Genomic DNA, 288358 nt, shown 5'->3' on the forward strand with positions numbered 1-288358 from the left:
GGTTGCAGTGATCCAAGATAGTGCCACTGCACTCCAGCCTGGGTGACAGAGTGAGACTCTGTCTCAAAAAGAAAAAAAAAAAAAAATTGAAATCCTACATATTGAGCACCTGGTTTACACTTGGCCCTTTAGATTATTGTCTACTATAAAGAGCTACCTCTGAGAAATAGTGCCTTAGACAGTGCTATTTCCCTGGGATACTCCTCCTTTCCTGCTCCAACCATAACTTATTTGCCAAAGGGCAGAAATCTAACCCAGTGGCAGCCCTTTTCTAGCCAGCAACCTATTGCGTAGATGCCTTCACTTAAAACAGATAAGTTAAACCAGCCGGATTGCTCTTCCAGTAATTTGGTATTAAAAATAAAATTTACTGATGGCCACTGGACTGTGAGATGTGGGGGTTAAGGAAGTTTATGCCAGCAGACCAGTAATCAGAAGAAATCAATGAGCAAAGAAAAAGCTGGAGAACAGAGTCCTTCTGAGGACTGGCTGCACTTAACGTCTTATTTTGGGATTCTGTGACATCTCTTTATATCCATTTAATTGGTCTTACTTCACTCTCTATGTGAACTGCATTTCGTAGGTCTATTTTCTTAGATATGTTTTTATTCTATGTTGTCTACATACTTGAGATAGAAGAGAGTATGTCATTATATAGGTGAAAATGAGATGTTGATGGTTGATGGTCTCACAACTAATGAGCACTGAAGCCATGATTTAATCTGGCTTTAAAGCTGTGTTCTGGATTAAATACAAGTGGTTTGCATTTGCCAGCCTGAATATGTACACATCTTCATCCATTTCTATAACCAGTGCTTGTTTACCATCTGGATGAATAAGGAGATAGATGGATAGAGAGATAGAAAGAATACAAAGAAAAACATAACAAAATAGAATAGTGCTACAAATGGGGAAATTAACAAGAAATTCTTTTTTTTTTTTTTTTTTTTTTTGAGATGGAGTCTTGCGTTGTTGCCTAGGCTGAAGTGCAATGGCATGATCTTGGCTCACTGCAACCTCCCAGGTTCCAGGTATTCTCCTGCCTCAGCCTCCCGAGTAGCTGAGCTTATAGGCACTTGCCACCATGCTCAGCTAATTTTTGTATTTTTAGTAGAGATGGGGTTTAACCATGTTGGCCAGGTTGGTCTCGAACTCCTGACCTCAGTTGATCCACCCACCTTGGCCTCCCAAAGTACTGGGATTAGAGGCGTCAGCCACCATGCCCGGCCAAGAAATCCATATTTTTAATGTTAAAATATAACAACAGAACCACAAAGCCAGGGCTCTCACTATCATGTTGTATTGTCTTGCCTGGGTTGGATTAGGGTGAACATGGTTTCACACAGATGAACAAGGAGAAGAGTGATGCTGCCTGGTGAAATAATCACTGATTCCCCAGAAAACCTGAGAGAAAGAGCTCAGCTGGGTAGTGCCCTGTTTAACACTCATGTTCCAGGCCCTGACTCATTTGCCACTTCTTAACTTTCACTAGAAGCACAAGTTAAACACTCAGACGTAGTGGTAATGATTTTTTATTCATGTTTTATTAAAAGAATTGCTTCTTACTGTTTACGTTTTTTTTTTTATTATTATACTTTAAGTTCTAGGTTACATGTGCACAACGTGCAGGTTTGTTACATATGTATACGTGTGCCATGTTGGTGTGCTGCACCCATTAAAATGGCATTTCTATTAGGTATATCTCCTAATGTTATCCCTCACCCCTCCCCCCTCTTCCCACCCCACGGCAGGCCCCGGTGTGTGATGTTCCCCTTCCTGTGTCCAAGTGTTCTCACTGTTTAATTCCCACCTATGAGTGAGAACACACGGTGTTTGGTTTTTTGTCCTTGCGATAGTTTGCTGAGAATGATGGTTTCCAGCTTCATCCATGTCCCTACAAAGGACATGAACTCACCCTTTTTTATGGCTGCTTAGTATTCCATGGTGTATATGTGCCACATTTTCTTAATCCAGTCTATCAGTGATGGCATTTGGGTTGGTTCCAAGTCTTTGCTATTGTGAATAGTGCCACGATAAACATACCTATGCATGTGTCTTTATAGCAGCATGATTTATAATTCTTTGGGTGTATACCAAATAATGGGATGGCTGGGTCAAATGATATTTCTAGTTCTAGATCCTTAAGGAATTGCCACACTGTCTTCCACAATGGTTGAACTCATTTACTGTCCCACCAACAGTGTGAAAGTGTTCCTATTTCTCCACATCCTCTTCAGCACCTGTTGTTTCCTGACTTTTTAATGATTGCCATTCTAACTGGTGTGAGATGGCATCTCATTGTGGTTTTGATTTGCATTTCTCTGATGGCCAGTGACGAGTATTTTTTTAGTTGTCTGTTGGCTGCATAAAAGTTTTCTTTTGAGAAGTGTCTGTTCATATCCTTTCCCCACTTTTTTGATGGGGTTGTTTTTTTCTTGTAAATTTTATTGAGTTCTTTGTAGGTTCTGGATATTAGCCCTTTGTCAGATGAGTAGATTGCAAAAATTTTCTCCCATTCTGTAGGTTGTCTGTTCACTCTGCTGGTAGTTTCTTTTGCTGTGCAGAAGCTCTTTAGTTTAATTAGATCCCATTTGTCAATTTTGGCTTTTGTTGCCTTTGCTTTTGGTGTTTTAGATATGAAGTCCTTGCCCATGCCTATGTCCTGAATGGTATTGCCTAGGTTTTCTTCTAGGGTTTTTATGGTTTTAGGTCTAACGTTTAAGTATTTAATCTATCTTGAATTAATTTTTGTATAAGACATAAGGAAAGGATCCAGTTTCAGCTTTCTACTTATGGCTAGCCAGTTTTCCCAGCACTATTTATTAAATAGGGAATCCTTTCCCCACTTCTTGTTTTTGTCAGGTTTGTCAAAGATCAGATGGTTGTAGATGTGTGGTATTATTTCTGAGGGCTCTGCTCTGTTCCATTGGCCTATATCTCAGTTTTGGTGCCAGTACCATGCTGTTTTGGTTACTATAGTCTTGTAGTATAGTTTGAAGTCAGGTAGCGTGATTTCTCTAACTTTGTTCTTTTTGCTTAGGATTGTCTTGGCTATGTGGGCTCTTTTTTGGTTCCATATGAACTTTAAAGTAGTTTTTTTCCAATTCTGTGAAGAAAGTCATTGGTAACTTGATGGGGATGGCATTGAATCTATAAAGTACCTTGGGCAGTATGGCCATTTTCACAATATTGATTCTTCCTATCCATGAATATGGAATGTTCTTCCATTTGTTTGTGTCCTCTTTTATTTCATTGAGCAGTGGTTTGTAGTTCTCCTTGAAGAGGTCCTTCACATCCCTTGTAAGTTGGATTCCTAGGCATTTTGTTCTCTTTGTAGCAATTGTGAAATGGAGTTCACTCACGATTTGGCTCTCTGTTTGTCTGTTATTGGTATATAAGAATGCTTGTGATTTTTGCACATTGATTTTGTATCCTGAGATTTTGCTGAAGTTCCTTATCAGCTTAAGGAGATTTTGGGTTGAGATGATGGGGTTTTCTAAATATACAATCATGTCATCTGCAAACAGGGATAATTTGACATCCTCTTTTCCTAATTGAATATCCTTTACTTCTTTCTCCTGCCTGATTGCCCTGGCCAGATCTTCCAACACTACGTTGGAGTGGTGAGAGAGGGCATCCTTGTCTTTTGCCAGTTTTCAAAGGGAATGCTTCCAGTTTTTGCTCATTCAGTATAATATTGGCTGTGGGTTTGTCATAAATAGCTCTTATTATTGTGAGACCGTTTACGTTTTTGAAATGAAGCAGCATCAGTTCTCAGAAACACAGCCTTCTGATCGTCACCATCATGTTCCCTGTATCAAAGTGTTAAAAGAAAAGATCTTGGGCTCTCAATATCACTAAGCTAAAGGGAAAAGTCAAGCCGGGAACTGCTTACAGCAAATCTGCCTCCCATTCTATTCAAAGTCACCCCTCTGCCCACTGAGATAAATGCATGTCTAATTGCCTCCTTTGGAGAGACTAATCAGAAACTCAAAAGAATGCAACAATTTGTCTGTTACCTACCTATGATCTGGAATCCCCCTCCCCACTTTGAGTTGTCCAACCTTTCCAGACAGAACCAACGTTCATCTTACATATGTTGATTAATGTCTCATGTCTCCCTAAAATGTATGAAACCACACTGTGCTCTGACCTCTGTTAGATATGAATTCTAAATTTCTTTTCAAAGAACTAATATGTCAGTATGTTCAATCCTTTGCCTTCTACTTTTAAGCTTAACATCCTTGTAAAGCAACCTTTTTTGATTACCTACTTCACCCTGACTCATTCCAATTACCTGCTCCACTCTAACTCATTCCGATCACCTGCTCCACCCTAACTCATTCTGATTACCTGCCACCTGCTCTGCCCTGACTTCCACCGAAGCACTCACCCCATCATTCTCTTTAAATTAGCCAATTGGAATTAGTTTAGCCCACGTAGTCTAACCCTAGCCAATAGGGGAATGACACAGCAGCAGGGGCCATGTGCGTTAGGGATAAGAACCCCTTCCCCTCTGTTGTCCGAATGTGTGCTCACCATTGCTCCATCTGTAAGGGTACACCATTCTCTAGAAGTAACTGGCCTTGCTGATAATTAAAAAGAAAATTTTATATTTGAGTGCTATTTGTTTTGTGGCACCAAAACTTTGTATATAATAATTTGGGGGCTCGCCCATGATTACATTCCCCTCTGGGAAGTCTCTGGTTCTCTCTAGTGAGGAGGTGTGCCCCGCCACCTTGTGGCGGCCTCAGGGGTGAGAAATCCAGACCCACCCCATGTGAGGAATAACCTGAACTCTCAGCAATGCAGAAAAAAACAAAACAAAACAAAAACTAGCCAGCAACCTAGCTTAAAGGATCCTTACATACTGCAGTAACGACTCTGTGCACAGACCTAGCAAGGAGAAGCCGTGGGAAAGTATTTCCTTGGTGGTCAGGACCAAGGTAAGAAAGCTGTTGGGGGTGGGGCGGTGAAGTACTCCTTGGTTGGGGTGGCTTAGAGGTTAAAAAGAAGTGAGACATCCCCATTGGGGGGGATTGAACCTCATACAAACCTCAAGTAGTGGAAAAGTTGAGAAATTTCCCATGGAGGAAATTGAGCTGTACCCCAAAAGGCAAGAAATTTCCAGTGGGGAAATTAAGCCTCACCCCAAACGGCAAGAAGCTTCCAGTGGGGAAATTGAGCCTCACCCTAAAAGTTGAGAAATTTCCAGTGGGGAAATTGAGCCTTGCCCCAAAAGGTGAGAAATTTCCAGTGGGGAAATTAAGCCTCACCCCAAATGGCAAGAAGCTTCCAGTGGGGAAATTGAGCCTCACCCCAAAAGTTGAGAAATTTCCAGTGGGGAAATTGAGCCTTGCCCCAAAAGGTGAGAAATTTCCAGTGGGGAAATTAAGCCTCACCCCAAATGGCAAGAAGCTTCCAGTGGGGAAATTGAGCCTCACCCCAAAAGGCGAGAAATTTCCAGTGGGGAAATTGAGCCTCACCCCAAAAGGCGAGAAATTTCCAGTGGGAAAATTGAGCCTCACCCCAAAAGGTGAGAAATTTCCAGGAAGGGAAATTGAACCTTGAACTTTACCCCAAAACCATCGAGGTGGGAAATATCCCAAGCAAGACAGGGAGTAAGAAGGATAAAAATGGTAACAAAGATATTCCTCCACATAACCTCCTAGGTCTCATGCTAAAATACTGGAAGGAAATGAGTGGACTAAACATAGGAAAAAACAACAAATGATAAAATACTGCTGTTTTATTTGGACTCAGGGACCCATCCTCAATCCCTCAATCTTCTGGCCAAAGTTTGGGTCGAATGAGGATGTAATGTGTCAGTTTCTAATCTGATATTTTAATGATAAAAGTCCAGTATCTAGAAGAACTAGGCTATGCCCTTTGTTGGAGTCAAGGACCTGCCCTCCTTTTCTCCTTAAAAACAAATAGGGAAGAACCCAAACTGGCACCTCAAAATGAAAAAATCAGAAGAGCCAGCTCTCATGCCTAAAGACTCCAGTGCATGGGATCCCCTAGACTATCTTCTCCAACTCAGTGTCCCCAGTCTTTCCCCTCAGACAGCCACTGCTGCCTCAGATCCCATTCCAAATTCCCCCCCTACTCACATTATCCCTCCTCCTCACAACCCTGACTCTTGGAAATTACCTCCCCACCAGCCTGTTGCCTCCCAACCTAAAAACCCCTCTCTAAAAGGACTCCAGCGTGAGGTATAACAATGTAAAAAAGATATTCAGAATTTCCCAGTTCCCTCTGTACCTAAGGGGTCAGCCCAACCCTCTTCCCTTTGAAAGAGATACCACAAGGGGTGGGGGGTGGGGGTGGGCATTGGCTTTGTAAATGCTCCCTTAACCAGTTCAGAAGTCTGAAATTTTAAAAAGGAGCTTAAACTGCTACTAGATGACCCTTATGGAGTGGCAGACCAAATTGACCAATTCTTAGGACCTCAGTTATACACTTGAGTCGAGTTAATGTCCATTTTGGGCATCCTTGTTTCAGGGGAAGAAAGGAGTATGATTTGTAGGGCTGCTATGGTAGTTCAGGAACGTGAGCACCCTCCTGGTGAAAACGTTCCTACCACGGACCAGAAATTCCCCACCCGACACCCCTGGTGGGACAATAACAATGCAGATCACCAGGAAAATATGCAGAACGTAAGGGAGATAATAACAAAAGGAATTTGGGAATCAGTACCCTGAACCCGAAATCTTTCTAAAGCATTTTTATACAACAGGAGAAGGATGAAGGGCCTATGAGATTCCTAGACTGAGGGAGCAAATGAGGCAATATGCAGGCCTCAATTTGGATGATCCCCTTGGGCAAGGAATGTTGAAACTCCAATTTGTCACTAAAAGTTGGCCAGACATTTTTAAAAAGTTACAAAAGAGAGACAATTGGGAAGACCTTCCCCTAAGTGAGCTTCTCAGGGAAGCTCAGAAAGTATACATGAAAAGGGATGAAGAAAAAGAGAAACAAAAGACAAAACTTATGTTTTCCATCTTCCAACAGATGGCTCCAAACCCAGGTACTTCTAGACAGAGCTTCCAGGGAGCCAGAAACTATAAAGGGTCCAAACCCTCTTTTAAAGGACCCCAGCCTCTATCTGGAGGACGAAGGTCCTCATCTATCAAGCCTCCTAAAGAGTGTGGGGGAGCAGGGTTAAAGAATCCCAGAACTAAGAGGGTCCTTTAGGAAGGACAAGATAGGTGCTATAGATGTAGAAAAATAGGCCACTTCAAGAGAGGATGTCCTGAACTAAGAAAGGAGAAAGAAGCCCTTCCACTCATGACTTTCGAGGAAGAATAGGGGGGTCAGGGGCTCTGTCTCTTTTATCTTGAGTCCCACCAGGAGCCCTTGATAAATTTGGAGATGGGATCTAAATATGAGTTTATCACCTTTTTAGTTGATTCAGACACTGCTTGCTCCTCTTTGTTTCCCCCCCCATCTAATGTCTCCTCCTCAGAGGAACTTTTAGTTTCCAGGGTAAAAGGGGAAGGAGAGGGGAGAACAGCATAAGTGGCTGGCAGAGACAAGGAAAGACCAGCAGAAAGGAGAGAGACGAGAGAGAGAAAGAGGCAGAGAGAGAGGAAGAGACAGAGAGACAAAGAGGGAGTCAAAGAGAGAGAAAGAGAGAGACAGTCAAAGAGAGAGAGAGATAGAAGTAGTAAAGACAAAACAGTGTACCCTATTCCTTTAAAAGCCAGAGTAAATTAAAAACCCATAATTGGTAATTGAAGATCTTCTCCGTGACCATATAACACTCCAATACCACCTTGTGTGTAAACATACTGGCTAAAGTTAAGGGGGTGTCATCCAGTTTTTCTGTGAACTGGACATTAAAATAAAAGCACAACAGGTTTTTCTTTTTCTTTTTTTTTTTTGAGACTGAGTCTCGCTCTGTGGCCCAAACTGGAGTGCAGTGGCCGGATCTCAGCTCACTGCAAGCTCTGCCTCCTGGGTTCACGCCATTCTCCTGCCTCAGCCTCCCGAGTAGCTGGGACTATAGGCGCCTGCCACCTCGCCCGGCTAGTTTTTTGTATTTTTTAGTAGAGACAGGGTTTCACCGGGTTAGCCAGGATGGTCTCGATCTCCTGACCTTGTGATCCACCCGTCTCGGCCTCCCAAAGTGCTGGGATTACAGGCTTGAGCCACCGTGCCCGGCCACAACAGGTTTTTCTTAAAGCACTAACCTGCTCTGTAACAAAAATTATAAAAGGTTAAAAAAAGTCTATAAAAATCTTACCTTATGGTCAGATATTAAAAATTGGATAAATATGTCTACAAGGTTTTTTAAAAATTAAGTTTAACATTGATAACACACTAATATAGAGGTGAAATTTAGCTTATCTGGTATAAAAATCATACAGGAAGCATTGTCAAATATAAAATGGTGTTTGGCTTTCTTTGGTCTAAAAACTAATGAAAATAGGTGCTAAAGGAAATTTCTCAGTAAGAAGGCACCAAGGACTATAAAGTCCACTGCTGATGTCCCCACATTTAAAACAAAAGGTCAATTTCTTAGAAATTATATGCTTGGTTTGTCCTCCACTTTCCTTTCCCTCAAAACTAAGTCTCTTAGCACAGATACCACCCCTAGATTTTTCAGTAAACCAACACCAACCTGAGGATTTGATCATGTTCTCATCAAAGCGTGGAAAGAAGGAAAACTCAAATCAGCCTAGGAATGACCCTAACTTGTGCTGCTAACCACTGAGACTGCTGTTCATACAGCGGAAAGGGGATGGATTCATCACACCCGAGTCAAGAAAGCGCCATCCTCTCCAGAGTCGTGGGCCATAGTCCCAGGGGAAAACCCTACCAAACTAAAGCTAAGAAAAATTTAACTCACTTTCATCTATTCTATTACTTTTCCTCCTTTTCTCGTTCTTTTGCTGACCATCTAGTTATTAACATAACCAAGTCAATTTTGCCTCAAACTGTTGCATTTAATGCTTGCCTTGTTATACCATGTGGGGACTTGTCAAGTCAAAGACAGCTCTCTACTTCAGAAAAGTACCTCTGTCCCTCCTGACTCTCCTCAGACTGAGCATTAGTGAATTAGGACCATTTAATCTGGGGAGATTTTGATAAAGACCCCAGTGTCAATCAGGAGTCTTGCTCCCTGATATAGAGCTTTTATGCCATAGTTGGTCCAATGTTCTGTGGACCACTAAAGAGCAAGAATGGACTGCCCCAACCAGTTTTTATAATTTCCTAAAACCATACATTCATTTTACTAAAGCGACAGCCCTCCCCCCTAACCGTCAGCTAAACCAGTGTAATTCTATACAGGTTATTATCTCAAACCCTCAAAGTTCTTCCCCTTTTCTAAGCCAGTTCCCTTCTTTAAGCCGGTTTTATGGTATGGGGGCTGAGGTTTCAGGGACGAACCCTATTAGATTCTTTGAAGTGCATTTCTTTGATGCCCCACCCCCTGCAAATTCCTCTAAGCCTTCTTCCAAAACCTCTCACAATGGAACAATTGCTCCTCCCCCATCCAACAACAAGACCAAGATAGCTATAGTTATCACAGGAGTTAAAGACTTAAAACAAACTTTGGTAATTAAGACAGGATACCAAGATGCAAATGCCTGATTGGAATGGATCAAATATTCCCTCCACAGGTTAAACAAAAGCAATTGTTATGCTTGTGCACACAGCAGACCAGAGGCCCAGATTGTTCCCTTTCCACTGAGGTGGTCCATCAGTCAACTGGGTGTGGGCTGCATGGTAGCTCTTTTCCGAACTTCTACAGCCTGGAGTAATAAGTCATGCCAAGCTCTCTCTCTGCTATATCCCGAAGTCCGGCATCCTGCAGGTCAGCCCCTGAGAGCCATTCAGCTTGTCTCCCAACACTAAGTTCACTTCGTGTCTCTCATGACAGGGAGGAAACAGCGTTCCTTGGAGACCTGAAGGGATGCAGTGAGCTTAAGCATTTTCAAGAGCTTATCAGTCAGCCCTTGTTCATCCCTGAGTGGATGTGTGATGGTATTGTGGTGGACCTTTACTGGACACTCTCCCAAATAACTGGAGTGGCACTTGTGCTTTAGTCCAATTGGCTATCCCTTTCACTCTGGCATTTTATCAACCAGAGGAAGGAAAAATAAAACATCGTAAAGCAAGAGAAGCCCCTTATGGGTCTTTCGACTCTCACGTCTGTTTAGACACAATTAAAGTCCCACAGGGAATATCTGATCAATTTAAAGCCCAAACATCAAATAGCTGCAGGATTTAAGTCAATATTTTGGTAGGCGACAATTAATAAAAATGTAGATTGGATAAACTACATCTACTACAACCAACAGTGATTTATTAACTACACTGGAGATGCTGTTAAAGGAATAGCTGAACAATTAGGTGCTGCTAGCCAGATAGCTTGGGAAAATAGGATACCCTTAAACATGATATTAGCAGAAAGTGGAGGAGTTTGCATCATGATTAAAACTCAACGTTGCACCTTCATCCCAAACAACACCGCCCCTAATGGAAGTATAACAAAGGCATTGCAGGGTCTAACTGCTCTGTCCAATGAGTTAGTCAACAACCCTGGGGTAAATGATCCCTTTTACAGAATGGCTAGAAAAGTGGTTTGGTAAATGCAAAAGAATAATAGCCTCAATTCTTACTTACCCCACAGCTGTAATGGGTGTACTTATTCTTGTCAGGTGCTATGTCACACCATGCATTCGTGGGTTGGTGCAGAGGTTCACAGAAACAGCACTTAATAAAATCTCCCTTAACTGTCCTCCACCTTACCCAGAGAAGTTTCTTCTTTTGGAAAATCAAGCAAAACAACTAAGCCAAGACATGTTAAAAAAAAAGTCTGAAAAGAAAGCTGTAAGGAAATACAAGGGGAGGAGTTGTTAGGTATGAGTTCTAAATTTCTTTTCAAAGATTTAATATGTCAGTATGTTCAATCCTTTGCCTTCTACTTTTAAATTTAACTTCCTCATAAAGCAAACTTTTTCGATTACCTAATCCACCCTGACTCATTCCAATCACTTACTCCACCCTAACGCATTCCAATCACCTACTCCACCCTAATTCATTCTGATCACCTGATAGCTGCTCTGCCCTGACTTCCGCCAAAGCACTCACCCCATTATTCTCTTTAAATTAGCCAATCGGAATTAGTTTAACCTGTGGGGTCTAACCCTAGCCAATAGGGGAACGACACAGCAGCAGGGGCCATGTGCCTCAGTGATAAGAACCCCTTCCCCTCCGTTGTCCAAGTGTGCACTCTCCATTGCTCCATCTGTAAGGGTGCACTCTTCTATAGAAGTACCTGGCCTTGCTGACAATTAAAAAGAAAATTTATATTTGAGTGCTATTACCTTTGCGGCACTGAAACTTTGTATGTAACACCACCTTGGGCACATGTCGTCAGGACCTCCTGAGGCTGTGTCACAGGTGAATCCTCAACCTTTTCAAAATAAACTTTCTAAATTAACTGAGACCTGTCTCAGATTTTTGGGGTTCACATTTTGGCAACCACAAAGGGATTCTCACTGGAGGTGCCGCTGACCTTTGACAAATCTTCTATCAATGCTTGGTACCAACTTGAGCTATCTTTATGGTTCAAATAAATAGGACAATTTGCTGAGGCCTGGAAACACCCCTTCAGAGAATCCCTGATCTCAAATTTGTTTGAGATCTAAAGTTTATTTGGCTGTACGCCTTTTTTTTTTTCTTTTTTCTTTTTTTTGGTGGAGTTTTACTTGCTTTCAGCACAAGGAAGGCAAGTTTTTTCCTGCTTCCATGATGATGGAGGTAGGTAACTCCTTTATGCAGATTGAGCTCACTTCCAACAGGGAAGATGAATATTTTTTTTCCTGCTGCTAGGATGGTAGAGAGCAGCCTTCAGCCTGAGACCCATCCTTAGGTAAGTAACTGTGAGTAACTTGGCTAAAGTTAAGATTAACAACCAGCTGGTCTTAATTTCTCCTTACCGTTAGAGTGCTCAGTAATCATATAAGTTGTGTGATCATTTGTTTTGCTTAACTGTTTTTTGTTGTTTTATTTTTGTTGTTGTTTTGGTCTTTTTCCCATTGGGTTTGATCAACTCCATCCGACTTGATCAAATCCGAAGGAAAGTTCCAAATTACGGGCAACAAGGCCTCTGCAGTGGCTAAATTCCCACACAAACACAAAGATGGTGGGTGAAGGGAGAAAAATGGCTCGGAAAAAGAAAAACAAAGAGGCGAGATTTTTTATTCTGACTACTAGAAGGGCCTTATTTACATAACAAGCCTACCTTTTTGCTAGTCAGGCCAAACTGAAAGAGCAATGGATGTACTTCTGAAATAGCAGCAGTTTGTCCTAGTGAAATATGGTAATGAGATTTAAAAAGACTTTTTTTTTTTTAAAGGAGCTCAATGGTTAAAGTCAGCTTAATTAAAAACTAGCATCCAAGATATGTGTGTGTGTGTGTGTGTGTGTGTGTGTGTGTGTGTGTGTGTATTTAAAAGGCCTTCATGGTTTTTTTTCCTCTCCTAGAAACTTGTCCTTTTTTTTGAGCAAAAGCTTTTTTTCCTCAGTTGACTAAATTCTGTTTTCTTCATTTACTTCTGCTGCCTCTCCTTTCTCTTGCACCCTCTGCTGCATGAGAGACCTTAAATAGTTTGTAATAGCCTGGGGTTCCTTAAAGAAAACAAAGGAGTCAGACTCCTTTTGGGGGAGAAACCTGTTTTTCCTTATGGGACTCCAAGAATGTAAACAGGCAAGTTGGTCTCAATTCTTAAACTGCTTGCTTTGGTATTGTGTTACCTGATTTGTTGACTTAAGTCATTTTTGCAACAGAGTTTACTCTTGGGTTTTTAAAGAAGAATGTAATTTAGACATTTAGAAATGTCTTTGTTTAAAAAAATTTTTTTAAGTGCACTGTAAAAAGATCATGTGGTCTAGCCTCATAATAATTCTCCCTTTTTGGAAACCCAGGATTCAATGTAGGCTCAGCCCAGAACTCAGAGATGCAGTTAAAAGATAGGTAGTCCCTATTTAAATAAAACTGGTCTCCTTATACAATCCTATGATAGATTTTTATAATTTTATATTTGATTTGACATCCATCTTTTTTTTTTTTTTTTTGTGACGGAGTCTCACTCTGTTGCCAGGCTGGAGTGCAGTGGCATGATCTTGGCTCACTGCAACCTCTGCCTTCTGGGTTCAAATGATTCTCCCTCAGCCTCCCAAGTAGCTGGGATTACAGGTGTGCACCACCATGCCCAGCTAATTTTTGTATTTTTAGTAGAGATGGGGTTTCACCATGTTTGCTAGGATGGTCTCGATCTCTTGACCTTGTGATCCTCCCGCCTAGGCCTCCCATAGTGCTGGGATTACAGGTATGAGCCACTGTACCTGGCCTTGATATTCGTCTTTAATCTTCCATTAGCATACAAGACTTGTCCTTGGTAAATTTTTCTATTTGATTTTCACCTTTGTTATTTCCTTTAGTATGCAGATTTAAGGCTATTTAGCTGACAACTGCCTGGGATTATGAAACAGGTTATCAGGAATCTGAGAAAGATAGGAAAAACAAAAGATTTTTATGACTATGAGATGTACTTCTATCAGCATGCCTAATACGTCTATATATTTATGTGTTGTGTACACAATGTTTCACTACTGAAGATATACAAAAGAGCTCTATACAGCTTAAGAAAATAAAAGTGGTGAAATAAAATACTTTATCAAGAAAAAAGACTAGTCAAATGCTTTAAGTTACATAAGTTAAGTAAGATCTTTAATAAATAAGCTAGCTTTAACATTATTCATAAAGTAATATTAGAAATGTCTATCAAGTTGTCTAAAGGGAAATTATAATGGTTTTTCTAGAGATTGGGTTTAACATAAAAAACACATACACTAAAGAACTGATTACAACAGTAAAATTTTCTTAAGGAATTGATTTACTTTTAATAAATTATAAGAGATTCTAATTTTTTTAAAATCCAAAGTTCAACTTTTATCACATCTCACCATTTTTTAAAAAAATTATACTTTAACTTCTGGGGTACATGTGCAGAATGTGGAGGTTTTTTACATAGGTATACATGTGCCATGGTGGTTTGCTGTACCCATCAACCCATCATCTACATTAGGTATTTCTCTTAATGCTATCCCTCCCCTAGCCCCCCACCCCCCGACAGGCCCCAGTGTGTGTTTTTCCCCTCCCTATGAGAACAATGTGCTCTCATTTTTCAACTCCCACTTATGAATGAGAACATAAGGTGTTTGGTTTTCTGTTCTTGTGTTAGTTTGCTTAGAATGATGGTTCCAGCTTCATCCATGTCCCTGCAAAGAACGTGAACTCATCCTTTTTTATGGCTGCATAATATTCCATGGTGTATATGTGCCACATTTTCTTTTCCAGTCTATTAGTAATGGGCATTTGGGTTGATTCCAAGTCTTTGCTATTCTGAACAGTGCTGCAATAAACATATGTGTGCATGTGTCTTTATAGTAGAATGATTTATAATCCTTTGGGTATATACCCAGTAATAGGATTGCTGGGTCAAATGATATTTCTAGTTCTAGATCCTTGAGGAATCACCACACTGTCTTCCACAGTGGTTGAACTAATTTACACTCCCACCAACAGTGTAAAAGCGTTCTTATTTCTCCACATCCTCTCCAGCATCTGTTGTTTCCTGACTGTTTAATGATTGCCATTCTAACTGGTGTGAGACAGTATCTCACTGTGGTTTTGATTTGCGGTTCTCTAATGACCAGTGATGATAAGCATTTTTTCATATGCTTGTTGGCTGCATAAATGTCTTCTTTTGAGAAGTGTCTGTTCATATCCTTTGCCCACTTTTTGATGGGGTTGTTTTGTTTTCTTTTAAATTTAAGTTCTTTGTAGGTTCTGGATATCAGCCCTTTGTCAGATGGATAGATTGCAAAAATGTTCTCCCATTCTATAGATTGCCTGTTCACTCTGATGATAGTTTCTTTTGCTGTGCAGAAGCTCTTTAGTTTAATTAGATCCCATTTGTCTATTTTGGCTTTCATTGCCATCGCTTTTGGTAGTTTAGACATGAAGTCCTTGCCCATGCCTATGTCCTGAATGGTATTGCCTAGGTTTTCTTCTAGGGTTTTTATGGTTTTAGGTCTTACATTTACATCTTTAATGCACCTTGAATTAATTTTTGCATAAGTTATAAGGAAGGGATCCAGTTTCAGCTTTCTGCATATGGCTAGCCAGTTTTCCCAGTATCGTTTGTTAAATAGGGGATCCTTTCCCCATTGCTTGTTTTTGTCAGGTTTGTTAAAGATCAGATGGTTGTAGATGTGTGGTGTGATTTCTGAGGTCTCTGTTCTGTTCCATTGGTCTATATATCTGTTCTGGTACCAGTACCATACTGTTTTTGTTACTGTAACCTTGTAATATAGTTTGAAGTCAGGTAGCATGATGCCTCCTGCTTTGTTCTTTTTGCTTAGGATTGTCTTGGCTATGTGGGCTCTTTTTTGGTTCCATATGAACTTTAAAGTAGATTTTTCCAATTCTGTGAAGAAAATCAATGGTAGCTTGATGGGTATAACATTGAATCTATAAATTACTTTGGGCAGTATGGCCATTTTCATAATACTGATTCTTTCTATCCATGAACATGGAATGATTTTCCCATTTGTTTGTGTCCTCCCTTATTTCCTTGAGCAGTGGTTTGTAGTTCTTCTTGAAGAGGTCCTTCACATTGCTTGCAAGTTGGATTCCTAGGTATTTTATTTTCTTTGTAGGAATAGAGAATGGGAGTTCACTCATGATTTGGCTCTCTGTTTGTTACTGGTGTACAGAAATGCTTGTGATTTTTGCACATTGACTTTGTATCCTGAGACTTTGCTGAAGTTGCTTATCAGCTTAAAGAGATTTGGGGCTGATACAGTTGGGTTTTCTAAATACACAATCATGTCATCTGCAAACAGACAATTTGACTCCCTCCTTTTCTAATTGAATACCCTTTATTTCTTTCTCTTGCCTGATTGCCCTGGCCAGAACTTCCAATACTATGTTGAATAGGAGTGTGCCAGTTTTGTCTTGTATCAGTTTTCAAAGGGAATGCTTCCAGTTTTTGCCCATTCAGTATGATATTGGCTGTGGGTTTGTCATAAATAGCTCTTATTATTTTGAGATACATTCCATGAATACCTAGTTTATTGAGAGTTTTTAGCATAAAGCGCTGTCGAATTTTATTGAATGCCGTTTCTATATCTATTGAAATAATCATGTGGTTTTTGTCATTGGTTCTGTTTATGTGATGGATTCTGTTTAATGATCTACATATGTTGATCTAACCCTTTATCCCAGGGATGAAGCTGAGCTGATTGTGGTAGATAAGCTTTTTGATGTGCTGCTTGATTCAGTTTGCCAGTATTTTATTGAGGATTTTTGCATTGATGTTCATCAGGGATATTGGCCTAAAATTTTCTTTTTTTGTTTTGTCTCTGCCAGGTTTTGGTATCAGGATGATGTTGGCCTCATAAAATGAATTAGGGAGGATTCTATTTTCTATTGTTTGGAATAATTTCAGAAGGAATGGTACCAGCTCCTCTTTGTACCTCTGGTAGTATTCAGCTGCGAATCTGTGTGGTCCTGGACTTTTTTTGGTTTCACCATTTTTGTTTTTTTCTCCCCCTTTAAAAGGTGTGAAATAATAAAGCTCTCTTTCAACTCATTTTCAGCTCATTTAAGTTTTTTTTCCCCCAAAGTTCTGTTTGTTGTGGCCTGGTGCTAACAATATTTTCTTAAAGGTCTAAAGGAAATGTTTTCTTCCAACATAATATCCTGTACACTCTTTTGCCTTTTGGTAACTGGACTCACAGATTTTACGTCTTATTGAAATAATTCCTATGCCATTATTACTAAGTTTTTGTTTGCTTAGGAAAAAAACTGATATATTTTTTTTAAAATTAAGGTTATTACATCCGTGTATCTTTCTGTATGTGCTTTTAATGTACTTGTAACATTAAGTTACAGGGCTTTGACTCCTGGGTCTAAAATGTACACAAAGCCCTGCTAAATCTTAAACACTGATAGAAGTTAAATCCTCATCTTCAGGCCCCATAGAGAATGCCAATCAAAATAAACTGCATTGCTGAGACACAGGGCCAGAAGTTAACGCCATTCAACTCCTAGAGGTCCAGGGACTATTGTGGAAGAGGTGGGTATGAGATTGTAAGGGCCAATTTTAAGACATAAAATAAGTACAGTTTCTCTGCAAATTAACCATTAATACCAATGGCACACTGATGCAAGCCCTGCATATGAGCCCCTATGTCAGATTAACACGGTTTTTTTTTAAGCATTAACCCAAACTTTAATAATGATTATAAAAGGCTTATGGAAGTTATAGCTTATGATCAAGATTAAAATTTTATATATTGTTTATAAAAATTTGAAAAACAAATTTAATTGACTTCATGTTTTTATTATAGTTTATTGTTTGGAAAATTAAGTTTCCTCTCTCAAAAAATACATTTTGCACTTTTTCTTTTTTGAAATCCTTCAGTTATCACTTTAGTTAAATGAATGACTTATTTTACAATGACCTGTGATCCTATTTAGTAATATCAAGTGTTTTAAAGCTTTGATATTTGACAAACTTTCCAAAATCAAATTATAAATTATGTCTTTTTCTGACCTAATTAATCCTTTAAGATATTACTGGTTCCTTAAAGTCCAAAAATGACATATTTGGCTTATTTGGTATAAAAATTATATAGGAAGCATTGTCAAATATACAGTGATGTTTGGTTTTCTTTGGGCTGTATTATTGGCATGTGTTCAAAAATTATGGAAAACTCCTATAATTCTTTTTTTTTTTTTTTTGAGATGGAGTCTCACCCTGTCACCCAGGTGGGAAACTCCTATAATTCTAACATGAATTAGTGTATGTTATAAGTAATTATAATTTTTTTTGTAAATTATTGTGTGCCACAGAGGTAACAAATTTCCTTGTCAATTGAATCTTTATGGCTGCCCTAAAACTTTTTGTCATCCATGGATGATTGTTGTCTTGTTTTGGTCCTCTTTAAAAGGTGGTTTTATGATCAGCTATGAACTCTAACAGGTGCTCTTGAATGCAGGTTTCTGATTACTTTGGAGATTGTAACATTTGAACAGAGGAAAAACTTTCAGGACTCATGAAGAGCTGAAATGGTTATGAATATCAAGCACAACAGGAATTAACTGCAGGGACTAAACTAATAGAAGTTTAAAGTAATCTTTTAAACTTTTTGCTTAAAACGTTGCTGATCCTCTGTTCTGTTTTTCAGAGTCAAGAAAACTTGTAAGCTATTTACAGCTTTTAACAGTTAAGTATACTCCTATGAACAAAATTTGGAGTGTATGTGTTTCTGTCTACCTGATTTCTACAGAATTTGGAAAATATTTGTGAGTATTCTTAACTTACGACAATACAATTATTTGCATAAGAATAAGAATCTTTTTTCATTTTTAACAGGACACAGTTGGAGAAACTTGTTATTTTACCAAGGCTTTGACTGAAATGGTGTGTTTTCATTTAAGGAATCAAACTTCACTTATGGAGCCAATAAAAGCCCCTTGGAAAAATTGGCCTCATACCTTTTTCTATACAGTCCCTTTACAGGGTTCCTGACCTGTGGTAAGTAAAGAATGTCACTTTCTGACAGGCCCAGGAGCCCCAGGTTTATATTGGAACATCAAGAGGAGAGGAATTCACCTACCTCATAGGTATTTGATGGTACAAATCCATGGCTGGGCTTGGCTTTTAAAAAGTCATATCTGAAATTCCTTCTATGGACTAAAGTTCCATCAAAGCCAATTTAAATGCCTATGTAAAATAAAATTATTCTTGATACAGTGTATAAAAATAATCAGGCGAAGGGTAATAAAGCAAATCAGTCCTACCATGATTTGTCTTTAATAAAAATGGGAGAGTAGATAAAGAAAAATTATTTTTCAAAAACTATAGTACACCCGTTGTTAGATTCTAGTCTCACCTATTGTTTTTCAATTTTTATTATTTTCTACAGTTTGGACTGAATTCTAATTCTAATTTTTTTTTTTTTTTTTTTTTTTGAGACAGAGTCTGCCTCTGTCCCCCAGGCTGGAGTGTAATCGCGTGATCTCGGCTCACTGCAACCTCCACCTCCTGGGTTCAAGCAATTCTCCTGCCTCAGCCTCCTAAGTAGATGGGATTACAGGTACCTGCCACCATGCCTAGCTAGTTTTTTGTATGTTTAGTAGAGATGGGGTTTTGCCATGTTGGCTAAGCTGGTCTCAAACTCCTGACCTCAGGTGATCCACCTGCCTCGGCCTCCCAAAGTGCTGGGATTACAGACATGAGCCACCATGACTGGCCTGAATTCTAATTTTTCTTGGCTATAAGCCTGCAAAATAATGTCTTCAATTTTTTTCCTTCTTTTTTCTCCATTTTTCCTAATTTGGAGTCACTGAAAACTAAGCTATGCTTTTTTTAAAGCCCTGCAAACTGAAGCTAAAGAACTTAAACTTCAGAAGAAAATAATAGCAACCTATTTACGTACATAAGCCACTTTCATACCTGCCTATTAATGTATGGACTTCAGAGCAATATGGCCTATATTGATTTTCCAGGATTGTTCTTTTGTTTATTGTTGCTTTTCCTCCTTCTTCCCCCTATTTTCTCTTCATAGGACATAAGACTTCACAACCTTCTAAAAACGAGCTTTCCTAATAACTTGGGACCTACCAGTCTAGGAATAAACCATCCTAGTCATAAGAGATCAGATAAAACCTGAGACCAGAGACTCATTTTCTTTTAATATGCTTTTTCCAAAAGATTTTATAAAAGAAAAGGGGGGAAATATGAAAGGAAAATGTCTTGGGTCCCTGAAATCACTAAGCTAAAGTGAAAAGTCAAGCTGGGAACTGCTTAGGGCAAATCTGCCTCCCATTCTATTCAAAGTCACCCCTCTTGCTCACTGAGATAAATGCATATATGATTACCTCCTTTGGAGAGGCTAATCAGAATGCAACCATTTGTCTCTTATCTCTCTGTGAACTGGAAGCACGCCCCACCTCCCACCCCCCTGCTTTGAGTTGTCCCACCTTTCCAGACTGAACCAATGTTCATCTCATGTATGTTGATTAATGTCTCATGTCTTCTTAAAATGTATAAAACCAACCTGCTCTAACCACCTTGGGCACATGTTATCAGGACCTCCTGAGGCAGTGTCATGGGCGTGCATCCTCAACTTTGGCAAAATAAACTTTCTAAATCAATAGACACCTGTCTCAGATTTTTGAGGTTCACAAAAGCATGGTGAATGTGGAAAAAAAAGTCAAAAATATCCCCATCCCAAAAGAACCATGAAGGTGGGCTGAGTGCAGTGGCTCCTGCCTGTAATCCTAGCACTTCGGGAGGCTGAGGCAGGAGGATCACTTAAGGCCGAGAGTTGGAAACCAGCCTGGGCAACATGGCAAAACCCTGTCTGTACAAAAAATACAAAAAAATTTTAGCTGGGCATGGTGACGGGTGCCTGTAGTCCCAACTATTTGGGAGGCTGAGGTGGCAGGATCACCTAAGCCTGGGGAGAATGAGACTGCAGTGAGCTGTGATCACACCACTGCACTCCAGCCTGGGTGACAGAGTAAGATGCTATATCCAGAAAAAAAAGAAAGGTTCCTTCATAGAAAATGGGAGTTCACTAACCAGAAAAGGAGGGACCGGCGGGTGAAAACCATGGGTGTTCACTATGTCATTCTTCTCAACTGTAGAGATTAGCTGCATGGAGAAATAATTCTTTTGTTGTATACTAGGGGAGTAGTTTTAATATTATCTAATTATTGCCAGAAAGACACAAAGTAAATTATTTTGAAATAGTTATTATTTTTGGCAGATTTTCTATAATATTTAATTAGCATATAGCTAACAAGTAGCAGTCCTCTGGTGTTTTAAACCAGACTAACCTAGGTACAAATACTGGTTTGGCCCTATTAGCTGTGTGGTCTTAGGTAGGTGACTCAACCTTCCTAAGTGTCAGTTTCAAGAATAATATCAAAAAAAAAAAAAAAAAAAAAAATCACTTTCACAGAGTTGCTATAAGGATTAGAGATAATTTTTATATGAATCACTTAACACAATACTCAGCATATAATAGGCTTTCAAACAACAAGACATGATTATTGTAGCACATAAAGTTACCATGGAGTAACTTACTCTACTAGTTTATCCAGGTTTTTCATCAGAAATTGGTATTGTACAAAGAACATGACTCTTAGTCTATGAAGTATAGAAATATGGCAGGGTGTGGTTGTTATGCCTGTAATCCTAACACTTTGGGAGGCCAAGGCAGGTGGATCACCTGAGGTCATGAGTTTAAGACCAGCCTGCCCAACATGGTGTAACCCCATCTCTACTAAAAAATTACAAAAATTAGCAAGGCATGGTGACACGTGCTTGTAATTCCAGCTACTTGGGAGGCTGAGGCCAGAGAATCGCTTGAACCCAAGAGGTGGAGGTTGCAGTGAGCCGAGATGACACCACTGCTCTCCGGCCTGGGTGACAGACCAAGATTCCATCTCAAAAAAAAAAAGGCATAGAAATATAGTTTTTTATACAATAATTTCTATTCTGAGGGCCTGTTCTCCTGTTGGAAAAAACTAATTTCAATCATTTTGGAAACCTCTCACCATAATTTTCTAGAGGGGATCTAATTTCTGGGGGGTTTGAATGGTGCTTAATCATTTGCTGCTTAAGCTGTCTGTTCACCAGGCCTCCACTGTCTTATCTGGACCTCCGTTAATACCCATAGGTTATTGCTGAGATGTCTCTTACACATGGGCACTCAGCCCCTTCAAATCCAGTGGTTCTTTCCAGTACTCTCAGGTCAAGCTTGCAGAGGGTATGGCTAAGAGCGGGTGTCATGGGAGTTTTTCTGCTGCATCTAGGCCACACTCTTGCCATGGGTCTCCTGTCTGTTTCTAACCTGGTCTGCCTAGATGCATCACGCAGCTGTTTCTGACGTGGAGTTCAAGGGGAGCTCAGGGCATCTTTGCTTTTAGGTCTCAAACCTTTTGTATCTTGCTACCTTTCTAATATTAGCATTCAGAGCACTCAAAAAAAAACTTTAAAAACTCTATTTAATTTTTAGTTATTTAATTCCACTTCAGACTTTCAAGAAACAGTTATATGTGGGAATTCTTCGTATCCCCTGAAGATGAATGAAAAACAGAATCATGTACAGTTTTGTACAGTTATGCATCATAAGTCATCTTCCATCCAGATATTAAAAAACAAAGACTATGAAAAAATGGCATGTTAAAACTGAAATACCTAAACTTAGCCTTGCTCTTCATCACCTTCAGTAAGAAATGATTGTTGAGTAGAACAAATGTGTTGTATAGTGACAGCAGGAGCAAGCTTGCAACTGACAGATTATCATTCCTGTCTGTAATGTCAAACTCCAAAATTTTGATTACCACAACTTATTTGAATATGAAAAATTTAATAATCACATTTGAAAAAGTTCAAATTTATTCTTGTATTTCAGAAGTTCAGATTTATGGTGGTGTTACTGGTGGTGAATCTGTATGGGTCTGCAGCAGCCTCAATTCTCGCCTCCTCAGAAGAAAGAATCTGACTGAGGGGCATAAGGCATAAGAAGAGATGGAGGCAAGTTTTAGAGCAGGAGTGTACGTTTATTAAAAAGCTTTTGAGCAGGAATGAAAGGAAGTAATGTACACTTGGAAAGGGCCAAGTGGGTGACTTTGAGAGATCAAGTGCAGTTTGACCTTTGACTTAGGGTTTCTTTTTTTTTTTTGAGACGGAGTCTGGCTTTGTCGCCCATGCTGGAGTGCAGTGGTGCGATCTGGGCTCACTGCAAGCTCCGCCTCCCGGGTTTATGAGATTCTCCGGCTTCATCCTCCCAAGGAGCTGGGACTACAGGCGCGTGCCACCACGCCCGGCTAATTTTTTTTTTTTTTTTGTATTTTTAGTAGAGACGGGGTTTCACCGTCTTTAGCCAGGATGGTCTCAATCTCCTGACCTCGTGATTGGCGGGCCTCAGCCTCCCAAAGTGTTGGGATTACAGGCGTGTACCACTGTGCCCGGCCTTAGGGTTTTATATGTTGGCATACTTCTGGGGTTTTGCGTCCCTTCTCCCCGGTTCTTCTCTTGGGGCGGGCTGTCCGCATGTGCAGTCACCTGCTAGCACTTGGGAGAGGAGCACATGTAGTGTGTTTACTGCAGTTCTATGCATGATCACTTGAGGCATTCTTCTCTCACCAGTTGAATGTACCCAAGAAGGTCATATACTAGTTAAACTCTGCCATTTTGACTCTTAATGTGTATCCTTGAGCCCACTCACCAGTAAGAAGTACTTTTTTTTTTTTTTCCCTTTTTTCTTTTTTTTTTTTTTTGAGACGGAGTCTCGCTCTGTTGCCCAGGCTGGAGTGCAGTAGTGCGATCTCGGCTCACTACAAGCTCCACCTCCCGGGTTCATGCCATTCTCCTGCCTCAGCCTCCCGAGTAGCCGGGACTACAGGCGCCCGCCAACACTCCCAGCTAATTTTTTTTTTTTTTTTTTTTTTGTATTTTTAGTAGAGACGGGGTTTCACCTTGTTAGCTAGGATGGTCCCTATCTCCTGACCTCGTGATCTGCCCGCCTCCGCCTCCCAAAGTGCTGGAATTACAAGCTTGGGCCACCGCGCCCGGACCCAAGAAGTACTTTTTAAGTGGTCCATTTTTAGAAAACAGGCGCCGGCAAATCCGGGCAGCTCCCTTGCAGACATGACAAGCTGTGCGCTACAGACATCTGGGAAGAGTGATAAGACTCACGGAAGTCAGAGGGGAGGGAGAAAAAGAATAGGGGGTGGGGTGGCTAATCCATAAAAGGAAAGAAAGTTTTGTCATTGGGAAATCAAAACTTAAAGTGGGGAAGGAGACAAGATGTAACCTTGTAAGGGGATAATGAAACTTAGGTAATGGAAGATTGTAACCCCACAGTACTCAGCCTATGAGGAACCGGGGTAGGGACTTGTACACTAGGTGATAAATTCCTTGACAAAACTGCACTGGGTGTGCCTGCTCACCAGACACCTGATCTTGCAAGACTGTTATTGAAAAGTCTCTCTTTTGCTGTTCTTCATGCCTCTAAGTCCATTCTTTGGGTTTGGACAGGTGAGTATGTTTCTCACATCACCTAACTCCTGAGATCTTATGGGGAAGCTACTGATAACCAGTTTCAGGTGTTTTCTGTCTATTGGGAGAGCGCCTTTTCCTGGCATTGGATGCAACCAATTATTTTAGAGACAGTTAACAACTGCCTATTACCTGACGGTCACATGACATTCCTGGTGGGGGATAGGGGAGCCTGCTCTGCTCATGCCTGACTACCTACCTACTGTAACAATGGTGAAATTTTGCTTGGGCCTTTGGTCAAATATTCATTTCAAAACTAGGCTATTCGAACGTCAGCACAAATGTTCAGAGCCCCTCTAAAACATTCACCTACTCCTTAATGGATTCCTGGTAGAAGCACTAAAGAAATGAATATTTTCCTTCACACTTGCCTTCAGCACAAAAACTTCCCTGTTTTCACTGTGTGATTCAGGTGAACATTGATATAATTACTAGGTATGCCTGACCCTTCCCTGCTGTTTCTTTCAAACCCCTTGTCCCTCCACCTCCTTCGCTTCCCCCCTTTTAAAGTTGCGTTTTGCATCTTGAATTTCTGAATCAAGAGGGATATAGTCTCCAAGTCTTCTGCTCCTAAGGTAGCTGGCACTTGTGAGGTCGCCTGAAACGCTCCTTGCTGGTGACAATGACCATAAACCATGGGAGAAAGATATCCAATAACTGGAAAATTAAGGGGTTATTCGTACAATCTTTTGTAGTTTTTAGAATGCAATCTCCTATTTCCAGAAAATTCTTTCGTTTAAAAGCCAAAGGTTAGACGGGCCAACAACCAATACGCACAACTTATTTTTAAACTGTAAAACAAATACAGACAGTATTACAGAAAATTTACAAAACAAAGAAAAAACCGACATGCCACCCAGAAACTGAAATTATCTGGATTAATTCCTGGCTGTTTTTCCCCTCTCGCTTCCTGCGCCTTTGCCACCAAGCATAACCTTCCCGCGCTGCCGGAACCGCGGCGCAGGGGGAGGCGCTGCCTCGCGCGGTGCGCCGTTGCCATGGTAACAGAGGAGGCTGGGGCTCGGGTGTGGTGAGTCTAGGGGTCCTGGCGCCGTGAGCCGGGTGGGCACTCGGGGAAGGGTGCGAGGGGGTAGACGGACATCTTCCCTCCAGGTTGCTGGGGCAGGGCTGGAGGGGAGTGGGCTTCAATCTCAGCGTCCTCAAACTGCTTCTGTCCAGAGCTTTGCGCACCGGTCCCCTACCCCGCGGGCAGGCGCGAGGGAATCGCAGAAGGTCCCCAGGGAATTCAGGCCGAAGAGCAAACTCTGGTGCCCGGAAGAGTCCGTTGCTCCCTCGCGGGACCTCCTGGATCACCTGGCGGCGCTGACACTTTCTGTATCCTGTTCCTCAGGCCCTCTCTTTGTTTAATCCTGTGTACCCGGGGCTGCCCTTGGGGGTCCTTCTCCTTGAGCTGGGACTTAAAATCCTTAAGGGACTACATTTTTTTTTTTTTTTTTGATGAAAAAAATCAGTTGGCTTAAAAGGCACGTAAGGATCTACTCCTGTATCACAACTTCAGGCTGCGTCGCCTGCCTCCTTGCCCTTTGTTTATGTTCTTCCCGTTACCTGGATTGTCCTTTTTTCCTCCTTTTAAAACTCCTGCTCTTCAATATGAAGGTTTCACCTCTTCTGGGAAACCTTTCTGAGACCGCCACCCAGAATTGAATGTAGATGTCCACGTTTTAACTCTCAAAGCACTCTTTGCCTACCTCCATTGAATCCCTGATCTCACTCTGTCATTACTGATTTACTTGTGTCTTCCCTACTAAAATGTGAGAGCCTTCGGGGTAGGGACTATGACCTATGTGATTTTCTATTGTGGGTGCCTCGAAAGCATTCACATTCTATACTTAAAAAGGTTTATAGATTTTTCTAGACTGATTTAGTAAGGCAGACCAGGTGCTATCCTCATTTCAGAAAAGTCACGTAATTAGTAACAGAATCAAGACTAAAGCAATGCCATTCTGCCTTCATAGTTCCAGCTTTCCCTCTTCCCTCCCATGTTCATGTTCTATGTGAAACTTTAGTTATATGTAGCAGAGTTACAATTTTGATGTATGTTATTACTTCTGTGGGCAAAGACAATGTAATTTATTTTTGTATATGACTGATCTAGTTCCTTTCATGAGCATTTACATATTGATTATTAGGAAAGAATCTAACTGTCCAATTGGTTTTAAAGTTTAGCTCAATTTAGAATTGAATTCTTTGGGTAGTGCTTAATTTCTCTTATATACAAATGTTTAGGTTTTCAGGTATCTTCTTGGATTCTTTCCTTGAGATGGTCCCCCGGCTATGTGGATGCATGTGGATGGCTCATGGAATCAGTTATGGGGATGTGTCAGGGTCCCTTTGCCTTCCCTTGGCTGTGGCGGGGGGAGGGGGTGATGTTCCTGGTATACCGGGTGCTCCCTAGGGCTTTCGTGGTTCTTTGTTAACCTTTGGCTTATATACCTTGTGAACAGGTATCTCCTGGTTTGGTCAGGACTCAGTAGAGCTCCCTGGCTCACTCAGTTGCACTGAGTTCCTGCTGTGACTTCCCTTCAGCCCTGACTGGAGTGGTTTGCACCACAGCCCTCCCTCCCTGCAAAGCCTCCTTGCCCTGCTATAGCAATTGAGTAGGGCAAGCATCCTGCAAGACTTCCCTATTTCTAGGTCTCATGTATATCCAAAGGCAGTGCCCTGAAACTTCGTTGTCTCAGGACTCCATTTTACTCTTAAAAAATGATCAAAAAGAGCTTTCCTTTATGTGAGTTATATCTTTTAATACAGTATTAGATGTAAGAATTAGAAATTAAACTGAGGATTTAAAAAATGTTTATTAATTCCTTAAAAAATAACAAATTCACATGTTAACATAAATTATGTATTTCTCATAAAAATAACTATTTTCCAGAACAAAAGAATTAGTGAGAAAGTGGTATTATTTTACATTTCTGCAAATGTCTTTAATTTCTGGCTTAATGGGAGACAGATTCTTAAGTCTGCTTCTGCAGTCAATCTGTTGCAATAAGTTGTTTTGAAATGTGTAAAGCAAATTCCTCCTTACATAGATATATAGTTGGAAAAGGGAAGAGTATTTTAATAGCTTTTTCAGATAATTGTGCACATTTTTTGTGACTGCACCAAAACTCTACAAGTGGTAGTTTTTTTTTTTTTTTTTTTAAGACGGAATCTCTGTTGCCCCAGGCTGGAGTGCAGTGGGGCAATCTCGGCTCACTGCAACCTCTGCCTCCTGGGTTCAAGTGACTCTCCTGCCTCAGCCTCCTGAGTAGCTGGGACTACAGGTGCCTGCCACCATGCCCGACTAATTTTTTTTTTTTTTTTTTTTTTTGCTTTTTTTGTATTTTTAGTAGAGACGGGGTTTCACCATATTGGCCAGGCTGGTCTTGAACTCCTGACCTTGTGATCTGCCCACCTCAGCCTCCCTAATGCTGTGATTACAGGTGTGAGCCACTGCAGCCGGCCACAAGTGGTAGTTTCTTAAAAGCTACTTGCAGTGTGGAATCTGAAGCCATGTCAATGAACTTTTCATACTGTGTTACATTAAAATCTATTGATCTGTCCTATACTTTGGATCTTTTACCCATGCTTGATATTGTAACATAATGGAAAATGGCAGGGGGAGTGTAGCTGATTTTGTAAAGGAGAAAAGCAGTCATTAGCAAAATGTTGCTTCATTTAGTTATATCAATTTTCCAAATGTTAACATGTTTCATGCTGTAATATTTTTAAAAGCCCACTTTCATTAATATCACCTCTGATCTCATCATGAAAGTATTGGGAAATTGTTGGCCAACACATGGCCAATAGGAGTTTTCTAAAATGTAAATTGCAGCTGGGCACAGTGGCTCACACTTGTAATCTCAGCATTTTGGGAGGCTGAGGTGGGAGGATCGCTTGAGGTTGAGACCAGTATGGGCAGCATAGCCAGACCCCCTGTCTCTACAGAAAAATTAAAAAATTAGCCTGGTGTGATGGCATGCAGCTATAGTCGCAGCTACTCGGAAGGCTGAGTTGGGAGGATTGCTTGAGCCCAGGAGTTCAGGCTGTAGCGAGACGTAATGGCATCATTGCACCTCAGCTTGGGTGACAGAGTGAGATCCTGTCTCAAAAAAAAAAAAAAAATAAAATAAAAATAAAATGCTATTTGTATTAGAGTTCTTCAGAGAAACAGAATCAATACAATATATATAATCCTCTGTGGATTAAACCAGCCCTGGATCTAAAATATTTGGAAAAAACATGGATGGTTCTGTTTATACTAAACATATACATACTTTTTTTCTTGTCATTATTCCTTGAAAATAGGCAGAGAGAGTGAGTTCTCCCTTACTTAATCTTTGGTTGTATTCAGGCCTAGTTATTTTTCATAAACTATTTTTTTTTTGTTAACAGGTAATGTGTTTAAGATGAATTAATATGTACTTTATGTTTTTGTTGTGGTTGTTGTTGTTGTTTTTTGGAGACAGGATCTTGCTCTGTAATCCAGGCTGGAGTGCAGTGGCGTGATCATGGCTCACTGCAACCTCTGCCTCCTGGGCTCAAACGATTCTCTCACCTCAACCTCCCACGTAGCTGGGACCACAGGCATGTGCCCCCATGCTCAGCTATTTTTTTTTCTGTATTTTTTGTGGAGATGGGGTTTCAGCATGTTGCCCAAGCTGGTCTCGAACTCCTGAACTCAAGTGATCCAGTCACCTCAGTCCCCCAAACTGCTGGGATTACAGATGTGAGCCACTGTACCCGGCCTCAGTTTTAATTTCTCATATAAATATTAATTTAGATATAGCCCACATAAAGAAAAATTCCCTGGGGTTCTTAATTTTTAAGACTGTAAAGAGCCCTGAGATCAAAGAATATGAGAACCGCTGCCCTCATTATGTTGGTTCTGGGCTGATATAGAAATTAAGCTCCATTCAAGAGTATAACAAGAGTAGCTGTGAGTATTCTGGCCCAAATCATAGTGCAAGATTTGATCTAGTTTGTCTGCATATCTCTGAATTAACCTGGGATCAGACTGATCTCTAGATGTGGAATGATATGTTGGTAATCAAATATCTGGTGGTGGTAGGGTAGAAAATTATTTATTCATAGCCTGCATAGGAATAAACTATGGAATATTCAAAAAAGAGAAAGAGCTGGGCCTGGTGGCATGGGCCTGTAGTCCTAGCTACTTGGGAGGTGGAGGCAGGAAGATTGTGAGCCCAGCTACTTGGGATCCAGGGCAGGAGGATAGCCTGAGCCAGGAATTCAAGACCAGTCTGTGCAATATAGCAGAAACTAATTTTTGTTGTTGTTGTTGTTATTGTTGTTTTCTTTTTTTAAAAAAGAAAGAAAATAAATAGTAGCATTACCATCTTTTCTTTTGCTTCATGGATTATTTTGCTGGAGGTTTGATGATGACCTAATAATTATAATGGTAGCTTGTATTTACTAAATGTTCCCCATGTGCTTGGTATGTACATCATTTAATTTATTTTGATTCTTAGAACAATCATAGTCTAGACTCTAGTGTTATTCCTACAAGAGAGTAGGTAAATTGCCCAGTATTTTGCAGCTAATAAATTGCAGGATTGGATTGTGAACTCAAGTCTCTCTGACTCCAAAACCCATTGCTCTTGGCTACGAAAAGAAGCACTGGGAATTGCAAGCTTGACTTTAAGAGTTATTGAATATATACAACTTGTTAAGAATTGTGGTAAGTCTGAAAGTAACACAAAGAAATGTAAAGCTTCATTCCTGCCCCCAGCAAGTTTACAACGTAATTGGATAGATGTCTTACATACTTGAAACAATTAGAAAATAATATAATATCATATTTGGTAGGTTCTATTGTATAGACTATACACAATGGCCTTTGGAGTTCAGAATATTGAGAGGCCAGTGTGCACTCAAGAGAGGAATTAAGGAAAGTTTTAGGAAGAAAGTGGGTTTATAGCTCGGCCTAAATAGGATTTGGGTAGTTGGAATGTAGGAGATGTAAAGCTATTCTAGGTCTCATAACAGGAATACCTGTGAAACAAAAATAGGAATTTCTCAGTATCTTCAAGGTCTCATGGCTGGGTCCCTGGTGTGCCAGTGAAAGCCATTCCTAACACATCCTGCCTCTATTCTGCAAGGTTTGAATATGGATATCTTTAGCAGAAATGTTTCAAAAGATTATGACTACTATTAATAGAGTGACAAAATTATTGTCTAATAATAATGGACACTTTTGAGAGTGAAAGTAGATGCTATTAAAAATTATACCAGGAAAACAGATAAAACGGGAAATGTCCTGCATACATCGGGACATATGTCACCCAAGCTATTAACCATAAACACAAGCTGTTTAACTTCTGTTAGAGTTCTTCTTGTTGATTTCCTGGTATAGTCTCCATAGTGCTTATTCAAGACCCATGTTTTTACACACTGTGGGTTGCATCCCATTTAGTGGGTGATGCAGTCAATTTAGTAGGTGGCACCCAGTTTTAAAAAAATAAAAATGGGACAAAAAACAGTGATATGTTACCTATAGTAAAGAGAAATATTGCTTTGTTTTAAAAAGAAATATATATGTATAAATATATGCAATGTATCCATGGTAAAATTGTCCATTGTTACCAATCAATAAATTATGTGGTCACTCTATTGATAGAAGTTACATATATTTACATATAAAATTAAAATGAAATGTCAAACTAATATATATTATGTATTATAACAGAAATAATTTATACAAGATATAAAATAATACATATGTATTTGAAGAGACCAACCATTATCCTTTCAAGCTCCAGCTATTATGTTTGAAATCCAGTGAGAAGGAATTAAGCATTCCTGGAATTTGCACTCTATATATCTGCTTAGATCTTATTGCTTACTATTTGGGCATGTGGCAACACCAATATTACAAGAGAGACTGGAAAATAGTCTTATTCCACCGTAAAGATCAGTTTTAAAAAAGTCTTGTTAAAAGAAAAGAGGGTGGGCTTCTATTCCAAAAGAAGAGGGTGGGGTTCTATTCCAAAACAAAAGGAGATTAGATTTTGGGGAAGACAACTAGTAATTACTGGGAGGCTGAAAATGAGGAAACCAAGGGAACTGTGGAGGATCAGACCACAAGAACCACAGCATCTTCTCATAGCAGGAAGTTTGATCAGCATACTATTTCTGTCGCTTGTGATGAATGCCCTTCAACTAGCCTCATTTTCTTATATCCCTTGTTTAAGAGTCAAGATCGTAGGATGGAGCCCCTGATTGGCTGAGCTTAAATAATGTACCTGCCCCCAGGCTTGTACTGAGAGAGAGAAAAGAAGAATCCTGCTTCTTTATCTTCTGGTGTGGGAAGTTAGCTATATCTTTTATTAGAATTATCTGAAACTGAGATAGGTGTGCTTTAAAGAAGATGTGTGTGTGTGTGTTGGAAGGGTAGGGAGTTGGATGTCAGACACTGAAGAATTACAAGTTTCCACTGTAATTCTTCTGTAAAATGAAAGAGTTGAACTAAACCATCTCAAATACAAGACATGCACCGAATCTTATGGTTGAGTCATTGTTGATTGGGTAACTCAACTCCCATTTCCAATCCCTGTCTACCTTGCTTGCCTCTATCATAGAGACTGGAAAATCAAGAAACTTGCTTTTTTCTCCCCCTCTCCTCTTAAAGATGGGGTAGCCACACCACATTGTACAGTCTGGCCTTTGAGATATTAACTGGAAGTTTGTTGGGACTTGTTAGGAAAGATTTTTGTTTTGCTTTCCCCTTAAGAGGGATTGGAGGGATTGATATCACTGGTGTCCTCTAGGAGATTCCCCATTTTTCCTGCCATGAATTAAGATGAGATTCCAGGAGTTATAACATGAGGCAAGAGTTGTGAAGATGAAAGTCTTACACACTAACTATGATGGAGTGATAGAGATTGAATCTATATTTTTGAGCTGCTGAACCATCTCCATCTTTAAATTTCTCATTATGTGTGAAAAGAATCTCCTACTTTTAAATAGCCAATCTTATTTGGCTTTTCTATTATTTACAGCCAAAGAATTCCTAATGGCTTACAAGCATTATACACATTTATAGAAGGAAGGGATTAATGTAGCGTAGTAATAGAGAAGATTGTAATATTCTACCAATTTAAAATGCATATCACAATGAGCTTTCAACTGTTATCCTATTTATTTTCTTTACTTCACCATAGAAGTAAATGACAGTTTTCTTTTCTTTCAGCACTCTTTAGGACTGTTATTTCTTAAGAACAGGGTCAGAAAACTATGGCCTGTGGAACACCACTTGTTTTGTAAATAATGTTTTCTTCAAACACAGGCACACCCATTCATTTGTGTATTGTCTATAACTACTTTCAAGCAACAACTGCAGAGTTGAGTAGTTAGAATAGAGACAGAGGGCCCACAAGCCTAAAATATTTGCTCTCTGGCCTTTAACCCCTGCTTTGGATTTCTGTTCCATTTTCCTGTGGCCTTCATAGTCTTTGTCATTCTCTGCAGTCCTACTTCAATATCACCTTGATTTTTCTTTTTCAAGTTTTTTCTCTTCACTTCCCTGTTACTTCCTAGTGCTTCACCATGTTTATTTCCTTGGAAACACTTATAACAGTCTAAAATTATCACGTTTGTTTTATTTTTTATTGCCTGCGTACAATCAGAATATATGCTTCATGATAGGAGGGATCTTTCCTAACTTGTTGAATCCTCAGGATCTAGCATAGTGCCTGGCATAGAGGAAGGAATCCATTAAACACTGAATTATATGAGTGAATAATTAAAGCCCTAATTCACACTAATTTAGACTTCTCCAATAACTGTCTAATTAATTTTTCTTTTTTGCCTCTAGTCTCTTACTCCTCTAATCTATGTCACTCAGGCTTGTCAGACCAATCTCCTTGAAACCTACTTAGTTCCTAGCACTAAAACCTTCAGCTAACTGTCCTTAATTGTTCCTTGCTCTACCAGTTGCCTACAGAATCAAGTTCAGACTTATTGATGCAATCCCAGGCTCTTTTTAAGAGCAGACTTCTTGCTTATTTTGAATGGCTTATACTTAACCAAATTGGCCAACATGCTCATTACCAAAAATACCTGTGATCTTTGCTTTGGTGCTTTAACTTAGTTATTCCATCTGGAATTTCTTTCCTTCTGACTTCTGAATGACAGTCTTGCCCATTCCTGATGGCTCAACTTAAATGTTAATATTCTTTACTAAACATATGATTCCCTTTATCACATTTCCAGCATCTCGTCTTCTCCCACTACCCTTCATCCTGGTAAACATGATCTTGAATCTGTGTTCAATCTTGCTTTTTGTCTTTTATTTCTGTGTAGTGTTACTGCATCTACTTGTATTCCTAAAAAGTCTGTTCAATTACTTTTCACTTGACAAAAATATATCTTTATATATATATAAAATCTTTTGGATTTATATTTTTCATGTGATATATTGATAAGATTCATTTATATTGTTCTGTGTCTTACTGCTGTGTGACAAATTAGCCCCAAGCTTGTTAGGTTAAAAACAACACTCATTGATTATCTCACAGTTTCTGTGGGTCAGGAATCTAGGCACAGGTTAGCTGGATCCTCTACTTGAAGATTTCTCATGAGGCTATAATCAAGGTGTTGCCTGAGGCCATAGTCACCTCAAGGTTAACTGGGCCAGATCTACTTCCATGCTCACTCGGTGATTGCTGGCAGAATTAAGTTCCTTATGGAATTGGATTAAGAGCCTTGATTCTTACTGGCTGTTGAACAGAGATCACCCTCCTTCCTTGAAAGGTGGCCTTCTCCATCACAGCGCATGAGAAGAGCAAGGGAGAGAATATCAGCAAGACAAAATCACAGTCTACTGTAACTGAATTACAGAATTTACATCCCCTCACTATTGCTGTATTCTCTTCATTAGAAGCCAGTCACTAGGTCCAACCCACATTCAAGGTGAGGAAATTACACAAAGGTATGAATACCAGGAGGCAGGGGTGGGACATTGGGAGCCTTGTCAGAAGCTGCCTACCGTATGGCATACCACTGTAATTTATTTCTTTTAACAGTTATATACCATTTTGTTTGAATATACCAGTTTATGCTCCTCTTCTTGGACATTGGTTTTCCCTTCTGGGTTTTTTGCTGTTGTGAACAGTGATGCCACAAACATTCTTGTATGTGTGAAGGGTCTCTGGTACTCTACTCTGAATCTTTCCCGGTTTAATATTGTGTTCTGACAGACTGAAGCACTAGCAAGACATCCTTAGTTAGATCCTTTCGTAATTCATAGGTGTGATTATTGGGTTTTCATGCTCATGTTTGAGAGGTAGCTCCTTCAAACCTTGTTACAACATGGGCACGTTTCCTGTCTGATGTGAAAAAAAAGAGACATCCTTGAATAATTTTATCTAGAATTAATCTTATCCCTTCTAAACTCCTATAGCATTTCTTTTGTTATGTATTTACTACTTGTCACCTTTTATTACACTTATTTTGTGCATTTCATATTTTTTCCCTTGAAATAGTAACTTGTTGAGGGTAGGAAATAAATCTGATTCCGGTTTTCACAATTTACACAGTGCTTTCAGTATGTGTTACTGAGCGAATGAATTCTGTTTAAATGTCGGTGCCTAATTTTTAAAGTCTTTATAATCTGGTTCCAGTAACCCTATTATATTTCTCACTTCTCTCATACAGGGACCCTTATTTAGGCAGGTGGGTCTCTTAGACATTCTTTTTCAATCTCTTCCTAATGAATTTAGATCATACGATCTTTCTTCTGTTTCTATTGAATTTATTATTTATTTCACACATTTAACATTTTAGTATATACTTGAGCCGTGTTATATGTACTTAGTCGTAATAGGTACACAATAAACTTTATTGATGGAATTGCTGAAGTATCTTACTTTATAGTTATTTTCAACTAGTTAAGTATTTTTATACCATCTATATTGTCAGTTGACTGAGCAAATAAATAAACAAATACTGATGTGTTTGAGTAGATTTTTATCACTTTTTAATTTTTTTGGTCATAGGTATTTTTGGAGTTAATGGAGTCAGAAGGACCTCCAGAGTCAGAGAGTTCAGAATTTTTCTCACAGCAGGAAGAGGAAGATGAAGAAGAAGAAGTCCAAGAACCAGAGGAAACAGGCCCCAGGAACCCCCTTTTACAACCTGCTCTCACAGGGGATGTAGAGGGTTTGCAGAAGATTTTTGAAGATCCTGAGAATCCTCATCATGAACAGGCCATGCAGCTTCTCTTAGAAGAAGACATCGTTGGGAGAAATTTGTTGTATGCAGCTTGCATGGCTGGGCAAAGTGATGTGATTAGAGCTTTGGCAAAATACGGTGTGAATCTGAATGAAAAAACCACCAGAGGTATTTTGTCTTTTTTCTCTCATCAGTATTACTTATGATGACCTAAAGATGCCATGTAATATATTTCAGGTTAGATATATTTGATATGCCTGTTTTATACTTTACATATATGTGTATATACATCTATATGGGTATATGTATGTGTATACATGTAAATGTCAATGTTGATATTACATAGTATAGTATTTTAGAACATAGACTTCACTATTTATTAGCTGTGTGACTTGGCAAGTTACCTAATCTTTTTGTGTTTCTGTTTTTCCATCTGCAAAATGGGGACAATAATTATATTTTCCTTACAGGGTATAATGAGGATTAAATAGGATAAAATAAATATTTTAGTGCTTGGCATATTGTAAATTGATATATAGTAAATGTGTAATAATTTACTGTTATCTCTTTCCCTTGAAGATTTATTAATTGTTAGCAATCATCTAATTAGCTTTTTAAATTCAGTAATTACTTTTTCAGATTGCAAATATAATATGTGGTCGTGGTAGAAAACAAAAAAATGATCATCAGCATGATCTTCAGCAAAGAAAGGATATACACTCTCTTCATGCTCACATGGAACATTTTAAAAATATTGATCGTATGTTAAGCCATAAAGGAAGTCTTAACAACTATCAGAGAATCTATAGCATATAGTCTTTGATCAGTGACTATGACAAAATAAAATTAAAAAGTAGTAACAAAAAGATAACTGAAAACTGAAAGCAAGAACACACTTACTTATTTTTTATTTTCATTTTTATTTTTTGAGACAGGGTCTCACTCTGTTGCCCAGGCTGGAGTGCAATGGCATGACCTCAGCTCACTGCAACCTCCGCCTCCCAGGTTCAAGCAATTCTCACACCTTAGCTTCCCGAGTAGCTGGGACTACAGGCATGGGTCACCGTGCCTGGCTAATTTTTGTATTTTTTGGTAGAGACAGGGTTTCACCATTTTGGCCAGGCTGGTCTCGATCTCCTGACCTCCAGAGATCCACCTACCTTGGTCTCCCAAAGTCCTGGGATTACAGGTGTGAGCCACTGCACCCAACCAAGAACACACTTTAAATCATCTATTGGTCACAGAAGAAATAATGAAAATTATGAAATGTTCAAGTGACAACAGCATCACTATGTCTGAACCCATGGGATACAACTAAAATTAAAATTCTAGTATAATATTTATATTAGAATATACAAAACATAAAAATATTAGGAAACAAAACATTTGACTGAAGAAGTTAGAAAAAGAACAACTGAGTAACCAAAGAAAGTAAAAGAAAAATAATTGAATAAATTAATGACGTTGAAAATAAAGAAATAGGCCAGAGGCCAGGCACAGAGGCTCACACCTATAATCTCAGCAATTTGGGAGGCCGAGGCAGGAGGATTGCTTGAGGTCAGGAGTTCAAGAACAGCCTGGGTGACATGATAAGACTCTGTTTCAAAAAAGAAAAAAAAAAAAAAAAAAAGAAAGAAAGAAAAGCAAGAAAGAAAGGAAATAGAAAACAGAATAGATGGAAAGGAAAGGATTGACAATACCAAAATCAGGTTCAGTGAAAATGACAGTTGAAAAACATTTGATTTTATATATGTATACACACACACACACACACACACACACACACATATTTGTTGTCGTTCTCTTTTTTTTGAGACAGAGTCTTGTTCTGTCACCCAGGCTGGAGTACGGTGGCGCAATCTTGGCTCACTACTGCCTCCGCCTCCTGGGTTCAAGCAATTCTCCTGCCTCAGCCTCCTCAGTAGCTGGGATTACAGGCATGCAACAGCATGCCTGGCTAATTTTTGTATTTTTTAGTACAGAGGGGGTTTCGCCATGTTGGCCAGGCTGGTCTCAAACTACTGGCCCCAGGTGATCCACCTGCCTTGGCCTCCCAAAGTGCTGGAATTACAGGTGTAAGCCACCGCACCCAGCCGACCTTTGATAATATTAATCAGAGAGAGACAGCATAAATAATATTTGGAATTGAAAACATAGAACATTAACACAGAAAAAAAGTAAGATTTAAAAAAAATCATTAGAGCCAGGTATTGTGGTTCACACCTGTAATCCCAGCACTATGGGAGGCCAAGGTGGGAGGATAGTTTGAGCCCAGGAGTTTGAGACAAGCCTCCCTACCTCCTGGGCTCAAGCAGTGCTCTCACCTCGGCCTCCCAAAGCACTGGGATTACAGGCATGAGCCACTGCATCTGGCCTGTGATGAAAGCTCTTAGGGAAAGCGGAATAGAAGAAACTTTCCTTAAGGCTGTCTATCAAAAACCTGAAGTGAACTTACCCAACATTGAATTTTTCAGAAACATTCTTTATAATCAGAAATAAGACTAAGATATTTGTTATTATGGCTTCCATTTATCATTATAATAGAGTTTCCAGAAATAGCAGTAAGAAGGGTAGAGAAATAACACAGTATTGTGCTAGAGCCAGCTTTTATGAGCTCTGAAGAACTGATTGTTAAAATTTCAGAGTTTTTGTGAATTGGTTGATGTCATGTTGATAGCTATTGAAATTGGCCATGTTGGGCCATACATCACAGTAATTGGCTAATGATACAAATCAGGGCTTTTCTCTCCAGGTAACTAGTTATACATTTACCAGCATACTACTGGATATAAAGATCAGAGTATAAGAAACAAAACTCTGATTATTCATAGGTACATAGACTTAAATTCAAGGGAATCTACTATTAGTACTAAGAGAGTTTAGGAAGAATATGAACATAAGACCAATATCCCAATCAGTAACTTTCTATATACCATCAACAACAAGGGAATGTGATAAAAATAAAGATCTTATTCATAACAAAATGATAAAGGAACTAGGAATAAATCTGACAAAATAATTGTAAGACATGGGTCCATTACAAGATGGCCAAATAGGAACAGCTCCAGTCTGCAGCTCCCAGCATGATCGATGCAGAAGACGGGTGATTTCTGCATTTCCAGCTGAGGTACCTGGTTCATCTCATTGGGACTGGTTGGACAGTGGGTGCAGCCCATGGAGGGTGAGCTGAAGCAGGGTGGGCATTGCCTCACCTGGGAAGCACAAGGGGTCAGGGGATTTCCCTTTCCTAGCCAAGGGAAGCCATGACACACTGTACCTGGAAAAATGGGACATTCCTGTCTTAATGCTGTGCTTTTCCAACAGTCTTAGCAAATGGCACACCAGGAGATTATATCCCGTGCCTGGCTCAGTGGGTCCCACACCCATGGAACCTTGCTCACTGGTAGAGCAGCAGTCTGAGATCAACCTGTGAGGCAGCAGCGTGGCAGGCGGAGGGGCATCCACCATTGCTGAGGCTTGAGTAGGTAGACAAAGCAGCCAGGGAAGCTCGAACTGGGTGGAGCCCACCACAGCTCAGCAAGGCCTGCTGCCTCTGTTGACTCCACTTCTGTGGGCAGGGTATGACTGAACAAAAGGCAGCAGAAACTTCTGCAGACTTAAACATCCCTGTCTGACAGCTCTGAAGAGAGCAGTGGTTCTCCCAGCACGGTGTTTGAGCTCTGAGAACGGACACATTGCCTCCTGACACCCATGTAGCCTAACGGGGAGATACCTCCCAGTAGGGGCCAACTGACACCTCATACAGGCAGATGCTGCTCTGGGATGAAGCTTCCAGAGGACAGATCAGGCACCAATATTTGCTGTTCTGCAATATTTGCTGTTCTGCAGCCTCCGCTGGTGATACCCAGGAAAACACGGTCTGGAGGGCACCTCCAGCAAACTACAACAGACCTGCAGCTGAGGGACCTGACTGTTAGAAGGAAAACTAACAAACAGAAAGGAATAGCATCAACATCAATAAAAAGGACATCCATACCAAAACCCTATCTGTAGGTCAACAACATCAAACACCAAAGGTAGATAAAACCACAAAGATGGGGAGAAACCAGAGCAGAAAAGCTGAAAATTCTAAAAACCAGAGCAGAGCACGTCTTCTCCTCCAGAAGACTGCAGCTCTTCAACAGCAACGGAACAAAGCTGGACAGAGAATGACTTTGATGAGCTGACAGAAGTAGGCTTCAGAAGGTCGGTAATAACAAACTACTCCAAGCTAGAGGAGGATGTTTGAACCCACCGTAAGGAATCTAAAAACCTTGAAAAAAGATTAAACAAATGGCTAACTAGAATAAACAATGTAGAGAAGACATTAAATGATCTGACAGAGCTGAAAATCATGGCAGGAGAACTATGTGATGCATGCACAAGCTTCAGTAGCCAATTCGTTCAAGTGGAAGAAAGGGTATCAGTGATTGATGATCAAATTAATGAAATAAAGCAAGAGAACAAAATTAGAGAAAAAAGAGTAAAAAGAAATGAACAAAGCCTTCAAGAAATATGGGATTATGTGAAAAGACCAAATCTACATTTGATGGGTGTACCTGAAAGTGACTGGGAGAATGGAACTAAGTTGGAAAGCACTCTTCAGGATATTATCCAGGAGAACTTCCCCAACCTAGCAAGGCAGGCCAACATTCAAATTCAGGAAATACAGAGAACACCACATAGATACTCCTCAAGAAGGGCAACCCCGAGACAGAATTATCAGATTGACCCAGGTTGAAATGAAGGAAAAAATGTTAAGTGCAGCCAGAGAGAAAGGTTGGGTTACCCACAAAGGGAAGTCCATCAGACTAACAGCGAATCTCTTGGCAGAAACTCTACAAGCCAGAAGAGAGTGGGGACCAATATTCAACATTCTTAAAGAAAATAGTTTTCAACCCAGAATTACATATCCAGTCAACCTAAGTTTCATAAGTAAAGGAGAAATAAAATCCTTTACAGATACGCAAATGCTGAGAGATTTTGTCACCACCAGGACTGCCTTGCAAGAGCTCCTGAAGGAAGCACTAAACATGGAAAGGAACAACTGGTACCAACCACTGCAAAAACATGCCAAATTATAGAGATCATCGATGCTAGGAAGAAACTGCATCAACTAATGGGCAAAATAACCAGCTAAGATCATAATGTCAGGATCAGAGTCACACATAACAATATTAACCTTAAATGTAAATGGGCTAAATGCCCCAATTAAAAGACACAGACTGACAAACTGGATAGAGTCAAGACCCATCAATGTGCTATATTCAGGAGACCCATCTCATGTGCAGAGACACACATAGGCTCAAAATAAAGGGGTGGAGGAAGATCTACCAAGCGAATGGAAAGCAAAAAAATAAATAAATAAATAAATAAATAAATAAATAAATAAAATAAAATAAAATAAAAAGCAGGGTTGCAATCCTAGTCTCTGATAAAACAGACTGTAAGCCAACAAAGATCAAAAGAGACAAAGAAGGCCATTACATAATGGTAAAGGGATCAATTCAACAAGAAGAGCTAACTATCATAAATATATAGACACCCAATACAGGAGCACCCAGATTCATAAAGCAAGTCCTTAGAGACCTACAAAGAGACTTAGACTTCCACATAATAATAATAATGGGAGATTTTAACACCCCACTGTCAATATTAGACAGATCAACGAGACAGAAGGTTAACAAGAACATCCAGGACTTGAACTCAGCTCTGCATCAAGCAGACCTAATAGACATCTACAGAACTCTGCACCCCGAATCAACAGCGTATACATTCTTCTCAGCACTACATCACACTTATTCTAAAATTGACCACATAGTTGGAAGTAAAATACTCCTCAGCAAATGTAAAAGAACTGAAATCATAGCAAACTATCTCTCAGACCACAGTGCAATCAAATTAGAACTCGGGATTAAGAAACTCACTCAAAACCCCACAACTACATGGAAACTGAACAACCTGCTCCTAAATGACTACTGGGTACATAACGAAATGAAGGCAGAAATAAAGATGTTCTTTGAAACCAGTGAGAACAAAGACATAACATACCAGGATCTCTGGGACACATTTAAAGCAGTGTGTATAGGAAAATTTATAGCACTAAATGCCCACAAGAGAAAGCAGGAAAGATCTAAAATCAACACCCTAACATCACAGTTAAAAGAACTAGAGAAGCAAGAGCAAACAAATTCAAAAGCTAGCAGAAGGCAAGAAATAACTAAGGTCAGAGCAGAACTGAAGGAGATAGAAACATAAAAAACCCTTCAAAAAATCAGTGAATACAGGAGCTGTTGTTTTGAAAAGATCAACAAAAGGGATAGACTGCTAGCAAGACTAATGAGAAAAGAGAGAACAATCAAATAGATGCAATAAAAATGATAAAGGGGGTATCACCACCAATCCAACAGAAATACAAACTATCGTCAGGGAATACTATGATGCAAACAAACTAGAAAATCTAGAAGAAATGGATAAATTCCTGGACGCATACACCCTCCCAAGACTAAACCAGGAAGAAGTTGAATCGCTGAATAGACCAATAACAGGCTCTGAAATTGAGGCAGTAATCAATAGCCTACCAACCAAAAAGTCTAGGACCAGATGGATTCACAACAAATTCTACCAGAGTTACAAAGAGGAGCTGGTACTATTCCTTCTGAAACTATTCCAATCAACAGAAAAAGGGAATCCTCCCTAACTCATTTTATGAGGCCAGCATCATCCTGATACCAAAGCTTGGCAGAGACACAACAAGCTTCTCTAAAATTCTCTAAAGGAGAATTTTAGACCAACATCCCTGATGAACATCGATGCGAAAAATCCTCAATGTAATACTGGCAAATAGAATCCAGCAGCACATCAAAAGCTTATCCACCATGATCAAGTCGGCTTAATCCCTGGAATGCAAGGCTGGTTCCACATACACAAATCAATAAACATAATCCATCACATGAACAGACCCAACAACAAAAAAACACATGATTAACTCAATAGATACAGAAAAGGCCTTTGACAAAATTCAACAGCCCATCGTGCTGAAAACTCTCAATAAACTAGGTATTGATGGAATGTTTCTCAAAATAAAAAGAGCTATTTATGACAAACCCACAGCCAATGTCATACTGAATGGGCAAAAATTGGAAGCATTCTCTTTGAAAACTGGCACAAGACAGGGATGCCCTCTCTCACCACTCCTATTCAACATAGTGTTGGAAGTTCTGGCTAGGGCAATCAGGCAAGAGAAAGAACTAAACATATTCAGTTAGGAACAGAAGAAGTCAAATTGTCCCTGTTTGCAGATGATATCATTGTATATTTAGAAAACCCTGTCTTCTCAGCCCCAAATCTCCTTAAACTGATAAGCAACTTCAGCAAAGTCTCAGCATACAAAATCAATGTGCAAAAATCACAAGCATGCCTATACACCAATAACAGAGAAACAGAGAGCCAAATCATGAGGAAACTCCCGTTTACAATTGCTACAAAGAGAATACAATACCTAGGAATCCAACTTACAAGGGATGTGAAGGACCTCTTCAAGGAGTATTACAAACCACTGCTCAATGAAGTAAAGGAGGACACAAACAAATAGAAGAACATTCCGTGCTCATAGATAGGAAGAATCAGTATTGTGAAAATGGCCATACTGCTCAAGGTAATTTATGGATTCAGTGCCATCCCCATCAAGCTACCAATGACTTTCTTCACAGAATTGGAAAAAACTGCTTTAAAGTTCATACAGAACCAAAAAAGAGCCTGCATTGCCAAGACAATACTAAGCAAAAAGAACAAAGCTGAAGGCATCACACTACCTGACTTCAAACTACACTACAAGGCTACAGTAAGCAAAACAGCATGGTACTGGTACCAAAACTGAGATATAGACCAATGGAACAAAACAGAGGCCTCAGAAATAACACCACACATCTACAACCATCTGATCTTTGACAAACCTGACAAAAACAAGAAATGGGGAAAGGATTCCCTATTTAATAAATGGTGCTGGGAAAACTGGCTAGCCATATGTAGAAAGCTGAAACTGGATCCCTTCCTTACACCTTATACAAAAATTAATTCACGATGGATTAAAGACTTAAATGTTAGACCTAAAACCATAAAAACCCTAGAAGAAAACCTAGGCAATACCATTCAGGACATAGGCATGGGCAAGGACTTCGTGACTAGAACACCAAAAGCAATGGCAACAAAAGCCAAAATAGACAAATGGGATCTAATTAAACTAAAGACCAGGCCGGGAGCAGCAGATCATGCCTGTAATCCCAATACTTTGGGAGGCCGAGGCAGGTATATCACAAGGTCAGGAGCTCGAGACCAACCTGGCCAATATGGTGAAACCCCATATCTACTAAAAATACAAAAATTAGCCGGGCGTGGTGACATGTGCCTGTAATTCCAGCCACTTGGGAGGTTGAGGCAAGAGAATCACTGAACCCGGGGAGGCGGAGGTTGCAGTGAGCTGAGATCATGCCACTGTACTCCAGCCTGGGTGACAGAGCAAGACTCCATCTGAAAAAAAAAAAAAAAAAGAAAAGAAATCAACAACAACTAAAGACCTTCTGCACAGCAAAAGAAACTACCATCAGAGTGAACAGGCAACCTACAGAATGGGAGAAAATTACAAGAAAAAAACAAACCCAATCAAAAAGTGGGCAAAGGATAAGAACAGACACTTCTCAAAAGAAGACATTTATGAAGCCAAAAGACACAAGAAAAGATGCTCATCATCACTGGTCATCAGAGAAATGCAAATCAAAACAACAATGAGATACCATCTCATGCCAGTTAGAATGGCAGTCATTAAAAAGTCAGGAAACAACAAATGCTGGAGAGGATGTGGAGAAATAGGAATGCTTTTACACTGTTGGTGGGAGTGTAAACTAGTTCAACCATTGTGGAAGACAGTGTGGCGATTCCTCAAGGATCTAGAACTAGAAATACCGTTTGACCCAGCAATCCAGTTACTGGGCATATACCCAAAGGATTATAAATCATGCTGCTATAAAGACACATGCACATGTATGTTTATTGTGGCACTATTCACAGTAGCAAAGACTTGGAACCAACTCAAGTGTCCATCAATGATAGACTGGATTAAGAAAATGTGGCACATATACACCATGGAATACTATGCAGCCATGAAAAAGGATGAGTTCGTGTCCTTTGCAGGGACATGGATGAAGCTGGAAACCATCATTCTCAGCAAACTATCACAAGGATAGAAAACGAAACAGTGCATGTTCTCACTCATAGGTGGTAACTGAACAATGAGAACACTTGGTCACAGGGTGGGGAACATCACACATTGTAGGGTGGGGGGGCTGGTTGGAGGGATAGCATTAGGAGATATACCTAATGTAAATGACGAGTTAATGGGTGCAGCAAACCAACATGGCACATATAACAAACCTGCATGTTGTGCACTTGTACCCTAGAGCTTAAAGTATAATAATAATAAAACAAGAATTGTAAGACATTTATGGCAAAAAGTATGAAACTTTATTGATTTATATGAAAGACCACACGAAGTGTATATGTGTCTCAATAGTGAGATTAAATTTCATAATGCTGTTTCTCTTAATTTCTTCCAAATTAATTTGTCAATCTAGTTAATATCTTTTTAAAAAGCAACTGAGAAGCTGACTCTAAATTTCAGTGGGGAAAATGAACTATTTAGTATATGATGCCAGAGAATGTTTATTATTCATCTGGAAAAAAATAAAATTATATACCTTTTTTTTTTTGTCTTTTGAGGAACAACTCTTTAATTAGTCTTTATCATGCTTGCTTTTTCTTTTCTTTTAGCCACCAGAAAACATTGGGAACAGAAAAAGACACAAAGTAAATAGATTGGCAAATATTTCTATTCTATGACTCATAGAAGTTGCTGCCATCAGGTATTCCCAGATATAGTGCAAAGTACTTCACATGTCTTACCTGATTTAATTCTTTTAAAAACTATCTAAAGATGTTCTGTGTTATCTCTTTTGATCAATGAGGAAGCTGAGGCTTAGAAAGGAAAAGGAACTTGTCCAAGCCTCGCAGCTAGAGACTGACCTATAGTTTAAGTCCTGACTTGTCAGGACAAAATGCTTAATTCCTGTTACACGTTGCCTGTATTTGCAGACATAGGACCCACTGCAAATTGGCATGTGATACCTGCTCATGTGCTATGACAAAAATACTAAGATGCCTAACTATGATTTGTGCCACCCTCCCATAGCATAATATTGATGTAGATAAATGTCTACCCGTTGTCCAATTCCCCCATATGTATAGGTGTGGCTATGATATAGATAGGTTTTTTTTTAATTATTATACTTTAAGTTCTAGGGTGCATGTGCACAACGTGCAGTTTTGTTACATATGTATGCATGTGCCATATTGGTGTGCTGCACCCATTAACGCGTCATTTACATTAGGTATATCCCCTAATGCTATCCGTCTCCCTCCCCCTCCCCACAATAGGCCCTGGTGTGTGATGTTCCCCTTCCTGTGTCCAAGTGATCTCATCGTTCAATTCCCACCTATGAGTGAGAACATGCGGTGTTTGGTTTTCTGTCCTTGTGATAGTTTGCTGAGAATGATGGTTTCCAGCCGCATCCGTGTCCCTACAAAGGACACGAACTCATCCTTTTTTATGGCTACACGGTATTCCATGGTGTATATGTGCCACATTTTCTTAATCCAGTCTGTCACTGATGGTCATTTGGGTTGATTCCAAGTCTTTGCTATTGTGAATAATGCTACAATAAACATACGTGTGCATGTGTCTTTATAGCAGCATGATTTATAATCCTTTGGGTATATACCCAGTAATAGGATGGCTGGGTCAAATGGTATTTCCAGTTCTAGATCCTTGAGGAATCGCCACACTGTTTTCCACAATGGTTGATATATACCTACTTTTTACCACACATAAAAATTAATTACAGGTGATTGTAAGACATGAATGTATAAAGCAAAATATTTTAAACTTTTTGAAAAATAGAGGAGTATTGCTATATTCTTGAGACATCACAGAGTATCTTGAGATATAAAGAACCCAACCACTAAGGGAAAATATCTCTCTGTCGGTCTATCTATCTATCTAAATTTTGAACTATGCCCAAAAGGTTTCATAAACAAAGTGACAAAATAAGCCACAAAGGATATATCTATGTAAAGACAGTCTACTAATTAATAGGCTTAGAATTCAACCCAATAGAAAAATAGGCAGAGGTTAGGAACATGCAATTTATGGGAGAGAAACTCTCATGGCCAATAAATAAATGAAAATATGTTTAACTTCACTATAAAAGCAAATGTAAACAATGGGCTACCATGACTCATCAGAGTCAGAAAAATTTAAATATTTGACAGTATTAAACATTGCTGAAGATGTAGGAAATGGGAGTTCCTTCACTCTGAGGAGGGATTATAAATTGATGTAATCACTTTTGAGAACATTTATATCAAGTTGTTAATGGACATACCTGATGATCCTAATTTCCATTTCTAGAGATATGTCTTTGGGAAACTCTCACACATGCTTACAAGAAGGAATAAGTGTAAAAATGATTATTCAAGCCTTGCTTATAACAGTTAATCACTGGAAATAAATAATAGGAGGGTAGATAAATACATTATGGTATTTTCATACAATGGAATATTACACAATAATTAAAAGGAATGAATTAGCTTTTTGGGTATTAAAATGGATAACTCTCAAAAATGTTGAGGCAAAAATCAAGTTACTAAAGGATTCTGTAATAAATTCGTTAACAGCATGGATTTTACAGCCAGACTACCTGAGTTAAAACTCCAGCTTTCCATTAACTTGACTATGTGACTTGGGCAAATTATATAACCTTTCTGTGCTATGGTGTCTTCATCTATAAAAATGAGGATAATAGTAATATTTAAAACACTATATAAAGGAAAAGGAGAGACCCAAATCAGTATTTGGCAGTGTTCCCTAACACTATTCAAGGAAGGTTATATTGTGACTGGTTGACATGAATATTGCCATCTTTTTGGTAGGTATTTTCCAATGTGTGGGAATAGGTGTATACTCTATTAAGACTTGATGATACACTCTAAAATATTCTGTTTCTTCATTCTGATTGTATGTCACCATGAAACCTTATTTAGAGAGGGGATTCCTAAGCTAAGTGTTGCAGGTGCTCCTGGTTTCTTCTTGCTGCTTATAGGAAAATACCAGAGGAAAAATAAATTGAGAAAAGGATAATTTGGGAAATTCCAAGCCTGTCTATATGGCAAAGACATGAAAATTAAGATTCACTGTCAGAAAAGCATGCTTCAGAGAAAAAACTGAGTATATGACTCTACAACCTTCTGTTGACACGTTGGATCAAAAAGTTCAGAGTGGCTGGGTGCGGTGGTTCATGCCTGTAATCCTAGCACTTTGGGAGGCCAGGGAAAGACTGCTTAAGCCCAGGAGTTCCAGACCAGCCTGGGCAATATACTGAGACTCTGTCTCTACAAAATGTTTAAAAAATTATTGGCTGGGTGCGGTGGCTTATGCCTATAATCCCAGCACTTTGGGACGCTGAGGCGAGTGGATCATGAGATCAAGAGATCAAGATCATCCTGGCCAACATGAGGAAACCCCATCTCTACGAAAAATACAAAAATTAACTGGATGTGATGGGGCATGCCTGTAGTCCCAACTACTCCAGAGGCTGAGGCAGAATAGCTTGAACCCGGGACACATAGGTTGCAGTGAGCCGAGATCGTGCCACTGCATTCCAGCCTGGCAACAGAGATACTCTATCTAAAAAAAAAAAAAAAAATAATGATCTGGGCATGCTGGCATGAGCCTATGGTCCCAGCTACTCGGGAAGCTGAGGTGGGAAGATTGCTTGAGCCCAGGAGTTCGAGGCTGCAGTGAGCTATTCATGCCACTGCACTCTAAACTGGGCAACAGAGAGAGACCCTGTCTGCAAAAATAGTTTAGAGAATTTAGACACAAGAGATTAAGGGAATGACTGGGGTTATCCCTTTATCACACCAGGAAGCCTCTAGAAAGCTTAAGAGTATTGTCCCTCTGTGCAATAAAGTGAATTGCAGTAAAAAGAAGTATGTATGTCCTTGTGGGCAAGTTCAAACAATGATCTTTGATTTAATTTTTTAAAAATCAATCTGAAAAAAATTTAAAGATGCCTTCCATATCCTTCTTGTTTACAATTATACCTCATGGCAGTCACTTGAGAAAGTCTAAGAAATGACTTTCTAATTTGATGGGCCATAATTTTAGCTTTAATTAAAAGTATTTCCAAACCTAAGGTATACACAGTTTTAGTAATTTGTATGATTGTGCTAACAATAATGCTAGAGTGGTTAGAGTTTGATAAAAATTCTTTACAATCACAGTCCAGTTGTGTTTAGAATAGATGACCGTTAGGGAGATTGCCATCTTCCTCCCATGATGTTGAAGAGCTCAGGCTTCAGATAGTCTATGTTGGCATCTTGCATCCGTCATTTACTGTTTGCCAGAGATGTTTCCTTGGGCCAGTTTCTTACCCCACCTGGACTTTAGTTTCCTTGTCTATAAAATGAGAACTGTAATAGTTCTGACATCATAGTGGTTTTATAAAACTAAATGAGTTTTCTATATGTAAGACAGAATAGTGCCTGGCCCATGGTAATTGTTCAATACTTGATCACCATTATGATCTTCCACTACGTAAATTAGCCTAAAACAGTGTTGTCTGTTTGATCTCACCATCTTCATTCCATTTGTTAGGGTATACACTCTTACACTGTGCTGCAGCCTGGGGTCGTTTGGAAACTTTGAAAGCACTGGTAGAACTGGATGTTGATATAGAAGCTTTGAACTTCCGGGAAGAAAGGGCTCGAGACGTTGCTGCTAGATATTCTCAGACTGAGTGTGTTGAATTCCTGGACTGGGCAGGTAAGCAAGCTCACAAGGGGTTGGCAAACTGACCGATGTGATGAGTTTTTCTCCTGTGAGTTACAGGATATGTCACCTTTTTTCACAGTGTTTTATTTGTAGATACAACCACAGTCATAGTTGACAATAATACATGAAATTTCCCCCTCTTTCTTTATTTTGCTATTGGCCATAAACATTGTATTTATTAGGAACTGTACATATTGGAAGCTTGTTGATTTACCAACTTCTGTCTCACCAATAATTTTCTATGAGAAAATAATTTCTATAAGAAGATTATTGTATGTTCAATATATATGTTCAAGGCCATTGTTTGAGAGACTCAGGCAAAATAGATCATTTCTTAAATGTTTAAAAAATAGCATATTTGAGTAATATATTTGATTCTTCAAATATAAAAGGTTGTAACAATAATTTTAGAAAGGTTTATTTAGGCTAAATTAATTTATAGTGCTAATAGTCAGAATAGTAGCTACCCTTATGGCATGGGGGAACTTCTGGGATGTGATGTTCTTTTTCTTAATCTGGTTGCTGGTACATGGGTATGTTTCTTTGAAAATTCGTTGAGCTGTACACATAGGTTTTGTATTTTTCTGTTTGTAAGTTATACTTCAATACAAAGTTCAAAAAACAGTACTATTTTGTCTGTTGCTAATATTTTGCATATATACTTCCACAACCCTGTAAAATATAGCTTAAAGAGATTTCAGGAAGATGTACCTTTGTAACTAAGCTAGTGCTTATGAAGTTCACAGCATTTATTTTGCAAGGCTATCTGCATTTCTGTTTTTAGCAAGCATTTATTGAATTTCCATTGTGAGTATAGTATTGCTGTAGATACAATTGGTTGTTCCTGCCCTCTGGATATTTGTTAGGTGGGAGATTATAAGTTATGGACACATTCAACAATTGTTCAAAAATATCAGAAAGACTGTGATTAAAGGTTAAAATTGGCGGAGCAGGTATTCCGTGCTACAGGGTGGTGGGAGAATAGGAAGTCAGAGCATGTTGGGCTTGAGCTGGGCCTTGAAGAATGGATGGGATTTGAATATGCAATATAAAGGGAAAGGGCATGAGCAAAATCTTAGAGCTGTGAGTGAAAGTGGCGTGTTGGAGGACGGTGACAAGATTGCCTTATTGAGCAGTGGGTCATAGTTTCCACAGGTAGGCTATAACGTAGGTAGAATAATAAAAGGGTTAAGTACATGTCCTCTTGAGATTGAGTTTAAATACTGGTGTCCCTACTTGAAACTTATGTGACCTTGGACAAGGTGCTTAAATTCTCTATACCTCAGTTTTCTTCTCTGAAAAAGGGGCCAATAATATAGTTCCCACCTTTTGAGGATTACTGTGAAAATTAAATGAGATGATATAAAGCAGTTACCACAATACCTGGCATTTGGTCAGCACTTGAAAAATGCTGCTGCTTTTATTACACCGTACCCTTAAATGCTTGGCTAAGGTGTTTTTATTTTATTCTGGGAGCCACTGAAAGTTTTTATGTGGAACAGGAAGAGGATGAAAGTGATCTTGAGGAAGATTCAGCTGGTAGTGGTAAGGTGCATGTTCATCAATAGAATGAGAAAGGGACTAGAATAATTAGTATAAATAAGGAAATTAAAGGAAGGAAACACATTTGGGAAGAAAGAGATGAATTGTGCTTTGTAGATTATAATTAACTGTCCACTTGAACTGTTTTCTATAAGCAATCTTATGTCAATATCTTTTATTTTTATGATTTGATCTGTAAGTAAAATGAAAACACAAATAACAAATAATTCAGTTGATCCCCCCATGATTAGTAATTTTAGGTGAAATTCACATTCCATAATTTTTTTTTTTTTTGAAATGGAGTTTCGCTCTTGTTGCCCCAGTTAGAGTACAATGGCGTGATCTCGACTCACTGCAACCTCTGCCTTCTGGGTTCAAGTGATTCTCCTGCCTCAGCCTCCCAAGTAGCTGGTATTACAGGCATGCGCCACTATGCCTGGCTAATTTTTGTATTTTTTAGTAGAGACAGGGTTTCGCCATGTTGGTCAGGCTGGTCTCGAACTCCTGACCTCATCATCCGCCCTCCTCAGCCTCCCAAAGTGCTGGGATTATAGGCATGAGCCACCATGCCCAGCCCATAATTTAAAATCCATTTTGGAAAAATGACCCATAGTACTTAAAAATCACAATTCAAGGACAAAGTTTGCTGTAACTTTTCTGAGAAGTTTTTTGGGGCTTATGGGTGTGAGGTATTATTGGTTTCCTTCTTCATAATATCCATCTGTTTAATTTGGGTCCTTAGGTTCTTGGAGCAATTATACCTAATATGTCTCAGTGGTGAAAAGAAATGAAAACTATAAAAAGCAAACTAGTATTGTGTTTCCAGATCAATGATTAAATTAATATTGGAGTTTCATATAAATGTAGCTGTGGAATGTCAGAAACATAAATAACTCAATATAAAATTTAACATTTATATAATTCAGCCTTACTATTTGTTTAATTCGGTCTTATTCAGAATGGAGTTTCATAGTAATGTGGCTGTGGAATGTCAGAAACATAAATAACAGAAAATTTAACATTTATTTAATTCAGTCTTATCAAGAATGTATATCACTTCTATTTCTTCTAGTGATTAGAGTAGGAGTTACCTGGGGAGAATTAAAGGATTCAGAAATCCCTACCCCAAATAGTCTTCTCCATTCTACTGAAAATTCCAGTAGTAGAGATAAGATAAATTTCTTTGGGTTTTAGAGGTTTGGGGATTTTTTAAGTCTTCAATAGTTCACCATTAAAATAAATATATATTAATGTTCTTTTAGAGGGAATTAGCTAACTTTTCAGAACTCTGAAGGTATGAAACAAGCATTTATAGAAATGTGAAGGTCGGGTTGTGCTAAGATGGAATGGAGGTAAAGGGAGTCTGGAAAGTGGAACAAAATAAACCTTTCATAATCCATAGTAGCCCAAGCCAGGTACTATTCTTTTCTGCTACTTATAAAACTGTAAAGTTTATTACTGTTTCAAGGATTAGTTTTGAAAAGTTTTTTTCCTCTCTTATAATGATGGCAGATATGTTATAGATATATTTTTCTGGGATTTTTCAAGATATTTTAAGTCAAATCATCTGTCCCAGTCTCAGGCCTATCTCCTAGTTGTTCTTTGAAAAATATGGTAACCATAGTTTAAAAAATTGAATTGTCTTTTCAACAAAAGCCTGAAATTAAAAAAAGTTAATCTATAATTCATCATTATACTGAAAATGAAAACATTTATACTTAAAAAATTAATATATTCTTTAATATTTCCATGCTATTTTAGCAATCTAAAGTAGGAAATTAAAAGTCTTTCTGTGGTTATAAAATTTTCTCAGGAAGGCTGGGTGCAGTGGCTCACGCCTGTAATCCCAGTACTTTGGGAAGCCAAAACGGGTGGATCACCTGAGGTCAGGAGTTCAAGACCAGCCTGGCCAAGATGGTGAAACCCCATCTCTACCAAAAATACAAAAATTAGCTGGGCACGGTGGCAAGAGCCTGTAATCCTAGCTACTCGGGAGGCTGAGGCAGGAGAATTGCTTGAACCAGGGTGGCAGAGCTTGCAGTGAGCCGAGATGGAGCCACTGCATTCCAGCCTGGGTGACATAATGAGACTCTGTCTCAGAAAAAAAAAAAAAAAAATCTCAGGAAAATAAGACAAATCACAGCTATTATTTATCAGAGATTTATTGAAACACTAAATTAAGCTTCTGTTATATACATTGGTTAATGATTAGTAATCTAACACATTAAAAATAACAAAATACTTAAACATGTAGCAGTGATAGTGTATGTTGGGAACAGGTGGTCGGAGTCACACAAATCAACACTGAGACAAAGGATCTCTTAGCAAGGCTAGTTTACTTTCTGCAGAAAGGGTGCTGCTCACTAGCAGTCTTGCCACAAGGGCACACACGAACAAAAGAGACAGGGTCATTTATAACCTGGTGCATCCATCCTACTGCTGTGTCCGGTTTCCACTGGCTGGAACAGGACCTCACATTCTGTACTCGACCTGATTGGCTAGCAACTTAGAACTTCCCAAAAGAGGCAAAGGCAGAGGAGAACAAAGGAAGAGAGGAAGTAACTTTTGGAATGCTGAGAGAGGCAAAAACACTTCCAAATAAGGAAAGAGGAACAGGCTATGACCTAATGCTTGATTGGACCTGTTCAGGCAAGCCAGGGCAAATATCTAGGCTAAAATGTGGAGCTAAGAACAGAGTATATTGATTTCTTTATTACAACTAGCAGAATTTAAGAATATTAGCACAGGTCTTTGAGTAAATTTTGCTTCTAAGAGAGGTTACTATCTATTCTGAATTAGACTGAGAGGAATGTCCCTTTGAAGAGGAACCTGTATTTCATTTTCTACAATTCCCCCCTCTTTTATTTTATAATTCCTCTTTAAACTTGTTTAACATGTCTTGACTCAATTGCTCTGTTTGTCCTTCTAAGAGAAGTAATCATTCTGATTAGGGTGGAGGAAAGTTAGGAATTAGCTTTGTAACAGTGGCAGAGACAAGTTTTTGTATAAAACTTTGAAGGCAGGGAATAATACAACAGCCTGTGAGAATAAGTATACCAATAACAAGAGGTAATGAGGTGAGAATTGAAGTCAAAATCCCTTTCCATCCACTAAACCAATGTTCTATCTTTTGGAAAAAGGATCATCTAGTCCAGAATTTTTGGCAAGTTCACTGGATAGGGCTGTTAATCCTTGCAGCACTCTTGTTATAGTTCCGTCAGGGGCAGTATTATTAGGAATAAAGGTACAACATTGAGTTTCAATCATGATGCAAACATCTCCCTTTTCTGCTAATATCATATCTAAGGCTATTCTATTTTTCCAGGCCATCTGGCTGCTAATATCATATCTAAGGCTATTCTATTTTTCCAGGCTGGTAGGTCTTAGTTGCTCAGCTATCCCTTTGAAGGAGTCCCTAGTATGATTTACAAATCATTGCTGATTGTAATATAGTTTATCCAGTCTGCATTTTTATTTATAGATTTATAGTTAACCACCAGAACAATGTAGATTCAAATCCTGTAGCTATTTGATTCCATGCTTTAAACTTATCTGGCACTCCTCATGGGACCCCAATAACATCTATGTAAACCTGAGGATCAAAGGACTCATATGGAGTTTCCCTTGGCCTGCAGTGTCTTGTTTTTACTTTCTCAGATTGATGAAACGCCAGGGTGAAGGGGATAGTCAATTGGATTAGAGCACAAGTACTGCTACAATTATAAGGCAGAGTATCCAGTAAAGGTCCTCCACAGTACCACCATCCATCTGCTCGGGGACTGATGGGCAAGCTTCTGGATAGGCTTGAGTTCCTTGCATCTTTTTATGCTTCCAAGGAACACCAAATTCTCCCCCTGCTGTGCAAGGCATGAAGTAAACGTGGCATTTAGAGGTGGAAGCTGGATTGCCCTCCAGGCCTGACCCTCAGGGTGTCGAACTTCAGGAAACAGCAGAGAGAGCTTGGCGTGATGGATTATCCCAAGCAGTGGGATTCTGGAAGACAGCCACCATACAGTCCATGCCTGGTCAACGAGGAGACCATCTGAGTGGAAAGGGACAATCTGGGCCTCTGGTCTACCGTGTGCACAAGCGTAACAATCGCTTTTATTTAAAGTGCAAATGGAATATTTAATCCATTTCAGCCAGGTATTTGCATCTTGATATCCTGTCTCAATAGCTAAGGTCTGTCTTAGATATTTCACTTTCACAATAGACACTCTAGTTTTATCATTAGGTGTCGGAGTAACTGGTGTGGGATTTAAAAATGAGGATACTGAAGAAGGGGAAGACGGGGGAATAATGCGTATCTTAAAAATGCCTAGGGGGTCTTTCCCATTTACATCAATCCCCATACCATAGAAGTGAGCAAGGGCAAGTTTAGAGTCAGTTAAAGTGGAGGTGGTGAGAGAGAGGACAGGGTTACACTGATAAGGCTGACAGTTAGAAGGGGTAGTCCCTTTAGTGAAATAGATGAGGGGTTTTAGATTTGCACAAACCTCCTCCGTGGAAGTCTAACCTTGCTCCTGAGTAGTTCAAAGGACATAGTTCCAGCTACTACAAGGTTACCAGGCTGTAGGAGCAGAGAATTGGTGTCTCAGCTGCAGGCAATCACAACTATGAGTGCTAGGAGTAACTGTGTCAGTCAGAGGGCTGGGGCATAAATATTTGTGTGAAAAGGCTAGCTGTCATTAATCCTTCACATCTCCACAAGGTATGACAGAGCAAGCATTAAAGGCAATGGTCTGAGGTGGGTCAGACTTAGTTATATTAATAACAAAGGACCTAATAACAGAATAAGGAGAGGAAAGGAAGCAATATAGAAGGTACATGAAAATTAAGCTTTCTTTAACTTTAACTTGGTAGGGCTCAATCCTGGTACAGCAACCCATGATTCTGACGAGGAAGATGCTTTCTTGACTCGAGTATGGTGGGTCCATCCTTTCTCAGCTGTGTGGACGGCAGTCTCGGTGATTAACAGCACCAGATAGGGGCCTTCCCAGCTGGGCTCGAGTTTTCCTTCCTTCCACCCTTTGATGAGAAGGTGGTCCCCGGGTTGGTGCTGGTGTTCTGGAAATTCTAGTGGTGGCTGGTGCTAAGAGACCTTTGACCTTAAGAGAAGAAAAGGTAGAGGAGAGACCAAGTATATAATTTCTGAGGAACTGATCCTTAGTTTTAAACGTAGGAACATCAGCTGAGGAATGTAAATAAGGCAATCCATATAACATTTCATATGGAGACAGGCCTGTATCCTTTCAGGGAGCTGTCCTGATCCTCAGTAAGGCAATGGGAAGACATTTGGTCCACAGTAAACGAGTTTCTAGAACTAATTTGGTTAAGTGGTTCTTTAAGGTCTGATTCATCCTTTCTACCTTCCATGATGAAGATGGATGCCACAGGATATGATACTCCCATCTAATGTTTAAAACCTGGGATAGCTTCTTAATGACATGGGCTGTGAGATGGGTTCCATTGTCCAAGTCCATATTCTCTATTAGCCTACATTTGGGTGCTATATTCTCCATTAATGCTTTAACTACATAATTAGCTGTTGCATTTGAAAAGGAGGTAGCTTCAGTCTAGTGAGTGAGATGATCTACTCTTACCAACAAATACTTTAGGCAACTGATTGGGGTCATTTCACTGCAGTTCATTTGAACGCTTTGGAATGGCCTTAGTCCTGGATCCCTGCACCTTGGAGGTGATTTCTTTATGACTTGTTTGTTGGTTTTCTTACATATTAGACAACTATTTGTAACTTGCTTGGCTAGGGTATGAATTCCTATACACCCACGAAGTCTGAGAACTGTGGTTAAGACCTCCCTTATGAGAGGTTTGGATAACATCTTCCTTTGATCTAGTAATACCCATTTTCCTTCTGTGTTCTCTTTAGCTTCTATTTTTATTAACTTTTCCTTTTTTAGTGGAAGAGAAGATGGGGACTGCAGTAGGGGAAGGAAGGCAAGGAATTAAGTGAAAGGCATTTTAGAAGAAACAGCAGCTTGTTTGGTTATCTGACCTGCAAGGTCATTTGGTTATTTCCCTGACTTGTGAAAGAAAAGTCCTTTATGCCCTGGGACATGTACAATAGCTATCTCTTCTGGCAACTGGAGATTGTCTAGGATACGAACAATTAGTTCTTTGTGGACTAGATCTTGGCCTTTACTGTTAATAAGACCTTGCTCAGCCCAAAGTTTTCTAACTGTATGTACCACTCCAAAGGCATACTTAGAATCAGTATAAACAGTTCCTTCTTTGTTCTGCAAATATTTCAAAGCTTGATTGAGTGCAAACAGGTCACAGGTTTGGGCAGACTAATTATTGGGCAGTCTTCCTGACTCTACTTCTTCAAGCGTTTCTCCATCAATTACTGAATACCAATTATGTTTTTCTACTTTGACTGTTTTGGAGGAACCATCTATAAACCAGTGCCACCCTGTTTTAAAAGGGGCCTCTCCTAGATCTGGCCTGACTTTTGTTTGGTAGTGAACTCTAGACACAAGTGTTTTTTAAATTTGGGTCTCCTGCCAAGAAACCTGCTGGGTTGAGTGAATTATCAGTAGTCAAGGTTAAATCATCTTTTTCTACTAAAATAGCCTTATATTTCAAGATTCTGGAGTCAGTAAGCCACCTTCCTGCTTTTGATTTTAAATAGCTCTAACTTGGTGGGGTATGCTTGCAGTTTATTTCCCCACAAAGGTTAATTTTTTACTTTCTTCAACTAATACTGCTGTAGCTGCAGCTCTTTATCTTCTCTTACTCGAAACATTTCCTATCTTCAAGTTTTTGGGTGGTGCCTGACTAGAATAGGCCCCTTCCCTGGAGCTTTCAACCCCCCTTGCTCCTTGCTGGAGGTTTCTAGCACTCCTGGGTGCGGTGGCAGTGGCAATGGGGGAGAGGGGCTTGGCTCAACCTCTCCTACTAGAGGCTTCTTGCCCTCCCTTCCTTTGGAGGCTTGCCAAGGGCCTTTTCCCATGTTGAATCCTAGATAGGCCCAATTCTTTGTGCTAGGGATGTCTCGCCTATTCTTTTCCCGGGAAGGCTCAATCCCCCAGATCCTTCAGACTGGGGATATCTTGGCTGTCCCATCCTTAAAGGCTTGCAAAAGGCTCAATCTCTCATACCAGAGATGTCTCGCCGATTCTCTTTCCCTGGGAGGTTAACCTTCCCCTCCTTTTCCCTTTTGGAGGTTCCTTACACCCTTCCTGTTTGTGTCCACACACTCTGTCCAGCAACAGACTGGTAATCGTTCACACACACACACTCAGCTTCCAAAAGCTGACCACCAAGGAAGTACTTTGCCACCCTCTTGCAGCTTTTCCTACCTTGGCCTGTGCATGGAGTCACCTGGTCACTGCAGTCCCACAAGCCTCTCTCTTTCCCCGCGTTGCTGAGAATCCAACTATATTCCTTGCACCAGGTAGGTCCTGGCTCTCCTCCTGGGGCTGCTGCAATGGGCGGCAGGGCACCTCCCCATGAGAGAGGACCAAAGACTGTCCCAGAGGGGAATGTTAATCCCCTATGGGCCACCAAATTGTTGGGAACAGGTGCTCAGTGTCACAAAAATCAACACTGAGACAAAGGATCTCTCAGCAAGGCTAGTTTACTTTCTGCAGAAAGGGTGCTGCTTGCTAGCAGTCTTGCCACACACGAACAAAAGAGACAGAGTCATTTATAACCTGATGTGTCCACCCTACTGCTGTGTCCAGTTTCCATTGGCTGGAATGGGACCTCACATTCTGTACTCAACCTGATTGGCTAGCAACTTAGAACTTCTCAAAAGAGGCAAAAGCAGAGGAGAACAAAGGAAGAGAGGAAGTAACTTGCGGAATGCTGAGAGAGGCAAAAACACTTCCAAATAAGGAAAGAGGAACAGGCTATGACCTAATGCTTGCTTGGACCTGTTTAGGCAAGCCAGGGCAAATATCTAGGCTAAAATGTGGGAGCTAAGAACGGAGTATATTGATTTCTTTATTACAATTAGCAGAATTTAACAATATTAGCTCGGGTCTTTGAGTAAATTTTGCTTCTAAGAGAGGTTACTTTCTATTTGGAGTTAGACTTGGAGGAAAGTCCCTTTGAAGAGGAACCTCTATTTCATTTTCTACAGTATACAATTTATTCTCTAGTACTTTAGTAAGTCCGGGTTCTTTTTTAATTGAATGGAAGTAACATTTCAACCCAGGCTTCTTTGGAAAATTTTAGTAAAGATTGTGGCAAAAAATTTATAAAGGTTTATAAAGGTTTCCAAAGAACCATTTTTATCCTTAGATGATAGATTTCTTTTGTGATCTCTATATTTGACTAAGCTACATTTGCATATGCATATATTTAGTGTCTTCTGGCTCCTTCTTCTTTACTCTTCTTCTTTAATTTGCAGTGCTTAATTTTCTTAGAGGAAGGATGGTAAGACCTGTGATCCCAGATCTTGTATATCGCTGATGCTGTGGTTGCCACTCTGTAGAGTGTTTTGTCAATGTTGTAGATGAATGGGCTTTCTAGATCATTACCAGGTTTTTCTAATGAGGCTTGGTTTTTCAGCTAAAAGGGGAAAAACAATATAGATTTTATCTACATAAAATAGTAGAGTTCAATACTATAGTAGAGTTAATAATATAGTTCAAATTCAATTTGTGTTCTAAATGTGTAAAGAAACTTTGTTAAAACAGCACACATCAATTATTTATACAAAAGGAAGGTTACTATAGAAGAAAGGTATAAATGAAGAGGAAATGTTATCTATATGCCACATATATGATCCTTATCACCATCAGCAAATAATTAGTGTGTCCTATGTTTAGGGTACTCTCTTGTGAGAAATTATTTGATTAGCAAAATGTATTCCTTTACTAAAGAACCTCAAGATACATTACCATAAAGTAACAGTCATTTTAAAAATAAGAAAACATTTATAAATATCTAATTCTTCTGAAGGTCAATGAGGTTTTGTTTTTTGATCAAAGAGCTTTTAAGGTTGCCTCTGAAACTATGGTGTCATCTATTGGCAAAGTGGGAAATTATGTAATAGTTTAAAAACTCCTTTTCCCAGAAAGTTGTTTTAATATTAGCAATTAGTTTATAGCCCATATAAAAATTACATGACAAATTTTGTACTTAGATTTCTTAGATACATCTGGAAGAGTTCTAAGAGATCTCTTGTTACAGATCCTTTTATGGATGAGGCAACTGAGAAAGAGCAAATGACTTACCTAAGGACCCAGACAGATACCTTGATTTTCCATACATTCTCCAAATGGTAGCACACTACTTTTTTTGGTGTGTTTTGTAACTTGAAGTAGAGGGAACTAGATGATTCTAAGGACCTAATTCAATACACATTCGTTCAATACCTAGTATGAGCAAGACACTGTGCTAGACGCTGAGGATGATGGGAAGTTGGGGGAAGGTTACAATGAGGAATAAAACACGGTACCCTCTCTCAAAGAAACGAGTAATATTATTTTCTAAACCCTTAGAGATTTTGTAACTATTACTACTTGTATCATGAATTCACCTTTTTTTGGTGTTTCTTCCATTTCATCCACAGGTAATGCACAGACAAAACAAATAAGATGAAAAAGAGAGCTTGCAATAAATTATAAATGAGATATAAACAACCCTGAAATATATCCATGTTAGCAAAGTCACAGCATAGTTTATCCAGAAGATAAGGCAGACGGTGAGATGGAGAACCCTTAAATTTCCAATAATGTACTTCTTCTGGAAGGATCTCCCATCCAACCTTTGTCCAGATAGTTCCATCACAAATGCAGAAACTCTCCCCAAAGAAGCAGATAAGCAACAGAGAAAAAATCAGTGGTAGTCCTTGATTAGACATCCTTCTTTGTCAACTGAAAAAAAAGTAGCTAAAATTTAGCTATTTTAAAATAGCTAAATTAGCTAAATAATAAAATAAAATAGCTAAATTCCCTATGAAGGGAAGCAGAAATGAGCTATTTAGCTAATGAGCTATTAGCTAAAATGGTGCTTCAATAAAAGCACTTCATATAACCTTGCCAGTCAGCAAAATATGCCCAGCAAAGGATACACTGATGATCATTGTAACATTATCAGTCATAGTGACTCAGGGGTAAGTTCAGTGACGTCATAAAGAACCACATTGGAACTAAAAGGTGTCACCTGACCAATCACATTGAGTTTCTTAAAGATACTTTTTTGTTGTTGTTGTGTTGTTGTTTTGCCAGAATGGTTTCAGCTTCTTCAATTTTCCTTAAAATGAACACTTTACTAATATTTTGTTAGCTAATAAATTCAACTACAGTCATATTAATAGAATCTTATGGAAATAATTTACTCATATCACCTCTAACCTTTCTTCTGAAGCACTGCAGTTTTACATTTACTTAAAAAATAGTATACCACTTCACATAACCTAGTATCTGCTTTTATTTTTTTGTTTGGGAATGTCCTTCCCTTCAAATAGTTCAACAAATATTGAGTGCCTATTCCTTATAATATATTCCTGTGGTGGTGATGTGGTCCTATCAGGTAGTGGGTAAGGGGTGAGGAAGGTGGCATGGTATATGATGAAAAGATGGGACATAGGCCTTGCCTTTAAGGAGTGTACAATCTAGAGGTAAAAGCAAAAACCAATGTAATAATTAAAATGATTCTGATTTCATTATAAAAAATAAATATTATAAAAATAAATATAACAAATTGTAAGTAAATAAAATTATAAACACATAACTGTTGAGAGGGCAATGAGTTCCACTTGGGGGAATTAGGAAATTTTGCAGAAAAAGGTATGTGAGTGGGCTTTAAAGAATGAGTGGAATTTTTGTAGGTGGCAGTGTAGAGAGGCTATCTAAGATTGGGGAAACATAGTAAGCAAAGACATTTTGTGTAAGCATTCATATAACAAATATTTGTTGAGTGCTGACTGTGTGCTAAACACTGTTCTAGGAGCTGAGAATACGTACACAGTGTAGCCCAAAACAGAATCATTAACCTTCATAGAGTTTACTTTCTAGTAGGGGGATACAGAAAATAATTGTATCTATCTAAATCTATGTGTCTGTATCTGTGGAGTGCTATGGTGATATGATACATCATTGTAGTTTTGATTTGCATTTCTCTGGATGATCAGTGATGTTGAGCACCTTTTCATATACTGGTTGCTATTTTGTATGTCTTCTGAGAAATGTCTATTCACATCTTTTGCCCATTTAAAAAATAGGATTATTAGATTTTTTTCCTATTGAGTTGTTAGAGCTCCTTATATATTCTGGTTATTAATCCCTTGTCATATGGGTAGTTTTCTTCCATTCTGTGGGTTGTCTCTTCATTTTGTTGATTGTTTCCTTTGCTGTGCAGAAGCTTTTTAATGTCATAATCCCATTTGTTGATTTTTTTCTTTGGTTGCCTCTGCTTGTAGGGTATTACTGAAAAAATCTTTGCCCAGACCAGTATCCTGGAGAGTTTCCCTATTGGGAGAACCCGCTCCCAATAGTTAACGTGGGTTCTTTTCTATTTCCTAGGTGTCTCGGCTGGTTTGAGAAATAAAGGGAAAGAGTACAAGAGAGAAAAATTTTAAAGCTGGGTGTCCAGGGGAGACATCACACGTTTGCAGGTTCCGTGATGTTCCCCAAGCCATAAAACCAGCAAGTTTTTATTAGCAATTTTCAAAAGGGGAGGGAGTGCACGAATAGGGTGTGAGTCACAGAGATCACATACTTCACAAGGTAATAAGATATCACAAAGCAAGTGGAGGCAGGGTGAGATCACAGGACCACAGGATGGAGCGAAATTAAAATTGCTAATGAAGTTTCGGGCACGCATTGTCATTGATAACATCAGGAGACAGGGTTTGAGAGCAGACAACCTGTCTGATCAAAATTTATTAGGTGGGAATTTCCTCCTCCTAATAAGCCTGGGAGCACTACAGGAGACCTGGGCTTAGTTCATCCCTTTGGCTTCGACCATAAAAGGCAGCCGCCTTAAGGGGTCCGTTCATAGACCTACCCTCAGGGCGCATTCTCTTTCTCAGGGATGTTCCTTGCTGAGAAAAATAATTCAGCGATATTTCTCCTATTTGCATTTGAAAGAAGAGAAATATGGCTCTCTTCCACCTGGCTCACCTGTGCAGTCAGGCTCCAAGTCTTATCTCCCTTGTTGCCTAAAGATTGCTGTTATCCTGTTCTTTTTTCAAGGTGCCCAGATTTCATACTGTTCAAACACACACGCTCTACAAACAATTTGTGCAGTTAACACAATCATCACAGGGTTCTGAGGCGACATATATCCTCCTCAGCTTATGAAGAAAATGACAGGATTAGGAGATTAAAGACAGGCATGGGAAATCACAAGGGTATTGATTGGGGAAGTGATAAATGTTCATGAAATCTTCACAATTTATGTTCAGAAATTGCGGTAAAGACAGGCGTAAGAAATTATAAAAGTATTAATTTGGGGAACTAATAAATGTCCATAAAATCTTCACAATTTAAATTCTGCCGTGGCTTCAGCTGGTCCCTCCGTTGGGGGTCCCTGACTTCCCGCAACATTTCTCAAATGTTTTCTTATAGTAGTTTCATAGTTTGAGGTCTTATATTTAAGTCTTTAATTCAGTTTGATTTAATTTTTGTATGTGGTGAGAGATGGGGTCTAGTTTCATTCTTCTGCTTATGGATATCCAGTTTTCCCAGCACCATTTATTGAAGAGACTGTCCTTTCCCCAATGTATGTTCTTGGCATCTTTGTCAAAAGTGAGTTCACTATAGATTTATGGATTTATTTCTAGGTTCTTCATTCTGCTCCATTGGTCTATGTGCCTGTTTTTAGGCCAGTCCCATGCTGTTTTGGTTACTATAGCTCTATAGTATAATTTGAAGTCAAGTAATGTGATTCCTTCAGTTTTTTTGTTTTTGTTTTGCTCAGGATGTCTTTGGCTATTCTGGGTCTTTTTGGTTCCACAAAAATTTTAGTATTGTGTTTTCTATTTCTGCAAAGCATGTCATTAGTATTTTGATACTAATGTATTGAATCTGTACATTGCTTTAGGTAGTATGAGCATTTTAACAATAGCGATTCTTCCAATCTATGAACATGGAATGTCTTTCCATTTTTTGTGTCCTCTTCAGTTTCTTACATCAGTCTTTTATAGTTTTAATTATAGAGATTTTTCACTTTTTGGGTTAAGTTTATTCCTAAGTATTTTATTTTCTTTGTATGTATTGTAAATGGGGTTACTTTCTTGATTTTTTTTTTTCAGATTGTTCACTGTTGGCCTATAGAAATACTACTGATTTTTGCGTGTTGATTTTGTATCCTGCAATTTTACTGAATTTGTTTATCAGTTCTAATAATTTTTTTGGTAGAGTCTTTACACTTTTCCAAATATAAAATTATATCAGCTGGAATCAAGGATAATTTTACTTCCTCCTTTCCAATTTGGATGCCCTTTATTTTCTTCTCTGATTGCTCTAGGTAAGACTTCCAACACTACATTGAATAACAGTGGTGAAAGTGGGCATTCTTGTCTTATTCCAGATCTTAAAGGAAAGGCTTTCAGTTTTTCCTGTTCTACATTACACCAGCTGTGGGTCTGTCATATGTGGCTTTTATTGTGTTGATGTATGTTCCTACTATACCCAGTTTTTTGGGGGCTTTTACATGAAACAATATTAAATTTTAGCCTCAATTAAAATGATCATATGGTTTGTGTCCTTCATTCTATTGATATGATGTATCACATTAGTTGATTTGCATTTGCTGAAACATCCTTGCATCCTTGGGATAAATGTCACTTGGTCATGATGATAGTCATGATGAATGATCTTTTCAATGTGTGATTGAATTCAGTTTGCTAACATTTTGTTGAGGATTTTTGCATCAGTGTTCATCAGGGAGATTGGCTTGTAGTTTTGAGGGTTTTTTTTTTTTTTTTTTTTTTAAGTATCTTCATCTGGTTTTGGTATCAGGGTAATAATGGCTCTGTAAAATGTATTTGGAAGTATTTCTTCCTTCTCTATTTTTCAGAATAGTTTGAGTAGGAATGGTATTAGTTCTTTAAGTGTTTGGTAAAACGGCATGAAGCTATTGGGTCCTGGGCTTTTCTTTGCTTGGAGGCTTTTTATTACAGCTTTCATCTCGTTACTTGTTATTGGTTTATTCAGATTTTGGATTTCTTCATGGTTTAAACTTGTAGGTTGTTTGTGTCTAGAACTTTATCCATTTATCTTAAGTTTTCCAATTTATTGGCATATATTTGCTCATAGTAGCCTCTAATGATCTTTTGAATTTCTGTGGAATTGGTTGTAATGTCTTCTTTTTCATTTTTTCTGATTTTTAAAATTTGGGCCTTTATTTCTTAGTCTGGCTAATGGTTTGCCAATTTTGTTTATCTTTTCAAAAAACCAACTTTTCATTTCATTGATCTTTTGAAATTTTTTTAAAATTTCAATTTCATTAATTTTTGTTAGGATCTTTTTTATTTATTTTGTTCTACTAATTTTGGGTTTGGTTTGCTCTTGGTTTTCTAGTTCTTTAAGATGTATTGTTAAGGTGTTTATTTGAAGTTTTTGTATTTTTTTAATGTAGGTGTTTATTGCTATAAACTTTCCTCTTAGTATTGCTTTCATTGCATTCCATAGTTTTGGTATATTGTGTTTCTATTTTCGTTTGTTGCAAGAATTTAAAAAATTTCCTTCTTATTAGTAATTTCTTCATTGACACACTGTTCATTCAGAAGCATACTGTTTCATTTCTATGTGCTGTATAGTTTCCAAAATTCCTCTTGTTATTGATTTCTAGCTTTATTCCATTGTGGTCAGAGAAAATACTTGATATAATTTTAACTTTTTTTGAAACTTTTAAGACTTTTTTTGTGGCCTAATATATGGTCTGTCCTTGAGAATGATCCATGTGCTGAGTAGAAAAATGTGCCTTGTGCAGTCATTGAATGAAATGTTCTGTAAATATCTAGTAGGTCCATTTGGTCGGTAGTGCAAATTAAGTCCGATGTTTCTTTTTTAATGTTCTGTCTGGATGATCTGTCCAGTGCTGAAAGTGGGGTGTTGAAGTCTCTACCTATTATTGTATTGGGGTCTATCTCTCTCTTTAGCTCTAATAATATTTGCTTTAAATATCTGGGTGCTCCAATGTTGGGTGCATGTATGAATATACATGCATGTTATATCCTCTGTTATATCCTGTTGCTAAAGACCTTCTTTGTATCTTTCATAGTTTTTTTCTTGAAATCTATTTTGTCTGATGTAAGTATACTACTCCTGCTCTTTATTGGTTTCCATTGACATGGAATATCTTTTTTTATCCTTTTATTTTCCACCTATGTGTGTCTTTATAGGTGAAGTGTGTTTCTTATATGTAACAGATAATTGGATCTTTGATTTTTATCTCTTCAACCACTCTATGTCTTTTGATTGGAGAGTTTAGTCTATTTACATTCAGTGTTATTATTGGTAAGTAAGGACTTACTCCTGCCAGTTTGCTATTTGTTTTCTGGTTGTTTTGTGGTCTTTTATTCCTTCTTTCCTTCCTTCCTGTCTTCCTTTTAGTGAAGGTGATTTTCTCTGATAGTATGTTTTAGTCTCTTGCTTTTTATTTTTTGTGTCTCTGTTTTTTTTTTTTTTTTTTTTTTTTTGGCAGAGTCACCCAGATTGGAGTGCAGTGGCACAATCTTGGCTCACTGTAACATCTGCCTCCTGACTTCAAGTGATTCTCCTGCTTCAGCCTCACTAGTAGTTGGGATTACAGGCATGCACCACCATGCCAGCTAATTTTTATATTTTGAGTAGCTGGTCTCAAACTCCTGACCTCAAGGAATCCACCTGCCTTGGCCTCCCAAAGTGCTGGGATTATAGATGTGAGCCACCATGCCCAGCTTTGTTGTATGTTTTTTGATTTGAGATTACCATGAGACTTTCAAATAGTATCTTATAGTTCATTATTTTAGACTGATGACAACTTAATATAGATTGTATAAACAAGCGAAGAGAAAAACAAATAAAAACTACATTTTAACTTCATTCCCCTCCAACTTTTTACCTCTTTGTTGTTTTTATTTATATCCTATTGTACCATCTATGTCTTGAAAATTGTTACGTTTGATAGGTTAATCTTTTAGTCTTTCTATTCAAAATATGAGTAGTTTACCCACTGTAATTACAATGTCATACATAGTATTTTGTGGTTTTCTGTGTACCTACTATTACCAGTGAGTTTTATATATTCTGATGATTTCTTATTGCTCAACCACATCCTTTTCTTTCAGATTAAAAAACTCCCTTTAGCATTTCTTCTAGGACAAGTCTAGTGTTGATGAAATCCCTCAGCTTTCGTTTGCCTGGGAAAATATTTCTCTGATGTGTTTGAAGGATATTTTCATGGATATACTGTTCTAGGGTAAAAGTTATTTTCCTTTAGCACTTTAAATATGTCATGCTACTCTCTCCTGGCCTATATGGTTTCTACTGAAAAGTCTGTTGCTAGATGTATTGGAGTTCCATTATATGTTATTTGTTTCTTTTCTCTTGCTGCTTTTAGGATCTTTATCCCTGATTTTTGGGAGGTTGATTATTAAATCTTGAGGTAGTCTTCTTTGGGCTAAAACTGCTTGGTGTTCTATAATCTTCTAGTGCTTGAATATTGATATATTTCTCTAGGTTTGGGAAGTTCTTTTTTATTAATATTATTCCTTTGAATAAATTTATTCCTTTGAATAAACTTTCTACCTTGATCTCTCTCTACCTCTTCCTTAAGGCCAGTAACTTTTAGATTTGCCCTTTTGAGGCTGTTTTCTAGATCTTATAGGAGTGCTTCATTGTTTTTTATTCTTTTTCCTTTTGTCTCCTCTGACTGTATTTTCAAATAACCTGTCTTTGGGCTTTCTTTCTTCTGCTTGATCAATTCTACTGTTAAGAGACTCTCATGCATTGTTTGGTACGTCAATTGCATTTTTCAGCTCCAGAATTACTGCTTGATTCTTTTAAATTGTTCCAAACTCTTTGTTAATTTTATCTGATAGGATTCTGAATTCTTTCTCTGTGTTATCTTGAATTTCTTTGAGTTTCCTCAAAATAGCTATTTTGAATTCTCTGTCTGAAAAGTCACATATCTCTTTCACTCTGGGATTGGTCACTGGGGCCTTATTTAGTTTGTTTGATGAGGTCTTGTTTTTCTGACTGATCTTCTTGCTTGTGGATATTCATTGGCATCTGGGCATTGAAGAGTTAGATATTTATTGTAGGTATTGCAGTCTGGGCTTGTTTGTACCTGTCCTTCTTGGGAAGGCTTTCTAAGTATTTGAAGGGACTTGGGTGTTGTGGTCTAAGTTTTTGGTTACTCTGGCTGTATCTGCATTAGGGGGCACCCCAATCTCAGTAACGCTGTGGCTCTTGCAGACTTGTAGAGATACAGTCTTGGTGGTCTCGGGTAAGATGTGGGAAAATGCCCTGGATTATCGGGCAGAAACGCTTTTTTTCTTTTCTTACTTTCCCCTCAACAAACAGAGTCTCTCTCTCTGTGCTGAGTTGCCTAGAACTGGGGGTGGGGGGTAACACAAGCACCCCTGTGGCCACCACCACTAGGACTACCCTGGGTCAGACCTGAAGCCAGCATGGCACTGGGTCTTGCCCAAGGCCTGTGGTGACCACTGCCTGGTTATTGCTTATATTCATTCAAGGCCCAGTGGTCTACAGTCAGCAGTTGGCAAATACAGCCAGGCATGTGTCCTTCCCTAAAGGCAGCAAGTTCCCCCAGGCTCTGGGTGGGTCCGGAGATGCCATCTGGGAGTCAAGTCCTAGAGTCAAGAACCTTAGGAATCTAGCTGGTACTCTGTTCTACTGCAGCTGAGCTGGCACCCAAGCCATAAGACAAAGTCCTTCCCACTTTTCCTCTCCCCTTTCTTCTAACACAGTAGTCTCTCCCTGCGGCAACCACTGCCCAAACCCACAGCAAGTACCACCTGGCTTCTGCTGATATTCACTCAAGGCCCAAGGGCTCTGCAATCAGCCTGTGGTGAATACTGCCCAGCATGGGTCTCTCCTTTCAGGGCAGTGGGCTCTCCAGGTCCAGGCAAGACCCAGAAATGCTCTCCAGGAGCCAGGCTTAGAATCAGGGACCTCAGGATCCTGCTTGGTGTGCCACCCCACTGTGGCTGAGCTGGTACCCAGGTTGCAAGACAAAGTCCCATTTACTCTTCCCTCTCCTTTCGTCAAGCAGAAGGTGTCTCTCCCCATAGTCACTACAGCTGGGGAATGTTCTGGGTCACCCTTGAAGCCAGCATGGCTCTGAGTCTCACCCAAGGCCCGCGGTGAGTACTGCCTGGGTATCACCGATGCTTATTTAGGACCCCAAGGGCTCTTTAGTCAGCAGGTGATGAATCCTGCCAGGACTGGGTCCTTCCCTTCAAGGCAATTGGTTCCCTTTTGGCCCAGGATATGTCTAGAAATATCACCTTGGAGTTAGGGCCTGGAATGGGGGCCTCAGGACTCTGCTTGGTGCCCTGTTCTACTGTGGCTGAGCTGGTATCCAAGTTGCAGGATAAAGTCTTATTCACTTTTCCCTCTCTTCTCCTCCAGCAGAAGAAAGGAGTCTCTCCCAGAGCTGTAAGCTATGTCACCTGGGATTGGCAGAGGGGTGGCAAGCACTCTCATGGCCATTCAGGCTAGTGTCTCACTAGGTGACGTGCACCCCGAGACAACTGGCTCTGATCCCTGCATAGCACTAGGACTTGCCCAGGAATTGCAGACCTCGTGGCATAGATGGCCTTTCAAGTTTATTTAGGACCCCATAGCACTTTAGCCTGTAGTGGTGGGGCCTGCTGGAACTCAGATTCCAACTGTTGGGATGTGCGTCCCCTCTGGCTAGTGCTGGTCTAAATGCTGCATCCATGGGTGCCAGCTGAATTCTGCCCCATGATGCTTTCTACTATGATGGGAAGCATTGAGCTGTAGTGCAAAGTCCCACAATCACTGTGCTCTCCCTCCCTCAAGCATACAGATTCTCTGTCTGCACTGTGTGGCCATTGCCAGGGGTATGGGGGAAATGTGGTGTAGGCAGTTCAAAACTGTCTTTCCTGCCCTCTTCAGTGCCTCTTTCCTTAATATGATGTTAAAATGAGGTACTGTGATTGCTTACCTGATTCTTGGTTCTCATGTTGGTGCTTTTTTTGTATGGATAGTTGTTCAATTTGGTGTTTCTGTGGGGTGGGGTGGACAGTGGAGGCTTCCATTTGACTATCTTGCTCTGCCTCTTGTCTTTGTCTTGTCATGTGTGTGTTTCTGTCCATTCTTTCAGATGCAAGACTGACTCTGAAAAAATATATTGCAAAAGTCTCTTTAGCTGTTACTGACACTGAAAAGGGATCAGGGAAACTCCTTAAGGAAGACAAGGTACTGTATTATGATTATTGCTTGTTCTGTGGTGTTTTGAGAATTTTGTCTTATATTTTAATTTTTGCACTGATGTTCTAAAGGCACGTAGTGGTCCTTACTTCCTCCTTCCTCCCTCTTTCTTTCCTTCTTCCTTCCTACCTTCCCTTCCTTTCTTTATAAACCTCTAATAGAGGATAGTCTGATCAAAACTAAAATAAATAGTATTAAAGAGTGACATAGAGATGTACTAAGTATCAAACCCAGCGACATGGCTGAATCTTAGAAATGTAATATTGAGTAAAAAAAAAAAATCAAAGACTACATAGATTTTTATAAAGCTCAAAAACAAGCAATTACAAACTATATAATTTAGGGATGCCTACATATGGGAATAAAACTATTTAAAAAGTCAAGCGAAGGGATAAGCACAGATCATAGTTATCTCTTGAAGGCAGTCAGGGGGCTGGGATGGGGAGGGACAGAAGCTGCATTAATAGTACTGGTAGTGTTCTGGTTCTTCTGTTGAGTAGTAGGGTCCAAAATAATACAATGGAAATATTCATTTCATTATTTTGCTTCAAAACTGAGATATACATTATATATTTTGGTATATATGTACATGTACAAACATATTGCATATTATTTAATGTGTCAAATTTTCCAGAATGGGAAAAAAATACACAGATATAAACATAGTAATTTTAAAGCCCACTTGCCCACTCTAAGTACTATCTAAGCATTCCCTGTGGAATAGTTTAGTGCTCCGAATGTACATTTAAAAAATATACTGAGGGCATCAGAAATGTGTTTTGGTTTTAAATTATTTCCTATATTTTTGTGCAGGATGCTCTGTGAATTTCCTGTGACCTATTATTCAGATGAAAAAGAATTGGGTATTGCTAAAAGTATAAGATATCACCAACTCTAAGCATTTGATAAGTTATACATTTTCTCTTGTGTCTTGTAGAGTACTCTACAAAATCTCTTGTGAAACAAATAAAATGTAGGAAAAATTCTGTTAGAATAGCTTTTGGAGCTATCAGATCTGCAAAAAGCAAAATTTCCCTGACACAAAGAAATAGTGCTTTGTCAAACTAGTTACTAGAACATTCTTATTTTAATTTTTAAAAATTTGATTATTTGAACTAGAAATTATTATGTATACATAGTAATAATTAGAAAAAAATCAAAATGTCTAAAGCAAGCCTAATAGTTTTTCCTTTTCTATTTCTATTCTTATTACGCACTCTGTGGTTCTAATAACAATTTTGTGTTATGTTTTTCCTTTCACTTATATAATCATATGTATCCATACACATAATAGGAATTTTATGAAAGATTTTGTTTTTATAAAAATGAGATCACACTTATATATATTATTCAATTTTACTTTTTTTCTTCTTCATAAGATATTAAGGACACCTCTAAGTCTACTTCCTTCTACATACTTCTGCATATTCTACTGCTTGTTATTTAACAGTGTGGACAGGACATACCACAAATGTATTTATTTATCTTTATTATTACAGATCATAGTACAATAAACATCTTAAATCAGACATCAGAAATTTGCTGCATATGTGCAATGAGATAATTTTACAGTGCAAACTGAGAGATTTTCAGTAAGGTGGAACTTTTCTTGTATTTCTTGAACTTCCTCCTGTGAACCATTTGAGAGGGAATAAAATATCAGCATTGTCTTTTGAGTTGCATGCAACTCATACCATCCACCTATTCTTTTCTGGTCTTTACAAGTACTTCTTTTAGTCACAGGGCTTACCAAAAATGAAGAATTAGGGAGAAAGTGTAGAATGGTACCAGGCTTCATGACTCTTGATGGTGAGTTTTATTGTGCTCATATTCCACTAATGTTAGAGCTGCAGTGTCCAATATAATAGACACTAGCCACATGTGACTATTCAAATTTGAATTATTTAAAATTAATTACAATTTAAAATTGTAGTTCCTTAGTCACCCTAGCCACATTTCTAGTGCCCAATAGCTATTTATATCTAATGGCTACTGTATTGGACAATGCAGGTACAGAATATTTCTATCATCACAGAAAGTTTGGTTGGTTTAGAACTCTGCTGGTTTTAAACCAGCAGAACACGTGCTGGTTTAGAGATACTGTTGAGTTTTATTTTTCAGTAAATAAGTGGAGAGCAAACTCTGTATTTCTGTCCCTAGAATACCATCCTCAGTGCATGCCGTGCAAAAAATGAGTGGTTGGAAACTCATACAGAAGCTTCCATTAATGAGCTTTTAGAGCAGAGACAACAACTAGAAGATACTGTGACTCCTATCTTCGCAAAAATGACTACACCACGTAAGTTTTGGATAAAAGGTGGTTTGAATGTCAGAAGGGATGAAAATTAAGTTCAATGTTGTTATTTCTGAGATATTCTGATTTTAACAATCTTCATTAAGTAGTCATTAACATTGTTACAAGCACTAATCTATGATATAGTTCCCTAGTTTCATTATTTTCAATATTAGTAATAACTAATAATAACTGAATTCTTCCTACAGAAAATGTCTAATACTAATCTTAATGTTACCATTATCAGTCGTTAAATTTTATGTGATTACTGTCGCTTTGCTTTGATTTTTTTTTTTTTTTTTTTTTTTTTTTTTTTTTGAGGCAGAGTCTTGCTCTGTTACCCAGGCTGGAGTGCAGTGGTGTGATTGTAGTTTACCGCAGCCTCCAACTCCTGGGCTCAAGTGATACTCCTGCCTCCTGAGTAACTGGGACCACAGGCGAGCATCACCATGCTTAGCCAATTTTTAAATTTTTTATGGAGATAGGGTCTTGGTATGTTACTCAGGCTGGTCTTGAACTCCTGGCTTCATGTAATCCTCCTGCCTCAGCCTCCTGAAGTGTTGGCATTACAGGTGTGAGCCACGACACTGGGCCTGTCTTTGATTTTGATTCTCATCTAGGAAGTATCTCCTCCTGGGAGATAGGGTGGCAACATTTTATTTTATTTATTTTTATTTTTATTTTTTTCTTTCAACATTTATTTTAAGTTCCAGGGTACATGTGCAGGATGTGCTGGTTTGTTACATAGGTAAACATGTGCCATGGTGGTTTGCTGCTCAGATCAACCCATCACCTTGGTATTAAGCCCAGCATCCATTAGCTATTCTTCCTGATGCTGTCCCTCCCCCAACCCATACAGTGTATGTTGTTCCTCTCCATGTGTCCACGCGTTCTCATCATTCAGCTCCCACTTACAAGTGAGAACATACGGTGTTTGGTTTTCTGTTCCTGCATTAGTTTGCTGAGGATAATGGCTTCCAGCTCCATCCATGACTCTTAAATGGACATGGTCTTGTTCCTTTTTATGGCTGCATTGTATTCCATGGTATATATGTTCCACATTTTCTTTACCCAGTCTATCATTGATAGGTATTTGGGTTGATTCCATGTTTTTGCTATTGTGAATAGTGCTGCAATGAACATACATATGCATGTATCTTTATAATAGAATGATTTATATTCCTTTGTGTATATACCCAGTAATGGGATTGCTGGGTCAAATGGTATTTCCATCTCTAGATCTTTGAGGAATTGCCATACTGTCTTCCACAATGGTTAAATTAATTTACATTCTCACCAACAGTGTATAAGAATTCCTTTTTGTCCACAACCTTGCCAGCATCTGTTGTTTCTGGACTTTTTAATAATTGTCATTCTGACTGGCATGAGATGGTGTGTCATTGTGTTTTTGATTCGCATTTCTCTAATGATCAGTGATGTTGAACTTTTTTCATGTTTGTTTACTGGCCACATGAATGTGTTTTTTGTTGTTGTTGTTGTTTGTTTGTTTGTTTTTTTGAGGCAGAGTCTCACTCTAGTCACCCAGGCTGGAATGCAATGCTCACTGTAACCCCCGCCTCCTGGGTTCAAGTGATTATCTTGCCTCAGCCTCCTGAGTAGCTGGGATTACATGTGTGCCACCATGCCCAGCTAATTTTTATATTTTTTGTAGAGAGGGGGTTTCACCATATTGGTCAGGCTGGTCTTGAATTCCTGACCTCAGGTGGTCCACCCAGCTCAGTCTCCCAAAGTGCTGAGATTACAGGCATGAATCCACCATGCCCGGCCTTTTTTTTTTTTTTTTTTTTTAATGTTGTCTTTTGAGAAGTGTCTGTTCATGTCTTTTGCCCACTTTTTAATGGAGTTTTTTTTTTTTTTTTTTTTTTTTCCCTTATACATTTGTGTAAGTTCCTTGTAGACTCTGGATATTAGACCTTTGTCAGATGAATAGATTGCAAAAATTTTCTATAGGTTGTCTGTTCACTCTGATGATAGTTTCTTTTACTGTGCAGAAGCTCTTTAGTTTAATTAGATCCTATTTGTCAATTTTTCCTTTTGTTGCAATTGCTTTTGGTGTTTTATGCATGAAATCTTTGCCTGCGCCTATGTCCTGAATGGTATCGCCTTGATTTTCTTCTAGGGTTTTTATAGTTTTCAGTTTTACATTTAAGTCGTTAATCTATCTTGAGTTAATTTTTGTATAAGGTGTAAGGAAGGGGTCCAGTTTCAGTTTGCTGCATATGGCTAACCAGTTTTCCCAACAACATTTATTAAATAGGGAATCCTTTCTCCATTGCTTGTTTTTGTCAGGGTTGTTGAAGATCAGATGGTTGTAGGTGTGTGGTCTGATTTCTGAGTTCTCTATTCTTTTTCATTGGTCTATGTGTCTGTTTTTATTACCAATACCATGCTGTTTTGGTTACTGTAGCCTTGTAGTATGGTTTGAAGTTGGGTAGCAGGATGCCTCCAGCTTTGTTCTTTTTGCTTAGGATTGTCTTGGCTATTCAGGCTCTTTTTTTGTTCCATATGAATTTTAAAATAGTTTCTTCTAATTCTGTGAAGAATGTCGATGACAGCTTAATGGGAGTAGCATTGAATCTATAAATTTTTTGGGCAGTATGGCCATTTCATAATATTAGTTCTTCCTATCCATGAACATGGAATGTTTTTCCATTTGTTTGTGTCCTTTCTGATTTCCTTGAACAGTGGTTTGTAGTTCTCCTTCAAGACGTTGTTCACTTCCCTTGTCTGCTGTATTTTTATGTATTTTATTCTTTTTGTAGCAATTGTGAAGTGGATTTCATTCATGATTTGGCTCTCTGCTTGCCTGTTGTTGGTGTATAAATATGCTAGCAATTTTCGCACATTGAGTTTGTATCCTGATAGTTTGCTGAAGTTGCTTATCAGTTTAAGAAGCTTTTGGGCTGAGATAATAGGATTTCCTAGATATAGGATCATGTCATCTGCAAACAAAGATTATTTAACTTCCTCTCTCCCTATTTGAATACCCTTTATTTCTTTCTCTTGCCTGATTTCCCTAGCCAGAACTTCCAATACTATGTCAAATAGGCATGGTGGAAGAGGGCATCCTTGTCTTGTGCTGGTTTTCAAGGGGAATGCTTCCACCTTTTGTACATTCAGTATGATATTGGCTGTGGGTTTTTCATATAGGTTTCTGATTTTTTTGAGGTATATTCCTTCAATACTTAGTTTATTGAGAATTTTTAACATGGAGAGATGTTGAATTTTCTCGAAGGCCTTTTCTTTGTCTATCAAGATAATCATGTGGTTTTTGTCTTTAGTTCTGCTTATGTGATGAATTACATTCATTGATTTGCATATGCTAAACCAACCTTGCATCCTGGAGATGAAGCCAACTTGATCATGGTGAATAAACTTTTTGATGTGCTGCTGGATTTGATTTGCCAGTATTTTATTGAGGATTTTTGCATCAATGTTCATCAGGGATATTGGCCTAAAGTTTTCTTTTTCTGTTGTATCTCCACCAGGTTTGGGTATCAGGATGATGCTGGCTTCATACAATGAGTTAGATAGGAGTCCTTCCTTTTCAATTATTTGGAATAGTTTCAGTAGAGATGGTGCCAGCTCTTCTTTATGCCTCTGGTAGAATTCAGCTGTAAATCCATCTGGTCCTGGGCTTCTTTTTGGTTGGTAGTTTATTTATTACTGCCTCAATTTCAGAACTCATTATTGGTCTATTCAGGGATTCAGTTTCTTCCTGGTTCAGTCTTGGGAGGATGTATGTGTCCAGGAATTTATTCATGTCTTCTAGATTTTCTACTTTATGTTCATAGAATTGTTTATAGTATTGTCTGACAGTTGTTTTGATGTAGAATCAGTGGTGATATCATCCTTATCATTTCTGATTGTGTCAATTTGATTCTTCTCCTTTTTTAATTTAGCTAGTGGTCTATTTTATTAATTTTTTTTCCAAAAAACCAGTTCCTGGATTCATTGTTTTTTTTTTTGAAGGGTTTTTTGTGTCTCCATCTCCTTCAGTTCTGCTCTGATTTTGATTATTTCTTGTTTTCTGCTAACTTTGGGGTTTGTTTGCTCTTGGTTCTCTAGTTATTTTAGTTGTGGTGTTATGTTGTTAATTTGAGATCTTTCCAGCTTTTTGATGTGGGCATGTAGTGCTGTGAATCTCCCCCTTAACTCTGCTTTAGCTGTATCCCAGAGATTCTGGTACATTGTCTCTTTGTTCTTATTAGTTTCAAAGAACTTCTTGATTTCTGCCTTAATTTCAGTTTTTACCCAGGAGTCATTCAGGAGCAGGTTATTCAATTTCCATGCAGTTGTGTGGTTTTGAGTGAATTTCTTAGCTTTGAGTTCTAATTTGATTGCACTGTGGTCTGAGAGACAGTTTGTTATGATTTCAGTTCTTTTGCATTTGCTGAGTTTTTTACTTCTGCATATATGATCAATTTTTGAGTAAGTGCCATGTGGTGATGAGAAGAATGCATATTCTGTTGTTTTTGGGTGAAGAGTTTTGTAGATATCTATCAGATGTGCTTGATCCAAAGCTGAGTTCAGGTCCTGAATATCTTTGTTAATTTTCTGTCTCGATGATCTTTTTAATATTGTCAGTGGGGTGTTAAAGTCTACCACTATTATTGTGTATGAGTCTAAGTCTCTTTGTAGGTCTCTGAGAACTTACTTTATGACTCTGGGTGCTCCTGTATTGTGTGCATATGTATTTAGGATAGTTAGCTCTTCTTGTTGAATTGAACCCTTTACTGATATGTAACACCCTTCTTTGCTTTTTTTTTGAGACGGAGTCTTGTTTTATCACCCAGGCTGGAGTACAATGGTGCAATCTCGCCTTACTGCAACCTTCGCCTCCTGGGTTCAAGAGATTCTCCTGCCTTCCTCTCCCAAGTGGCTGGGATTACAGGTGCCCACTTCCACACTCGGCTAATTTTTGTATTTTTAGTAGAGACTGGGTTTCACTATGTTGGCCAGGCTGGTCTCGAACTCCTGACCTCAGGAGATCCACCAACCTTGGCCTCTCAAAGTACTGGGATTACAGGCATGAACCACCGTGCCCAGCCCCTTCTTTGTCCTTTTTGACCTTTGTTGGTTTAGAGTCTGTTTTGTCAGAAACTAGGACTGTGATCCCTGCTTTTTTCCTGTTTTCCATTTGCTTGGTGAATTTTCCTTCATCCCTTTCTTTTGAGCCTATGTGTGTCTTTGCACATGAGATGGGTCTTTTGAAGACAGTGTACTGATGGGTCTTGGATCTTTATCCAGCTTGCCATTCTGTGTCTCTTAATGGGGGGCATTTAGCCCATTTACATTTAAGGTTAATATTGTTATGTGTGAATTTGATCCTGTCATCATGATGCTTGCTGGTTATTTTTGCAGACTTGATTATGTGGTTGCTTCAAAGTGTCACTGGTCTGTGTACTTCAGTTTGTTTTTGTAGTGGCTGGTAATGGGTTTTCCTTTCCATATTTAGTGCTCCCTTCAGAAACTCCTGCAAGGCAGGACTGGTGGTGACAAATTCCCTCAGTGTTTGCTTGTCTGAAAAGGATCTTATTTCTCCTTTGCTTAGTTTGGCTGGATAAGAAATTCTGGGTTGGAAATTCTTTTCTTTAAGAATGTTGAATATTGGCCCCGAATCCCTTCTGGTTTTAGGGTTTCCACTCAGAGGTCCACATTAGTCTGATGGGTTTCCCATTGTAGGTGACCTGGCCTTTCAGTCTGGCCTCCTTTAACATTTTTTCTTTCATTTTGACCTTGGAGAATCTGATGATTATGTGTCTTGGGGTTGATCTTCTCATGGAGTATCTTACTGAGGTTCTCTGGATTTCCTGAATTTGAATGTTGGCCTGTCTTGCTGGGTTGGGGGAAATTCTCCTGGATAATACCCTGAAGTATGTTTTCCAACTTGGTTTTATTCTCCCTGTCTTTTTCAGGTACCCCAATCAGTCATAGGTTTGGTCTTTTTACATAGTCCTGTATTTCTCAGAGGTTTTGTTCATTCCTTTTCATTCTTTTTTTCTGTATTCTTGTCTTCCTATTTCAAAAGATAGTCTTCAAGCTCTGACATTTTTTCTTCCTCTTCATCTGTTCTTCTATTGATACTTGTGATTGCATTGTGAATTTCTTGCATTGTGGTTTTCAGTTCCATCAGGTCAGTTATGCTGTCCTCTAAACTGGCTGTTCTGGTTATCAGCTCCTGTATTGTTTTATCATAATTCTTAGCTTCTTTGCATTGGGTTACAATGTGTTCCTTTAGCTTAGTGAAGTTTATTATTACCCACCTTCTAAAGCCTACTTCTGTCATTTCAGCCATCTTGGCCTCAGTCCAGTTCTGTGCCCTTGCTGGAGAGGTGTTGCAGTCACTTGTAGAAGAAGAGGCACTCTGGCTTTTTGAGTTTTCAGCATTTTTGCATTGATTTTTTTCTCATCTTTGTGGGCTTATCTACCTTTGAGTTTTGAGGTTGCTGACCTTTGAATGGAATTTTTTTGAGGTCTTTTTTTGTTGATGCTGCCGCTGCTGTTGCTTTCTGTTTGTGTGTTTTTCTTTTAAAAGTCAGGCCACTTTTCTGTAGGGCTGCTGCAGTTTGCTGGGGGATGGCTCCAGAAAACTGGAAGTTGCCTTGATTTTTCCTCTACCTGGAGGTATCAGCTAGTAAAGGCTGTGAAACAGCAAAGACAACAGCCTGCTCCTTTCTCTGGGAGCTTTGTCCCAGTGGGGTATTGGTCTGTTGCCAGCCTGGAAGCTCCTGTAGGAGGTATCTGAAGACCTGTGTTGGGAGGTCTCACTCAGTCAGGAGGGATGGGATAAGGGACCTTCTTAAAGAAGCAATCTGGCTCCTTTTTGGTAGAGCAGGTGTGCTGTGTTGGGGATAGCCCTTCCTCATCCAGACTGCCTGGACTCTCCAGAGCCAGCAGGCTGGAAAGGCTGTTGACTGAACTGCAGAGACATCAGTCATCCCTCCCCACAGTGGCTCCATCTTAAAAGAGATCAGAGTTATGTCTGTATAACCCTGGCTAGAGTTGCTGTAATTCTTGCAGGGAGGTCCCACCCAGTGAAGGGGGATACATTGGGGTCCCATTTAAAGAAGCAATCTGCCCACAATCTGGCACAGCAGCTGTGCTGCATTGTGCAGCACTCCTCCTCATGAGGACTTCTTGAACGTCTCAGAGATGGAAGGCTAGAAGGACTGAGTTGAACAAACTGCAGAAATGGATGGCACCTGCCTCTACCCCCGGGAACTCATCCATCTCAGGCAGTCTCCAGCCTGTTGTGCTGTCTGGCAGCAATTCCAAGGTGGTGGCTCTTAACTTGTGAAGTGCCGCGGAAGTGGGGCCCACAGAATGACACTGCTTGGCTCTCTGGATTCAGCCCTATTCCTAGGGGAGTGTACAAATGGATCTCCTGCCTTGCTGGGATTCCTGGGGCCAGAGTATGTAAAACTCCTGGGTCTCTGTGTGAGCCTGAGCATCTGCTTTGCCAGGACTCTGCGTAGGTCTGTGTATCAGACTCAAGGCTCTGGTGGCATAGGCTAATGAGGGGATCTCGTGATCCGTGGGTTGCAAAGATCTGTGTGAGAAGTGTGGTTTCTCACTTTTCTTACTCCTGCAGCAGATAAGCCACACATACATTGTGCATGGTCACACAATCACTTACTGCTTCTCTTGGCTGGGGTTGGGGGTTCCTTTGGTTCTGTGCCACTCTTGGGTAGGCCATTGCCCCACTCTACTTTTCTTCATTCTTTCTGGGTCAAGCCATTTGCCTAGTTGGTCTCAATGGAAGAACCTGGATATTTCATTGGAAAGTGCTGAATTCACTCACCATTTTTATTTTCCATGAGAGCCATGGACTGCAGCTTTTTCTAGTCGGCCATCTCAGTTCCTCTTGGTAGCATTTTAAAAAGCAGTTTAAGTATTATAATTCTATATTTGGGGAAAAACCTACTGTGGGAATACTGTCCTAAGAATCAGGAAGGTGAACATATCAGAATCTTGGTGGCAGGCACACCCCTAGCATTTTAAAAAAATAATAGCTTTATTGAGCTATAATTCTCACACCATAAAAGTAATCATTTTAAAGAGTACAGTTCAGTGGTTTTCAGTATATTCACAAAGTTGTGTAATTATCACCCTTATCTAACTTTTGAGTTTTACCTCTCTGAAAAGAAACCCTATAGCTATTAGCAGTCACTTCCTATTCTTCCCTTCCTCAAGCCCTGGCAACCACTAATCTACTTTCTCTCTTGATGAATTTACCTTCTCTGAACATTTTTTTTAACTTTTTTTTTTTTCTGGGGGCAGGGCAGGTTGGGTTAGGATGGCTGCCCTCAGGACATGCCCCTCAACATTTTATAAATGAAATAATATAATATTTTGTTGACTTTCGTGGTGGCCTCTCTCACTTGGCATAATATTTTTAAGGTTCATCCATGTGGTAACATGTATCAGTACTTCATTCTGCTTTATGGCTAAATAATATTCCATTTTGTGGGTACAAGTTTAATCTATTTTTTTTTGAGATGGAGTCTCACTCTGTTGCCCAGGCTGGAGTGCAGTGGTGTGATCTCGGCTCACTGCAGGCTATGCCTCCTGGGTTCATGCCATTGTCCTGGCTCAGCCTCCTGAGTAGCTGGAACTACAGACACCTGCCGCCATGCCCGGCTAATTTTTTATATTTTTAGTAGAGATGGGGTTTCACCGTGTTAGCCAGGATGGTCTTGATCTCCTGACTTCGTGATCCACCCGCCTCGGCCTCCCAAAGTGCTGGGATTACAGGTGTGAGCCACCGTGCCTGGCCCAAATTTAATCTGTTTATCAATTGATGGAAATTTGGGTTTCCACTCTTTTGGCTATTATAGATAATGCTGCAATGAACTGTTGTATGAAAATTTTTCTGTGGTCACATGTTTTCCTTTTTCTTTGGTATATTGCTGAGTTACAAACTGATTTCCATTTTATATTCCCACCAGCAGTACATGAAGATTCAAATTTCTCCACATCTTTGTCAGCATTTGTCCTTATCTTTTTTAAAAAAATTAGCCATCCTAGTGGGTATGAAGTGGTATCTTAATGTATTCTGATTTGCATTTCCCAAATTACTAACAATTTTAAGCATCTTTTCATGCTTACTGGCCATTTCTGTATTTTCTCTGGAGAAATATATATTTGAATTGCTTGCCCATTTTTATTTTTTCTTTTCCTGGTCATTAAAGGGAAGAATCTTTTCCTTCCTTTCTTTCTCTCTCTCTCTCTCTCTCTCTTTCTTTTCTTTCTTTCATTTTACGACAGGCTCTCACTCTGTTGCCCAGGCTGCAGTGCAGTGGCACAGTTATAGCTCACTGCAGCCTCAACCTCCCTGGGCCCAAGCGATCCACCCACCTCAGCCTCCCAAGTAGCTGGGAGTACAGGGGTGTGCCACCGCACCTGGCTAATTTTTCTACATTTTTGTAGAGACAGGGATTTGTTATATTTCTTAGACTGGTCTCAAACTCCTGGGCTCAAGTGATTTGCTTCTACCTCGGCCTCCCAAAGTTCTGGAATTACAGGTGTGAGCCACCACACCTGCCCTTGCCACCTTTAGATTGGATTGTCTTTTTATTTTTTAGTTGTATGAGCTCTTTTTGTGTTCTGGATACAAGTCTCTCATCAGAAATATGATTCTATTTCCTCCCATTCTCTGGATTGTCTTGTCATTTTCTTAATTATGTTTTGGAACACAAAAAACTTTATTTGGATTGAGTTCAATTTATCTGTTTTTCCTTTGTTGCTTCTGCTTTCTGTGTCATATCTAAGAAACCATTGCCAATCCAAGGTCGCCAAGATTTAATTCTATGTTTTCTTCTAAGAGTTTTGTAGTTTTAGCACTAATGTTTAGTTCTGTGATATATTTTGAGATATATATACATATATGTATAATGTGTGTGTACATATGTGTGTGTGTATATATATATATGTATTAGGCCATAGGGGTCCAATTTAATTCTTTTGCATGTGTATAATCAGTACCTAAGATTTTTATGTTTATCAAAAGGAGTTGTGGATTTTTAAAGGTTAAGACACTTAACCCAGTCCAGGTATTACAGTATGACAGAATGCTTCTTGCCATCTAGAACTAATATGAATTATATGATCTGTTGAGCACACCCATAGCACTCACCTAGGAGCCTACCACTTAGTTTGTGAGTAGAACATACCTGAAAAGATAATCTAAGTGCTCTGTATGATCAGAGAAGCCTAAGTATAAAGAGAAAGCATCACGAAGAAAGAAGAGTTTCCTGAAAGGATGGGTAGCCAGCGTGAAGTAGGAAGGAAATTCTGGAATGAAAACACAATATTATGATCAAAAGTAGAAATGTGGGAATAAGGAAGTGGCCAGTACCCATCTGGCTGATTGTAGTTGAGTCTGTGTCAAGGTACATTAGAAATGTAGAAAATAGAGGTATTGAAAAGTTAACATGTGAACATTTTATTGAAACTACTAAATTGTAAACGTAGAAGTTTAGGCTTTATTTTTTGGGGCAGCGGGATGCCATTTAAAGGCTTTGGGGTGGGAGAGAAGAGAGATTAAGTAGGGGAGGATAATCTGGCCTAGTTTGTAAAATGGATTGGAGGGAGAGGAGACTAGAGAAAGTGAGATGAGTATAGTTTAGGAGTGAGATAATTAAGACCTGAATTATTTTTTATTTTTTAAGATTTTGTGTTTTGCTTAATTTGTTTTTCAATTACTTTTTTTATTTTTTTATTTTTATTTTTTTAGATACAGGGTCTTGCTATGTTACCTAGGCTGAACTTGAATTCCTGGGTTCAAGCAGTCTTCCTGCCTCTACCTCCTAAGTAGCTGGGACTGTTTGATATATAGTTATTCCCACCTCTACCAGTACCATTAACCTGGCCCAGCAATCCCCCCTCCTTCCCTTCTCACCTATGAAGATTTACCTCTCCCCCCCAACCCTCTATATCACATGTTCTCTAAGCACCTTCACATCATAGAATGTTAGATCTTGATGGAACCTCTGAAATGAACCCTGACTTCGCAGTGAAGAAAGTGAAGAGGACAGAGGTTTAGCGTTTATTCAAAATTATTCTCGTCAATGGCAGAACTAAGGATAATAATACTGATTATATGGGAAATGTGACCTCACAGCTTTAAATATAATGAAAAGGAGAGACTATTTGAATGACATACCAACAACACCAGGGTTGAATTAGTAGCTGGTTCAGGCTGGGACAATCTAATTATTCCATGCTTATTGTCTTAAAAAGTGGCTTCATTTTGTTTCATATTGCAAACTAATTAAATGTAATTTTAAAATCTGTTTCCTTTCAGGTCAAGTGAAAAGTGCTAAATCTATAACAAGCCATGACCAGAAGAGAAGTCAAGATGATACCTCCCACTGAACATACGCTTTGTAAAAGGCCACATTTTCTTCTAGTATCTGAAAGACAAACCTATTCATGCCATTTGAAATCGAGAAAACAGATGTGGGTTTCTTTAAGTATTTAAGTACAACATTACATCACCCTTGTTTTGTTTGACCTGTTCAGCATGCTTATGTCTGGACCCTCTGGCCTCGCCTCTGCTCCTCCAAGCCCAGCCCCATGTGAGTTTCACGTGCTCCTTCAGGAAAGCACTTGGGTATAAATCATTAGGCTTTAAGAACTACTCAGAGAATCTAATAATTTTCTGTGTAATTGAGGCATTCCATATAAAGGGACATATTTGGCTATTTCCAGAGAAAAAAATTGTTCTCCCTCTCTAAAAAGGAAATCTTATGGAATGACACTTGGAGCAAGGAAATATTAAGACTGGCGTAGATTAGGAGCCTCTGGGTACAGCTATCACTTTTTATGTCCAAATTAAAATTCACCTGTGAGGTGGGATATACCTCTGAGTAAAACTCCTCTTTATCTTTGACCTCCTTCTATCTGTCAATTAATTAACACAAATCTGTATAGTTTTCAGATTTAGAAGAGTTCTCCTATTCTATAAGGCTGGCAATACAGATATTGTAACTGGACTGAAGGTCATTTCCCCTCCCATTCTGTTTTATATTTCCTAGGTTTTAAGTACCATAGTTGGTTTCATATTGGTGGTTTGGAAAGCCTTTTTTCTAGTTTATTTAATCAGGCGCCTCAACCTTCTCTTACATTGTGACTTTATGGAAAAGTTTTGTAGAAAAGAAAATGGTTTTTAAAAAGCATTTATTGTTTGTTCTTATGACTTTCTCTTCTTTGTCCTGTTCTGAAAGCCAGTTTTCCCTTATGGGAGAAGGAAAAGGAATGGGTAATTCAGTAATACTTGGTCAGTTGACATGTATTTAACCATGGTTTTGAGATAACTCTGTTTTAAATGTCTCCCAAAATTTTAAGTTTTTTATCTTTTTAATGTATGAGCAATTCAGTTTCAATTTTTTAAAGCAAAAGAATACTGCAATAACTTTCACCCACCTTTTTGGCCGACCCAGTGGGTGTTTATGGAGCAGTACAAAGAAGACCTGTGTTTGCTCCTTTTTCTTTTCTTCCTTCCTTCTCCCTTCTCCCTTTTCCCTTCCCTTCCCCTTCCCTTCCCCTTCCCTTTCCTTCCCTCCCCTTCTCCACCCTTCCCCTCCTTTCCTCTCCCTTCCCTTCCCCTCCCCTCCCCATCTTCTTCTCTTTCCTCCTCCTCCCTCTCCTCCTCCTCCTCCCTCTCCTCCTCCTCCTCCTTCTTCTTCTTCCTCCTTCTCTTCTCTTCTCTTCTCTTCTCTTCTCTTCTCTTCTCTTCTCTTCTCTTCTCTCTCCCCACCCCCACAACCCCTTCTTGACAGGGTCTCCCTCTCTTGCCCAGGCTGGAATGCAGTGGAGTTATCATGATCATAGCTCACTGTAACCTGTAAGTCCTGCACTCAAGTGATCCTCCCACCATGCTTGGGTAATTAAAAAATAAACATTTGCAGCCTGGGTGCTGGCTTACACCTGTAATCCAAGCACTTTGAGAGGCCGAGGCAGGTGGATCACCTGAGGTCAGGGGTTTGAGACAAGCCTGGCCAACATGGTGAAACCCTGTCTCTACTAAAAATACAAAAATTTAGCTGGATGTGGTGGCATGCACCTGTAATCCCAGTGACTTGGGAGGCTGAGGCAGGAGAATCACCTGAGCCCGGGAGGTGGAGGTTGCAGTGAGCCGAGATTGCAACACTGCATTCCAGCCTGGATGACAGAGCGAGACTCCATCTCAAAAAAAAATAATAATAATAAAAACAAATAAAAATTTGCAGAGATAGAATCTTGCTACGTTTCCCAGACTGGTCTTTGAGTTCCTGGCCTCAAGCATTCCTCCTGACTTCGCCTCCCAAAGTCCTGGGATTACAGCTGTGAACCACTACGCCTAGCCCATTCTCTTAATACAGTATATTGTGCGAAGACCAGTGTCCTTAAGCACTGCAATAATTTAGGAAAAGTCCAGGTGCCATTTTTGTCCTTTCTATTCTAACTCTACATTTTCTGAGCTTGGATTTTGAATACAACATTACTTTCCAGGAGTGTGTTCCAGATTAGGGAGGGATTCCTGGATTCTTACTTCAAAGATTTCTAAATTAGACCAAGGCATTTCTGGAGACCCCTTAGTATAAAATAAACCTATTTTCCCTCTTTATTAATCTTTCAATCCTTATCCTCAAACTTTGTATAGCTTTTGATACATTTGCTGATGCTATTTTTAAACTCCTTGTGTTGGCACTTTTATGCCAGTTATGATTCCTCTACTCTCTTAAAACTGCTTTTCTAACTCCTTCACCAGTTCCTCTTCTTCCTCTTGCCCCCAGTTGTGGGAATTTCTCAAAATTCAATCCTAACCTTTGGTAAAGCAATCTGTAATTCTCTACTCCATGACCTTCCCTGTCACCAGTATTATGAAGAATGAGTCCTTCCCTCTTTAGGGCACCCATAGTGCAAATAGCCTCATACTGTATTCCACTTAATTGTTCACAAGTTTGTCTTTCTGTGTGAACTGTAAGCTTTTTGAGGGTAGGGACTTTGTTTTGTTCTTTTTTATACCTAAAAAGTCCGTAAGATAGTAAGTTAGTAAATAACTTAATGAATTACCTTTTAGTAATACCTTATACATAGAACTCATTACCTCTTCATTAATTTATAGAGCTTGCGCACCTTTATAAAAATGACTGCCAACACTGATCTCCATATTTTGCCCCGTTTTAACTCCTACTCCTCTAGCAGATAAGCCATACATACATCCAACATTGTAACTCTATGCCTAATTTCTCCTCTGACTTTCTATTTTCTGAGCCTTCACCTTGAATGTCACTTTACTTTTTGGCATGTGAACCAAGTGATTACCAACAAATTCCTAGATCTCATGTCAAAGATTTCTTTGATGTGAGAATCTGAACATTTATTTATAGCTATGGATTTATAATTTTAGTCAATTTTGAGAGATATAGTATATCTTGTTACATATTGTTGCACTGAATTATAGATATATTCATAGGAGAATTTAAATGCCCTTAGGCTTTGAGTTTGAGCTGTTACATAGGTAGCTGCATGGCTTTTTCTGAACATCCACAAAGTAATTACTATTCAAAGTGCATACTAATAAATCAATGAAGCCTCCAGATTATTTAGGAAGTAGTCAATCAAAGGCTAAATTCAATGTTATAACTTTTAGACAGTAGTTCTTTAGACTTCTGTATTTAATTAACCAGAAAAAATGTAAAAAAATAAGGGGAGGAGATTGATAGGACATCATTAAGGAAACAACTACTATCTACTGTCACTATCATTTAACAAAAGACATTTTAACACCAGAAAAGGGAAGAGATCTCAGTGTAGGGCTCTACCCTTTAAGTTAAATAAATTAAGTTTTATTATATATCTTTATGTTATATTTATTTTTCTTATTTTGTCATATATGATGGAACTTTTGTCATGAATCAGAACTGGCCAGTGGTCCAGCCTTTGAGAACTACTGCTCTGGACTAAGTAGGTTGCTATTTAGATTAACATGATGCCCCCAGATTGTAAAGGACTGACAGTTACGCCCATGTTCAATCTAATATGTGGTAGATTGTATTTTCCAAGATGGCCACATTTCCCTTCCCACGTGCTCTTCTTACAATATGGTCATGACATTCCTTGCATAGAGAGAGATGTCTCTGTTCTTTCCTCTTGAATCTGGGCAGGCTTGAATACAGTGGAAGTGATTCTGTGTGATTTCTGAGGCTAGATCATAGAAGGTGATGAGGCCTCTGCCTAACTAGGGGAAATGCTTTCTCTTGAGATGCTCACTCTTGATCAGCCTATAGAAAGATCCACAGGGAGGAACTGAGGCCCCAGCCCACAGCCTTGGTTGAGCTCCAGCCTGCAATCATCCCCAACTTGCCAGCCATATGAGTGAGCCATCTTAGAAGCAGATCCTCCAGTCAAGCCAGCCCAGCTGATGCTGTATGGACTGGACACAAGCCTTCTGTGCTGAGCCATGCAAAAAATTGCAGACTTGTGAATGAAATAAATGATTGTTGTTGTTTTAAGCTACTCAGTTTTGTGTTTGTTTGTTACTTAACAATATATAAATCACAAGTTTTACAACTTGGAAGTGAGAAATTGACATAACAAAACCTAAAATATGTGTCATTGTCTTTGGGACTGGATGGTAGGCAGAGGACAGAAAGGCCTGGAGGAGGGTGTGGGTGAAAGCTATAGGCCTTCAAGTACAGTCTTAGCAGAAGCCCTAGGGCCTTCTAGGAGGCTATTGGTGAGTTTACAGTAAAGAGAGGAAAATGCTATTGGAAACTGGAGAAACCTTTGTTAGGAGACGGTAAGTTTGGCCACATTTTGTCTAAGTAATGAACTCCATGACCCTGCTAAGGATATTTCCAGACTGAGTGTTCAAATACCACCTGGCTTCTACTAAATGAGAGGAGAGAGAGAAACTGAGAAGGAACATTTCAGCTTGCAAATAAAATTTAGAAGATACAGAAAAGAGCCAGTGCTCACTGGCTTTGAAAATAAAATTGCTTTTCATTCCTATCCTTTCTAGATGGCAAAAAGTTCTCCACCTAAGGAATGGTTTCTGGGAAAAGATAAAATCTATGGTGGAATTATAAAGTCATTTGTTAAGAATTCAGAAATATCTAAGGTCATGCTTTATAGGACCTTTCAGACTTTAGGTGGGCTTTCTCCATGCAGCTGGGAAGGTGGCCTCTAGCTGCCCTGGGCAGCCATCATCACCACTAAACCTAAGTGGAGAGAGAATAGCTGTCTCCCAATAATGTAATATACCAATCTAGGGAACCATCTAATTGGTATTGTCTGAGTCCATGTCCACTCCTGAACCATTATAATGTTAGGAGGATGGGAAACTGACTAACCCCCCTATGTTATGTGTCTATCTCAGTTAAATGGTATTATCTCTTTTCAGAAGATGGAGTTAGGAGAAAACACACTGGGCAGCCTGTCAGCAGTCAACTCCCCAAATTGACCAGAATCTCCTTCAGCTGGATTTATAAAAAATGGTGAAATATAACTTTATTATTGCTTTAAAAAAAAGCTCCATGGGAAAGGATAAAAAATTTGATCACCTCTATATTTTAGTTAAGTGCTTGCTTTAGTTTTCAGAACTATGTGTAAGCTAGCTGACTTTATGGATTTCCTCCAAGTTTTCCTGAAGTATGAGAATTTTTCTAAAGGCCATGGGGAATCTGAACTTCGAAACTTAGATTCAACCTACAGGAGTCTTAGCTGCAGGGCTTAGGTGAACCGAGTGAGTCTGAGGGGACTGCGGTAGGATAGGAACTAGGTAGAACCTGGAAGGGCATTACTCAAACTGATCTGAGGCAGTGCTGAGATCAGTTTGACTAAGGAGGGAGTCAAACTTAATTTTGAGAGGAATCAAGGTGACAACCAGTATATAGATTAGGTGAAGATCAGAACGGGAGGGTAGTGAACTTGGTAATGAAGTGAGTTAAGTAAAGGCAGAAGAGGGAAGAGTAAGGAATGGGTCTCTTAGGAGCAGACCTGTGAATAAGACAATTTTTTTTTAACATAGTCCTTGGCATTGTAGTAGGGATGGGCTCAGTGACTTAAAGTAACCACACCAGTTTATACAAAAAAGGAAGTCATAAAGAATATTTTAGGAGCTAGTATGTGGGCACCAATGTTGCTTGTCACAGTCATAGAGCTGTTGACTAGAATTGTGTTTAGTATCAAGTAGGAATTGAGACTCACTTGTCAGAGGTTTCTTGATACATAGTGAAGGTGTAATTTTACTGCTGTGATGTTCTCCTTGGTGCCCTTGGGACAATGATGTGCAGCGACCTTAATGAATGTGGTATAGGAATGAGAGAGCAGAATTTGTCACAAAACAACTCTTCTTTGAAAGTAATCCACCAATTGATGATTATTGTTCATTTGTTTAATATTTATACTGTATTTGTTTTTAGTAATTATATATGAGGCAAGAAGTATGTAAGTCAGGCATCATGGAATTTGGAATGCATTTGTCCTCCCATGAAGAATGGGTAACATTGTTTCTTCAAATTAAGGACCAGAAACCAGTGATGGATAGGAGTTAGGAAAATAGAAGCGAGAAACATTGAAAAGGAAGGAGAGGTAGAAAAAGAAAATGAAACAGTATGACTGAAAAAGAATTAGAGAGGAGATAAGACTGTGTTGAAGAGGGTTAGGGCTGACCCAGGTAGTGTTGGCATAAGAAATACAGAGTATATATTAAAAATATAGAAGGAGATTCTGTCTACATTAATATCTTTGACCATTTCAGCTATTATGTTGTTGTGGGACAATCAAAGATGGGAGAGATGAACAGAGTGAGTTCAGGAAAGGTCTTTATTAAAAGGTGATCACCTGGCTCAGTAGGACTAGTGTCCAGGAAAGTCTGAGCTCCAGACAAAGAAAGCAGCCACCTTGTAAGCAGTCAGTGGCCAGGAGCTATATGATGTAGGAAGCCTACTTACGGAAGTGAGAACAAAAGCAGTTGATCAGTCTTTTACATTTCCACATTTCTGCATGTTCCACATTCCTGGGAAACCATATTTTGGTATTAACTTTGTAACTTTGCAGTTGCGCTAGAGAGGTGAAGCAGGAACTCGCTGAGCCTCATGGAATGTGAAACTAGCAAGTACATATAAGGTTAGCTGAGCACAGAAGGAAAAACAGGCTGTTAGTATTCTTTTCTAACTTAGACTCTTAGACTATGGGGGAGCTACACTACACTTAGCTTTTGAAGGAAAAAGTAAAAATTTTTGGTTGTCTTTGATTATACTTGTAAAATTTATGAATTCTTTCTTCATCCCCCCTTTGGTGTTCACCACAAATGTAGATTAATAAAGAGCACCACAATAGTTTATTTTTTCTTGTGTAGGCACATATTTTTCCTGGGGGACTGGTGGGTATTTTTGTAATGCTATCATTTTGGTGGTAGTTGTTTGGTCCACTATCGTTTCAATAGTAGACTGGATGCTTCTGATGAGGAGAGGTAAAAGACAAGGCAATATTAGACATCCTCCAATTATAGCTATAAAACCTATTATCAAGATTTTAAAGCCTCCAAACCATGAGAACCATTATCCAAAAAGTGAGTTTGGGCTTCACCCGGACCAAGTCTGGACTGGGGCATGGGTTAACTTCTGCATTCTGGCAGTAATTTCCATAACAGCTCTTCTATTATTATTGATCTGTAAGCAAGAGTTGGTTAAATTAAGCTTATCACAAACTCCTCCTTCTGAGGCTAGGAGATAGTCTAATGCTAGTCTATTTTGGTATAGAGCATCTCTCATTTGAGTGGCCTGTATGGCTAACAGATCTAAGGCTCGAGCTGTCTCATTGACTATGATCTCTAGTATTGCTTGCAATTTTATAATTTGGTTTAACATGTAAATAGGGGTGTGGAAGACCCATGATCCATCTTGGGCCTATGTAGCTGGCCCATATTATTTGATAATTCTTTTAGGAGGCCATTCATTATCTTTCCAGCTAGCTATCTTAATGTCCTTTTTTATGTTTGTGTTTATCTTTTCTACAGTACTTATCTGAGTAAAGATGTTTCTTCTGGTCCTTTTTTTTTTCTTCATTATAGACTGGGTAACTTAAATCTTCCCCTTGTTTCGGTGGGAGCAAGAAGAAGGATAGTCTTATTGTCTCTAACACACAGGCTCTGGTCCATTTCTTGGGCAATAGTTGATAGGCTTTCGTCCCACAGATCCAGTATAGTCCTGCTGGTGCTCTCCAAACGTTTGGAGCATCTAGTTGATACCACGACCGATTCAGCACTGGAAACTGAGAGAGAGAGGGTTAAAATCTGGTACAGAGGAATTGTCTATGAAGCTTCTCCACTGTTTCTTGTTCTTAGACTCTTTAAAATATTGTTGACCTAGATAGGTTGTGTCTCCTACTGGAGTCTGAAAGTCTTTTCCCCATCATGCTGTGCAGTATCTTCCAATGATGGGGGTTTTTAATAGCCAGACCCTTGGGTTTGCATTGAACTTTGTAACAAATCCAGTATGGTAAAGTTATCTTGTGGCATTAGTTCTCTAGCCTTCCAGGGCCATTGGTCACCTACACTGGTACCTCCATATATATAACAAGAGGTGACTCCAAGATTAGTAGCAATACTTTCAGCTAGCTAAGTGAATAGGTTCTTGGCTGACATTGGTGGAATCTGAACTTTTGGCTCCTTGGGGTTAAAATATTTATTGAAGGATTTGAAAAATCTGGACTGTGACATTGGACTGACTTGAACTTTAGCTCGTTGAGTCTTTTTTTTTTTTTTTTTTTTGAGACGGAGTCTCGCTCTGTCACCCAGGCTGGAGTGCAGTGGCCGGATCTCAGCTCACTGCAAGCTCCGCCTCCCGGGTTCACGCCATTCTCCTGCCTCAGCCTCCCGAGTAGCTGGGACTACAGGCGCCTGCCACCTCGCCCGGCTAAGTTTTTGTATTTTTAGTAGAGACGGGGTTTCACTGTGTTAGCCAGGATGGTCTCGATCTCCTGACCTCGTGATCCGCCCGTCTCGGCCTCCCAAAGTGCTGGGATTACAGGCTTGAGCCACCGCGCCCGGCCCATTGAGTCTTTTTAATAATGACTAATGGAACACCTAGGTTTGCTCCTTCTTGATCAAAGCTTAGCTCTCCTTGATGTCCTTTAGTCCAAAAAGTTATGTTTGTCTTTAATATGGTCAGATTAAGGGGGTTGCATGTTTTAGTCGTACAACCAATCTTTGCTTCTTGGCTGGCAAGCAGAGGTATTCTCCCTGTATATAGGTGTTGGTTGAACTCATGTGTGGTCCGTTGAATGTTACAATCAGGACATTGTTCTTCTGGATCTCCTATTATGATCTTAGCAGCTTTACTGCTGACTCTTTCTTATCTTAACTTCTTGCAGACTCATCCTAGATTGGTTAGGATGCTGAGGTGTGCAGCCTGACAGGCATCAAAATATATAGAAACAGATCCTTTATGTGAATAAGGGAACATCTGTGTTTTGCTTATGAGTTTTCTAGTTCCAGCGTCTTTAGGATTGGCCTATGAGGGTAACAAAGGTTTCCCTATTTGGATTTCAAACCAGAAGTCATAGGGTGGAAGGCCTGGATCATAACACACTTGAGGTTGCCCATTTCCTGGGTCACAGACTGAGTAGCTGGTTTGATTATAAACACGTGTCTCCAGGGGAGTTCCTGTCCTGTACATTTATAATAAGTTTCATATAACAGGGTCTTAGTTATACTTTTACCAGACCAAGCTTCTATTATACAATAATGGCAGTTATCTTGGTTTCCTCCTGTGACTGCTAACATTATTGTTATTAGTGTGATCAAGTTTATACTATGCACGGGCATCCTCCTAGGCAACAAGTTTGATAACAATTACAAAGAGCATGACAGTAAGACAATCAGTATAAGCAATAGTATAACTACACTTGCAAATTCAATCTACATTTACTTATCTGGCACCAACTTCCTCAGGCTTTGGCCGTGCGTAGACTAGTCAGTTTCTGGTTGCATGACTAGATCAGGGCTTGACATTTTCTCAAGCTTCAGCCGTACATTGGCTGACCAGCCTCTGGTGTGGTCGGAGCAGGGTAGTCATCTTTTCCTGCTGCGCCTTGATTTCTCTGCAAGTTCGAGTTGGATGATCTGGATCTTGCTGACTCGTCTACTGGTCTTGGACTGAGACTGCAGGTTTCAGTAGGCTGTGATGGATCCAAGGTGTAATACCTGTAACTTTAATAGCGGTAGGGGTAGACAGGATCACAATATGGGGACCATCCCATAAGCGCCCGATGGTGGTAGGATTCCAGTGTTTAACCCATACAGAGTCCCTGGGTGGAAAGGGATGTATTGCATCTGTAAGGCTAACAGGTATTCTTTCTCTTACCCATGCTTGTACTTCTTGCATTATCTCACCTAATGCTTGCATTTGTCTTCTTAGGATCAGTTCTCCAATTTCCTTTAAATCTCCTTTTACCTGAGATATAAGTGGGGGTGGTTGGCCATACACTAACTCATAGGGTGAATACCTGGTTAATTTAGTAGGGGTATATGTGACTCGGAGAAGGACCATGGGCAATACCTGATCCCACCTTAAATGTATCTCTTGGCAAAACTTCTTCAACAGTTGTTTCAGTGTCCGGTTCATCCTTTTAACTTTTTTAGAACTTTGTGGGCGATAGGCTGTATGCAGTTTCCATTTAATCTTTAACGTCTGAGTTAGTTGCTGTACTACTTCTGTCACAAAAGCTGGTCCATTGTCTGAGCCTAAAGTTAGAGGCAGTCCAAATCTAGGAATAATGTCTTTTAATAATATCCTGGTTACTTCTCATGCCTTTTCTGTCCTGGTGGGGAATGCCTCAACCCATCCTGAAAAGGTGCAGACAAACACTAATATGTACTGATAACCTCCAGCCCAAGGCAGTTCAGTAAAGTCTACAAGTAGGTTTTCACATGGCACTGCTCCTGTTTCCTGAATTCCTGGGGGCCGAGTAGGCCCTTGCCTTGGGTTATTCTGGGCGCAAGTAACACACTGCTTGCAGACGGCTCAAGTGATGGCAGTTAGGCGTGGCACATAGAAATACTGCCCTACAAGAATTTCTAAAGCCGTTTTCCCCATGTGTGTTCCTTGGTAAAACTGCTTTATAAATCGGGAGCAATGGCTTCTGGAATGGAAGCCTCCCGTCTGAAAACTTCCACCAGCCTCCTTTTTGATAACTCCCATTTTCCTGCGCAAACCATGCCTTCTCGTTGGATGAGTAGTTAGGAGTCTCTGCAAGGGGAGGCTCTAGTAAGGGCATAGTATAAGTCTCTTCTTTCTTTGTTATTTCTGTCATTGCAGCCGTTTTTTTGCTTCCTTGTCTGCTTTTCTGTTTCCTATAGCGTTATCACTTCCTCTTGTTTGATGTCCTTTACAGTGGATAACTGCTACTTCCTTTGGAGCCCATACAGCCTCTAGGAGCTGCTCTATTTCTTTTTTGTTTTCTGTTTTCTTTCCTTCAGTAGTTAACAGTCCTCTTTCTTTGTAAATGGCTCCATGAGCATGCAAGGTGGCAAAAGCAAATCTTGAGTCAGTATAGATGTTCACTGACTTTCCCTTCACTAGAAATGGTGCTCTTGTGAGAGCTATTAGTTCTGCCTTCTGTGCTGAGGTTCCGACCAGTAGAGGGCAGGCTTTGGTCACTGAGCTTAATCTGACGACAGCATATCTGGCCTTTCTGATACCTTCAGATATGGAGCTGCTTCCATCAGTAAAATATTCAATGTCAGGGTCCTTTAGAGGCTGGTCTTTCAAGTCTTTTTGGCTTGAAAAGACCTCATCCACTGTTTCTATACAGCAGTGGTACCCTGGGGCATATAACGGGGGCTTCCCATGCTCCGCATATTCTATTGGTAACAGTGTGGCCAGATTTAGGGTATTCACAGTCTCTAAGGTGATGTATGGATTCTCACATAGGAGGCCTTGGTATCTTAGCATCCAAGGGTTAGAGAGCCAACAGTGTCCTCTCTGTTCCATCAGGGTGACAACTGTGTGGGGCACCCAAATTATCAGCTTCTGTCCAAATGTGAGTTTGTTAGCGTCCTCAGCTAACAAGGCAGTGGTGGCCAGCACCTTGAAACAGGGTGGCCATCCTATAGCCACCAAGTCTACTTGCTCAGACAAATAGGCTACAGGCTGATACCACGACCCTAGCATTTGCACTAAGACCCCTGTAGCCATTCCTTTTCTTTCATGAACATACAGGTAAAAGGGCTTTGCCATGTCTGGCGGCCCTAGTGCTGGTGCCTGGATTAAGGCTTTCTTAATTTTCTTGAAAGCCATATCTTGTTTCTTTTCTCAAAGGAGGGGCTCCTTTCTCCCACCTTTCGTTGCCTCATTAAAAGGTTTTGCTAAGAGTGAGTAGTTGGGGATCCACATGTGGCAGAAACTAGCTGCCCCTAGGAATTTCTGCACTAGTCACCTTGTGTCTGGCTGAGGAATGCTATAGTCTCTTTTTGCTCTTGTCCAAGCGCACACCACCCTTGGGAGATGTAAAATCCAAGATACTGGACTCCTTGGCCACAGATCTGTGCCTTTTCCTTAGATACTTTATAGCCAGCTTTCCACAGCACTTGAAGGAGACTCTCTGTCATTGGATACATTCCTTTCTGGTGGGTGCAGCTAGCAACAAATCACCTATGTATTGCAGCAAGACACATCGGTCCTAGGTGGCGTGAAAGCCTTTAAGTCTGAGGCAGGTGCTTCTTCGAAGATAGTTGGGGAGTTTTTAAATCCTTGGGGAAGTCTAGTCCAGGTATACTGAGATGGGCCCCACTCAAAGGCAAAGATATCTCGGCTTACAGGGGCCAAATGAATGCAGAAAAATGCATCTTTTATGTCTAAGCATGTGCACCAAGCAACACTAGCAGGTATTTGTCCAAGCATAGTGTACGGGTTAGGCACAATAGCATGCAGTATAGCTGCCACCTTGTTGACTGCCCTTAAGTCTTGTACAGGTGGATAGTCACCAGAAGGTTTTAACACCGGCAATAGGGGAGTATTCCATGAGGAAACACATCTTTCTATTATTCCAAACTCAAGGAACCTTTTTAAGTGTTTTTCAATTCCTCAATTGGCCTCCATGGGAATGGGATATAGGCGGATCCACACTGGGTAGGTTCCTTGTAGTCGCTCTACTATGACAACTGCTTGATTCACTGCCAGCCCTGGGGGATTGTCTTCTGCCTGGACTCCTGGTAACTTAAGAAGTAAGTCTGTGAATAGTTTTTCTCCTTCAGTCACACTCTATCTTTTTCCACACTCCTGGCAACTGCTTTCATAAAGTCTCCATTCCTCTGTTTTCAGGAACGTGAGTGTTAATACCATAGCCTTTCTTTGCCTTAGGCTTAAAGTCATGTCTCCATTTGGTGTAAAGGAGATCTGAGCCTGCAGCTTTTGTAATAAGTCTTTTCCCAATAGTGGCTCTGGGCAGTTTGGTAAGTATAAAAACACGTGCTGAACCTCTTGGTCTCCAATCATACATCTTTTTGATTTGAAAAAAGATGTCTTTTCTGTGACCTGTGGCCCCGATAATATTAGCATAGTCTTTTGATAACAGCCCAATTGTCTGAGTCACAACCAAGTGTTCAGCACCTGTGGCTACCATAAAGTCTATTTTTTGGCCCCTTACCACCATTGAGACCATAGGCTCCTTGAGGCCTAGTGAGATGGAGTCTGGTCTGTCTCAGTCTTCAAGGTAGCCATTGGCTCCTGCCAGCCCAGTTAGATCCATGTCGGATCCTACTACACCTTGCCTGGCAGTGGAAGGAGGCCCTGTCCAGTCATTCTGTCCCTGGTTGTTGTCCTTGTCCTTTTCTTTCTCTGGACATTCATCTTTCCAAAGCCCTCTTTGCTTGTATCTTGCACATTGATCTCTCTCTAGTCTAGGCCAATCTTCCTGACCTGTCCTGGTCTCCTGACCTGGGCTAGCTTGTCCTCTTCTGTGACTGCGTCCACGACCACGTCCACATCCTCTTGCAAATCCAGTCTCTCTTTCAACCAGGGCTGTGGCCAAGAACTCTGCCTTTTCCTTTGCTCTACGCTTGGCCTCCCGCTTTGCTTCCTCATCTTGATTTACAAACATTTTGATTGCCACCTGGATAAGCTGGGAAATGTTCATACCTTGAAACCCCTCCAGCTTCTGCAATTTCGCTTAATGTCATTTTGTGCCTGACTCACAAATGCCACATTAACCATGTACTGATTCCCTGCCACTTCTGGGTCAAAAGGTGTGTAGAGCCGGTAAGCCTCACAAAGCCTCTCATAGAACTCACTGGTGCTTTCATCTGGTTTCTGATGAACCTCTGAAACCTTTGCAATGTTCATTGCCTTTTTCCCTCCAGCCTTTATTCCTTGTATTAGAGCCTCTCGGTATCTCAGCAAGTTCAGCAGCCCTTGCGCCTGATTTGGGTCTTTTCTATGGTTCCTTGTTTTGTACAAGCCACTACAGTCTTACAATAATCTTCAAAGCAGGACTGTAGCCATTTTGGACAGGTCTGAATCACACTCAGCCAGGAGTCTAAGTTTGGGAACTGATCAGGGTGCCCAGGCTGTTGTCTGACCCCAGTGACAACCTGAAACACTCGGCCAATTATTTCCTTATCTATGGTTCCCTTGACTGGCTACCTTACATTAAAGGAGGGCCAGTCAATTTTACAAAGGGTTCTTAGCCTCTGTGGTGTTAACTTCATTCCATAATCACCATAAAAACCTTTCTTAAAGTTCTTCAACATATATTCTAATGGAGTTGGCTTTGACACTTTTCCTCCCATTTCCTCCCTCACGGCACACTTTCACTCTCACTTTCACTCTTGGATTCACCAGACCAGGTCCTATTACTGGAGGTTAGGATGCTGCTTAGCCAGGTCACAGTCAACTACTGCTGTGAAGCTATGAAGCTAATCCTCTCAGCCTTACGCAGTGACCTAGGTCTGGCTAGTCCCACACTCAGCTCGGAGGACACAGTCTGGACTAAGAGATCTGCACCTCCCCACATCACTCCCTGTGTTGGCCTCTCCCAAGACCATCTCTTTTACACACTTTCACATACCTCCCCTGCCCCAGGACTCCTTATCAGATGAAACGAGCCTCTCTCATGTCCCAGGTAAGCCTAGTTAGGCTCCCACATTCACACACATACACACACCACTCCTAACCTAGGACTCCTCATTGGATGAAACGAGCCTCTCTTGTGTCCCAGGTAGGTGCACACAAACCCACACACTCCCAGTTGGGGTGGCAAGCCACTCTTGTCACCCTGCCAGCAAGCCCTACCTTGCTGCACTTGCTGCTCTATCGGCCCATTTTCTCCGTTCTTCCAGTTCATGTTAGTGGGGACATGAGGTTCATCCAAATTGGCAAGCCACTCCTACCACCCCCAGCTCCTCTGTTGGATAAGTGGTTGTTCCCTGGGAGGTGATCAAGCTCCCTTCCGTCCTTATGGGATGGACTTTCCTAGGGCCCAACCTTACTGCAGTTCAGTAGTCTGCCTGCGCGCTGCTCCTGTGACTGTCCTGCAACTCCCGAGTTGGTTCCATTTGCACTGTCAGGGGAAGGCTCCAAGACATGGGAGAGTCGTTGTCCTTCTGGGCTAAGTCTTACCCAGTGGTGCCAAGGGTCCCACAACTCCCATGTCCTGGGGCCCTAGCCCACAAGCAGAGGAGACAGAAACCTGCCGTCTCCAATCCCGGACAGGCCGCCAGAAATGTGGCGGGACAATCAAAGATGGGAGAGACTGAACAGAGTGAGTTCAGGAAAGGTCTTTATTAAAAGGTGATCCCCTGGCTCAGTAGGAGTAGCATCCAGGGAAGTTTGAGCCCCGGACAAAGAAAGCAGCCACCTTTTAAGCAGTCAGTGGCCACGAGCTACGTGATGCAGAAAGTGTACTCACAGAAGCAAGAACAAAGGCAGTTGATCAGTCTTTTACATTTATACTGCATGTTCCACATCCCTGAGAAACCATGTTTCTGTATTAACCTTGTAACTTTGCAATTGTGCTAGGGAGGTGAAGCAGGAACTGGCTGAGCCCCAGGGAATGTGAAACTAGCAAGTACAGATAAGGCTAGCTGAGCACAGAAGGAAAAACAGGCTGTTAGTAGTCTTCTCTAACTTAGACTATGGGGGAGCTACACTACACTTAGCTTTTGAAGGGAAAAGTAAAAATTTTTGGTTGTCTTTGATTATACTTGTACAATTCATGAATTCCTTCTACAGTGTCAGCAAAAGAAAAAAAAATCAGTTAAAACAGTTGTGGGTACCTACATAGCTTGAGGGTTAAAAAACGAAAGCTTCCCCAGAACTAGATCACTTGGCTTCTTCTGGATTGGGGGTGGTGATATTGTAGGCAGCCAATCAGAATGAAAGCAGGTTGGCAAGAAACCAATGGGAAGTAGGCATGGAAATGGATTTTGGTGTGATATCAGTTGGTAGTACTGTCCCTAGCAAACAGAAACATAACTGTGCATTGTATTTTGGGATTTTGAGAGCCTTCATCTCAATTTCAACTTTGAAGCAGCTTAATCTTTAAGGAACATATCTCTGATCTGGGTAATTTGTAGAAGAACTTAATTTGAGGGTCATTACACATGAGGATAGCGGGAGTTGAAGATGCCAAGGACCTGAAGGGCTACTTGAGGGACAGGTGAAGTGATTTGAAGATGTAGCATTTTGAATCTCTTTCTGGCCCATCCTCTGCTTCACACCAGAATCATTGTGACCTGTAGACCAAACAAGTACAAAACAAAGGACCAAAGATAAGCCTTAAATATTATTGGAGATACTTGAGGAACCTCTAGGATTTTTAGGTTAAGGCTAACTGCAAGGAAAAATAAAACAGTACAAATCTTTCTCAGGACCACTGCATAGATTCGCATTGGTTACATCCTATACAGAGCACCAACTGAGGTGGGATACTGGGACTGAAATCCAGCCTGGTAGTCACATGCCAAGCCATGTGCCTTGTTGTCAGGCTTCATTGCTCTGAGGAAGGGGGACTTTTTCTAATTCACTCAAAGGCATCATATGATCAAACCTCAACCTTGGTCTTTTCCTTTATTTTTAGGTTATTCACCCTTATCCTCACTCCCGACCTTAACTGGTGTGACTCAACTTTGACTTTGTTTCCCATTTGCCATCTTTTATTTGAAGGGTGCTGAGAGAGGAAAAAGAGATATTAGGGTGGGAGTGGTAAAATGGAATTCGAGAATGATTTATACCCACAGAGAAGGGGGAGCATAACATTTATCCTTGCTCCTTTCCCCTCAAATAGTTCAGCCCATCAAATATTTTTGGACAGCCTATCTTGTGCTACATACTACGTGCACAGCCTTAAGGAAAGTTCGGGCCCTGGCCTTTGAGAAACTCACTGTCCAATGGGGAAAGAAAGCACATTACTATATCATTACAATGGTAAGTGCACCAGTCAATGCACCCCCTCTCTCATATACATGTAACAGTACAGGGAGTAAACACTAACATCGCTGTTAGTGTTCCTATAAAATGTTCTTGAAGCAAAAGGTAGGGCAAGAGGTATTAATGTGTGCCCTGTGACAAGAAGAGACATGTTCAGATCTGAGTGTGGCACAATCTTAGGTAGAAAGGGTATGGATTAACTGGGTCTTGGTAGGTCTTATGTTCTTTTTGCATGCTATACAGGTCAGTGTGCAGAAGTGAAAGTGTCCATAATAACCAAACCACTCCATCAAGTTAGGTCTGGGGAAAAGCAGCAGCAAAAATGAGTTCTTACATCTGGGCACAAAACAAAAGTAACGGACCTGATTTACTCTGCGGGCAGCCAGCTGACTACCTTATTGAAGAGGAGCATTTCACAACGCTTGTATGTTTCATTGTTGTTTTGGGAGGTAGGTGGTTGTTTTTGAAACTCATCTTTCCTCTGCCCTGTGAACCTTCTGTCAATGTGGAAAGCCATCACAACTACATAACATCAAAAGAAGGGGCCCAGTGAACTGACAAGACATGAGTGAATACTGTCAATCTCGCTTCATTTAATTATAAGTAGTGTCTATTCTATATTCCTGTATTCAGTAACATTTGCTGAGCATGGTAGTGAGATAGACATGTAAGAAGAACAACTTAACTTCAAGGAGCCCTCTCATGGGGGAGATTGGCAAACACATAATTACTATGCAATGTGTTAAGTATAACTATAAAGGTGTGGTCAAGATTCTCTGCTCACAAGAAGGAGGAAGAGCTGTACACTGCCTGCCTGGCCAGACCTAACCTGACCAAAATATCTGAGGCGAGGGGAGGACAATGGGATCAAACACACAAATAGAGCCCAGGCATACAATTCATGACTTACATAATTGATGTCATTCATTTTGTCCATTTTATTATGGCTTTTGGTGTGATCTCTCTTCAGGGAAGATAAGTAACCCACCCCAACGCCAAGAAGAAAATTAGGAAAGACTTCACGAATAAGGACCTCTTAAACAATGATTAAGAATTCAACAGGTATAGAGAATGATATTCATGCAGATCGAGTTACATATCCAACACACAGATGGTTTAGCCCACAATTCAACACTAGGGATTAGGAAAAAGGAAAAATAGCTGCTTTAAAATCCTTTCTGGAACTAGGAATCCTATACAGAAACAAATAAACAAATGTGTATAAACTCCTTCAATTTTACCCATTGTATCAAGGAGTGAAATTGCTTTCTTTGGGAATCTTTAATATACTCACTAATGACCTTGGTCCCTTTTGATATCACAAGGTGCTGATGACCATGGACTAGCTCTATATCTTTTGTAGAGACAAATGCTCCAGTAGTAAAGAGCATTGCAGAAATAGTGTAAAAAACATATCTTTATCTGGTCTTACCTATAACAAATACAGATGCTCCTTGATTATCAGGTTGTGTCCTAATAAACCCATCATAAATTTGAAATATTGTAAGTTGAAATGCATTAATACAGCTAACATACTGAATATCATAACTGAGCCTAGCCTACCTTAAAAGCTTTCATAACACTTATATTCGCCTACAGTTAAGGAAAATCATCTAACGCAAAGCCTATTTTATAATAAAAGTGTTGACTATCTCATGTAATTTAGTAAATGTTGTACTAAACATGAAACACAAGAATAGTATGAGTACTCGAAGTCCAGTTTCTACCAAATGTGTATCACTTTTGCACCATCCCAAAGTAAGTCGAGGCCTTCTGTATTCAATTAATATTTAATGATGTGGCTTAACTTATAACTGGAAGTCAGGAAATGCAGAATCTGGGATGCCAATGAATCTTACCCTAGGCATAAATTAATTGTATTATAGTTTATATATTGTCTCTAGAGGCAATGAAATGAATAACTTCAGATAGAGTAGAGGTTTCAATGCAAGAAAGTGCAGATAGAGAATAATGAGTGGCTTTTGTTACTAGTGTCATGAAGGCAGTTTTCTCTATAGTTAGAGCTCAGTTAAATGTGTTTCTGGCTTTTGGGAAAATTTTAGAAATATGTCACTATAGCTTAGGATGAGGAATTATTAATAGAAGGTGTACTATGTAGATGTAAAATTGGGCTTTCCATAATTTCTCACCATCAGATCCATTAGTAAGAAACCCATACGTTATTCTGATGTGTCACTGGGCAGGCAAATTGGAAGCAGGCAAATCTGTGAGAGATGCCTCATCATGTGTCATATCCTTAAGAGAGCATTTATAACAGATGTCAGTGATTCATCCACAAGAATATGACACTCAGAAGTTTAAAATTAAATAACTAGAGAAAAGAAATATTAATTAAATTGCTTTGAAACTTATCATGTTTAAATAACACATACATGTATTTCTTTAGGGCTTTTGAAGATGTGTTTAAAGAATTCTGAAGTCATTGTTTTGACGATTCTTTCTCTGTCGGGATTCGTGATAGGACAGATGGCCTACAGTTCTGTTGAGGTACTGTATGTACAATAAATTAGAGACTAAATTAAAGGAAAAAATGCCAAAAATAAAGTCCACTCCCATCTCATCCCTGAATGCATGGAATGTTTTTTCTTATGGGAACAGCTACTCAAAAAGTTCTATCTGGTATTTAAAAATTTGAAAAACAAAAAAACCACACAGTAGAGGACACATCAATTAGGGAAGCTTCAAAAGAGCAGTAATAAGAGGAAAATGTGCCCAGGTGATGGCTCACGCCTGTTATCCCAGCACTTTGGGAGGCTGAGGTGGGTAGATCACTTAAGGTCAGGAGTTTGAGACCAGCCTGACCAACATGACAAAATCCCATCTCTACTAAAAATACAAAAATTAGCTAGGAGGGGTGGCCCATGCCTGTAATCCTGGTGACTTAGGAGGCTGAGGCATGAGAACCTCTTGAACCCAGGAGACGGAGGTTGCAGTAAGCTGACATCACGCCACTACACTCCAGCCTGGGCAACAGAACAAGACTGTCAAAAAAAAAAAAAAAAAAAAAGAAAGAAAAAAGAAAACAAGGAAAGAAAGCAAGGAAAGACCATCCCGGCTAACACAGTGAAACCCCGTCTCTACTAAAAAATGCAAAAAATTAGCCGGGTTTGGTAGTGGGCCTGTAGTCCCAGCTGCTCTGGAGGCTGAGGCAGGAGAATGGTGTGAACCCGGGAGGTGGAGCTTGCAGTGAGCTGAGATCGCACCACTGTACTCCAGCCTGGGTGACAGAGCGAGACTCCATCTCAAAACAAAACAAAAAAAAAAAAAAAAAAAGCAAGCAAGGATAATGTGTTTGCATTCTTGGGTTCATCATCTGCTTCTGAAGCCTTGCTCTGGCTTCCTTACCCTGCACACATACACTGGCTTCTTCCCTGCTCTTGCCTTATACAAGGCCTGCTTATAGGTTGAGGTAGGAGAATTGCATGAACCCGGGAGTCTGAGCTTGCAGTAAGCCGAGATCACGCCACTGCACTCCAGCCTGGGTGACAGAGCGAGACTCCGTCTCAAAAAAAAAAAAAAAAAAAGGGCGGGGGGGACCTGCTTATAAAAGGTAGCAGTTATGTTCATCATGAGGCAAGCTCACTGCCAGATTAAATGTAAAACATGCTTCATATAATATGTACCATAGATACAAGAAAACATTCATTCACTATCAACCTAGTATTAACTTCTGATTTCAACTGCATAGCAGTGTGATCAATAACAATTTGCCTCCACTCATTCCTTTATTTTTTTAAAATGGAGATAATGCTTATACCCATCTAGGATTGTAAACGCTTCTTCCCAATCTTCTGAAATACCACCAGTACTACTAGCTGACATCTTTAGGGTGTTTAATAAGTGCCAGGCTCTCTTTTAAGTGCTTTGTATTTATTAATTTATTAGTTTATTAACCCTTGAGTTAATTTATTCACTCTAACAGCAACCCATTGAAAACAGATACTCTATTTCCATTTTACAGATGAGCAAACTGAGGGATAGGGAGGTGAAGTAATGAAAGTTAAACTGTCGATTGGGCCAAAATAAACTTTTTAGGAGGGAACATTTATAGCACTTCAATTGTTGTTGTTGTATTTTCCATTAATCTGTGTACAACCTTCATGATTTATGTCTTATGTATACAATCTGCTATTTTCTATGAATTATTTTTCTCTACTGACTCACTTAAAGATTTAAAAATCCTAAGCCAATGTCTGTGAAACAAGTACCTGTTTAAGATTCTTTCCCTCACCTAAAGCGAATTGAAATAAACATCTAACAGTCAAATTAAAAAATGCTTACCTGTGAATCACCAAAAATATTTTCTGATATCACCAACAGTAGGGATACCACTTTTGAAAATACTGATTGCACACCACAAGCAGGGTTTGTGTAGCCGAAAACCACTCAATTCTCTGGTGAATAGAGGTCTATATAGATAACTTATCTGGATGGCTAGATCAAGCAATCTACCACAAGACCCTTAAGACTGCCCTTGTAGATACTCTCTCATTAGCTGTATACTGAAAGATTCTGAAATTTATATTGATTGACATAGCATCAACCTAATTTCTAATACTTGGAAATGGTAGCACACTAATTTCTTGTTTGTCTTTGTTACTTTAGGTGCACCAAATTGTCTACCCTCTTCTAAAAACATCAAGTTTTTCACTTTATTCTTACTTTTCACCTTTAATTATATTTATGGTTGCTTTGGATGTAGACTTTTATATACTCAAGAATATGTTTTGGCAGGTAAGATCACATTTAAAACAAAGTATGATCAATTCTTGCTTAGGCATGTTGATAGAGAATATGGCTGCCTATATAGATGATTAATAATTCACAAAGTCTCATATTTTATTTGTTTTGCCCTCTTCATTCTACAGAACTACTAACTAAAAAGAGTTGAAGGGAGAGGAAAGGAATTAGTATTTGCTGAGTGACCATTGTGACTAGGCATTCTCAGTGTAAATATCAGAGTAAACATCATTTTCATTTTGCATATGAGCAAACTGAAGCTTAGAGGTCACAGATAAGGATAATAAATGTCAGAATCTGGATTCTAGTCCCACGTCTGACTTAATCTCAACTGTTTCTGTAGATTTGCCCATTTTCCCTGCAAAGATTGTTACTTGTGCCTTCTCTCTTTTTTTCTTAATCATACCTGTTGTACTGTTTTATTTCTTTTTTCAGAGAACACTTTATTTTGATTTTATTCTGTTCTAACATCTTAAATTAATATTTGATTCATTTTTAGCTTTTTTTGTTTTCTGTGTGCATTTAAGGTTTTAAATTTTCTTTTTAGTGGTATCCCACATGTTTTGGTTTTTGGTGTACTCATCATCATCCAGTTCTACATTTTCTTATACTTTTTGATCCATTAATTATGTAAAAATTGTTTTGAATTTTCCAAATATGATGTTTTATTATTATTTCTCTTATCACACCATAATCAGAGAATGTGTTTTATATGTCAATTCTTTGATTTGTGAAAACTTGCTTTGTAGGCTTGTACATGATTTTTTAAAATGTTGCGCTGTAAAAATGTCTATTCTCTATTTAGTGTAGGGGTCTAAATTTGTTCAGTAGATTGTTTTATTAATTATGAAGTTCAATCTTCTATGTTTTTCCCAATAGTGTTTTTCAGTTCAATTTAATAAGTTTCCCCTATCACTGTGGATTTATCAATTTCTCCTTGCAATTATGTCAGTTTTTACTTTATACAAATAGAGGTTGTTATTAAGTGTCTACAAATATTGCTATATTTCCCAGTTAATTTTTTTCTTATTATTTAGTTTCCCTTTTATCCCAAATAATGCTTTTTGCCTTAAAACAATTTTATTTGGTATTACTACAGTTACATCAGCTTTATTTTGGTATTTGCCTGCTACAATTTTTCCATCCTTTTGTTTTCAAGATTTTGGTATCTTTTTAAGAGTATACAGTTGGATTTTTTTTATTTTATACAGGTTGATAATTTGTGCTTCTTTTTAAAAACTAGTTTAGTCCATTAGTATTTATTGTAATTAAAAATAGATTTAGAAGAGAAAAGATTTGAACAGATTTGAGACACCAAGGAAGATATATGGATGGAATAAAAGCACTTGGAAAGATGCTCAACATGATAAGTCACTAGAGAAATACACACTAAAATCACAATGAGATACCACTATGTACCTATTGGAATAGCAACAACAAACCTGTTAATGCCAAGTGCTGGTGAAGATATGAAGACAATGAAACTTACATACATTGTTAGAGAGAAGGCAAAATGGTACAACCACTTTGGGAAACAGTTTGGGAGTTTCTTATAAAGTTAAATATATACTTGCCACATGACTCACCAATCTCACTCCTATGTATTTACCCAAGAGAAATGAAAACTTATGTTTACAAAACCTCTACATGAATCTGTATAGTAGCTTTATTTATAACCTCAAATGTCTGGAAACAACTCAAACGTTCTTCAGCTGGTGAATGGATAAACTGTGGAACATCTTACAATGAAATATTACTCAGCAATAAAAAAGGAATGGAGTATCGATAGGCACAACAAGGAAGAATTTAATATGCATTGTGCTAAGAGAAATAAGCCAGCCTCCAAGGGGTACATACAAATTATATAATTACATTCATAGACCTTCTAAAAATGGCAAAACTATAGGTCTAGAGAACATCATCGGTTGCTAGGGAATGGGGTTGGGGAAAAGAATTGACCACAAAGATGTAGCATGAGGAAATTTTTGGGAGTGATGTATCAGTCTTGTTTCTTAGTTTTGGTGTGATTACATAACTGTATGCATTTATCAAAACCCATATTACTGTACACCCGAAGAGTAGATTTTACTGTTTATAAATTGAAAATAACGTTTTTAAAAGAAATATATTTGAACTTTTTCTCATATATTATTTTATCCTTTTATTTGCCATGCTTTGTCTCATTCTTCCTTTTCTCAATTAATTGAATTAATTCAGTTTCCTTTATCCCTTTTGTTCCTTCTACTAATTTAAAAGTTTCATGTTCTATTTTTTGGTGGCAGGCATTTCTGGTTGCTTATCCAATATGCAGTCTCCCTCTCTTTCTCACCAACAGAAACTTAAAATTTTTCGTTTGGTATGGCAATAGGTCTAGTGTAAAATGTCATATTTCCAAGCATCCCTAACAACTTTGGTACCCTAAGAAGATAGTTTGGCCAATGAAAAATGTACAAAAGTTTGCTGAATGGGCTTCTAGAAAGCCCTTAATAAGGGGGTTAAATCAGCTGGCATGTGCTTTTTGCTCTTTGCTTTACCTCTCTTTCTGCCTGGAGCCTTCCCAGTGGTCTAGAATGAGTATTCATCTTGAGATTGTGAAGTAGTGAACATGAGAACAGGCACTATATATGATTGAACATAAAGAGAAAAAAGAGCCTGGGTCCTTAAGAGCACTGGGAGCCAACATACTAACATACGGCTGTTTATTCTGGATTTAGGGTTACTTGAGGCGCGGTGGCTCACGCCTGTAATCCCAGCACTTTGGAGGCCAAGGCAGGGAGATCACGAGGTCAGGTTTAGTAGAAACCCTGCTATTACTAAAAATACAAAAAATTAGCCGGGCCTAGTGGCATGTACCTGTAATCCCAGCTACTCGGGAGGCTGAGGCAGCAGAATCACTTGAACGTGAGAGACAGAAGTTGCAGTGAGCCGAGATTGCGCCATTGCACTCTAGCCTGGGCAACAGAGCGAGACCCCATCTCAAAAACAAAAACAAAAAACAAAACGACCAAAATCTCCATTTATTGACACTATAAGCACTCTTTTCTGTTAAATGCAGTCAAAATTGCTATATTCCTAAATACAATTCTCTTACTGGTTTCGTACATTTAAAAAATCTTAAATTTTAATAATTATATTTGACTTAACAAGTCTAAAGCTAAATGTCTCTACCTTCCTCCAAATAATGCAGGAACTTCAGAATGTTTTAATTATCCTTTCTCATCTTATATTTTATTACATTATTGACATAATACTACCATCCCTGAAATTAGTCATTGTCATTATTATTGCGATTGTAATGTTTTAGGTACCAGTGCTTCTCTACACTCATCTAAATGCTTACCAATTTCAATTTCTTTGCTCACTGCTCCTTCTTGCATCCAACTCCATCTTTCTGGATTCAGCTTCCTTTTTCCTGAAGTTTTGCTCTAGCAGCTTTTTAAAAATTGTATTTTTAAATTGACTAATAATTGTACATAGTTATGGAATACATAGTGATCTTTCAATATATATAATGTATAACTGATCAGATCAGGGTAATTAGCATATTCATCATCTGAAACATTTATTATTTCTTCATGTAGGGAACATTCAATGTCTTCCTTCTAGCTGTGTGAAACTATATAATATATTGCTGTTAACTATAGTCATCCTGCAGTGTTTTAGAACACTAGAACTTACTCCTATCTAGCTGTGATTTTGTGTCCTTTCCATTAAAGGTCTGTGAGTAGTCATCTTTTTAAATTTAGTGGTCTTTGTGGCCAGCATACCCACTGTGTATACATTATCTCCTGCCCGTTAGTCACTTAGTAGCCATCTCAGTTATCAGATAGAACATACAGTATCACAGTGCTTGTGTTCATATAACCCTTATTTTACTTTATAATAGCTCCAAAGTGCAAGAGTAGTGATGCTGTCATGTGGTTATACTTGTTCTATTTTATTATTACTTATTGTTAATCTTTTACTGTGCCTAATTTATAAATTAAACATTATCATAGATATGTATGCATTTAAAAAAACTATAGTATATATAGGGTTGGGTACTATCCGTGGTTTTAGGCATCCACTGGGATCTTGGAACATATCCCTTGCAGATAAAGGGGGACTATTTTAGTTTCACTGTGATGTTTCTGGGTGTTAGTATCTTTTTATTTATACATATTAAGACTTCTTATGGTTACTAAATCTGAGAATTAATATATTTCATCAATTCTAGCCACATTTCGGCTATTATCTTTTAAATATTTTCTATACTCTGTTATTTTTATTTTTATTTTTTTGAGATGGAGTCTTACTCTGTTGCCCAGGCTGGAGTTCCATGGCACAGTCTTGGCTCACTGTGACCTCCGCTTCCTGGGTTCAAGTGATTCTCCTGCCTCAGCCTCCTGAGCAGCTGGGATTACAGGCATCTGCCACCGTACCTGTCTAATTTTTGCACTTTTAGTAGAGATGGGGTTTCACCACGTTGGCCAGGCTGGTCTTGAACTCCCGACCTCAGATGATCCGCTTGCCTGGGTCCCCCAGAGTACTGGGATTATAGGAGTGAGCCACTGCGCCAGGCTTGTTATTTCATTCTTAAATTCCCATTAGTTGTAGATTTTCTATCATATTCTCCATGATTTTTAATTCTCTGTCTTTTATCTCTCGGAACTCTATTGTATGTAATTTCCTCAAATTTAGTTTCTCATTTACTACTTTATCTTTAACAATATCTAACCTACTGCTAGGCTTAATTGAATCATAAACATTTTTAACCTTTATTCTTTTCCAATATATGCATTTAATGTTATAAGTTTCCCTTTAAACACTGCTTTAACTGCATCCCTCTAGTTTTGATGCCTTATTTTCTTTATGATTCAGCAAAAATATTTAAAAACTTGGACAAAATGGGAAATTCCTAAAAATATGTAATTTGTCAAAACTTACACTAGAATTTCTTTTTATTTATTTATGTATCTATTTTTTTTTTTGAGACAGAGTCTAGCTCTGTTACCCACGATGGAGCACAGTGGCATGATTACCCCTCACTGCAACCTCAACCTCCTGGGCTCAAGTGATCCTCCCGTCTCAGCTTCTGGAATAGCTGGGACTACAGGCACATGCCACCATGCCTGGCTAATTTTTTCTTATTTTTAGTAAAGGCAAGGTCTCGCTCTGTTGTCCAGGCTGCTTTCTAGACTTCTGGCCTCAAGCAATCCTCCTGCCTCAACCTTCCAAAATGTTAGGATTACAAGCATGAGCCACCGTGGCTGGTCTATTCTAGAATTTAAAAAGACCCAAATAGTCCCATAATCATTAAAAATTGAATTGGCAAATAAAAATGTTCCAAAAAAAATGATACCTAAACTATTTTAAATGTAAGTTATGTGAACCAGTATGAAAGATAACACCAATCTTATGTCTTAAAGACAAGAGTAAAAGGGGAAATCCTCCCACACTTACTTTGTTTTATTTTTAGAGACAGAGTCTTGCTCTGTTGCCCAGGTTGGAGTGCAGTGGTAATATCATGGTTCATTGCAACTTCAAACTCCTGTGCTTAAGCAATCCTCCCACCTCAGTTTCCTGAGTAGCTGGTACTACAGTTATGCACCACCATGCTCAGCTAATTTTTAATCCTTTTTTTTAGAGGTGGGGGTCCCACTATGTTTCCCAGGCTGGTCTTTAACTACTGAACTCAAGAGATCCTCTTGCCTTGCCTCCTAAAGTGCTGGGATTATGGGCATGAGCCACAGCACCTGGCCTCCTCCCTTACTTATTTTATAAGGCTTGTTTAACCTTAACGCCAAAACTATACAGAAATATTAAGAGAAAGAAAAAATCATAAGTCAATGTCACCCACAAACATAGAGCAATTCTACACAAAATTTTGGCACAAATATATCCAGTAACATATAAATAATAAAAACATGATCAAGTTGTGTTTATTCCAGAACAAGTTAATTTAACATTTAAAACATTCCTTAATGTAATTCATGTTCTTAAGAGATTTGAGAAGAAAAACCATATGACATTACGATAGATAAAGAAATAAAAGGACCTAATGGGCAAATTGTGGAAACCTCACAGAAAGTAAAACAAAAGACAGAGATGGAAAATAAGAAAAGGATTGATAACACAACTATTTTTTTCCTGAGGATAATTTTGAAAAATGAATACTTTCTTATACTTGGGCATAAACAATGTGTGCATAGAAATTACAAAACTCTGTAAATCACTTAATCTCAAGCATTTCATGGCCTCCCCTTTCTCTATTGCAGAACTACTTGTTTTACAATTAATAAAAGGTAAAGGGGGAGATTTTCTGTGAATATTTTAGAGTCTTGGTATATAAATTTGTGTCATGTACTAGATACAATATGTCAGTAACAATTTACTTTCCAAACTAATCAGGATATGTTTTATATAGAAGCAGGAGAAATTTGCATTCTGTTTTAAGAACCTTTCAATATTGAGAACTATTGAACTAGAATAACAACAAGAAAGATAGTTGAGTCAGTCTTTTTAATAATAAGGTAGAATCTTGCTTATTTGAAAGGGGCGGTTTCTTTGTGGCAGGTGGTTAAACTAGAATACCTTTTAAAGTTATCTTCCAGGGTAATTGTATAACATTTACAACCAAGATCTGACTCTTAGGATATAAGTAAATGCCATCATGCCATCTTTAGATGTTAAGTCTAATACTGTGTTATGAATTGGTTCACAGGTCTTGTTAACTGGATTAATTAGCTTTTCTACAGCAAGCATCATACTTGGATATGTGGTTATAAAATTCAATAAAGCTTCATGGGATTTGCAATCTTGCCTACTCTTTAGCATCACCCTTGGCATTACAGATCCTCTTCGTTCTGTGAATTCACTAAAAACTATTGGTATGTCACATTTATTTCTCTCTCTTATCTTGAAAATATAAGGTTACATTATTTTCTTTTGATTACATTTTTCTTGCATGAATTGTGCACCCGGAAGAATAAGAATCCGTGCTTTTTTTTTCACTTTGAGAGGTAGAGCACTGACTGACTTGAAGGAGACAGTGCAAATAAGACAACCACCAAGGAGATGAGATAAATAGCGCCAATTATAATCTCCAAGGAACTTTTTCAGTTTTTTTCAAAGAAAATGTAACCTTCTAGAAGGTGATAAAAATTGGCATTCTTATTCTGTTCCAGTGAATTCTCAGCCACAAGGTAGATATTCTAAGTTGGTGAGTTTGTTTACCAATAAGAAGAAACATTAAAGATCCCTAACGAGACTATTCCAAGGCCTTGCTACCTCTTGTTAGAACTGCCTCCATTTGGAGTAGCTAAGGTTTGGCAGGTGGTGGAGGGGGTTATAGTTTATCTTCAAGAAAAGCGGTAAAGATATAGTCTGGCACTCAAATATATTACTCAATAAAAGCTTATTCCCAAGAGGACTTGGAGTCCTGCACTATTTCCCATATTATTTGGTAAGGTGGAAGATGATTTCACTCTGAAATATCCCCCTATTGTCAGGTTTTTTTTTTCTTTGTTTCTTCTATAAACAACAACAACAACAAAAATGGGATACATGTGCAGAATGTGCAGATTTGTTACATAGGTATATGTGTGCCATGGTGGTTTGCTGCACCTATTGACCTGTACTCTAAGCTCGCTCCCCTCACCTCCACCCCGCAACAGGCCCCGGGGTGTGTTGTTCCCCTCCCTGTGTCCGTATATTCTCATTGTTCAACTCCTGCTTATGAGTGAGAACATGTGGTGTGTGGTTTTCTGTTCCTGTGTTAGTTTGCTGAGGATGATGGCTTCCAGCTTCAGTCATGTCCCTGCAAAGGACATGATCTCATTCCTTTTTATGCCTACATAGTATTCCATGGTGTATATGTACAACATTTTCTTTATCCAGTCTATCATGGATGGGCATTTGGGTTGGTTCCATGTCTTTGCTATTGTAAATAGTGCTATAATAAATATGCGTGTGTATGTGTCTTTATAGTAGAATGATTTATATTCCTTTGGGTATATACCCAGTAATGGGATTACTGGGCCAAAAAATCAGGTTTTATTAACACAGAAGTACCAACATGAATGGCTATATGCTATGGTTTCTGTTTTTTGACTCAGAAATATTTTCCTAACAAATTTTAAAATATCGGTTGTATTTAGTGGAAATATACTACCTTATGACTGGAGTGAGAAACCTCCAACCTTTCCAGCATGTGATATTCTTATTTTCATACTCCTAGCTGGGAAAACATAGGGTTTTAGGCACTTTTGGAGGTTCTGTTCTAAATTGTTACAAGGTAGATATGTTTCTCAAAGACTCTGATCCTGTTCTCTTTTTTCCCTTTGCTCCTGTAAGTACAGTTTCTTTCTGTCTTTCCTTACCTGTCTTATTCTTTCAACCATTTGTATTTACCTCGTGTTTCATTACCTCATTTTTCTTCCTGCTGTCCTTTCTGCACTCTCTTGACTGTAAATGGTTATAATAAACTATAAATGTTATTTATTGCAGTTTCAACATTCAATTCTTTTTCAAAAAAAGGAGTACAGTAGAAAGTCTTCTTTTCTTTTCTTTTCTTTTTTTTTTTTTGAGATGGAGTTTACCTCTATACCCCAGGCTGAAGTGCAATGGCGCGATCTTGGCTCATGGCAACCTCCGCCACCTGGGTTTAAGTGATTCTCCTGCCTCAGCCTCCTGAGTAGCTGGGATTACAGCCATGTGCCACTACTCCTGGCTAATTTTTGTATTTTTTAGTAGAGATGGGGTTTTGCCATGTTGGCTAGGCTGATCTCGAACTCCTGACCTCAGATGATCCACCCACCTCGGCCTCCCAAAGTGCTGGGATTACAGGCATGAGCCACTGCACCCGGCTGAAAGTCTTCTATTTCTTTAAGACAAAACTAGTGAAGGTATTGGATTGGCTCTTAATTTATATATTTTTTTTATGTCAGCAACACTCAGGAGGTTAGATGGATTCTGGATCCAGTAGCATTGTCTCCTGATAAGACAAATTTGACTTAATTTTATGGGGAAAGTCACTCTCACTTGTTTTGGGTGTTGGCTGGAGCATCATATTGTCTCTGTGTGTGAATTAGATAAATGGTTCTTCCTTCAAAACAGTTTTCTTCTATTTAATAGTCATAATACATTAATTTTTTAAAGGAAAAATTATTTTTTGCCAAATGCCTAAAATTATCATAATATACAGAACTACAATTTCTATAATGTTACTGGTGTTTCTTTTGATGAGGTGCCTGTCTGCACTGTAAACCTGTGCAACCTAAATCTAAGGTGGACTGGCCCAGTCAAAAATGTAGTAGACGTTCATATGTAAGTTAAAAGGAAATTGTCTATCCATTACCTGTTTTAAAAGAGTGTAAGGGCTTAACTCTTATTTTAAAGCAAATCTGGAAGAGGATCTTGTAAAGAAATAAAATACAGAGTGTTAGTATGATCTCAGTTGAGTAAAAAGAACCATATGCTTAGAAAAGGACTTCAACATTAAAATGGTTATATCTGGGTCATCATAGAATTATAGAAGATTTGTTTTATTCTTTTCTTTTCCAAATTTTACAATGAATCAATATAAATTAGGTCCACATTAAGCCAAAAGAGAAGGTGGAGAGTAATACTTGTTGTGTCTTACTATTAAAAATATAAATCAAATCCAAAACTTTATACACCAAGCCTTATACCTTACTTGTTCTGATTAGTTCACCAAATGTGAGAGAAGAATTAAAGGATTTCTTCACCAGATAAATCAAATGTGCTAGTAGTCTCTCAACCTGTTTAACCAGTATTTTTATGCCTTCTGTCATAGTCAAAGGTAGTAACAAGTAGTAAAATGAGATGATTGTGACTGTTAATGACAACAGATTAGACACCGCAGAAGAAAAGATGAGAGAACTTGAAGATGTAGCAATAGAAACTATCTAAAATGAAACACAGAGAGAAAAAGACCAGAAAACATGAAGTGAGCATCATTGTGCTGTGGACAACTTCAAATGACCTAATGTATGAGTCCCTAAAAGAAAAGAGAGGGAGGAACTAAAAATTTGAAGAAATCCTGGAGAAAAAGTTTCTTTTTTTTTCTTTCTTTTTTTTTAATTTATGTATTATTATTATACTTTAAGTTGTAGGGTACATGTGCATAACGTGCAGGTTTGTTACATATGTATACTTGTGCCATGTTGCTGTGCTGCACCCATCAACTCGTCATTTACATCAGGTATAACTCCCAATGCAATGCCTCCCCCCTCCCCCCTCCCCATGATAGGCCCCGGTGTGTGATGTTCCCCTTCCTGAGTACGAGTGATCTCATTGTTCAGTTCCCACCTATGAGTGAGAACATGCGGTGTTTGGTTTTCTGTTCTTGTGATAGTTTGCTAAGAATGATGGATTCCAGCTGCATCCAAGTCCCTAAAAGGACTCAAACTCATCCTTTTTTATGGCTGCATAGTATTCCATGGTGTATATGTGCCACATTTTCTTAATCCAATCTGTCACTGATGGACATTTGGGTTGATTCCAAGTCTTTGCTATTGTGAATAGTGCTGCAATAAACATACGTGTGCATGTGTCTTTATAGCAGCATAATTTATAATCCTTTGGGTATATACCCAGTAATGGGATGGCTGGGTCATATGGTACATCTAGTTCTAGATCCTTGAGGAATCGCCATACTGTTTTCCATAATGGTTGAACTAGTTTACAATCCCACCAACAGTGTAAAAGTGTTCCTATTTCTCCACATCCTCTCCAGCACCTGTTGTTTCCTGACTTTTTAATTATTGCCATTCTAACTGGTGTGAGATGGTATCTCATTGTGGTTTTGATTTGCATTTCTCTGATGGCCAGTGATGATGAGCATTTTTTCATGTGTCTGTTGGCTGTATGAATGTCTTCTTTTGAGAGATGTCTGTTCATATCCTTTGCCCACTTTTTGATGGGGTTGTTTGTTTTTTTCTTGTAAATTTGTTTGAGTTCTTTGTAGGTTCTGGATATTAGCCCTTTGTCAGATGAGTAGATTGCAAAAATTTTCTCCCATTCTGTAGGTTGCCTGTTCACTCTGATGGTAGCTTCTTTTGCTGTGCAGAAGCTCCTTAGTTTAATGAGATCCCATTTGTCAATTTTGGCTTTTGCTGCCGTTGCTTTTGGTGTTTTAGACATGAAGTCTTTGCCCATGCCTATGTCCTGAATGGTACTACCTAGGTTTTCCTCTAGGATTTTTATGGTATTAGGTCTAACATTTAAGTCTCTAATCCATCTTGAATTAATTTTCGTATAAGGAGTAAGGAAAGGATCCAGTTTCAGCTTTCTACTTATGGCTAGCCAATTTTCCCAGCACCATTTATTAAATAGGGAATCCTTTCCCCATTTCTTGTTTCTCTCAGGTTTGTCAAAGATCAAATGGCTGTAGATGTGTGGTATTATTTCTGAGGACTCTGTTCTGTTCCATTGGTCTATATCTCTGTTTTGGTACCAGTACCATGCTGTTTTGGTTACTGTAGCCTTGTAGTATAGTTTGAAGTCAGGTTACGTGATGCCTCCAGCTTTGTTCTTTTGACTTAGGATTGTCTTGGAGATGCGGGCTCTTTTTTGGTTCCATATGAACTTTAAAGCAGTTTTTTCCAATTCTGTGAAGAAACTCATTGGTAGCTTGATGGGGATGGCATTGAATCTATAAATTACCTTGGGCAGTATGGCCATTTTCACGATATTGATTCTTCCTATCCATGAGCATGGTATGTTCTTCCATTTGTTTGTGTCCTCTTTTATTTCACTGAGCAGTGGTTTGTAGTTCTCCTTGAAGAGGTCCTTTACATCCCTTGTAAGTTGGATTCCTAGGTATTTGATTCTCTTTGAAGCAATTGTGAATGGAAGTTCATTCCTGATTTGGCTCTCTGTTTGTCTGTTACTGGTGTATAAGAATGCTTGTGATTTTTGCACATTAATTTTGTATCCTGAGACTTTGCTGAAGTTGCTTATCAGCTTAAGGAGATTCTGGGCTGAGACAATGGGGTTTTCTAAATATACAATCATGTCATCTGCAAACAGGGACAATTTGACTTCTTCTTTTCCTAACTGAATACCCTTGATTTCTTTCTCTTGCCTGATTGCCCTAGCCAGAACTTCCAACACTATGTTGAATAGGAGTGGTGAGAGAGGGCATCCCTGTCTTGTGCCAGTTTTCAAAGGGAATTTTTCCAGTTTTTGCCCATTCAGTATGATATTGGCTGTGGGTTTGTCATAAATAGCTCTTATTATTTTGAGGTACGTTCCATCAATACCGAATTTATTGAGCGTTTTTAGCATGAAGGGCTGTTGAATTTTGTCAAAAGCCTTTTCTGCATCAATTGAGATAATCATGTGGTTCTTGTCTTTGGTTCTGTTTATATGCTGGATTATGTTTATTGATTTGCGAATGTTGAACCAGCCTTGCATCCCAGGGATGAAGCCCACTTGATCATGGTGGATAAGCTTTTTGATGTGTTGCTGAATCTGGTTTGCCAGTATTTTATTGAGGACTTTTGCATCGATGTTCATCAGGGATATTGGTTTAAAATTCTCTTTTTTTTTTGTGTCTCTGCCAGGCTTTGGTATCAGGATGATGTTGGCCTCATAAAATGGGTTAGGGAGGATTCCTTCTTTTTCTATTGATTGGAATAGTTTCAGAAGGAATGGTACCAACTCCTCCTTGTACCTCTGGTAGAATTCAGCTGTGAATCCATCTGGTCCTGGACTTTTTTTGGTTGGTAGGCTATTAACTGTTGCCTCAATTTCAGAGCCTGCTATTGGTCTATTCAGGGATTCAACTTCTTCCTGGTTTAGTCTTGGAAGAGTGTAAGTGTCCAGGAAATTATCCATTTCTTCTAGATTTTCCAGTTTATTTGCGTAGAGGTGTTTATAGTATTCTCTGATGGTAGTTTGTATTTCTGTGGGGTCGGTGGTGATATCCCCTTTATCATTTTTAATTGTGTCGATTTGATTCTTCTCTCTTTTCTTCTTTATTAGTCTGGCTAGTGGTCTGTCAATTTTGTTGATCTTTTCAAAAAACCAACTCCTGGATTCATTGATTTTTTGGAGGGTTTTTTGTGTCTCTATCTCCTTCAGTTCTGCTCTGATCTTAGTTATTTCTTGCCTTCTGCTAGCTTTCGAATGTGTTTGCTCTTGCTTCTCTAGTTCTTTTAATTGCGATGTTAGAGTGTCAATTTTAGATCTTTCCTGCTTTCTCTTGTGGGCATTTAGTGCTATAAATTTCCCTCTACACACTGCTTTAAATGTGTCCCAGAGATTCTGGTATGTTGTATCTTTGTTCTCATTGGTTTCAAAGAACATCTTTATTTCTGCCTTCATTTCGTTATGTACCCAGTAGTCATTCAGGAGCAGGTTGTTCAGTTTCCATGTAGTTGAGCGGTTTTGATTGAGTTTCTTAGTCCTGAGTTCTAGTTTGATTGCACTGTGGTCTGAGAGACAGTTTGTTATAATTTCTGTTCTTGTACATTTGCTGAGGAGTGCTTTACTTCCAATTACGTGGTCGATTTGGAGTAAGTAAGTATGATGTGGTGCTGAGAAGAATGTATATTCTGTTGATTTGGGGTGGAGAGTTCTATAGATGTCTATTAGGTCTGCTTGCTGCAGAGATGAGTTCAGTTCCTGGATATCCTTGTTAACTTTCTGTCTCATTGATCTGTCTAATGTTGACAGTGGAGTGTTGAAGTCTCCCATTATTATTGTATGGGAGTCTAAGTCTCTTTGTAAGTCTCTAAGGACTTGCTTTATGAATCTGGGTGCTCCTGTATTTAGTGCATATATATTTAGGATAGTTAGCTCTTCCTGTTGAATTGATCCCTTTACCATTATGTAATGGCCTTCTTTGTCTCTTTTGATCTTTGATGGTTTAAAGTCTGTTTTATCAGAGACTAGTATTGCAACCCCTGCTTTTTTTTGTTCTCCATTTGCTTGGTAAATCTTCCTCTATCCCTTTATTTTGAGCCTATGTATGTCTCTGCGTGTGAGATGGGTCTCCTGAATACAGCAGACTGATGGGTCTTGACTCTTTATCCAGTTTGCCAGTCTGTGTCTTTTAATTGGAGCATTTAGTCCATTTACATTTAAGGTTAATATTGTTATGTGTGAACTTGATCCTGCCATTATGATATTAACTGGTTATTTTGCTCGTTAGTTGATGCAGTTTCTTCCTAGCCTCGATGGTCTTTACATTTTGGCATGTTTTTGCAATGGCTGGTACTGGTTGTTCCTTTCCATGTTTAGTGCTTCCTTGAGGGTCTCTTGTAAGGCAGGTCTAGTGGTGACAAAATCTCTAAGCATTTGCTTATCTGTAAAGGATTTTATTTCTCCTTCACTTATGAAACTTAGTTTGGCTGGATATGAAATTCTGGGTTGAAAATTCTTTTCTTTAAGAATGTTGAATATTGGCCCCCACTCTCTTCTGGCTTGGAGAGTTTCTGCTGAGAGATCTGCTGTTAGTCTGATGGGCTTCCCTTTGTGGGTAACCCGACCTTTCTCTCTGGCTGCCCTTAAGATTTTTTCCTTCATTTCAACTTTTGTGAATCTGGCAATTATGTGTCTTGGAGTTGCTCTTCTCGAGGAGTATCTTTGTGGCGTTCTCTGTATTTCCTGGATTTGAATGTTGGCCTGCCCTACTAGGTTGGGGAAGTTCTCCTGGATGATATCCTGAAGAGTGTTTTCCAACTTGGTTCCATTTTACCCCTCACTTTCAGGCACCCCAATCAGACGTAGATTTGGTCTTTTTACATAATCCCATACTTCTTGCAGGCTTTGTTCATTTCTTTTTGTTCTTTTTTCTTTTGGTTTCTCTTCTCGCTTCATTTCATTCATTTGATCCTCAATCGCTGATACTCTTTCTTCCAGTTGATCGAGTCGGTTACTGAAGCTTGTGCATTTGTCACGTATTTCTCGTGTCATGGTTTTCATCTCTTTCATTTCGTTTAGGACCTTCTCTGCATTAATTACTCTAGCCATCAATTCTTCCACTTTTTTTTTCAAGATTTTTAGTTTCTTTGCGCTGGGTACGTAATTCCTCCTTTAGCTCTGAGAAATTTGATGGACTGAAGCCTTCTTCTCTCATCTCGTCAAAGTCATTCTCCGTCCAGCTTTGATCTGTTGCTGGCGATGAGCTGCGCTCCTTTGCCGGGGGAGATGCACTCTTATTTTTTGAATTTCCAGCTTTTCTGCCCTGCTTTTTCCCCATCTTTGTGGTTTTATCTGCCTCTGGTCTTTGATGATGGTAATGTACTGATGGGGTTTTGGTGTAGGAGTCCTTCCTGTTTGATAGTTTTCCTTCTAACAGTCAGGACCCTCAGCTGTAGGTCTGTTGGAGATTGCTTGAGGTCCACTCCAGACCCTGTTTGCCTGGGTATCAGCAGCAGAGGCTGCAGAAGATAGAATATTTCTGAACAGCGAGTGTACCTGTCTGATTCTTGCTTTGGAAGCTTCCTCTCAGGGGTGTACTCCTCTCTGTGAGGTGTGGGGTGTCAGACTGCCCCTAGTGGGGGATGTCTCCCAGTTAGGCTACTCAGGGGTCAGGGACCCACTTGAGCAGGGAGTCTGTCCCTTCTCAGATCTCAACCTCCGTGTTGGGAGATCCACTGCTCTCTTCAAAGCTGTCAGACAGAGTCGTTTGCGTCTGCAGAGGTGTCTGCTGCGTTTGTTTAGTTTACTGTGCCCTGTCCCCAGAGGTGGAGTCTACAGAGACAGGCAGGTTTCCTTGAGCTGCTGTGAGCTCCACCCAGTTCGAGCTTCCCAGCAGCTTTGTTTACCTACTTAAGCCTCAGCAATGGCGGGCGCCCCTCCCCCAGCCTCGCTGCTGCCTTGCCTGTAGATCACAGACTGCTGCGCTAGCAATGAGGGAGGCTCCGTGGGTGTGGGACCCTCCCGGCCAGGTGTGGGATATGATCTCCTGGTGTGCCTGTTTGCTTAAAGCGCAGTATTGGGGTGGGAGTTACCCGATTTTCCAGGTGTTGTGTGTCTCAGTTCCCCTGGCTAGGAAAAGGGACTCCCTTCCCCCTTGCGCTTCCCAGGTGAGGCAATGCCTCACCCTGCTTCAGCTCTCGCTGGTCGGACTGCAGCAGCTGACCAGCACCGATCGTCCAGCACTCCCCAGTGAGATGAACCCAGTACCTCAGTTGAAAATGCAGAAATCACCGGTCTTCTGTGTCGCTCGCGCTGGGAGTTGGAGACTGGAGCTGCTCCTATTCGGCCATCTTAGAAAAAGTTTCTAAATTTGATAATAATGAAAGCTACAGATTCAACAAGCTCAATAAACTGCAAGCCCAAGAATTATAAAGAAGACGACACAAAAAGCACATAAAAAGCAAATTCCTTAAAACCGATGATAAAGAGAAAATTGTAAAAACAGCCAGAGACAAAAGACACTTTGTATTTAGAGGAACAAAAATAATGACAACAGACTTAGAATTCTACACTCAGTGAAAATATCTTTTGAAAGAGAAGGCAAAATGAAGACTTTCTTAAACATACAAAAGCTGAGAGAATTTATCATCAGCAGGCCTGCACTGCAAAATTGTTAAATGTCTTCTAGGCCAAAAGAAAATGATGTTAGATGGAAATTTGGCTGTGGAATTTTATCTACTGAAGCCTCTGGAAATCACACCCAATCTATTTTGGTCTCTATGTCTACCACAGACATTTCATATAAATCAAATCATAAAATATGTGACTTTTGTGTCTGGCTTCTTTCACGTAGTATAATGTTTTCAAGGTTCAGGTTGTAATATGTATCAGTAAGTACTTCATTTCTTTTTCTGGAGGAATAATATTCCATTGTAGGGATATATCACATATATTTATCCATTTATCGGCTGATAGACATTGAGTTGTTTCTACCTTTTGGCTCTTATGAATAATACTATTATGAATATTTATGTACAAATCTTGTGCACATACATTTTCAATTACCTTGGGTATATACCTAGGAGTAGAATTGTTGTGTCCTATTTTGTACTTATTTCTAAAATGAGGTAATTTTGGAATCTGATTCAGGTTTGTTCAAACTAAATGTGGTATCTTGAGAAGTATTTGTCTCATTCTGAAACTCAAGTACGGTTGAGACAATGAGCAATACAAGCAGTGCTATCGCCATGTTTCTTTGCCATTGCAAATACAGGAGGCGCAATATAGAAATATAAAAATGGTGATTGTGATTGTCTCGCAGATCTATCCCAGTCATAGTTGCCTTGTTCTTTCTTTTTTTCTTTTTCTATTATTTCTCTTCTGTTTCTGCTTCCTGTGCAAGAACATTATTTTCATGTAGCATATTGAGTTATATTTTGTATTTCCTTTTTCAGGCATTTCTAAAATGTACATTGATCTCATTAGAGGAGAATCATTGATCATTTGTAGCATCACGTCAGTTTTTCTTGGAAATTTTCGGGGCAGTGGAATCCGCTTTTCTGTTTTTAGAGGTAGGAGCATTTTTTTGGTCTGTATATTTTCTAAAATCATTCTCATTAAAATTAAAATACATTCAAGATGTTTTAACTTTGCTGCCTTTTCTATACTTTACTTTTGTGCTGATTACAATGATATATGAAGTAACAAGAAAAAATCACAGTTGCCCATCTGCATTCGTGGATGCAACCAACTGCAGATCAAAAATATTCAGAAAAACTCAACAAAAATAATGTAACAATAAAAATGCAAATTAAAATACAATACAGTATAATAACTATTTACATAGAGTATTTACATTGTATTAAGTATTACAAGTAACCTAGAGATTATTTAAAGTACACAGAAGTACGTGCTGTAGGTTATATGCAAATAATATGCTATTTTATATCCAGGGTTTTGAGAATCTGCAGATTTTGGTATCCAAAGGGGTTCTTGGAACCAATGCCCCATGGATACCCGAAGGAGTACTGCATGTGTGTTCTTGCACATTAAGGGGGAAAGAACATTCAAAAAGTGTTTTAGTTTTTCTCAATACGCATAAATGCATGTGTGCACACATATAGTGTCACAATAGAGACAATATAGCGTCAGCTCGCTCAGACTTACTTCTTTCCTGGATCAATCTGGATCTCAGTGAGTGAGTGTGAAGAATTGGCTTGATTCTGGATTTGGGTCTGAGAGTGAAAGCAGAACATTCTATGCAGGACTGGAGAATCCAGTCCTGGAAATGACAAGAGCCAGATTCCTGCAGCTAAAGCCCACTGGGATATGAAACTGTTGCCTTGCTAGGTTTCCAGATGTGTTACTAGTAGAAATGAAAAGTGGGGAAAAAAATCACAGTATGAAGGGGGAAAATGTGTTTTTCTGATATACTTTTGTGATAGTCACAAGAGGAGGAAGATACTAAAAGGAGAAATAAATATTAATGAATAAAGAGGGGTGTGCAGTGCTTCACAGTGAGGGAGCTACCAGGCATTGGGGTGGAACAATTTTTGTCATTTAGGACTTTGTAATTTAGGACTACCCTTATAGCTACCCACTAACTGCCACTAGTGCCCCCAGTTATTGTGACTAATGAAAATGTCTCATCTTCATTTTCCAATGTCTCCTGGGCTGGGGGTAGGGGACATAAACTAACTGCAGGTTAGCAGTGACCTTGGGCCTAGTTAGCTTGGTCTTGACAAGTTCATAAAAAATTTTTTAATTTAGTTTTTTTGTTTGTTTGTTTAGACATTCACTCTAAACCCATTTGTCACAAGTTTTTCACATTTATTCTCCTTGCCTTTCTCCTGAGGACATTTGAATCTTCTATCCCTAGAGAAGCAAACCTTAAGCTGCAGACTGTAAAGGAAGGTTATTCTGAGAGAGGCTTTTACCAGACTTTCATTAGACATACTCCTATTTGCTGAAAAATAAGGTCCCCACTCAAAATCTCACACGTAAACCAAAGTGCAAAGACCCAAATGCCATCAATGAAAGAAACGAAAGTTATAGCTCAAGTTTTTATTTCTTATTTTTTCTTTCTTTTTTTTTTAGATGTACATGTAGGCATTGGACTCATCTTGGACATTTTGGGAAGCATAATATTTGGATATTGGTGTGCAAAAATCATTCGGTGTATATTGGCTGATGTTTTTAGCAATATGCTGACTAATATAATTCTCTGCTTTTCAATGGTGTACATGACTTTCTATATTGGTAAGGCAGAAGTAAATACAAAAGTTACTGTCCTTAAAGTAAGCTTTATACATGTTTGTTTTTTCCTGATCTTGAATCCAGTTGCTTCTCCTCCTTTTTGTGGTCCCACTGTGTGTCTTCTCATATTATCTAACTCACCTCTAGCTCTTTCCTAGTCTTTCTCAATATCCTTTTTACTTCAACTCCATGTCCAATTTCCTTGCACTGTTCTCTGTGATTACTCTCTTATTCTTTTTGAACTCTTCCTTTAACTTTGTACATAGTCACTGGTATTCCCCAGGCAGAGGAATCAACACTGAGCTCTCTGCTATAATCCTGAGAACAAACCATCTGCAAACTGAGAAGCCTGGGAGAGATGCTCCTGAGGCTTTTCTAGATCAACAGCCTTTAATTCAATGGATGCCAAATTGTGGAGACTATAGAAATGGCAGCCTTCACTTAGGCTAGGAGTCGGGAAAGGAGAGGTATAGTTATTGTTGAAAGAGAAGCAGGAGAGTGAAATAATCACAAGAGTAAGAGTGCCCAGCACTGGCTGACCTTCAGCTAGTTTAGTCCAATGAAATGGAGATTTAAGTGTTTACTGGCCTGACTGAGGCGCCCGGTCCCTAAGAGACATAACTGTGGTCAAACTGTCAAATTCCACCTTTGCTGTCATCTCACACAGTGAAGAAACTTCAGTTCTTGAAAGACCTCAGGTATTAAGAGGTTAATTACTTCTCTTTCACCTCCAGTTACCTAAAAGCACTGCTTCTTCTACAGATTAATTGCCACCTGAGGGTTACTCACTCCCCTGAATCAGAAAAATTATAGAAAGCATTCGCTGAAGGCTCATTTCCTTCAAATTTCTTCATTTTCCCCCTCTCCTGTGCTGTTTTTTATAGATGCCTTAAATGTTTGAAGAAAAAAATTTAATTTAGTCTATCTTTCTACTAGACTGTGAGTTCCTTGAAGTAGAGGCTCTTAGTCATCTTTTTATTTATTCTCTTTTCTGTGTTTGGAGCTTGCCATATGCCTGATAGTAATTCAACACATGTTGGTTGAATAAACTGCTACTAGTCCTAGAAGAGCTTTGGAGTTAGGCAGACTTGAGTTCAAATCTCAGCTCTGCAATTTATTAGCTTGGTGACCCTGGAAAATTACTTAACCTCTCTACGATTCACTTTCCTTAGCTTTAAAAGTGGTATGATAGTCTGGGCGCAGTGGCTCACACCTGTAATCCCAGCACTTTTGGAGGCTGAGGCAGGTGGATCACTTGAGGCCAGGAGTTTGAGACCAGCCTGGCCAATATAGTGAAACCCTGTCTCCACTAAAAGTACAAGCAATTAGCCAGGTGTGGTGACACACACCTGTAATTCCAGCCACTGGGGAGGCTAAGGCACAAGAAACCCTTGTGCTTGGGAGGCAGAGGTTGCAGTGAGCCAAGATCATGCCATTGGACTTCAGCCTGGGCAACAGAGTGAGACTCTGTCTCAAAAAAAAAAAAAAAAGTGTTATATCACCTAATGTATTAAGGGTATTGCAGGCATTAATGAGATAATCTGTCATATGACTCCTGCTGGTGTGCTGATAGCTCTTGCTGGCTTGCCAGAGCTGATTATGCTCTTCTCTTTCAAACTCTGTTCAAGTGACATTATGTTGAGAGCTCGAAATTGGCCACAGTGAAAGTCTTTACACCACAGAAATTGGAAGACACTGCTTCACTGCAACTCAGAGTTCCTTCTACTGCCCCAACCTTGAACTGGGTTTTAAAAAGTTTTTTCCCCTTACTGCCTGTATGATTGCAGAAAAGAGCTGACTTTAATCATTTACCAGCACATCACTGCGTTCAAGGTAGGGCAGTCAATAGATACGAGTTCCTATTCCCTTTTCCTTCTAAAAAATGGAGGTGCTTCCAGTCAATGTGTGGCATCATCCTAACCAGATGTATATGAATTGAGGGCACGCAGGTAGAATGGGGTTCCCTACAGTCTTTTAGCATTATTGCCACATTAGAAGACTCCCATTTCTGACATACAACTTTTCAAGTTGGAATAGGGTTATTTGGTTAAGCAGTATGAATTCCTTATGCTCATTCAGGTATCCAGCCAAAAAGCTGATCAATTCAGCTCAACCCCAATTCAATTCAAATCAAAAGTTTACCAAAAATATATTTAAGCATTATGAAGTCTGATTATTTTGTGCTAACTAAACAGCGTAATAAGACTTTGAAGCTGATTTATATGAAGGCGTATAAGTCGCATCGCTGTGGAGTAAAAGATCCTTAAACAATTGAGACACTTGTGGTTTAGATTTTAGGAGGTGGAGATCATGGAGAACTGAGCCAGGACCTTGGTTCTAGTTTAAGCTTTACCCTCAGTTCCTTCACCTATAAAATGGGGAGACTGAGTTAGGCAGCGATGGGGTGGTAAATTGGCTCTCTGGGAAGAGAAAAAGCCCCAATTTGTAGTGCTTGTCAATTTTCATGGGATAAATACATCTACCGTGGCTGATTTCAAGGATAGCAACCCTCTCACAAAGTTACTAAAAAATTAACAATTAACTTTCCTGAGCAGGTACCAGGTCTCTAAGAATCAGCCTTAAAGAGAATGATGATTTTCTCTAGAAATTATGCCTTTGAGATTGTAGCAGTCACTAGCAGACAGGAAGTATCTGTCTTTTGGTTGCATTTGATCAGGTAAGACTTACTGCAGAGTGTAGATGAACGATAGAAGGTAGGAATTTAGCATTAACCATTCAGGCTTAAATACATCCCAGAGTCAGCACTGTGTATGCTATATATACTGATTTCAGCCAATAATTCTTTGTAGCTTCAAGGCAGCGCTGTACCACTGCTCAGAATGAAAGCTTGCTAGGTAGCCTCCTGTTTTAGGTTGAATTGTGTCCCCCCAAAAGACGCTGAAGTCCTACATTCCAATACCTGTAAAGGTGACTTTATTTGGAAATAGGGCCTTTGTAGATGACCAAGTTAAGATGCAGTCATTAGGGTGGGTCCTAATCCAGTATGACTGTATCCTTATAAAAAGGGGAGATTTGGACACAGCGACAGACACACAAAGAGGGAAGATTATGTGAAGACACAGAGAGAATACCAGCTATAAGCCAAGGAATGCCTGAAACTACGAGAGAGGCCTGGGGCAGAATCTCCATCACAGCCCTCAGAGGAACCAACCCTGCTGGTCTTGGACTTCTAGCTCCGGAACTGTGAGACAATACATTTCTGTAGCTGAAGCCCCCCAGTTTGTGCTATGCAACTATGGCGGTCCCAGGAAACCAATACACCTCCCTCCTCTATTACACTTTCCTCTGCTTTCAGGAACTCAAAACAACCTCAGGCAGTCCTTTACTCATACTTAGTAAGTTCCTGAAAGCAAAGTCAGAAAAAGGCAGTGTTACAAGGAGATGTTCCATAGCCAGAAAGCTGAAATGTAGATAAAATTCTCACTTATACATTCTCTAAAGTTACATTTCTTTCACGTTGTTTAATTTTGTTCTTTTCCCTGACTAATGAACATACCATCAACTGGCTTAAGTCCAGAGAGCATCTGATTGAGGTTGGAGAGTCACCTCTTTGAGTGTTGATGTATAATTCGTGAAAGAACACGGGTTCTATAAAAGTGTAGGCTAGAGGCATTCCATGAGGGATTCCTCCATCCTAGCAAGGAGGAATATTTTATCAAGTGACGGTGTTTAGAATTTTGGGGGGAATGGAGATAATAAAAAGTAGAAGGAGTTTTTGTCATCTTTATAATTGTTTCAAAAGTCTACAAACAATGCATCCCCTTGTTGCCTGTAACTGGGGCTTATTAATTCCATTGTCCCTTCTTTATAAAATAGTAATTATAGAGAATTGGAAATTGAAAGATAGTTTCCCTGTCATCACAGTTTGCGGCACTCCTGGTTTTATTGTCATTGGTTATTTAAAGTAAATTCAGTTAAATAAGTAGATAAAAAGAAGTCTAAAGTGAACTTGTGATTAGATAAACCAAAAGAATAGTAAACTCCTCTTTATATTAATAAACAATATTTCCTAAGCAATAAAGTAGATAAAAACAATTAACAGCATGATAGTATTATCACTTATTTATTGCTTTAAAAGTGTGGTAAGCATTTTTGTGTTTTCTAATTTAATTTTCACAACTATGAGTCATAACTTTTTTACACCTATTTTATAGTTACAGGGCCACTAATGGAGGAAGGTGAGGTCACGTTCCAAAAGCAACCAGCTCTGCTTTGCCCCAAAGCTCTTCCAATCCTATCTTTCACGTTCTTTGTCTTCCTTTCTGTCTGACAGTTTTAGTGTTCTATTTGAAGACTCTGCAGCCTAAGACTGCAGAGTATTTATGGTATTCAAATATCCTTCAGGTTGGGTTTCCTGCCTCAGACTATTAATACATTTACACATTTGTTTAGAGCCCAGCAAATTACAAGTTTAATTAGGGAGGTCTATATCTGCAAAAGAAAAGCAGGTGTAAGGAACTGGAGTCATCAGAAGTACTGAGCTTGGCTCACAACTCCCAGCACATGTAGTGCAGTATTTCTGAGATGCTTAAAGGACACCCTGAGGGCTGTTGAACTTACTTTTCCATGAGCCCTATCCTCAGTGATGGTCTCCAGTAGGACTTGGCAAACTGTGACTCTTGGGCCAAATCTGCGTGTTAGCTAAAAATGGTTTTTACATTTTAAAATGGCATAAAAGAATATTTTGTGGCATATGAAAATTACGTGAAATTCAGACTTCAGTGTCTATAAACCAAGTTTCACTGGACACATTCATTTACATATTATCTATGGCTGCTTTTGTACTACAACAGCTGAGTTGAGCGATTGTAACAGAGGCTGTATGCATCACAAACACTAAATATTTACTATCTGACCCTTTATAGAAAAAGTTTGCCAGTCCTGGGTTTACTGGATTAGGTCAATCCCTTGAAGCAATTTTCTAAGAACTACTATTTCTCTTAAGATTCCCACCAATTCTTTATTCAACATAAAGTATCTCAGTGTACAGATATGAATACAATGCATTTGATTCATTTGTTTCTTTTTCTTCCCAGTGGAACTTTTAGGAATGTCAGGCACTCTTGCCTTAGTCGCTGTAGGACTGAATTTAGATTCTTTAACCTTTAAACCGAAGATAGAATTTGTAATTACTAAGTAAGTTTCCTATCATGCCCTTTGATGGATCTCATAGCAGTTTAGTGGATAAGGGGTCTCGCCTTCATGGACACTAGTAAAACTCTTTTTCCATAACCTTTTTTTATCTTGAAAATTTTATTTTTGTTATCAGTTATATTTGAAAATAATTTAAAGTGCCAACAATTATCAGCATTAATTGATACTCCTGTTATGAATAAAGTGTCAGTGGCTCAGAAACCATGGTGTTTTTGTTGCATGTAACCTGATAAAAATTTACTTTGAACCATGGAGATTTAAAAAGATATATTTTTTCTTTGTTTCCTTCATAATATGCTTAAATAACAGTATATATAATGTGGGAAGAGCTGGAAAAGAAGAGTAGCAGAAAAATGTAACATCAACAAAACTCTTACCTACCCTTTACTCCTGGTAATAAATGCCATATGGACATCTCTGGATAGAGGGAAAATCATTTGCCTGTCTGTGCAGAGAAATGTCAGCCTTTCCCTGAAAGACTATGATAAATTAGAGAATTGGTTCAGAAATTATTGAATACCAAATCATCGTCTAATATAGAAATTCCCACATCAGATGAAAACAAATGTCGAACTGAGAAAAATAAGCCATAATCCTGAGTTTTCCCATGAAAATTAATTTATTTAATATAAGGACTATGCATTACTGTGAAATTATGTCCGTCCTACTTTTTTGTTGTTTATAATGTCCTTTCTTTTATGACATTCCAATGATAGAAGATGGTATTTTCTTTTCTACTTGGCAAAATGAAAAAACATGGGCGGCCGGGCACGGTGGCTCACGCCTGTAATCCCAGCACTTTGAGAGGCCAAGGCAGGCAGATCAAGAGGTCAGGAGATCCAGACCATCCTGGCTAACATGGTGAAACCCTGTCTCTACTAAAAATACAGAAAAAATTAGCCAGGCGTAGTGGCGGGCGCCTGTAGTCCCAGCTACTTGGGAGGCTGAGGCGGGAGAATGGCAGGAACCCGGAGGCGGAGCTTGCAGCGAGCCAAGTTCGCGCCACTGCACTCCAGCCTGGGCGACAGAACAAGACTCCGTCTCAGAAAACAAAAAAAACAAACAAACAAACAAAAAACATGGGCACCTAAAACTATTCCAGTTTTGTGTGTATGTGAATGAAACATTACAGTGTTTTTAAATCCAGAAGCTTGGGAATAACAAGTTCATAGAACATCTACTTGGTGTAATGCTCAATTTAGACAGTTTCCCGAGCTCAGTGGTGCTGTCTGTTGACATCATTATACATTACTTTTTATTCACTCAATTGTTTATTTTTTCACCCATTCCACCAATCCTTTCTTAATGTCTGCTGTGGTCTGGATATTGCATCTTAGGTGTGGGGCTACAAAAATAAGTCCCTTCTCAGAGGTGCTCATGGTTAAGTGGCAGACATGTTTTTATAAGAAAGTAACAATATGTGTGAATAATTACGTATTTATTCAAGTTCTACTGTATACATAATGCATTTTTTAGGTCCTGTGGAGAGATTTGAAAAAAAATTTTTTTGAGACAGGATCTTGCTTTGCCTCCCAGGCTGAGAGGCAATGGCGCTATCAAAGCTTACTATAGCCTCCACCTCCAGGGCTCAAGTGTTCCTCCCACCTCAGCCTCTCAAGTAGCTGGGACTACAGGCATGCACCAGGATACCCGGCTAATTTTTTGTATTTTTTGTAGAGGTGGGGTTTCACCATGTTTCCCAGGCTGGTCTCGAACTCCTGGGCTCAAGCAATCTGTCCTCCTTAGCCTCCCAAAGTGTTGGGATTACATGCATGAGCCACTGTACCCACATGACATTTTTTAAAAAGTATTTAACTCAGGCCGGGTGTGGTGGCTCCCGCCTGAAATCCCAGCACTTTGGGAGGCCGAGGCGGGTGGATCACGAGGTCAGGAGATCAAGACCACCCTGGCTAACACAGTGAAACCCTGTCTCTACTAAAAATACAAAAAATTAGCTGGGTGTGGTGGCGGGTGCCTGTAGTCCCAGCTACTAGGGAGTCTGAGGCAGGAGAATGGCGTGAACCCGGGAGGTGGAGCTTGCAGTGAGCCGAGATCGAGCCACTGCACTCCAGCCTGGGCGACAGAGCAAGACTCCATCTCAAAAAAAAAAAAAAAAAAAAGAAAAGAAAGAAAGTTTTTAACTCAGTCAGTTATTCCATGACTTCCGAATTTTTTGAAAACTATGCACTGGGGTTTGAGGTCCCCCCACTCAAACTCTTCCCTGTAGGGGTTCAGAATCAATTGAATCAAGAGATAGAAATCACTTGGAGAATGAAATTATCTCCTTGATTGGGGTACTGCTGTGTGTATCAAAGAACATGGTTTATGTCTGCAGCTAAAATGAGGCTTCCTTATGCTTCTTTCCGAGCATAAATTTTGAGATCCACCTGTAAGGAGACTGGTCTGTGACACACTTACCCAGTCAGCTGAAAGGGAAAGTCTCAAGAGAGAGAATCTAGAGGAGGCAGGCCTTGAGATCTGCTTGTGGAAGTCATACTTGGCTCTGACCCAGGCATGCTACCACATGGAACCATATAGAACAGAACGTGTATTCTACTGAGGCCTCAGCCCCCTGCCCTAACCCATGTGCTTTGGTCTACTCAGTAAGAATCTCTGGGGGTGGTTCTGTCAATTTATAGAATTCAATCTGGGTGATTGTAATGCTTTCTTCTGCTTAAAAACTACATTAGTACAGACAGCACCATAGGAATTCAGAGCAGGACTACTTCCACCTAGGGTGCTTAAGATGCTTTCATGGACAACATGAGATTAGAGTTAGCCTTACAAGACTTTTAGGAATGCAGTAGACAGGAAAGCAGACAGGGGAGACTTTCAAAGTAAATAGAAGAGTACGTGTGAGTCACAGAGGGAGAGGTTGTGCAGAGAGCATTGAGATGATCCTGTTAGCTATTGCAAAGTTAAAGTTACTGAGGTACCTCCTGGTAGCAACTGCAACTCTGGGTTTAGCAGCAGCAGGCCCAACAGTTGACATGCTCTCACTGAATCCCAGAGAAACTGATAAATCATCACCTTGGGGGGAGGTCCTCATTGTTCTGCCTTGCTCTTATTATTCTACTGTGAGAAGCAGCCCATGGGTATTGGTGTGATGAAGGTAATGAAAAATATGGAACTGGGTGTGTTTAGATCCAACAAAATTCTTCTAAGTGTTGACTATAACAGAGATGAAGGCAAGGGCCTCTGCTAAGACATCATGGAAGATATAAGATACATGCTTTTATGTGAAAAAGAAATATATTTTTAAGATGATTGCTTAAAATTTCATTTCTATTTCATTCATCCTAGGTTCTTAAGAATTTTTTCATGTGTATATGAACATTTAATATACACTTTCTTTGGCATTGTGATTGGATGTGGAGAACTCGACCATTATGAACTTTACACTATAACTTTCATAGTCATTTTATTTACAACAGTGAATTTGGTAAGGTAAGAATAATATTTTAAAGTTTGTTTACTGACTTAGATTCTCAAGGCCAGAATTAGAATTACAAAGCAGTGACATACAGCAAAAAGGACTCTGGACATGGAGCCAGGAAACCTGCATTGTTGTCAAGGCCTTGACAATAGCTTGCTGTGCAACTTGGGGTGTTTATTTTTCAAGATTTTATCCATAAAATGAGAGGGATTGGCATCACCCAGAAGCTGGATAGAAATGCAAATTCATGGGCCCATCTCAACCTATTGAATTGAATCTCTAAATATGAGATCCAGGAAACAGTTTCAACATGCTCTTCAGGTGGTTTGTATGCATGTTAAAGTTGAGCATCACTGGACCAGATTAATTGCTCTTAACATTTTTGTGGAATTTCATCATAATTTATTATCATCAATAGCTATGAGAAAGCCACTATCATGCTATATACCAATAGCTATGATAATGCACTTACCATGTACCGTATGCCATTAATATGAATATAACCTTGTGATGTATGTGCTATTGCATCACCTCACAGATGAAGCCCAGAGAATGTAAAAACCTGCCTAGAGTCACTCAACTCATAAGAGCAAAGTTGGGATTTAAACCTGACTCCATGAGCATCCTTATTCAAGAATGCCATTGCCCACTGATGGTAGTTGTGTCTTCCATAAGAATTTATGACAATGTTTCCAAAAACACTGTCATTTTCACTCAGGATGGTGACCAAGGTAGCTTGTCTTATAGTATGTTCCCATGGAAACTTGAGTCTGCTGACTCAAGGCACTGCATGCAACCCAGATTGTCACTCTCACACAGAAGGCTATGTATACAGCCCTGAGTCCCACCCCATCCCCCAGCCCATCAGAGTGGGGCCTAAATTGGTGCCTGCCTGCTGTTCCCATGCAGCTTTGAAATCAGTAGCCATCTTATCGTCTTTTCTCTGGCTCTCTGTCTGGACTCTTAAAAAATAGGTTTTAAGTTAGTCATTGCTCCCTAGTATAATTTAGGTGTTTATGTTTATTTCTGGGTCCAAATTCCATCTCCCACACTTGTTAGCTTTGTGACGATGTATGTGACTTTGGGTCATTACTTAATCTAAGTTTCAATTACTTATCTGTAGAATGGGCACAATAATAGATCATCTCAGAGGGCTGCTGTGAGGACTCAATGAGGTAATGCAAGTACGAGAATTTAGCACCATGCCTGGCACATAGTAAATGCTCAGTGAAGTGAGTTTTTGCCATGATTGTGGCTATTCTTATTTTCTCAGGATAAGAGACAACTTTTGAAGCTTCAAAATAATGAAAGGATTCTCCAAAGAAATTATCAGTAGGTTTTAAAACAAAACATTATTAATAAAATTAAAACATGAAAACAAACCACCACTGCATTTGTTAATTCTTTCAGCAGATATGTATCAAGCCCCTGCTAAATGTCAGGCATTGCTCCAGGCACTTAGGACACCTCAATGGATGAAATAGTCCAAAAACATGAAAATTTCTGCCATCGTGGAGTTTACAATGTAACTGAGGTTTTCAGAAAAAAACCCAAAATCATGTTAAATAATGAATATAATATCTTAGAAAATAATAAAGACTATGAAAATAAATAAAGCACGGTGAGGAAGGAAGTTGGTTGTGCCAGCACTAGATAGCAAGCTGCAATCCAAACCCGGTGGGCAGGGTAGGCCTCAATGAGAAAGTGACATTTGAGTAAAGATATGAAAGAGGTGAGGGAGCCAGGCAGATACAAGAGGAAAGACTCATAATTGTATATGCCCTAAGGGAGGGACCAGCCTGGTATGTGCAATAAACAGCAGGGAGGCCTTGGTCACTGAAACAGAGAGGGGAGAGCAGGAGATGAAGATAGAGAGGTAAGTATGAAAAAAAGTAAGAGAAAGAACCCATATATGAATGCCTTTGTGAGTTAAGAAAACACCTGGGAGGATGTACATCAGCCCCTTAAGAGTGGTTACTTTCATTTGGGGAATGGGATTTGTGAAGGGGGACAAAGTCAGGGCATTTTAGCTTTTAAAATGTTTACTGAGGATGGAGCAAGATGGCAGAATAGAAGGCTCCACTGATCATCCCTCTCACCCCCCAGCAGGAACACCACGTTTTAACAACTATCCGCACACAAAAAAGCACCTTCATAAGAACCAAAAATCAAGTGAGTGATCACAGTACCTACTTTAAAATTCATATTGCAGAAAGAGGCACTAAAGAGGTAGGAAAAACAGTCATGGATTGCTGACACCACCCCTCCCCTGTCCTCCCCCGACAAAGCAGCTGTGTGGTGCAGAGAGAGAATCTGTGCACTTGGAGAAGGCGGACCACAGCGACTGCGGGAGTTTGCATTGAACCTAGTGCTGCCCTGTAACAGTGGAAAGCAAAACTGTGCTGAACTCAGCCAGCACCTGCCCACAGAAGGAATATTTAGACCAGTCCTAGCCGAGGGCAAGTGCCCATTCCAGTGGGAGGAACTTGAGTTTCTCGGCAAGCTTGCCACTGTGGGCTAAAGTGCTCTGGGATACTAAGTGAACTTGGAAGGCAGTCTAGGATAAAAGGACTGCAATTCTTAGGCAAGTCCTGATGCTGTTCTGGCTCAGAGTCAGTGGACCGGGGCAGTGCGTGACCTAGTGAGACAGCAGACAGGGTGGCTGGGGGAATATTTGTGCCACCCATCCCACAACCTCAGGCAGCGCAGCTCAGAAAAATGAAAGTGACTCGTTCCTTCTGCTTGAGGAGAGGAGAGAGAAGAGTAAAGAGAACTTCATCCTGCATCTTGGATACCAGCTCAACCACAGCAGAATAGGGCACTGGGCAGAGTTGTGAGGCCCCCAGTTCAGGCTCTAGTTCCGGGACAACATTTCTAGACACACTCTGGGTCAGAAGAGAAACTGCTATCTTGAAGGGAAGGACCCAGACCTGGCAGGATTCATCACTTGCTGACTAAAGAGCCCTCGGGCCTTGAGTAAATACAGCAATACACAGGTAGCATGCTGTGGGCCTTGGGGAGACTCAGATGTGCTGGCTTCAGGTACCAGCTTGGCCACAGTGGGGTAGAGCACCAAGTAGGCTTTTGGGGTCCCCAAGACCAGGCTTAGGCTCTTGGACAGCATTCTTGAACTTGCCCTGAGCGAGAGGGGAGACCTCTGCTCTGAAGGGTGAGTCTCAGGCCTGGCAGCATTCATTACAAGCTGGCTGAAGAGCCCTTGGGCCTTAAGTGGACATGGGTGGTGGTGTGGCAGAAATCCCAGGGGACTGGTGGTAGTGGTGGCCATGGGGAAAGGCTTTCCTGCCTGTGGAAAAAGGAGGAAAGAGCGGGAAGAACTTTGTCTTGTGGTTTGAATACCAGCTTAATCACAATAGAATAGAACACCAGGCAGATTTCTAAGGCTTTTCACCCTATTTTTTATTTTTTATTTCTTTTTGAGACAGGGTCTTACCATGTTGCCCAGGCTGGTCTTGAACTCCTGGGCTCAAGCAATTCTCCTGAATTGCTTGAGAAGAAAGAATTAGAAAGACCCAGAATAACCAAAGATATCCTGAGCAAAATCAATCAATCAATCAATCAATCAATCAATCAATAAACTGGAGGAATCACATTACTTGACTTCAAATTATACTGCAGAGCTATAGTAATGAAAGCAGCATTGGAATGGCATAAAAACAGACAGATAGACCAATGGAACAGAAAAGAGAACCCAGAAATAAATCCATATGTCTACAGTGAACTCTTTTTTGACAAAGGTGATAAGAATGTATATTGGAGAAAGAACAGTCTCTTCAATAAATAGTGCTGGGAAAACTGGATATCCATATGCAAGGGAATGAAACTAGGCCCCTGACTCTCATCATAGGCAAAAATCAAATTAAAATGGATTAAATAGGTAAATCTAAGACTGTAACCTATGAAACTACTGCAAGAAAACATTGGGGAAACCCTCTAGGACACTGGGCAGGGCATAGATTTCTTGAGGAATAATCCACAAGCACAGGCAATCAAAGAAAAAAATGGACAAATGAGATAACATAAAGTTAAAAAGCTTCTGTATAGTAAAGGAAACAATCAACAAATTGAAGAGACAACCCACAGAATGGGAGGAAACCACCCACCTGTGCAGTGGTGTGTGCCTGTAGTCCCAGCTACTTGGGGGCTAAGGCAGGAGAATCACTTGAAAAACCCGGGAGGCAGAGGTTGCAGTGAACTGAGATCGCACCATTGCACTCCAACCTGGGCAACAGAGTGACACTTTGTGTCAAAAAAAAAAAAAAAGAAAGAAAGAAAGGAAAAGAAAAAATAAAGACAAAAAGAAAACTACCCATCTGATGAGAGTTTCATAACCTCCATGCTTCTGGTCCCTGCCGTCCACCTCCACCAGGGGAGGCACTGCTCTCCCACACTCTTTGTCACTGTGTAGTTCTCCTTTTAGCACTCCCTGCAAGTATTATAGAACACTTACTTGTATAGTTAATGATTTAATGTTTGTATTCCACTTGTAAGAATGTGATTTAAAATGTGGAGTGGACAATGTGCTCATCAAATTATATATGCTAAATATGTGCAGATTTCTGTATACCAATGAAGCTGTTAAAATTTTTAAAAAATCTGGATGATGATTTTTTTCAAAGTGTTTTCATTGTAGTCATATTCACAGAGATGAAAAATTAGAAAGAATCCAAAGGTCCCGAGGTGTGTGAATTATGGACAAGAAAATCTTGCACTTTCCATTTATAAAATCACTTACCCTTGGTGGGTATATTTTTAAGATTAATAGAAAATCATTCCTAATCTGTTAAGCTCCGTTATGTAGAAAATGTTTAAAGAATATTTAAAATTAATAATCTTTGAAGGTAGACTGAAAGTTACAATTTGTGAGATTGCTTGCATTTTTGATAATCAGAAAAACAAACATTATGAAACTCATTAAAAGATATTTTTAAAAATTCAGACCTCAGAATTTCACTTTGATGAAGTACAAAATTAGAAAAAACAAGTATAATTGATTTCCACCTTGACAAAGATTAATTTGGCCTCTTCGATGTTGCAGTCAACACTTCTAGGGAGCTCTGAATTTTTTCAATAGTCGTTGGGCACAGGGGCTAGTTTCTGACTTGAATGATGACCTTAATGAATTTTTTTACCTATAGAGTTGTAATGGGCATATAACTTAATTCCTATTAAAATGGTGCCTAGATTTTTAGTACTCAAAAAAATGAAATTTTATTTCTAGAACTGGCTTTACTATATAGCTGTGAGCTGGATTCTAGTGGATTTAGTTTACATACAATCAGGTAAATTCATTCCAATCTAGTGACTTCCCAGGTCAGTTCAGGATTGTTAGATTAGTTACAGTCGTGTGTGTGTGTGTGTGTGTGTGTGTGTGTGTGTGTGTCCTTTATGTGATTGGTCAGTCCTTGGGGGAATGGGTGGGAGTGGCTGATCTTTTTCATGTGTGATTGGCCAGTGGTGGTGACAATGGAAGGGACCAGTGATGTTCATTTTATCTGGTCAAGTCTGTTCTGGGACCAGTTGCTGATGTCCTTGAAGGCTGTTGCCTGGATAGGGGCTCTAGTCCAGACTCTGTTGTATCTAAGTCCCTCAGGTTAGTCATACTCCTGAGGGACTGTCAGACTTCCCATCCATACGCCATTCATCAGCAGGACCCCACATTTCTCTGACCAGCTTCCCCAGTGTGAAGAGCTGGAACTAAGGGTAGAATAGAGATACTGTCTCCTATCAACTCTTTAGTCTGAGGTCAGAGGATGCTGATTCAGCTAATTATACTTCCAGGTCTTGGTTGTACAGCTATGCAAACTTGCCTTAAAAATAAGTAGTCTTTCAGCTTGGAAGCCAAACAATATGGTACATTTTTTCCCCCTGGTCTCTGGTGACATCCCTTACCCCCAGCTCCATCCCAGGCAAACAGCAACCCCATGTCTCTTTCTCTAAAAAGGAGTGACCGTGACCATGTAAATACAATAGGACTTGCTGTTTGAAGTCTCGAGGTTCACAGAGATGCATAAAACACAGTACCTCTCCTCAAGAAGTTTAAAATCTAGTTGGAGGGATAAAATAAATATATAAATAACTGTGACATAAGGAAAGATAAGCTTCATATAGGAGGCTTAAGAAATATGTTATGGGGCCAGGCACAGTGGCTCACACATATAATCCCAGCACTTTGGGAGGCCAAGGTGGGTGGATCATGTGAGGTCAAGAGTTCAAGACCAGCCTGGCCAACATGGTGAAACCCTGTTTCTACTAAAATACAAAGATTAGCCGGGCGCGGTGGGACATGCCTGTAATCCCAGCTACTCAGAAGGCTAAAGCAGGAGAATCTCTTGAACCTGGGAGACAGAGGTTGCAGTGAGCCAAGATCACTCCACTGCACTCCAGCCTGGGTTATAGAGCGTGACTCTGTCTCAAAAAAAAATTAAAAATAAAAAAGAAAGAGAAAGAAAGGAAGAAAAAGAAAGAAGGAAAGAAAGAAAGAAAAAGAAAGAGAAAGAAAGAAAGAAGAAAGAAAGACAGAAGGAAAGAAAAGAAAGAAAGAAAGAAGGAAAGAAAGAAAGAAAGAAAGAAAAAGAAAAGGAACAAGAAACGTGTTATGAGGCTTCATAGCTAGCTGAGGGGTTCTGTGGAATGCCTGCCCTGTGCTAGATTTACAAATTCGAAGGGTTGGATTTCCTGGGAGCAGAATCTGAGAGGGAGGGTTGGGAGACTTGGGAGAGTTGTTGGCAAAAGGTTTATTGGGCAAGTGTGGAAGGCAGAATTGGGCAAGGGGAGAAACTGACCCACTGCACAGTTTCATTCAAGGCTCCCCTGAGCTATGGGAAACTGTGGAGCTGGAAGGGCCCTTCAGAGTCATCCCACACTGAGACAAGGGAACAGGCCTTTGTATCTTCATAATGCAGTCATTGGCCAAGGGCTATGCCTTGAGAGGCAACAACTTTGAGGAGGGCAAGTCCCTGTGGCCCAGAGCAATGTGCAGTGAGAGGCAGAGCCATGCAGGCCCATTTAAATCCTCAAATTCCTACCAGTTGGAGGATGGGCTGTCAGCCCCGAAAAGGAATTCTAAATGGAACACCACAATATCCACTATAAAAGGAGTGCTGTTCCTGCAATATATGAATGTGTTTTCTTTTCCGTATTATACTTCTTTATGTATGACCTTCCTTCTATTCAGCTAAAAAAGATTAAGATTTTATGATGAAATTCCAAAATAAAGAGTTTATTTGTAGCTCTTGATTTGTGAATATTTTTGAGACCACACAATGAGACAATGGTTCTGAAAGCCAGGCTTTGTTGAAGAAGAGAAGACTTTGTTAAATTCTGAAAATATCCTTTTTTCATATCAAGAGACAAGCTTGGTAGATTCGGGTTACATAATTTTATTTTATGCCATGGTGAAGATAATGGAGGATATGACAAACAGGAAGGGAAAGTAGAACATTGCTGATTATATAGGGGGTTGAGACCAGGGTGAGGACACTGCTCCACTCCCATCACATCCCCACCTGTACCTCCAGTTTGGAACTCTGAGAAAATACAGCCTCCTAGAGTGACATGGGCCTAAGGCTACTGAGCAGAAATGGTAAGTAGACAATAGGCCTAAGATAGTACTTTTGATCCTTACTTAATCTGTTTCTGACATGGAAGGAATCTGAAGTTCTTTCCTCCTCTGTGGTGAATTCAGAAGATATTTGGTGAGTTTGCCAGAAGGGTCACCAAAGTGACCCCAAGTTGGAGAGCTGCATGGGAGACCATTCAAACCTAGGGTCGAATGGGAGTGGCAGCAGACCTCAAGGGATCTGCAGTGCTGGGTGGTGGTGGTGGTCATTTAGTTGGTAGAGGAGACAGGTCATCTGAGCAATTACCATGCATTGGCCTTGCTGAAAAAAATAGACCAAGAATACTTCCCAGTAGATGTCTCAAGAACAGGGGCCAAAGGCCAAACACAAGCAACACAAGTCATCTAAATCAATAGATGTTCTCTGCAAGCCTTTCCCTGATGCCATGAGTTATGTGAATTTCCAGACCCTGTCTTGGGAAGGCAGGACAGGGGGAGCATCTTGGAAAACAGGACAAACTGCTCTTTATAGGGAAATTTGAATTGACTGTTTGTATAGGCAAGACCAAGTTATACCCAAAGAACATTTAAACTAGAAAAGAGTAAGTTATTCCATTTGAAAGTTAACATTTCGTTCTGGCATGAGAGCTCATGTGTAAGTTGAGATTGGTCATAAAGAAAGAAACATGGCTTTAGCACACTGTTTGACTCAGGTATACATCCATTATCTCATTTCATCTTCATAACAACACTAGGAGATAAGAATTATCATCTCCAATTATTTATCTCTGTTATTTTCTACATTTTGAAGAAATCGTACCCCAGAAAAGCAAAAGACCTTTTCCAAGGTTAAATGGCCAGTGAGTGCCAGAGATCTTGCTGAACTGATGGTTCCACGTCACCAGAGGAAAGGCTTTAATGGAGGGAATTATCCTTAAGTTGGCCCTTGACGTGTGTGGGGGTTTTCTGTAAAGACTTGAGAAAAATATTTCAGAGAGGATGAGCCAAGATAAAGAAATGGGAATACATGAACATAATAAGCATTGCTGATTGAATATTTTGTATGAATACATATGTATCATATATAGTTATAATTATGTATTGATGTATTGATTATGTATTGAGTGCTGACCACATGCAAAGCATCATTCTAAGCCCTGAGTATTGCCTCATTTAACTGAATTATCACAATAATCCTTTGAGGCAAGTACAATTGTTATCATCTTCATTTTACAGATGAAGAAACTGAGACACGGAGAGATTAAATAACTTGCTTACGTAGTTATGCAGTTAGTAAAAGGCAAGCCTAGATTTAACACAGGTAGACTGACTTCAGAGTATTTGCTATTCTGCCTCCCTGTTTTTGATATCAGGAAATGACATAAGTTGTTTCTATTTTGGTTGGACTCTGATATTTTAGGGAAAGGTTATTTAGTAAGGCTGAAAAGGTTGGTAAGAGTCATGTTGCAGAAGGCTCGCATGCAAGGCAGAGGAGTTTGCCCAAATAATTTTATACATTATAGGTGGTAATTGTAGATTTTCTGTTTCTCAATGACTGGAATTCTGTAAATTGACTTGTGCAATTATAGCTGATCAACTGATACACAATAGTTTTTTGAGGCTAAGAGCACATCTGCTTTCACTTTTGCTGAAATTTCATTTGTTCTAAATTATCTGAAGTACAGGATTGATACTCTCTCAGGGCCAGTCCCTTAATGATAGATTTTAAATTTTGGCACAGGGTCCTATAGAAAAGTAATCTGGAGAGCAAGAAGGTGCAAATTAAAATTATTTGTGTGACATTTAGCTTATGATTCTTGTGGGAGCTCAATAGACATTTGGTTGGGTTAAGTTTATTAATGTGTCTAAAATAATTTTACATTTGAGTCATGATCTGCACATGCCCCCATTGTAATTTTGAATCCAGTCATGTGTGGCTTTTCAGGAGTAGATGAGCTTGTCGGCATTCTTAGAAGAGGCTTCCCTGTGAGAATTTACTACCCAAATCCAAACATTATACAGTAGTGTTGATGATAATTCCTTATATTTGTTTAGAAGTTCTAGCATTATTTTTTAAGACTTGAGTGTCATGTGCAAAATTTAAATAGTAGATTTGGTTAGTCTGAGAAAATTGGAAGGACTTAACAATAAATTACATTGTTTTTTTTCTTTCCTGAAAATTTTTATATTGAATTTAGTATTTAATACATGCTTTCAACTATGAATAATATTAATAAACAAGGTGTGATTTATTTTTAATGTTTCCCTCTCCACAGGTTGCTTACTATTTTGTTAGTGAGCCCTATTTTGATGCATTCAAGTTATGAATATAACTGGCGATGGGGAGTTGTAATCACGTGGTCTGGAATTAAAGGAGTTTTTAATTTACTCTTGGCTCCTGATATTTATAATCTTGCTGAACAGAAAGTAGACGTACCACAAATGGTAGGAAAGATCATATCTCATGATTATTCATATTTGTCATTTTTACTTATCTTGCCCACTTGTCAGAGAACCCAGTAATAAAGTTCACCAGCTTTGAATTAGATTTTTAAAATGCATTCTTTTAAGTAGAAAGGAACAGAGCAGAACGTTATTTATGTTAAGAATGTGAAAGGGACCAAGTCATGGAGTAGTTATGGATGTGGTATTAGATACACTGGGGCTCTGATCTAGACTCCACCATTCACAGGCTGGGTGATCTTGAGGAAGTTCCCCAGCCTTGTTGAGCTTCAACTTTCAGTTGAGAATTGAGATCATGCTTAATAAAATACCAGACACTTAATGAATGCTCAATAAATGTTATTGAACAGACAAATGCTATTTTCTTTTTTTTTTTTTTGTGAGACAAGATCTCACTCTGTCGCCCAGGCTGGAGTGCAATGTTACGATCTTGGCTCACTTCAACCTCCGCCTCTCAGGTTTAAGCAATTCTAATGCTTCAGCCTCCCAAGTATCTGGGATTACAGGTGTGCACAACCACATCTGGATTATTATTATTGGTATTTTTAGTAGAGACAGGGTTTCGCCATGTTGACCAGGCTGGTCTCGAACTCCTGGCCTCAAGTGATCTGCACATCTCGGCCTCCACTCAAAGTGCTGGGATTACAGACGTGAGCCACCAGACCCGAGTACAAATACTATTTTTCAATAGCTGCCAGAAAGCATGAAAAAACAATACTCTTGTCAAGAGCATTCTAATCCTTATAGTTCTTAGAACAAAAACTGAAATGCTAGGTAAGTATACCAAGATAAGAAATATTGTATACATTTTTAAATTAAGGGTCTAGTTAGATTTATGTCTTTAGGGCTAATTTTAAAAAATTTATTTCTCGAAAAATTCTGGGCAAAGACTCCATCATCTGTAGCACAAAACAAAACTTGATTTCCTTTCCACTCTTTCTCAAAGCCTTTCCCCATGGGTTAGCTGGTGGATTTCTGGGGAGTCTGGTGGTGGCTGCATCTGACAGTGCAGGCAAGATTAAAGAGCCCAGTGCAACTGCTGGCAGTGTACTTTGTCATTTGTGACAGCACTGTGAGCTAGCTAGAGAAGTTTCCAGAAGCTGCTAGAAATCTCCAGGATCAGCCTCTCATTACCTTCTAATAAGATAAACCCCAAATCTGTTTCTGGGAGGGGGAAAACCTCTTGAATGATATGAGCTCAAGAGCACTGACTCATCTACCGAGGAATCTGGAGGTAGATGTACAGAGTTTGTTGCTATTGTCCAATTTCCATCCCAGAACTTCTCTTCTTTACTATTTTGCTGCTGTCCCAAAGGCCCCAGGAATACAGTATTTATTTAATACCTTCTTTTTGGGAGCAACTATTGACGTCTCCGTCTTGCATGTGGAGAAATCCAATCAAAGGGTAGCCTTCTGTATGTAGCAGAAGAGGGAAAGACCTCAGGTGCCCTAACTCCAAACAGGAAGTGCTATTTTTGATGGAGTATCATATTCATATTCCTCACCACATTTTTTTCTGAGGTTTTATATCCACGGGTCTGATCTGGGCATTAATTTTGAGTTCAAATAACCAGTGGTTTTGCAAAGACTTTGGTTCTTTCCATGCTCCAAAAGAATAGTAAAATAATCAACATTACAGCTCCTTCGATTCTCTTTTATGCAAGGAATTGGCCTAAAACCAAGTCAATGAGAAGTTAACTAGCACCTGGGCATCATTTTACAGTGTTTCTTAGTTCTGTCTGGTGTTAAGAGTCCCATTGCTTCCACCCTAGACCTACACAATCACAACCCACAGCGGAGTCAGTATGTTTAACAAGCACTTCAGGTGATTGTTATTAGTTAAGTGTGCGAGACACTGGAGGAGAAATTACTGTTAACTCCTCTTTTCAGTGAAGGATGCTGTGGCTCAGAGTGATGGTTAAATTAACTGGCCCCCGGTCACATGGCTAAGAAATGGCAAAGTCATGGCCTACAAATGTTGGTTATCTTTCTGCTTCCACACAGCACCTCTCCAGGCCTCACCACAGCTCCTGCCTTCTCCTTCAGAACCTCTGGTACAGCTGTAGTAAATGCTGGTGGCAGGCACATATCCCTCTGCTGCCCACAGTCACCACCGCCTGCGGTTGCTGGGCTTTCTCTCCTCCCTGCAGTTTCCACAGCCATGCCTGGGATGGCTACCACTGTGCTGTCTTTGCATGACTGCTGCCAGGAGTGGCAACTGTGGAGAGCTCTTCCCTCAGTGTCCTTAGCATAGAATCTCCAGTCTATTGTTTTCCTCGTTCAGATTGAAAATTAATGTCTGCCCCAGTGTAGTATGTTCAGGCAATGTCCACAAAACTGCTTTTTTGCCTTAACTGACTTGTCAGAAACAGGATTTTAAAATGTGGATTAAGATATTGATAGAATTTTGTTGGTGGCTAATTGAACAATGATTGCTGTTGGAGTACTTATTTAATATTTTGGTTCTAACTATTTATGTGTTTTGTTTTTAGTTTATACTCTATGTGCAAGTAGTATCATTATTGACAATGGGAATAAATTCATACGTGATGACTCAGTCAGCCAGGAAGTTAGGTAAAGTATATGTCTCATTCATGAATTAGCTGGGGAGAATAATACAAACAGGTTATTGTTGGGTGTCATGGGCACGTTTCTCATGAAGCTCAAGGAATTGGTTTAGAAATTATTCATTTTTCATTTATTCATATCTTTAGATGCATATTGCTTGGGATATTGGTTCAGCCAGTTTAACAAAAGCCAGATGAACAGAGGCTTAAACAAGACAGAAGGGTTTATTTCCCTCCACCAAAAAGTCCAGAAGTGTGAGATGGTTCTACTCTACAAGGTTGTTAAGAAATCCAAGTTCCTTTGATTGCTCTTCCATGCCCTAGGGTGCTACTCTTGTCCACAGGGTAGAAGCCTGCTCACTACCACCATGTCTACAATCCAACCAACTAGAAAGGGGAAATGGTGGGGGAGGGGTGTGTGGCAATGGAGGGTAAGCAGCCTCCCTCTGTATATATCATTATCACTCACATTCCATTGGCCAGAACTTAGTCACATGGACACACATGGGCAAGGGAAGCTGGGAAATACCATCTTTCCCTGCTGGCGATATGATCAGCCAAAACTTAGAGATTCTATTGGCAGAAGGAAGAAGAAGAGAATGGATGTTGGGAGATAACAGCAGGCTCTGCCACAGTTGGTTATTTCTAAAAGGAATCTCAGGCCATTTACAATAAAATGCATAAATATAATAAAATAACAAATAGACACATTCAGTAGAGAAATCCAGCATAAGATACTTGGTGGCAGTAGGGTCAAGGGGAGAGGGGAAAACTGGGGTGAGATTAGGCAAAGTCTTATAGCAGAGCCTTAGTATAGTTCAATATGCCATGGCCTGATCCTCAGCTTTGCTGCTACAGAGACCCGATTTTGTCCGGGTATTTAAAATTGATCAGACTACTGGAGATTTACCTATCAGGCATAACTTGGGGATACTGCAGGTTCAATTCCAGACCATATGACAAAAATAATGCAACAAATATCACAATAAAGCAAGTCATACAAATTATATGGTTTCCCAGTGCATGTAAAAGTTGTGTTTACATTGTAATGCAGTCAATTATAATGCAAAAGCACAGTGTTTAAGAAAACTATTTACATACCTTAATGAAAAAATGCTTTCTTGCTAAAAAAATGCTAACAATCATCTGAGCCTTAAGCAATTCACAATCTTTTTGCTGGTGCAGGGTTGATAGCTGCTGACTGATTAGATCAGGGTGGTGGTTGCTGAAGATTGGGTGGCTGTGGCAATTTCTTTAAGACAACAAAGAAGTTTGGCACATCAACTGACTCTTCCTTTCATGAAAGATTTCTCTGTAGCATGCAGTGCTGTTTGATAGCATTTTACATAGAGTAGGGCTTCCTTCAAAACTGGAGTCAATCCTCTCAAAACCTGTTGCCACTGCTTTAGCGACTAAATTTATAAAATATTCTAAATCCTTTGCTGTCCTTTCAACAATGTTCACAGCATCTTCACCAGGAGTAGACGCCATATCAAGAAAGCGCTTTGTTTACTCATCCATAAGAAGCAACTCCTCATCTATGCAAATTTTATCCTGAGATTGCAGCAATTCAGTCACATGTTCAGGCTCTTTTTATTTATTTATTTATTTTTGAGACAGAGTCTCGCTCTGTCGCCCAGGCTGGAGTGCAGTGGCGCCATCTCGGCTCACTGCAAGCTCCACCTCCTAGGTTCACACCTTCTTCTGCCTCAGCCTCCTGAGTAGCTGGGACTACAGGCGCCCGCCACCATGCCCAGATAATTTTTTGTATTTTTAGTAGAGACGGTGTTTCACCGTGTTAGCCAGGATGGTCTGGATCTCCTGACCTCGTGATCCCCCCGCCTTGGCCTCCCAAAGTGCTGGGATTACAGGCAAGAGCCACCGCGCCCGGCCTCTACTTCTAATTCTAGTTCCCTTGCTATTTCCACCACATCTGCAGTTACTTTCTCCACTGAAGTCTTGAACCCCTCAAAGTCATCTGTGAAGGTTAAAATCAACTTCTTCCTGACTCCTATTAATGTTGAATTATGAATGCTCTTAATGGCACCTAGAATGGTGAATTCTTTTCATGAGGTTTATTATTGATTTTCCCCACATCCATCAGAGGAATCACTACCTATGACAGCTGTAGCCTTACAAAATGTATTTATTAAATAATAAGGCTTGAAAGTCAAAATGACTCCTTGATACTTGGGCTGCTTCAACTCCCTGTCCATCTCCATCAGAGCTCTTGCCTGACTAAGTGTATTGTCAGTGAGTAGTAATATTTTGAAAGGAATCTTTCTTTCCTGAGCAGTAGGTATCAATAGTGAGCTTAACATATTTAATAAACCATGCTGTAAAGAGATGTGCTGTCATCCAGGCTTTGTTTTTTTCTTTTTTAGACCTCAGATAGAATACATTCAGCTTAATTCTTAAGAGTCTTAGGATTTTCAGAATGGTAAGTAAGCATTGGCTTCAACTTAAAACCACAAGCTGCATTAGCCCCTAACAAGAGTTAGTCTGTCCTTTGAAGCTTTGAAGCTAGGCATTGGCTTTTCCTTTTTAGTAATGAAAGTCATCCATGGCATCCTCTTCCAATATAAGGCTGTTTATCTACATTGAAAGTCTGCTGAATCTACATTGAAATCTACATTGAAAATCACCTTCATCAATGATCTTAGCTAGATCTTCTGGATAACTTGCTGCAGCTTCTACATCAGCCCTTGCTGCTTCACTTTGCACTTTTATGTGATGGAGATGACTTCTTTCCTTTAACCTCATGAACCAACCTCTGCTAGTTTCTAACTTTTCTTCTGCAGCTTCCTCACCCCTCTTAGCCTTCATAGAACTGAAGAGAGTTAGGGCCTTGCTCCAGATTAGATTTTGGCTAAAGGGAATGTTGTGTTGGTTTGATTTTCTATTCAGAGCACTCAATCTTTCTCCATATCAGCAATAAGGCTGTTTTGCCTTCTTATCATTTGTGTGTTCACCAGAGTAGCACTTTTAATTTCCTTCAAGAGATTTTTCTTTCCACTCACAACTTGGCTGACTAGTGCAAAAGGCCTAGTGCTTGGCTTATCTTGGCTTTCAACCTGCTTTCCTCACTAAATTTAATCATTTCTAGTTTCTAATTTAAAGTGAGAGACATGTGACTCTTCCTTTCACTTGAACACTTAGAAGCCATTGTAGGGTTATTAATTAGCCTAATTTCAATATTGTGTGTCTCAGGGAATAGTGAGGTCCAAGGAGAGAGCGAGAGAGAGATGCAGAAATGGCCAGTCTGAGGGGCAGTCAGAACACACACTTACTGATTGTTGTGTTATGTGGGTGCAGTTTGTGGTGCCCCAACACAATTACATTAGTAATATCAAAGATTACTGATCACATATCACCATCATGGATATAATAATAACGAAAAAGTTTGAAATATTGTGAGAATTACCAAAATGTAGATACAGAGACATGAAGCGAGGACATACTGTTGGAAAAATGGTGCTGATAGACTTGCTAGATGCACAGTTGCCACAGACCTTCAATTTGTAAAAACTGCAATATCTGCAAAGCACAATAAGGTAAAGCATGATGAAACAAGACATGACTGCACCACACTCACAGATTCATCAATAAACCAGAAGGTCGATTTACTAGTTTATAATGAGGATGAATTTCTATGTGTGAAATTTTTGTGACCATTATCACAGTATTCACTTCTGATACCAATTTTTGTGATAAACCAGATTGGTAATCAAAAGGTTTCTTGTAGAGCATGGAACTAATGAGGGCAAAGGAAGGATAATGTTGAAGGAGAGTTGTTCTAAATATGGCAGTAGCCTGATATATTTATCCTGTTCTACTCATAAGAGTCAACACTGTTCTGCTTGGGTGTTTTCAGAAAGTCCTGCACATTCTTAGAACTGTGCCCCAAAACACTGTTGCAGAACTTCCTGTGACAGCCCACCTCAAAGCAAAGGGCTCCAATGGTTGAGTGAGGCTAGTACATGGGGCAGATTTTAGGCAGCTCTCCTTTTTCCCCAGTTATGGACCCCTCTCTTCCCCTCCCTTCCCCTCCCTTCCCCTCCCTTCCCCTCCCTTCCCCTCCCCTCCTTCCCCTCCCTTTCCCTCCCCTTCTCTTCCCCTTCCTTCCCCTCCCTTCCCCTCCCTTCCCCTCTCTTCCCCTCCCTTCCACTCCCTTCCCCTCCCCTCCCCTCCTTCCCCTCCCTTTCCCTCCCTTCTCTTCCCCTTCCTTCCCCTCCCCTCCCCTCTGTTCCCCTTCCCTCCCCTCCTTTCCCCTCCCTTCCCTTCCCCTCCCTTCCCCTCTCCTCCCTTCCCTTTCCTTCCTTCCTTTCTTTCCTTCTCCTTCCTTCCTTCCTTCCTTCCTTCCTTCCTTCCTTCCTTCCTTCCTTCCTTCCTTCCTTCCTTCCTTCCTTCCTTCCTTCCTTCCTTCCTTCCTTCTCTCTCTCTGTCTCTCTCTCTCTCTTTTGACAGCTCACTATCTTGCCCAGGCTGGTCTCAAATTCCTGGGTTCAGCCTCCAGAGTAGCTGGGACTACAGGTGCTCACCACCCCAACAGGCTGTGTTTGTTCTTCTTCATTTAAAAAAAATTATACAGGGCCGGGTGCGGTGGCTCACGCCTGTAATCTCAGCACTTAGGAAGGCCAAGGCAGGCAGATCACGAGGTCAAAAGATCGAGATCATCCTAGCCAACATGGTGAAACCCCGTCTATACTAAAAATACAAAAATTAGCTGGGCGTGGTGGTACGTGCCAGTAGTCCCAGCTACTTGGGAGGCTGAGGCAGGAGAATCACTTGAACCTGGGAGGTGGAGGTTGCAGTGAGCCGAGACTGTGCCACTGCACTCCAGCCTGGTGATAGAGCAAAACTCCACCTCAAAAAAACAAAACAAAACAAAACAAAAAAAACAGAGTCTCACTCTGTCACCCAGGCTGCAATGCAGTGGTGTGATTATGGCTCGCTGCAGCCTGGACCTCTTGGACTCGAGTGATCCTCTTGCCTCAGCCTCCCAAATAGCTGAGACTACTGGTTTGCACCACCACACCCAACTCATTTTTTTTTCTTTCTTTTTTGGTAGAAACAGGGTCTGACTATATTGCCCTGGTTGGTCTTGAATTCCTGGGCTCAAGGGATTCTCCTGCCCTGGCATCCCAAAGTGTGGAAATTATAGGTGTGAGCCACCGTGCATGGTCTCGGGTTATTGTTTATAGTGAAAAGCTGTGCTTGGATTGGCAAAAGCTCACAAGGCAGCATGAGTGAAGTGAATTTGATGCCTGAAGTCTTGCTCACACTTTCCTTCCCACCAAATCCCTTTGGCTGCCAGGGATCCGGACCCAGTTGGCTCTCTTTTTTGAAGACAAAATATGTGGGTTTCTCTCATGCTTCCTTTCTTGTGATTCTTCCTACTCTGTATTCAAAAGTGAGAACAGTGAGGGATTTTACTACCATGACAATGCTTTTTTTCTCTTGTTTCTTTTTTTCCCCCTCTATAAATTTTTGGTTGTATTAACCAAGCTTCAGAATTTCTTTTAACTCACTCTGGAATAAAGATTATATAGCAAGTACTTTATCTTTTCAATGTTCATTCTTTCTAGAAATACCATGTGGTACACATTTAACAGCTGCTTGTCGGATTTGAGTTTTATCAGTCAGAGGCTCAAACCAACTCCTTCCATCTGGTCTAATGCTTTTAAGCGATCCCTCCTCATACTCTTCCAGGATTATCTTAAACACTGGGAGTACATTCAGATGTACTGGTGCCACCAAGTAGCCCACATGCCTTCATACTTCCGCTGAGTAACTGGAAAGTGGCTGTTGCCCCATCATATGGTTGGTATCTAATTGGGCAAACGAATACATTTTCTCCTTGTGTGGTCTTAGCCCTGGGAATTTTAAATCCAAGGCAGCAGGCAGTCAGATGCCTCTGTGCTCTGGGTTACAGTGAACTGATTCTGATGCTTGAGAGGGCTATCCCTGCAGACCTTTCTGGATCCCCCAAACTTCAAATCACTCCATTGTACCCAGTGTCCCACAGAGAGTGAAATAAAGTTACACTGAAATATTTAGAAGCCATTTAGCCCTTGAAGAGACATTTCGTATGCAATATAAGGAGAGAACAGCTTTATTGAGATGGAACTGTGAGTAAGTAGACTAAGCTCATTTACTCATTAAACTCTTCTCTTTGGTAAGTGAACCTTATAGAAACCTCAAGAAAATGCAAAATGCTACACATTTTGAACATATTGATTCACTGGCCAGAAAACAGAGATGTTAAATTTGAGGGATCTCTATTGCACTGGCCTTTAAATGTTATTATGTACAGTATAAGAAACAATTGGAGAACTTGTTAAAATGTAAATCTTCAGGCCAATCTGATTCTGTAGGTATGGAGTAGAACCCAGGAATTTGCATAGTTTAATAGGCAGCCCTTCCACCTGTACCCTTTACACTTTGAGAAATATGGATTGGGTGCGTTGAAATAGTCATGTCTTTAGCTATAGGGAAAGCAGGGAAACTAATAAACATTTTTTAGCAGTTGAGTCAGATAAAGTTGAGCTATACAGCCAAAAAGAAACAAATAGTTCGGTAATCTTCTGGAAAGTTTTGTATGAAAAATTGTCCTTGCTCTAACCACTCTGGTTTGCAGGTGATCTCAAGATTTCACTACATAATCATGCAACACTTTTTTGCTTTCCCTTGCAGTCATCACTGTACTCTATTAAGGCCTTTGCTTTTGTCTTTGTCACAGATTTGTGTGTTCTTTCCCTCCCAAGACAAATGGCCTTGCAAAATGCCACTCAGCACATACAGGAGATAGTACAGAATACAATAAGTTTATCTAAAGGAGAAAAAATTTTGACAAATGTTAATTGGACCTTAGTAGAAGATAAAACGAGGATCGAATACATTCCTGTGAGTTGATACCTGGCAAGAAGTAGTTTTCCTTTCCTTCCCTTGGTCTGCCTCGCTTGCTTTAGTCTATTGTTAAAGACCTGATTCTGCTAATTAAACGTCAGAAAACTGAGGGGAGAGAGTTACTGGCTTTGCTATTTTGGTGAAATGAGTTTGAATTCTGTCTCTAAAGAGAAGGTCTTGGTTATCCAGCTTTATTTGCCAAATACCAGGAGAATGGATGTTTTTACGATCTGGCTGGTTGAGTACCAATCAATGGCCTCTGCCAAGACAATGTTTTTAGTGGCTTAAGATACTGAGAATTCTCTCCTGGTAGGAGTGTTATAAAAAGCAGAAAACACGGGCTGATTTAGAGAGCAGTCAAGCATATAGATAAGTTTAGAGAAGAATTTGGGATATAAATCTCCCCAAATGAATATTTCCTTTAGCACAATTGAAGGCAACACTTCTTACATGAAAAAACATTACGCAAGTTATACACAGCTCTTCATTCTAGCAATTCTACTTTGAATTACTGGAATCTTTGTTGAGAGTAGCACTTGCCAGTTCCTAATCATTTTTACTTATTTTTAACTTTATCTCTTTATGTTTTAAAATGTCGTCTGGTACGTTTCAGTCTTCCCACGTTTCACATAAGGATATGAAGATGGAATCCACAACAGATGAAGCTTTAATAGAAGAAGCCAGATTGCATGTAGCTACAATACAAATGGTTGGTGCTGTTCACATAATGTTTTAAAATTTCTGGTCTTGCAATGTCTTTAATCCTGGTGTATGATTTTCAGATGACTTGAAAACTTTTCTTCATCTTCTGACAGTCTGTTGATTGTTAAAATTAATGTGTGATTTGTTAAAGTCAAAAAATAAAAAATTTCCTTCTTCCTGAGGCTTTAAGTTTAAGACACAAATCTTGTTATCCTGTTTCTATGTCTGGCAAATTTTAGCAGTCACTTTTGAGGGCCCTTAGAATAATGTTTGGTGCTATTTACATACCAGATAATTAAACATTTTCAAATATTTAAATTGCTTTTATAAATGTAACATATCTGAGTTCCATTTATACAAAATTCTCTCAAGTGCTAATATAGCTGTTAGAGATACAAGAAGCTAAAATAAATCTGATGAATCAAAAATTCTCTTGTAATGTTGTAATACTAATATTTAAATGTTCTAATATAAATACAGGAAGATTACCTGGTAAAATCAAGTTTACACCAGCTTATCAAATTATACATTTTAAACTGGAGTTATAATCAAATAGAACAAATTTTATTCAATATAAAATGTATATAAAATACTAATTATGCCTGGAATTCCTTTTTAGTTTCTTTTTAAAATTTATTGTCAATATTAAGAATTCCTAACATATGCAAAAGTAGATAGAATAGTGTAATAAATCCTCATGTACCTATCATCCAACCTTAAAAACCATCCACATGTGACCGATACCTGCTGCATCCTAACCCCCATCTTATGTATTAGTTTGAAACAAATCATACATGGCATATCATTTCATCTGTAAATATTCAGTATATATCTTTAAATTTTAAAGTATTTTTAAAAACATAAAATACTAACATTATACTTAAACATGAATAATAATTCCTTAATAACATCAAATATCGAGTCAGTGGTAAGATTTCCAATTGTCTCAAAAATGTGACAAATACTTATTTTTACAGTTTATATTTTCAAATTGAATTCCAGTAAAGTCCACACATTGCAGTGAACTGATATGTCCTTCAAATCTCTACTAATATATAAATTCCTTCTTTTTGCTTTCATTTTTTTTCTGTTGAAGAATATATTTCTTCTTATTTATTTATTTATTTATTTATTTAGAGACAGAGTCTGGCTCTGTCATCCAGACTGGAGTACAGTAGCATGATCTTGACTCACTGAAACCTCCGCCTCCTGGGTTCAAGAGATTCTTGGGCCTCAGCCTCCCTAGTACCTGGAATTACAAGTGCGTGCCACCATGCCCAGCTAATTTTTGTATTTTTAGTAGAGATGGGATTTTGGCACGTTGGCCAGGTTGGTCTCAAACTCCCGGCCTCAAGTGATCTGCCCACCTCAGCCTCCCAAAGAACTGGGATTACAGGTGTGAGCCACCACTCCCAGCTTGAAGAACATATTTCTTCTTAAGAAATTATTTTCATTCTTTTAAACATTTCTATACTTAGTTTAACATATTCTCAGAGTTTGAAAGGCTCTCATCCACAGTAGAAAGTTCCATATGGCCACAAATTCTTTGCAGAGCCTCCTGTTAAAAAGTGGTATCTTTATCCTACCCCTTGAATTTGGGCTGTTCTTGTGATTTGTTTTGAGCATAAAATATGGCAAAAGTGGCTTTGTGAACATTCTGGAGCCTAGGCATTGAGAGGATTTGTAGCTTCTACCTTTTTTCCACACTGAATGCCACCCTGAGACTGCCATGCAAAGAAGATGACCTAGCCTCTGAAGAATGAGAAGCCACCTAGAGGAAAACTGAGGCAAAAGGGCCAGTACCTAACTTCCAGACTTGTGGATGAGGCTGCCTCAAGTCAAGGGGTGGGGCAATAGACTCAACCTCTTAATAGTAAGACATACACAGAATTTGTGGCCATATTTACTGTTCCACAGTTTGCCCACTGGCCACAATATTTCTACCCCTCCTACATGTAAAACAGACTCACCCTTTTCTAAGAATCCAAAAAGCTACATCCTATTTGCCATCAGACTCAAAGTCCAGTATCTCATGATCTGCAATCCAGGTGAGAGGCTCCTTGGTTGCCTCTCCTGAAGTGTGACTCCTCTTGATCTAGAGACCTGTGAACTAAAAAGACAAGTTATCTGCCCCCCAGACACCCAGTATTCAGTGATGATCAACAGATACCACTGTTTAAGACGGGGAAGAATGGGATGGCTTGAGAAATTATTGGTCCATGGCAATTCTGAAATCCATCTGTGCACACGTACCAATTCTCCTCATTCTTTCTATTTCCGTGGGAAATAATCCATGCTTGTAGCCAAGTGACTTTCTCAGTTTGATTTCTGCCTGTAGGAAACTGAGAGGTTTATATTCTCTTAGAACTGTCTCTGTCCCTTTTTGTCCAATCTAGCACAATTACCGTAAAAACTGTTTGTTTTCAATGACTCTGGTTTAGTCCACCCCACTTCACAATTTCTTATCAGGTAGACTGTTGACTGTGTCAGACAATACAGATATGAGTCTGAGGTGGCCTTTAGTCTTGTTGAGAAGGTAGACGAAGTTCAACCTTGAATCTTTGGGTGGTCTTAACAAAGGGCCTTCAGCCACACCCTTGATTTGATTTGGAAGCTGAGGCCATATTTTACTGGCAGCACCCTGGATTTGGTCCTTTTTTTTTTTTTTTTTTAATTATACTTTAAGTTCTAGGGTACATGTGCACAAATGTGCAGGTTTGTTACATACGTATACATGTGCCATGTTGGTTTGCTGCACCCATTAACTCGTCATTTACATTAGGTATTTCTCCTAATGCTATCCCTCCTCTATCTCCTCACCCCACGACAGGCCCTGGTGTGTGATGTTCCCCGCCCTGTGTCCAAGTGTTCTCATTGTTCAATTCTCACCTATGAGTGAGAACATGCGGTGTTTGGTTTTTTGTCCTTGTGATAGTTTGTTGAAAATGATGGTTTCCAGCTTCATCTATGTCCATACAAAGGACATGAACTCATCATTTCTTATGGCTGCATAGTATTCCATGGTGTATATGTGCCACATTTCCTTAATCCAGTCTATCATTGATGGACATTTGGGTTGGTTCCAAGTCTTTGCTATGCTGAATAGTGCCACAATAAACATAGAGTGCATGTGTCTTTATAGTAGCATGAGTTATAATGCTTTGGGTATATACCCAGTAATGGGATTGCTGGATCAAATGGTATTTCTGGTTCTAGATCCTCGAGGAATTGCCACACTGTCTTCAACAATGGTTGAACTAGTTTACAGTCCCACCAACAGTGTAAGAGCATTCATAATTCTCCACATCCTCTCCAGTACCTGTTGTTTCCTGACTTTTTAATGATCATCATTCTAAGTGGTGGGAGATGGTATCTCATTGTGGTTTTGATTTGCATTTCTCTGATGAGCAGTGATGATGAGCATTTTTTCATGTGTCTGTTGGCTGCATAAATGTCTTCTTTAGAGAAGTGTCTGTTCATATCCTTTGCCCACTTTGTGATGGGGTTTTTTGATTTTTTTTCTTGTAAATTTGTTTAAGTTCTTTGTAGATTCTAGATATTAGCCCTTTGTCAAATGGGTAGATTGCAAAAATGTTCTCCCATTCTGTAGGTTGCCTGTTCACTCTGATGGTAGTTTCTTTTGCCATACAGAAGCTCTTTAGTTTAATTAGATCCCATTTGTCTATTTTGGCTTTTGTTGCCATTGCTTTTGGTGTTTTGGTCATGAAGTCCTTGCCCATGCCTATGCCCTGAATGGTTTGCCTAGGTTTCCTTCTGGGGTTTTTATAGTTTTTAGGTCTAATATTTAAGTCTTTAATCCATCTTGAATGAATTTTTGTACAAGGTGTAAGGAAGGGATCCAGTTTCAGCTTTCTACATAGGGCTAGCCAGTTTCCCCAGCACCATTTATTAAATAGGGAATCCTTTCCCTATTTCTTGTTTTTGTCAGGTTTGTCAAAGATCAGATGGTTGTAGATGTGTGGTGTTATTTCTGAGGGTTCTGTTCTGTTCCATTGGCCTATTCCTCTGTTTTGGTACCAGTACCATGCTGTTTTGGTTACTGTAGCCTTGTAGTATAGTTTGAAGTTAGGTAGTGTGATGCTTCCAGCTTTGTTCATTTTGCTTAGGATTGTCTTGGCAATGTGGGCTCTTTTTTGGTTCCATATGAACTTTAAAGTAGTTTTTTCCAATTCTGTGAAGAAAGTCATTGGTACCTTGATGGGGATGTCATTGAATCTATAAATTACCTTGGGTAGTATGGCAATTTTCACGATATTTATTCTTCCTATCCATGAGCATGGAATGTTCTTCCATTTGTTTGTGTCTTCTTTTATTTCGTTGAGCAGTGGTTTGTAGTTCTCCTTGAAGAGGTCCTTCACATCGCTTGTAAATTGGATTCCTAGGTATTTTATTCTCTTGGTAGCAATTGTAAATGAGAGTTCACTCATGATTTGACTCTCTGTTTCTCTGTTATTGGTGTATAGGAATGCTTGTGATTTTTGCACATTGATTTTGTATCCTGAGACTTTGCTGAAGTTGCTTATCAGCTTAAGGAGATTTTGGGCTGAGACAATGGGGTTTTCTAACTATGCAATCATGTTATCTGCAAACAGGGACAATTTGACTTCCTCTTTTCCTAATCAAATACCCTTTATTTCTTTCTCTTGCCTGATTGCCCTGGCCAGAACTTCCAACACTATGTTGAATAGGAGTGGTGAGAGAGGGGATCCCTGTCTTGTGCCAGTTTTCAAAGGGAATGCTTCCAGTTTTTCCCATTGAGTATGATACTGGCTGTGGGTTTGTCATGAATAGCTTTTATTATTTTGAGATACATTCCATCAATACCTCATTTTTTGAGAGTTTTTAGCATGTAGGGCTGTTGAATTTTGTTGAGGGTCTTTTCTGCATCTATTGAGATAATCATGTGGTTTTTGTCTTTGGTTCTGTTTATGTGATGGATTACATTTATTGATTTGCGTATGTTGAACCAGGCTTGCATTCCAGGGATGAAGCCACTTTGATCTTGGTGGATAAACTTTTTGATGTGCTGCTGGATTCAGTTTGCCAGTATTTTATTGAGGATTTTTGCTTCGATGTTCATCAGGGATATTGGTCTAAAATTCTCTTTTTTTCTTGTGTCTCTGCCAGGTTGGTATCAGGATGATGCTGGCCTCATAAAATGAATTAGGGAGGATTCTCTCTTTTTCCATTGATTGGAATAGTTTCAGAAGGAATGTTACCAGCTGCTCTTTGTACCTCTGGTAGAATTCGACTATGAATCTGGTGTTGGACTTTTTTTGGTTGGTAGGCTATTAATTATTGCCTGAATGTCAGATCCTGTTATTGGTCTATTCAGCAATTCAACTTCTTTTTGGTTTAGTCTTGGGAGGGTGTAGGTGTCCAGGAATTTATCCATTTCTTCTAAATTTTCTAGTTTATTTGCGTAGGGGTGTTTATAGTATTCTCTGATGGTAGTTTGTATTTCTGTGGGATCGGTGCTGATATCACCTTTATCACTTTTTTTGTGACTATTTGATTCTTCTCTTTTTTCTTCTTTATTAGTCTTGCTAGCGGTCTATCGATTTTGTTGATCTTTTAAAAAAACCAGCTCCTGGATTCATTGATTTTTTGAAGGTTTTTTGTGTCTCTATCTCCTTCAGTTCTGCTCTGACCTTAGTTATTTCTTGCTTTCTGCTAGCTTTTGAATGTGTTTGCTCTTGTTTCTCTATTTCTTTTAATCGTGATGTTAGGGTGTTGATTTTAGATCTTTCCTGCTTTCTCTTGTGGGCATTTAGTGCTATAAATTTTCCTCTACACACTGCTTTAAATGTGTCCCAGAGGTTCTGGTATGTTGTGTCTTTGTTCTCATTGGTTTCAAAGAACATATTTATTTCTGCTTTCATTTTAAAAATTTACCCAGTAGACATTCAGGAGCTGGTTATTCAGTTTCTATGTAGTTGTGCAGTTTTGAGTGAGTTTCTTAATCCTGAGTTCTAATTTGATTGCACTGTGGTCTGAGAGACAGTTTGTTGTGATTTCTGTTCTTTTACATTTGCTGAGGAGTGCTTTACTTTCAACTGTGTGGTCAATTTTGGAATAAGTGTGATGTGGTGCTATGAAGAATGTATATTCTGTTGATTTGGGGTGGAGAGTTCTGTAGATGTCTATTAGATCCGCTTGGTACAGAACTGAGTTCAAGTCCTGGATATCCTTGTTAACCATCTGTCTTGTTGATCTGTCTAATATTGACAGTGGAGTGTTAAAGTCTCCCATTATTATTGTGTGGGATTCTAAGTCTCTTTGTAGGTCTCCGAGGACTTGCTTTATGAATCTGGTGCTCCTGTATTGGGTGCATATATATTTAGGATAGTTAGCTCTTCTTGTTGAATTGATCCCTTTACCATTATGTAATGGCCTTCTTTGTCTCTTTTGATCTTTGTTGGTTTAAAGTCTGTTTTATCAGGGACTAGTATTGCAACCCCTGCTTTTTCTTTTCCTTTTTTTTTTTTTTTTTTTTTTTTTTGCTTTCCATTTGCTTGGTAGATCTTCCTCCATCCCTTTATTTTGAGTGTATGTGTGTCTCTGCACATGAGATGGGTCTCCTGAATATAGCACACCATTGAGTCTTGTGACTCTTTATCCAATTTGCCATTCTGTGTCTTTTAATTGGGACATTTAGCCCACTTACTTTTAAGGTTAATATTGTTATATGTGAATTTGATCCTGTCATTATGATGTTAGCCAGTTATTTTGCCCGTTAGTTGACGCAGTTTCTTCTCAGCAGTGATGCTCTTTACAATTTGGCATGTTTTGGTCTTTACTTTTAGATCTTTGCCAGCTGGAGAAACCACAGATGAGAAACACGTTTAGTTTCCAACTTGGCAAATCATGGCTTCTATATTTTCTCTAAGTTCTGCTTTAAGACTGAACTATTTCTCTTTGTTTTATCCCAGTTTCTGTCTTTCTCTATCTTGTTATATGAAGCTAAAAAAGGCAGTACTTTTAATATTCCTGGAATATTAGAAATCTAGAAATCTTCTTAGCAGATTCATGAGGTACATTTTCTGTCTTCCACGTTGCCTCAGGTGACAGCCTGGTCAGTGGTACTGCCTTTTGGTAGCATGGCTGCCTCCCTCCAGTCTCCTGCTGTAGTTTCCCCACTGCTTCTCCAGCTTCCACTAACAGTCTTCTCACTGCCCCCCTACCTCTGCCCACCACCCATTTCCAAAGCTAACGCAGTGTGTTTTAATTTCTGGAGGTTCTCCACACTTGATACTGATTTTTCCTGTTTTAGTCAGCTTCTGCTGTTTAACCAACCAACCCTGAACTTGGTGGCTTAAAACAATGATTTATTATTTCTCAAGGTTCTGTGTGTTGGCAATCCGGGTGATTCTACTCTTGGTCTCATTTTGGATCACTCATATGCCTGTGGTCATTTCCTAGATCGGCTATGGTCGGAGGGTTTGGCAGCTGATGCTAATTGTCTCCCAAGGTGCTTTGTTTCTCCCCTCTATGGCCTATTCTCTATAGTTGGCTGGACTGGGCTTCTTCACAGCATGGTCTCTGGGATTCAACAGGGTGAGAGGGAAAGCCACAAAGCCTCTTAAGTTCCAGGCTCTGGAGCCTGAACAATGTCATTTTTACCCCCGTTTTATTAGTTAAAGCAAATCACAAAGCCCGCCCAGAGTCAATGAGTAGAAAAGTAGATTACACCTCTTAATGGGGAAACAGTGATGCCAGTTGCAAAGTGGGCATGGACACAGGGAGGCATGACACACTGCAGTCATTGTTATAATGACCTACCACATTTACTTTTTAAAACCAACAGTCCCATGGAAGGACTTGCTTCATGCTATTTTTGAATAGCTTTCCTAACAGTACCTTCTACTCTGGCGTTCTTCCTGTGTTTGTTACCCCTTTCCTTTTCAGTCTCCTCTATGAACTCTTTTTAACCCTTTAATGTTGGTGCACCTCAGGACAATTAACTCTGTCCATTGTTCTTACTTTATAGTCTCTCCTTCTTTATTCCCAGCTAGGCTCATGATTTTAACACTATGCATAGATGCTCTACAAATCTATAATCTTCCTTCCACACCTTTCAACACCAACTCTTTAGACTCATGAATCCAGTGGTGGCTAGACAGCTTCTCCTTTCACTCTACCTCAAATCCATATTGAACTCATCCCAAGCCTACTGTTATATTCCAAGTGTTAGTGAATTAGACCATTGGTTGCTGGAGTCAGTCCTCTTCCTCTACCCTTCTCCAAGCTCTATCAATCTTACCTTCTAAATATTTGTCAAATACACCCCTTTCTGTCCTCATGAATGTTAATTTAGGCTATCATAATCTCTTGTCCAGACGGTAACCTTCAACTGGTCCACTTGCCTCCAATATTTCCATTCTCAAGTTACAGTGACTTACTAAAAGACATGTGACTATACCTCCTTCCTGCTTAAAACCCTAAATGACTCCTCAGTGCCTACATTTTCCATTGTGAGTTCCAAAGAACACTTATTCCATGGGATGTTAATAGAAACAGCATGAAAAATGAAGTTTCCATGCTCAAATTACTTTGGGAAATGGTGGCTTAAATAAAGTTAAATTGGTTTCTTTTAGAACTTCTTGTAGAACTTCTCAGAATTTTTAATATGCTAATATACATTGAGCTTCTCCAAGAGGGACTATTGAGTGCAACATTTCCTTACCCTTTCCCCTGCCCTGCATAGTTTTTCAGGCATTGGGACTGAAGGAGTATCTCACAGAATGAGTATATCACATTCCAAGAAAAGTTTACCTATGAAATTAAGTCAAAGTGCAATATACAAGATATTTTAAAATCTGGCCTCTGTTTCTCTGACTGATGCTGTGCCCCACAACTTGTCTTTTACCGCACGCAGCATACTGTTTTTCACCTCTGTACGTGCACCAGAGATGCCACCCTGTGCCCACCTCTTTCTTCACTCTGCTCGCCCCACCACCGTTCTTCATCTGGATAATTGTACTTCTCCTTAAAACTCAATTGAGGTATCATCTCCTCCAAGAAACTCTCTCTGATCCCATCTCCACATCAAGTTTGATTAACACCCTGTGCTGAATGTTATCCCCTTAATTTCTTGCTTTATCATATATGCATCTAACTTTTCCCCTGCCCCACTGGATTGTAAACCCCTTAAAGCCTTGGATTATACCTTCATTGCCCTAAAACGGGGCTTGGAACAGAGTAGGCATTTAATAAACATTTGTTCAAAGGATGAATGAATAAATAAACAATCCATCATATTAGTAAATCATAATTTTCTTGATCCAGGCCTACTTCTTGATGGGCATGCCTGGAAACACTACAAGTGTAAATACTAGAGGTAGGCCTCAGGACTGAGCTTCTGGGACATACTTTTCTCACAGTGGACATCCTACCAGGGCCATCACGGAGGCTTGCAATTTGGAGAAATCCGCTAAGTGCTCTGGTAACCCTCAGAGTAGAGAGCGCCTGGCCATTGCCCCATACCCTTTGGAAGGCAGCTTCAGAATTTGCATATCCTTTATCAAAGCTGTTACTGGTGGTTCATTTTTCTATCTTCTGGAAAAGGAGCTAATGAGTGAATGAGAATTGTCTTGAGATATAAATGGCGCGAATTCTCTCCTTTCCTGAAATGACTATCATCCCTCGAATTTTAAGACTTGAGAAAATATGTTAAATGCAGTAGCGCTTGGAGCCAACGTTTCTAAACAATGGATAGGCGAAGTATATGGTCAGTATGTGAGGAAATGTAGGCATCAGTTCCAGGAGGTAATGCTAACCTCTGAATGTAATGCCAGTGTCATGTAGAAGCTATAATTTTTCTGCTATTTTAGGGGGAGGATTGACACAATAATACAGCCTATATTTTTCTTTTGATGGTTCCATGTGGGACTGAAATGATTAGTTACACTTAGAATTAATATTTTGCACGCTCTATTCTGCTATAAAAAGATGATGCTACTGATGCTATTTATATTACTGAAGTAAACTCTTTGAGTTGTGTATATATGTGTGTGTGTGTGTGTGTGTATATATATATATATTTTTTTTTTTTTGAAATGGAGTGTCACTCTGTTGCCCAGGCTGGAGTGCAATGGCGTGATCTCGGCTCACCGCAACCTCTGCCTCCTGGGTTCAAGTGATTCTCCTGCCGTAGCCTCCTGAGTAGGTGGGATTACAGGCATGCGCCACCATGCCTGGCTAATTTTGTATTTTTAGTAGAGATGGGGGGTTTCACCATATTGCCCAGACTGGTCTTGAACTCCTGGACTCAAGTGATCCCCCTGCCTCGACCTCCCAAAGTGAGCCACCATGCCTGGCTGAGTGGTATACATTTTGAGTCTCTAGAAAGCTAAGACCCTTTTTATCTCTTGTAACATTCAGGACTGTACTTTATAAAAATGAGTATTCTGTAAACATTTGCATTGAATGAAATTTATTTCCTACTATATAATTTTTTGTAATAGCATATTTTGATATATTGAGTTCAGTAATAATAGTGAGGGCTATGTAAGGGTTAAGAAGAATACATTCCATTTATGTCTTAATCTTTTGTTTTCTTCATTTAATGTATGTTTAGAGTAGCTTTGAAAAACAGCGTAACAATGGAATTCTTGAAATAGAGGCAGCCCGGATATTAATTGGTGCGGCAAAATGCTATTACTCCACCCAAGGAAAGTAAGTATAACACTTCTTTAATTGATATTCCAAAATTGAATGGCTATATGATGAAGAATGAATAAAATGAGAATTAAATGTCCAGATTGATCAATCTATTATTTCACGTATCTATATCTATCCATCTTCTGTCTGTTCATCTGTCTGTCCTTCCATCCATCTATCCATCTACTTTTTATTTTGTTTATTTTTTTTTTCCCTGAAGTTTTATAACCTTGGTGACATTAGGGGAGTCTGAGAAAGATTGGACTATCATGTAATTAGATAAGACACCAGGGAATCCATGAAAGGGAACTTATATAACTTGAATTACTATTATAATTATTTTGCCTTTATATTATCTTCACTTTAAATTACCAGACAGAGGAGGTTCAGAAGCCTGGAGGCTGCCATTAGACTGCTCCCTGGGGTGGAGCAGGCTCTGGAAGAATTGACCCAACTGCTGGTGCTGACAAATGCAATTAAGTCTGGTGGGAAAAGCTCAGTATCTTAGAGATATAACAATATCTGGTTACAGTCCTGGCAAATATTAGATAATAGATGATCTAACACAAAGCTGTGGGGCAATAATAATAGGAGATCCTGGCTAGGTGATAGATAACATTTCAGCAGCCAGGTAATCTATTTGGAAGATCGTTACCAGTCACTGGAATAAAGTTTAGGAAAGTTAGAGCCCTCAGGGCCTTGGAGAGGGTTGGGCCAGACCAACATGACAAAGGAAAGCTTGATTCCAAACTCCAAAGAAATGGTCTAGAGAAGCTTTACTTACGTTCAACCTCTGGTCAGGAACAGAGGCAGCAGGGGTCTCATGCTAAAACTACTCCTGTACCATGACCATGGATGGATAGGTAGATGGATGCAGAGGCATGCAACTGAGCTTATTTGGTGGTCCATATTAAATGTATGCTTAGTACACCTTCCCCTTTTATATTAACCCAAAGTATATCACTTGCTTTTTATTATAACACATATGTACATTTTTCTCTGTTAGATTCATGAGTATTTATGATGTTTCAACTTACATGAGAACTAGAAGTTGGCTTATGAAGTTTAAAACTGTTTTAACTTTCTTGGACTATCGTAAAGAAAAGATACATTTTATTCCACCTGAGTAAGTATTGTGAACCTTTAATAGAAACATACTTGAAAATACTACCATTTCTACATTGTCAGAATAGCTTATCTCAATTTTCCTTAAGAAAAACTATATTACGGTTTATTTTCACTAATTGAGTGGTGCTTGCTTCTCTTCTTCCATTCTGTTTTAGCAGCTTCAATGACATCTCTATTAGAGAGTAGTCAGGAAGGGAAAGAGGATGGTCACATTTGGATCCTTCAAGTTTTAATTGCTGTGTCTGAGGGTTATAGTGTGTTGTGGGCTGCTTAATATTCTTCTGGATATAACATAGAGCAGGGATGAGAAATAGCTAACTTTATAGACTAGATCTAGCTCTGTTTAATTTCATCTGTTCTATTGCGTGATTCTTTTGATCTATAATTAGGAAAAACACAACATGCGCTTAATAATACCTGTAACCAATTTTCCAAAATATCACAAAACACAGATTTTACTTAACTGGGGTAGATATTTTACTTAGTTTTATAAATTGTGAGCTTACATACTTTTTAGAGCAGAGAGACATAATTATTCTACCGATAGAACATGTCAAAACAAGAATATACCAAGGGTGTTAATGCTGCTAAATTTTAAGTGAGCATTAACTTTTTATAAGAAATTCTAGTAATTTTTTAAACTTTTTTCCATTTAATAAGTTTAAAGAGATATACAAAAAATCAAAGGTGTAGGACCTTGACATATATCCAGAGAATTTCTTTTTGTCATGCTCTACTTTAGATGGAATGAAAAGTCTTAATAAATACATGTCATAGTAATTATTTAATATAATGTTTTTCCCATTCTTGATTTTAAACAATCCAATGTGTGATTTGTTTTCCTCTAAATTTATTTATTTTTTGCTTTTATTTATGAATCTTTGCATTGTTTCCAAGGTACTGTAGCCTTGAGTTTTAAAAATGCTTCCCATCCCTGATATGGATTTTTAAAAATCATATTTTTTACCTTTCTTCATTATGATTTTTATGTATAGAAAGTATGCTTTTGAGTTTTGTTTCCTTTATTTTATATTATGTATAGTCTTCAAATTAATTTTAATTATTTATTTATACAAATGTTGAACTTCAGCTGCTTAATTATACTTTTAAGTGATCTAACATTTTATTTGATCTCTTTTCAGGAGTAACGCATTTCTGACTTTTATATTTCACATAGTATTTTCTGAAGAATTTGAATATACAGGACAGATTATAAATTTGATATATATTTATCCTATGATGACACATCTGTGGCCAATGGCAAGAGATTTACATGTGTCAGCACTGATATCAATAAACTACTATTTTATGTTTTTATATGTATTAGAATCAACATTGAAGGTACTGTTTAAAATAGAAATAGAATCTATAAAAAGAGCAATTCAGGTATTTTGAATCTATTTTGTCGTATTATTGAAGTGACTTGATACCAAGAACCATTTGCTATGATAGTTGATGAGATCCTGAAATTTTAGTAACGTTTTTGAATTTTCCGAGTTTAATAGTGAAATTAGTGTAAGAGTCATAGTATTGAACATCAGTTAAGTATCATAAAAGTAGAGAGATTCTCAAGTATCAGGTAAAGGATAATTGAAAATCCAGACATGGATGTTTCCCTCAAATATTTTGTGTAATGATGCAAGAAATAAATAAGTGAATAAGAATTGGTTTGCTAGGTCCTTGTCATAAAATGTGAGTTAATTATTAGTATAAATGTGTAAGGTGATTTCTGAGCATTACTCTTTCATACTTTATTATTAATAGTATTGCAATGAATCTGTTTGTTGCTATTTTTATTGCTTGTTTTTGGCATTCCAGCTTTGTTATAGAGTATATATTTTTAACCAAATTATAAATGGTGAAGAGTTAAAAGAATTTTTGGGGGGATTCCAGATGAATAACTTAAAGCTCAACTTTTTGAATATAACTCATTTGTAGTTAAGAACTTCATTGTTAATTTTATAGATTCCTTCCCCCCAACATTACTGTATAGGTGCTATGAAATGACACCTATACATTTGTTTTATATACAGATAATAATTTTGAAAAGGAAATATTTTCGACAATATTGGAATACTTTGGAATTTTTTATCCTGGTTGTTGGAATCATTGATATCTTTTGTGTATACTTTGTGAAATTGAGACGACACAACTTGGCTCTTATTCAGCTTACAGTAATAATGGGATATTTAAGAATAATTAGATTTCTTCCTCTCTTCAAGGTAAGATTTCACATTTTAAAATATTAAGATTTGCCAGGAGTTGTAGCTTGCACCTATAATCCCAGCACTTTGGGAGGCCTAGGTGGGTGGATTGCTTGAGTCCAGAAGTTTGAGACAAACTGGGCAACATAGCAAGACCCCATCACTAGAAAAAATTAAGAAATTAACTAGGCATGATGGTGTGCACCTGTGGTCCCAGCTACTTGGGAGGCTGAGGTGGGAGGATCGCTTGAGCCCAGGAGGTTGAGGCTGCAGTGAGCTGAGACTGTGCCATTGCACTCCAGTCAGACAGAGTGCAATGATGGCTCTGGTGACAAAGCCAGACCCTGTCTCAAAAAATAATAATAAATAATAAAATAAAAATTTTAAATTCTTTTTTTACATTGTGTTAGGTGAGTAAAAAACCTCATTGTTTTGAAAGAAATGAGAGCAGGAGTTGTCTCTTCTGGAACACCCTCTCAATAGGTATCTGCATGGTTCCCTTTCTCATCACCTTCAAGCCATTGCTCAAATCTCACCTTGTCACAGATGCCTCTCCTGACCAGCCTATGTCAACTGGCAACCCACCCTTCACACCCTCAATTTCTACCTCATCCTCCTGATTCTCTTCTACCTGCTCAACTTTAATTTTTGCCCCATAGTACTTATCAGCTATTTACTGTATATGGTACGTACTCTCCATGAGGTAGAGATCTTTGTTTTGGTCTTTCTTTTTACATTTTTGAATAGAGATGGGATCTCACTGTATTGCCCAGGCTGGTGTCAAGCTCCTGGGCTCCAGCAATCCTCCTGTTTCAGCCTCCCAAAGTGCTGGGATTACAGGCATGAGCCACCATACTCGGCCTGTTTTGGTCATTGATGTAACCTCTGCCTCCAGAACAGTGCCTGGCATAGAGTAAACGCTAGTAAATATGTGTTGAGTGAATGAATGAAAATCTTGGTGTCACTAGAAGCAGGGTAACCCAAAGGCAAGTTCTTTAAGTTTCAGTAAAATTTGTTCATGCCTCCCAAACTCTACAGAAGCAAAAATATTTCCTCCATAGCTCCACAGTCACATAGCATACTACCTATGGAGTTTAATTTTACCGTGGCCTTCAGTTGCCTTAACAATTACTATGCCTTCATTCCATGACTCTGGTTTTGATACTGAAGGCAGATTTTTATACTTTCAGTTTCAAATCTTAAACCTCTTTTCTCTCTTTCCAATGGAGTTGCATTACATAAACTTTTAACTTCAGGGCTTTAAATGATTTCACTTGCCATGCCATGTTTGTTGTTGTTTAATTCTTATTACATCAGGCAAATCCATCATGTTAGTATTTATTGAAGTTATATACAGAGACTTAACATTAAAAAAAATTGCTATAAACCCTGATGGTAAAATGCACACATGAGACTCCCCCACCTAGTCTCCATTCTCCACAACGTATAATAGTTATCTTTAAGACAGAATTGTTTGACTATCCAGCTTGTGCTTACAGATTTTCTCTTTTGTTCCTTGATTTATTCTACATTGGTGTAACCAAACTTTAGTGTTCATAAGAATTACTATTCAGAGTTACTGTACCTGGTTTAAAGGGTAATTTTGATTCGATGTGCTTTTAGCCTTATGAGCTGAGTTTGAAGCAAAGCGCTCATGTAAGGTGTAACTCCACCATCAGGTACACTACGCTAGAAATCAGGGTATGTTGTGTGAGGCAAAGCCTTAAAATCAAAGGTAGAAGTTTCTTTAGGTAATCAGTATTTATATAGAGATCGTATGCGGGTAAATGTAAAATAATTATTTTAGAAGTAATACTCTGTGAAGAGTATTTAAAATGAAACAAAGATTTAAAAGTGTATTATTGTGGAAACTGTCACAGGGGAGCGACAGCTATCTGGGCTGGCGGCGTGGCAGTAAAAGAATTTACCAAGACCGTTGTAGATAAAGAAAGGCATATTTATTTATTAGAGACAGTAGAAAAATACATTGCCAGGGAAACAATGGGCAGCCTGCAAGAAAGAAGGCAACTGCGAAGAAACAAAGGCTTGCTGGAGATTTTATAGGATAGTGTTTATGCTGTCTGTTGAAAAGGGCTTTGTGCGGTTAAGGCCACGGTTGCAGTGAACTAACTTGCAGGAGTCTGGTGGTGGTTGGGCACAAGAAGATTTTGAGTTATTTGTGCAGGAGGGCAATGCGACCTGGTCCGTGAACAAAGGCAGGCTTGCAGCTTATCTGCTGCTTCCTTTTGCTTTCCCCTGATCCCACCAGCCTGACTCTTTTTGCCTATTAGGGACTTTACATAAACCAAATCTGTTTAGAGTGTGGGCAGCAATGCTCCGAACCAGTCATCCCTTCTGTCTAGCATGCTCTGACAAATCTCAGTGAAGTGTATTATCATGGTTTTTAATTGAACACTCACTATTTTCCAGGACCTGTGTAAAGCACTTTACATAAATTATCTAGTTTAATTAATGGAATAGCTCTGTGAGGTAGATTTCACCACTCTGTGAAGTTAGGTGGCTCATAGCCAGTCTCAGCATAATGTGGCTTTCAAAAGAAACAAACGTGCATTGGAAAACTTGAAAGAATATTGGTGATCTTTAGGTGCCCTAAAAGACAGCTCAAAGAGTGTCAGTACACTGCAGAGTGTAACTTTGAAAATATCTTCTTTAAACATCTCTCCCTTTGCCCAAAGTTTCAAAGGCAAAATAGCAGCTTAAAAAAAATTCCCTTCTCTGCTCTTGTAACTCCTTCACTATAATGCCATCTCCCAGTTCACTTTTTTTTCTTCCCTTGTTACCCAGTCCCTCACCATCTGCCCCTGTGCTCTGACGTGACTTTAACCCTGTGGGAAGCCCCCTGTCTGTGTGAGTGACTACGTGGATTTTGAGGAGCAGCTCTATTGGAATTCTGGTACTTAGATATTATTTCCTCATTTTACACATGAGGAAACTGAGTCCTCAAAGTCAGTAAATAACTTGCTCAAGGTCACAGAGCTGGTAAATAGGAGAGCTTGCATTTGAATTTAGAGAGGTGTATATTTAAAATCCCATTCTCTTAAGTCATGACACTAGCCTGCCTTAGCTTATGATTGGAGAAATATAGAACTAAGCAGGATCTTAGATACCTTAAGTTTCCTATTTTGCAAGTAAAGAAACTGAGGCACAGAGAGATGATTTGTTCAGTGAGTAACTATGACCTAGGTTAGGAGACATGGTTAGGGGTTTTCTGAAATCTGGGGCTACAGAGAATGAGGGAAAAGGCAGTGCTAGAGACTTTCCCCTAAAGCAAGAGTCAATTATTCACTAAGCTTCGCCTTCTTTAGAGAATGGGTCTTGACTTTTGTAGGCACAGAATCACCTGGAAGACTTGCTAAGACACCGACTACTGGGCCCCACCCGAGTGTCTGATTCCGCAGGTCTCCAGTGGGACCTGAGAATCTGCATTCCTAACAAGTTTGTGGGCTCTGCTGTTGCTGGTCTGGAGATGACGCTATGAATTTCTGCCTCACAGGGTGCTTTTCCTCATAAAATGTACAGGTTTTTTTTCTTCTTCTCATTATTCCAGATAATAGTACCAATACTGGTAAATATTGCAGATGTGCAGATCAAAAAGCGCCTCAGCTTGATGTATAGTATTACAAAAGGCTATATCAAAAGTCAAGAAGATGCCAAACTTCTAATAAAACAAATATCTGTCCATGAATCAATATATCAGGTGAGAAACAAGCACTGGTCATTTGGGGAGAAAAACACCTTAGGTATATTCACTTCTTTTAAGACTGGTTCTATATATGTTTGACCAAACAGACAAATTCCAACAGTTGAAATGGATTCAGTTGTTTATTATATCATACGAGGTGCTGCAGAGAAAAGTCTCTGATCATTATATTTCAGTAGTTATCATCAAACTCATTTATTATCTTCATAGCAGAAAATACACTATCTCTTTTCTGAGTGCAGAGTATAGAGAAGAGATCTAGTATGTCTCTGTAACACTCTCTAAAAGACAGGGCACCTGCAAAGGCATTAGGCAGGATTTGAGACTTGAATAAGGCTTCAAAGAAAGGGTAAGCCTTACGAAGAGAGGAATAGAGGAAAAGAGAACAAAGATTTGACAGTGAAAACTTGAAATCCTGGTACTGTGGGGTGGGTGAGTAGAAGTATTTATTTTTTGTCATTTAAGATCCTCTTCATTTCCAGCCACTACGCGGTAAGTACTAGATGGGAGCCTAGAGGTGGAGTGAATCCGCTCCTAACCAGGCTCCCTCACACCAGTCTGTCTACTACCAGCCACTTGCAAAGAGTAGGGAAAGTGGAACGTGACTGCTGTCTCATTCTCATGCTTCTTTGGGCCTGATAATGTAAAGGAGACTCTCATTCCTTAGATAACAAAACTTCCTTATTTTTCACTCATAACTGTCAGCTCTGCTCTTTGCAATGAGAATCTTTCAGTTGATTTTCCAGTTTACAAATTTTTAAATTTCTAGTTGTGTTCATTCTTCTGTTTAACCCATCTATTAAACTTTTTAAACTTTTTTGACAATTACTTTTTGATCTCCAAAAACTGTAGTTGCTTCCTTTTTGTAACAACTGTTTGCTTTAAAAGAATTAATATAACATTACCTAGAATCTTCTTTTCATCTTAAAAGATTTTTTGCTTCCTGTGTTACTTCTGCTTCCTTGGGGTTCATTCTCCTATTTGTTGTGTTTGGTTTCTATATTTCATTCTGTTTTTGCCCCCAATGTTTGGTGATTTTGGTTACATTTTCACATGTGTCAATGAGGGGCTAAGGTGAGCAGTATCAACAGCTGAAAGGTGTTTTCTCAGCCCAAGTGACGTTCTTGATTTTTAACCAGAGATGGATTTAAATCCTGATTACTACAATGAGTATGTGTGGATACATAAAACCATGGATGGCCTGGAGAATTGTCTTCTGGTTATGGTGCCTATTTTTGTGGTGATGGTTGCATTACCTCAGTCAAGAGAGGCTCTTTACTTATTGAAATCAGAAGAGGAAAAGAGGCTGTGAAGATACCTACCTTTATTGGATTGAACATTAATGTGTAACAGAATTCTCTCCTGTTGCTTTACTTTGAAGAATGGAGAAGAAAATTAAAAGAACTACTCAAAGCCTGGACTGATCTGCATTAGAAAGAACACAGAGCTATTCATAGGAGAAAAGATTTCAGAAGTAGGAGGAAAAGAGAAGAAAAACAAGAGCCAGTGGGGGGAGTTAAGACTGTGTTTTCAGGAGCTGGGAGAAGATGCCTTCTACGCATCTGAGGGCAGTTTCCTTGACGTGTCACAGGTGAAGTGAATCTCCTGTGACGTTTTAAAAGGGGCACCAGTAAAGATGTAAATGGCCTTTTGAGATATGTTTAGATGTCTAACTGGTGTTGATTCTGAAACTGACTTGGTTCTGGAAGTTGGCCTGTGGCAGCTCACCTTAAGAAAAATAAATGTATCCCCAGGCTTTCATGATGATGCTGTCTCTATAGGCAGGAGTCAGTTCCCATGTGCTTCTGTGCAAAGGCGTTCTAGAGCAGTCTTACAGGGTTGCTGTAAGTCTAGTTTGGTGTGAAGGGGGCCTAACTGCTATCTTTGCAGCTATGCAAGCAGGGCTGGACTAGGATGGTAATTGGTTGTGGACAGGCTAGTAATTTGGCACCTTCCCAATATCGATGCAATGTTATCGAGTAAGAAGAAATAATTTAATAAATATTATATACCTTATTCTTATATTCAAAATGAGGGATTCGTTACACGTGATTTTTTTCTAAACCAAAACAAAAACCAACAAAAAATCCCCACAAAAACTTAACTTTGCTTAAACTTTAGATAACAAACCAGTTGTTCGCTATAAAGAGCACTATGCCATGCATTATTTGGGGCAGAGTTTCAGACATCTGTACCTGACAACCCTGAAGAACTGTCAGTTGTGTGATTTCAGGACTGTTGGTGTAGCCAAGAGCAAACTCCCCAGTGACTCAAAGCTAGAGGGTAAGCTTCAAGAGGAAAAGTGCCTGGGACATAGTGGGCATCCAACAAATACCTGTTGCGTGATTGGTTGAGCAGAGATTGTTTAGCCCTGGAGTGCAGTGGTTTCTTCAGTTATCTAAGGAGTTATTTGTTAGAAATATGAACAAATCAATATCGTATTTTCTCATTTTTCTACTTCTTTTTGTGCTCCTGATAGGATGGCCTCCCAACTAGCTGCTCAGTTGGCTCACTCCCAAATCAGGCGCTGCCTATGAGAATTCTCCTTGGTGCACAGTGGAGTACATACTGATCTTTTCTGATAAGTATTAGGCACAGTAGTTATGCAAGCTACTGACCGTACTAGACTCATCGACCATACTAGACTCATTGACGTCTGAGCATGGGCAAAGCAGCAGAATTGACCCAGAGGGAAGAATTGAGCCAATAGCTTTTCTAAAGTTAACTAAGTGAAATGTCCTCTACCATACTTCCTTTTCTCTGAATTTAAAAAGAAAGCCAGGCTGGGTGTGGTGGCTCATGCCTGTAATCCCAGCACTTTGGGAGGCCGAGGTGGGTAGATCATCTGAGGTCAGGAGTTCCTTGAACCAGCCTAGCCAACATGGAGAAACTCCATCTCTATTAAAAATATAAAAATTAGCTGGGTGTGGTCACCCACACTTATATTCCCAGCTACTTGGGAGGCTGAGGCATGAGAATAACTTGAACCCGGGTAGTGGAGGTTGCAGTGAGCCAAGATCGCACCACTGCACTCCAACCTGGGCAACAAAACAAGACTGTCTCAAAAAATAAAAATAAAAGGAAGGCCAGAACTATACTTGGTATAACAAATATACTTCTCAGGAGTATAAGAAGAAATGCATGTTTTTCTTAATTTCTGACACAAACTATATCAATAATAAGAAATACGTGTTTGTCTTAATTTCTTACAGAAACTATATGAAATTTTGGAAACCAACAAACAGGATGCTGTCAAAGAATTAGGTAGGCAGTTGAAGTATCTGAGTTCTTAAAGTCATACCTTCTTATCCTATAATTTAATAAAAGAAGAACAATTCATGCTTTCATTTACTTACTCATTCATTTATGCATTCAACAAGCATTTATTAAACACAGCTAATGGGCCAGGTATGGGAAAGCAAAGATGGGTAGATCCTGACCCTTAAACAGTGCAGAATCTTGTGGAGTATATGAGTGTTATCAATAGATAATTGAAAAAGTTAGCAGAGTTCTGTTAGTTGTTATGGGGGTGTAGAGGAAAGAATGAAAGGAGTGTAGAAAGTGTATTAAGGTGGCAAGGTCAGAGTCCTCAAGGTTAGAAGAAAAAGACACGTAAAGGTTACCTTTGACAAAATGTTTTTGTTTCATTGTTTTGTTTTTTGCAAAGATACTCTGGAATGTAGGCCTGCAACGAATGTCATTTCTTGAGTATCTCCAGTCATTCCACTTTACTTGAAGCACAGAGCAGGAGCCCAAGGATTTTATGCCAAGTTTTTTGGGTCAGCTTTCCTCATGTGGGGCTGTGGGCCAGGCTCTCAGTGTGTGCAAACGCATCTGGTAGACGGCCTGGCATACGGAAGGCCCTTAATAAATGGAAGTTATCAGAAAATAAAATAAAGTAAAACCATTTCATATTCATGACCACATTGTAAGATGCCATATGGGGTTACACTTTCCAAATCAAAATGGAAAGAATGTGGTCTAATGAATGAAAGTGTAAGTTTAGAGACAATAGATTAGGATCTTTTGGCATTATCTCAGAAAACCCATGACCCATTGTTGCCATTTACATATTGACAGATTTTTATTTCTGTGCTTTTAAAGATTAGGGGTTAGGACAGCTGCTTTATATTATGTTTTAGATCAGTATGGAATATTACAAAGTTTTCTCAATTCACTACTCTAAAAGGCAGTGCTTGTTGCCATGTGGTTACTGCAACTGATGACTGAATGCTTATCATGGCAAGAACTGCTAACTCTTTATGTACATTATTTCATTTAATCCTTATAATTACTCTATGAGGCAAATACTATTATTAGAGAGGTTAATTTGCCTGAGGCCTTATGGCTAGTAAGTAGTGAGCCAGGTTTCTAGCCCAGGTGTATCTGACACTAAAACCTATGCTTTTGATCATTGCTACCTTTCACTTTAGTGGGCAATTCATTTAGTTAAAAAAAAAAAAAAGAGTGTGTACCTTTGATATGGCAAGCATTGTGTCCAATGTTGAATACGAAGATGAAACAGATGCAGTTTTAGCCTTGACTCACAGTCCAGTTCATGTCTGCTCAGGTTTACTAAAGGGGAAAGAATATGCGCCTTGATCTCAGAAATACCCACCAGCCAAAGTCCAGGGATACTTTCATTCTGTCATGTATTCATCTAACCAACAAAAATTATACAATATGGAGGATGAGACAGAGAAGTAAAAACAGTAACATGATAATGTAATGAGTTCCATAATAGAGATATAGAGGAGATGCCATGGGGATAAGACAGAGTGATTTTCTCTTAGCTGGTGGGGGAAGACAGTTTCCAATGTTCTCATCCGTAAAATAAGGTTGAAAATAACTCTTGTCCTGCTGACCTCACGAGTTCTGCATGAAACTAGAATAAAAGAATATTGTGTAAATGCTTCGGAAATTATACAGTATTATACTAATATTAGCTATTGTGGTTATTGCACAGGCCACTTACTGAATTTTATTTTCTTTGCTGTAGGACTCATAGAGCATGAAGGTCGTGATGTTGTCATTGCTTTGAAGACTAAACAGGCAATCCGGAATGTGATTGCTAAAGCTCTAAAAAATCTCACCTTCCTTTGTTCAAGAGGCATTATTGATAAGCATGACAGCACTGAGATAAATAAGGTAATTTTGCTTGATTCTGTCTGCATAATACCCCAGCCTTCATGGTTACTTTAGCAGTGTGTAATAAGGAGGGAGATTGAAAAAAAGTGTTTAACCACAGGTGGTAAGTCTATAATCACCTTCAGCCTTTGATAATGCAAAGGACGATGAATGCCAATGCTAGCCAGTACACTCCATTTGTCAAAACTACTTGATTGCAAGTAACAGAAACCAACTTGAACTAAGTTAGGAAAGAAATGGTTGGGGGATTTATCAAAAGGACACAGAGTACTTTATAGAACCCACAATAGCCAGCCTATGTGACAAGGCCTAAGGAAGGGATTTGAACAGAGATGTGGAAAAACTTTCTAGATTTTCCATTTCCTAACAGGGTTGCCCTCTATGGCATCTTCCTTTGGCTCACCCTATAGACTCACTAGATTTTTCTGCTTCTCCATCCACTGTGTCAATTGAATTATGAAGATGATAGGTTCAATCCGAGTTAGTAAGTCAGTGAAAATAGTAATAAGGGGAGACTAGGGACAAAAATGGTTAGAGGAATTTAGATAGGAAGAGAGAAGCTGTGAGTCAAACATCAAGGTTATACTTGCCTAACAGTAGTTTATTTAGATTTCCTTAGTTTTTGCCTACTGTCCATTTTCTGTTACAGGATTTGATCCCCATTATTTTGATTATTTGTTTTTAGGTACTTCTTAAAAAATTAAAAGCACTAAATAACTTTCCAAAGGCAATCCCACCCCCAACTCCTGACAAATACCTTCACAACATCATTTGGCTGGAAGGTAAAGATGTTCTCATTGACTTCTTCAAGGTAAAGATTTTCTTTTCTATTCTGGCTCAGGTTTGATGATAATTATCTATTTTTTCCACTCCCTAATGAAAGATTAACAGAAAAGCATGTCACATACTGGCCAATTCAGGGAAAGCCAACACAGAGGCCCAGGAAAGTCTAAAGGAGGAATAAATCTCTTTTTGAGCCTAAAGGGCAAAGATAGTTTTTCACAATGCCTTATCTGCTTGGGAGTAGCTATATGTGTCTGACTGTTACCAATCCCATTCTATTTTATGTTGTAGAGTTCTGGACTTCTCGATGTACGCTCTTGGAGACATTTTTTAGAGCAAGGGTCTCGAATTTAAGTTACTATACAGACCGGGCAGATAGTGTAAAAGTAAAGCTGATTGGCCGTAGTATAATAGGGAACGGTGAGAACTGAGGTGTGTTCAAGTTCATGCTCTGTCAGCTGAGGGTTGCAACAGGACTTTGGACTCTTTCAACAAATATCTATTGAATATCCTCTACATGTCAGGGACTGTTCTAGGTTTGGTGATATGGCAGTAAACAAAATAGATAAAGTCCCTACTTTCATTTTTTAATTTTAATTTAATTTTATTTATTTATTTTTTTGAGATAGAGTCTCACTCGGCTGCCCAGGTGCAATCTCGACTCACTGCAAACTCCGCCTCCTGGGTTCAAGTGATTCTCCTGTTTCAGCCTCCCAAGTAGCTGGGATTACAGGCATGTGCCACCACGCCCAGCTAATTTTTGTATTTTCAGTAGAGATGGGGTATCACCATGTTGGCCAGGCTGGTCTTGAACTCCTGACCTCAAGTGATCCACCCACCTTGGCCTCCTAAAGTGCTGGGATTACAGGCGTGAGCCGCCGTGCCTGGCCGAAGTCCCTACTTTCATAAAGCTTATGTTATGTGGATGGAGACGGACAATAAACACACCAAACACATAAACATATAGCCTATCAGATGGTTATAAGTGCCAGAGAAAAATAACGAGAGAAAAGGTAATACAGAGCGGCCATGGAAGGCTGCTCTAATAAGGTGACATTTGAAGAGAGATGTGAAAGAAGGGAGGGAGCAAGCCAAGTAGTGTCTTAGAGAAGAGCACCCCAGGCAAAGGGAGTAGTGGGTGCAAGGAGGCCCTGAGGCCAAGTGTGCCTGGTGTGTTCCAGGAGCAGCACGGAGGCCCCTGGCAGGAGCGGTGCTGGAGAGAGCACATGAAGTCAGGGCAGTTGCTGAGGGCTCAGAGAACATCATGACTCTCAGGGGCCCTGGGCACTTCTGCCTTCGTGGGCCTCTTCCTCCACAAAACTATGAAAAATTAGACTTTATGACTGTGTTAGTATAACAATGAAGATATTAGTATTATATATTAAAACATTTTTCTTTATCTAAAACTAATTTTCCTCCTGATTCTAAAAGACATTAAAACATTGTTATAAGTGTCTAAAAGTATTGTAGATGCAGGTACTGCACCTGCTGATTCCTAGTGGATGGCTCCACCCTGGTCTCCATCCCTCCCTGCCTGAGACATACACAATCTTTGCTATTACCCTAACTGCAGACGTTCAGTTTGCTTCTGGATTTTGCATGTATGAATCTTCTGCCCTGGCGGTCTTCAACTCATGTTATCCGAGCTATCTGCTCCTCCTCTTTCAAGTCTCAGCTTAGCTGTCCTGTCTGCTGTAAAGGCCTCACTGAACAACCAAGATAGGATCCTGTGGCTTTTCTGCACTTTTTTTTTTTTTTTTTTTTTGCGTAGCACCCTGTCCCTGTCTTCTTTGTCATAATTATCCCATTTGATTGTAAATATCTACCCAACATAACTAAAAGTTTGTTCTGAAGGCAGGGAAATTGTTTAGCTTACCATTATAACCCAAGTCCCAAACGGGACTGAAAAGAAAGTTTTCATTCATTAATGTGCATATTCATTCCACAGTTATATCAGTTACTATGCTGAGTACTAATCACAAAGTCAAAGTTTGTTTGCCTGTTCCTTTATTTCTAGAAGTTGATATGGTATATTAGCACGTTACAGTTCAATAATAAACCAAGAATATAGTTTGTGTTTTATGCTACTTGGAAGCTATTTTAGCTTTAAAATCATATATATATGATTACATATATATATAAAATCATATATATATATATATATAACATATATATGTTGACTCTCTTTTTCTTTTCCTTTTTTCCCACCCAGGAAAGAGCCAAACTTGCCTGTTTTGACTACGGAGATATCATTTGTAAAGCAGGTGAAATGCCACAAGGAATCTACTTAATTATTTCAGGAATGGCAATTGTAAGGGACTATTGATTTTTTTTTTTTTTTTTTTACTTAAAATATATTTTGAAACATGTAATTGTAGAATAAGAATAAATTTAGATACTGAAAAAGTTTAAATTTTTAATGTGATGAAACCATTTCTACTCTGAGCATGACAGCTGAGAGATAAATATGCAACACCTGAAATGTGCTTCCCATTCTACAAAATGCTGTCATAGTCTTTACTTATTTCTTGCAGCAATCCTGGGAGGAAGCAGGATTTTTCTGAATGTTCAGACAAGGAAATCAATACTTGGCGTGGCTTAAATTACTCACGTAAAGGAATTAGGATGAGGATCAAAAATACCACTTTTAATCTGTCCAATGGGAGGCTTTTGTTGACCAGAGAGAGAGAGAGAGAGACAGAAAGAGAGAGAGAGAGCGATTTCAGTAGAGTGATGGGGACAAGAATCCTTTGTATCTGCATAACAGTAGTTTAGTAGCTGAATTCGTGGGTGAGCCCCAGTTTGCGAACCAAATAATTCCTAGATCATCCTAGATAATAGTCATAAAATGACAAATCCTTATTATGGGAAAAATAATACATTCGGCTTTCTGGTTTTGAAATGGGTATATTAGACCTTAAAATATCATGGAAATAAACTACTATAATAAATAGAATACTGACACAATATAACACTTATTTACTCTCTGGCACTATTCTAAGCACTTTTCATTCTTCCGTTCATTCATTTATTCAAAAAAATACTTGCTTCATTACCACCATGTGGCAGGCACTATTAATTCTAGGCATGGGATTGACAAAACAGACACAAATCCCTGCCTTCTTGGAGCCTAATTTCTAGTAGAGGGATAAAAGGAGATGGGACAATGAACCAAACAAATAAGTTTACAGTATGTTAGAGATGATGGAGATATGAAGAGATTAATTGTGATTTTTTAAAAGGTAGTCGAGAAAGGCAATGTGGGCCAGTCACGATGGCTCACAACTGTAATCCCACCACTTTGAGAGGGCTAGGCGGGTGGATCACATGAGGCAGGAGTCCAAGACCAGCCTAGTCTTGGCAAAACCCTGTCTCTACTAAAAATACAAAAATTAGTCGGGTATGGTAGCACATGTCTATAATCCCAGCTACTTGGGAGGCTGAGACATGAGAATCTGAGATCCTGCCACTGCACTCCAGCCTGGGCGACAGTCTCACTCTATCACTCAGGCTGGAGTGCAGTGAGGCCATCTCAGTTCACTGCAACATCTCCCCCTCGGGTTCAAGAGATTCTCCTGCCTCAGCCTCCCAAGTAGCTGGGATTATAGGCACGCACCACCAGGCCCATCTAATTTTTGTGTTTTTAGTAGAGATGGGGTTTCACTAGGCTGTTGTTGAACTCCTGACCTCAAGCGAGCCACCTGCCTCGGCCTCCCAAAGTGCTGGGATTACAGGTGTGAGCCACCGAACCTGGCCAACAACCCTATTTTTTACATGAGAAACCTGATGCACAGAAAAAAAATAATCCACTTGGCCCCAACTACACATACTCAGAGGCCAAAGATTACTTTGAACTCATGTAGTCTATCTCCAGTATCCATGTGCTTAGCCATTATACTATACTCCCATTAGAATGCTAGGAAAAACACGCAGCTGCCAGTATTTATGAAATGTGGCAAGTTCAATACTTAAAAGCTGCAACTCGCTGTAACATGTTTCTTTGGGGATTGTCCTGCAGTGACTGGACTAGCTAAGCCTTATTAAACTATAGTCCAATGAGGTTTGGTCTGAAGAGGTTATATTAGTACTCTTTTGATACCACAACAAATTACTACAAATTTAGTGGCTTAAATATATTATCTCATGGTTCTGTAGGTCAGAAATCCAATGGGTTCTGCTGATTTCACTGCTTGGGTCTCAAGAAGCTGAAATCACGATGTCAGTAGGGCTGCATTACCTTCTGGAAGCTCTAGGGGCAGAATCTGTTTCCAGGCTCTTTGAGGTTGTTGGCACATCTAGTTATTCTTTATGGCTATTGAACAGAAGTCCCTGCTTCTTCAAGGCTGTCAGCTGGAGCCCACCCTGAGCTCCTAGAGCTTCTCTTTCATCTTTGCGTGCAGGTCCTCACGTCTCAGAGCAAGCAAAGACATATGGAATCCTTCACACATCTCTCTCTGATGGACTCCCTTCTACTTGCAAGGGCTCATGTGATTACAGTCCCCCCAATATTCCCGTCTGTTGTTTAATCAAACACTAATCTGGAACGGCTGTGAAGGGACTTTGTAGATCTTTTTACGGTCAGCTGATTAGTATCCTTAACTCCATAAATCATCTTTTTAAGGTCAGCTGATTAGCAACCTCAATTCCACTTCAAAGTCCCTTCACTGCAGTCCCTAGATTAGTCGCTGCCTACCTCAAATGTCGTCATCTTTTCTTTGTTTGCAAAAAGCAGAGGCATTCTTCATTGCTCAAAGATCCTTTGAATTGCATTCAAAATTACAGCCATTAAAAAAAAAAAAAAATCAAACTCCTCTGGAAGCATGAATGCTTTTAAAAGTCTGAATGCTAATTGCTGGGAGAGAGTGACCTTTTGTGTCCTGTTTCCTGTGTCTTAAACAATACCCTTCCTCTTTGATGTTTACAGCTAAATTTTCTGAAAAATTCTGTAATCCTTCTAATCCCAATTCTTTCAGCTTCCCCCTAAAATCTGATACCTCTCTGCTTTCTCCAGTTATGCCTACCAGTTATTTTCTTGAAGTAACTCAACCATCCTATGTTCTTCCTAAAACCTTTTCCTGTTGATGTTGCATGGTAATTTTTCTTAAGCATTTTGAAAAGAGACAAGGCTTTCATTAACATCATGGCTTGGTTTGGAGGCATATTAATTCATAATATTTGATTTATGTGCCCAGGCAATCAAAAGTTATTTCCACGTGATGCATTAACCCATTGTGGTAAGAATATCTAATGGACTCAATGAGTGATTGTATTAGTTGCATACTATAATTTCCAGTTTTGGTGGGATATTTTTTTTTCTTTGAGATGGAGTCTCACTCTGTCACCCAGGCTGGAGCGCAGTGGCATGATCTTGGCTCACTGCAACCTCTGCCTCCTGGGTTCAAACAATCCTCCTGCCTCAGTCTCCTGAGTAGCTGGAACTACAAGCACACGCCACTATGCCCGGCTAATTTTTGTATTTTTTTTTTTTAGTAGAGACAGGGTTTTGCCACGTTGGCCAGGCTGGTCCCGAACTCTTGATCTTGTGATCCACCTGCCTTGGCCTCTCAAAGTGCTGGGATTACAGGCGTGAACCACTGTGCCCAGCCCTGGTGGGATTTTTATATAAGACAGGTATAAATAGAAAGTTGTAAATAGGGGTCATCTGTAAAACTAAAGATGAGAAAAAAAATCCTTGCCTTGGGAGTTGAAATGTGAAAGAAATCATGATTTTTTTCCCTAAGCCTAATTCTTCTTTCACACCTGACAGGAGATCTTTGTCTTCCATTGGAAAGTTGTAAGAAATAGTGGGAGCTCCTATGATTTGATCAAAATTTTAATTTTTTCTTTCCCTTTGCACACTTTTTTCCCTTTGCAGTTGCATAGTTTATCTCCTACCTTTGGAATAGAGAGTAGCCAAAGGCCTGATAGAAAGTCCAGTGACATGTTTACAGAGTTCTGTACTGCTGGGGACATAATTGGAGAGCTAAACTGTCTGCTTAAGTGTGAAATTGAATATACTGTCATCTGTGAAACTAGTTTACAGGTAGGAAAATGGTTCTGTCATGAGTTATTAATTTTTCCTCAAGTAAGTAAAAAATGCCAGCATCTTTTCTTTTTTAAGGTTTTGACATCTTAGTCACCCAACCAGCTATTGGGAGGTAACATAGCTGAAAAGGCAGATTTAGTGTCTCACATGCCAGGCTCTGCCAAGCTCCACTGCATCCTGCCTAAGGGAGTAGTTATTTAACCTCCTTAAGTCTCAGTGTCCTTGTTTATGAAGTAGAGAGAATACCTACCTTTTGATGTTATGAGGATTAGGAAAACATCTACGTAACATGCCTGACACATAAAGGTGCTCAAGAAATGGTCACCATTATGACAACAGTGTTTTTAAAGAATATTTATTTGTTTTTAAAACAACCCCGTTAAAAGTGGGCAAAGGATATGAACAGATGCTTTTCAAAAGAAGACATACGTGTGGCCAACAAGCACATGCAAAAAAAGCTCAACATCACTGATCAATAGAGAAATGCAAATCAAAACCACAATGAGATACCACCTCACACCAGTCAGAATGGCTGCTATTAAAAAGTCAAAAAGTAACAGGTGCTGGAGAGTTGTGGAGAAAAAGGAACAATTACACACTGTTGGTGGGAGTATAAATTAATTCAACCATTGTGGAAGACAGTGTGATGTTTCCTCAAAGACCTAAAGAGAGAAATACCATGGACCCAGCAATTCCATTACTGGGTATATACCCAAAGGAATATAAATCATTCTATTATAAAGATACATGCACATGTATGTCACTGCAGCACTATTCACAATAGCAAAGACATGGAATCAACCTAAATGCCTGTCAATGATAGAGTGGATAAAGAAATGGTACATATATACCATAGAATATTATGTAGCCCTAAAAAAGAGTGAGATCATGTCTTTTGCAGGAACTGTGGATGGAGCTGGAGGCCATTATCCTTAGTAAATTAATGCAGGAACAGCAAGCCAAATATCACATGTTCTTACGTATAAGTGGGAGCTAAATGATGAGAACACATGGACACATAGAAGGGAATAAAACACACTGGGGCCTTTTGGAGGGTGGAGGGTGGGAGGAGGGAGAGAATCAGGAAAAATAACTACAGGTACATGGGTGATGAAATCATCTGTACAACAAACCCCCATGACACAAGGTTACCTATGCAACAAACCTGCATATGTACCACTGAACTTAAAAGTTAAAAAAGGAATATTTGTTTTTAAACTTCCTTCTATGTTTCATTTGCTAAGTAAGAAGTTATCTATTCAACACCTAAGTGTCCTGACATTTCACTAGGTGTGGGAAATTCAAATAAAAATGAGCCAAAGACCAAGGAACAGTCAAAGTGGTTCGTTAAATGGGTCCTGCTCCCTGTGCCACCCAACTGGGTGAGACCCTCCAACAGGGGTTGTCAGACACCCTATACAGGAGCATAGGTTGGTGCCCCTCAAGGTCAGAGTTCCCAGAGGAAGGAGCAGGCACCCATCTTTGCTGTTCTCCAGCCTCCTCGAGTGACATATCCAGGTGTGGGAGCAAACCAGATGAATGGGTCCTGAAGCAAACCCCCAGCAAACTGCAGCAGCCCTACAGAAGAAGGACCTGACCATTGCAAGAAAAACAGACAGAAAGCAACAACAACAGCATCAACAACAAAAAAAGTCCCCACAAAAACCCCATCCAAGGGTCAACAGCCTCAAAGATCAATATTAAACAAACTCATGAACATGAGAAAGAATCAACGAAAAAACACTGAAAACCCAAAAGGCCAGAGTGCCTCTTCCCCTACAAATGATCGCAATGCCTGTCCAGTAAAGGCACAGAACTGGATGGAGGATAAGATGGATGAATTGACAGAAGTAGGCTTCGGAAGGTGGGTAATAACAAACTCTGCTGAACTAAAGGAGCATGTTCAAACCGAATGCAAAGAAGCTAAGAATCTTCATAAAAGGTTACAGGAGCTGCTAACTAGAATAATCAGTTTGAAAGGAACATAAATGACCTGATGGAGCTGAAAAACACAGCATGAACACTTCATGAAGCATGCATAAGGATCAATAGCTGAATCTATCAAGTGGAAGAAAGGATATCAGAGTCTGAAGACCATCTTGCTGAAATAAGGCAAGAAGAGAAGATTAGAGAAAAAAGAATGAAAAGGAAAAACAAAACCTCTGAGAAATATGGGACTATGTAAAAAGACCAAACCTATGATTGATTGGAGTATCTAAAAGAGACAGGTAGAATGGAACCAAGTTGGAAAACACACTTCAGGATCAGGATGTTATCCAGGAGAACTTCCCTGACCCAGCAAGAAAGACCAACATTCAAATTCAGGAAATACAGAGAACACCACTAAGATACTTCATGAGAAGATCAACCCCAAGACACATAATCATCAGATTCTTCAAGGTCGAAATGAAGGAAAAAATGTTAAGGGCAGCCAGAGAGAAAGGCCAGGTCACCTACAAAAGGAAGCCCATCAGACTAACAGTGGACCTCTCAGCAGAAACCCTACAAGCCAGAAGACAGTGGGGGCCAATATTCAACATTCTTAAAGAAAATAATTTTCATCCCAGACCTTCATACCCAGCTAAACTAAGCTTCATAGAAAAAGGAGAAATAAAATTCTTTCCAGACAAACAAATGCTGAGGGATTTTGTCATCACCAGGCCTGCCTTGGAAGAGCTCCTGAAGGAAGCACTAAATATGGAAAGGGACAACTGGTACCAGCCACTGCAAAAACACTCCAAACATATAAAGGCCAATGGCACTATGAAGAAACTGCATCAACTATTCTGCATCAACTATTTTGCATAGTGTGCAAAATAACCAGATAGCGTCACGATGACACGCTCAAATTCACACATAACAATGTTAACCTTAAATGTAAATGGGCTAAATGCCCCAATTAAAAGACACAGACTGGCAAATTGGATAAAGAGTCAGGACTCATTGGTGTGGTGCGTTTAGGAGACTCATCTCACATGCAAAGACCCACATAGGCTCAAAACAAAGGGATGGAGGAAAAATTACCAAGCAAATGGAAAACAAAACAAAAAAAGCAGGTGTTGCAATACTAGTATCTGACAAAACAGACTTTAAACCAACAAAGATCAAAAAAGACAAATAAGGGCATTACATAATGGTAAAGGGATCAATTCAACAAGAAGAGCTAACTATCCTAAATATATATGCACCCAATACAGGAGCACCCAGATTCATAAAATAAATTCTTAGAGACTTACAAAGAGACTTGGACTTCCACACAATAATAGTGGGAGACTTTAACACCCCAATGTCACTATTAGACAGATCAACAAGACAGAAAATTAACAAGGATATTCAGGACCTGAACTCAGCTCTGGATCAAGTGGAACTAATAGACATTTACAGAACTCTCCACCCCAAATCAACAGAATATACATTATTCTCAGTGCCGCATGGCACTTATTTTAAAATCGACCACATAATTGGAAGCAAAACACTCCTCGGCAAATGCAAAAGAATCGAAACCATAACAAACTCTCTCTCGACCACAGTGCAATCAAATTAGAACTCAGAATTAAGAAACTCTCTCAAAACCATGGAAACTCAAGTACATGGAAATTGAACAATCTGCTCCTGAATGACTCCTGGGTAAATAATGAAATTGAGGCAGAAATCAAGAAGTTCTTTGAAACCAATGAGAACAAAGAGACAACATAATGGAATCTCTGGGACACAGCTAAAGCAGTGTTAAGAGGTAAATTTATAAGCACTAAATGCCCATATCAGAAAGCTAGAAAGATCTCAAATCAACACCCTACCATCATAATTAAAAGAGCTAGAGAAGCAAGAGCAAACAAGTCCAAAAGCTAGCAGAAGACAACAAATAATTAACATCAGAGCAGAAATGAAGGAGATAGAGACACAAAAAACCCTTTAAAAAAATCAGTGAATCCAGGAGCTGATTTTTTGGAAAAAATTAACAAAGTAGATAGACTGCTAGCTACATTAATAAAGAAGAAAAGAGAGAGAAATAAAAAAGACATAATAAAAAATGATAAAGGAGATATCATCACTGACCCTACAGAAATACAAACTACCATCAGAGAATCAACACCTCTATATAAATAAACTAGAAAATCTAAAAGAAAAGGATAAATTCCTGGACACATACACCCTCCCAAGACCAAACTAGGAAGAATTAAAATCCCTGAATAGACCAATAATGAGTTCTGAAGTTGAAGCAGTAATTAATAGCCTGCCAACCCAAAAAAGCCCAGGACCAGAGAGACTCACAGCCAAATTCTACCAGAGATACAAAGAGGAGCTGGTACCATTCCTTCTGAAACTACTCCAAAAAATTGAAAAGGTGGGACACCTCCCTAACTCATTTTATGAAGCCAGCATCATCCTGATACCAAAACCTGGCAGAGGTGCAACAACAACAAAAAGAAAACTTCAGGCCAATATCTCTGATGAACATCAATGTAAAAATCCTCAATAAAATACTGGCAAACTAAATCCAGCAACACATCAAAAAGTTTATCCACCACGATCAAGTCAGCTTCATCCCTGGGATGCAAGACTGGTTCGACATTTGCAAATCAATAAAGATAATCCATCACATAAACAGAACCAATGACAAAACCACATGATCATCTCAATAGATGCAGAAAAGGCCTTCAATAAAATTCCACATCCCTTCATGTTAAAAACTCTCAATAAGGTAGGTATCGATGGAATAGATCTCAAAATAATAAGAGCTATTTATGACAAACCCACAGCCAATATCATACTGAATGGCAAGAGCTGGAAGCATTGCTTTGAAAACTGGCACAAGACAAGGATGCCCTCTCTCACCACTCCTATTCAACATAGTATTAGAAGTTCTGGCTGGGCAACCAGGCAAGATAAATAATAAAGATATGCAAATGGGAAGAGAGGAAGTCAAATTGTCTCTGTTTGCAGGTGACATGATTCTATATTTAGAAAACCCCATTGTCTCAGTCCCCAAACTCCTTAAGCTGATAAGCAATTTCAGCAAGGTCTCAGGATACAAAATCAATGTGCAAAAATCACAAGCATTGCTATGCACCAACAACAGACAAACAGAGAGCCAAATCATGAATGAACTCCGATTCATAATTGCTACAAAGGGAATAAAATACCTAGGAATATAACTAACAAGGGATGTGAAGGACCTTTTCAAGGAGAACTACAAGTCACTCCTCAAGGAAATAAGAGGGGACACAAACAAATGGAAAAACATTCCATGCTCTTGGATAGGAAGAATCAATAGCATGAAAATGGCCATACTGCCCAAAGTTATTTATAGATTCAATGCTATTTCCATCAAACTACCATTGACATTCTTCACAGAATTAGAAAAAAACTATTTTAAATTTTGTATGAAACCAAAAAGCCCACATAGCCAAGACAATCCTAAGCAAAAAGAACAAAGCTGGAGGCATCACGCTACTTGGCTTCAAACTATACTATAAGGCTACAGTAACCAAAATAACATGGTACTGGTACCAAAACAGACATGTGGACCAATGGAACAGAACAGAGGCCTCAGAAATAACCGTACACATATACAACCATCTGATCTTCGACAAACCTGATAAAAACAAGCAATGGGGAAAGGATCTCCTATTCAGTAAATGGTGCTGGGAAAACTGGCGAGCCATATGCAGAAAACCAAAACTGGACCTCTTCCTTATACCTTTTACAAAAATTAACTCAAGATGACTTACATGTAAAACCCAAAACCGTAAAAACCCTAGAAGAAAACCTAAGCAATACCACCCAGGACATAGGCATGGGCAAAGACTTCATGACAAAAATGCCAAAGGCAATTGTAACAAAAGCCCAAATTGACAAGTGGGATCTAATTAAAGAGCTTCTGCACAACATGAACAGGCAACCTACAGAATGGGAGAAAAATACTGCAATCTACCAAACTGACAAAGGTCTAATATCTGGAATCTACAAGGAACTTAAACAAATTTACAAGAAAAAATCCCATCAAAAAGTGGGCAAAGGATATGAACAGACATCTTTCAAGAGAAGTCATTTACGTGGCCAACAAACATATGAAAAAAAGCTCAACATCACTGATACAAAAATGCAAATCAAAACCGCAATGAGATACCATCTCACGCCAATCAGAATGGCAATTATTAAAAGTTAGGAAATGGGCCAGGCGTGGTGGCTCACACCTGTGATCCCAGCCCTTTGGAAGGCCGAGGCAGACGAATCATGAGTTCAAGAGATTGAGACCATCCTGGCCAACATGGTGAAATGCCATCTCTACTAAAAATACAAAAATTAGCTGGGCATGGTGGCACACCTATAGTCACAGCTACTCGGGAGGCTGAGGCAGGATAATTGCTTGAACCCAGGAGGTGGAGGTTGCAGTAAGCCGAGATGCACAACTGCACTCTAGCTTGGTGACAGAGTGAGACTCCGTCTCGAAAAAAAAAAAGAAGAATAAAGAAAAAGAAAAGAAAAAAAAAAAAAAAAAAAGCCAGGAAACAACAGATGCTCGTGAGGCTGTGGAGAACTAAGAACGCTTTCACACTGTTGGTGGGAATGCAAATTAGTTCAACCATTGTGGAAGACAGTGTGGTGATTCCTCAAGGACCTAGAACCAGAAATACCGTTTGACCCAGCAATCCCATTACTGGGTATATGCCCAACCGTAAAAAAGCCCAGGCCCAGATAGACTCACAGCCGAATTCTACCCAAAGGAATATAAATCATTCTACTATAAAGACACATGCACATGTATGTTTATTGTGGCACTATTCACAATAGCAAAGACATGGAACCAACTTAAATGCCCATCAAAAAATGTGGTACATACACACCATGGAACACTATGCAGCCATAAAAAGGAATGAGAACATGTCCTTTGCAGGGACATAGATGAAACTGGAAGCCATCATCCTCAGCAAAATAACACAGAACAGAAAACCAAAAACTGCATGTTCTCACTCATAAGTGGGAGTTGAACAATGAGAACACATGGACACAGGGAGGGGAACATCACACACCAGGGCCATTTGGGGATTGAGGGGGTGAGAGGAATGAGAGCATTAGGTTAAACAGCTAATACATGTGGGGCTTAAAACCTAGATGATATGTTGATAGGTGCAGCAAAGCACCATGGCACACGTAGACCTATGTAACACACTGACACATTCTGTACTTGTATCCCAGAACTTAAAGTACAATAAAATAATTAAAAAAAAAAAAAAAAGAAATGAGTCAAAGAATTCTCAATCTTTGGAGACGATCTGATGCAACAGAGCAGGATCCAGAGTCTTAGGGGTGTGTGGAGTGGAAGGAAATGTTGTTTTAGCTATTTCATGTCATTTTATTTTTGGAAGAGGCATGAGTTTAGTCATAAGGCTGAATTGAATTCACTGAAGTTCGTGTAACTTGAATCTGAAAGTGTATTTTTTTTATTCAGGTAAACTATTTGCCTCTGGAAACAAATACCGTGAATGAGCTCACTTTATCTACCATGACAATAAAAATAGATAAGTTCATATGGCTTAGTTCCTGAATCCTGGGCTTTGGGCTCATGTGCCATATCCTTCATTGTATCTATTGACTGATATACATTTTTCTGGTCTCTTATTAAAGTATATAGCTTTAATCGCACCATACATTTTATCATCTTATACTTAGCAAACAACCATTTTCACAATACAAATGCTTCTAAATGACAAGAGTATCATAATTATGCTAGAATTGATAGTTTTTCTGAAGGTTAAATCCGCAGGCATCTTGTTTTTTGATGGTCTTGTAATTTAGTTCCAAATCAAGCTGCTATGGCCTGCGGTCTTTTTGTTTCAGGCCTGCTTTATCTCCCTGGAGGATTTATATGAAGGCTTTGATGCCTTCTGGCCATCTCTGGAATACAAAATATGGCTAAAGCTTGCTCTCAGTACTGCCTACCAGTATTTTGAACCAAGTCTTATTGACGAGGTAAGTTACATGATTAAAATATTAATAAATTGAATTTTTATGCATTGTATTTTTTACAGAATGCGTTTCATATTTTTGAGATACAAATAGAAAGGAAATTTGTGTGCGTGTATGTGTGTGTATGTGTGTGTGTGTGTGTGTGTTTGAGACAGAGTCTCACTCTGTTGCCCACACTGGAGTGCAATGGTGCAATCTCAGCTTACTGCAACCTCTGTCTCCGAGGTTCAAGCAATTCTCCTGCCTCAGCCTCCCAAGTAGCTGGGATTATAGGCGCCTGCCACTACCCCTGGCTCATTTTTTTTGTATTATTATTAGTAGAGACAGGGTTTCACCATGTTGTCCAGGCTGGTCTTGAACTCCTGACCTCAAGTGATCTGCTCACCTCGGCCTCCCAAAGTGCTGGGATTATAGGCGTGAGCCACCGTGCCTGGCCCTGTGTCTGATTTTCTAAAATGAGATTGCTAGAATTTTAACTGCTCTCTTATCCTGAGTTCCTACAGGTTGTCAATCCTTTTGTCACAGCTAATTTTCCCAAGCTACTTGCAATCATTTCAAAAAAAAGGTAGATTTAGCAAATTCAAAATAGGTAGATCCCCCCTGAACCAAGCATAGTGTTAATCAGAATGTGTTAACAATCGCTCCGTCTGTATTTATTATTGCCTACTCTGCCAATGTTAATATAAATCTATAAATCTCCTGCCTTTTCAAAATCTTTGTGGAGGTGACTCAGCCTCTCTCATGGACTTCCCCTCCAAACAGTAGTGGTTCAAGTTTGTCTCTGGACAAGCACAATTTACAATCTCACATTTGTATCCTATTTAGTCACTGTTGGAACCCTTACTAGCTAGTGAGTCGGAACTGGGGAAGTGAACTGGGAAAGATCTGAAGTTCAGTAATATTCACTGAACTGAGCGACTGGATATAAATAAACATTGGGTTAAAAAATGAGTGTGTCATACACGCCAGTAAGGTTTCTTTTACTATATTGCAATAATAACTTTCAGAAAAATTTTAGCAGAGGGATAAGGGGATTGGAATTATTCTCTTTTCCTTTTACCTTGCCTCTTCATGAGGAGTGGGACAAATTTAGAGTCTAGTATGAAACTCCAGGGGTGAGAATTAGGACGAATGGATAGAAACTATGGACTCAGACTTGACTCAATAATAAGGTGAATGTCCTTTACATTTTTTTTTAATTCACAAGCAACACATATTCATTATATAAATGAGAAAGTACAGATACAAAACATTAAAAAATGTCTATTTTTAAACAGAGAATCTCTATTTAATAGTTTCTTTCTTTCTTTTTTTTTGTTTTTTTCCCATTAAAGAACTAGCCAATTAAGATTTTTTTCCCTCTAAATCACAGAACTCAAAAAGTATATGCATTTTAAAATCAAACTAAAACAGCTGATTGTTTTTAGATTTTCTGGTTGTGAAATGCTGATAAATTTGCTAATTTTTAAATGTTTTTGGTGTCCTAGTTGTGCTGGTGCCCTCAGCAAATAAATGTATGATTCGCCTGTCAATGACTGAGATTCAAGGACTGGCTCTTGCAGCCGTGCCCTGCTTGGGGGTGGAGATGTTTAGACTGAGCTGACAGCCCTGTCAGGGTCCTGTGCAGGAGATTCCTACTGTTGGGCTGATCTCTAAGTTCCTGGGTTAGTTTGCAAGCCACAAACTGGGTGGCGTAAAAAAAACAGAAATGCATTGTTTCACAGTTCTGGAGGCTAGAAATTAGAAATCAAGGTGTTGGGACGGTTGGCTCCTACTGAGGGGCTGTGAGGGAGAATCTGGGCCAGGCCTCCCTCCTTGGCTTATAAATAGCTGCCTTCATATTCACGTGGCGTTCTCCCTGTGTGCAAGTCTGTGTCCAAATTTCCCTTTTTTATAAGGACACTAGTTATTCAAATTAGAGGCCCATCTTCTTCCAGTATGACTTCATCTTAACTAATTGCATCTGCAGTGACCCATTTCCATAAGGTCACATTCCAGGATACTGGGAGTTAGGACTTCAGCATAAGAATTGGGTGGGAGGTGGGGTGTGTGTGTGTGTGTGTGTGTGTGTGTGTGTGCGCGCTCAATTCAACCCATAATAGCTCCCTCCCAGTTCTAAAGTCTATGACTCTGAGCCTTGAAGTATAGCTCAGACTCTAGCTTGCTTTCTTTTGGCTTTGTGTTATTCCTATTCACCTGTCAAATGGAATGTAAGCTTACTGCTAGGTGACCCTCTGAATCTTTTAAGACTCTGGGTCTTTGTGCAAATAGAAATCTCCTGAGTCATAGCCGAGTACCCTGCTGTGGCTGACAGCTCACAAATTAGGGCTGGGCAATAGTATCCAGGGCCCATTAACAGCACAAACACTTGGAATTGAGACATTTGTCAGAGGCCATTCTGAATGCTAAATAAATCCTGTCTGTTGGTGCCAGGGGCCGTGTACCTTCTGACATCCTCAAATAATTCAGATCGATCAGTGAATCTGTTTTCTTCTTGATACCATCTGTCAGTTTGTATGACTTATTTTTAAAAATGCAATTTTATCATAGGACTTAAAGTTTCAGAAGTGTGTGATGTTCAATCAAGCATATGTGGAAACTTTATCAAGCTATAATGAAATGAATATTGATAATATGACCATGAAATTTGTTATCCTTGTGTATGGCAGTGTAATTGATACTAAGACAGAGGAACCATATTTTGCACCTTGCATTATACCTACAACCTGTGAGCAGGTAAGAAGTATCGTTTCTAAAGAGTCTCTTGCTTTTCACAGTGCTTCAAAAGTGACTTTAAAACTCAACTGGCCACCTTAAAAAGAAATTTAACCTGGAATAACCCTGTAGTTCTTACTTGCCTTTTGCAAACAGTAAAAATGTACCAAGGGCTTCTGTGTACCGTAGTACAGGTGCCCTACACGAGGGTGTGCCCAGGGGACAGGGAGCTGGAATCTGCCTGCTGTTTGCTTGCCATGCACGCCCTTTGCTCTGGCATGCGGCTGTGCCAGAGGAAGGATGAGATGCAGTAAGTTTTCCCTGGTTTACACCAAGGCAATGATGCTATGTTCTAGCATAGCTCTGGAAGTATCTGCATAGCTCTGGAAGTATCTGCACCGGTTGACAAGAAAGGAGTAGAGCAGGGGCCACATCATTTTGTTGCCACATTGGAGGCTGTGGTCACTTGATAGTAGATCCTGGGCCCTGGGTCTCAGCATTCCATATCTCTGTAATGACAAAGGAAGTGTGACCACCTAGGACATAACAGGGCATGGGAAGGGTAGAAGCAAACTCCCTAATGGTCCAAGCTGCCTGCCACTGGACAGAGGAATGGGGAGGACCAAGAGGCCATGGGAAGAGACGACATCTCTTTAAATCTGGGAGTAAGTTTCTCCCCTATGGGAGAGACCTTTTCTGCCAGTTCAGACTGTGAAAATTCATTAGGAAAATTTGTCCTGGAAAAGTTGGTAAACCTAAAAAGTGAATTTTTTCCTTTCAAAACATTCTTACTTTGTACCTTTCATCAATTCAGATGATGAAGGTAATTTAAATGTTTTTAATAGAAAATTAAAATCTTGTTTAGTTTTGAAACAAAGGATGGAGGTAAGAGGCAAGCGGGCAACAGGAGTAATACTGCAGCTTAGTGTCTTAAGAGACCAGGGTTTGGAGTCAGGCACACTTAGACTTAAAACTTGACCCCTGTGCCTACTTGTACTTGAGCTTAGGTAAGCTGCTTAACCTTTCTGACCCTCAATTTCCTTCTTAGTAAGATAGATAGGGATAAGGTCAGCAGCCATCTTATCGGGTTATTGTGAGGATTAAATGAGATAATGTGTGGTAATCTAAAAATGATAGTTACGATGATTCCTTGTTTGCTGCTGGCATTCTGGGAGGCAGATTTTATGGCACATAGGACAAATGGTCTAAGAAAGGAAGACAGTCTTGCCATCCTGGGAATGCTGAGCCTTGAGCCCTTGAGCTTCAGTGTAGGAGTAAAAGTAGCTTACTGGATGCTGGAGATTCCCTGCTTTCCAAACTGGGAATTTCCAGTCTAGTTACAAGTAAGGTGTAGAAATTTCCTCTCTGGTGTCTAAATATGCAAGGACAATTTGTTGGTCTAAGACTTCTCAACATCAAAGAGGATTTGAAATTTAGAATACAGAGCCAAGATTGAAGACCCAGCTCTACGCTTTGGCTTATTTTTTATACTCTTTGGAAAGGTTAGAAAGAAGCCAGGTTAGAGATCAAAGAATGCTCTTTTGACTAATTTTGACTTTTCTCCTCTAGGTTCAGGGAACTTCTGATTTAAGCAAGCTGCTAATAGTCCAAGCATCAGAGCTTACCCAAAGGAATAGTAACACCAATGTCATGGGTAAGGGATAGACCTTTAGTGGTAGGAAAACTATTGAGAAGGAAATTCAATACATGTAAAATTCCTTTAACTCTAAGAAAGTGATTTGAGAGGGCACTATGTGGGTTTATCATTAGTCCCCATCCTTGGGCCCACCCTGGCTGCCACATTGCTCTGGGAGGTCACATATGAGAGACTTCCAGACCCTAAAATCCAGGTGGCTCCTTCCTCTGCCGTGTCCCTCCCTCCATACACTAGTCAGGGGAGAGCAGCTTCTGCGGTGTACTCTGTTGCTGCCCTGGTAGGCTGGAACCACATGGTGCTGGCAGTGCAGGAATGGGGAGGGAACAGACTCTCTCACAGGAGCCCAGGTATGGGGAGCTGGTTTGCTCCCAGCAACTGAAGGGAATAGGGAACCTTACCCATGCTCAGTGAGTATTCCAAACCATGGTCACAGCTACAAGTCAAATGACTTGCTTTGAGTATGCTTTGATAGTCACTGAGTAGTTATAGTTACGTTTATTAGCATCCAACTGCATGCATCATGATGCTAAGCATTATACAGAGAAGACTTGATAGGAGGAGCTTGCTAGAAAAAGCACACTCAGGATCTTTCATCTTCTGCTCAGCATCCCTGCCCTCCCAAGCCCAATGACAACATTCTCCCAGCTGTCCCAGCTTGAGGACACATTCTGGGTTTGTAACTCTAACCTGCACCATCCCAGTGTTTACAATTCATGTGATCCATCGGTTTATCTATTATGCAATTCTTAATGAATCGTTGCTTTGGGGGAGGGATTTACATGATTTCAAATTGTGTGCGAAGAGTGAGGTTTTCTCAGTGTCTTATATCTCACTATTTCTCAATTGCATACTTTTTATAAAATTCAGCCCCACTGTGTGCTGGGTACTGTGCCAAGAGCCAATTGGTGAGTGAGCCAGATGAGGTATTTGCCTTCACAGGGAGGAGAGACAGATATTCAATAAGTAATTATACTTTTCCCTTGGCAGCAATTTGAACCTCAGAGGTTCCTGTGGCTCACCCTTCACCCCCTCTTCTAGGGTCATACATAGCACTATGATTTAGGGAGCCTCCTCTGCTATTGGGTCACCTGTCCAAGTGGGCTAGCACTGAGATGACCATTTCCCCAGCCCACACAGTCTCTGAAAGTCTGCTGCTCTGCTGCTTCCAAATCACTCTTGGGGCACAGGAGTCTATGGCAAGGCTGGGAACTCAGGGCCTAGCGTCAGCCCCCTTGGGTCACCCTAAGAAGTGCTATTGAGTCAGAGATCTTAAGCACTGTCAGGGAGCAGGGCACAGGTCCCTAGTGTTCTTGTGCTCACAGGCCCCTTTTCTTCATGAGTTCCTCTGTAATCATTTTTAGATAGAGGGAAACACATCACTTTGTATTCCTCATGGGTTTGAGACAAAAGTCACAAATGGTAGGCACATGGACTGGATCTTTGACTCTTAATTTGTTTAAGAGTCACTTGTTTTCTTTTAAAATTTTAAAATTAGTTGCCAAATAGAAACAAATGTTTTGCATTTTAAAAATGCAGATTTTGAAGTTTTCATGAAAGAATAAGGTCAGCCAGCACTCAGCCCTCATTCCTGTATGTGGCAACAGATAGGGCTGAGTATCAGTTGGCGTCTATAGAGGGAGCAGACGCTCTGCAGCTTGCCACAGTCCACACGGCTCCCTCTTGCCTTTACCCAGCCCACTTCAACTGTTTACGTGATCTGCCTATTCCCATATGAGTTTGTCAGCCCTTGTATTGGACTTTAGGGAGCCTACCACAAACCTCTGAGGGAAGAAAAAACAGGGACATTTGAGAGGGGGAAGGGAAAAGGGAGACTTATAGGGAGAAAGCAAATAGAAAATATTTTCTGGTTGCCTTTACTCTTAAATTCCTAATTTACTTTTTCTGTTCAATGATCGGATTTGGTTAACCTCAGTCGACACTGGTCTTCAAACAACAGGGAGAGAATATGACTGGAAGACAAGAGATGAGGTAATAAACTTGACACTTTGATTATATTTTTTTCTTACTGCAAATATTGAACTATACAGCTAAAACAAATTGAGGTAAAATAGCAAAATGTAGGTGGTGAGAAAAGACACTCCTAGCTACAACTCATTAATTGGGACAAATTAGAATAAAGCCCATCTGAATTACTTAAAAATTAAAATTACAGAGTATTTTTGAAAGACATAATTTTGCCCCACCCCATTTTTCCCCCCTCACTGATATTTAGGTCAAAGAATAGGAATCTATGGAATTTGCAGTGAGGAGGGACATACATCATGCACACGTGTAGACACCAGAGTCTAAATCTCCATGCTTCTGCCTTTGGAGTGTGGATTCCTGGATGTATAGATTGCTATGCTTGCAATTTGTGGGGTCACAGGCTGATCATAGACATCTTCCTAGAGTACCAATTTTACTTGAGCATCTTTTAAAGAAAAAGGTTCACTCATTTAACTAGCGGGTTATTTAAAACATTTTATATTAAAAAACTTATTATCGAGTAGGATGACAAATTTGCATGAATTTTTAAGATAAAACAAGAGACTTCAAAACATTTTGTTATGGACAGTCATGTAGATTTTTGCCCCCACATCTTTTCCTTCTTTCTTCAGTGACCAGGACCAATTTAGAGAAGTCTGAGAAGGCTGGAAGTCATGCCTAGAGTTGAAAAGGAACGTGGGCCTTTCATGTGGGACCAGGACAGAGTAGAGACAAGTCTGGTGGTGGTGAGGCAGCCTGCAAGACTCATGACTCTAGAGGTCTCTATTAGGCCTCCTGTTTGGGCCAGAGCAGACTGCTGGGTGGACTGGAAGAGCAGATGACTCTGACAGGGTAATAGGATGCTAGGCAAATGCTGAAGTGGGCCAGATAGTAGTGATGGTGCTAAGCACAGGCTTCAAGGGCCTTTAGTCTTTTCCCAGCCAGGTGCCAAGTCATCCCAAATAAAGAGCTTTTTTTTTTTTGAGACGGAGTTTCACTCTGTCACCCAGGCTGGAGTACAGTGCACAATCTTGACTCACTGCAACGTCTACTTCCTGGGTTCAAGCAAATCTCCTGCCACAGCCTCTGGAGTAGCTGGGACTACAGGCACATGCCACCATGCTCAGCTACCTTTTTTTGATTTTTAGTGGTGACAGGGTTTCACGATGTTAGCCAGATGGTCTCGACCTCCTGACCTCATGATCTGCCCACCTTGGCCTCCCAAAGTGCTGGGATTACAGGCGTGAGCCACCACGCCCGGCCATAAACAGCAAGAGAAGTCCCTTGGCCCACTTCATCCCCAGCCCAAAGACCCTTCTAATAGCAATGTTGGTCCTGCCACTGTTATTTATGATAATCAAGGTGGTTTGCAGTGTATTTGTTGGGGAAAGGAAAGTTGCATTGACCAAATTTATGGTCAATAGTTCCTTTAAACCAGGTAACCTCGTTCTTTTTAGGCATCCCTCCCAGGGCCTTCCTCTCCTCTCTCTTAAAGGGACCCTATTTCACAAAGGGGAATTAAGAGTCAAATAATTGAGTTCCTCATTTGTTACTCTCTTGCCCAGCCCCCATTACTTAAAAAGATTCCCATTCTGATTTACAGGAAGAGTTTCCAGTAGCCCTGCAATCAGTCATAAAGTTAATTGGAATTCAACTTCTGTAACATTTCTCTTCTTCTTAAACACACCTTTGATAGACTACTCTCATTGAATTAATGTAGTATCTCTTCACAAGATGACAGTGTAGAGATGCACATGTAATTAATTATATGCATCACTCAAAATTCTTCACATGAAGATCTTTTAGGAGGAATGTTTCAGATAATAAAATAGAAATGCTTACATAAGTTTTCTGGTTCCATTTAACAGTTAAGAAGTTTTTCCTGAAATGTTTATAGGCTAATATTTAACTTTTGACTTTCTTTTATAGTTGAAAACTGGATACCATTTTAGAAAAGGGTATTAATGATACAAATATGATGTGTGGAGTCAGGTTAAAGACCAAGCTACTTTCCTCACTCAAATGCTAAAGGATTATCTCCAAGGAGTTTACTTAGAAGCTACTGAAACAGGTTACTGCTGCATTTATTTTATAAGCAATGGATGGACTGCTGTAAAAATTCTTAATTTTAAGTAGTTGCATTATATTTGAAATGTTAAAAAATTCTTCGGGATAATATAAAATACACTGAAACATATGTCTTATCAAATGAAACCCTGTTTCCAGCTAAGAGCAAATTTTAACATAGTGCATTATAAAAAGTATTGTATAACCGATATGTTACTATCTAAAGCATAGAATCTGTAATTTTCATTTGTGAAATTGTTATAATTAGTGCCTCCCTAATATTTTCCAGAGTGTAGCTGTTCTCCCCTTCCCAATTTGGTAAATATTGAAAAACTGAATTATATTCCACAATCTTAGTAACTTTCAGTAAGTAACTTATGCTTTCAGTAAAATTTAGGAGAAATTAATATTCTCATATTGCATAGTACTGTTTGATGTCACCTTTCATTTTATTTTTAAAAATCAAATAAAGTTGAGTTTTATGGTTGACTGTTTATTATTAGAACCCATTATTCCTTTTCATCTCAACAAGACTGAAAGGAATACATAATACGTTAGAAGAAAACCATAATAGTGGTGTTACAGGAAGGGAGTCAGATCCAGACCCCAAGAGAAGCGTTCTTGGATCTCATGCAAGAAAGAATTCAAGGCGAGTCCACAGTGCAAAGTGAAAGCAAGTTTATTAAGAAAGTGAAGGAATAAAAGAATGGCTACTCCATAGACAGAGCAGCCCCGAACGCTGCTGGTTGCCTATTTTTATGGTTATTTCTTGATGATATGCTAAACAAGGGGTGGATTATTCATGCCTCTCCTTTTTAGACCATAGACGGTAACCTCCTGATGTTGCCATGGCATTTGTAAACTGTCATGGTGCTGGTGGGAGTGTAGCAGTGAGGACAACCAGAGGTCACTCTTGTCGCCATTTTGGTTTTGGTGGGTTTTGGCTGGCTCCTTTACTGCAACCTGTTTTTATCAGCAAGGTCTTTATGACCTGTATTTTGTGCTGACCTCATATCTCATCCTCTGACTTAGATTGCTTTATCCGTCTGGGAATGCAGCCCAGTAACCTTCAGTCTCATTTTACCCAGCTCTTATTTAAGATGGAGTTGCTCTGGTTCACATGTCTCTGACATTTCCCCCTCCCTTTTATAAAAGGAGGGGGAAACCTTAATCCTGAGGGTTGCAGAGGGATGAAGATCCATCTTCCGTAGCTTTTTCAGGTTGAATGGGGTGATGATATTTTTGCCTAACTATGAGGATCTCTTGCATTCAGGGTGGAGAGGAGTTTAGTAAGAAAGCATCAGTATGGTAAGGTTCATTCATAATTCTTGAATTTTGACAAAAGGTGATATCTGGAAGATTAATAAGTGTTTAATTTAAGAAAATATTTAGGGCCAGGCATGGTGGCTCATGCCTGTAATCCCAACGCTTTGGGAGGCCAAGGTGGGTGGATCATGAGGTCAGGAGTTTGAGACCAGCCTGGTCAACATAGTGAAACCCCATCTCTACTAATAAAACAAAAATTAGTCAGGCATGGTGGCGTGCTCCTGTAGTCCCAGCTACTCAGGAGGTAGAGGCAGGAGAATCACTTGAACCCGGGAGGTAGGGGTTGCAGTGGGCTGAGATCACACCACTGCACTCCAACCTGGGTGACAGAGCGAGACTCCATTTCAAAAAAAAAGAAAAAATAAAGAAAGAAACATTTAGTAGGCTTGTTCTGTTTTCCTACACAAAGAGTATAACAGTAATATATTCCACAAGAGTAAGGCAAAATAAGTAAAGTTATATTCTAAGTAAACTAAATTAGAAGGCTTTTCATGAACTGGGCAACTTTTAGAGCTAAGCTGGTATAGGGTTAGTTGGTTGTAATGTGCCCAGAATTAGAATACTGATCCAGACTTTTATATTACCCATCCTCTTGTTTTTCTCTGAGCAACAGTCAGAGATTACTGGTTGGTTCACAGGAGTAAGCAGGGTTAGCCTAAATTGCAGAAACAGAAACAACTAATGAGACTAGAATTTAATAACAAGTGTCCCATAGTTCTTGAAACATAATATTTCTCTCTCCAGTTATCCATTTTTACTAAAGACAAATCATGGTGAGACTGATTTACTTTATTATACTTGGCCTGATTATTTGTATAAAGTGCAGCAAGAATAATTATTTTTCACATAGGTTTTTAAATTGGCTTTGATAGAACTCTGTTTTATAAGGAATCTCAGATAAGACTTTTTAAAAGCTGAGTCCAGCCATGGGTTTGTACCCTCTAATACCTATGAGTTGGGTAAGTTTCTTTCCTCTTGCAGTCCCAAGATAACTTACTTCTACTTCTACTGGACTTGATAGAAAGTGACATTTACTTACCACAAGTCAGAAACCCTGTACAGGGACTGTGTAGGCAAGGTATGAGGCCAGTTCCCCAAAGGGCTTTTACTGGCTCTACATGTTAATTTTAATTCCTTAAAGGAAAACACACCGTTCCAATAAAAGCCTTGGTAAAATAACCAGTTTCTCCAATTGTGCCCTTTTACAAAAGAAAACAGATTCTGATTGTACTTATGCAAATAACTATATTGCCATAAGTTAGAATACTCACAACTAGTTTCCAAATTCTGGAGAAATCAGGTAGAGAGAAACAAATACACTCCAAATTTTGTTCACAGTAGTATATTTTACTCAATTGCTAAAAGCTATAAATAGAAAAGCTCAAAAGAAAAGTTTCCTTGACTCTGAAAAACAAAACAAAGGATCAGCAACATTTTAAGCAAAGTTAAAAGGATTACTTCAGTCTTCCATTGGTTCAGTTAATTTAGTTAAGACCTGTTCTATTTTATATTCATGAACAGTCCAGCTCTTCATGAGAGTTCTAAAAGGTGTTTTCTCTATTCTAATGTTACAATCTCCAAAGTTATTAGAAAAACCTGCATTTAAGAACACCTGTTAGAGTTCTATAATTGATTACAAACCACCTTCTGAAGAGGATTAAAACAAGTTAACAATTGTCTGTGGCTTACAAAATGTTTTAGGGCAGCCACAGTCAAAGAAACAATTGACAAGGAAATTTGTTACCTCTGTGGCATACAGTGATTTTGTGTAACAATTATAATTGTTACTGATAATGTACACTAAGTCATATCAGAGTTATAGGAGTTTCCCATAATTTTGGAATATATACCAATAACACAGTTACGAAAATACAGCCCAAAGAAAACCAAACACCATTTTATATTTGACAATACTTCCTTTATGACTTTTGTACCGAATAAACCAAATGTCACTGTTGCATTAGTGCATTATTTATGTCAAACCCAATTCTTAATAAAACCTTATAAATAAATCCATCCAATCTTAGTTTGACCATAAGGTAAGATTCTCATAAGCCTTTTATAACCCTTTACAAGTTTTTGTTAAAGAGCAGATCATAAGCACGGTTTTGCTCTAAGAAAAGCCTGTTGTGCTTTTATTCCAGTGTTTAATTTATAGAAAAACTGAATAATATCCCTTTAATTCAGCCAATGTCCACACACAGACTCTCTTTTATAATTATTTTTTTACAAACCTTTTACAACTGTTTAAACCTTTAGCTTTATTCTGTCTTACTTAAAACAATTCTTTAACCCTTTAGGCAAAAAAAAAAAAAAAAATCTACATTCTCATGCCTTTTTGTCATCTTTTACCAAAAATACATTTTACTTTCGTTGCACACCTTACAGGTAAAAGTGTTTCTTCAATAGTCTCAATTACATGTTTAAATGTTAACTTTTAGTGACTTTTACTTTTGGTGAAAGCCTTGGTTAGTAAGCAATTTGAATTGTATGCTAGGTGTGGAGCCTAGCCTAGGACACAGCAGGCAGAAGTGCAGATAAGGGCTGACTCTCCAGCATAGCTAGGGGTGTGGCTAACTCCACATGTTCCCATGCCTTATCTAGCAGTAAAGCAGGCAAGTTGTACAGTAGGAGTCATAGTGGCATTTTATGAAGCATTTAGGAGGCCTAACAACCTTTGAATTGTACAATGTTTCTTGCATAAATTCCCTTTCACAAATCTTTCACAATTTACACAGACTATCTAAGACATTCTTGGACTTTCTGATTTGCCCTAAATATTCTTACTTTTAAACAACCAGTCATTTAACTTTAGGGCAAGAATTTATCACACGAGATCCTTTTTTATATAAAATCTCTTTTTAAATAATCTTCTTTGTATAGGTAGGGGACATGGCTAATTTCACATGTCCCCAAGCCATATCTAGAATCTAATGGCTTTAAGGTAGGTAAATTGAACAATTTTTAAAAGTCAAAGAAGCTGTTTATGACCTTAAAGCATTTAGCAAACTTAATATCTGATCTGCATGATTTAGACTAAATGTTTTTATCAACCATTTTAAAGCTGTTTTTATTTCCCCAAAATTACTAAAGTTACATGAACTAAAAGGCATTACAGTTTTTATTTTGCTTTCAAAATATTTGTGTTTATTTATGTTTAAGCCAATTAATTAGAGTTCTTTTATATAAACATTACACACAACACATATATAGCTACACAGAAAGACAGAAGAAGATTACTACAGTAGTTGTAAAATTTTTCATTTGCCAAGTTTTAAGTTTCTTAATTGGATTACTGGCTTTAGGGTGGAGCCCTTGGAAGAACAGAGCCTGGCAACTGGTCTCTGGTGCCTCTTTTCCCAAGGAGTCCAGGCTGTTAGAGCTTGAATATCTGCTTTTAATTAAACTGATTTTAACGATAGCACTCAAAAGTCCTTTTAGAATTTCTTATGCCAAACAGCCAATATTTCTAGCTTTTGAACTTTACCAAAGGTAACCTCCCAGGTGGTTAGAGAAAGGAAAATTTAAGACAGTCCCTGGAGGAGAACAGAATAGACAAGGTCGTGCAGATATTAAACCAGAAACAACTTACTTCCTGGGTGGGGAAATGGACCTGGATCACCACTGTTGAAGTGCAAAAACCTTTGTTACTGAGCTACAGCACAGGGCGGCCTCCGTTTCCTTTCCCAGGAATTTAGAATAGTTAATTTTGAGCTTGCGAAGACTTTTAACTATTTAATATGATTTTTAAAGCTAACTATGACATGAACCCTAAAATTCCTGTTCCCTGAAGGCGGAGACCAAAAGAAAGTACCGCCACATAGTTAAAAGGTCAGGCTCCCAAGGACATAAAACAAGGTGGAGACTTTATCCAGTTTTTTTTTGTTTGTTTTAGGGAACTGCAGTCCAGTTTGCTACTGACCAGCCTGCTGGGTCTTGAAAAGCAGGCTTACAGGTGTTCTAGGTCCATGTTTTATCCTGAAGTACCCCTCGACACAGAAAAACAAATTTATACTACAAAATACATCAGCTTAAGACTAGCCTTAGAATTCTTTTTCACATTAATCGAAACCTTACAGAGGAGATAAACACTGTGTTTGTTTCATTTGTTTTTTATCATTCATTTAACCGTTTGCACAGAGAGAGAGAAGCCAGAAATCTAACTGGCCGGAAATGCTTACCCTTTTGCTGGCACGCCAGGCTTCTGGCTTCCCTTTCCCTGAGTGGCCCTAGTGATCTGGCTTGTGGCACCATTGCCCTAGGGACCAAGCCGCATCATAAAGGAAAATTATTTTTTTCATTCTGACCAGAGCAAAATACATGTGATAAAACATAGACATTAGCCACTCCGCTTAGCACCCAATATCAAACTGGCAAGGCTTAAATTTGCCCCCAAATGGGCCCTGTCATCTTTAATCCAACCTCTGACTTGGAGTTTCAACATGTGGTCTCTGGGCAAGATGGTTGCCCTGAATAAAAGATAGGAAGGGAAAAGTAGAGCCGGGAGTGGTGGCTCACACCTGTAATCCTAAAACTTTGGGAGGCCGAGGCAGATGGATCACCTGAGGTCAGGAGTTTGAGACCAGCTTGGTCGACATGGCAAAAACCCATCCCTACTAAATATACAAAAATTAGCTAGGCGCGGTGTCGGGTGCCTGTAATCTCAGCTACTAGGGAGGCTGAGGGGGGTGAACCGCTTGAACCCAGGGGGTGGAGTTTGCAGTGAGCCGAAATCATACCACTTCACTCCAGTCTGAGTGAAACAGTGAAACTCCATCTCAAAAAAAAAAAAAAAAAAAAAAAAAAGAGGTAGAGAAGGAAGGTATTGCCTGTGGCAGGGTGGGGAAGGTGAAGGCTTAGGGAAGCCAGGGAAACCCACTTTTTCCCTCTGACAATGAAAAAGTCCAGGCGGCCGCTTGTTGGTAGCAAAGGAGTCTTTTCCAGCAGTCCCATTAGCTCTCAAGTTTCCCCTTTTAGCTGGGGAAAAGCTCCCCATGTCCCATGATCCTGTACATGCCTAATCCTGTCACCCATAGCTGTCAGCAAAGAGTACAAGGCAGATTAATCCAAAGAGAATAGCAGTTAACATCCCATAGTGCCAAACCTGTTCTTAGGGACTTTACTGAGAGGGGCCTCTAACCAACCCTCTAAATCTTAGAAGGGATTCTAACCCTCCTAAGTTGGGCCTGTAACCCAAGGTCAGTCAAGCGTCCTTGCCTTTTATTAAGAGGGACCTTTAACCTACCCAGTCTTTGGAGAGACTCTTAATTCCCCTAAGGGGGACCTCTAACCCAATTCCATTCTTTACCTGGGTACCTCACCGCTTACCCCAAGTCATCCAATTATTGCTGCAGTCTATTTTCCTTGGGTTTGGTGGGGGGTCTCCTCAGTATCGTCTCTTTTGTGGTTTGTGAGAAAGATGTTACTGGACCCCACCACTTACCCAAAGTTCGCCTTTGGGTCGGGGGTTTCTGCAGTACAGTCACTTCCCTTGTTGCCAGAAAGATGTTACAGGACCCCACTACTTACGCAAAGGTAGCCGTTGGTCAGGGTTTCTGCACGATAGTCCCTTTGTGGTCACCAGAAATATGTTACAGGAAAGGGGTGCAGATCCAGACCCCAAGAGAGGGTTCTTGGATCTCGTGCAAGAAAGAATTCAGGGCGAGTTCAGAGTGCAAAGTGAAAGCAAGTTATTAAGAAAGTAAAGAAATAAAAGAATGGTTACTCCGTAGACGGTTGCCCATTTTTATGGTTATTTCTTGATGGTACACTAAACTGGGGTGGATCCCATTTTTAGACCATATAGGGTGACTTCCTGACGTTGCCATGGCATTTGTAAACTGTCACGGCACTGGTGGGAGTGTAGCAGGGAGAACGACCAGAGGTCACTCTTTTCATTTTGCTTTTGGTGGGTTTTGGCTGGCCTACTGCAACCTGTTTCCTCAGCAAGGTCTTTATGGACCTGTATTTTGTGCTGACCTATCTCATCCTGTGACTCAGGATGCGTTAACTGTCGGGGAATGCAGCCCGGTAGGTTTCAGCCTCATTTTACCCAGCTCCTATTTAAGATGGAGTTGCTCTTGTTCACACACCTCTGACACAGGTAAGAATAGAAGGGAATACAAGAGAAGAAGTCAAGTTCAAACCATTAAGAAACTTCTGGATACCTAGCTTAATAAGGCAGTATTTCTCACCGTGGTCCTTGGAGCATCTGTGTGTTAACAAATATGAGGTGTTTCTGAACATTACGGAAACCTGACCACAATGGCATCACCACGTAGGGGTCCATCTTTCCAGTTTAACTGGATGTCTGGAAATAGGCAGACAGGAGTGGTGCGGCTCCTTGAGGATGTTTTTACGGACCCAGGGTTCCTGTAGCCTACTTCTCCTTTATCCTTGGCTTGTGATATTTATCCTCACGGTGGCAAAACAACACCTGTTAACACCAGGCCTCCCAACTGTTTTCCAAGAGCTTTCTCCTAATGAGGCTTTGCCTTTTCAGTTAGGAAGGGACCTGACCCTAGGCCAGAACTGTCACATGGCCACACTTATTTCAAAATTCACCTTGAGATGAACCGGCACCTCACCTTCTTACCCTTATGAAATCTTGGTCTTCTTAGTAAGGCTTAAAAGGGAAATGGATATCGGTTGAACAACAGCAGTGTTTGTTGTATTCTGTGTCACAGTCACCTGGGTTGTCAAAAGTGAATTCATGAGCTGGGTGTGGTGGTATGTGCCTGTAATTCCAGTTACTCAGGAGGCTGAGGCAGAAGAATCTCTTAAGTTCAGGAGTTGGAGACTAGCCTGGGCAACATAGTGAGACCCGGTGTCTAAAATATTGTTTTAAAGTTAAAGAAAATGGATTTATAGCCACCTACGGAATCAATCCCTGGGGGTAGGTCTCTGGGCTCTGCATTTTAGTGTGCTCCTCAGGTGGTTTACTGCAGATTGAAGCCTGAGTTCCACAACTATAGGTGATACAGAAGTAGAAGAAAACATATGTCTGTTTGTTTAGGAGGCAGTACATCACCATATATTTGAGACAACTAGAGGATAATACTTCATCGCAAGCGTATGTTAGGATACTGAGGGGCTGCAAGTACCAGAAAACCCAACTCAGACTTAAATACTAAAGAAATTTTTAATTTTATGCAATGCAAGTTAAGAGGTAGGACATGTTTGTGGTTGGTAGACTCAGTGAAGGTCATCAAATATGAGTTTTTCTTTCTCTCCACTCTGCTGTTCACCTTTTCAGCCTCATTCTACGGCTGATTCACTACTCCTAGGTGGTAAGACAGCTACCAGCAGCAATTAGTGCTTCATGTTTTCTTGCGTATATCCAGTGGGAGACAAACAAGTGCTTAAAATTGCTCTCCAGAGTGGGAAAGAATTCTAGAAACCTCCAACAATCCTCTTATTTGTGTCTCATCAGCAAGAAGCGAATTACATGGCCATTTCTGAATGACAAGAGGGTAGCAATGGCCTTTTAACCAGTTAAATGCTATGCCCATTCAGCTAGAATCAATGTTGTCAGCATTTCCTCCATTTGCATTGTTTCAAAGAGGAAGGGTCAAATGGATGTGAGGGAGTAAATCCCTAAGCCAGTTCACTGCACCCAGTAGTTGGCATCCTGACTTGGCCATTTAGGTACAGCCATTCTGGCTTCTAATCCCTTTGCTGAGCTTCTCACTGCAGATCCCTATCTTTTGGTTGGAGGTTGGGGGTAAGATCAGACTTTTGATAAGACGACAACAAAGGAATCACAAGTCTATCACTTTGGTCACCTTAGAAGACTGTACACTTTAAAAGACTAGCCAAAGCATTTCCCAACTCTTTGGTCACATAGACTGCCTCTCAAGTTGTATTTCTTTCATAGTTGCAGTAGTCATACATTAATTCACTTCCTATAAATAAATCATTGGATGCATAATGAAAATTTTCTATGAAAACTGAGGGCAGCAATTCTCATAAGGGGACTCTACTTTCCCCGCCTAATAGTGTTACAGTCATGCATCACATAACAGTGCTTCAGACAAATGATGGACCACATATATGACAGTGGTCTCATAAGTGTTTAACGGAGCATTTATAGAAACCTAATATATTGCACTTGATGTTGGCACCGCAGATCAAGTAGGGAAATGACTGATATTCAGTAATGATGCTGGGACATTTGGTTTTCAAAATGATAAAATATATAGAAAATAAAAATATATACCATCTAGGTTTGTATAAGTATACTCTATGTAATGTTCACAAAACAAAGAAATTGGCTAGTGGTGCTTTTCCTAGAACATATCCCTGTCGTTAAGCAATGCATGACTGTATTTAAAAATGTACTTAAGGAACACTTCTACCCTGGAAATGCATATTCATTAGGTAATATTTTATGTCTGGAAAAGAATACTTGCACAAGGTCTCATGGCTTCATGGCTGCTTAGTGACAGAATCAGAATTCAATTTGAGGGTACGTGACCCATTTTCTTTGAGCTCTCTTTCAGCATTTTTATACTGACATCATCTATACAGGTAGAATAGTATATATAGCCAAACACACACCAAGGCTGAATAAGAGGTAAGAGGGGTAATAGATAGGTTTGAGGTTGGAGAAAACGTTGATGAGTTCCATTTAGAATTTGCAAATTAAACAGCAAATTCCATCCATCTGTAAACAAGATTCAAATCTGAGTAACTAATGTTGGAGATTTAAACTTTGAACTATCATCATAAAAAAGGTGAAGCCAGACTCTCCATGAGAGAGACAAGAACGAAAGGCGGCAAATATCAAAGTGAAGAGAAGACAGCAGTGAGCACCCTGACAGCTAGGGAAACAACAGAAGCTGGGGATAGTCAGATTTGCTGTAAGAGGACAGAGAGCATTTAATTACTTAAGAGACTGGGCCTATGTTGCCCGGGTTAGACTTAAACTCCTGTGCTCCAGCAATCTTCCTGCTCTCAGCCTCCCAAGTAGCTGGAACTACAGGTGCATGACACCATGCTCAGGGTAAAATATATTGAATTGCAGAGGAATGAGAGCAGGAAACTAGCTAGCCCTCTTGTCTCTTTCAAACCAGCATTCCCCAGAATTGGAATTTCTACCTACATTCTCGATCTTCTTAGTGTTACTCAAATTTTACATGTGGAGAAATCAAGGAAACTAAAGGCTTAATGACTTATCTAGCACATGGCATTAGGGCTCGTTTTACATTATTCTATTCAATAAAAATATAGAGGTTTCAACCAGGCGCACTGGCTCATGCCTGTAATCCCAGCACTTTGGGAGGCCGAGGAGGTGGTTCCCGAGGTCAGGAGTTTGAGACCAGCCTGGCCAATATGGTGAAACCCCATCTCTACTGAAAACACAAAAATTAGCTGGGCATGGTGGTGCCCGCCTGTGGTCCCAGCTGCTCGAGAGGCTGAGGCAGAATTGCTTGAACCTGGGAGGCAGAGGTTGCAGTGAGCCGAGATTACGTCACTGCACTCCAGTCTGGACAGGGTGAGACTCTGTCTCAAAAAAAGAAAAAAAAAAAAGGGGGGGGTTTCATACAAAGGACCATACCAGGTGCTATGGACTGAATGTGTCTCGCCAACATTCTTATGTTAGAGCCTAATCCCCAGTGTGATGGTATTTGAATGTAGGGCCTTTGGGAGGTAATTATTAGGTCATGAGGGTGGAACTTCATGAATGTCATTAGTGACCTTCTGAGACCTTGAGCGATGATCCCTCTCTAGGTCATATGAGGATACAACAAGAAGGCAGTTAACTACAAACCAGGAAGCAGGTCCTTGCCAGACAGGATTTACCAGCGCCTTGATCTTGGACTTCCAGTCTCCAGAACTGTGAGAAATGTTTGTTGTTTGACCCACCCAGTCTATAGTATTTTTGCTATAGCAGCCCAAGCAGACTAAGACACCGTAAACGGGACACCCTTTTCTAAACCTAGCCCTTACTAGTAGAGTATGATCAAAGTCTGAGAGAGTATTAGTTCAGAGCAGCAAAAAGCACAGATGTACCATTATCTTTGAGGTTCACATTCCTATACCCAGCAATCCCATTAAGGCATTAGGCTAGGAGAGCTCTTTATACCAGGGATTATAACATCATGGGACTCTAGGATCCAAGCAAGTAACATGAAGGAGCAAAGTGGACCAAGACATGTTGTGACATCACACGTTCTTCAGCTGTTCCTCCATTTTCATTATATAAAATCTTACATATAAAATTATATAAAATCTTATATAAATTCTGTCTTTGGAAGAAATTACTCATGCCAATCCTAGGAAGAAGGAAGCCTCTGCCCTTCAGGACATAAGTCTAAGCTGATACTTCAAAATGTGACAACAGAATTCTCTGACCCAGTTTTAACAAAGGATTTTATTTTGTTCCCTAAAAAGTAAAATCTAGAAAATAGCAACTCACTGCAAGAGTTCTATAATAAAACATTTTCAACCATTCTCTCTTCTCTTCACATGGTGTACTCTTTCATGTACATATCATCGGAAAGCAGACTGATAAATGCAAACTCTTTGTGAAAGGCACATGGCACTAGCATTCCTCACACCTGCTACACATCCTTGGAAGCCAAGGGAAGCCTTTTCTGCAATCTCCCCATTTTGATAGAAACTTATCACACATTTTTATAGCAAAATATTTAAAGGTCTCTTCCCCTGCTCTTCACTTATCTACTAGAAAGGTACAGAATTAAAAAGCTTTTTTCCCCGAGTTGTGATCAAAACATATTAAAAGAATATTAAAGCACATCTGGGTTATTCTAGAAGTTCCTGGGTTTTATACTTGGATATTTACAGAGGAAGCTGAACCTCAAGTTCTGCCACTCTTCAAAATGGGTGACAGAAGAGAGGACGTGATAGGATAGTTAAAAAAAATGATAGTCATTCTCTGATGCAGAGTGAAGCAAGCTTTCTCAACCATCAACCAATATGACCTCATTGGTCACAAGCCCTGCAGAGATCCAACAAGATTTGAGTTTTAAATACAGAACATATTTCAAACAGAACCAGTAGAGTGCTGATGTATGAATGGAATTGGTTGCTGGTGAAGGCAGAGAGTAAAGAATCCCAAGAAACTTTTAGTGCCATTTTCATTTAATAAGCCATTGGTATAGCAACCTAAAAACCTTGGCTGTGATGACACCAGGATGTGGTTATGGAATTGCTGCAGGAAAACATGATTGGCAGCGGACATCCTCTGGCTCACAGCACTAACTTCTCCAAGAGAATTAAGGCTGGGGTGTGTAGCGGAGATATTTCTTGCCAGATGGGAGCTCTTTGGTGAAGACTCCTTTCGGGAAAAGTTTTTTGGCTTCTTCTTCGGGGATGGTTGGAAGGACCATCACGCTATCCCCATCCTATTGAAAGACATTGAGAATGGTGAAATTCAATCTCATAGTGAAGCTTCAAGGCCTTCATGAATTAACTTTAGAAAAGTAGCCACAGGTGCTAATGAGACTAATCAAGTGTTCTTCACTCTTCCCCTCTTTGAGGATTTTGTTTTCCAAGTTGATCTTTGGCACTTTTGGCGGGAAAGTAGTTACCCCATATTAACAAGAAACAGCCGTTTTAAACCCAGTAACAGCCGGCCACCACACTTTACATTTAATTCTAAGTGAGTATCATGGCCTGCAAGCCCTGTGTGATGGAATCCTGCCTCCTCTCGTCTCTTGTCCCTCACCCCACCTTTTGCGGCTTCTGCTCCAGGCATGCTAGCTTTCCTTGTATTCCTCCAACATGCCAAGCTCATTTGTAGGCCCAGCTTCTTGCACTAACTGCTCCTTCTGCCTGTAGTGCTCGTCCCTCACAAATACATATGCCTTGGTCACATCTTCTCTGTGTCTTTCTTCCCAAAAGTCCCTTCAGAGACAGGCATTCCTTGACAGTCACTCTCCCACCCCTGTACTGTTATTCTCCCCATCTGTGCTTGATTCTTCCCTGTAGCACCTGCTATTACCACTTAATAAACTTGTTTACTGCTTGTCTCCACTCACTGGAATGGAAGTTCTATGAGGGCAAGGACCTTCTATTGTTCACTGCTATCCCCCCAGTTCACTACTATCTGCGCTCAATAAGTACATAAATCAGTAATATTAAATTAACTAGTGGATACAGAATTTAAGTGATTTGTCTGTCAGAAAAAAACCAAAACAAAACCTGGTATTCAGGTTAGCATTATTTTAAAAATGTAGCAATGTTAAGATACTCTTGTGATGTTATCCATGTCTTAAAGATTAAAAGTGTATGAACAAATTTTGGAGAATTCTAGCACAGGTTTAAAAGAATGAAGCTTAAGAGAAATGAAATACTTAATGACATTAATACACCAGTATTTTTATATCCATGACTTAACAGAAATGGCAAATCAAGATTGTGCGATAAATACTGTGCCATCAGGGAAGGGTTAGATAAAAGTGTGTGTGTGTTTTTTAAACCTTCTATTAGGAAAAGGAATCATTCTGACCAATAATTTTTCCAAATTATCTAAAAGTCAGAAAGCCATACAGAGAGTTTGTGTTGTACATAAAAGGTGTTAGTTATAAAACCTTGAAAAGGGCCTGTGAGCAAATCTTGGACTCAGTCATGAGGAAAAATCCTCCCAGTGTACTTGCGTGCTAGACACAGAGATCCAGGTAACACAGACCTTGAAGTTGGCCCTTTAGAGACTGGCCCTTCAGGCAAGTACAGAAACTGCTTTTTTTTAAAAAACATCTTTACCTTCCAATCAACTGGGGTGGCAACCCTTTTTTCTGCTGTCAGCTGGAGAGAGATGACTACCCTGAGAATCTCATCAAAGTTCCTGCCCGTGGTAGCTGGGTAGAGGATAGACAGCTTCAGCTTCTTATCAGGACCAAAAACAAACACCTGCAAAGCACAGAAAGGCATAAATAGGAAGAGTTCTTTGAGTGTTTTTGATGTTAAAGCCACTTAGAAAGCTCTGCAGTCATTAAGAATTTTCAAGGGTATAAAAACAAGACCAAAACAAAGCACCAAAAGGATACACCAACTGCTAATGTGGATGGCTGGAATACAGATACTTTTCTTCTCTCTGTTATTTTCTAAACTTAGAAGGGAATTCCATTTGGTTCTGGCTATCCCAGTAAGAAAAACTGATATGCAAATTTAATCCAGGAAAGGCTATGTCCGTTGGGGATGACTATCATAAAAATAATACTAATGGGAGTTGATATTGTTTCTTGAATAGTTGTGCATTTATTCAGATGAGGGATCGGGTTTGTTCTCTAGTGGACAGAGGACAGAACAAATAAAAATTTAAAAACAGAGCTGCCTTATGAAGAAGGATATGGCCAATCACTTTAAAGACAGGGTGGTCAGGAGAGCTATGAAAAGGTTTCTCAATTCTGGAGGACATTTTAGGATAAACAACTTTTTTTTTTTTTTTTTTTTTTTTTGGTAGATTTCCATGAACTATGAATTAAGCAGTTGAAAAATTTAGTTGAAAATTTCAGCCACTTTGCATCAGCATTACAGATAATCAGTGATATTGTTGCCAATACACAGTTATTTCATAATTGTAGATACTCCCCTATCTCCTCTAGCTGGTACGAGCATTTACATGGACATACAGCCTGATCAGTTATGCTGACTACAAAATGAATTTGTATGACCTACCACACGAGCTGTCACAGGCATGCCCTTTTCATCCTTCTCTGCTGGATCCAGCATGCCCAACAGGATGGCAAGGTCCCGATTCTTATCATCGATGATGGGAAAAGGTAACTTTTCTGTGGGCTCTTCACAGTTGTAAGCATTGATATCCTGAAACACAAGTAAAAGGGGAAAGAGGAATCTAAACTTAACACATGCTCTGAATTTCATCAGTTAACAGCCATCACCTTGCAAGACAGGAAAGAGGACCAAATCACAGTAATTTTCTTTAAGCAATTTTAATTTTAAAAAGTGAGTAAATCAACACTTTTCATTCCAATTATTGCCAGGAATAACAGCAGAGTACAGTACTTAGGTTGTAATCATGGACAAAAGCCATTTTCATGCCCAGTTCTCTTAAATTCAGCATGCTTCCACTGCCATGAGAAAACAGCAGCAACCCCTTTAACATTGCAATAATTTAGTTACATCCAAATACAAGGCACCTCTGGATACCCAAATACTGTAAAAACCATCAGATACAACAGGTTTGTTAAATCCATCACATCTAGAAATAATACCATATGTAAAGAAAATCTTATAGCTCTGGTCCCTGCCTCAAAAGCACCCTGACTCAGATGTTAAGTTACAAGACAAATAGTAAGAAATGACAAAAAACAAACAAACAAAAAATCACAAAACAAAGCAAACACAAGAATGGAGAGTTGAATATATACTTGAAGGACAAGTCAAAAATAAATGGGTGAAAAGGCAGAGGTAAACCTAAACTAGGGTGAAATTCAAACAGAAAACAAAGCATTTCAAGTCTGAACTAAGGAAAAATGATATGTCTCCCTCCTTCCCTAGTAAAACTTTATTCATCCATTTATTTCTACTTTTTCTATCCCTGGAAGCTTTTGGAGAAAAAAAAAAATTAGTTTTGTTATTTGATTAAGCATTGATATAGCACTTAAGGTGGGCTAAGCATTATGGTAAGTACATGTGGAATACAGATGAGTAAGACATGGCTCCTGCCTTCAAAGGAACTTCTAATTTGGTTAGAGATGATTCCAGCATGAAGCAGCAGCAAATGCAAGACTAATGTTAAAAGGTGGACGGTAAATGCTGAAGTACTGAACACTCCCATTTGTAGGACTCCAAGAGTTAGAAAAGGCTTCAAGAAAAGAATAGGACTTCTATCTGGGCCCTTGAAGGATGGGTAAGATTTTTCACAGAGAAAAGAAAGGCATTCTAGGGAGCAGAACTACACACACACATACACACACACACATATGTATATACACATATATACACATATATGTGTATATATATATATAAAAAAATTTTTTTTTTTTTTTTTTGAGACAGAGTCTTGCTGTATCACCCAGGCTGGAGTGCAGTGGTGCAATCTCGGCTTACTGCAACCTCTGCCTCCGAAGTTCAAGCAATTCTCTGCCTCAGCCTCCTGAATAGCTGGGATTACAGGCGCCCGCCACCGCACCCGGCTAATTTGTTTTTGTATTTTTAGTAGAAACGGGGTTTCACTATCTTGGCTAGGCTGGTCTTGAACTTCTGACCTTGTGATCCACCTGCCTTGGCCTCCCAAAGTGCTGGGATTATAGGTGTGAGCTAGTGCACTTGTCCAGGAACGATATTAATGAAACATGTGGGCAACTCTGTACATAAACTATTGATAGGAGAGTGAGGAACTTAGTTGGATAGAGTTTAGCAAGTAATGGAAAAAATGATTTAAAATTGGAATCAGGTCTATTATGTGTAGGCTTGAAAGTAAAACAGGAGCTTGGTGGCATAGCAGATACAAAACCATTGTGGATTTCTCAACAGAGATGTAACAAATGTGGCATTGATGAGCTCTGAAGTGGATAACAACAAATTCTTATTATTTATTTATTAATTTTTTTGAGGTGGAGTCTTGCTCTGTCGCCCAGGTGGAGTGCAGTGGCATGATCTCAGCTCACTGCAGCCTCCACCTCTTGGGTTCAAGCCATTCTCCTGCCTGAGGCTCCTGGATGACAACACATTCTAACATTCTTTCATTTTATTATCTTAACTTTCTGTTGTCACTGGCTGCCTATTAAGTCACCAGAGCTAAATAATAATTAATATAGTCTCATGCTAGAGGCAGATTATTATATATCAGGTGTATGTCAAAGTTTGGGCACTCCTTCTGGTAGTTCAGACTTTTTTCCTATTCAATGTAATCACAATTGTGAAAACTTCTAAGGCAGAAGCTCAGGGTAAAATAAACCTGTGTATGCTTCTATACTTTAAAAGCTATTCTATAATGGGCTACAAACACCTCCTTTGGCAATATGTCACTTTAATTATTGCTATGCACTAATTCTCTACTCTGCCACTTGCATGATGGACACTATATTACACCCATGAACACCAAAGAAAGTATCCTAAATTATTTGGCTTTATTCTATCCTAAATTAGGCTAAATCCTACTTTTTATCATCTTATATTAAAAAGACCATTGATTTGAGATTCAAATCTCATTGCCATTGGGCAGTCTTGGGCAAGTCCCTCCAAGTTTCTAAGTGAAAAAAGTATTCTCAACTGCAAAAATGAAAATGAAAAATGATAGTGAAAACTACAGTTACCACTCACTGAGAAATGTAAGGAATGAAAAAAATTCTATTTCAAGATAGATAACTGCCCTTCTTTTTTCTCCTACACATGATTCTTCTAGTCTCAGATATTTAGGATTAACTAGTGTTAACTGCTATAGGATGCAGCCACAGATCCCTAACTCACAGGTCAATACATCTTTTATTCAACTACACATGCTTGACACAGTTTCTAGTATACATCCCTCAAAAAGTAGTTACCATTATTACTTAACCGCATGTTGTAGTGAAGTCCTTAAAATGTTTTCAAGGTAAATTCAGACCACCAAATTTATTGTTCAAGTAAATTCTTTTGCTAAAAGTAGGTATTTCCTTCAGTTAATTCATTCAACAAATACTGACTGATCACCTAAGACGTACTGAGTAGTGAGCATCGTTCCAGCAGTGCACAAAACAGGAGTCTCTGTTCCTGCTGAGTTTACACTCTACTAGGAAGAAACAAACTAAATAGGTAATATGCAGAGTATTTGAGTGCTGAGGAGGAGGGGATAGTGAATGTGAAAAGGAGTTATCATTTTAGATAATGAGGACAAGAAAGCCTTTGATGAAATGTCCTGTGAGTTGAGACCCAAAAGAGGTGAGGGTAAGTCACACAGATCCCTTGGGAGTCAGTCTTCCATCCATGATACAGGACATATCTTGAAGGTAGAGCTGACAAGTTTGAGGATAAATCAGATGTTATGATGTGAAAAAACATGAAGAATTCAGAATGGCTCCTGGATTTGGGGCGTGAACAATTATAAAAATGCAGTTGCCATTAGCTTAGATGAATAAAACTCTGGATTTAAGAATGAGGCCTACTTAGACATGCTAGGTTTGAGATGACTGGACATCCCAGGAGAGATGCTAAGTAGGCAGTGGTTACATGAACCTCAAAGCGTCTGGCCTAGAGATGAAAATTTGAGAACCACAGCACATAGATGGTATTTAAAGGCATTTCCAAGGGAAAGAGTACAGACAGAAAAGAGAGGAGGTCCAAGAAATAAGTTCAGGGTAACTTCAGCATAAATTAGGAGTTGGGAGATGAAGAATCAGTGAGCAGGAACAGCTAGGATGTGGTGTCCTAGAAGCCAAGAAAGGAAAACAGTGATCACCTAGGTTGAATGCTGCTGGCAGGCCAAGATGAGGTCTGAGAATTGACTGACCAATGGATTTAGCAATGTGATCACTGTGTGGTTCAACTGAAATTTTCAAATAATCAGTGAACTTTGAACCTAAAGCTTAGTTGTACCTTAACCTCAAAAACCAAGGACTCTATAATTTATAACTTGACCTATAATCTCAGGCTCAAAGTTCATGCCAATTGATACTAACCTTGCTCCAGGCAAGATGGTCCTCAACACTGTCTATTGAAAGGGCAATCAACTTAACATTCCTCTTGGCAAATTCTGGTGCCAGCTTTGCAGCTCTGCCGAGCTCTGTGGTGCACACTGGGGTAAAGTCCCGAGGGTGGGAGAAGAGAATGCCCCATCTGAAAGGAAGAAAAACAAGGTCACAGTTGAATAAAGAGTTATCACCAACATCACAGAGAATGAAAAGTCACAACTTCTGAATCAAAAACAGGCTTTCTTTTTTAAATGAATGCTTATGACGATATTTACTTCTAAACTTTTCTGTTGAGGAATGCTTTTCAATCTACTTACCTCTAGAGAAGCCTATGCTTATAGCCCGATTTAATCAAAGATATGAAATTCAAGATGACACATATTTAAAAAGACTAATTTTAAGGTGTTGCTTCCTTTAATAATTATGGTGCCACCCTGACTCCTTTTTGGCTAATAAAATCTGTGCTGTTCAAGCCAAGTAGCTTACTGAAAAAACTTAATTATTTCTTCTTATCCTTTTCTACATTTTTTCTAGCACAGACCATGACATTCAGCTCCAATAATGGATGTCCCAGTATGCTCTCAATCCAAACAAATGCCTGACTACAATAATAAACAGCTTATGTAATCTGAAATAAATAGGTTTCTATCCTCTATTTATATGTAAAAATTGAAGTCGACACTTGGTTTCTTCGAAGCAAGTGGATACAAAATCTTGTAAAACCACTTTACTTATCTAACCTGCCAAACAAGACACCCAATATTTATACTCTGACAAAACAGTATCACCTTAACAGTTTTACCTATCTCTTCATTTGCAGTTTTTCTTCTTTCTTCAGACCAAGCAGGTAGAATTTTGATAGCCTACAATGTAGATTTCTACAATAGCAAATTCTTAGGTAAATACTAAGATCTAAGTCATCATTGTCTAAGATTTTATAGATTTTGAGCACGTTTCAAGCGGCCACTAAGAAAGCTGAAGTACCATTTCCTTCTCCTTGGCAACAGAAACTACTCTTTCAACTGAAAAGGAAAATTGAACACTCAGTTCTCCACATCCCCATCAATTTAAACTATCCTAAACCAGATGATTTAGGCAGGATCCTAAACTAGTAGATAACTAAATCTTGCCTAGATGCCAAGCTGACCTTTCCGAAGTTTCCCTGAGTACAGAGAACAAGCAAAGACAAGGGCACCTCCTTCCCACTTACAGCTTCCACTCAACTCCCAAGGTTTCAAGAAGGAAAAAGATCTTCTTACGAAAAGGATGGAGGGCCCTATGGCAAGACTGGGAAGAAAGCTAACATATATTTTTTAAGATTGTGGAGGTGTGCACTATGTTCACTTTATTATGAAGGGCAAAAGGAAGAACATAGAGTATATCTTTTGAAGTAGATAATATCACTATGAGTAAAATCTAGGCCTTAGATTCTATGGAAAACAATCTATTTAATGGTTAGATGAGACTTAACAGAAGGTCTCCAAAAGTTGAGAAGAAATGGAACAGGGCGTTTCCTCCTGTATTGTTAAAGGGAGGATGAATTAGAAAAGTTAGGAGTTCTTTTTCCATTGTCAGTCGGCAGAGACTGTTTTGCTGAATCATGCGAAAGGAACTGGTTTTAAGCCAGTTCACGTCCTTCCCTCCCTCAGAAGTGAAACTCCAGTTTACCTCGTGGCTACAAGTAGGATAAACTCCAAGAATGTCTCACCTTGGCCTTCCTTTCCCTCTAAGTCTTCCTACTGCTGCACTTAAGAGTAATTCAGTGACATTCTCCCGTTTTCTTTCTTACCCATTTTCAAAAGACAAAAGGTTTCCTCCTTCAAGAGAATGGTTTCCATTTACTAAGCCCCAGAAGACCCCGGAAAACACATATTTTGCGTAGTGAAGATGTGCTATGAAGAAGCTACTTCTACCACTTACAGAAACAGTGATAAGGTCCAGTAAACTCACCCAATGTAGCACCCAACCTCTTTAGTTGTTTACAATGATCAGGGGTAAGGTAGAGAAAGATATTTTAATTTTTTCTCCTCAAAAATACCTGGATCAAAAATTGACAGTCTGACTTGGGATCATATACAGAATAGAGTTTGGAAAAATCAGGCAAAAATCCATGTCATAAACATATAAAAGGCTCAAACTTCTCTTCCTGGTAAGGTAGGGAATACTACGCCTGATCCTAGGCAGACTTGTCTATTAGTTAATAAATGCAGATATTTTTATCGTGTTCCTAACTATGGCTGATAAAGTACCACTTTTGATCAAATCTAGATGGATCTAGAGGCTAATAAACATTAACGAAACCCCAAAAAAGTATGGTTAGCTTAAAAAGCGACAACATTTCTAATTGTTGGAACAGTAAATACGTTTTATGCTAATATTTAATCTACACAAGCTAAGAGTTCTGGAAATAGTTTATGTTTCATGGGGGTGAGGGCTGAAGGCAGAAATGGGAAGGAACACAACTCTAAAAATCCCAAGGATTACTGGAGAAATACTACTACCTAGATCCTAAGTATAAGACTGGCCATAAGCTGTATTTCTAAAGTATTTTTCTGCGTTCAAGTTTTGAATATTCAATTTTTCAACCTTTTTCTGGCCTAGTCCTATCTTTCACAAAGCTTTTTCCTCTATTCAGTGGCTGGAAAAGGGACCTAAGAGGTTGTAAGGGTCCGGGTAGGCACATGATGTGTAAGAATCTCTCCCTGGTTCTCTGCACAGCCCTGTCCAATCATTGATTAATTTCATAAGCCTCTCTCTTTGTCTCCCTGGATACTGTACATAAAAAGGATATAAACTGGGGAAGAACTGTCGTCAAACCTCGGAGCCCCACAGTGTAGTGGGACCACTAGAACTCCAGAACCATAATATAACTAGACATGCCTGGAATGCTTCTGATGAAAACTAAGCAACTTCCAGTTTGCTAATCCAGGAGCTGCCAAAAAAAAAAAAAAAGGCAACACTGATTCACTACTCCTATTCATAATGGCAAAACTGCCAAGTCAGATCACAGGTCATCAATTTGGCTATCATCAGCAAGCTTATGTGCTGGAAGCAAGGCAGAAAGTGGAGAGGACAGTGAGGCGCAAGCCACTGGGAAACAAAAGAGTCTCAAAGTTGGGGAGTACACGTGTCCTGGAGCCTGGAACGGCCATCACTAGCAAGAATAGGCTACTACAGCTGAACGGCGTCAGAAAGTCCTTCCCTCTAAGCGTTGCAAGTTCTGGAATCTCTGAAGGCACACCTACACAGAGTGTTCTTGGCTCTTCCTAAAGCTGTTATCAAATCATATCTTGGTCATTGAAGGAGGGTCTGGACAAAAAGTCTTTCGGCCACCTATTAGGCAGCTAGTGGTTTTAAATTTCACATTTTGTGCCCAGAAGCCTGCAAATACCCTGCACCCTCAGACAATACGTTGGCCTTCCTGTAACATATAGCCAGCAGCTGTGTCCTCCGACTTTGGCTTCAGACACCCATCCTCCCCAGGGAGCAAATTCCAGAACGGAGGGTGGGAGGGAGGGCGGTGCGACCCTGGGCACTAGACCGGGGAAGTGATCGCCAATGCCGACCCGCCCCTGCGCCCTCGGCCTGACCACGCTACCTGCAGTTTACTAAGACGAGTTCAACGGACAACAAACCCTCCCACGGGCAGTGAGTTTCCAGAACCTGCAGAACCCAATTTTGTCCTCCCCATCCCCCACCTTGGCGTGGCCTTGCCCAGCCACGCCGGAGGCGGGGAGGCCTGGAGGGATCCAGTGGCTCGCGCAGGGCAGGCCGAAGGGGTGCCAGCTCCCGGGGGCGCAGCCGACGCTGAGCAGGGGCCACACGGCCTGGCGCGCGCGGAAACCGGTGCGGGGGAGGGGCCGAGCGGCGCAGGGGGCTGAGCGGCAGGGAGGACGGAAGGGAGAAGAAATAGGGAAGGCACCTCCGAGTCCAGGCGCAACCAAGGCCAGGGCAGGGCTACGCGGTGGCCACTTACGAGTCTCCCAGAAAGTCGTGGAAACGGATGCGGCCGACGGTGGTATTGGCCTCAAAGTTGGGAGCCTCGTCCCCGAGAAGCAGACCTCCGGGCATGGCGGCGGCGACGAAGAGGCGCCGCTGGGACAGCAAGCAATCGGGTGGTTTTGGCGAAGAAGCAGCCGGTCCCTGCGCGCAGAGAAATAAATGAAGGCGCGAGGGGCGGGTACTGGGGCGGCGGGGGCGGGGCCGCGGGAGGCTGGCCACTGGGGGCCGGGCCGCGGGGGCGGGGCGGGGCGGGGCGCGGCGGGGCGCGGGGATGGGCTGGGCTGGGCCGGGCAGCGACGGGGCGCGACCTGGACAACCGCGGTCGCTGTCCGTGGCGCCGCTGGGCCTGCGACTAGGTGGCATCCTTCGGACACTATAGGCCGTTTCTACACACGTGATGCGGGGCTCAGTCACGTTTCCCCCTGGAGGCTTGAGGATGCGCCAGGTTTGACTCTGCAGGGCTTGCGCGCTTTGGGGGTGGAAGGAAGAGGAACGAAGCGGCCAGGCTAGCCCCAGGGTGGAGAATCGCCGGGGCGCGCAGGCTGTGGCGGCTTCGCACAGCCGCCCTGGGCGCTGCACGGATCCGCGCGCACTCTCCTGCTCACCCACTCGCGGCCAGCTCCCTACAGAGGAGTGGAGTGACTCCTCGACTCCCATCCCTCTTTTAGTGTGAGCGTCTGGAGTCCTGACTGTCCCAGCCAGCCCAGCCACGATGAGCTGTCTAAGAGGATGTGGTAAGACCCAGAAGTGTGGGTGACCTTATGTCAGAGGAAGTGGTTTTCTTATTGCAGCAAAAATTCCCGTACCAACGTCAGTACTAGGGTAATGTAACTAAACTTTTATTTATTTTTATTCTGCCCTCCCCTTTCTGTTTGTTATGAACCATAAAATAGTCAACACAATTATCTTGAAATCTAAATATAAAATTTAAAACATACTCATTGAGACCTACTGTGTGCAGATCAACTCTGTCGCCCAGGGAGGTGGGCGGCTTAGATTCATTTATTTGCTATGAGCCACGTACAAGGTAGATAAAATGCCTGTCCTCTTGGAGCTTTCCTTCTTGTGAAGGGAAACCGGTGACAGACAATAAGCACACCGAAATGACCAAAATATGTTAGAAAGCAATCAGTCCTCTTCCGAGAACTAAAATAGGGTTATGTGCTTAGAGGGTGACTGGGGGGCTGCTTTGTTTTGGGTGGTCTGGTGTGGGAAAGCCACCAGGATAATGCAGGTAAACTAGTCAGCTCACGGTGGGTGCTCTGGAAATGGTAGCTATTGTTTGGATGATGATACTGGTTCGTGCAATGACTCTTGCTTTGCCTACTGTGTGCCGGACACTGTGCCAGGCTGTACAATGGAGAGACACAGTTCCTGCTCTTACAAGGAAGGCATATTTATATGCAATTATAATAAAAAATAGGGTAAATTTTGATGGGGGAAGGTGTAAGTGATTGGAGTTCAGAGATGAGAAAAATCCTCTGGATGGGGCTGGCAGGCTTACTAAGGCAGAGACACGGCAGTGTTGGGAGTAGTGACTCACATACTGTGATGTGCGTTTTGATCACAGCGATGTGTTTGTGTGTGCACGGTAATCATATTTACCCAGTTCTTCACTGACCCAGGAATTGCAGTAAGATTACTGGTAAAAATTTCCAGCCACTCCAGAAAACCATTTAAAACTAATGTAATTTAATCTCTTATTTGGCTCCGAGCTTTAACAGCTCCTTGTTTTAACTCCCTTTGTAGGGGAGAAAGAGAATAATTGGGAAAGAAGAGTAGTTTGGCCTAAGGCACTATTAACAATGTGTTGTGGAAATAAGCTAGAAAACACAATACTCTATAAATATGGAGAACGAATACAGAAACAGATTATTGATGTCTGTCAAAGGCATAATTATATAATTGTCTGTTGTAAATTAAGCAAAGATAATAAAATACTCATTAAAACTTAACAGCGCCAGAAGCTGCTGTACACTGGCAATGCTCCTTCACTCTGTGAACTTGTTTGCTTTAGACTTTGGAGCATTTTAAATTCTTTTGAATTAACTGTCAGCATTTTGAAAACATGATTTTTCATAAAAATATCTGGATTTTTGTCTCCTGAAAGGTCAGAAGATCTAGCAACACAGCAACACTAGGCCCATGTTCCACTTGGCAAACCGTGGCTGCTGAGCAGCCCTCTTAGAGAGCATATGTTCTCTGTTACTCGGAAGGTCCTCTGCCAATTACTGACATTAGAGTGGAATTGGGAGAAAAAACAAAAAACAAAAAACAAATTGGGAGGAAAAAGGCATCCCTATCTATCAAAACTGTGCAAATGAAAGCTTAACTAAGGCCTGTATGTTTCAAGAAAAAAACAAGCATGTTTCTTTGTGAAAGTAGAGAATGTTCCGTGAACTTAATGTGCAAACAAAGTCAGAAGAACACTGTTGTGCCTGGCCTTCGTAGGTAATTGAGTTTAGCATCTGACTTATACGGAAGGTAGGTGCTCTGTGGACGGGGCCCCATTCCAGAGGGGAAATTTTTAAGCTATTTTCCTGAGGGTCAGTGAGAAGTATAATGGGAAAGGAAGAAGGGAGGAAGGATAGGGGAGATATTCCAGGGAAAGACCGGAGTGTGGAAAAGGAGAACTTGACTAAGAAAGGATTTACTTTCCTTAGAGAGAAGGTGGAGGCTGTCATATCAGAAAAAATGTTTTCAGACAGCTGTAAGGGTTAGAGAGAACCTTGAAGTCCTTACAGTGATCTGAGGGACAGGAAAGAAGGGATTTCAGGGATTTTCAGAGGGCTGTGACTCTGGGATGACTCACATCTTCTCTTCTGTCCTTACTGCTTTGACAGAAGAATAAGATGAACAGATTAGCAATGGACATTTGGAAAAACAGCTGTGCACTATGATGCCTATCTCTCTCACCAGATTGTGAACTCCTAAAGGTTTGACTATATTTTGTTAATGAATATTTGTGACCCGTTAGATATAGTGGGCATGAGGACTACGTTGTACAAAGTATTAGAGAAACATTTGGTTGCCTTCCTGCAGCCATAACAGCAACATTTCTTGTTTGTCCACAGCTGGCAGTAAAAGAACCAGATGTCTCTAGTTATACAGTCATGTGATACAACATTACTACGTATACTACAGTGGTCCCATAAGATGATAATGGAGCTGAAAAATTCCTATCGCATAGTGACGTGTTGAGGATCCTGACCCTGTGAAGCTCTAGGCTAATGTGTGCGTTTATGTCTTTGTTTTTAATTTTTAAAAAGTTTCAAAAGAAAAAAACCTTTTAGAAATATAAAAAAGTTTATGGAATAAGAATATAAAAAAGAAAATACAGTATTTTGTATAGCTATACAATGTGTTTATGTTTTAAACTAAGATTACAAAAGAGTCAAAACATTAAAACAACTTTAAAGTTTATAAAGTAAAAAAGTTATAGTAAGGTAAAGTTAATTTGTTATTGACGAAATAAATTTTTACACATGAGTTTAGTGTAGCCTAAATATACAGTGTTTATAAAGTCTACAGTACATTCATTCACCACTCACTCACTGGCTCACCCACAGCAACTTCCAGTCCTACAAGCTATATTCATGGTAAATGCCCTATATGAGTGTACCATTTTTTGTCCTTTTTTTTTTCTTTTTTCTTTTTGAGACAGGGCCTTGCTCTGTCACCCAGGCTGGAGTGCAGTGGTGTGATCATAGCTCACTGCAGCCTCAAGCTCCTGGGCTCAAGCAATCCTCCCACTTCAGCCTCCTGAGTAGCTGGGACTACAGGCACATGCTACCATACCTGGCAATTGTTTTATTTTTGGTAGAGACAGGGTCTTCCTAACCTATGTTGCCCAGGCTGGTCTCGAACTCCTGGGCTCAAGCAGTCCTCCCATCTTGGCCTTCCAAAGGGCTGGGATTACAGGCTTGAGCCGTATTTACCATAGTGTTATAATTGCCTGCAGTATTCAGTATAGTAATGTGCTGTGCAGGTTTGAGGCGTAGGAGCAATAAGCTTATACCATATAGCCTAGGTAGGTAGTAGACTATACCATCTAGGTTTGTGTAAGTGCACTCCACGATGTTCACACAATGATGAAATTGCCTAATGACGCATTTCTCAGAACATAGCCCCATCATTAAGTGATGCATGACTGTAATTAGAGCTAGGTAAAAATCCCTATACCAATGGGAGGAGACATATAAAACTAAAAATTAATGTTAGGATGGTGAGTTTTTTTTTTTTTTTTTAACTCTTATAAACTTTCTTGTTAGATTTGATTGTCTTTTCAGAAATAAATCTTGGGCACAGTAACCTGTACATATTGTTAAGGCAGTCTGTCAACCTTCAGTGAGTGGGGCTGATAATCTCTCCACTGCTCTTCTTTATCACTGTAATAGTTTGTTTTCATGATGCTGAGAAAGATATACCTGAAACTGGGTCATTTATACAGGAAAGAGGTTTAATGGACTTATAGTTCCACGTGGCTGGGGAGGCAGAACGTTGATGGTGACAGGCAAAAAGAGAACTTGTGCAGGGAAACTCTTATTTTTAAAACCATCAGATCTTGTGAGACTCATTCAGTATCATGAGAACAGTGCAGGAAAGACCTGCTGCAATAATTCAGTCACCTCCCATTGGGTTCCTTCTACCCTGTGTGGAATTGTGAGAGTTATAATTCAAGATGAGATTTGGGTGGGGACACAGCCAACCCATATCATTCTGCCCCACCCAAATCTCATGTCCTCACATTTCAAACCGATCATGCCTTCCCAACAGTCCCCCAAAGTCTTAACTCATTTCAGCATTAACTCAGAAGTCCCCAGTTTAAAGTCTCATCCGAAACAAGGCAAGTCCCTTCTGCCTATGAGCCTGTAAAATCAAAAGCAAGTTAGTTCCTAGATACAATGGGGTTACAGGCATTGGGTAAATACAACCATTCCAAGTAGGAGAAATTGGCCAAAACAAAGGGTCTACAGGCCCCATGCAAGCCCAAAATCCAGCAGGGCAGTAAAATATTAAAGCTCCAAAATTATGTCCTTTGACTCCATGTCTTGCATCCGGGTCATGCTGATGAAAGACGTGGGTTCCCATGTCTTGGGCAGCTCCACCCCTGTGGCTCTGCATGGCACAGCCTCCCACTTGGCTGCTTTCACAGGCTGGTGTTGAGTGTCTGTAGCTTTTCCAGGCACATGGTGCAAGCTGTTGGTGGATCTACTATTCTGGGATCTGGAGGATGGTGGCCCACTAGGCAGTGCCCCAGTAGGGACTCTATGTGGGGGATCTGACCCCACATTTCCTTTCTGCATTGCCTTGATAGCCCTGGCCCTGCAGCAAACTTCTGCCTGGATATCCAGGCATTTCCATACATCCTCTGAAATCTAGGCAGAGGTTCTCAAACCTCAATTCTTGACTTTTGTGCACCTGTAGGCTCAACACCATGTGGAAGCTGCCAAGGCTTGGGGCTTGCACCCTCTGAAACCATGGCCCAAGCTGTATATTGGCCCCTTTTAGTCATGGCTAAAAGGAGCAGCTGGGACACAGGGCACCAAGTCCCCAGACTGCATACAGCATGGGGACCCTGGGCCTGGCCCACAAAACCATTTTTTCCTTCTAGGTCTCCAGGCCTGTGATAGGAGGGGCTGCTGCGAAGACCTTTGACATGCCCTGGAGACATTTTCCCCATTGTCTTGGGGATTAACATTTGGCTCCTTGTTATTTATGCACATTTCTGCAGCCAGATTGAATTTCTCCTAAGAAAATGGGATTTTCTTTTCTATCACATTGCCAGGCTGCAAATTTTCTGAACTTTTATGCTTTGCTTCCCTTATGAAACTGAATGCCTTTAACAGCATCCAAGTTACCTCTTGAATGCTTTGCTGCTTAGAAATTTCTTCTGCCAGATACTCTAAATCATCTCTGTCAGGTTCAAAGTTCCACAGATATCTAGGGCAGGGGTGAAAAACTGCCAGCCTCTTGACTAAAACATAACAAGAGTCACCATTGCTGTAGTTCCCAACAAGTTCCTCATCTCCATCTGAGACCACCTCAGCCTGGATTTCATTGTCCATATCATTATCAGCATTTTAGTCAAAGGCATTCAACAAGTATCTAGGGAGTTCCAAGCTTTCCCACATTTTCATATCTTCTTCTGAGTCCTCCAAACTGTTCCAACCTCTGCCTGTTACTCAGTTCCAAAGTTGATTCCACATTTTTGGGTATCTCTTCAGCAGTACCCCACTCTACTGGTACCGGTTTACTGTATTAGTTCATTTTCACACTGCTGATAAAGACATACCTGAGACTGGGTAATTTATATGGGAAAGAGATTTAATAGACTTACAGTTCCACATGGCTGGGGAGGCCTCACGATCATGGCAGAAGGCAAGGAGGAGCAAGTCACATCTTATGTGGATGGTGGCAGGGAAAAAGAAAGCTTGTGCAGGGAAACTCCCGTTTTTAAACCATCAGATCTCATGAGACTCATTCATTATCACGAGAACAGTGCAGGAAAGACCTGCCCCCATGATTCATTTACCTTCTACTGGGCTCCTCTCATAACACATGGAAATTGTGGAAGTTAAATTCAAGATGAGATTTGGGTGGGGACACAGACAAACCATATCAATCATGTTTAATGTTGTCATTATATGTACTACTCCCTATTGTATCTACTGCAGGACTTCTACACTCTGGAGAGAAATCAAAGTAGGAAATGTAGGAGTGAAAATGGAAGACAACAGCTTATAAAATGCTACAGTGAGGAATAACTTTCAGAGGGGTTTTGGAGTAGTAAATTATTATTGTTTTTATTTGATTCAGGACCTCACTTCACCCAGGCTGGAGTGCAGTGGCATAAACTTGGCTCAGTGCAGCCTCCAGCTCCTGGGCTCAAGCATCCTCTGCCTCAGATTCCTGAGTAGCTAGGACTACAAGTGTGCCTACACTCCCTCATAAAGAAAGCTGGCCACTTGGTGACTGCACAGGACCATTGATCTGGATGCTGGCTGTTACATGTGTGTAGTTTGTAAAAATTCATCAAACTGTATGTTTAAGATAATTGCCATTTTCTCTTTGTATATTTTGCAGTACTTCAATAAAGCTAAAAAAAAAACAAGAAGAAAAGAAAAGAAAAAGAAACTGCCACTGTGTGTACATTAGAATAGTTGTATATGAACTATTATTTTCCTGAATTGTTCAAAAAGCTCACTCTAGTATTTCAAAACAAACTTCAGGAAGTTTCAGTCAATGTTGCTAAATTGTTAAAATCACTGTAATTACCAGGAAGGTTCTTCTTACATGAAAAACATTGTTGAGATCATGCTTTCTTTATAAAACCTTTGTTTAGGTGCATCCTGGGTGTAGAGGCTCATCGAATGGTTGATAGCCCATAGCCTCTGGCTGTGATTGAGTAGATATCACACCCAGAGGTGGTAGACATCTTTGAGAGCCTCTACTCTACAAAATTCTTTACATATTCACTCATTGAGATAGTTGACATCCCCGCAACAAGTGGTACATTTGACTAGCCTGGTATCTGGTTGATGTGGTTGGGCTGAGTCCCCATCCAAATCTCATCTTCAGTTGTAGCTCCCATAATCCCCACATGTTGTGGGAGGGAATCTCATGGGATTCTTGTGACAATGAGTGAGTTCTCACAAAATCTGATGGATTTATAAGAGGCTTTTCTCCCACTTTGCTCTGCAGTTCTCCTTGCTGCCGCCATGTGGAGAGGGACGTGTTGCCTCCCCTTTTGCTATGACTGCAAGTTTCCTGAGGTCTCCTCAGCCATGCTGAACTGTTAGTCAATTAACTTCTTTCCTTTATAAATTACCCAGTCTCGGTTATGTTTTATTAGCAGCCTGAGAATGGACTAATACACTGGTGGTCTCTCAGTGCATGGTGGTCTCTCAGTACATGTTAGTGCTTTTCCTGAATGTCCTTTCCTCAGGATATTTACCTTTTAGTAAATAGCCTTCAGACTATAAAGGATCCCTGAAGTTTTGAATGGGGTCATTTTGATGTAGCCTAAAAAATAGACCACTATACTTTAATTTTTTAAAAAATTACCAGATAATATACTCAACATACACCCTTTCCATATTGCAGTGGCTTGGCTGGCCTCACCGTTTCTTCATTCATATGTGAGCCGCACCCAGGTTCAGGGAGGGAGAAAAGAATATTGAGTGTTTGACAAGGTCAGTTGGGCATTACTTAGTGATAAAAATAGTATAGTTTTTACATTTTGGCTCATCAAAATGTTCTTTATGCAGAACTTATCCAGTGGTCACTGCAGAGTGTTAGAGTCATAAATCTTTACAGTGGAAGGGAACTTTGAGGTCATATAATACAAACCCTATCTCCAACCCCCTTACCACCATTTTAAAGCTGAAGAAACTGAGTTTAAGTCAGGAATGGATTTTTAATTTGATCAAATGTCTTTTGGCCTTTAGTAACACAAAGCATGAAGCTTTTCTCCTTAATGTATTTGTGTAATACATGAATACATTTCCAAATGTTCAATCACCTTGTATTTTTAGGCTAAATCCTATTTGGTAATACTGTTTTATTAATAGATTCTTAGATTAGCATGGAGGCTGCTACACAGCCATTTATACTTCCTTATTTTCTAATAGAGTCACTGCTGTGTTCAGGTCTCCATTCTCAGGGTGGCCAGCTGTCTTGGGGAAGTTGACCTCATTTCCAGCTTTAGAGATAGTCCTGACTGGTTCAAGATAATCAGTATTCATGTAACTGGGGAATTGATTAGAAATGCAAATTTTCAAGACCCATACTAGACCTACTGAGTCAGAAACCCTGGGGATGAGGTCCAGCAATGTATATTTTAACAAGTCCTCCAGGAGATGCTGATGAGCATGTCTAAAACAACTCCATTCTGGTGATTAGGATTGGTTCAGTTATGAGCATTGTAATCCAACTCTTGCTAGTGAGCAATGATGCCTGCTAGGTGAACTTCTGGGAAAAGTGTCTTTGGCTCATAAGTAGAAATCTGAAAAGAGTTAGTTTTTCATCTTTTTCTGGAAATCGTGCCTGGATGCTTGGAAATATTACAATCATGTTGCTAGCTAACCAGGAATGAAATAACACAAAGAATGGCAGACCAGAAAGATGGAAAGGATGGATTCTTTTTTAAATTTCCAACTTTTATTTTAAGTTCAGGAGTACATGTGCAGTATGTGCAGATTTGTTACATAGGTAAATGTGTGCCATGTTGGTTTACTGTACAGATCATCCCATCACCCAGGTATTAAGCCCAGCATTCATTAGCTGTTCTTCCTGATGCTGTCCCTCTTCCCACCCCCTGTCCTCTGACAGGCCTCAGTGTGTGTTGCTCCACCCAATGTGTCCATGTGTTCTCATCATTCAGCTCCCACATGTAAGTGAAAACGTGGTATTTGGCTTTCTGTTTCTGCATTAGTTTGCTAAGAATAATGACCCCTAGCTCCATAGATGTCCCTGAAAAGGACAAGATCTCATTCCTTTTTATGGCTACATAGTATTCCATGGTATATATGTACCACATTTTCTTTGTCCAGTCTATCATTGATGGACATTTAGGTTGGTTCCAGGCCTTTGCTGTTGTGAATAGTGCTGCAGTGAACATACACATGCATATATCTTTGTAATAGAATGATTTTTATTCCTTTGGGTATATACCCAGTAATGGGATTGCTGGGTTGAATGGTATTTCTGCCTCTAAGTCTTTGAGGAATTGCCACACTGTCTTCCATGATGGTTGAACTAACTTACTTTTCCACCCACGGTGTAAAAGTGTTCCTTTTTCTTTACAATTTCGCCAGCCATCTGTTGTTTTTGACTTTTTAGGAATAGCCATTCTGACTGGTGTTAGATGGTATCTCATTGTGGTATTGATTTGCATTTCTGTAATGAACAGTGATGTTGAGCTTTTTCTCATGTTTGTTGGCCAAATGTATGTCATCTTTTGAGAAGTGTCTGTTCATGTCTTTTGCCCACTTTTTAATGGGGTTGTTTGTTTTTTTTCTTGTAAATTTGTTTAAATTCCATTTAGATGCTGGCTATTAGACCTTTGTCAGATGATAGATTGCAAAAATTTTCTCCCATTCTGTAGGTTGTCTGTTCACTCTGATGATAGTTTCTTTTGCTGTGCAGAAGCTCTTTAGTTTAATTGGATCCCATTTGTCAATTTTGGCTTTTGTTGCTATTGCTTTTGGCATCTTTGTCATGAAATCTTTGCCCACACCCGTGTCCTCAATGATATTGCCTAGGTTTTCTTCTGAAGTGTTTATAGTTTTGGGTTTTACATGTAAGTCTTTAATCAATCTAGAGTTAGTTTTTGTATATGGTGTAAGGAAGGGGTCCAGTTTCAATTTTCTGCATATGGCTAGTTCTCCCAGCACCATTTATTAAATAGGGAATCCTTTTCCCATTGCTTGTTTTCGTCAGGTTTGTCAAAGATCAGATGGTTGTAGGTGTGCAGACTTATATCTGGATTCTCTATTCTCTCATTGGTCTATATGTCTGTTCTTGTACCAGTACCATGCTGTTTTGGTTACTGTAGTCCTGTAGTATAGTTTGAAGTTGGGGAGCATGATGCCTCCAGCTTTTTTCTTTTTGCTTACAATTGTCTTGTCTATTCATGTCCTTTTGAGGTTCCATATGAATTTTAAAATAATTTTTTTTCTAATTCTGTGAAGAATCTCAATGGTGGTTTAACAGAAATAGCATTGAATCTGTAAATTACTTTGGGCAGTATGGCCATTTTCACAATATTGATTCTTCCCATCTATGAGCATGGAATGTTTTTCCATTAGTTTGTGTCTTCTCTGATTTCTTTGAGTGGTAGTTTGTAGTTCTTGAAGAGGTCCTTCACTTCCCTGGTTAGCTGTGTTCCTAGGTATTTTATTCTTTTTGTGGCAATTGTGAATGGGATTTGACTCTCGGCTTGCCTGTTGGTGTATAGGAATGCTAGTGAGTTTTGCATACAGATTTTGTATCTTGAGACTACTGAAGTTGCTTATCAGCTTAAGAAGCTTTTGGACTGAGACAATGAGGTTTTCTAGATACAGGATCATGTCACCTGCAAACAAAGATAGTTTGACTTCCTCTCTTCCTATTTGAATATGCCTTATTTCTTTCTCTTGCCGGATTGCCTTGGCCAGAACTTCCAGTGTTGATTAGGAGTGGTGAGAGAGGGCAGCCTTGTTTTGTGCCACTTTTCAAGGGGAATGCTTCCAGTTTTTGTCTATTCAGTATGATATTGGCTGTGCATTTGTCATATATGGTTCTTATTATTTGGAGATATGTTCCTTCAATACTTAGTTTATTGAGGTTTTTAACATGAGGGATGTTGAATTTTATTGAAGACCTTTTCTGCATCTATTGAGATAATCATGTGATTTTTGTCTGTAGTTCTGTTTATGTGATGAATTACATTTATTGATTTTTGTATGTTGAACCAGCTTTGCATCCCAAAGATAAAGCCAACTTGATCGTGGTGGATAAAATTTTTGATGTGCGGCTGGAATCAGTTTGCCAGTATTTTGTTGAGGATTTTTGCATTGATGTTCATCAGAGACATTGGCCTGAAATTTCCCTTTTTTGTTGTATCTGTGCCAGGTTTTGGTATCAGGATGATGCCGGCCTCATACAATGAGTTAGGGAGGAGTCCCTCCTTTTCAATTTTTTGGAATATCAAATTGTTTCAGTAGGAATGGTATTAGCTCTTCTTTGTACCTCTGGTAGAATTCACCTGTGAATCTGTCTGGTCCTGGGCTTTTTCTTTTTTTTTTTTGGTATTGGGGTGATCAGACCCAACACCAGGTCATGGGTGTGACAAAGTCCAGTGGAGTCAAAGGATTGAGAAAAAGACAGTTTGAGAGAGAAAGGTGGGACCAGGGAGCCATCGCTAGTGTATGGAGGCTGCGAAGGCTCCGAGCTCTGGGAGCCCACGCTGTTTATTGGTAATCCAACAGAGAAACAGGTGGTGAGAATGTGAAGGTCAAAAGAGCAGGCGCATGATCTACAGCTGTGACGGTTTAGCGTTTATAAGGAACATGTTCTACTACTTGAGAAAATGGGAATACGATTGATCTAGGAGCCTAGGAGGGCTGGAAGCAAGGAGCCAGCAAGTCTAGGTACATTCCAGAGGACATTATGTCGGACATGCAAGCCCTGCCTCAGCTTTTTCGCAACAGTTGGTAGGCTATTTATTACTGCTTCAATTTCTAAACTCATTATCGTCTATTCAGGGATTCAGTTTCTTCCTGGTTCAGTGTTGGGAGTATCCAGGAATTTATCCATTTCTTCTAGATATTTTCTAGTTTGCATAGTGGTGTTTGTAGTATTCTCTGATGGTTGTTTGTATTTCTGTCAGTGGTGATATCACCCTTATCACTTCTGATTGTGTTTATTTGAATCTTTTTTCTTTTATTCTTTTAGTCTAGCTAGCAGTTTATCTATTTTGTTAATTTTTTTCCCCCCCAAAAAAAACAGCTCCTGGATTCATTGATTCTTTGAAGGGTTTTTCGTGTCTCTATCTTCTTCAGTTCTGCTCTGATTTTGGTTATTTTTTGTCTTCTGCTAGCTTTGGGTTGGTTTGCTCTGGTTCTCTAGTTTGTTGTGATGTTAGGTTGTTAACTTGAGATCTTTTTAACTTTTTGATGTGGACATTTAGTGCTATAAATTTCCCTCTTAACAGTGCTTAGCTGCATTCCAGAGATTCTGAACGTTGTATCTTTGTTCTCATTAGTTTCAAAGAACTTCTTGATTTCTGCCTTAATTTCATTATTTACCCAAAAGTCATTTGGGAGCAGATTGTTCATTTTCCATGTAGTCATATGGTTTTGAGTGAATTTCTTAATCTTGTGTTCTAATTTGATTACACCTTGGTCCGAGAGACTCTTTGTTATGGTTTCAGTTCTTTTGCATTTGCTGAGGAGCGTTTTACTTCCAATTATGTGATCAATTTTAGAGTCAGTGTTGTGGTGATGAGAAGAATGTATATTCTGTTGTTCTGGAATGGAGAGTTCTGTCTATATCTATCAGGCCCACTTGATCCAGAGCTGAGTTGAGGTCTTGAATGTCTTTGTTAATTTTCTGTCTCAATGATCTGTGTAATATTGTCAGTGGGGTAATAAAGTCTCCCACTCTTATTGTGTGTGAGTCTAAGTCTCTTTGAAGGTCTCGAAGAACTTTCTTTTTCTGGTTGCTCCTGTATTGGGTGTATATATATTTAGGTTAGTTAGCTCTTCTTGTTGAATTGAACCCTTTACTGTTATGTAGTGGCCTTCTTTGTCTTTTTTGATTTTTGTTGGTTTAAAGTCTGTTTTGTTATAAACTAGGATCGCACCTGTTTTTTTCTGTTTTCCATTTGCTTGGTAAATTTTCCTCCATCCCTTTATTTCAAGCCTATGTATGTCTTTGCACGTGAGATGGGTTTCTTGAAGATAGCATATCAGCCCCTAATTGGTTTGGGCTCTCCGAGGCCCACAGGCTGGACTGGCTGAGCTACCCAAGGCAGCCAAGTTGGTGGCCTGCCTTGCCCTCTGGGTACTCTGTCCCAGGGAAAAATTAGAACTCTGTTGGCCGCAGAACATGGGCTGGGGTGGCTGGATACCCCAGGTGGCATGATCTACCCGTCAAGGAAAAGTGGATCAGGGTCCCACCTAAAGAAGCCATCTGGCCATGCAGAACAGCCATGTTGTGCTAGGGAACTGCTTCTGCCCTTGTTGGCTTGGACTCTCCAAAGCCCACAGGCTGAGTCGTTAAAACAACCAGCATGGTGGCCCTCCCCTCTCCTCCTCTCGGGCATGCTGTTCCAGGAAGAGATCAGGATCTGTTGGTAGAATACTGGCAGAGATGGCTGGAGGCCCCGGTTGGGAGGTACCTGTCAGTGAGGAGGAATGGATTGGGGCCCCACTTAAAGAAGCAGTCTGGCCTCGTTCTGGCAATGCCGCTGTACTGTGCTGGGAAGACCATTCCTTGTCTGAACCATTTGGACTCTCCAAAGGCCGCAGACCAGAATGGCTGAGTCAACCAAACAGTAGAGATGGCGGCCCACCCCTCCCACTGTGGACTCTGTCCCATCTCAGGCAGGCTATATTCCAAGCCAGTAGGTCTTATTTTGTGAGGTGTCGTGGAAGTGGGACCCACAGATTGATGCTGCTTGGCTCCCTGGATTCAGCCCCCTTCCTAGGGGTATATACAGACCTCCCACCTTGCCTGAGTTGCAGACACCTCTGTTGGGGATCCTGGGACCCGAATATGTAAAGTTCCTGGGTCTCTGTGCATGCCTGAGCAGCCGCACTGCCCAGACTCAACACACCTCTGTGTGTGAGACCCAAGACCCTGGTGATGTGGGTGCACGAGGTGGTGTGGGTGCACCGATCTCCAGATCTGTGGGTGGCAAAGATCCGTGGGAGAAGCATGGTTTCCTGGGGTTGCACAATCACTCACTGCTTCCCTTGGCTGGGGGTGGGGGTTCTCTTGGCTTCATGTTGCTCCCAGATGGGTCATTGCCCTATCCTGCTTGTCTCTCTTCTCCATGGGTCGAGTTGTTTCTGTGATCCGTCCCAATGTGAGTACCTGGATATTTCAGTTGAAGGTGCTGTATTCACTTGCTCCTTTCTTCCTCTCCCTGAGTGCCACAGACAGCTGCTGCTTCTAATTGGCCACCTTGGCCCTCTCCCCTGGGTTCTTAATAACATAATTAAACCACAACCCATCCTAAAACTTATCCTACTTCTAGACTTCCTGTTGAGTCCAGAATACCCTCATTTTTAAAGATAATTTGAGTCAGGGTTTCTGTTACTTGCTGTCAAAAGCATTCTTAATTAGACTTGCTAATGTTTGACTTTGGATTTTGAGAATGACCCAAGATGTATTTTATTTTATTTTTACTATTGTTGTTTAGTATTTAGTATAATTTAGTATCAGAATTAAATTTCTCAGTGAAGTGTTTTGGGATGTTTTTCATAGTTTGTATTAGCTGAATGTTTAAATAATCTGGGAATTATCTGTTCTTTATGATGTATTAGAACTTACTGATAAAACAAACGAACTGGTGCTTTTTTTGAAGTTAAAGCTTTTGCTACATTTTCAAGTTTTTCTCTGATCATTGGGATAATTTCTTCTCTTCATGAGCCAATATTAGTAATCTGCAGTTTCCTAAAAATTTGTCTATTTCGTGTAGATTTTCTAATTTACTGGCAAATATTGGAAATTTTAGAATTTTAAAAATCTCTTAATGCTTAATTATTTTTCTTTCCTTGTTGTAGATATTTGCATTTTCTTTCCCTTTTTTTCTTGTTCAGACTTACTAATGATTTGTGTGTCATTTTCTAAAAACAAAAACAAAATAAAACAATTGTGTTATTTACCAGGTCTATGCAATTGTGTTTTGCCATGCTTTCTAGTTCATTAATTTTGAATTTTCTTTTTATTAGTTTGTCCTGTTCTCTATTGGCTTACTATTATTTTTTTTAATGTTGTTAAACTTTCTTGAACTAGGTGCTTAGATCATTTACTTTCAATCTTCCATGTATATTATGAAGATCACTAAAAGCTCTGAATTTTCCTTTGAGTTAAGACTTTGGTAGTATTCCATAAGTTTTGAAATGTAGTGTTGTTTCATTGGTAATTTCAAACAGTCTGTGTTCTAGTACTAATTTCCACTTTAATCCAAGAGTTATTTAGAACACTGTTTTATAATGTCCACGGAATTAGATTGAGTTTGCTGTCTTTTTCTTACTGATTTCTTGTTTGGTTACCATGTGATCTGTACCTTTGGGTATTTGAGATTTTATTTGTGACTTAGTCCTTGATAAATGTTTATTACTGCTTCATGGCTGTTTAAAAAGAGTGAGTTCTCTCTGTATAAAGGATACAACAAATATTATCTATGTACATGCCTTTCTCTACTTGTTTGTTGATCTATCCATGATGTCCATCAGCCTTCATCAGCTTAAGCTTTTAAAGGTCTTTTCTCTTTTTCTTACTCTTTATCTTTCTACATCATCAGTTCCTGATTCTCTGCTAGATCATTATATTAGCATACAAACATGCTCTAGCACAACTCTTTCCAGTAGAAATATGATGTGAGCCACATATGTAATTTAAAATTTTATGGTAGCCACATTAAAAAAGTAAAAAGAGGGCCGGGCGCGGTGGCTCAAGCCTGTAATCGCAGCACTTTGGGAGGCCGAGACGGGCGGATCACGAGGTTAGGAGATCGAGACCATCCTGGCTAACACGGTGAAACCCCGTCTCTACTAAAAAGTACAAAAAACTAGCCGGGCGAGGTGGTGGGCGCCTGTAGTCCCAGCTACTCGGGAGGCTGAGGCAGGAGGATGGCATAAACCCAGGAGGCGGAGCTTGCAGTGAGCTGAGATCACGCCACTGCACTCCAGCCTGGGTGACAGAGCAAGACTCTGTCTCAAAAAAAAAAAAAGAAAAAAAAAAGGTAAAAAGAGAGAGGTAAATTTAATTGTCATATGTTTCATTTAACCCAATGTATGTGAAATATTATTTCACCATATAATTGATGTAAAAATTATTAATGAGATATTGTATATATTTTTTCATATTGAGTCTTTGAAATGTGGTGTGTAATTTATACTTATAGCATATCTAAATTTGTACTAGCCACATTTGTTTTATATATATATTTTTATTATTATACTTTAAGTTCTAGGGTACATGTGCACAACATGCAGGTTTGTTACATATGTATACATGTGCCATGTTGGTGTGCTGCACCCATCAACTTGTCATTTACATTAGGTATTTTTCCTAATGCTATCTCTCCCCCAGCCCTCCACCCCACACAGGCCCAGGTGTGTGATGTTCCCCTCCCTGTGTCCATGTGTTCTCATTGTTCAACTCCCACTTATGAGTGAGAACATGTGGTGTTTGTTTTTCTGTTCCTGTGTTAGTTTGCTTGGAATGATGGTTTCCAGCTTCGTCCGTGTCCCTACAAAGGACATGAACTCGTCCTTCTTTTGGCTGCATAATATTCCATGGTATATATGTGCCACATTTTCTTAATCCAGTCTATCATTGATGGAAATTTGGGTTGGTTCCAAGTCTTTGCTATTGTGAATAGTGCTGCAATAAACATACGTGTGCATGTGTCTTTATCATAGAATGATTTATAATCCGTTGGGCATATGCCCAGTAATGGGATTGCTGGGTCAAATGGTATTTCTAGTTCTAGATCCTTGAGGAATCGCCACACTGTCTTCCACAATGATGGAACTAATTTACACTCCCACCAACAGTGTAAAAGCATTCCTAATTCTCCACACACCTCCAGCACCTGTTGTTTCCTGACTTTTTAATGATCGCCATTCTAACTGGCCTGAGATGGAAACTCATTGTGGTTTTGATTTGCATTTCTCTGATGACCAGTGATGATGAGCATTTGTTCATATGTCTGTTGGCTGCATAAGTGTCTTCTTTTGAGAAGTGTCTGTTCATATCCTTTGCCCACTTTTTGGTGGGGTTTCTTCTTGTAAATTTGTTTAAGTTTGTTGTAGATTCTGGGTATTAGCCCTTTGTCAGATGGGTAGATTGTAAACATTCTCTCCCATTCTGTAGGTTGCCTGTTCACTCTGATGATAGTTTCTTTTGCTGTGCAGAAGCTCTTTAGTTTAATTAGATCCCATTTGTCAATTTTGGCTTTTGTTACCATTGCTTTTGGTGTTTTAGTCATGAAGTCTTTGCCTATGCCTGTGTCCTGAATGGTATTACCTATGTTTTCTTCTAGGGTTTTTATGGTGTTTGGTCTTACATTTAAGTCTTTAATCCATCTTGAGTTAATTTTTGTATACAGTGTAAGGAAGGGATCCAGTTTCAGCTTTCTACATATGGTGTACTGGCCACATTTCAAGTCCTCAGCAGCCACCTGTGGCTAGTGGCTGTTATATTAGACAACTTATTTTTCATATTTTTTCAGGTTTAAAACTTATAGTTTGACCCAACATTTCCTCCTGCTACCACTTATTTCTGTCTTCATCTTTCTTTCTTTCTCTTCCTTCATATATTGAAATACATCTTGTTAAATCCAGGCTGGGTGTGGTGGCTCATGCCTGTAATGCCAACACTTTGGGAGGTCAAGGTAGGAGGATCACTCCAGCCCAGGAGTTTGGGACCAGCATCTGGGCAACAAGGCGAAACCCCATCTCTACAAAAAAATACAAAAATTAGCCGGGCGTGGTGGTGCGCACCTGTAGACGCAGCTACTGGGGAGGCTGAGTGGGGAGGATTACTTGAGCCTGGGAGGTTGAGGCTGCAGTGAGCTGAGATCACATCACTGCTCTCCAGCCTGGGCAATGGAGTGAGAACCTGTCTGAAAAAGAAAGAAAGAAAGAAAGAAAATCCAATGGAAGCTTTTCTTCACTTTCAATGCATTTGACAGAGTTGATTACTTTTTTGGAAACACTTCTTTCTCTGCTTCCATTACACCAAACTGTCCTATTTTTTCTTTTTCTTTTTTTATTTCCCTATCACTGGCTACTCTCTCTGTTGCACTTCTTTTCTTACTTCTGAGTGTTGGTGCTTCTCAGGAGATTCTCTGGCTTTTTTCTCTATCTGCAGTTTCTCTGGAGATGATATCTAGTCAAGTGGCCTTAAATAACATATATATATGCTGATGATGCTAATTTTTATCTTCAGACAAGCTCAACATTTGTAGAGTCATCTATCTGCCAATTTGACACCTTGATCTGAATGCGTCATAGACATTTGATACATATTCAAAATTTAATTCTTAAGTCTCTTTCTTTCTAACCACAACAAACTCATTCAATCCACAAATGAATATACTATGTTTCCTTTCTCTTCAGAAGGATCATCCTGATTCCTCCTTTTACTCCCTCCCACAGGAGTCTTAACACTAAGTCCAAGTGATTCTGTCTCTAAAGCATATATTGTAACTGTTTGCCTTTCCCCATCTTTACTCCTAGCCTCTGTATTCAAGTGTGCTTATTATTAATTTATTTCCTCTTATTCCGAACTACCTTTCTTTGTCCTATTTCATGATACTGGAGAGGTACACTGCAAACTACATTTTTTTTTCCTCAGATGTATGGTTTTATATTAGGTTCAGCCAATTTGGGGCTAAGGGAGTGCTGAAGGGAGTCTCAAGGTTGGAGAAGGAAAAAGGGACTTATCTTCTGTTATTTTTGCCTTCTTCTCCACATGACAGTGAATGGATCAGCACACAACTGGCCCCAGCAGCATTCCTTGTGGTGGTGAATTGTTCCCATGGTTCCAGCAAGTGAATGTCCCCTGGAGGTTTCTTCTTTACTCCAGCAGTGGGTGACATGTTTCTGCAGCAGCTGAACCGTCTCCTTAGAGGCCCAAATCTTAGCCTGCTGGAGTCCTTTCTTCCTTTCTAAGTTTCCTCCTTGTTTACCTTGGCTTTTACCTTAAAAGTGATAGCTGTAGTCTGAGGTTGCCACCTCTATTACACCATACAATTCTCTTTTATCTTTTTTAGTGGTTAACCAGTTTTTTACCAAGTTAACAGTTCTTCGTGATTATACTTTCCTTATTTGAACTACTGTGTGGTTTCTGTCTCTTGACCGGACACTGGACTCTTAATGGCAGTAGTGATCACTGCAAGGACTGTGGCGTAGGACAGATATTTCTGAGTGTAGTGGAGTGCTTATAGACAGAAGATGAAAAGCTTGGGTCCTTAAGCTCTTAGTTTAGTTCTTGGTCTGAGAACTAGAGAACTTCCATGGCAGCACTAACAGAATCTTTTATGTCTTATAGCCACAGGGTTGGTATTGTTAAAAATTAAACACAAAATTTAATTTTTCAGGTTGCAGAACTACAACATCAGTATAATATTCTTGGGAAATTAATGCCAAGTTTCTCATGTGAAAGTTAGCTCATTGATTGGGAAGGAAGGAGACCCCAAAACTTGAAATGGGCACATCTTGTTGGTCTCAAATGAGAGTGAGAATCTTGAACCCCTGAGTTGCTTTGAGTCTCCCTTGCCAGTGGGAGTATCTTGCCCTTGTGTATCTGCAGAATTTTGTCTCCCTTCAAAAATCCTGTAATTGCCTTACCTGGAGCAAATACTTCGCAAACAAGAGGATGTTCACTCTCCTCGGAACCTACCTCAAACACCCATTACTGCCACTAGACCAATAACTAGGGTCAATTGTTATCATATTCCAGTGGCCTGGAAATGACAGCAGATCTGTGAATGTAACTCTGGTCCTGAGTCCAAGTTTGCCCTTTATTCCAAAGAGTCACTGTTTGTTCTGCAGAGGAAGTATGGGCCAAGATAACCTCACCAGACACCAAGTTCCAGATTCTCAAGCAGTCCCTTTCAACACCATGGTTTCAAAAAGCAAATTTGAGGGGTAATTTTAAGGCTCTTACATAGAAGAATTCTCCCCAAAGAAATATATCTACAGTGATTATTGTTCAATTCTGGACCTCTCAGCATTGTTTCCTTGCTTGTCAGTTACAAAGTAAATATACTTCTAGCTTTCTGGCTGTATGGGTGATACTTCAATGGCATAGAAATCTTGGGTGGGAGAAATGGGGTGTCTGGCAGGGACAGCCCCTTTCTCTGAGATTTGTTCTCCTGAGCTTTCTGAGCACTGAGTCATTTTTAGCAAATGACTGCATTTTAGCTGTTGAAAAAAGAGGATCTCTCTTCCAAGGAGAAGGAATGTGGGCTTGTCCTAGTCTTTAGATACTGAGCTCAAGTGTCCCTAAACTAAATTGTTTCATTTTACAGAGGGCTAGACAATTAAAGCTATATAAACAGAGTATTTACATGTGTTATATAGTCAGTAACACTGTTTCCCAAAAGTCCCCATGGGCAGATAGGTTTATTTTACAGTTAACAATCACAACCCTTTGTGAAGTTTTGATTGGCAGATTAGAAGCCCGGAATTTACTCTTATACCTCTGGGGTTTTTGTGTGCCCACTTAGATACGAACTCAGTTCTTGTCAGTAAGCACTCAGCTTTCATTTCCATCTTGTTAGCTGAGAGTACAATCCCACTGAAAACTCAACTGTGGCTTGAGGCCTAGTGGGCACCTGTAAATTTTCCTCTGTTCCATAGTCCCATCTCTCAGATCAACAACCTGGTCATAAAGATAGGTGATAAAGGTAGTTACACATCAAGATGTGTAACTAATTCACAGAGAAGCATCTCTAGTGGAGGATAAACAATTGAAAGTACATAATTCTGGCCAGGCACAGTGGCTCATGCCTGTAATCCCAGCACTTTGGGCGGCTGAGGTGGGTGGATCATCTGACCTCAGGAGTTCGAGACCAACCTGGCCAACATGCTTAAACCTCATCTCTATTAAAAAAAAAAATACAAAAATTAACCGGGTATGGTGGTGGGCACCTGTAATCCCAGCTACTTGAGTGGCTGAGGCAGGAGAACCGCTTGAACCCTGGAGGCGGAGGTTGTAGTGAGCTGAGATTGCACCATTGCACTCCAGCCTGGGTGACAAGAGTGAAACTCTGGCTCAAAAAAAAAATTTAATTAAAAAAAGAAAGTATGTGATTCTGTTTGGAGGCGCTGAGAAGAAATGGTATTGTGTTGCCTTTTTATATAAAGTTATATTATTAATGATATTGATGTTGCCTTTTTATATAAAGTTAGCTATTTAATATTTAAAACAATTTACAAAGTTAAACTTTGTGCAAGGTGCTGGTATAAAGCACTGATGAGTTTGTAGTGTGATGTTCTTTTCCCTGACCTCTTTTCCTATATTTGCTCATTTGTCATTCCATTTTCTCTAAACATTTCTTCCTTCCTATTTTTTCTCTTACATTATTTAAATGTGTTTTAAAAATAATGGTTGTCTATTAAGATTCAGCTATCCCAAAGCAGGAAGATAGGGATTTTGAGTACTTCTTATAGCCATGGTGGGCTGCACTCCTGCATTTTGCCTTTGCCACTAACAGCACCTGCTTATGGGACAGTTAGAGGCATGGGAGTAGTAGAAGCAATGCTAGGTACCCTACTGAGATCAATTCCACAATGTTGGACACTAAGGTGTAGCCATCTTCCCCTTCAAAGTCTACCTTTGTCTTGCTCCAGCATTAATTAGTACAATTCCTACTTCTCTCTGAAACAATTTTGGTTTTAGGGCATTCTCTCTGCCTAGCTACCTTGTCCTTATGAAGTCTGGAAAATTTCGCTACACAGAGGTGTGCCACCCAGAAGAAAACAGTTTGGAATGGCTCCATTGAGCATAATCTGAAAACATAAAACCATGTGTTTGCGATTAGTCTAGAATGAACTCCTGGGGATTGGGGACTCTGGCTTTGTATTTTCTTGTGACTGCCTAGCACATTACGTTTTACTTGCCCAGTAGGTCTGTTATGCTAACTTAGTAAATATTTAATGACAGCAGTGAATAAAAACTAAGAAGCTAGGCTGGGTATTACAATAGTCAGGTGGACAAATTCTATGAGAACAAACAAATAAGAGTGACTTCCTTTTTCATCTTCCTTTCCAAGCTGGGGTTTGTTTTTTTATTCCAGCCTTGTAACCTAGGGAGTCAGAAACTGTTGATCCAAGGAGGAAAAACGCTGAAAACAAGGCCAGGGATGAGAGATATGTACACCTCAGGCTGTTTACTAACAGGTGTTTAGTAAAGACATCACTTTTAGTTTATATTGGCCCATACTCTGCAGAGCAAGTGGGGAACCTGGGCTCAGTGCCACAGTTAGAGACCTGCTGCCACTTCCAGGCTGCTGGAACATGTTGGAATTGGACTCTAGGTATGGGTCTAGTGGTAATAAGAAGTGTTTGGGGTAGATTTTGAGGAGAGTGGGCATCCTCTCTTTTGTGAGGCATCTGCTCCAGGTGAGGCAATTACAGGGTTTTCAAGGGGGTAAAAAAAGAAAAGACTTCTTAAAGACACAGAAGGGCAAGATACTTTCTTTTTCTAAAAGTTTATTAGCTTTACACTTTATGAGCCATTTTGAGTTCGTTTTGTATAAGGTGTAAAGTATAGGTTAGGCTTCTTCTTCATATATATGTATGTATGTAGGTATGCATGTATTTGTGTGTATATGTATGTATGAATTTATACGCATCTGAATGTCCAAATGTTCCAGTATCATTTGTTGAAAATACCGTAATTTCTCCACTGAATTCCATTTATACCTTTAAAAAAATGAATTTACCATAAGTACAAAGGTTTATTTCTGGACTGTCAATTCTATTTCATTGATTTATCTTTTCCTTTGCCAATCTCACATGATCTTCACTAAATAAAGTCTTGAAATCAGGTAGTATGACACCTCTAATGTTTTGTTTTCTTTCTTTTGGCTAATCTGGTTAGTTTGGTTTTCCATATAAAATTTTAATTGTCTAAATCTACAAAAAAACCTACAAAAATCCTTTGGACTTTCAATTGGAATTGCATTAACTCTGTAGATTAGGAGAATTTACATTTTAACAATATTGAGTCGTCCTTATCCTTGAATACTGTATCTCCACATTTGTTTAGATCTTCTTTGACTTTTTCATCAATGTTTTGTATTCAGCAAATTGTGCACATATTGTATTGTTTATACCTAAATACTTTCCTTATTTTTGGTGCTATTATAAGTGGTATTTTTGAAAAAATTCAGATTTCAATTATTAATTGCTGCTATATGGTAATATAATTAACTTTTTTATATTGACGTGTACATATGCTGGCACCTTGCTAACTCACTAGTTTAAAAGCTTTTTGTAGATTCAGTGAAATGTTCTACATAAACATGTTATCTATGTATGCATAAATATATTTTTGCTTTTTCCCTTCTAATATTTATGTCCTTTACTTCTTTTTATTGCCTTATTACACTGGCTAATACTTCCAGTGCACTGTTGAATAGGAGTTTTAAGAGAGGACAACCTTTTCTTGTTCCCAGCCTTAGGGGGAAAGCATTAGTCTTTCATCATTAAGTATGAAGTTAGATGTAGATTTTTCATAGATGCCTTTTATTAGTTTAAGGAAGTTCCCTACTATTTCTTGTCTGATGGAGTTTTTTCTTTTTTTTATCATGAAGTGATTACTGAATATATTCTAAAGCTTTTTCTTCATCCAATAAGATATTCATGTGGTTATTCTTTTTTAGACTGTTGATATGGTGAATTACGTTGACTGCTTTTCAAATGTTGAGTAAGCCTTGCATTCTAGGGATAAACCCCACTTGATCTGCCATATTATTAATATCTTTTAAATACATTGTTGGATTCAATTTGATAATATTTTATAAGATTTTTGTGTCTGTGTTCTTAAAGGATATTGGGTTGACATTTTCTTAATTGTGATGTCTTTGGTTTTATTGGGTAATGCTAATCTCATAAAATGAATTGAGACGTGTTCCTTCCTCTTCTTTGTCTGGAAGAGATTATGTAAAATTGTTATCTCTTCATCAATGTTTGGTAAATTTCATCAGTGAAACCACTGGGGCCTAAAGAATTCTTTTTGGAAGGCTTAAACTACAAATTCAATTTAAAAGTTATGCATACATATATATGAAATAAATCATTGCTTTAACATAAACTTTTTTCTTCCTGAATGAATTTGGTAATTTTTTAAATTTAAAAAATTAGTTCATTTTGTCAAATTTACAAACAGCTTTTCATAGTATTGTTCCCTTGTTATCCTCTTAAGGTCTGTGGGGTTAATAGTGATGTTCCTTTTCTCATTTCTGATATTTCTAATTTGTGTCATATTTTTCTTGGTCGTCTTGGCTAGAGATTTATCAATTGTGCTGAATTTTTCAAAGAATCAACTTTTAGTTTCATTAATTTTCTCCATTATTTTTCTATTTCCAATTTCTTTGATTTCTGGTCTTCTAATAATACTTTCCTTCCTTCTACTTACTTTGGGTTTATTCTGTTCTTTTTCTAGTTATGTCACTTGCAAGCTTAGATCATTGATTTGAGATGTTGTTCTTTTCCAATATAAGCCTTTATAAATTTCTCTAAATCACTGCTTTAAATGCCTTCCACAAATTTTGATATGTTGCATTTTCTCTTTCATTTATTTTTCTAAGTTCCTTTGTAACGTTCCTTTTGGCCCATGGGTAATTTAGAAGTATGTTGTTGTATTAGTCGCTGCTTGCGTTGTTACAAAGAAATGCCTGAGGCCAGGTACGGTGGCTCCTGTCTGTAATCCTAGCACTTTGAGAGACTGAAGTAGGCAGATGCGTGAACTCAGGAGTTTGAAACTAGCCTCAGCAACATGGCAAAACCCCGTCTCTACAAAAAATTAAAAAAATTAGCTGGGTGTGGTGCGTGCTTGTAGTCCCAGATATTCTGGAGACTGAGGTGGGAGGATTCTTTGAGCCAGGAAGGTGGAGGTTGCAATGAGCTGAGACTGTGCCACTGCACTCCAGCCTGGGTAATAAAGCAAGATTGTCTGTCACACACACACACACAAAAAAAAAAAAAAAAAAAAAAAGAAGAAGGAAGGAGAAATACCTGAGACAGGGTAATTTGTAAAGAAAAGAGGTTTAATTGACTCATGGTTCTGTAGGCTGTACAGGAAGCATAGCTCTGGCATCAGCTTCAGAAGAGGCCTCAAGAAGCTTATAATCATGGAAGAAGGTGAAGCCAGGAGCGGGGACACCACATGGTGAGAGCAGGAGCAGGAGTCGGGGGAGGTGCCACACACTTTTAAATGAGCAGATCTCACAAGAACTCACTCACTATTGTGAGGACAGTACCAAAAGGATGATGCTGAACGATTCATGAAAAATCCACCCCCATGGGCCAATCACCTACCACCAGGCCCCGCCTTTAACAGTGGGGATTACATTTCAATATGAGATTTCAGTGGAGACACACATCCAAACTGTATCAGTTGGTTTCCAAATATTTACTAGATATCTTTCTTTTATTAATTTTTAACTTAGTTCCATTATAGTTCAAGAAGATTCTTTGTATGACTTCAATTATTCTAAATTTGTTAAGGTTTGTTTTATAATCCAGAATATGGTTTAGCATGGTGAATATTCCATGTGTGTTTGAAAAAAAAAAGTTTTCTGCTTTTGTTAGGTAGAGTATTTTATAAAGGTAAATTATGTCAACTGGACATAATGTTGTTTGGGTCTCATCTGTTGGTACTGATTTTCTATCTTCTATCAATTACTGTGAGAGGAATGTCAAAGTCTGCAACTATGGTTGTGGATTTATCTAGTTCTCATTTGTGTTTCTGTTTTAAGTTTTTGGAACTTCTCTTAATAGGTATGTACATTTAAGATTGTTGTTTTTTTTTGATTTATTGAACCTTATCCCAATATGTAATATCTCTGTTTATCTTTAGTAGTATTTTTTGCTTTGAAATCTATTTTGATATTAATATAGCCACTACATTTTTTCTTTTGATTAGTGTTTGTATGCTATCTCTTCTTTCATCTTGTTACTTCTATTCCCATCTGTGTCTTCATTTTTAAAGTAGGTTTCTTGTAGATAGTTAGGTCTTATTTATTTTTAATCAAATTTGGCGAACTCTGTGCTTTAATTGGTGTGCTTACATAATGTATATTTAATGTAATTATTGATATGTGTGAATTTATTTTGTTATTGATTTTCTAGTTGTTTCCTCTGTCTTTCATTCCTCTATTTTCCCTTTCTATTGATCTCTCACTATGTTTGCTGACTCTTTTTTCTTTTCTTCTGTGTTTTGCTATTAAACCCATCAATTGATTTCTTAACTTCACACAGTGTATTTTTTTCACTTCTAAAATTTCCATTTCGTTCTTTAAAAAAAACTTTAAAAACAGACTTTATTTTTAGAGCAGTTGTAGGTTCACAGACCAATTGAGTGAAAAGTACAGAGAGTTCCCATATGCCCCCTACCCCTATACATGCACAACCTTCCACACTGTCAACATCTGGTACCAGAGTGGTACCTTTGTTACGGGTGATGAACGTACACTGAAATATCACTATCACCCAAAGTCCATAATTTACATAAGGAGTTTATTCTTGGTGGCAGATTCTGTGGGTTTGAACAAATCTATAATGACATATATCCACCATTATAGTATCATACAGAATAGTTTCACTGCTCTAAAAATTGTCTATGTTTTACGTATTCATCTCTCCCTCTCTGCTAAACTCTGACAATCACTGACCTTTTTACTATAAGTTTTCCTTTAAGTTTCTGTAAGTTTTTACTATAAGTTTCTATAGTTTTGCCTTTTCCAGAATATCACATAGTAGGAATCATACAGTATATAACCCTTTCAGATTGGCTTCTTTCACTTAATAACATGTATTTAAGTTTCTTCCATGTAATTTCATGCCTTGATAGTTCATTTCATTGTAGAGCTGAATAATGTTCCATTGTATGGATATACCACAGTGTATTAGTCAGGGTTCCCTGGAGGGACAGAACTAATAGGATAGATGTATGTATGAAGTGGAGTTTATTAAGGAGTATTGACTCACATGATCACAAGGCGAAGTCTCACAATAAGTTATCGACAAGCTGAGGAGCAAGGAAGCCAGTCCAAGTCCAAAAACCTCAAAAGTAGGGAAGCCGACAGTGCAGCCTTCAGTCTGTGGCTGAAGGCCTGAAAGCCCTTGGCAAATCACTGGTGTAAGTCCAAGAGTCCAAAAGCTGAAGAACTTGGAATTTGATGTTCGAGAGCAGGAAGCATCCAGCAGGGGAGAAAGATGAAGTCCAGAAGACCCAGCAAGTCTCCTCTTCCATCTTCTCCTGCCTGCTTTATTAGCTGCACTGGCAGCTGATTAGATGGTGCTCACGCAGATTGAGGGTGGGTCTGCCTCTCCCAGTCCACTGACTCGAATGTTAATCTTCTTTGGCAGCACCCTCACAGACACACCCAGGAACAGTACTTTGCATCCTTCAATTCAGTCAAGTTGATACTCAGTATTAACCATCACACACAGTTTATTTATTCGTTCACTTACTGAAAGACAGTCTTGGCTGCTTCAAGGCTTTGGCAGTTGTGAATAAAGTCACTATTTATGTCTATGTACAGGTTTTTGTGTGGACATACGTTTTTAACTCATTTCAATAAATGCCAAGGGATGTGATTGCTGTATTGTATGTTAAAAATATGCTTAGTTTTGTAAGATGGTTCTTTTTTTTTTTTAATAGTTTCTATTATTCTGCCAATAACTTCATTTCTTCCCCTTTGTTCAAGAGTGTTTGTCTTTACTTCATGGAGCATAGTTACAATAGTTGCTTTAAAATCTGTGCCTGATTATTCTACCATCTTGGTCTTCTCAGCGGTAGCATTTATTGACTATTTTTTGTGCAAACTAGTAAATTTTATTGGTTCTTTATATGCTGAGTTATTTTAGATTGTATCCTGGACATTTTGAATATTTAATTTGGATGTTTTTCATTAAAATCCTCAAGAGATTTGGAAGATTGTTTGATTATTTGAGAAAGTAATCATACTGGTTTTGTTCAGACTGTCTGTATTTTGTGAGTGATAGTTTCAATGTTATCTCAGTTTTCGGAACCTCTACTAGGCAGCTTTGAGTATGTTCCATGCATGCACAGCTCAAGGTTAAGCCTGGGCCTATGTTAGTTCATACACAGAGTTAGGAGATCCATTTCTGTAATCTGTGATCTCCAGGATTCCCCATAGTCACCCACCTATATAAGTTTTCTATTTCTTATCCTCTGGCCCAATAGATAGGGGTTCTTTTGGAGTTTTGGCTGCCTGTGCCGCTACCAGGTCCTGTGACCAGGACCATTTTTGGTGCTATGTGGAGATGGAACAAAGAGAGAGAAAATTTACCTACTGACTTACTCCAGTACTCTCTGGACCACAGGAGCCCTTTTCTATTTGTTTAACTAGAAAAACAGAATTACTATTGGGATTTTAGCTGACCATGCTTCTTGCCACCCTGGTTCTGCTAGGCAAGCTGTGAAAATTAGGAGAGGGAATGAGAACACAAGGATTCCTTTCTGTGTTCTTCAGCTTAAAGGATCCCAGCCTTCTTTCTAGACAGAAGGGATTTATCTGAAGGTATTAGCTGTCTGCAGTACCCCCTTGGCAGTTCATTTGTGTGATTGCTCTCGGTCCAAGGCTGTGAAAAGAAAGAGGAAATAAAATGAGAAACTTAATCCTGTGCAACTGAAACTTAATGCTGTTTCAGTTTTTGACTTCTCTTCATAATCTGACTGCATTTCTTTACCTTTCAGAGTCCTTAGGTAGTTGTATTTTGTATTTTGTCCAGAGTTTTTAGCTGTAATAATCAGAAGAGGTGGGCTTTATTGAATTCACTCTTGACTGTACTTTCTTTTGTATTCTTTTTTCACTTCTGTCTGTACTACCTCTCTCAAGATACAATAACTGATGCTAATCCTATCCTTTTATTCTTTGAAGTAGAAACCAGGACTATCCCTTTAAAGACCACATCTGTCACTTCAGGTATTTTTACTTTTGGCTTTCATTTGCTGGCTGAGTGGGTTAAACCTGTTTAGGAGGAATGCAATTCAAGAACCTCACTTTGAAGCTAACCACAGCAATCCTAGTTTACCTCTAAAATGCAGTGTGCAACCACTCCTGTCATCTGTCTTTTGTATGCTCTTCATCAGCAGTCTTCCTCTTCCTTCCCAGTTCGTTTATTTAGCCTCTGATTCATTCTTCTCTTCTCCCACCCCGTTCTCTTTTACCAGCCCAGCCTACCAATACTTACTCTCCCTGAAAGGATCTTATCCTTTACCAGAAGTTCAGTTATTACCTCTAAGAACCAGTCCCTTCCCTTTTAAATTTTCTTTTCCCTGAAAGAGCCACAGTTTTATGTATTAGAAAAATGAAGATATATGTTTGCCCTTAAAGGGATTATAATCATTATAGAAAATTTGAAAGTTTTCAAAAAATTAAAAAAAAAAAAAAGAATTTCCCAAAGCCTGACTATCCAAAGAGAAACACTTAATGTTATGTGTGTGATCTTGAGTGAAAATTTAAAATTTAGATTAGAACATTTTATAAATTATCCAAACTTTTTGTAGGGAAAAAACAGAAAATGTAAATAATCAGTAAAAAAAAAACAAACAAACAAACTCATAATCCAACCATCTAGAAGTAAATACTGGTTTTAGTTAAGAGTATGTGTGCAGATAGGTGTGTGTGTGCGTGTGTGTGTGTGTGTTTGCAGGTTGCTTGGTTGGTTAGGGTGGGGAATGGTTGAACCTGATCTGGGATCACAGCCTTGCTGTGTTGGAGGAAGGGGTTGGGTGGAGTGGATGTTGATATGCAAAGATTGATTTAAATAGTTTCAATTTTGGTATTTGGACAAGGCTTGAGGTGGAATCTCCTGGTGAACAAAATTGGGGAATGGAAAGAATTTGGTAGTGTTGTGTTTTGTGTCTTCCTGCCCCTTTTCTTCTGATTTCCCAAAGAGCTCACCCTGTTCTGTAGGCTAAATCTTAGGCCTCTATGGCAACAAAGACTGTAGGCTAATGGCTCAGATGACAAAGAAAACAAAAGTTGGAAAGGGGCTTTCTCTACATTTCAATCAGAACATAGCAGGACTGCAGCACAGTCAGTACTGGAGTGAACTCCATTGCATCAGTTTTGTAGCGTCAGGGAGTTCTAGAAAACAATGCGTTGTGTTGGGAATTAGCGTTCTACCAGTAACTATGATATTGGTGGGGCAAGGGTGAAGAGAGGACCAAAGTAGAGGAACATGAAGGAAAAGTAATGAGCAAACTATTAGAAGTAATCCATGAAGACTCCAAAAAGGAATTAGGGGTGATTTTACTGGAGAGAGAGGTCCTGGGGTCAAGAGCCTGAGGGGTGTGTGTGTATAAATGCGTGTCTATTTATGTCTACATCGAGCTATATCTATATCTACATCTATCTTTCTTCAAAAATAGGACATTTTTACGTGTACTATTGTAAAATCTTTCTTCCCTTAGTAATATATCTTGAAAATCTTGTCATATCAAATATAGAAATATTTTATCATTTTAAATGGCTGCATTATATTCCATTGAATGCATGAGGATTCCATTGTAATCATTGTATGCATGTATGCGAGTATCAAAATGTATTTCACCATTATCTATCTTTAGGTTGTTTTCAAGCTATTATTAATTTATTAGCAGTTCATTATTAAAATAATAATGTATTTTTCTCCTTTAAAAAACAACATTATTCTGGCTTCTCATACTTTCAGCCATAGAATCCTTAGATGGCATTTAAAAGTTTCTGACTTATTCTTGCTCATCTTTTCTGTGTAACCACATGTAGTCTGTTTTCAATTTGATTTACATGGCCAGTGGTACTGCCCCAAAGGGAAGAGGCAAAATGGACCCTAATAGTGCCCATATGTTACTCACCTTCTTTCCTGCCCATCTCAAGGCTTATTGTCTGGCAAGGATCTGTTAGACTTATATATTCTGAAATACAAATGTTATAAAACTGAGTGGCCTGGCATGGTGGCTCATGTCTGTAATCCCAGCATTTTGGGAGGGTGAGGCATGTGGATCACCCGAGGTCAGGAGTTTGAGACCAGCCTGGCCAACATGGTGAAACTCTACTAAATGTACAAAAATTAGGCTGGGCACGGTGGCTCACGCCTGTAATCCCAGAACTTTGGGAGGCCGAGGCGAGCAGATCACGAGGTCAGGAGTTTGAGACCAGCCTGACCAACATGGTGAAACCCCATCACTACTGAAAATACAAAAATTAGCCAGGCGTGGTGGCGGGTACCTGTAATCCTAGCTACTCAGGAGGCTGAGGCAGGAGAATCCCTTGAACCCAGGAGTCGGAGGTTGCAGTGAGCCGAGATTGAGTCACTGTACTCCAGCCTAGGCGACGGAGCGAGACTCTGTCTCAAAAAAACAAAACAAAACAAAACAAAACTGAGTGGATTAGATTTCTCAGGGACATTTTCATTTTAAAGGCAACAAAGAAGTTTTAGAACCAAGTGATTGAAATTCTTAGGTATGTGGGAGAGGTGTTGCATTTTGTTTTGTTTTGAACCAAGGGGTTCCGGGGAGGAGTTGGGGAGCAGGATCACTTGGATACTCTTGAACTCCATCAGGATGTGACCTGCTTCTCCTGAATGAAGGTCTGATCCTGGCGGTCCTGGTCTGTGTCGTGGGAATACTATCCTATAGAACGTGGACTTACCATGCATTTACTCCCAACTCGGCATTCAGTTATTTCACAGGGGGAGCTTGAAATTGGTCGGGATAAGAGCATTTATACCATAGAAAGCAGAAAACACTACAACTCAGGTTTTTCATCACTCTTCTCCCAACCCAGACCCAGTTGTTAAACATTACCAGCACAACATTGACTTCTTATTCCTCAGTTTACCAGGCTGTTACTCAAAATTCCCTCTACAGCCCTGCTTTGGAGCAGTTGGGAACTTCAGCATTTTGATCCACGTTTTTGGAGCTGTCTCATGTGAAAAATGGATGAGACCTACGTCAGCAAACCTGGTCAGAACTCACCAGTCCTGTCCTGAGGATGGGGTGTTAGTTTTTGCGTTGCCCTTCACCCTGGAGAGTTAAGCATAAATTCTTCGGGTGGAGGTAAAATGCGACTACTCTGTCTACACCAGGGGGAACATCAGGAACACAAGTATGCAAACACACATTCTTGTTCACCCACACACAAATAAACTTCCTTTTAGAGTGAAAACCAGAAACTGTTTAAAGCACCCATTTAAAAAATAAAAACTAAGAGTTCTGAAAACAAGTAATAACAACTGATCTTTGGACTTAATTTTTTTTGAGACAGAGTCTTGCTCTGTTGCCCAGGCTGGAGTGCAGTGGTGCAATCTCAGCTCACTGCAACCTCCACCTCCTGGGTTCAAGTGATTCTCATGCCTCAGCCTCCCTAGTAGCTGGGACTACAGGCACACACCATCATGCCCGGCTAATTTTTTTGTATTTTTAGTAGAGATAGGGTTTCACGATGTTGGCCAGGCTGGTCTCAAACTTGAGCTTAGGCAATCTGCCGACCTCGCCCTCCCAAAGTGCTGGGGTTATAGGGCTTGAGCCACTGCGCCCAGCCTAGACTTAATTTTAATGGTAAGGGAGGGGAGCTATAAGGAAGGGGAGGAAATGAGATTGAGGTAGAAAATAGGAAAAGAAAAGAGAGGGGAGAGGAAAAGGGATGAAAAAGAAGAAAAGGGTGGGAAGTAAAAGAAGCAAGTAGGGAGGAAAAGTTTGGAGAGGGTGGATAGGAGAAAAAACTGGACTGTGGAATGGAAGATGAAGAGGCTGTCGGGCTTTGGGGTGAATGTGGTGGTTGGAGTTCAACTGTTTTGGTTTCCTTGGGCACAGGCCCTGAGAGGAGGTTACCCCTGTTCTGACTGCACTCAGAGGTTTAGTAACAATCATATTCTAAGCTTTTATTTTTATTTCCATCTTTATTGTCTATTTTTGACAATCAGAATATTTTCTACTGGGATTTTAAACATCTTCATCTTGTGACAAAATTACTTAGAACTAAAGATTTAGAAATTTAGTAATTAATATTAGATTGTATTAATGTGTATAGCCTGTATTTTGCTTTGATGGATTTTAAACCTTACAGATTGCATTCATTGTTTTTAAGGAAGATTGAGAACGTCTTATTTCACAATGTCTAGAGATTGCATCTTATTAAAAAATAAACCTATTTTTAGTCTACTTAGGAGCTGGTGTGAGAAACACACAATGCAAGCAAATAAAATGAGAAAAGATGATTCAACAAGAGGCTTCACTGATTTAATGTTTATTTAACTGCTTTGACCAAAGTGCTTGGTTCTTATATGAATAAGAAAGGGGATGAGTTATCCACCAGAATGAAAATTATATTCTGGTTTGAAGCTTCTGCTGTCAGATAATACAGTTTTCTATAGTGTGGAAGAACAGCATCATCTTCAAGCAAGGTGGAATTAGGCATGGACAGAACTGTATTTCTCACCCAGGAGGAGGGTAGGTTTGATGAATTGTTTACAAATTTTGTGTTTGGTGGCAGTAGCAGGGGAGGGATCGTGCAGCCTTCTGGTCACCAGCAAACCTGCAGAATGATTCAGTGACCTTTCCAGTTGATTTAGCCTGTGTCCCTCGTGTCACTGACTGGCACCTACAGCAATACTTGGTGTTATTTAGCTTCTTGTCACATACAACTTTCTTCTCTTCCTTCCTTCGATTGTCCCTTCCCTCCTGAGGGATAGCAGGATTGAGGCCACAGGCTGCCACTCAGGGCATTGACTCTCTGATAAGAGTCAGTAAGGTGGAGCCACTGGTGCCCCCTTAACCCCTGTTACAGGTGGGCAGAGGCTGGGCTGCTAGTGTGGTATCCACAGGACAGTAGCTGTGCTCACTATGGCAGAGTCTAATTTTGAGATGTTGGGATTCTGGAGGAGAAAAATTTTATGTGCTGCTGAGTCATTACAAATTGACCATTAGAGGTAGTAAATAGCAGAACAGAAGAAAGAAACAGGAGGGTACAAGACTGATCATGAAATAATTGGAGCGAGGAGTTCTGTTGACTGTAACAATGTAAGACGTTTGCATGTACTGTGTGGTTGATTAGGAAAGAAGCTCTTTGTTCTGAAATGTCTTCATCAGTGAAAGTTGAAGAAAGATGCTCAGCTGGGATACAGTGAACTCAATCTACTCCTCCAGGACTGGATCTGCAGAACTCAGATCTACCTTCCGTGACAGCTTCTGACTGTTGGCGTACAGAGCTCTTCTCTCTCTACATGTAGCTTGTCACTCACTCGGCTTGCACTGATGGGGTAGGGCAGCCTCAGATTGTTTTATAGGTGCAATTATTTCACTCCTTTAGATGAGGGTTGTGTTTTATGTTACTCTTGAAGCCTCATTTATTTGCCACATGGTGGGTACCTGAAGATACATGCTAAATGAAAATTGTGCAAAGAGCTCTGAACTTGGAGGCAGATGACCTTGGACTTTTATTCAGTCTATACTTGTTACAAGTGAGCTTGGATAAGACTGATCTTTCAGCTTTCTTCAGAATGAGATATAAAACAAGTAGAACATATAAATAAATAGAAGAAAATATACACAAATATTACATGATCTTTGAATTATAAGACTCACTAAGCATAAATGCCACTGAAGAAACCACCAAGAATAGATTTGCAAGTATGGAAAGCTTTTTAATTCTATATATCAGAAAATGTAATAAACAAAATTAAGAGGTAAATGACATACTGAGAAAAATACTTCTACTTGGTAAGTCAAAGTATAGAAAATAAGCAAAAGATACAGTCCACAAAGAAAAAAAATACAACCAGCTGATAAATATATGTGGTCAAAGAAGTGCACTTCAAATCTACAGTGAGATACTTTTTAATCAGCTCAAATTTTCAGGGAGACCCATTCAGTCTTATATGATGCTGATGGAAGTGGAAATTTCCTGGATCAGTGTGTATTAAGAGCCATAAAAATGCTTATTTCCTTGAAATTAACAAGAAACTTGCTAGACCTGTATGAAGAATGCCAACTTAAAACAATTTATAAAATGTTTGTATTTATTTTTTTTTGTGATCTATAGGTTTTAATGTTTTTGAAACAAAATTAACCCATAGTAGACTTTGGTAGACAATGTGTGTCTTCTACCTAGATACCCTCTAATTCAGTCAGGGTTTAATTAAAGATATATAAGTACTAGGATAAAAATGTATTTGTATTTGTTTTTACTGGGGGACATACCATGTTCCTGCATGGAAATATTCAGTTTTATAGGTATACAAATTTTCCCAAAATTAATATTTAAGTTTAGTGCAATTCCAATAAAAAATTCTAGTAGGATTTTATTGGGGAGGGGCAGGTGTGATGGGAATTGATGATGTGATTTTAATTTTTCTTTTATGTTCTGAATAAAACATTTTGTTGGGGTGCAGAAAATTTTATGATGGAAGAATAAATAAGAAAACCAAGAATATTTTGAATAGGAACAATAAGTAGGAAAAATGTATGCAATGGGATATTAATATGTATTATAAACCACAGAAACTAAAGACGAGTGATGGAATGTATATAGATGGAACAGAATAGAGTGACTACATATAAACCCTAGTGTATGTGGGAATTTAGCATGTGATAAAAATGAAGAAAAATACAGTGAGGCAAAAGATGGTTTTGGCTCAATTGAGAAACAGTTTGGGAAAAAGTAAAAATAGATTTTTACCTAAAAGAGTACAAGAAAACGAATTCCAAATGGAATTAGTTAGATGGGGAGAATGACACTAAAAAACTTGAAAATAAAGCTGAATGCCTATATAATTTTGTAGTGAGAAAGACCTTTGTAAGTACACAAAAGCAATAAAGGAAAAAACTGATAGAACTGATTATACAGTAACTTAAAGCTACCACAAACTAAATTAATAAGCAAATAATTAATAATAAGCTATTTACAAGCACAAAAGTTAACAAAGTTAAAATACTTAAAAAAAAAAGCCGAGAGACCTTCTCTGTGGCCACCCTCAGTTTGGGTAATTCACAAGAATGACACACAGAACCCAGGAAAGCACTTTTATTATGCTTACAATTTTATTATAACGAAAGGACACAGATAATACAATCAGCAGAGGGAAGCGACATAGGGCAGAGCCTGGAGGGGTCCATGCACAGAGCTTCCTATCTTCCTCTCTCTACAGAGTCATGGATTGTGTTACCTCTTGGTCACGATATGTGACAATACACACAGAGTACTGCCAACCAGCGATGCTCACCTGAGCCTCTGATGTCCACAGGGTCAAAGCCCTCACCATAAATCACATCTCTAGACTGGTGGCCAAAGCCCTCAGGCCAACAAAGACACTCATAACACGCTGGGCATTCCAGGGGCATGGAGATCACCTCCCAGTAGCCAAAAGCCCTAAGTTAATTCTTCACTACACAGAAACCTATCATTTTATCCCTATCAAGTTGACAAAGTGTAGCAGATGCCATCAGTGCCAGGACACATTTCTGGACATTTCAGTGCTCCCCAGTAGATTTCTAAGGGTGGTATTTGCAACTCCATGCCTGAGAGCTTTAAAAAAAAAAAAAAAAAAAAAAAAAACTGCTGAAGGCCCTGTGGCCTTTTCCTTAAGTAGCCCTCGCTTGGCAGTGGCTCAAACCTGTAATCCCAACACTTTGGGAGGATGAAGTGGGTGGATCATGAGGTCAGGAGTTCAAGACCAGCCTGGCCAAGATGGTGAAACCCTGTCTCTACTAAAACTACAAAAATTATCTGGGTGCGGTGGCAGGTGCCTGTAATTCCAGCGACTCAGGAGGCTGAGGCAGGAGAGTCACTTGAACCCGGGAGGCCGAGGTTGCAGTGAACCAAGATTGTGCCACTGCACTCCAGCCTGGGTGACAGAGTGAGACTCCATCTTAAACAAAATAAAACAAAGCAAAACAAAACAGTAGCTCTCACTTAATGACTCTTGGAGTTGTCATGTAAGACCATAGCCCTTTAGGTGGGATAATGCTGGGGCATTTTGTATTATTGCCCAGAATTTCTCTGCAAGATTAAGTTCCAGTTGCCCACTGCGATAGGTGGCTTAGTAATGTACCCTTTATTGGCTGCCTTTGCTTCTGGTTACCACTTACCCATATCCATCCCTATTTCTGTATTACTCAGATAAACTTCCTGCACTTGAATCCTTGTCTCAGTGTCTGCTTCTGGGAGATAACAAACTAAGACATAAAATTTAAAATGAAATTCAGAGGTGACATGAGTACATGGGAATAGATGTTCTCCTCTGCTCCTTTGTGGAGTGTAAATTGGTTCAACCTTTTTGGTGGATACTTTGGAAATATTTATCCAGTAGCTTTGAAATACGCATAGTCTTCAACTTAGTAATTCTACTTCCGAGAATATTTCCTGAGAAACAGGTAGGGATGTGTACTAGGTTTTCTTTTCTGTTTTCTGAACAATAAACTACTTTGAAAATGAGGAAAAGGACGCTAAATGGCATTCATAGGTAAAGCTTTTATGTCTCATATTAAAGGTAGGATGCAACAAATAATTGACTATAGTTTTTCTTTCATAAGCAACTATTAACCTTTAAAAAACTTTCCTCAGCGGTAGATTAACTTTTATTGAATGTAGCTATTAATAAGAAATTTTAAAATTGATTGCATACTGGGCTTGGGCTGCCATAACAAAATACCATAGGCAAGGTGTTTTACACAACAGAAATAGAAATGTATTTTTTCACAGGTTTGGATGCTAAGAGGTTCAAGATCAAGGTATTGGCCAGTTAGTTCCTAGTGAGGGCTCCTTCCTGCCTTGCAGATGTGTGCTCGGGGAGAGGGAGTAAGCTCGCTGGTGTCTCCTCTTCTAAGGACACTAATCCTATTGCATTGGGGTCCACCTTTACGATCCCATTTAACATCAGTTACATCCTTACACCACATACAGCCACCCTGGGGGTTAGGAGTGCAACACATGAACTTTGGGAGGACACAATTCAGTCCAAAGCATAAACTAATAAATAGCTCAGTTATTTAGTAAGTTTTAGAATGTTCTTATTTGCCCCTTTTGTTCTTTTCCAGCTCTCTGGGTCATATGTGTTGATGAGTATCTCTAGTAGGTAAAGCCTGTCTCCTATCACTTTCTGGGTCCATCTACATAGGGGTTTTTGATGCCATTGTCCAAAAGTCTTGGTTTTACTGCTTACCAGCGAGATAGGATCAGGACTACTAGACGTGGCCATGAGTGACCATGAAGCTGAGAGTTGCAGCAGTCCCCTCAGCCTTCCATTGGTTGCCCCTGTCCTGTTTTCATGGGCCAGCTCATAGGTGGAACCTCAGTATTATTCATGCCCAGCACTCCAGTTTTTCACCAGAGATGAATCCTAGGCCGTTTGGCTATGATCCTCTTTCTTTCTTTGGTGTTTCACTATTTTGTCCCATGGGGCATTAGATTGCTGTCCCAGTCAAGAGCACATCTGACACTGAGAATTTCCCTGGATATTCTTCTCTTTGCCAAATCAGATTTCCTCAACTAAAATCCTGCGTGATCCACAGCTATGCTCACCATTCTCTTTAGACACTGTATCTCAGTTACCCAGATGGTATTATGGTTCCAGCCTCTGCAGAGGAATGCCTTTGCTGGCATTGGGTCTCCATGGCATCGAATACCTTGCACACTTTTGTAGCCGTTCCCACTTCATGACCCTCAAATCTCCCAAATGTTAAGTGATAACTTAGAAAACTACCAAGTAATGTGGATAACACATTCGCCAGCACATCCATGAACTGTTGGCACCCCATCGTTCACTCCAGTGCTATGCCTCACTGGCACCTTCTTCTGATTTGGCACTTGGTGATGAAAAAGGTGAAAGGTTAATGGTCAAATTGGCTGCATCACAATATCTTTATTTTGTTGCAGCTCACCCATTGATTGCTCACTTACCAGTCTCACTTGCTCACTTTTCTGCCAGGTCTCCTAAGTGATCTTTTGTGTAAAAAGTAGTTTAGAAAATGCTGCAGGATCAATTGTATGAGGTACAGTAGGGACAAAAAAGCAACTACATCATCATAAGAACAGTTACCATGCACTTGTAATATCCTAATTAGATACAAGGCAAGAAAATACAAGGGAAGGTAAAGTAATTTGAAACAATTGTGCATTAGTTTTCTAGGGATGCTGTAAGAAAATACCACAAACTGAGCCGATGACACTGCAGAAGACTCTGTCTCATGATTCTGGTGGCTAGAGGTGTGACAGCCAAGTGTCAGCCGGGTTGGCTTCTTCTGATGGATGTGAGGGAGAGTCTGTTTCATGTCTCTCCCTTAGCTTTGGGTGGCTTGCTGGCAATCTTTGGCATTCCATAGCTTGTGGCAGCATAACTCGTCTTCATATGGCATTCTCCTTTTACGTATGCCTGTGTCCAGATTTCCCCTTATGAGGACACCAGTCTTACTGAATTAGGGGCTATTTTACTCAAATACAATCTCATCTTAACTGACTACATCTGCAACAACGCTGTTTCCAAATAAGGCCATATTTGGAGGTACTGGGGAGATAGGACTTCAATATATGAATTTTGGGGGGACAAAATTCAACCCATAACAACTTGGAAGTCTTTGTGGTGGATCAAGAGTTGAGTCAGAGTCAGTTTCTTTTTTTTATTTTTGAGACGAAGTCTCACTTTGTTGCCCAGGCTGGGGTGCAGAGGCATGATCATAGCTTACTGCAGCCTTGACCTCCCCAGGCTCAGGTGATCCTCCCACCTCAGCCTCCCCAGTAGCTGGGTCTACAGGTGCATGCCACCATACGCAGGTATTTTATTATTATTATTTTTTGTAGAGATAGGGTTTCACTATGTTGCCCAGCCTGGTTTGGAACTCCTGGACTCAAGAGTTCCACCCACCCTGACCTCCCAAAGTGCTGGGATTACAGGCGTGAACCATCTTGCCTGGCCTAGAGTCAATTTCTTAAGAGATGTTTGTTTACTTATTTATTTATTCCTTGTTCGGGGATAGAATTATTGCACCTAGCTACCACCTTTAAGACTATACTGCAAGTCTGTATATGAGTAAATTTCAGACTAAGAGCACACTGTGTTTGGGGCACTTGAGGCAACACTCCTTATTATGACTACTTTAGATGGCCTAAAAGGGCAGCATAATACCAGGATCCTTGGGGATTGCCACAGTACATTTATATTTCTGTGCCTTCAAAGGGTTAGTGAGTTAGTACTCCTGAGACTTGACATCTTGTTTGCTTATTTTTATTTTCCCAGTGTCTAGTATAGGCAAAAAGTTCCTGGCAAATGGGTCAATAAACATTGAGTTAATCTTATCAATCAATGCTAAGATGTATATGTTACGTATATGTGTATATATGTACATACATATACATTTTCACATTTTACCATCTTTGAAATAAAAACTGTCTCACAATACATGGAGTATAACAATTGTCACTGTTTTCTTTTCTTAATAGCAAATACAGTAATGCCTTATAAGCATTGGTCTCTTCGATTTGATGAAATGGGATATTTGCACAAAATTTACCCAAGAAATTGCTATCGTTTTTACATGAACAAGGTAGATTATAGGTGAAACACCTAAAACTAGTTTTTAATGCTCCATTTTTTTTTTCAGGAGAGTTCTGTATTCCTCAAAGATCCCTCAAGAATTTTGTCAGTGTTGCCATAACTTATTGTTTATTAGTCTGCTTGGGTTGCCATAAGAATGTATACAGACTGGTGGCTTAAACAACAATTATTTTCTTACAGTTTTAGAGTCTGGAAGTCCAAGATCAGGGTGCCACAGGGTTGGTTTCTAGTAAGGCAACCTTCTCACTGTGCTCACATAAACGAGGCCTTTCTTCTGTGTGTGTTTGTGGAGAGAGATCTTTGGTGTCTTGTTCTCTTTCTATAAGGTCACCAGTTCTACTGGATTAGGACCCTACCCTTATGATCTCATTTATCTTTAATTATTTCCGTAAAGGCCCTGTCTCTAAATACAAATACACTGGGGATTAGGACTTAAACATAAACTTGAAGGGTGGAGGTACACAATTCATTTCATAACACTCTGGCTTGGATGGCAATTGTCTAACAAAGATCTAGTTGTTTTGGACTCAGCTGGGTGGCTGTGAGCTGGTCTCTGGGTTTGGACTGGATTTCTCATTGCGGAACAACCCCTCGCCCTTTATCATCACCTGTTTATAGCGTATTACTAGGAAGTGATGTGTCTTGCTTCACATTATTACGTGCCAAATGCTAATTGTGGAGGACCTCTTCTTCTTCTACCCTCTTAGGTCTTAGCCATTAGGTATTAGTTGTTAACCCTCATGGCTTCCTTCACCGAGTTCTTTTAGGACCTCTCAGGGCATTGCTACACTCTGCTGATTTCTCTTTGCTACTGTTATCAAATATGTGTTCTAGCCAAGGGGGCTACATACTGAGCTTCAACACCAGCCTGTGTTCATGATACATCATGGGTCACAAGTGAGGCTGGAGGAGAACTTGTCTGCTGAGGAAGAAAGCACATGACCTGTCACCAAGGAGCCACCATTTGGCCAAGATCGAAATCCAACACTCAACTTCAGTACACATCACCATCAGGTCGCAGTCCTGAACATGCATTGTATTCCATGCCTCTGGAGACCCTGGAATGTCAATGAAGGACAGCAGGCAAGGTAGTTTATGTACAAACAATTGTTGACCATGAAATATTTTATTCAGAAATGAGTAAAAAATAATCTTTTTAGCAGGTTTGCTCAGTTGGTTCACTGAAGGCAGATGAATTGGCACTTTGCAGCTGAGAGCCAATGCAGGCTCTCGGAGGTGGCTTCTCTCTGCAGGCTGATTTTGGGCCCCCGGCAGGGCCCAAAGCCCAACAATCAGCGCATGGCTCTTAATTCTGTGCAACTAACAAATCCCGTCCCGATGTGCTGAGAGCGCCCTCTAGTGGCTAGCAAGTTCCTCAAGAACGGAGTGTAAAGACCTTTAAGGACCTTCACTAGGAAGGAACCGCCATACTTTTGAATTTCAAGCCTAACCTGAAGGTTATTATTTAAGGAAACTGACAAATTTTCTCAAAGAAATTATTGTAATTGGAAAATATTTAGAATGTAAAAGCATTCTCCAAAGAAAACCAAAGACAACTACAGTGATTCATTTACTTTAGGTCTACAACAACAAAATACTGATTTAACAATACAAATAACATGCTCTTTAGCTCTTTGAAGGATGGCAATGAGGAAAACTGGAAGAATGATCTAGCAATTGCTGGCTGACCCACATTCTAAGAAATGTTAAGATAACAGGTGAATATTCAAAATTCAAATTTAGCACTTTGGAGGCGCTTATTTGCATGACAAATGGATTATTTCTTTCACAGAAAGGCTTTCTCGGCCTGGGTTTTATTACCAATTAGCCTTAAGCCCAGCAGAGCTTTAATTAGAATGCAAAGGGTTTGTGGGATCTGTGGACACTGAGGGAACAGTGTCTTAACGCTGAGATTTTTTCTAGGATTAAGTACATGGCCTCTGAGTTACATCTGCTGTATATAGCACAAATTATATAAACGTTGGTATTGCCTGTCACCTAATACAATTATTTGTACAGACAGAGTATGACATTAATTCCTGCAGTGAACAACTCTATAGACCCTTCATCCTAATGTGTCCATTTAAATGGAGCCCTATATGCTATGCACAGACTTTTTCAAAGAATCTGTTAGGGAATGTGAATACCAAGTTATAAGCAACAAAAAAGAAAGCAACAAAATATAATGAAATCCCCATTACATCCCTTGGCCCTATAATACCTTTCCTTGACTTTGCTCTAAGCATTCCTCTGGCATTCCCACTCCTGACCCACATGATTATAAATGTTTATTGTCTCAACTAACTATGCCAACAGGTTCATAGTATCACTTGCTACAGAGAAAGTGGAAGACTGGTTTACATTAAACATTCACGTGTGAAAAAGGATTGTTGAGCAACAGGACCGAGCTAAGAAAGCAGTTGTGAATTCTGTGCATTCAAGATGAAACAAAATGTTATCTATATGTGTTAGCTGCCTGGCTGAGTAAATAAAGAAGATTCAAATTTGGCGCAGCTGTTCTTAGTGCCGCCGGGGTATTAGATTCCCTGCAACCGTCTGTGTGCTCAGACCCTGCGTTCCATTGCGTAGGGAGCCCGCGGCTCTTTTTTTAGCGGAATGCAGCCGGGAGCAGGAAGGGTGGAGCCGGCTGGGGTTTGACTCGGCAGCTGTGGGCGAGGCCCTGCAGAGTCTATTTTGAGGACTGTGATAAAGGTTAAAAATAAAGGATAGCACTTGAGTGGGCTTCCTAAGGAGTAGCTATCTAATTATAGGGCTTATTTTTACAAAGCAGCAGCTGACAGCGTCAGCCCAGCACGTCCCGAAAGTTCTTACTAAGACAGGAAGCTGCTACATTTGCTGTGACCAATGTCACTTTAAGGAGTCTTGGCAATTACATTCTCACTTAACTTTTCCTTCTACTGCAAGGATATTTGAGGAGGATTAGAGGATATTGCAAAAGCTCACTTTTTATTCAGACCCACTTAAAAACTAAACCCACTAAATCAACTTCCTCTCTCCTTTCTCCAACATTTATAGAGCGCCACCACACGGCAGGCACCGTGCTGGGTGCTGCCATTCGTAGGTGCAGACCCCCGCATGGTCTTTCCCTCAGAGCTGGTGGAGGTTGTGGCGCAGCCTGTGCTCAGTCTTGGCTCTGTCTCTTGAGGACCAGTTTCTCTTTGGGTTCTTGTTTCCAAGAGCCATGGAGAATGAGCAGAGCAGTATCTAACAAAGGACGGGGTCCCCTCTCAGCTTCTGTCTTCACAAGTGAATGCCACACATTTTAAACTAGAACTTTTTCTACTTACTTAGCACCTAACAGATGCTATGAGAATTCTGGTTACTTTTGCTTTTCTGTTTGGGTCGGGAGTACGTGTCTAAGTGTGACAAATGTGAACAGATTCTTTGGAGAGGTGAGGAAATACAGGAAAGAGGGGGGCCAGTCTTTTCTCTCTTTTGAAAAAATAATCATTTTTCGTAGCAACCAGATATTTTCATAATACTCTTTTTTATAAAGAAATGTTTTAACATAAAAAAATTATATAAAAGTAGACTTAATAGCGTAGTAAGTCCCCATGTGCTTTTTGTCCAGCTTTAACAATTAGCAGCATGTGGCCTGATCTTGTTTTGCACACATCCTCTCTCCTGTATTATTTTGGAGCAAATTTGATCTTTCTTTCCTCCCTCCCTCCCTCCCTCCCTCCCTCCCTCCCTCCCTCCCTCCCTTCCTTCCTTCCTTCCTTCCTTCCTTCCTTCCTTCCTTCCTTCCTTCCTTCCTTCCTTCCTTTTTCTTTCTTTTCTTTCTTTCTTTTTTTTTTTTTCCTAGACAGAGTCTTGCTCTGTCACCCAGGCTGGAGTGCAGTGGCACAGTCTCAGCTCACTGCAACCTCCGCCTCCCGGATTCAATTGATTCTCCTGCCTCAGCCTCCCGAATCGCTGGGATTACAGGCACCTGCCACCATGCCCGGCTACAAGTTTCGTATTTTTAGTAGATATGGGGTTTTACCATGTTGACCAGGCTGGTCTCAAATTCCTGACCTCAGGTGATCCTCCTGCCTTGGCCTCCTAAAGTGCTGGAATTACGGGTGTGAGCCACTGCGCCCAGCTGATATGTTATTTCATCTGTAAATATTTCAGTATGTAGTTCTATAGATAATAATTTCTTTTTAAAAAGTAACCCCAAAACAATAAATTCACCTAACATTAGCAATAATTCATTAATATCATAAACTAGTCAGTATTTAAATTTATAATTATCTCAAATGCATATGCACATTTTTTACAGCTTATTTGTTTGAATTAAGATAAAAGACAGCTGCACGTATTGTAATTGGTTCCTTTTTCTCTTAAATCTTTTATTCCATAGATTCCCCTTCCATGTCCCTCTCTGTTTTGTTATCCAGGCAATCAGTTGAAAAACTGAGTACTTTGTCCTGTAGATTTTTATGGATTGGATGTCTGTGGTCCTATATAACAGTGTCCTCCATTTTCTGTTTCCTGTAAATTAGTACAGTCATGCCCCTCATAACGAAATTTCTGTCAACGATGAAGCATTATGGATGGTAGTCCCATAAGATTATAATAGAGGTCGGACACGGTGGCTCATGCCTGTAATCCCAGTGTTTTGGGAGGCCGAGGTGGGTGGATCACTTGATGCCAGGAGTTCGAGACCAGCCTGGCTAACATGGCAAAACACCGTCTTTACTAAAATAGAAAAATTAGCTGGGGGTGGTGGCGGGTGCCTGTAATCCCAGCTACTTGGGAGGCTGAGGCAGGAGAATCTCTTGAACCTGGGAGGTGAAGGTTGCAGTGAGCCAAGATCACACCACTCCAGCTTGGGCAACAGAGGAAGATTCTATCTAAAAAAAAAAAAAAAAAAAAAAGATTATAATGGAGTTGAAAGATTCCCATTGCTTAGTTACATAGCCATTGTAACATGGTAGCACAACACATTACCTTTTCTATGTTTAGATATGTTGTGATACATACTATTGTGCTACAGTTGCCTGCAGTTTTCAGTACAGTAACATGCTGTACAGGTTTGTAGCTAGGAGCAATAGACTACACCATATAGCCTAGGTGTGTGGTAGATTATACTATCCAGGTTGTGTAAGTGCACTCTGTGATGTTTACGCAATGAAATCACCTAACAACACATTTCTCAGAATATATTGCTGTTGTTAAGGGATGTACGATTGTAGTTAACTCTAGAGACTTGATCAGAGTCAGGTTTCATTTTTCTGTCAAAACAATTTCATACATGGTAGAAAAATCCCATGTCTCTCTTTTATCCCCATGATATTCTTTATACTGTCAGTGTAGTTTCTGAACTTAGTTGCAGTCTGTAAGACAGGGTGTCTTGACTTTATCACTATTGAAGTTTTCTACCAGCTAATTCTTTGTTGGTTGGGGAGGTGGGGGGACTCTCCCATGCTTTGTGGGATGTTTAGCAGCATCCTGGTCTCTACCCACTAGATACCAGTAGCAGCCACTCCCCAGTTGTGACAATCAAAAGTATCTCCAGACATTGCCAAATATCCTTTAGGAGGGTAGGGCAAAATCATCCCTGGTTGAGAACCACAGCTGTAGACTAACCATCAGTTATTCTCAAAGGTTATCTGTCCACAGCCTTTAATGTTTCAAGCGCTAATCCATTGACCATGAGACCCAGGCCATTCGCTATGACTATTGTATTGATTTTTTGTTGGTGCTATGACAAATTACTACAAATGTAGTGGCTTAAACAATACGAATTTATGATCATATAGTTCTGAAGGTGACAAGTCCAAATTGGGTTTCACAGGGCTATAATCAAGGCGTCAGGAGGGCTGTGTTCCTTCTGCATGGTGTTTTTCTTCGTCTTTGGAGCCTACAGTGTAGCATCTTCCAGTCTGTCTCTCTGTGACTGTCTTGCATCCCCCTTGTAAGAACCCATGGGAGCTGGGCGCAGTGGCTCACCCCTGTAATCCTCACACTTTGGGAGGCTGATGCAGGAGGATCATTTGAGACCAGGAGTTTGAGAGCAGCCCTGGCAACATAGCAAGACCTTGTCTCTACAAAAAAAGGAGAAAATCAGCTGGGTGTGGTAGTGTGCACCTGTAGTCCCAGCTACTCAGGGGACTGAGGTGGGAGAATTGCTTGAGGCTGGGAGGTTGAGGCTGCAGTGAGCTGTGTTGTGTCACTGCACTCTAGCCTGGGTGACAGAGCAAGAACCTGTCTCAAAGTAAAATAAAAATTAAAAAAATGAACCCATGGGATTACATTGGGCCCACTGAATAATCTAAATAATCTCTCCATTTAAAAGTCCTTTATTTAATCATAGTTGTAAAGTCCCTTTGACCATGTAAAGCAGCACATTTACAAGTTCTGGGGATTAGAATGTTAAAGCTCAGAAAACACCACTCGTAAGTATGGCATTTTGACATGCTGAGTGTTTTGAACTAAAGAAGCAGCCATGGAATCAAGGTGTCTGTGACCACCTCCTGCCTGCTGTCTCTTGCCTTTCTGCCTCTCCTGAAGCAGAGGGAGGGACTTTTTCTAAAGTTGCTATATCTGACTAAGGGAAGCTCCTCCAGAAGGAAGCAACTGACTTGAGCCCCACTCCCTATAATCTCATCAGACAGGTGGGACTGACTTGCAGGAAGGAAGGTTAGAGTTGACGCCACACCCAGAGCCCAGAGGAAGTTTGTTCCAGGTTATTATCTGAGTATATAAACTTCTATTGCTACAGCACATTGGGTTATTGGGTACTCACTTTCCTGTGATGCCCCATGCCCTTGATAAGTCTATATGCCTTTTCTCCAGTTAATCTCTGTTCATTTTGAAGACTCAAACCTCAACAGAGGAGAGAAGGAGTTCTCTTGCCCCAGTAAGGTCATTCACATCTTTTGGGGACCATATCCATATAACTGAGGCCAGAATGTGTGAAAAATTCATCAAGAGGTTTACGAGGAGTGAATGCAAGTTGTAGAATATGGGAACAGTCCATGGTTTGGTCACAGTGTCCAGGCTCAGCCTCCTCACTCTAGTTCATAGAACCACCTGAAACACACAAAGACTGTGTGTGCATTAATCATTTACTCTATCATGTTTCTTTCTTGAACAGGGCTGAATTTTTACCTGCCTGATGTCCTTTTCTGTCTGTTTTTGTGATTGCTGGCTCCTCCAACTCTGTCCCAAACAGATTCATTGACTTCGTTTCTAAATCTGCTCTTCTTCCCCATATCACTAGTTGTGTTAATGGCTTTGCCGTCTTCCTAGAGCCAGATTTCAACCTCACTCTTTACCTCATCTAACATACAATTATTTGCTAAATCCTGGGGATTCCATTTCCATGGGAGCTTTTCAATCTATCCTTTCTTCCCTATTCCCAGTGCTGTTCTCTTATTTCAGGCCTCGAGTGGCTTTTTATGGATTATGAAATAGTCTTTCTAAATGACCCCCTAGCCAGTCTCCATGGCTTGTTTTTCCTCTGCTGTCAAGGGTCACACAGAAGCAGCTATTCTTATGGAGCACTCTGAGTAAGTAATACCCTTAACCCTCAAACCTACTCCCTGAGCTGCACTGAGCCAAGTGCAAGCCAGAGGGCAGACGTTCATATTTACAACCTACAAAAAAATACCAAGACATCATTGAATCAAATCCACTAGAAACTTTTGTATGCGTTTCAAAGAAAGGAGAGGACTCAGATTAGCCGCAGGGTCCTGTGTGGCTGGGTGGAATATTGACACTTCCTGGGACAGTGGAGGAAAGGCTAGGAGTCATTGCCTGACTCAGTGCTCAGCCTCTCCTTTAAAAAACATGATTATTTAAAGAATAAGAAATATTTAAAGAATCTCTGATTGAAGGGGTACCACCTTATTGCATGCCTGAAAATCCACCTGTCTGATCCCATTCTTCAGATGAAGCAACTGAGGCTCAGAGGATTTAAGTAATTTGCCTGAGGTCATGTAGACAGTAAGTGGCAGAACTGGAATTCTGTTTTAGGAATTCAAAGTTTCATATTCTTTCCACTGTTTGACCCGGTTTCATCCACGTTTGCAACTTTGTTTTCCATTCTTTTATTTTTATCTTAATGTTGCAGTAAAACTAAATTCCTCACTCTTTTTTGCTGGACCTGGAACTTTTCCTCCTTTATATCTTTTCTCATGTGGTTCCCTCTGCCTAGAATGGCCCAGAACCTGTTTAAGCCGTGAAAATTGTACCCTTGAAAATCCAGCACCAACAACATTGCTTCTAGGAAGGGAACAGCCAGTTTCTCTCTGACTTTATCGCACGCCTTTCATAAGAACTCATAGAATCACATTGGGCCCACTGGCCCACAAAGATCCCTACTTTGTTTTGTTTGTTTGTTTGTTTGTTTTTTTGTGTGTGTTTCAAACAAACTTTATTAATTCAAAAACAGCAGTAGCCAAATCTCACAGGCCATGTCTTGCTAATACCTGCTGTAGAAGCTCAGTTCCTCGTTTACTAAGTACCACCTAAAGTAAATAAAATAGTCCTCTTGCTTTCTATTTCTAATTGCAATCATTACTCCTCCACTGTCATATAAAACCACTTTATTTGAGGCTTGTATCATCCAAGCTGTGATACCATCTATTCTTCTTTAATATAATGACCTCCTGGTTATCCCAGGAGAATAAAAGACATTGACAAATGTTTGTAGCATGATTATGTTTGGGAAAAGATTCTCCTCTTAAGATCCCTACTTTGAAGTGATAAACACTAGCAGCAGCTCATAGCTTGTTTATGGCTATTTCCAGTTTGTGCCTTTCATTATAGATAGTTACGCATAGGTCTTCCTCTTTTAGTGAATACATTATCCATGAGGAAAGAGCTGTGTTTGATTCATCTTTATGCCTCCCATAGAGTCTTGCCCATGAGAGGCACTCAAAATACGTGTGGACTAAAGAAGCAAGTAAAGAGAATAAATACTTTGTCCAGAATTGTCTATTTCTTTCCGGTGTGGTCTGAATGTGTTTCCCCAAGATCATGTTAAAACTTAATCACCATTGTGATAGTATTAAGACGACAGGCCTAAGTCCTGAGAGCAGAGCCTTCCTGGATGGAATTAGGGTCCTTACAAAAGAGCTTGAGGGAGTGTTTGTTCTTTTCTGTTCTTCTGCCATGAGGATACAGCATTCACCCCCCTTTTTGCCCTTCTGTCCCTCCCACCATGTCAGGACACAGTGTTTAAGGTACCTCCTTGGAAGCAGAGAGCAGGCCCTTTCCAGCCACCAAACCTGCTGGCACCTTGATCTTGGACTTCCCAGCCTCCAGAACTGTGAGAAATAAATTTTTTATTGTTTACAAATGACCCAGTCTCAGGTATTCTGTTATAGTGGCCTAAACAGATGAAGATATTCTCTAATTATAAAGGATTTGCCAAGGATAATATTAAAGCCAGAGACATAGAAGATAGGCATAGTTTTGGTGCACTTTGCTTCTGTGTCTTTGTACAAATTGTTACTTCTCCATCACCTGTGGGATGTTCTCCTTCCTACCCCACATGCTTCCACCAGTTCCCAGCTACCAATTTCTTCAAGACCTGGCTCAAAGCCTAGTCCTTCCTAGGGGACTTCATTCCTGAGTCCAGACCACTGCAGTTTCCCCTTTATCCAGTGGTCACAAGGCACCCACACAGGCTGACAGTTGCCACCTGATCATCATCACCAGTCATCACACTGTTATTGCATACTTGGTATAGGAAAGACTCTATGTCATGTGCTGTGGGGGAGGGAGGGAGGGAGAGCTTTGCAGAGGAGGTGGGATTCAAGCAGGGTCTTGAAGGCTGTGTTTTCATTAAAGAGGTGGAAAAGAAGGGGAATAAAATAGTGCACAACATTGAAGATCAACTTCTACTCTTCTTGTTATTGGCTATATAATTTTGAGAAAAATCCTTTAATCCCTTTGGAAATCCATTTTCTCATATTTAAGGTGGGAATCTATTATTTTAGATTTAGGGAGGGTGCTTATGAGGATCAATGTGAAAGCCCCATGTATTGGTGAGAATGAATTTCTTTGCAAGTAATATTAATAATTAAGATATAACATGTAGGGAGACTGAGGCAGGAGAATCGCTTGAACCCAGGAGGTGGAGGTTGCAGTGAGCTGAGATTGCACCACTGCTCTCCAGCCTGGGCGACAGAGCGATATATATATATATATTTAACATGTAACATCTCTTCAGTGGTTAACATATGAAGCTGACAAACCTCCTTTCTCCATGACATCAACTCTCTCATCTGGTGGTGGCCACCGTCTTGCTGCTGCTGGTTGAAGGTGGGAGAAGTCTTGCATTTCTACTTCCTCGTGCAGGGGCCCACAGATGGGTGTTCCGTCATTCCAGTAACTTTACATTTCTTAGTAATTGGCTGGTTTTCCGAAGGAGAAGGGGACTGATCCCCGTCCTCTGCACACGCTTTGTTGTTTGAAGTCTGCACCTTTGCTTGCTGTTGCCCCCACTGCTTGGAATGTGCCATCTTCTCAGCCTCAGCCTGATCAGCAGTTACTGGGTCAGTAAGAGTCAGCTGAGGTCTCACACTACAAAGTTTCCCTGACCTCATTTTGACCTCCTAGACTGGCTAAGGTTCCCCTTTTCTGTGCTCCCATGCTGTACTGGGCATTGCTGTCTCCAGTGCACAGTTATCACACCATACTACAAAGACCTGCCTCTCTCACTGGGCTCCCCATCCCTTCAAGACCGGCACATAGCACTCACTCATGACATGGTGGTTGAATCAATCAATGGCCTTTCTCCCTTCTCTCCCAGTCCTACTTTGCTTCACTCTGGGCACCACCATTCCTTCTCTCTCATTCTGCATTGTTTATGGCTTGTTAGTCATTAATACAAAGCCATTTCCAAGTCTGGGCATTAGTAATGTCTGGAGGTGTTAATAGTAACACTAGCTCACATCTACTGAGCACTTACTATTTGGCTGGCACTGTTCTAAGCTCTTTGCATGTTTAAACTCCTTTAAACGGTCCTTTGTTGCCACTTTTTTTCTGCTGGGGACTAACCTTGACATTGTGGGGGAGAGGTGTTCTGGTATAGCCATGGGACTGTAACATGGTTTTATTGTCCTATTATGTGTACGTGTAAGACAGTAAATCCTGCAGTGGAATACAAGTTGACTAAGTCTATCATCACTCAAATATTGGAAGATATGTGGGAAAAAACCACCAACAAAAAGTTTTGATATCCTTATAGTACAATGACATTACAGTTTTATTTTGTTTTTTCTTTATGTGTAGTTTTAAATTACTGTATTTTGTTTCAGATAATTAAGCCAGAAGAACAAATTGGGATGGACTGTTGTATTTACATTTCAGTTTACTAGAGGTAGCCTTGAAAGAGTTACAAAAATATGAGAATCAGTGTGGAAAAAAATAAGGGAGGTTTTCAATTTTTTTTTTTTTTCAAAAATGATAAATTGGCAAGGAAGACAGATATGGGAAAATCAGTCATGGGAATTTGTCTTTCAGTGACTCCTTTTTGACTGGGAAGAAAAGCTTTTCTTCGATTTAGTTGAGAGCAGTGACAAGGATTATTTTACTTGAGGATGGCAGATTATTTTACCAGCAGCTGGCAGACGAGAAGAATTCCCTGGACAACAAGGAGGGGCAGTATGGTATGGAGGGAACCCGGTTGAGAGGGTCTGGGGTTCAGAGCTCCACGATGCTGCTTACCAGCTCTTAGCCTTCATTACATTACTTACCTTCCTGGAGGTTCAGTTTTCTTATCCATAAAATGGGGGTCAGGTTGCCAAATTTATCAAATAAGAATCTAGGATGTCCAGTTAAAGCTGAATTTCAGATAATTATTTTTTAGTATAAATATGTCCCATGAAATATTTATGCCCCATGCAGTAACTATGTCCATAATGGTACATGGGACATATACTAAAACATTATTTGTTGCTTATCTGAAATTCAAATTTAACTGTGTGTCCTATATTTTTTCTGGCAACCCTAAATGGGGGCAGGGGCAGTGGTGGTGACATGAGTGATTATCTTGTAGGGGTGGTGTGAGGATAAAATAATACCACAGTTAGGTTTTCTCACAGTGTGTAGTCTGTGTGTAGTCAACACATGACTATAAGTAGTGACTGTAACATAACTGTAACTGGTGTATAGTCAAAAACAAATGATATTAGTATAATAGTTATTAATAAAGGTCTTTAAATGACAACTGGTCATACAGGGAGCCTTTGGGGAAAAGTTTCTGACTCTAAACTAAGGGAAGGTAAATTATGATAAGATCTGGGAATGAGATTTAGACTTACACGGTAATAATTTGAGGAAGAGAAAGACTTAGTAAATTAGTTATGTAATTACATAATTAACAACTTGGGAGGTTTGCTTTCAACGTTTATTCCCTAGGGCATCATCTTTAAATTATATTTAGTTTTTGCTAAGTTGACCAGTTTGTGGTTTTAGGTGTTTACTTTCTTTTCTTTTTAAATGTAGGGAAAGCATATTTAACTTCATCTTTAAGAAATTATGTAGCCATATAAAACCGGAGGGTCGGATCTACTGGCAAGGAAAAAAGGGCCTTTACTGCCACCTGGTGGCCATATTCTTTAACTGCAATGTGCCTAAGTGCGGCTGGAAAGGAAAGCGTTGGAAAATCTGCTAAATCCAGAGAGCGCCAAGGCAGTGTCATGACAGTAAGGGCCGTGAACTACTGTGTCCTTTCCCTCAGTTCCCAATCTCTCACAGCTTGAGCCGTGAGAATTAGCAGCTGCCTTTGAGAGGTGGAGGACAGAAAATGGTGAAGTCCATGCCTTCCTCCTTGGTACCGAGTTTCCAAACCTTAAGTGAAGGAGCCTGAGAGGGGAGAAGCTTCAGGTTGAGTAGACTGTTTTTTTACTTTTTTGTTTGTTTTAAAAAGCCTCTTATTTAATGGCTCAGAGTGGCTAGAAAATCCGTGGTATTGGTTAGCTTTCGTCTCAAATGCAGGGAGGGACAAGGCAAATCCAGAGAGAGGAGTTGAAAGGACAAAGAAAAAAGAAAAAAAAATGCTTTTTACTTGCATTTTGCTGCATGCAGCTCACTCAATAAACATGTTTTAAATGCATAAATATATCATGAGGTAAAAATCGGGGGGAAAGGCAGTGCATTGATTCTGATAGAGGACAGGCAAACTGCATTCCATTTGGACTGCAGTCTCTCACTCCCGCCACCACACACAAACTAAGGTCAAAATCAGGGAGGGAGTCTGGGGTAAAGTTATCAGTAGAGTCAGTTCTAGGAGCCATAATTTTAAAAAGTCTTAAAAAGCCCATAAGTCCATTATAGCAGGGACATAAAGCAGTCCTGGCCTCCGGACCCTGACCCAGCCATGGCAAGCAGGACTGCTTCCTTTTATTCTCCCTTGTGTCCTCATGGGTATTTCCAAGCCCTGCAGGGAAGGATGGAAGCTGGTTCCATCAGTGCCTCTCCCCCAGCTTCTACCCTCCTCTCTCTTCTGTGACCTCTCAGTTTTCCTTCTCTGTACCCCAAATCATGCCTGTCTTAGTCCATCGTCTGTTGCTGTAACAGAATACTACAGACTGGATCATTTATAAAGACAAGAAATGTATTGCTTACAGTTCTGGAGGCTGGGAAGTCCAAGCACATAGTGCTGACATTTGATGAAGGCCTTCTTGCTGCGTCCTCACACGGCAGAGGGCATCACATGGCGAGGGGGCAAGAGCAGGCCTGTCCGCTCAGGTCACTCTAACTCTTCTTATAAAGCTACCAGTCCCACCGTGGGGGCCACACACTCATGACCTTATTTAATCCTAATTACCTCCCAAAGGCCTTACCTCCAAATGTCATCAATATGTGAATTTGGGAATTAAGTTTCCAGCACATGAAATTTGGGGGACACATTCAAACCATAGCAATGCTTAACCTTAGAATACCGCCTGGCATCTGCCCAGGCTTTCACAGCCACTACCTCTGGACATGTTAGGATCTCTATTTACACATAAGGCTTGCCATGGCCATTACACATCTGTGAGTCAGTGTAGGGTCCTGGTGGAAGCCCGGGTCTTAGAGTCCCTCCATTATGCTTGCTACCCTGGCTCTCCACCTTCAATTTTTGGCTTCTTATTTTGAACTATGATGATATTCTTGTTGTTAATTTTTTTTTTTTTTTTTTTTTTTTTTAGTATGAAAGTTTTCAAGACGCCTACAAGTGGAAAATGCACTCCTCCCAGCCAAATCAAGCTTTGCCAGATTCCTTACAGCTGTGTGCAGTGAAATGACTAATGAAAGAGCCCTCCGCTGCTGGTGGAACTTTCACATATGGCACTGCTGTGCCACTCAGCAGGACCTGACCCTGGTATTTACATATTGGATGTCACCCCAAAAGCCCCTGACACGGGGGTTTCCGGGATGTAATAAGAATGCCACTCTGGGCTTTGGAAGGTGCACCGTATGCACACCCATACTATAGGGCAGAGATTAGCATTTCAGACCCCCATTCCTCCCTCAACAAGCAAGTGCTTTTCCCCAGGGAGGACGTTCAGATTCATTCATAGATCCATTGGTGCCATGGGCAGCTCAGTAACAGTAGCTCTGCTGCCTACCAGCTGCTGGTGGAGGTGTTGAGAATACCTAGATGAGGAAGTCAGCTGCTGGTGGAGGTGTTGAGAATACCTAGATGAGGAAGTCAGGGCCCCTGCGTGCTTGAGCAGAGCTGGATGCCTGGCATGGCAATGGACACAAACCCTTGGATAATTTCCATCCTTGGCGGTGTGTTCTGTAGCATAAGTGTGAAGCGGGTGCTCTGTGAGCTTGGAAGAGGGGCTCTTAACTTATGGGTGGCCAGGGAAGGCTTCCTGGAGCTCAGATGACTGAGTGGAGTCTTCAACATTAAAAAATAAAAAGTGCTCACCCCCACCCCCAGTTAAAAAGGTAATACACCTAATTGAAATAATTTAAACTTTACAGAAATGGGTTCCTTTAAAGTTCAGAGAGTAAAGAGGAAGTAATAAAGCTCAAATCATAGAATGTCTAATTAACTGCAGCCTGTAACTTTCTTCCTGAAAAGGGAGTGGTGTGTGTGCATGTGTGAGTGTGTGTAGGTGAATCTGTAAAGGATGGAGTAGTACTAAAAAGAGGGAGGTGAAGACGGAGGTGAGATCTCATCTTTGTGCCCTGAACCTCTTTGTTATAATGTCAGGCAAGGAGAGAAATCAATACTCATCCTCTATGGGACTCTGGCTTTTTCAAACTTGGTTTGCCAGGTTTTGGTCTTGGTTGTTGATGGCTTGTAACTTCAGAGTCTCATTGCTGGCCATGCTTCCAAGTGGTTTATTAAGAAGTTTTCCTAAACAAAATTGATCTCTCCCTAAAAAAAGTTATAGGTCTAGCTGTGAGATGTTAACAATATTTAGCCTGCTACAATACCAATAAGAGTTCCCATTTACTGAAGACTTTCTTTGTACCAGCTGTGTGCTAAGAGCGTTATATTTGTTACCTCATAACATCAACCCTCACACCAACCTTACGAAGCAGGTATTTCATTATTCCTACATCCCAGATAAGGAAGCTAGGATTATTACTGCTGCACCCACATAGCTGATAATCAGTGGGGCTTGGCCCCAAACCCAGGTCTCTGACTCCTACGTCTATGCTTACGAACGTACCATTTCTGTGCAGTATTTCTCAAACATATTTGGCTACAGGAACATTTTCAAAAGTGAACACCACTTACTTCTTAGTACTGTTATTAGCATTTCATGGAACACAATTTGGGAAATACTGCCCCAGGAAAATACTGCCCTGTCTTTAAAATAGTGATAATAATACAATCTCCATATTGCGATGATTAAAAGACGTTTCAGGAAATGGGTGCTGAGGATACTTACTTTCCACCAGGAATGTGTGTGTGCTTTAAAAATAACATTCGTGGCCGGGCACAGTGGCTCACGCCTGTAATCCCAGCAATTTGTGAGGCCGAGGCAGGTGGATGGCGTGAGTCCAGAAGTTTGAGATCAGCCTGGGCAACATGGTGAAACCCTGTCTCTACTAAAAATACAAAAATTACTCGGGTATGGTGGTGCATGTCTGTGGTCCCAGCAATTCGGGAGGCTGAGGTGGGAGGATCGCTGGAGTCTAGGGCGTGGAGGTTGCAGTGAGCCAAGATGACATCACTGTTCTCCGGCCTGGGCAACGGAGTGAGACCTTGTCTCTCTCTAAAATAATAATAATAATAATAATAATAATAGTATAACATTTGTAATGTCCTCAGTGAAAGGAAGCAGTGTTTTGGCCAGGATGATAATGAAGATATGGTTACTGGGCTGGAAGACCCTTGGGCCCTGTGGGGGAGGGCCTTGTAAGCTGCCACTGCCTCCCTTCCACAGGTGCCCCTTTGGTCCCCTTCCCTCCCCTCTGCCCTCTGGTTCTCTCCATCATCCCTCTGTAGTGCTCGTCTTTGTTCAGGATGATGCTCTGTTTGCCTGCCTCTGGGCAGGGGCCTTGCTCTAAACCACGCTGCTGCCTACTCAGGCCAGCCCAGGATGTCTGCTTTGCAAATTTGGACTGTTCTGAGCCCCAGCTGTAGGCCAGGGGTCTGTGACATATTGGGCAGACCACCCACAGCCCAGCTGCTGCCATTGCTCAGCCTACATATTCCCAGAGAGCACATCATCACCCACAACATCTCACCGACAGACCCTGCCTTTAGAGACAATGACCAACCTAGGTGAGCCTGGTTGGCTCTACCTCCCTGGACATTGATTTGGACAGCTCACCGACTCCCAAAGGAGCCAGTCTTTGGGCCTGGTTGGCTCCCAACCTACTCCCTGCCCCATTGGTTTGCCACAGGGGCCCAGCAGTCCCAAATCATGACATTCCTTTTCTTCCATGCACCGGTTTTGCCCAGCTGTCCTTTTTTCTTTCATAATTTCATCAGTCCCACAGATATGCACATTTGGGCAAAAATACTAGGAACAAAACAGACAAACAAAAACAGGCCCTCAACCCAGCTCCTGAAGACCAGTTAGAGAGAGCATTTGCATTCTTCTCAGTAAATATCAAGCACACTAAAAAAGAAAACAAATTATTTCACTTACGTTCTCACTTGCACCTGTGAGGGAGCCATTGTTACTGTCATTTCATGCATGGAAAGGCGGGGGGGTCACAGAGGTCAGCTGATTTGCCTAACGTTGCAGAGCTGAAAGCACCAAAGTCAGGACCAGAATAATTATCCAGTGTTTGTCCCTCTGCCAAGTGCTGCCCCTTGGACTTGGGGCCCTCAGGCCATCAAGACTGGGGCCCTTTGCTCCTGGAGGGTCCCAAATTGATAGCGTAAGGCTGGTTCCGATCGAGTCTGACATGCTGCTAGGAACCCTCCGTTTTCTTCCCTTTATTCTCTTCCATCTTCCTTTTCCTAAGACTCATCCCACTGTCCATTCTTCAGAGGCTTCAAGGTGCTCTTTGACTTTTCTCTGTAGCTAGGCCATGGGACTTTTAGGTGTCACCCACCGTCCCACCCACTCACTTGCCTCTTGACAGTGCACCAGCTGAAGCACAACTATGTGTTGGGGAGATATGTAAGGAGAAATGTGAGATAAATAAAGCGTTAAAGAAATATTGCCCCTAATAAAGCGTTAAAGAAAAATTATCCTGATATCTGTGAAAAACAGCAATGAAGACTATTCAAGACTGTTGCAATAAGAGTCAAGATTATTGCAATAGGTGAGAGGATTGAAACCCAATTATATCAGGGATAAGGGAGGATTTACAGCCAATGAGCAGGGTGGGGGAGTGGATGGAAAATTACCTAGAGGAACTTGATTAGGTGGAGGAAGAGGAGCTTGATTGGATGTTGAGGGTGAGAGAATCTCAGTAAATGGACTTAACAAGACTCATTGCTAAAACTGGGCTCAGCAGGTCAAGGGCAAGGCCTAGTTGAGAAGAGGGCTTAAGGGAACCTGACTAAAGTTTGGTCAAGGAGGGAGTCTTTGTCAGCACTCACAAAGTCATGTGAGAGTCAGGACCCAAACGCAGGACCCAAGGTGCTACGAGGCAGTGATGTGCCAGCCATGGCATGACTGGAGCTTGGAGAGGAGCCAGTGGATCTATCTGGTTTATTCCATTCCCTGGCTTCAGGGCTGACTGGCAGACAGTCACACTGGCTTCATCTCAGGTTCATTCATTTCTCCCTGCTCTGTGATATACCATACTCTTCTTCTACTTCATACTTTGAAGCTTGAATTTCCAGGATTTGATAAGAAAGACTGAAAACCATAAGCAGACTGAAAAGTGCCAAGGCTTTATCTAGACCTTGGACAAGAACTTCAACCTCATGTTTCTTGTTTGCAATATTGGGGCAATACTTGTTACAGATTGAATCGCATCCCCCAAGAATTCATTTATTGACTTAACCTGCGGTATGACTGTATTTGGAAACAGGGCCTCTAAGAAGGTTAACAGTTAAATGAGATCATAGAAGGTGGGGCCCTAATCTGATAGAACTGGTGTCCTTGTAAGAAGAGGAAGAGATACCAGAGATCTTTTCCTCTGTGCACACACAGAGGAAAGGCCATGCAAAGACGTAGTGAGAAGGTGGCCGTCTGCAAGCTGGGAAGGGAGGTTTTACCAGCAACAACATTTTCTGGCATGTTGACCTTAGACTTCTTGCCTCCAGAACTGTGAGAAAATAAAAGTGTCTGTGGTTTAAGCCGTCCAGTCTGTGGTATTTGTGATGGCAGCCTGAGCACACTAGTACAATACCTATCCTGTGGGTTTATGATGAGAACTAAACATAAGGTAAGTTGAGGACCTAACTGCAACTCACACATGTTGGCTTGTCTCCCTTTCCTCCTGTCATGTGATTTGTGGGGTGTTAAGGGTCTTTTGCCAGCAGACACCTTCCTTGTGACCGACCATATGATGGTGTGAAAAATTCACACGGTAGAAGCATTCTTTTGGATTCAGCTTTGCTTCTCTGTGTTGCAAGGAACAGAACCTTCACAGATTAGTATAAACTAAAAGGGGGAATTTTCTGAAAGCATGTTATTATCAGTTAGGATTCCTGGTTTCAAGCCGTGTACATGAATTGGCTGGTTTAGGCCAAAAAGGAACTATTGAAAGGATATAGACTGGGGTACAGGATTGGAGGGAAGGATGGAGGATCAGATGTGGAGCCTGCCAGCAAAAGGGCCAAACATCACACCTTAGAATGGGGGGTGGGGACTGCAAGGCTGTGCTGCTGGGCGCCGGCTGCTGCTGCTCGCTCCTCTGACCCCGTGAACACCGGCCTGCTCTGACATTGCTGGACTAGACTCTTCTGTGGCCAAGTCCTCCACACCGATGTGCCCTGTGGTCTCTGTGGTTCTGGAGCGCTGCTGTCTCCTTGGCTGAGCTTAGATCATGAACACTGGCATTTTCAGCACAGAGTGGGAGGCAACCCTGCCTCCTTTCAAGATTCATAAGGCGGGGAACTTCCCCAAACAATTAAAAGCAGGCTCAAAATGCCAGATGGTCAAAAAGAATAACAAATTCCCCCACAGATACAGGGAAACCTTTCAGAGCCCCCACATAGGAAGTGCAGCTTCACTCATAGGAGTGAGAACAAAGAATTGGAAAGCCGACGGCTGGTCACTGCATCTGTCTGCCCCTGTCTCTGTCTCTGTGCCTCCGTCTTTCTCTCTGTCCTGTGTTTTCCAGCTCCACTTGCTAAAGGTAAGGCCCACCTCTGTCCTGACCGTAAGAAGTTAGTTGTCTCCCTTAGAACATCTTTTTCCTCATCTTCTGCAAATGCTTCTCAATTCTCCTTGGAGATCCCCTCCTCTGTCCGTTTTTGGTCTGGGTGGGCTCCATTCTCAGCCCTTGGGATGGGCCGTAGGGCCCCGTCCGAAACCAATCAGCACACTGTATGCCCTTGGCTGCAGGAGTGAGCATGTGACCTAAAACAGCCTGGATTTTTCCCCCCTCTTTTTTATTGAACTCTAACTTACCTGTTGCAAAGTGCGCAAAGTGTACACCTCAATTTTACATAAAATCCATTGTATACACCTGTGGAATCATTACTGAGACTGAGATACTGGTCATTTCCATCAGTCCAGCAACTAACTCCCCTTGTAGTCCTTCTCTGTAATACTCCACTCGAAGATAATCACTATTCCAACTTCAGTTCCCGTTAATGGAAATTTTACCCATTTTTGAATTCTGTGTGAATGGAATAATATGTAATCTTTGGCGGCTGGCTCTTGGTCTTTCTCTTATTGACTTACGGCAATTCTTTATTTTGGATACGAGTCCTTTGCTAAATATATATTGCAAATATGTTTTCTTAGCCCATAGTTGCATTCTGACTCTCTTAAGGATGTCTTTTTAGGAATATTAGTTCAAATTGTTAGTCTTGTCTACGGTTAATGCTTTTAATTTGTTCTATTTAGAAATAGAAAATCTTTTAATGCTTTTCATTTGATCTATTTAGAAAATCTTTGCACACTCTGAGATCATGCGCAAGTTACTCTGAGGGACGGAGAAGTAAAATGTTTTTGTTGCATTTGAGATTGTGAGGCAGTGAGGTTGAGCCAGAAATGGAGACAGAAAACAGAAAAACTTGCAGGGCTGGCCTTGAGATGGGGCACTGTCACCAGGGGAGTCTGAGCTTTGCAGGAACTGTCTGTTTGCTGTAGTTATGGCTGAAATCAGAGGCAGGTCAAGTGGATGAGACGTGGGGCAGTTGACCTCAGAAGAGATTCCTTTAACTAGTTCCTTTTTTTTTTTTCTTGAGACGGAGTCTCGCTCTATTGCCAGGCTGGAGTGCAATGGCACCATCTTGGCTCACTGCAACCTCCACCTCCCGGGTTCGAGCAATTCTCCTGCCTTAGCCTCCCGAGTAACTGGGATTACAGGCGCCCGCCACCACGCCTGGTTAATTTTTTACATCTTTAATAGAGACAGGGTTTCACCATGTTGGCCAGGCTGGTCTTGAACTCCTGACCTCATGGTTTGCCCGCCTCGGCTTCCCAAAGTGCTGGGATTACAGGCGTGAGCCACCATGCCCGGCCAACTATTTCCTTTTTAAAAAATTTTTATTTTTATTTTTTGAGAGAGTCTCGCTCTTTGGCCAGGCTGGAGTGCAGTGGTGTGATCTTGGCTCACTGCAACCTCTGCCTCCAGAGTTCAAGTGATTCTCATGCTTCAGCCTCCTGAGTAGCTGGGATTACAGGTGTGTGCCACCATGCCTAGCTAAATTTTTGTATTTTTAGTAGAGATGGAGTTTTGCCATGTTGGCCAGGCTGGTCTCAGAATCCTGGCCTCAAGTGATCTGCCCACCTCAGCCTCCCAAAGTTCTGGGAATACAGGAGTGAGCCACTGCATTCAGCCTATTTCTTGATCGAACATTTTATTAAGCTCTTATGCTGCAGGATGACATCCTCATGGAATTTATATTCTAGAGGATTTTAGAGATTATTTTAAAATACCTTCTTATAGTCCAGATGAGGAAGCCAAGGTGAAGACATGAAAAATAATTTGCTTGTCATCACAGAGCTAGGGTAGAAGCACAGTTAAACCAGAACCACAGCTGGAACCCAGGTCTCCTGGATTGAACTGTCCCCGTCCCTGCCCCTGCCCGTGCACCAGTCCAGCAAAGAAAGACCTGAGGGGTGCTGGTGATGAGTGATGGCTGCTCTGCCTCAGGCTGAAGATAGAAGCAGCCTGTCTCAGGTGGGTGGAAATTTTCCTTTCTTCCTTTACCACGGCCAAAGTGATATGCCCTGGTCCGCAGCAACAGAGACTTCAGGAAGCCCACACACGTCAAGCGGCCAAAGCGGACCCAGTGTCAGCAGGGGGAAATCAGAGGGACTTCCCCCAAGTCTTTCCTGTCAAAGAAAGAAACATGAGAGACCTTCACAAAGGTGAAAACAACACATTAAGGACTAGTCCAGACTGGGTACATGTCTCCCCAGTGCGGCTGCTACCCCTTGGGTTTTGCCCCAGGACACTGGGTTCTGTCCTGTCACGGTAGTTCAGTGCTGGAAAGCTGGGGTTTAAAGCTGTGCACACAGCGTCAAGCAAGTCCTAGGCCAAAGTTCAGTCCAAGGAGCACCAGGGTCTTCTTCTTGGCAGCAGGTAGGAAATGATGGACATTGGGTGATAACCTGGAGGCCAGTGACATGGTGAGACCACTTCTGACTCCCCCATTTCCCATCTCTTCCCTCACATCTGCACCACATGGGCTCACTGAGACACGCGCACAACTGTTAAGGTACCACTGGGGGCTTCCTATGACCAAGTCCCTTTAAATAAACATCTTTTGAATGTTCCCTCCCATTGTGAGAGGAAGGCAGTAATAAGGTGGTAGTAAAATAGAATCTTGACACCCATTTACGAATTTTATGTGAGAGAAGAACGGGGGAGTTGATGAGTGAGTATATGGAGAGCCAGTGAGTGAGTGAATGTATATATATATATATTTACTTTTCTGGGCCCCAGTAACCTTCTCCCTTGAATTCCTGTTGAAGCGCAAATTTAGAGCTTCTTTGTAGGTTAGTCTGGTGATTCACTGTTGGTTTGTGGGTGTCAGACATGCAGCTGTGACAGCTGTCATCATCTTCTGTTTATGCTGGATTGTGGATTTCTTAAGACCGAGGCCTGTGCCTTTTTTTGTTTTTTATTTTTAAATTGAGGCAGTGTCACACTCTGTCACCCAGCCTGGAGTGCAGTGGTACAATCATGGCTTACTGTAGCCTCAACCTCCAAGGCTCAAGTGATCTTCCCGCCTCATTTTTTGATTCTTTGTGGAGATGAGGTCTCATTATGTTGCCCAGGCTGGTCTCAAACTCCTGGGCTCAAGTGATCCACCCACCCTGGCCTTCCAAAGTGCTGAGATTACAGGCATGAGCCACTGCGCCTGTGTTTTTTGTTTTTGTTTAAATGTAAGTTTATGATTTATTGCAGTACAGTATGTCTATAGAAAAGAGTACAAACCCTGAGCACAGCAGGAGGGTGCACATGTGCATGAAGGACACACACCCATGCACTCAGAGCCTAGATCAGGAAGCATGGAGAGCTGCGGGAGCTCCTCAGGGCTTGCTGCCAGCCACCACTTCCCCTTCATCCTCCTGCCAGCGTAACCACTGCCTGCACTTCTCACACTGTAGATTAGCTTTGCATGTGGGAGTCATATTTTTATGCCAGAAAAAAATACTTGATTTTTAAGAAACCTTATGAATCACTAAAAGCAAATGTCCTTCAGGGAATACACAATAGTTTGGTTATAAATTCTGTAGTCTTGGGCCTTACCTAAAAAAGTTTGATGACTGTCAAATTAATTTTTTCTTCTTATTTTGAAATAATTTCAATCTTAAAGAAAACTGGCAAGAAAAGTATAATGACTTTTTTCCTGAACTGTTGGACAGGAAATTATTGGCGTGATGCCACATCACTTTAATATTTGAGTGTATTATTCCTGGACCCAAGGACATTCTTCTATATAATAATAATACAACTATCAAAGCTATAAAAGTATTAATAACATTAATACCTTACTAACATCCAATCTGCAGACACCATTCAAGTTTCCCCAGCTGTCCCAATAAATGTGATTATCGCGGAAGTCCAGGATTGAGGCCTGCATTTGGTGGTTGCGTCTCATTGACCCTCTTCAGAGTGGGGGATTCCTCAGTCTTTCCTTGATTCCGTGACCTTCACATTTTAGTAGATTACAGTTATCTGGTGGAATGCTCCTTAATTTGAGTGTGTCTCATATTTCCTCAGAATTGGATGTAGGTAATGCTTGTCAATTTTGGTAGGAATAGCAGAGAAGTGATGCTGTGTATGGTCTTCTCATTGCATCCTATAGGTGGTGCACAATTTCAGTTTGTGTTATTAATGGTCATGTTCACTTTGATCACTGAACTAAGAGGTGTCTGCCTGTCCTCTTTACTGTAAATTATTCTTATTTTTTAAAATTAGTATTTTGGAAGGTACTTTGAGACTATTTAAATATCCCATTCGGGCCGGGTGCAGTGGCTCATCCCTGTAATCCCAACTCTGTGAGGCCGAGGAGGGTGGGTCACTTGAGGCCAGGAGTTTTTGTTTGTTTGTTTTTTTTTTTTGAGACAGAGTCTCGCTCTGTTGCCCAGGCTGGAGTGCAGTGGCTGGATCTCAGGTCACTACAAGCTCCGCCTCCTGGGTTCACGCCATTCTCCTGCCTCAGCCTCCCGAGTAGCTGCGACTACAGATGCCCGCCACCTCGCCCGGCTAGTTTTTTGTATTTTTTAGTAGAGACGGGGTTTCACCGGGTTAGCCAGGATGGTCTTGATCTCCTGACCTCGTGATCTGCCCGTCTCGGCCTCCCAAAGTGCTGGGATTACAGGCTTGAGCCACCGTGCCCTGCCAAGGCCAGGAGTTTGAGACCAGCCTGGGAAACATGGGGAAACCCCCCCATTTCTACTAAAAATACAAAATTTAGCCAGGCATGATGGTGCATGCCTGTAGTCCCAGCTACTCCGGAGGCTAAGGTGGGAGAATCATCTGGGCCTGGGAAGTTGAGGCTGCAGTGATTGAGCCACTGCACTCCAGCCTGGGTGACAGGAGTGAGACCCTGTCTCAAAAGAAAAAAAAAAAAACCCATTCTGCATCAAATGTTCACCCATTA

General features: G+C 39.9%; 4 protein-coding genes and 1 non-coding gene across 10 annotated transcripts; 3 read left to right on the plus strand and 2 right to left on the minus strand.

The window, feature by feature from the left end:
- Window positions 1-25145: 25145 nt before the first annotated feature.
- On the plus strand, window positions 25146-88053 carry ANKRD45 (ankyrin repeat domain 45). The gene is made up of 6 exons (XM_050767945.1): window positions 25146-25197; window positions 35186-35528; window positions 49129-49296; window positions 70126-70220; window positions 72393-72531; window positions 83855-88053. The coding sequence occupies exons 2-6, from the start codon at window positions 35201-35203 to the stop codon at window positions 83923-83925; spliced, it is 801 nt and encodes a 266-aa protein (XP_050623902.1). The 5' UTR covers window positions 25146-25197; window positions 35186-35200; the 3' UTR covers window positions 83926-88053.
- Window positions 34419-34522, plus strand: LOC126945601 (small nucleolar RNA U13). Its single transcript, XR_007722495.1, has one exon. It is a non-coding gene; the product is annotated as a small nucleolar RNA U13 (small nucleolar RNA).
- Window positions 55667-60946, minus strand: TEX50 (testis expressed 50). Of its 2 annotated transcripts, none has more exons than XR_007721300.1 (3): window positions 60359-60939; window positions 58170-59385; window positions 55667-55955 (listed from the first exon to the last, which is right to left on the minus strand). XR_007721300.1 is itself a non-coding variant. In XM_050768036.1 (3 exons), exons 1-3 carry the CDS (start codon window positions 60680-60682, stop codon window positions 55940-55942), a joined length of 468 nt encoding a protein of 155 aa, XP_050623993.1. In that variant the 5' UTR covers window positions 60683-60946; the 3' UTR covers window positions 55667-55939. The 2 variants fall into 2 exon arrangements, 1 of the variants encoding a protein (XP_050623993.1); XM_050768036.1 differs by having other exon boundaries at window positions 59258-59385; window positions 60359-60946.
- An 11927-nt stretch (window positions 88054-99980) lies between the features above and the next one.
- Window positions 99981-200281, plus strand: SLC9C2 (solute carrier family 9 member C2 (putative)). Of its 5 annotated transcripts, none has more exons than XM_050767721.1 (29): window positions 99981-100197; window positions 100825-100964; window positions 101211-101416; window positions 103375-103475; window positions 105594-105722; window positions 112432-112597; window positions 123056-123172; window positions 124698-124859; window positions 129914-130013; window positions 133335-133478; window positions 143323-143491; window positions 146002-146083; window positions 152819-152982; window positions 153599-153694; window positions 164288-164385; window positions 165377-165496; window positions 166641-166839; window positions 167532-167720; window positions 171271-171420; window positions 174636-174687; window positions 176423-176571; window positions 177257-177382; window positions 179567-179665; window positions 183230-183397; window positions 191243-191374; window positions 193922-194107; window positions 195656-195740; window positions 197677-197732; window positions 199659-200281. In XM_050767721.1, exons 3-29 carry the CDS (start codon window positions 101290-101292, stop codon window positions 199692-199694), a joined length of 3402 nt encoding a protein of 1133 aa, XP_050623678.1. In that variant the 5' UTR covers window positions 99981-100197; window positions 100825-100964; window positions 101211-101289; the 3' UTR covers window positions 199695-200281. The 5 variants fall into 5 exon arrangements, with proteins under 5 accessions (XP_050623678.1, XP_050623701.1, XP_050623667.1 ...); XM_050767744.1 differs by having other exon boundaries at window positions 99981-100103; XM_050767710.1 differs by lacking the exon at window positions 100825-100964.
- Window positions 200282-211477: 11196 nt separating this feature from the next.
- Window positions 211478-223050, minus strand: PRDX6 (peroxiredoxin 6). Its single transcript, XM_050767961.1, has 6 exons — window positions 223033-223050; window positions 222699-222865; window positions 218711-218867; window positions 214767-214913; window positions 213852-213998; window positions 211478-212491 (listed from the first exon to the last, which is right to left on the minus strand). Exons 2-6 carry the CDS (start codon window positions 222791-222793, stop codon window positions 212363-212365), a joined length of 675 nt encoding a protein of 224 aa, XP_050623918.1. The 5' UTR covers window positions 222794-222865; window positions 223033-223050; the 3' UTR covers window positions 211478-212362.
- Window positions 223051-288358: the final 65308 nt, after the last annotated feature.

Source organism: Macaca thibetana, chromosome 1, assembly GCF_024542745.1.
Source record: "Macaca thibetana thibetana isolate TM-01 chromosome 1, ASM2454274v1, whole genome shotgun sequence".
NCBI lineage: Eukaryota > Metazoa > Chordata > Mammalia > Primates > Cercopithecidae > Macaca > Macaca thibetana.

Excerpts from the sequence above, each read along its gene's own strand:
- TEX50 (XM_050768036.1), bottom strand. The coding sequence starts at position 60,682 with ATGTCTAATCAAGGACTACCACTGATTTTTTCTCTGTTGCTTATCTGC. Across the intron at positions 59,386-60,358 it reads GGAAGAAACACCAAAAAAAG|CTGAAAAACCAAGCCTCATT; the intron begins GTGAATTCATGA and ends TTCCCCTTTTAG.
- SLC9C2 (XM_050767721.1), top strand. The coding sequence starts at position 101,290 with ATGAGTTCTTACATCTGGGCACAAAACAAAAGTAACGGACCTGATTTA. Across the intron at positions 171,421-174,635 it reads TCCATGAATCAATATATCAG|AAACTATATGAAATTTTGGA; the intron begins GTGAGAAACAAG and ends AATTTCTTACAG. Across the intron at positions 194,108-195,655 it reads TACCTACAACCTGTGAGCAG|GTTCAGGGAACTTCTGATTT; the intron begins GTAAGAAGTATC and ends TTTCTCCTCTAG.
- PRDX6 (XM_050767961.1), bottom strand. The coding sequence starts at position 222,793 with ATGCCCGGAGGTCTGCTTCTCGGGGACGAGGCTCCCAACTTTGAGGCC. Across the intron at positions 218,868-222,698 it reads CACGACTTTCTGGGAGACTC|ATGGGGCATTCTCTTCTCCC; the intron begins GTAAGTGGCCAC and ends TCTTCCTTTCAG. Across the intron at positions 214,914-218,710 it reads ACCATCTTGCCTGGAGCAAG|GATATCAATGCTTACAACTG; the intron begins GTTAGTATCAAT and ends CTTGTGTTTCAG.
- ANKRD45 (XM_050767945.1), top strand. The coding sequence starts at position 35,201 with ATGGAGTCAGAAGGACCTCCAGAGTCAGAGAGTTCAGAATTTTTCTCA. Across the intron at positions 49,297-70,125 it reads TGAATTCCTGGACTGGGCAG|ATGCAAGACTGACTCTGAAA; the intron begins GTAAGCAAGCTC and ends CCATTCTTTCAG. Across the intron at positions 70,221-72,392 it reads AACTCCTTAAGGAAGACAAG|AATACCATCCTCAGTGCATG; the intron begins GTACTGTATTAT and ends TTCTGTCCCTAG.